Source organism: Anabrus simplex, chromosome 1, assembly GCF_040414725.1.
Source record: "Anabrus simplex isolate iqAnaSimp1 chromosome 1, ASM4041472v1, whole genome shotgun sequence".
NCBI lineage: Eukaryota > Metazoa > Arthropoda > Insecta > Orthoptera > Tettigoniidae > Anabrus > Anabrus simplex.
Genome location: NC_090265.1, coordinates 1103810932 through 1104099289, shown reverse-complemented (window position 1 = coordinate 1104099289; position 288358 = coordinate 1103810932). Strand labels below are relative to the sequence as shown.

The 288358-nt window shown below is 39.2% G+C and overlaps 1 protein-coding gene across 1 annotated transcript; it reads left to right on the top strand.

The window, feature by feature from the left end:
* Positions 1–45347: 45347 nt before the first annotated feature.
* On the top strand, positions 45348–275945 carry LOC136876547 (phosrestin-2). Its single transcript, XM_067150587.2, has 7 exons — positions 45348–45454; positions 162183–162212; positions 241852–241987; positions 243031–243180; positions 262526–262673; positions 271809–272119; positions 275328–275945. Exons 1-7 carry the CDS (start codon positions 45420–45422, stop codon positions 275865–275867), a joined length of 1350 nt encoding a protein of 449 aa, XP_067006688.2. The 5' UTR covers positions 45348–45419; the 3' UTR covers positions 275868–275945.
* Positions 275946–288358: the final 12413 nt, after the last annotated feature.

Genomic DNA, 288358 nt, shown 5'->3' with positions numbered 1-288358 from the left:
AAACTGAAAAAAAGAGAACAATTTATTCATATGTAATTAGCTGAAGATGAATAGGATTTCATTTCTGTTACTATGTGGTTGTGAAGAAATGGTAATTGGCAGATATTCACACATAACTTACTTAAATGCATAACACAAGTCTACGAGACTATTCCAGCAACCATGAAGAATTTTAAGGCCAAACTCACATGATTTCATATTAGGTTCGCAATGTTAGGATATTTTTCTGTTTGCATGGCGTATGAGTGTTATCTATTGCTCGTAGAGTATTTATTTTCTAGACACTACGTTACTCGTCCATTTGTTGTCCACCTGTAGTTCAATTACCACCAGTCGTCCATTTGAGTAACTTTACTTTCCACTGAATTAAGCAAAGAATTAATATGCTTTTGTGAGGAATCACTGTTGTTTGATATTATTTCGGGCATGATACCAGTTAATAAACCCAGGAGTTGTCCATTTCGATCTCGACCATGAGGCTATGGAAGCAAAGACGTGACACGTGTGTGAAAGTTAGGTCAGGATCGAACAGGCGGTCTCGTGAAGATGAATACTAAAAACCTGCGCACAGCTGATAGGACAAGCAACATGTGTTCTGGAGGTAAAGGATCGATGGCTATACCCCCCACCCCTACTCCACCACTCTAGTAACCTACCAGCGTCCCGACGCTCGTTAGTTAGTGGCTAGCGCCGCGACATTCCAGGCGTGTTGATAGCGCGATCCTCAGCTGCGACGTAAGTTCGATATCGTGATTCTTACTTGTGAGTGACAAAGTGTTACTTTTAAAATATTTCCATCAGCACATAGTATAAGGTAGGATTTACTACACAGGAGGGCTTTAGTGTTTCATTTTGAGAGGAGCGATGCTAAAATACGGCAAAATTAAATGCTAAAATACTTAAATTGTCAAGTACATTCATAATTTACTAACATTATTTGACATGGCGAAATTCTCAGATTCGATCTTCCTGAGAAACTAAGATGACTTAGTCTTGGTTCCTTTTATTAATTTATTTCCTTCATTGATACATTTATTACTATTATTATGAACACTACATTAACAAAGGGCTCGAGGAGAATATTAAAACACTCCTTAGAAATCAGCTTTCTTACTTTGGGAATAAGAAATGAAACGTTATTTTCCACACCTAAACACGTATGTACTTTTCCAGGTGTTGCTAGATACACCCATCTAATGAATGGGATAATTTATGATCTGCTAAATATATAATATTTCAAAGAACTCCACTGTCACAAGTCAATGTGCAGTATATGAACGATCCACATTACCGCTACAGTTTAGGACATTTTTATGTTTCTTTAAGAAATTTACAAAATGAAAGAATTATTAAGGCCGGGCTGAGTGGCTCAGACGGTTAAGGCGCTGGCCTTCTAATCCCAACTTGACAGGTTCGATCCTGGCTCAGTCCGGTGGTATTTGAAGGTGCTCAAATACGACAGCCTCGTGTCGGTAGATTTACTGGCACGTAAAAGAACTCCTGCGGGACTATATTCCGGCACCTCGGCGTCTCCGAAGACCGTAAAAGTAGTTAGTGGGACGTAAAGCAAATAACAATTATTATTATTAATTATTAAGTATATCAGTCACAATCACCACACACAGATACATCTTGAGATGTATGAAAGTCATATCAACTGACGGAGTAAAACCAGCAAAAATCATTCAATTACACAATTTCAAGAGGACCTATGGTTACAGTTCATCAGGGGAAAAAATAATAATAATATTACAGTAATAACAAAAAAGACAAACTCAGTTGCGCGGTCGGTTAGTCATTGTTCTTTTGTCCCCAAAGATGTGGGTTCTATACATTAAAGAACTCCTGTGGGATAACATTACTTCATCTCAGTGCCTCTTGAAAGCCACTGCAGTATCATAAAAACTAAACAAATAACAAAGTTACTGATGGCAATAATTATGATAATTTGTATTTTGGAATTTCAGTTATCACCATGTCTCTTGACCTGCCAAATTACTTACTGTTTAATCAGCCAATCAAGACAATATGGTGAAATGGAGATGTATGGGATGGTCTACTCAACAGAGCTAGTTATCTATATTGTAATTCCTTGATTATAGGAACCTACGACATTGAAATCAATAGATCCACTAACTTAGTCAGTGTGAAGTCGTTCAAGGGGGGGGGGGAGGTCAGTACTTTTGTAGTTAGGCCCCATTAAATAATAAGCATCAGTACTTTTGTATTCCGTATGCCTTTGCTGGTGGGACCTAGTGTTTACAGTGCACTATGTCTTCTGGTATGGGCTAGAGCAATCTTGTTACTTTCATTGATCTGTCTCAGCTTTATCCTTGGCTTTGACAATATGAAAGTCACTGAGGTATGAGTGATGCTAGTAATGCCATTCCTTCTGCAGCCAGTCCCTGCTATGAATGGTGTGAAAATATTGCTCATAGGGTCGGTTGGTGCGTGCATTTCAGTGGGCTTGGCAGACTGATATGTAATAGCAACTTTTGGCTCAGTGAGGAAAGCAACGGGAAACTACCTCACTCCATATTTCCCTAGTACGCCTCTTCAGTGATGCCTAGGCCATCTATGACAGCTGATGGTGGAGCTGTTGAGGATCCAACCAGCCTTCAGGCTGAGGACTAAACATACATACATACATACCGGTAATTAATTCTTTTAACCCTCAACCACACGCGGCATATCTTAGGACGCAGACACACGCGTGGGGGTGCTTTCGACCCCACATATCATTGTACTGTAAAATAAGAATTACTGTATTAATTGAAGATTTAAAGGTAGATTATGTAAGAATGACTCTTTTTGCGGGGATCCAGCCAGAAAGGTACAAGAGAGCACAGAAACGTCATTTGTACATTTCACTAGGAAATACAATGACCGGGGGGTGTATTCCACCCCATACGCGTGTGTTTGAGGGTTAATTGCTAAAAATGTCTTCTAACGTCTAACAGGAACAGAAGCCAAGATGTCGGAATATTGTTCCTCAGGAAGGTTTGAACGAATCGGAACTCAAACGTACGATTTAATCCTCCCTCGTGGTAACAGAAATGTATTGTAGACTTCATTACTGAGGTCTAATAGGCTATTTGAAATGTAGGGTGAAGAAGATACCTACTTCGAATTATATTTATTAGGTATTATCCATGCTTTACTTAGGAGATGAAATATGGAAAAGCATCGTAATTTCCTTTTGTGGTTATCGTCAGTGGAATCTAAGTTCACTTTTCTTCATATTCACTATCGTCAGTATGAATGATAACTAATTCAGGCTATAAAACAGCCTTATATATTTGCAGAAGGTCCGACTCCATGGCTGTAAGGTCAGCGTTGACGCTTTCCGTTCAGAGGGTCCCTGGTTAGATTTTCGGCCGTTTTGGGGATTTTAATCGAGTGTTATTAATTCTTCTGGCTCGGAGACTGGTTAACTTTGTTTGTCTCAACACTATCCTCTTCATTTTCAAACAACACAACACAATACAAAACACCACAGAAACACGTAATAGTGATTACATCCCTCCACATAAGGTCGGTGTCAGGAAGGGCATCCGGCCGTAAAACAGGGCCATTTCACATGTGCAACACATTTTTCACCCACGACCTCACAAGGTATGGTAAAAGCGGTACTAGAAGAAGTAGAAGTATTTGAAGAAGCTGATGAAATCCGAGCTACTTATCTATAGACACATCTCTTGACCACGATGATAACTCATGTCAACAGTATATAGATAACATTGGAAAAGATGACACTGGAATACTTCATTATTATTTTACTTGGTATTCATCTAGCGGCCCAGGATTACTGATGAAATTTCTCAAGAGGCTCTTCATTCTTTATTCTAGTGAATGATTTACTATACCACAACCACAATCATTCATTTTAAAGAATGATAGCGTGAAAGAGCGAAAAGAACTGTCATCTTTTATAGATCATTACATACTTTTCTGTTGGAACATCTATTTTAACGAGTCGTTCGTATTGGGCGAGTTACAGTATATATTGCATATCGCTTTATTGCGTTCCTTTATCATGTTAACACCGACAAGTTATCAAAGATTCTGGGATAGGAGAGGGCTAGGATTGGTAAGACAGTCAACGATATGGGAAAATTTTGGAGACCATCTTCACGGCGGACGATGATGGGGTCTTCAACTTACTGTTTCCTGAATGAAAGTTGGTAGTTACACGACTCCTGTCACCTATCAAACAGTTTGTTTGAAAAATGATAATGATTGCAGAAAAGAAGGCGTAAGTACGTGGTATTGACTCGTTGAACATAGTCTGAAAGCAACGAGTTTTTCACTTGCAAATTCTCACATGAACTGGAAATGATTTGATACTCGACTGATTTCTTATAAGTCTTTCGTCGATTCATTGAACTGTAAAATCTACTACATAGAAAATGTCCTCATACTAGGTCACTAAATTGAACAATTTTTGCTTTTCTTTTTTGTTTAAGTTCGCTGTCTAGCAAAGTTTAAATTATACAGAAATAGACCGTGGGAGTTCAGGTGCAAGAATAACATTATGAAACTTTCCACCTAAGTTTCGAAGAAAATATGTACCACCATTATGAGATAATTATATAATTCTAATCTAAGAAGCATTAGAAAATATTTTCATAATACCTTTTTAAACAATGAATGATGATTGAAACTTGGATCACATGAATTTAGGAAAAGCTGTCAAGTACTGTAATGGTCCCAGGTCTGTAACCTACTGTCATTTCCATTATATAGGTAGAGCCCTGCGCGGATATACAAAGTATTATCCGCATCCACACTTCCTTCATCCGCACCCGTACCCGCATCCGCAAATGGTTATCCGTGGATATTGGAAATATTTAACTACAGTATATTACACCCAGTGTATTGAAACAAGTAGATCTGTTGACATAATATATTACGGCTGATACCTGGCACCAGAACCCCTACAGTCATCAGTTCATGAGTAATTTTATTACCTCTTGCGACAACTACCGATGTATTGATCTTTGTTCCTTCCTTCCGTTAATTGCGGGCAGGAGCCAGTTAGGCTTAGGTCAGATTTACGGCTTTATGGTCTCAAGTTTCTTTATAAATCACTTTTCTCCCATACCACTGTCAAGGGTCGCCTAACCACGAGCAAAAATAAGATTATTCCCGAGTGAAAATCAATAAAATTCATTGTTTATAAATTATCAGCAAAATTATCCACACTACCATACAGTTTGCATCCGCCAAGGCACTAACTTAGCGGATATCCGCGGATAAATGCGCTGTCAAGTACTGTAATGACCCCAGGTCTGCAACGTACTGTCATTTCCATTATATGGGTAGAGCCAGGCAAATGCTGGGGCTGTACCTTAGTTAAGACCATGAACGCTTCCTTCCCATTCCTAGGCCTTTCCTATCCCATCGTCGCCATAAGACCGATCTGTGTCGGTGCGACGTAAAGCCACTAGCAAAAAAAATAATTGGTAGATCCCTGCGCGGATATACAAAATATTATCCACATCCACCCAGGGCTCTGTTTATAGGCTCTATAAACATAAAACTTTCAGGAGTATTTCATTTTGATTAAGGATGTATATGCAATTCTAGAACTGTTGTCTGATAAGTTTAGCAGTCACAGTCTCATTATTAATGTTTAATACTCAACATGAGTATATTGTATTTAAGGATTACAATGATCCTTGGCTGAATGGTCTGAATTGAAGCTTTCCATTCATATGATCCCAAAATCGATTCCCGGTCGGGTTAGGTTAATTTCTCTCATTCGGGGACTGGGCATTTTTGTTTGTCCCAATACACTCCTCTTCGTAAACCCACAAGACACGACACTATCAACCAGCACCTAAGCACACAATAGTGAATACATCCCTACACATATTTTGGTATCAGGAAGGGAATGCGGTGTAAACCAGGACCAAATCCACCAAATCAACCCCACAAGGGGTGGGAAAATCGTAGAAAAGTAGAAAAGAAGGAAATAAGGAATTGTATGGAAACAAGAATACTGAATTTTTTTTCACATTCCTTGTGGTGAGTGCTTTTAATGATAGATGCCGAAGTAAGATTCTCCCGGAACTTCAGCTGTAATAGCCTATATGGTAACTTCTAAGAGCATTGTAAAGGTTTTCTTCACGACATGAGTATATTGTGACTAAGAATTACACTGTTCCTTGGCAGAATGGTCAGCGTTGAAGCCCTCCGTTCAAGTGGTTCCAGGTTCGATTCCTGGTCGATTCGCAATTGCTTTGACTCGGAAACTGAGCACTCTGATGTTAAATCTATTTAATATAGTAGATAAAAATAGGAAATAAGTCGCAAATTTTCGGCATGTGTGTTCATTTTCTTGCAATTCTTCTTCTTCTTCTTCTTTATCTTGTTTACCCTCCAGAGTCGGCTTTTCCCTCGGACCCAGCGAAGGATCCCACCTCTACCGTCTCAAGGGCAGTGTTCTGGAGCTTCAGACTCTGGGTCGGGGATACAACTGGGGAGGATGACCTTTACCTCGCCCGGGCGGCCTCACCTGCTGTGCTGAACAGAGGCCTTGAGGGCGGATGGGAGGATTGGAAGAGATAGACAAGGAAGAGGGAAGGAAGCGGCCGTGGCCTTAAGTTAGGTACCATCCCGGCATTTTCCTGGAGGAGAAGTTGGAAACCACGGAAAACCACTTCTAGGATGGCTGAGGTGGGAATCGAACCCACCTCTAGTCAGTTGACCTCCCGAGGTTGAGTTGACCCCCTTTCCAGCCCTCGTACCACTTTTCAAATTTTGTGGCAGAGCCGGGAATCGAACTCGGGCTTCCGGGGATGGCAGCTAATCATGCTAACGAATTTAAATAATAGTGTACTTCTTTTTTTACATTATAACGCACATATGCCAGTATAACACAGTGCAACTTCTGATCGAAGTAATCTAAGACATAACATCTCCAAAAGTGGAGCGTTATCTTACACAACATATTACAAACACCAGTAGCAGATATAATTGTATCAACCTGTTGCATGATGACAGCCTTTATGGGAGGCTTTGAAGTCGTGCGTTTAATGACACACGTACCCATTCACAAAACGCTGAGCCGTGTGCGTACAAAACGCCTCAAATTTAATGACTTCGCTGCAGATTACTTCGTTGCCACTCGTATTTAAATTGCCTGTTATATTGACGCAACCACTGTCCTCAACCGAGCGATACGTTCCGATCATGAAGGGGATTAAAGAAGGTTTATTGATCGGAAAGATCTGTAGTTCACAAATAACTTTGCGTATTTTCAGAGAAGAGAACTTGTGCTCCCGTATAGACGTTTTAGTGGAACAACTGTGACCGCTCTTTTATGTATCACGAAGATGTCTAGGCCAGTGTGGGTTCTAAATACACCCCCCCCCCCCCGCCGTGAACACCTGTGACAAACTTGTAATTATACAGAACTTCTTCACATTCCCCGTCGTGAGTGGTTTTAATGATATATGCCGAAATAAAAGTCTCCTGGAACTTCAGCTGTAACATATGGTCATGCATAGGAGTATTAAGGCGAAATACATGAAATACCTTATAATAGTTTTACCTTAACTGCATTCTGTACGTACCCCGTATGGAAAGAGCAGATGCCCAGGTGATTCGATAATAGCGGTAATACAGTACTGCATAATCGTTCAATAATTTGTGGACAGTCTGCACATTCATTTCATGTTACTTTATTTCCAAGTATATAGGTACTAAAAAGCCATCTCCAGACGGCCATGAAGGCCCTTGGAGGGGTGCAAGGTGAAGGTTCCCACAACTCTCAATCTTCTCACAAGTGGGATAGAATGGTTAAGGAATGGTTTGGTGTAGACTGAGTGAATCGCAGGATGACGTGCCACTTCAGAAGTAAACATCACGTTTCCAAGAATTTTTACTTTCTGACGGAAAATCCAATCCAATCCTTCCCGGTGAAATGAATACCATTTTACCAAGTCGGCTAGGCTCAGAAGAAGCCCAAAAGAACAGTCACAAAATATATAACAAATCCAGACATAATAACAAACCAAAGAGCCTACCAGTTTAATTTTCATCTTTTGAAGTTACTGTAAACGATCGAGTATCTCAGACAAGTCTCGTGAAGAAACGGAGGAATTTCAATGACTTTAAGGTATGGCAAATATAGCAATTATTTTGTCAAATATCCATATTACCACTACTCATTCCGGTCCCACGGTAGGGGTAGCGTGTCTGTCTCTTACCCGGAAGTCTCGCGTTCGATTCCCGGCCAGGTCACGGATCTTTACCTGCATCTGATCGCTGGTTCGAGGTCCACTCAGCCTACGTGATCACAATTGAGGAGCTTTCTGACGGTGAGATGCCGGCCCCGGTCTCGAAAGCCAAGGAAAGCGGTGGAGAGGAGCCGTCGTCCTGACCACACGACACCTCGTAATATGCAGGCCTTTGGACTGAGCAGCGATCGCTTGGTAAGCCATGGCCCTTCGGGGCTGTTGTGCCATGCGGTTTGTTTCGTCTTTACCACTACTGCTACCTTTTGCAAACGATCTGTCATCGTATTAACACTTGCAGTATTTCAGTGAAATTGGAATAGAAATGACAAGGACCTCGAAGGTAGCAACAGTGGCCACTACTTCTGCTAGGCTTGTACGATTAGTGATACATTCACCTTATATATCCAAGATTTCAGGGTTAAAATCTCTTCACAGTCGGGACAATGAAGAGATTTTAAGTTAGAGGGACCTAAACCGCACGTTACAGAATGTTAACGAAACCCACATTAAGCTATCTTTAAAGAAATATAAAACTTGGAAGCCTATAGAAAATATTCTTCTTCTTCTTCTTCTTATTATTATTATTATTTTCTCTGTATTTATTAATCACATAATCTACACATTAACGTAGAATATAAATTTTGGGAAATTATTTACTTTATTCTTTAAATTTCTTATCTTTCCTGTAGTATGTACAATTTGCCATAACGGCACTGAGTACCAAGTATGGGAACAAATTGATCAAATACTGTATTTCTTAAAATAGATGACTAGGCACGTGATCAAGCCATTAAAGAATTTGGTGAGGCCGCCCTTTTGCAGAATTCAGCGAAGAATTTAGGGATGGTCTCTTCGGTTGCTATCATTAAACCAATGACTATCAGAAACTCGAGATTATATTTTTCTCAGAAACATTTAATTGTAAATTAGTAGATAACGTCTCTTGTCTACTATTAACTTTTTCAGGTTGGATCTGGTGAGTCTCAAATCTTTATAGATAATTCACAAATACCGGTACGCTAAATTGCGGTTTAGTGTAGAACATTGCTTGCTTAGAGTGGAAAATACAGTTTTTGGTAATAGAATTCAAATACATCTTAATTTATCTCAAAAATATTTATTGAACAAATGGATTACGTTTTTATACTATGTATAATAAATCCTCAGCCCGAAAGCTGGTTAGATCCTCAGCAACTCCACCGTTTTCTGTCATAGATAGCCCAAGCATCAATTGTATGTATTTATCCGTCGCACTATAGATACGATGTACAGAATTTCAACTGTCAATGAGACTGTCCCCCTCTTGCCCCCCACCCCTAAGAGAAAAAAAGTCTGTATTGCCACCAGCATCAATTAGGAGGCGTACTAGTATGATGAGAGTGAATTTCCCGTTGCTCTTATATTTAGCCAGACAGTGGTTTTAAATATCGGTCTCTCAAACTTGCTGAAATCACACATTAACCGACCCTTCAAGTGACTCTTTCACACAAGTCTTCACAGGGAATGGCTACACAGGGAATGACATTACCAGCAGTGTTCATATCTCAGTCATATTCATAGTGGTTAAGCCAAGAAATAAAATGAGATAGGTTAATGGAATTTATTCTAGCCCACACCAGGGGACGTAGTGCAATGTAAACAAAATAACTCTCCAGAAATGGATATAGGCTTACATTTTTATACTGATAAAGCTTTATTACTCAAATTAATCACATTTAAGTGTATGTGAGTAAACAGTGTACACACTGATTATTACGGACGATGTGTGTGTAGGGGATGGACAGAGATATTCCATAGTACTGTTAGAAAAATGCCGGATACATTAGTTCAAGGGATATTTAGGAGCTCAGGTTGTATTTTCATTCACTTAAGCTAGTATTGGTTTAGTTGATGACATACAAAGGGGATATTGAGAAGCTTAAACTTGTTTATTACAAATATACTAAGATAAACACGTCTGACTTCTTTGATGATGATGAAGATGATTACGATGATGCTTGTTGTTTAAAGGGGCCTAACAAATAGGTCATCGACCTCTGAATCTCTTGAAATCGGATATAAAACCTACTTGATTTTTGTTGAATGTGTTGGCCGACGTTGATGACTTTCGTGTTTTAACTCAATATTGCCTGTCTATTACGTTTATGTAACACTAGCTATAGTACCAGACTCTGCCCGGAAATTTTCTGAATCTTTACCTTAAAGATTTGTATTACCAATTAGTTACGTGTGAGTGAATTTTTTAGAATTCCTTTTTGACTTGCAGATTGATATGTTACGATCTATTATGTCGTTTTAGAATTATTTAGATGTGTTTGATTTCAAGTCTAAGATTATTTAATTTTCGAGTAAAACTTTGTCCTTATGGAAGCTCGAATCAACTGGGAAGTATCTGATCCTGTCAAAAATGAATAAGTGATAATTGTATGTATTTATCCGTCGCACTATAGATACGATGTACAGAATTTCAACTGTCAATGAGACTGTCCCCCTCTTGCCCCCACCCCTAAGAGACAAAAAGTCTGTATTGCCACCATTCATCTCAGTGATCCCGAAAACTTAGATTCGACACTATTTTCGATTATTTTTATATCTCACACCCCCCTCACCTCCACCCGAAAGGGGACTAAACATGAACTTCAAAAAATTCGGAGTGTCACTATTCATTTCAGCAACCAAGAAAACTATGAATTCGATACTATTCTAGATTTTTATACCTTACCCCACTCGCCCCCTGCCCATAAGGGTGCTAGGGGTGTCTTAACCCCCCCCCCCCCCCCCCCCCGCGGTTTGTCTCCTTATACTGTCATAAGTGTACCAAATTTGGTTGAAATCGCTCCAGTGGTTTAGGAGGAGATGTAATACATACATACATACATACATACATACATACATACATACATACAATGGCATTTTATATATTATTTTTATACTTCACCCCCTTTCCATCCCCGCCCAAAGGAGTCCTATGAGTTTTTTACACAACAGTATATTTTTTCCACATGGTAAGTCATATGTGAACCAATTTTGGTTGGCAGCTATGCCCAAACGTACACACATAATCTCGCTGCTGTAGAATCCTGCAGCTGACGTTGCCATGGTTACGGCAGTTCATTTCTTTTATCCGATTCCTAAAGCAGGAGTAGTGTAGTGCCAATATCTCCTTAACTGTTGGTTTTAGGAACTTAAAACATAGTTTTCGGGCCCGTAGGTCTTACCGAGTTTTGTTCTTTGCATCAAGGCTTAAAATGAGCTTTGTCTCGTCCTTGTACGACAAATTCGATATTTCGCCTATATTAGCCTGTTATTTTTATATCTCCCCACGTCGCCCCCCCCCCTCGAATTGTTTTGAAAATAAAATACATCCCATGTTACTCAATGGCAATGTAGCTTTCTATAGGTGAAGTAATTTTTAAAATCGGTTCAGTAGTTTTTGAGTCTGTCCATTACAAACAAATATACAAATTTTTCCTCATAATAATATTGAGTATAGATTTAGATTTCCAAGTCTCAACTATAGCAATATCCTAGACAGCCTAATGTCAGTGCAGACTAGTGTAATCTTTCATTTGGCACTAACATTCTGTGCAGAATGCTGAAAGTCTGAAATCTGATATTGTAAGCTGGCATTTAAGAATTCTTAAATGTCAGAGACATATCAATCATGTAAAGAAATATCTTTTCAGGGCAAGATCTCTTCAAACTGATATTAGTTGAAAGGACATTAATCACACGTCATAGGAATGAAATATTGGACACAAGTAAGTAGTGTTTTACGCTAATGCACACAAGTAAGATCAACAACAACAGTGCAATATTTACCCAACGTAAGGGCGGAGAATGTTCCTGTGTTTGTCAGTTCACACAGTTTATAAATAGCAGTCGATCTACTGAAGCATCAGTGTTGAAGAATACAACTATTATCTCCTGCTGTACGTTTCGTTATCTTTTCAACCAAATGGAATGGTACGAATTCATCAACTTTTTTTCCAGTACACTGACAGTGTCTATCAGAACTGAACAGTCAAATGAGGCATAGCAAATCTTTACTCGTGCTTTGAGAGGAACAAAGTACAGTGCAAAACAAAACAAACATTATAATTGTGAATTTTTACAGTCTGTTGAAACTAATGGCGGAAAAAATATAGAAAATACCTGGAAAGGGAAACAATAACATATTTTTACCTGAAAAAACATAATATTTAATTAGAAACAGAATGAGATGCTCCTTTCCTGAAAGAAAATCATCAGGTTCTATCAGATTACGCTTTAAATTTTGTATTATACTGTATATACACTGGAATTGACGACTGTTATGAACAAGTGTAAACATATTTGTGTCAAAATTCCGTGCACAATATTGAGGAAATGTTAAACTTATCTTAATGTTGTAATCGTATTGTGCTGCCTCATGTGGAACCTGGATCTCCTGTTTACTGGAAACGTTCCCTTACGTCATGTTCTGGTGACGTATCCGGTTTCGCGGAAATGTAATTGTGGTGTGGTTTACTTCTTATTTTATATTTTTGTGAATGATTTATGAAATATCTAATGAAAATTAATTGATAAAACATCACGATACTGCAGCCCTGATAGGCTTAGGCCTACCGAGCGACCGCTGCTCAGCTCCAAGGCCTGCAGATTGTGAAGTAATACATGATCAATGTGACGAGTTCTCTCAGCCGTTATTTATGGTTTTCTAGACCAGGGTCGCTATCTCATCGTCAATAGCTCTTCAGTTGTTATCAAGTGGGCTGGGTGGACCTCGAACCAACCATCATGTCTAGGTAAATGTCCCTCACCCATCGGGAATCGAACCCGGGGCCTCCAGGTGACCGCGGGGCTAGCTATTGGTGAATTAATAATTATACAGTTTAATGAAATTGGAATTGCACTTTTCTGATATGTGACTTAATTTAGAGTGAATAGTGGGGCAAATTCTAGGTGTGTGTGATCGTTGAGGTTATTCTGATTGACTTTATTGATAGTGTGTATTTTTATTGTCATTTGTGGCTATGATTTTTAAGGCGTCTCTATTATCTGGCACCATGACTATCTGCTTTGAGCCCCGTTGTTGGAAACACTTTTTACCATTAGAATGTTGGTCGGCAAGGTAGGAAAGGTGGTGGTCGACAATTTCTAATCGCCAGATTCCATGCTAAATGCCTGGATTGAATTCCAGACCTCTTCACAATGTTCACTTGGAATGAGGGCATATGATGATTCGTCCATCGGATGGGACTTTAATCACTGAGCATACACTTTTGTGTTACTCGACAGGAGTAGACTATATACGGATACCGGGTTTCACCCTCTCCTTACCTCATTATCTTCATCATCCCACATCCATGGGCGCCAAACATGTCCTCGGACACTCCCGGCTCTACGATAAATAACTTAAGGGGATACGGAACGGTTAATGTCAAAAATATCACTTTATATTTTTATATTTTATGAATCTCTGAAGTCTGCTCTTTAAAATGATGTATAATACGTTATAGTTTACCAATTAAAAGTTGCCACAATTTTAATTTAAACTTGCACTAACAATGAGAAAATCATATGTGTGGAAAGTTTTAACTGCAATTTTCTCAGTTTCCAATTTTTTCAAATGTATGTTCCTTTTCCTAGGTGACTATTTATCACAGAGCTGTGTAATTTTCATTATTAGTTTGTCTCATATTGGTTAACATTTTAACGGAGGGATTTCCTGATTTATATAAAACTGGGATTTGGCTGTTTTTTTAGGAAAAAATTATTCTATTTATTGACTGTTTTAAAAATATGTATTGAGTTCCCTTAAGTCCAATTACAAAAACGCTCCGTCAGTATGTCAAATAAGGTTTGAGTAAAATGTGACATAAATTTCATTTTCATAACTTTATTAGATCCTGAGAAAAAGGAACATGAATTAAACAAAATTAAACAATGATAGGCGGCTTCGTATCCCGTTAAACAAAATATAAATGTTAAGAAGGTGTACGCAACATTTTAAAATAATTCATTTTACGCTTATTCGTAACATTCAGCATATCCTATATAATAAATTAAAAGTGTGATTTGATAGAATCTGATGACGTAATATCAATAACGAAACCTATAGTTCTGGTTTTGATTCAATGTTATCTTTCTCAGGTATGATATGTTATTTTTTCAAGTACGTGTTAATTCTTTAATCCTGCATTGCTTTCGGTAGACCGGAAAACTTTACAGTTATAGATTGACTAAGTGGAAACTGAAAATATATGGCTTCTGTTTTAACACATTCTCGTTCCAAAGTAGAACAAATTATCTAACTTCATGAGTGAGAGAGGATATTTGAAAATATCGGTATGTATAAGTGAGCAAAATATGAACCAGTGAGACTGGCATAACTTTTAGTTCAAATGACTACTGTTCTTTAGTAGAAGTAGTTTCCTTAATTTGAATCATTTAGATTTGAATTGCAATGTAACGCGATGAGAACGAAAAAATGCTACAGTATTTATGTGGATTACTAAAGATGGAATTGCAATTAATTGGAATATCTTTTATTGTTTCTGAAATTAATTATTTTGATATTAATATTTTGTAAAATTATTACTTCAATTATTAAAATAAGTCATTCAAATTACAGTATTCAGATATATGAATATAAATACGTATATATTTTCTGGATTAAAGCCACATTTAACTAAAGGGTCTAATAAAATAAGCCGAGATTTCTGCCAAGTTTCATTGGCTTTCATCAGCAGCAGACCTTCACCTGATTTGCCCTGATTTATTTTAATACCAGCTATATTACTTGGCTCTGCCCGGGCATTTTATTGATTGTTCACTTTTAGGCATTTAATTACCTGTTAATTATGTGCGAAGATAAATTTTCTAGATTTCGTTATTGTGACGTTGACTGATTAGGAACTATTTTGTTGTTTAGAAGTTATTGTTATGTGTTTAATATCAAGTCGTAGATTTTCTTCCTCCTTAATCAAACTTATCTCGGTAAGTTTGAACATTTTCTTCATAACTACGTTTTGCCAAGCCTACGCAGCCGAAATGGTACTTAAATGGCATCCTGAGTGCCACAATAGAACTCAGCGACCGCAGAAACTATGGATTCGACACTAATATCGGCTGGTTTCGATTATTCTTGTACGTCATTCCCTCCCCTAGGTTTGCTAGAAGGAGTTTTACTCCTCCAGTATCTTTTCGAGAGAGTAAGTCGTGTTTGTACGAAGTTTGGTTGAGAGCTATTCTAGAAGATACTGTACAGACCTATATCTACAATTTTGGTAATTTTCTCTTTCACACCATTCACTTTTAGAATTCTGTTTCAAGTGTTTTATTTTTAATTTTTCTTAATTGTGACGTTGCTGAATTATTTACGAACTCTCTTGTAAACTTCTAAATTTAGAAATATTGTTATGTGTATAATTTTACGTTTTAGTTTTGAATTCACTTTAATTTACCTTAATTCCTTTCAAACAATAATAAAAATAAGTTATAACGTAATGTATTTACGCGTCGCATTATAGATATAATGTACACGCTTACACCTGTCACTGGGACTGTCAACAATCAGCCAAGAGACAGCGAAAACTGTGTAAAGAACATTAATCTCGGTGAATTTTGACATTCTCTCTACCACCGCTTTTAAATTACCATGCCGATGGGTGCTCAACTTGGACTTCAATGACATCCAGTGTGTCACTATTGATCTCAGTGACCCCGGAAACTATGGATTGGACACTAATATCGACTGGTTTCGATTATTTTACATGTCAACCCCTCCCCCAGTGTTGTTTTACCCCTACAATATCTTTTCGGGATAGTAACTCATAACCGTACTGAGTTTGGTTGAGAGTTGTGAAGGTCATTTTGGACATTTTTTTCATCCCTTCTCAACCTCCATTCTGACTGGGCCTGATGTATGACTTACACGGCACACAAGAGTCAGGGTGTTAGGGGAGTCCTGCCCCTACACTAATTTTTTATTTTTGTTTGTTTGTTTGTTTGTTTGTTTGTTTGTTTGTTTGTTTGTTTGTTTGAAAGCTATTCTGGAACATACTTTCATCCATAATCTCGGTTATTTTGGATATTTTCTTTTTCACCCCTTCTCACCCCCGTGCCGATGCGGGTGAACTTGGATTTAAACCACATCTTGAATGTCAATATTCATCTCAGCGATACCGAAAACTATGGATTCTACTTTAATATTGGTCGTTTCCTATTACTTTTATATTTCATACCCTTTTCACTCCCGCTCAGAGGTGTTCATACACATAAATCTATCAACTGGGTCATTTTGGACTTTCTTCAGCCCTATTCACACCCATGCCTATGGGGACTGAACTTGGACTTAAACGACATGCGGAGTGTCACTGTTCATCTCAGCGACCCGGAAACGTATGTTTTCGACACTATTTTCGATTATATTTATATATGCCACCCTCTTCCGACCACAACTCTTAGGGGTGCCCTACCCCCACTGTGCTTTTTTCCAGACAGTCATATGTGTAAGCAGAATCTTTCCTCGGTCTAGCCTACATTTACGCACCTGCCTGCTTCGAACACCAGGCCTGTATCCTACTGCAGAAACCTTGAGCTGACGTTGTCATGGTTACTGCTGGTCATTTCATCATCCAATTCCTAGAGCGGGATAGTGTGATGCCAATATCTCCAAAACGATTGGTTTAGGCCCTTGAAACATGGTTTTTGGGGCCCGTAGGGCCTTACCGAATTTTGTTCTACGCGTCGTAAAATTTAAAATGAGCTTTGACTTGTCCTTGTACTACATATTGAATATTTCGCCTATATTAGCCTATGTTAATGTGCCAAAGGGCCTAAATCTAGATAATGGAGAGGGATGTTAAAATTTCATGTAGTTGGGGTTTCCCGCAGGTTCCTAAGAGGTCAGTATACAAAATTTGGTTCAGATTGGTGGAACGGTATGGATTTGTATAAGGAACAGACAGACAGACAGACAGACAGATAGACAGACAGGCAGACAGACAGACAGACAGACAGACAGACAGACAGACAGACAGACAGACAGACAGACAGACAGACATTATTGTTTATAAATATAGATAGATCTGGCAATGAGCCACGAAATCCTACGTTAATTAATTAGTATTCAGATATTTTGTAAAATATGAGCTCAAGATCTTCTGTAAAATTAATTTGATTAAGTGTTCTATTCGGCCAGTATCCAGTATTCGGGAGATCGTGGGTTCGAACCCCACTGTCGGCAGCCCTGAAGATGGTTTTCCGTGGTTTCCCATTTTCACACCAGGAAAATGCTGGGGCTGTACCTTAATTAAGGCCACGGCCACTTCCTCCTAACTCCTAGCCCCTTCCTGCCCCCTCGCCATAAGACTTATATGTGTCGGTGCGACGTAAAGCAAATAACAAAAAAAAGTGTTCTACTTCGAATAATTAGTTCATCTGCTGAGTAACTCAAAAATACTTCTGTAAAAACAGTGATTCTAAAAGGAATGCTCAATTACTTTTGAAAAATTACTACTTGAACTGACCAACTCAAGTAAGTTTTTAAACTTTGTTATTCCAATTGGATTGTTACAATCTTTCTGCACAGTCAAGGCTTCAATTGAATAACTGTAACAACTTTGTAAAATTAGTGATTTTAGTAGTAATGTTCAAATATTCCCTAAATTAGTGCAGTATAGAATTAGTTATATGATTAGGGTAAATAAATATCTTTGTAAATTCGGCACTTTTTCGAAGCTCAGATACGTCTGTAAATGCAGTGATTTGAATTGAAATACGGAACAGTCCAGTTAAAAATATTGTACACAAATTGTATTAGTAGCGTAAAATGTTTATGAAATGTTGCCTATTTTAATTAGAATATACTTTTCTAACCCTAAAGCTTTAATTGGAAAAGCCCAATTTGTTTTGGGAAACTAGTTACGGTATTTGAATTAAAATAGCGGTTCTAAAATAGTTTTTCAGAATTGATGCTTTAATCCATGGTGATCGGAATGATGTCATTTACAATTTGAACTGAACCCTTAGTTGACTGAAACACATTTACTCCCACTGATAGGACACTGCAATTAAAATTGAATTAAACTCTAAATTAATTGCTTTATTGCTTAACGTTCTACAAAAACTTCATTATTTCTCTAGCAAAATCAAAATAGTCATTTAATTTGAGGTAGAAAGAGAACAATGAGCGTTATATAGCAAAATATTTTACAGATGCTGCCTTCACAGTTGTATTATAGCAAACACCGCTTTTCAGTTTTCAACACAGTACCAGCTGTATGCATGTAATTCTGTCTCTGGGTGCTCGCTCCTAATTTGCCTTTCAAATCAGTTTATTTGACAGTTTTCCTAACATATTTCCTAATTTATTCATATCATTAGGGCATACATATATAATTAATTAATTAATTAATTAATTTACAAGATTCCCCACACTACTGAGGCTGCGCCGTATTGGTACACAAATGTAAGGTAAGGTAAGGGTGTGTTCTGCCCGAAGGCAGGTCCGAACCTCCGCAGAGGTGTGCCTGAGCCGGAGTTTACGTGCGGTAGGGTGGCCACTTCCTTTCCGCACCTCTATTCCCTTACCCCCCCCCCCCGCGCCAACAGCGCGTGGCAACCCATCTACTTCTCGACCACGCCCAATGTTGCTTAACTTCTGAGATCTCACGGGATCCGGTGTTTCAACACGGCTACGGCCGTTGGCGGTACACCAAAGTGAAATAAGTTTAATTCTGTGAATGTGCTATCCCTGTTACGTATAATGGACACCAACGATGAAGAATATAAAATTTGTAATGTATGAAATTGAAAAGAGCTTCAACGCAGGTACTAGTTAAACAATTTTGTCTTTCTTTCGTTTTATTAGTGTTAAAATACGAATGCTTTTATGCTTTTGTGGTCATTATTTGTCGCTTGCATTTACAATCATCGATTTAATTAAACACCCGGAGGAATAGGACAGTGTAATTATCATGTTGGCCAAACGAAGGGTATATTATAACCCCTAAACAGTCATTTATTGTTCATTGTTTTGTACAATCTCGTAAAATGACTGCAAAACAGAAGGATGAAAGGATGCATGTTATGTATAATGCTAAGTAAATTTTCATCTAACTCACTACCTGCTTACAGGTTTATTATTTTATATATTATTAATTTGATAGTCTACCTTACATGATTCATGAGCAGAGCCATTGTGGCTTCTACACTATGTTTGCTCTCTTGCTGATTTATTTTGTACTTTTCGGTTAAAACCTCATTAAACAGCTTTACATGTTATGGCACAAGCAATTGAAAATCCTCCAAGAACATTTTCATTTTTACTTAGTGCCTATTGAGCGAGTGATCCTCGCACGAGGTTTAAATTACTCAACAGAGCCGACCGTAATAATTAATTAACATTTGTTAAAATTTGAACAATAGGGATAAGACATTTAAATATACAAATCAGAATTATTTTCAGGCTTACTCTTGTACAATAAGCTTTGCGCTAAACTCCAGACAGAAATCTTGAAATTGAAACAAACTAATTTAAAGGTTTCCTAGTACTGCGCGGTATCAATGCCAAATCCTGATCACCAGATAGCGAAATATCTTATACGAACGGTGAATGGTCGTATAATCATAATGTTGCTGAGTGTATGTAACGACTTCTTAACAAAATCCAATTTTAAAAGACGTCCCAGTGCAGAAATTTTGCCCTTAGAGGGAAGCGTTAACGTGACCCAGAACCTTCACACTTGACTTATTTCATAATATAGATAGTACAACGAGTTAAAGTAACCTTAGGTTTATTGAACATTCGGTAGAAGTAGTATCTATTCACTTCTCAAATATGGTCTTCGTACTTACAAATAACTAGCTAGTGAGTTGTAATATTCTGCTATTTTCTTTTACGTTCTATTCCAAATATTCTTTCAATTCTTCTACTATTCGTCAATTTTCTTTTACAATACTTATAAATGTACACATAGCAGGTGTTAGGTATCTGTTTCCTCTCATGATAAACTAAATACAGTTGTAAGAGCAGTGGTCAGAAATAATAGGTCAACATTTCTTAACTCCTTCCTCCTGAGCACTTAGACTCGGTGCGTGTTCTACTGTTTGAAATCATCCAAATTTGAGAATTTCATCATGAACAGTCACTAAATTCCACCTCCGTACGCACGTGTCATACGCCTTTGTACCACCTAGGAAGGAGATTCAGTGTTCATATTAGCTCATCACTTTGAAGTTACCAGGCTACATGACACATTACAGGGTCGCATGCTTCAACATCTTAGCGACTCTTCTAGTGTAGTGTGAGACGGTGGAGATACTCAGGCCTACTTTACAAATATGTAGTAATATGTATTATAAATGTGTTATATGCAGAGGATCCAGTCAAAATGATTCTTGGAAATGAAAGTGGATTAGCGGAATATGATCTGAAAGGATATTTCGAATGTGTCAAAACCTGAATCCCTATGCTTTTAAATTCTTATACTAATCACTATTTTGTATTTTAAATATACCTCCTACTTTAAGAGTCAACTCCCGTGAAAGGCTAATGTACCACGGAGCCGTCAGTTGTCATTTCCTGCAAGTTTAAATGCTTGTATAGAGTACAAAATTCAAAATCTAAACCCTATTATAGTATATTTAACGAACTGAATAGGAAATGAATAAGAGTCATCTCAGAAAACTTAAGAAGCTTTGGACATTTCTTGGGCAGCTTTGTTCGGCTTATTGAGATTCATCCTAATGGCTGAGAAAAGTGGAACGAATTTATGCGAAATAATCCAAATAAGATAACTGTTGTAAAATTATTTTCTATATTGATATTATATATGATGATAAATAGGTGATTCTAGCATAGCTACAAGTGAAGTATTCTTTACAAATACCGTCTTCAGTACTTCGAAGTCCGACCTAACTAGTCGGCCAAACAAATAGTGACAATTGCATCACGATGTCTAAATGAATGAACATAACAGTAATTCATGTTCTTCAGTTTCCTTACGCAATGTTTTCATATCTAGGCCCAACCCTCTCATAGTACGATATTAACGTCGCGGTAGGAAACGAACGCAAACTGCCGAGCTGGGTGGCTCAAATAGTTAAGACTTTGTTTTTCTGAGCCCAAGTTGGCAGGTTCGATCCTGGTTCAGTCCGGTGGTATTTGAAGATGCTCACATACGTCATCCCCGTGTCGGTAGAATTATCGGCACGTAAAGGAACTCCTGTGAGACAAAATTCCGGCACCTCGGCGTGTCCGAAAACCTTGAAAGTAGTTAGTTGGACGTGAAAACAAATATTAGTATGTTAGAATTGTGAACTTTCTTTCTGGTTTCTTAATCTTCTTACCGTCCAGGGTTGGTTTTTCCCTCGCACTCAGTCAGGGATCCCACCTCTACCGCCTCAAGGGCTGTGTTCTGGAGCGTGTGACCTTCAGTCGGGGATAAAACTGGGGAGGATGACCAGTACCTCGCCCAGGCGGCCTCACCTGCTATGCTGAACAGGGACCTTTGTGGGGGATGGGAAGGTTGAGAGGGATAGACAAGGAAGAGGGAAGGAAGAGGCCGTGGCCTTAAGTTAGGTACCATCCTGGCATTTGGCTGGAGGAGAAGTGGGAAAGCACGGAAAACCACTTCCAGGATGGCTGAGGTGGGAATCGAACTCACCTCTACTCAATTGACCTCCCGATGCTGAGTGAACCCCGTTCCAGCCCTCGTACCAGGTTTCAAATTTCATTGCAGAGCCGGGAATCGAACCCGGTCCTCCGGGCGGTGGCAGCTGATCACACTAACCACTACACCACAGAGGCGGACTAATTGTGAACTTAAGAAACAAATATATTAAAAATGTATGAAGTCACAATATGAAGTGTTATGAACTGGAGTGGGAAGACACAAATGTTGAAAATTCAAGCAGTCAAGTAAGATTTCCAAAAAGAGTGTGTTCATTTTTAAAGGAGATTCCAAGTACCAATTTTAAAGTCTGTAACATCATAATTTTTTGAGATATATCTATCCTCATAAATAATTCAACTCCTTTCTCACTTCTTTTCACCCCCCCCCCCTTTAGTGGATTTTCTGAAAACGAATTTGTGTTCTTTTATAATTAAAGGGAATTCCAAATATCAATTTTCATGCCTGTAACATGTTAGTTTTTTGTGATTTATGGTAGATAATTTCGCTACTGTAGAATCCTGGAGCTGACGTTGCCATGGTTACGGCAGTTCATTACTTTATCCGATTCCTAGAGCAGGGATAGTGTGGTGCCAATATCTCCGTAACGGTTGGTTTTAGGGCCTTAAAACATGATTTTCGGGCCCGTAGGGCCTATCGAGTTTTGTTCTTTGCGTCAAAAGGATTAAATTGAGCTTTGTCTCGTCCTTATACGAAAAATTCGATATTTTGCCTATATTAGCCTGTTATTTTTATACCCCCCCCCGTGTCCCCCTCACCACGAATTGTTTTGAAAATAAAATATAGCCCATGCTACTCACTGGCAAAGTAGCTTTCTATAGGTGAAGTAATTTTTAAAATCGTTTCAGTAGTTTTGGAGCCTATTCGTTACGAACAAAAAATGTTTCCTCTTTATAATATTAGTATATATATATATATATATATATATATATATATATATATAATATATACATTAAAATATCATATGAGTTCCGGAAAAAATTAATTGAGATAATAATAATATCTACATCAGGATAAATTTTTCTATGTTAAAACTTGTATTTAACAGTAATGTCGAGTGAGATTTGCGATTTTTCCCAAATCCAGTGAGGTCTGATAAAGACAATAGTTATTTTTGGAAATCATAAATTTTGTGACAACGTGTATCAGTGATATAGAAATCACGGTATGTTATTTTTGTCCTTGAGGTCGGAAAGATGTAATGAAGTAAATGAAAAGATTTTTATAAAATTGTTCGTGACGGGAGTACATGGATTTGAAAAGTTTTGGAAAGGAATAAATGGATTGTGTTGGAAATGTTATGAGAATAATTATGAAAACGTTGAAGGCTGAGAAAGCCTGTATTTTATGAGTAATGAACGCGTAGCCGTGAGATAGGCAATGTTCGTCGATGGAGAAGAATTTTTGAGACAGGCTGTATGTCAAAAATGTGATATATCTGAGATAGGCTGTATATGATGTCCTGTTAGCAATCCGGAACAGCTGACTGATTTAATAGTGGTCAGATTCTAACTGAGCGCGTTGTAACGCTCATTTTGATTTCAAGTCGAGAATCTCCCATGATAAACAATTTCTGTAGAAGAATGTAGCTCTTGTAGTCCAAGTGACGATTCTATGTAAAACCAGCGTAGTGCATTTTATGATAAGTGACCTCTCGAACAAAATGCGTTCTGAAACACGGTCGAGATGTCATTTAATTATTGTAACAAAATTCCATTCCGTATATTTTCTTTTACGAGACGAAATTATCATTTAATTGGAAACAATGTACGATAGAATATTGGACGTTACTAAAGTGATAGTTTGGCTGTGTAGATCGATGGAAAGTTGCTTCGCTGGATAAATTCATGGATAGAAATTGGAGCGTTGAGAATGGTAGGCCGTTGGGAGATCTCATGCCTGGATTACACTCTGAATGTCGTAATGGTGGTGATTACTCTTTGGCAATATTTAAGTAAGTTGGACGAGTGTTGAACTTGTACTTTATTTTCCGAACTCACTGCTTATGTTGAGATTGTTTTTGAGTCATAGATTAACGTAGGCGTGCGTTGTTAATTTCAATTTCACGTTTTTATTGGAAGGGATGGACATAGTTAAACTTCCAGACTTGAGTTCATTCTGTGGCAAGCTTCATTTAATTGTGCTAGAGTTTCGACAAGGTTAAATTTAAATATCAGCGATTGTATTTGAAGTTTCGATTTCGCCTGACATTGTAGAGGATGTGTAAATATCCCAGTTTCCGCTTAACGATATATTTGGGATGTTGCGCGTATCATATGAATATACGGATGAGTAAACTTCCCCGTTTTCGCTCAACGAGAGATTTAGGATGCTTCGTGTGTTACATAAATTGTAATGTTAGGATATGTAAACACAACGTAGGCTCGACGACAGGATTAGGGTGTTGTCTGTATATGGTCAAGTCTTAGGTTAGGTGTTTTGCGAATAGACTTGAACGATGTTAGTGTCTGCAGTAGTGAATGTAAATGCGAAGAGTGTTAGCAAAGTATTATTGAGGCCATGCTTCGGCATAATCGTTAATAGCCAGAAGGTATTTACATAATAGCATGGAACCACTAGTGGCATGAATGTGAGGGTTGTCCAGCGTGGATACTTAGCTAATGGAGATTGATTACTGCTGTTTGCCACACACGACCAGGTTCAATGAACGTTAGTTTTTTGTTTTATTTCTCGACTTAATTATGTTATCGTTCAGATGTCCGATATACCTTGATAGTGCCGTGTGTTGACACTTAGCTAATTTATGTAGGACTTGCGTTATGAATTCGGTTTCGATTCGTCAGTTATTATTGCATTTTATTTTCAATTTTCGTTCTTTCACTTTATATTAGCTGAGACATTGGTCCACCAATAATTTGTAGTTAGTTTATTGGGACAAGCAAAGGTATACGGATTTGTAATGGTAGTCGTAATTTGAGAATGGAAAGATTTTCTTTGATTTTGTTTGTTGTGTGGACTTGCCAATTTATTAAACTTAACATAACCGTTTATAACCTGAAAGTTGATTTTATAATAATATTTTCAAGTGATTTATCACTTTTCTTTAACTTCAGTGTTAGACATTTCTTCTAAATGCATAATGAATAAGTGTTTCCTGCATTTTGCAGTTTTGTTCCCTCAGAACGACGTAACGTAAGATCCTTTCGGTTCAAGTTGTTGTTGGTCCCTTCCGAACAGCTGCTTGGATGATGCATGTTTCAGCATCGGGATTATTTCGTAACTTAAGGGTATCACGAGATGACAATACATGGTGGAATTTTATTTTTAATCATTACAATTGCTGTTAACTTGTAGTGAATACCATGCTTTCTAGTAACATTTCGCAACCTATCCAAAGTAACTGATAGTCAATTTGGTTCGATTAAGGGTCCATTCGGCGGGTGTTCCAATATCCGATAGGGTATCAGACTGGTGGATAACCTTAGTTAAATGTAAATCTGGAATTCTAATTGTTGAAGATCAGATTTTCCACGGATCGTCTGGATTAACTCTCAGTTATCGTTTGGATCAAAAGGTGCCCGATCTTCATATTTTATTTTCGTTTCTAGTTTTGCTGTCCACGAATTTTATGATATTGTTTACTCTCCTCTGAAGAAATTCTTAAACAATAATAAAAATACAACATTCACTCATTGCAGTGTGACTGCATTTAAATATTATAAATAATTAAATGATTTGATGAATGATTTTATAAACATATTTTTGCATTTATAGTTTAATAAAATTTAGTAAGCACAATTTTGCTCCTCCTTTAAAGTAGTTAGGCTCTCTTCTGAACCCCGATGTTTGGTCAAATTTAGTGACAGAAATAAACCCGCTACGACTCCAAGATCTAAGAGTTCGATATTTCTCTATTGCAGCAGCTGTGGCAGACGACAAACGATGGAACGGTAAGTTCAAGGGTTCAACATTTGGTATTTACCCAAAGAAATTCATTAAATCTCAGCCACAGACGCCCAAGAGAGTTTCGGTTTACTCGGTTTGCCATCTAGTGGGCCTAAAGTAAAACGAAACGTCGAAATTGACGAGCAGACAGCCAGATGGCGTCAAATTGAAATGTCTGCACACGGTAGCTGAGGCATGCGATTTTATTATTATTATTATTATTATTATTATTATTATTATTATTATTATTATTATTATTATTATTATTATTATTATTATTTAATTTTGCTATTTTGCTTTACGTCACACCGACACGGATAGGTCTTATGGCGACGATGGGATAGGAAAGGCCTAGGAATGGGAAAAAACGGCCGTAGCCTTGAGTAAAGTACATCCCCAGCATTTTTCTGGTGTGAAAATAGGATACCAGGGAAAACCATTTTCAGGGCTGCCGACATTGGGATTCGAACGCGCTATCTCCCGGATGCAAGCTCACAGCTGCTCGCTTCTAACCGCACGGCCAAATGATAACAACATTTAAATCCTTAACATTGTCAAGTACCTATTTACTATATGATAATACTAATATACGATGGATAACCATTTAAATACTAAGCCAAACTTCTCAGCACAGGTGGTGAGTAGCCACGGATTAGGCAGAATAATGAATTTTAATGACAATGTAAATGAACTTTAAGTCAAATTCCACGTTTAATCATTGCACTGCTGAATATTCTCTTCATTATGTTACATATGGATAACATGATTGGTGCTGAAATTACCTGTATCTGCTTCTGGAGTGGCCCTGGATTCGTTCTGTTGTGGAAAACCTGGACCGGGTTCGTGGCTGCTGCTCGCGTTATATCATCTTCTTCTGTAACTTGCCCTGACCTACTACCCTGTTCAGAGTGTAATGACCCATATAAGGTCACGGTCACCCGTACTTATCTGTCAGTGAGGAAGACATTATTGCGGCTTAAATAAAGACTGTTGATACACAACAGGTCTAATCGATATCTCAAGATATTTCCTAGCACTATTCAATTCTCAAACATAGTCCGCGAATTGTGTAATTGAATTCAATAACGAATTCGAAGTGCTAGAGCAACTGCTAAATGCATATAACTAACAAGTTATATTCTGAATATATATGTCCAGAAAGCTGAACATCGCTCCTGGTGACTAAACTGAAATACCATAAAGTCAGATGAAGTAATACGACGTAGAAGTAAGTAGCAATTAGTAAACAAGTAGCTAACTCGATAGATCTCGAGAGTAAGCCTGACCTGGGCTTAAATAAATTCTGTCACAGCACGCGTCTCCCCTCTATAAGTGGGCCTACATCTCTTCCCCACTAATTCCAGGGTGGTAGCTAATCGCTGATACAGAATCTCAACCATGTAGCCACGCGCCTTTCAAAATCTAACCATGAGACTCGTGGCTTAACCACGCTTACAGGCCGGTTGTGAAAACTCCTTTGTCAACGGCAACTTTCTCTTGCCGGATACAATTTCTTCTAACTTAGAATTGCTTCCCAATACCGTGCCAGCTTCTACGTGTCTTCAGTTACAAGTTTAAATTTAATGTATTTTAATGTATTTTAATGTATTTTAAGGGAACATTTGTAACCAATTGTACGGTTACAATCCCAACTCCTACTCCGTAGCGACTGATGTCCTTACTCTATGGTTCACGAACTGACACGTAACTACAGTGACCCCCACAACGAACCACTCTCTCACATTTCTTTCTTCTTCTTTTTTTTGCAAGTTGCTTTACGTCGCACCGACACAGATGGGTCTTATTGCGACGATTGGACAGGAAAGGGCTAGAAGTGTGAAGGAAGCGTCCGTAGCCTCAATTAAGGTACATCCCCAACATTTGCTTGGTGTGAAAATGGGAAACCACAGAAAACCACCTTCAGGGCTGCCGACAGTGCGGTTCGAAGACACTCTCTCCCGAATACTGGATACTGGCCGCACTTAAGCGACTGCAGCTATCGAGCTCGGTTCACATTTTCCCACGATGATATATTTTGAAACATTATCCAGAGATCTAAGGAAATACAGTTTACGAACGAAAGGTCCACTCCCATTAAGTGCGGTGTATGAAGAGTCTCTACAGAGTGATGCACGATCTTCTTATGAGTAATACATTTCTGAAAGCTGCGTACAAGAGAAAGCACTTCAGGAGAGCATTTGAGTAATTACTTTTATAGTTCCCTCAACATAACGCCCCACTACATCTTACTCGTAGAACGCATTGTCCTGTCCCAAACGCACTATGTGATATTATCAAATTAATAATTATCCCATATCCACATGCTTTAATAGTTAACATTTGGTATTATGTTCACTACAGGTAGTTACCCAATCTATTTTTTTACCCGCTACAGAGGGTGGACTGAAAATTCAGTCAGAAAACAATTCTGCATTCTTTAATGTTCTTAACATAATTCGTATTTTTCAGCATCTGTTTTCTACGTTCCATTTACCGAAGCAATAGCAGAATTTATTTTTGCTGACGCATCCGTAGAGGGCAGTACACCAGGGATTTCTGAGTACTGCGCTATATAGGTATGCATTATTTACAAGTATTGTTTGTCTATATTCACGGTTCACGAAAACAACGCTTGACACTTACGTAGCTTCTTCACCCACCCACGCACGGGTTAGAAAGAAGAAAGGCAAAAATTATAACGATTTTCAGAAAAATTTACAGTATTTAGGGGAAAAATGCCCCACCTTTCCAAGACACTACCTAGAACATTGTTGAGACACTACCGCAATCCTCCCTTGTACCACAATGCAGTGACGTGCGTTAGGGGGATATGTAGCCCCACTAGTACACATTATGCCTGTCTTAGTCTTCACAAGAAAGAAGTTAGGATATAATTTAATTTCTCCGACTTAGAATATCAGTTCAACAAAACTGAAAGTATTCAGGATTTTAAAAATATAAAAACAACTAATATTTCGCTCGAGTAAGGCAGTGGGCTCATTCTCGGAATGCCATACTCAAGACGGTAGCTATCACATTATTGAGACTTCATTGAGAGATCAAACAGTTTTATTCAACCTACTAAAGCCGGCACAAAACTGTAAGAACTATCTTCTTGCATTTCAGTGTCATACTACAGCGCTATAAAATTGACTGAGTTTATATTCTTTATGTTTAGTTCGCTATTCTGAAGCAGGATGATTGATAGTGCGGTGAAAAATATGTTATGTGTTTAATGATGTTTCATAATATGTTAGTTGCATGTAATTCCTTAGACAGTGATCCACAACTGTTTATAGGGTTATACTGAACTTGAATTACTCAATGGTGAAAAATGACAGCATTTGTACAACTTGCCAATACATTTTCGATGTACATTAAGTTTTGCATATGTAAATTCTGAGTAATTCATACGAAATTTTCATACAGACGTATAGATTAAAACATTTATTTAGTCATAAGAATGTTACTCATACCTTTGATTAACTCACGAAACCTAAACATTTCTATTCCTATCAATGAGAAAATTCAAGATTTAAATGTATTTAAGTAAAAAATTGAGCTATCCTTCTTTCAGTGTGGATAAAACAGGAAATTATGGAACTAAAAATCAAAGCCTCCCACGCTGGTATCTTCATCTTGCCGCTATGTGGGAGCTTGCGTGCCTAAGCGATCCTGAGAACTATACCGGCGGGAGCATAAGCTCCTGGTAGGGCCACCCACGCCGGACAGGTCAAAGGCGATAGGCCAGGTTCTGGGTTGATCATGGGGCTAACAATCCTATATCGGAAAAATCAAGCCGTTACGAAACTCGTAGACAAGAATAGCCGGACTGGTGATAATGGTAAACGACCCACGCGAGAAAGTGGAAGATGCAAACGGAAATATGCTATGTATATAGCAACCTGGAATGCACGAATCCTGAATAAACCAGGAGCCCTAAACCGCCTGAAACAAGAAATGGAGAAATATAATATTGGAGTAGCAGCAATTCAGGAAGTCAGATGGAAAAGGAATTGTATTTTTAGAAGTGGTAGGTATATAGTGCTGCATGGTGGTGGAGCCAAGGGTACAATAGGTGGCAAAGGCTTCCTAGTGAATGGCAAATATAAGTCAGCAGTTTTGAATTTTAAAGCTGTAAATGAAAGAACACGCACTCTAAGGATGAAGCCCCATTTTTTCAATACCACCTTTGTGTGTGTGTATGCACCTACAGAAGATGCTGAGGATGAAGAGAAGGATATGTTCCATGGACAATGGAACAAAACAAGATGTAAAAATCTTACTTGGAGATTTCAACGCTAAAGTGGGTAAAGAAGAAGCCTATACGGACCGTTACTTGGTTCGGGTAAAATACAGGCAACGTATTGCAACTTACAGATCTGCTAAGAAAGGGAAAGCTCCGAGGAGATATATGGTCTCAAAATTGAAAGATAATGAAACTGCACAACTATATGAATGCAGGATGGAGAAGAAATTGGAGGCTAAACAACAAAGCTGGGCAGTGGAAAACATCGAAGGAAAGTGAATTTTATTGAGGGATGCATTGCAGGAAACTGCGGATGAAGTACTAGGAGTTGAGGTAAAGACCGACAGGCAAGGATGGTTTGATGATGATTGCAGAAGAGCAATTGAGGAGAGAAATGAAGCAGGGAAGAAAATGCTTAGCAGGAAAACAATAACATAAGTAGAAGAATTTAGGAATAAGAGGAAAGAGGCAGACAGAATTTGTAGGAGAAAGAAGAGAGAGGCAGAGAGAATACGGAATACAGATTTTGAGGAACATTATGATATTCAAGAAGTATGGAAGTTCTATGGAAAAATAAAGGACTTACAGAAAGGTTTTCAACCACATGCTGTATTCTGTAGAGATAAAGAAAGAAAGATGATTGGGGGAAGAGACTGGATTCTTGACTGATGGGCGGAATACTTTAGCGAACTGTTGAATATGGCTGCAGAGACGGTAAGATTGGAAGAAGAGGATGGACAGCCCTAGCAGGATCCTAGTCTGGATTTAAAACCAGTGCCTGTACCATCTATAGAAGAAGTGAGGACGGCAATTACGTAACTGAAGAATAATAAGGCTCCAGAAAGTGATAACATCTCAGCTGAGATGGTTAAATACGGGGGTGAACAGTTGACGCAACTTGTTCAACAACTAATTGCGGAAGTATGGGAAAGACAACAAATGCCAGAGCATTGGAGATTAGCGATTATTTGCCCAATTCATAAGAAGAAAGACAAAGCAAATTGTGAAAATTCTAGAGGTATATCTTTGCTTAGTGTGGTCTATAAGATCTTAGCCTAGGTTTTGTCTATGAGACTCACTCCACAGGTTGAGCAGATAATAGGAGACTACCAAAGTGGCTTTCGACAGGGTAGATAAACAACAGATCACATCTTCACTGTCAGGCAAATAATGGAGAAATGCTATGAATATAATGTGGATGTGCATCAGCTGTTTGTGAATTTTCGGCAGGCTTATGATAGTGTGAAAAGGAGGAAACTGTATCAAACAATGATGGACATGGAGTTCCCAACTAAATTGATAAGACTGGTACAAATGACCCTAACACGTACTAAATGCATGGTTAAAATAGAAGGAAATCTTACTAAAGAGTTTGAAGTGAAGCAAGGTTTGAGGCAAGGGGATGTGTTATCTACCCTGCTCTTCAATGTGGTTTTGGAGCGTGTGATGAGAAGGTGGAGGTCAGTAATCCAGGCGGTACGCTGTTCAACCGTGTAACACAGAATCTGGCATATGCTTATGATGTTGATATGCTTTCTAGAAGATTGAGTGACCTAGAGGAAGGACTGGATAGATTAGAAAAAGAAGGAGTAGAAATGGTCCTAAGAGTGAATAATGCCAAAACTCATTACCTGTCTACGTCTAGGAAGACCATAGTTAGGGAAGACAAGTGCATAACATTGAATGGGATTAACTACGAGAGATGTGAAAAGTTTAAGTATTTAGGAGTGCTGGTGACAAAAGATGACATGAAAGAGGAAATAAAAGCGAGGATTGCTGCAGGTAATAGGGCTTACTTAGCTTTCCTGAAAGTGTTTAGATCACGCAGCTTTGGTAGAAGATTAAAGTTGACAGTCTATCGAACAGTATTACGACCAGTGGTAACTTATGGTTCTGAAACATGGACATGATGATGATGCTTGTTGTTTAAAGGGGCCTAACATCGAAGGTCATCGGCCCATGGGCAATGACCGAAGCAGATGAAGAACTGTTGAACAGATGGGAGAGAAAAATACTGAGAAATACTGAGAAAGATTTTTGGCGCAGTGAAGGAAGGGGAATTTTGGAGAATAAGGAAGAACAAGGAATTCGAAGAACTGTATGGACATCCAAGTATCGTAACTGAAATGAAAAGTAACAGATTAAGGTGGTTGGGACACATGGAGAGAATGCCAGATAATAGGGCTGCCAAAAAGATCTATAAAGAAAATCCAGGTGGTAGAAGATGGAAAGGAAGACCCCCGGAAAAGATGGCTAGATGATGTGGAGGAGGATTTCATGAAGATGGGAATAAGAAGATGAAGGAGGCGTGCAGAAGATCGTGAAGATTGGGCTACAATCGTCAGAGAGGCCAAGGCTCCACAAGGGCTATAGCGCCGAGAAGTAAGTACCCGGTAAGTAAAAAGCAAAGTCATCTCTGCAGAGTCCACGAAAGCCCTGGGGATATGGAAGGCGAAGGCTTCCACCATTTCTAGTCTTGTCACTGAATGATTAGGTCTGTACTAAATTTGTTCACATTATTGGTTTCTAATTTATGAAACAAAGAGTGTTTTTACAATAAGCCTAATGGATTAAGCAGAAAATTAACATTGAGGCAGCATGGCACAAAAGTCAGTAAAAGAGTAAATATTACAAAGTTTTACTTCAATAAAACACAACTCACATGACTCAGCATTGAAATACATATTTTGTGAATAAATGTAGTGGCCAAATTCTCCAGAAATAGGTAGAATTCAGGAGATATTATGAGGAGAACATACACAGGTACGACCTGGCGTTAAAATTATACTTCGTCAATAGACTTTTTCTTTCAGTAAGCGAGTAGTCTACACTGTACGAGAAGCTCTCCACAACAGTGAGGTGTGAAGTCCCATATGTTGTTGTATGTTGCTAGTCTAGAAACTGCAAGTGCACATGGAGGTTTGGGAATGAATGCCGTTCGTTATGAGAAACAAATCGCATTTTTAGAAATAACAGGATTGAGCAACGTGGAGCCTATTGCTGTACAAGAATAAAAAGAAGGTGAAGAAGAAGAAAAACAAGAAACACCCACTGCAAGAAAATTGCAGTCATGAGACAGTACTTCGGATATGCCCGGCTCCATGGGTGAATGGTTAGCGTGCTGGTCTTTGGTCATAGCAGTCCCGGATTCGATTCCTGGCAGCGTCGGGAATTTTAACCACAAGTGGTTAATTTGGCTGGCAGGAGGCTGAGTATATATACGTCTTCATCCTCATTTCATCCTCATCACGACACGCAGGTCGCCTACGGGAGTCGTATCAAAAGACCTGGATCTGGTGAGACGAACTTGTCCTCGGACACTCCCGGTGCTGAAAGCCAGGCGCCATTCCATTTTATTTCACTTCGAATATATCGAAAATAGCAGTGTCAATTCCCCGATGTAACCGATGCTACCTTGAATGTATTTTACAGCCCACTGAACAAGTTTCGGCTTATTGATTCATTTTGACTTACAATTAACTTATATTAGTAAGTGCGCAAATTTGTTAAACGACAAAGCAACATCTTGTAGAGCATAGTCGCGTACTGATATCTGCGCGATTTATTCATCAGCACTTTAACATAATTTAGAATGATTATCTTCAAACAAGGGATACGTTATTCGAAACAATAAATACAGAATAACCGAGCTCGATAGCTGCAGTCGCTTAAGTGCGGCGAGTCTCCAATATTAGGGAGATCGTGTGTTCGAACCCCACTGTCGACAACCTGAGAAGGTTTTTCCATGGTTTCCCATCTTCACACCAGGCAAATGCTGGGGCTGTACCTTAAATAAGGCCACGGCTGCTTCCTTCCCACTCCTACCCCTGCCCTGTCCCATCGTCGCCATAAGACCTATCTCTGTCGGTGCGACGTAAAGCAACTTACAAAATACAGAATCCTGCAGTTAGCGTTATAGGGAAAGGTAGAAGTCCACCGCAGACCTGATCCAAGGAAAACTTCCCTCATGGAAAGGGTTCAATTAACCTCATGTGTTCAAATGTGGAGCTGCTTGATTTGAGAGGCAGTGGACTCGGTCAAGAAATCCAAGCAATAAGGCTAAGAAAGTTATCACGTTGACGTTGTGACACTCCAGTGTCTACAGGGCATCTTACTGGGCAGCAGTCATCCTGGCAGTCAAAGGCGGTCAATGAACTCTATGGGCCACAGCAATCACGAAGTATGAGAATTATGGCTCGTGGAAGTTTTAACGAGCTGAACTCCGAGTTTAAACATCTTCAAATACCACCGACTTAGGCCAAGGTCAATCCCACACTCGTGAGATCGTCATTAACGGAAGCGTTGTTATTATTAAGTAAATAAGGAGGCGATGCCTCCATAATTACTGTGTAGTCAATCCTAACTCTTAAACTGCGGTTATGACATCTGTACAGGAATGTGTAAACTGGTCGTGGTAGAGAGAATTATGTGCCATGTCAGGAATTGAAATAAGTCGTCGCAGTAGGTTATAACTGAACCTTTCACGATGTGTTTGACAGACAGATTAATGGTCTCATAAGAAGCTGGGCGCAGGCAGGAAATACAATGGGCCACATCTTGACGCTCACTGAGCTGATGGAGCTATCTCGGAAACAATGGATACTGCTCCGCTTACCTCCCGTTAACTACTACATGGCGATTGATGCTATGGACATTCTATTGTCCACAGTCACTTTAAGAACAGGGACGGGATTCAATAGCCTTCTTATGACTAAAGGACTTCCAATAATTTACTTAAATGAATCCGATATTTTTGAAACTTTCCGCACTATGAGTGTGTTAGGTGCACTGACCTGCAGATTACGAAATTTCCTACTGGACTGATCAGTTGATCCTTTCTGAAAAACTCACAACGCCCGGTAATTTTTGGTTTATTATTTAAAAGACTGATGTAAATTAAAACTACCAAATATTTCAATATGATACTCTACAGACCGCTGTTCGACCACCGACAACAGACTCTCCCTTCGTCTGACCTTACTAAGGGAAGAACGACACTTTCACACATTCCATTACGTATGAGAGTTCTTCAAATCCAGTTGCCACATCTTTCATCACAATGCCTCGATGATTATTTGTAGTTGAGCCTATAGATATTCTGCAGGCCATCCAGAATTCATGTCATAAATAACAGGATGTGATAAAAAGTATGAGAATAGGTATACTCCCCTTAAGTGGCAATTTTCATCTTGATAAACATGGGGCAAATAACGTAATACTATGTTGAGAACGAGAGGTATATACACAGTAGAATGTGAGTTGGCAATCCTGACGTAATATCTGTGGCCCCTATGTCTAGTAAGGAGTCTCCACGGCATCTAAAATCACAGGTATGTTGCAAAACCCACTATTTTCCGGCGTAATGGTCATGAATCATCAAGACCCGTCGAAAATTGGTTGACAAACTTTTCCAATAATGCAATACTCCCCTCATTCACACAATCGTTCTAAGTGAAGATCGAATTGATAACAAGTAGGAAAACTACGGGGACTCTCAAGTGATAAATTATGATTGCATAATCCAGTTTATTCTGGGTAAAAGTTGCAGTTGAGTTGGGTAGTTTCCTGCTTGCTTGTTGTTTTAAGAGGCCTAACAGAGGGTAGTTTCTATCCTTATCATAATTGCGCTAGTCCCTTTCATAACGGCCATTGATTATTGCTTGGCTGTTTTCCTACACTACATATATGAATAATGCGTGTTTTATTCAGTGCAAAAATCAGAATAAACAACAATCAGAACCGATTGGAATCGTGATGGAAATAGGCATTTATTAACAAGTCGACATTACTTTAGGAATGTTCGTGTTATCTCAATGTGGGTGAGACACCTTGATTTAAACTGAGTAACCTTACGTAGGTGGAGTGTTTTGATAATATTATTATAGCAGACAAGAGTTTCTACACAATTACACGGTTAATTACAAGTTTCCTCCGAGAAGTTAGACCCTCAGAGTAAACACTTCAAGGGGAGAGAACAGTAATTATTATAATGGATTTCTTCACAGCATACTGTGCTACTTCGTAGCTTCTTATGAAACTTCTGCGTAATGTTCACATCTGAAAGTAATCTGCATCTGCTAGGTGTGTGCTGCCTTGATGAAGTGAATAACTGTGAGGATTTTGCCTCCAGTTCTAAGTCGACTTGTTAACAATGTGAATTTGAACACTTTTCGAGCCTGTCGGACATAAACATCTATATTCAAATTAAGGTTATGTCTGCAATTTGGTTTGGTCGGAGGAAAAGCCACTACAGTTTAGAACATAAATGAATTTATTCATGCCGGACTGAATAATAGTTTAGGGGAAGGTCAACAAATGAATGGTAGAATATATTCTTGAGGACTGGTTCTATCAATAAGTGATAAATAACGAGAATTTTGTAAAAAAAATATCCAAACTTCGCACAATGCAAACAGATTGAACAATAAATTATAATGCAACTTTAATTATTTAATGGTAAGTTTTATAAGTATGTAGTTTGTAATAAAGTTTAATCCAATTCATGGACTTACATTTGACTTTGAACAGTCGAAACTTAAGTCAGGGAATTTAATTAATTTGTGCTAAAATCATATCGAAGAAACCTCTGTTCCAAAGAGAGGAGGCATAGTCAATTTTGATTTTCAACGCTCCATACATTTTTCTCGTAGTGGACAGGTTAAAAGTCCCTGTAGCCAAATGTATTGTCTATCCCTAACAGAGAACAATCGCTAAGTCCCATACTTTAAATAGGTATAAATTAGCCACTAGATGGCAGCAACACAAGTTTTAGCTGTCCACACTGACTCTTTAACTACAGATAAGCAGTTAGAGGTAAAAATAAAATGGCGTATGGCTTTTAGTCCGGGATGTGTCCGAGGACTTCGGCTCGACAGGTGCAGGTCTTTTGATTTGACGCGACCTGCGCGCCGTGATGAGGATGAAATGATGATGAAGACGACACATACACCTAGTCCCCATGTCAGGGGAATTAACCAGTTATGGTTAATATTCCTGACCCTCCCGGGAATCGAACCAAAGGCCAGCAAGCTAACCATTTATCCATGGAGCCGGACAGCAGTTCGAGGTAATCTGTGCGTGCAGCTGCATAGAGTTGTGGCAGTGCATTAGAACGCTATTCTGTCTCACTGCAGATTAGTTGTTTACGTTTGTGAGTGTGATGTGTAGTCAGTACATTCTTGAGATGGTACGTTTGTGTTTGTATCTTGCGTAATGAGAATTGGTGCAAACAATATTTTAGGAGTTTTACGGTAGATTAAATTACCGTCTTCATTACGTGAAGTACACGAGGGTGAGAGAGGAACTGCAAACGCTATGTTCAGTTTCGTCAAGAAACTTGAGGTCGCCACTATTACTGAAAACATGGAGGATGAAGAACTGGTGAATGCCTTCCGAGGAAACTACCACATGAGCCTTTTAATAAGATGTAGCTAAAGATTATGCTTCTCTCTATTACGTCAATAAGTTAATTAAACCTTGAAACAAAGGATGGTAATTGAAATCATTATGCATCACTTCAGGAGGGTTAAGGACAGGAGCTATCGGTACGTAATTCGTTACTAGATGAACAATAAGGAACGAAACGTGAGACACTGAAAGTCTTATCAGATTTCGTATGGTCTAAGAAGTAAGGGCTAATCTAACGGCTGTGCATGATAGCGATATAAGACGGTGGCCAGAGAGCTTCGACTGACTCATTTCAAAGCTGGATGGACCTGGGTTTCGAATTCAAGGCAGTTCACAAGATTGTTAGTGCCAAAGTTACACACTTTACAAATTGTTGTCCGAGTGAATTTTTTTTTTTTTTTTTTTTTTTTTTTTGCTAGTTGCTTTACGTCGCACCGACACAGATAGGTCTTATGGCGACGATTGTACAGGAAAGGGCTAGGAGTGGGAAGGAAGCGGTCGTGGCGTTAATTAAGGTACAGCCCCAGCATTTGCCTGGTGTGAAAGTGGGAAACCACGGAAAACCATCTTCAGGGCTGCCGACAGCGGGATTCGAACCTACTATCTCCCGAATACTGGATACTGGCCGCACTTAAGCGACTGCAGCTATCGAGCTCGTTGCCGAGTGAAATCAACGTGTGGAATTATCAAATTCGAACATGGTTCAGCTCAGACGATGGAAGGTAAATTTTCGTCTCCACTTATTGTTGTCTTACTTGAACCAAAAGGCACGTTTGGTCTCCTTATACAACAGAACATGATCCGACCTCCTAACGTAGCCTACACTGTATACAACTTGTTCAGAATTGGGCAAAGGGGACACGAGTCTCTTTCTTCAATATTTCAACATAATGTTGTATTCTAGATTCATTTTCATTCCTTCAACAAAATCTGTTCGTAATTCCGGATAAACACATACAGGTGAAAACCATTCCACCTGGTGCAATTTAGCTTTTTCAAACTTAGAATGTATGTTTTTTGTCAACGGAAGAAGTTCGCCAAACGTTCATGTAAGAAAGTTTTCCTCTGCAACATTGACATTTACCTTCATGCACTTATCCGCAATCAGTTCAGTGCCCTCATATTCATTAACATGGTAAATAATTCCCAGAAGAAAATTACATTTCCAGTTGAATGTGAGGTTTTTGATGCCCCTGACAATGTTATCTGGGACACTGAAGATTCAAGTCGCTCAGTTCCCAACTGCACAAATGTATTATTCATCACGTGTGTCTAGCATCGTTTATATTTGAAGGGTCATGGAAAAAACAGATCAGTTAACTTTTTGTCGCGTTCTAGTTAGCGGTGATATACTGGGCATCGAAACAAGCTTAATTCAGTTTACTATATTTCTAACGTCAGTTTCAGGCAATCTGGAACTGGAAGATGGAAACATTCTATAAAGTAACTTCAATCTCGGTTGATGACTGGGAGATTTCAGAATGTCCAAATGTGAAACTGTGAACTAGTTCGTTGAAGTACTATTCTGACACCGTTGGTTTTATAACAAGTGAATTATTATTATTTCATTTTCGGTTTGGGTTTTCTAGGGATCACGTGAAAATTTCAATGCATCATCCTTTGTTATTCCTTCTTCTTCCTTCAATAGTCCTTCATCTGCTCACTATGTCTCCTTTTCATCTCCTAGGACTATTTTGAGTCTATTTTTTCCCTCTCGACCTTGAATTCCATCCATTTTTAACATTTTCTTTCTAAACATCTTTCTCTCTCTGTTCCTGCTTCTTCTGTTATATTATTATTAACCACCTAAAGTCCACCTGTGTGGTGTAGTGGTTAGTGTGATTAGCTACCCAACCCCCCGCCCCGGAGGGCCGTGTTTGATTCCCGCCACGAAATTTGGAAAGTGATACGAGGGCTGGAACGGGGTCCACTCAGTCTCGGGAGGTCAACTGAGTAGAGGAGGGTTCGATTCCCACCTCAGGCATCCTGGAAGTGGTTTTCCGTGGTTTCCCACTTTTCCTCCAGGCAAATGCCGGGATGGTACCTAACTTAACGCCACGGCAGCTTCCTTCCCTCTTCCTTGTCCATCCCTTCCAATCTTTTCATCCCCCACCAAGGCTTCTGTTCAGTATACCAGGTGAGGCCGCCTCGGCGAGGTACTGGTCATCCTACCCAGTTGTACCCCCGACCCAATGTCTTACGCTCCAGGACACTGCCCTTGAGGCGTTAGAGGTGGGATCCCTTGCTGAGTCCGAGGGAAAAACCAACCCTGGAGGGTAAGCAGATTAAGAAATAAAGAAAGAAAGAAAGGAAGGAAGGAAGAAAGAAAGAAAGAAAGAAAGAAAGAAAGAAAGAAAGAAAGAAAGAACCACCTAGAAATGATTTTGAAAAATTTACCCTCCTGATGGGCACTAAATAAGCATCAGCGCTCGAAAGAAAATATTTTAGTTTTAATGATGTCCTGAAATATCTATGTTCATGTATGTGTGGCACTGAAAGTGTCATTACTTACATGTGGACACTTAGGATTATGTATATTGGTGGTAACGATTATTGTTTTAAGATGAAGTACAGCTAACCAGCCATACTTTATTAACACTAATCAGAAAGAAGAAACGAAAGGGGTCGCGCACTTCGAAATATGAAGGTATTGGCCAAAGAAAGACAAGAGCCATCCAGGGCGTGAAAATGAAAGGTTCCCTACGCCTCGCAAACCTAATATAGTCGAAGTCGGAAGAGAACAAGAGCTGAACAATGGAGGTCGAATAAAGTGGATGAAAGTGAGGAGCCTAACACAAGTCACTGGAAGCAATAACAAGACTTAGATAAGGATCCCGTGGTCGCCAACCGATCTTCCCAAGTTAAAAGCACCTGCGGCCCCATTTATTCGCCTCGTACGACATACAGAGGAATCTCTAGATGTTATTATACTGTCCCCATCCCCACCCACAGAGGGATATAATTATGCGTTGGTTTAATGTGAGGTAAAATAGTATTTGTCCTACTGTACTTCTTTACTGGTTTTCTAGCTGTTTTCCATTTTTAGCTCTACCGCTGTCTAACTTTGGTACTAGACACTTGAATACTTCAATATTCGCAGTAGAGGAAACTAAATTATAGTTCGTTTCTGGAAATTCGATTATTATTGTTATTATTATTTTTATCACCTTCATCATTTTTTAAATATTATTTGTTTGGGGCGTCGACCCATGTGGATATTTTGCCCCTACTGGCACCATATTGTATGGACCTGCGTGTTATTGGAATGGCGGTAGTGTGGAATGTTGTGTGTGAGGAAAGGAAGATTAAGGACGTCACAAATACCCAATCCTCAGGCCAGGGATATTAATCATTACAATTAAAAAACCCTGATCCGGCCGGGAATTGAACCCGGGGCCGCTGGTTGACAGGTGGACGCGTTGCCCTTTAGACCGCGGGACCGGACTTATCGTCATCATACTCGAGACAGCAATTTTCAGCGTAGGGATTCAAAACATGATTGTTGGAAACGTCATATTTGCAGGTCCTTTCGTGGAACTTTTTCTACCATAATGACCTGTGGAACTAAGAAATCAAGACATGTATACTACACTATAAATTATTCGATTCTGATACTGAACATTGCATAGTTTCTACCGGCGCTTTGTTTAATATACGCGCTTTGACAGCTCAACATTGTACACTTTCGCGAATGACACAAAGGAATTCTCGTGAATTTCAGTGGCAGTGCAATTCCTTCATCATCATCATCTGTTTACCCTCCAGGTTCGGCTTTTCCCTCGGACTCAGCGAGGGATCCCACCTCTACCGCCTCAAGGGCAGTGTCCCGGAGCTTCAGACTCTTGGTCGGGGGATACAACTGGGGAGAATGACCAGTACCTCGCCCAGGCGGCCTCACCTGCTATGCTGAACAGGGGCCTTGTGGAGGGATGGGAAGATTGGAAGGGATAGGCAAGGAAGAGGGAAGGAAACGGCCGTGGCCTTAAGTTAGGTACCATCCCGGCATTCGCCTGGAGGAGAAGTGGGAAACCACGGAAAACCACTTCCAGGATGGCTGAGGTGGGAATCGAACCCACCTCTACTCAGTTGACCTCCCGAGGCTGAGTGGACCCCGTTCCAGCCCTCGTACCACTTTTCAAATTTCGTGGCAGAGCCGGGAATCGAACCCGGACCTCCGGGGGTGGCAGCTAATCACGCTAACCACTACACCACAGAGGCGGACAGTGCAATTCCTTACTGTACTGTATTTCACAAATATTTTCGTTCCGTCCATCCGGTATCCCTGCCATGGAAATATTCGAGTTGTTTGAACAAGCCCTTCAGTTGAAACATCATTAACCGTATCTGCATCATCCTTGTAGGGGCTGCCTGGCCGAGGCGGTAAAGGCGTACTCGGCTCGCCCGGAAGGACGTGGGTTCGAATCCCCGTCAGGAAGTCGTAAAATTTAAGAAATGAGATTTCCACTTCCGGAGGTGCATATGGCCCTGAGGTTCACTCAGCCTACACCAAAAATGAGTACCAGGGTAATTCCTGGGGGCAAAGGCGGCCGGGCGTAGAGCTAACCACTCTACCCCATCAAGTGCCGAGGTTACGGATAGTGGAAGCCTTTACCTTCCACCCCTCCAAGGGCCTTCATGGCCTGTAGGGAGATGACTTTGCTTTGCTTTTTGCATCATCCTTGTGTTTGTGCACATTCTCGACCTTTCACAACGAATTGCCCTTTAAGAAGACGGTATGGTTTATTTTGTTCACTTGATACTTCGTACTATTCGTACATACGGAAATTACACTGAATTTATGAAAGAAGATTTCAATCTGAGTAACTTTACTTGCGTTCGTTTTACACCCGTGGGTGTAAAGGAACGAATAGCAAATGATGGTGATGATGACGCTGATGAAGTAATAATGTCCATAACAACAACAACAATAATAATAACAACCAAAAACTGCATAAAACAAACGGTATAAAGTTAAAGATCTCATCACGTTATTATTTTAAACTGATAATTTTCCGCGGGTTCCGCACAAAATATATGGTATTGTTCATTAAGTCGCCTCTGTGGTGTAGTGGTTAGCGTGATTAGCTGCCACCCCCGGAGGCCCGGGTTCGATTCCCGGCTCTGCCACGAAATTTGAAAAGTGGTACGAGGGCTGGAACGGGGTCCACTCAGCCTCGGGAGGTCAACTGAGTAGAGGTGGGTTCGATTCCCACCTCAGCCATCCTGGAAGTGGTTTTCCGTGGTTTCCCACTTCTTCTCCAGGCGAATGCCGGGATGGTACCTAACATAAGGCCACGGCCGCTTCCTTCCCTCTTCCTTGCCTATCCCTTCCAATCTTCCCATCCCTCCATAAGGCCCCTGTTCAGCATAGCAGGTGAGGCCGCCTGGGCGAGGTACTGGTCATGCTCCCCAGTTGTATCCCCCGACCAAGAGTCTGAAGCTCCAGGACACTGCCCTTGAGGCGGTAGAGGTGGGATCCCTCGCTAAGTCCGAGGGAAAAACCGAACCTGGAGGGTAAACAGATGATGATGATGATGATGATTGTTCATTAATATCCCTATGTATGTACTTGGAAAGTTTCGAGACAATGAAATAATCATAAACTCTTGTGGTAACAACAACAACAACAAATATAAATTCAATTACATTATTTTATTTACCTGAAAATTAGCATACTTTTTAACTTACTGCGAACTATTGATATCCATTCGTTAACTTTGAACGTCTTTCCTCCCTACGAAATAAATAATCCAGTGCCGAAGGATGAACAACATTACGTGTCACACTATTTTGAAGTGTAAATGTATAAATTCCTCGGAGTTCCAAACCTGGAACAAGCAACATAATTGACCATGAGAGAGACACGGAGTTTCCAAAGTACCCCTTTCCACGGTTGTCCTTGAATCTTCTTTACAGTAATCGTGAAAGCTTCGTTACGCTGATGTAGTATAATATCATAAGCGACAACAGTTTCTACTCCTAAGCATTTAGATTCGGTTTCCTCTATTGATGAAGTCGAGGTGAAAGATTCAGTGCAGACTTTATGAAGTCTCCATAGGTTGGGGTAAATCGAGTCAAGAAAATGCATCATGCCGGCGCCGGTGTTCTAATGAGTAGCCTGGACTTGCTCACAATCGAAGACAATTAATTTTTAATGGCGGAAAAATGCATATCATGCCACGTTATTCACGTGTAAACGTAAAATAACCATGGTTGAAACACTAAGTGTTCGCCTGGCTAACTTACCTCAGCAATCTAATGTGTCTACACAGAGTTTCATATTCACTTATTGGAGCACTGGCTGTTGTTAACTACAGTTGCACGATCTGCTAGTGAGAATGCAACGTTGAAACTCATACGAAAGTTACTCAAATGACGTCTGGGTAGAAGACTCGCATATGGTCAATTGAAAAATAAATTTAAAAAACCCACGGGTGATGAACCCACCTCTTAACCACAAGCCCCGGGCCCGATGCCCGCTAGGCCAGGTATTTTTTCCTTCATATGAGGACTGGTTTGTGTCCAGTCACCGTAAGTAAGAACAAATGAGGGCGAGAGTACAGTAATGTTAATTTGGAAGCTTTAATATGAACGATTATCTTGTGAGTTCTTGTTATTCCTGCCACAATTGTTAACAGTTGTCGAAACTTCCAGGGAATAAAACATTGAATTTCCCCATTGGAATGGGCACATTCAGTAGATTATTCAAGAACTTCTCTAGGGTTTGTGCTATCTTATGTTGTCATTCCAAACTTGTTTCTGTTTAGGTCACCATTCTAGAGCTTGTTTGATGCAACCCTCCATTTAACCTGTTTTCTTCAGCTTTATCTAACCGTTTAATCCTCTGTTCAATATTACCTGTTTGTCACATCCATCACTTGGCTTTGCCGTACGGTTCAATACCCCGTACACTTCACTCAGTCACCATGGTACAAACATTAAATAGGAAAATCAGCGAACTTATAAAACTATTTTGTTCTAAAATCTTTAGTTTTTTAGGATTGAAAACAGGGATAGTTCAATGGATAGTTAAGCTTTTTCTTCATAGTTTACATGAATAGGAAATTGTTCATTAAATATTATACTTAATAAACCAAAAGTGGTTATCTATGCCTTTATGTGGGTTTGTTCCGCCAGCGCACGAAATGAAGGTATTTCAATGACATTCAGTGTTCGTTTGGGTAAATTTGAACCTTAAATAAGAGGCTATTATTCATAAGGATTACTCAGACGCAGCGCAGACAACACATGCAAATATATAGGAAATCGGCAAAACAATTAAATTACACTTAATATGGAATGAAAATTTGCACGTTTTATGTGGGAAAGTGTTTCACGTATTCCTTTCGAACATCTGAACTTATATGTAAAACTTCACTTTCGGCCGTTGTAACGTAATTTTATTATTACTATTACCTTGTGACATGAGTTCATAGTTAAGTTTTATACCTATTTTAGATGCATTATACTCGACGTATCACAGTAAAGATCAAATATCTGTCGTAGTAAGCTTTAGAATTACCTCTTAATACCATAGAATTCATAAGCATTCTCTGTCATTACGTGACATAATGGAAATGAAACAAATATATTGGTAAACTAATTACATATTCAACCTACATGAGCTACTTTGCCTATTCCATTATAATTTGCAATTTTAATACTTACCATCTATCCTCACCGCAAAAATGGAGGCTTCCTTCATTCCATCCCTGACCCGGTTATTGACTGGAAAACAGGTTTTAGGTTTTCATTTTCAATACTCACCATATTGTCATCCGAGGCCTCTAATTTCCTTTCTGTTTAGTAATAGTGGTCGTTGCACTAAAGACTGTACACGCAATCTTTAAACATTTTCTTCCAGAAGTTTCGGGTGGTGACATTCCTTGTGTCATGTGGTCCGGCCAACATTAGTCTGAAACAAGCAGCATGACGGAGGACGAGCCTGGGCACTCCAGAGAAAGGTAAGAAAACTTAACCAAACTCAGTCAAGTTTCTTGTTCTATGTTTCGTAGTTATGTAGGAAATTATAGAAGTTGATTGTAATGTACGCAATATAATTTTATAACACTGTGTGTTTAACGTCCTTTGAAAATAATTCATTCTTGTCCCTTATTAATGCCGTGATCGCGGGTAGTTGAAGCCTCTACCTTCCGCTCCTCCATGGGCCTTCTGGCCTTTACGGCGGCCTTTTATTTAGTAATAATTCGACTATTACATTCATTGTCACCTTAGATGTTAGGCCGCCTTAAACAACAATCATCATCATCATCATCATCATCACCATCATCATCATCATCATCATCATCATCATCATCATCATCATCATCATCATCATCATCAGAAATATCTCTTTTCATTTCATGACCGCTTTTACTCCACGTTAAAATGTGAAGAAACATTTCATTTCTAAATTGTGCTCCAACTTTGTGCATGGGAAGTGATGTGAAATAAGGTCAGGGGCTCAGAACATCTGTAGGTGACGTCCTAATTAACTTATACTGTATTATTAAAGATTGGTATTTGTATACCCCAAGAGTTCAGAAGGTAACTTGAAGTAAACGATCTTTATTTAGATATATCGTCGTTGCCGGGACAAAACCTCCTATGTGATAATATTTTTGGAGGTATACTGACCCGCAGCACATACATTATGAAGAGCGAGAATGCCTTGACAATATTCACACAATATTGCACCTTAGATGACAGAACCTTACCGGCCAAAGTCTAAGCTAAAATATTTCACATAGGAGGTTTTGTCCCGGCAGCGACGATATTTTGGTGTATAATTTACATTTGTAATGAAATATTAGCTTATTAAATAATCTTGAATAAGTAGCGTTTTAAATAATAAAGTTCATGGATTGTTAGTGGGGTGGCGGGAACCCTACCAGTGTTGATGGTTGATATCTGGAAAACATTTCGGTTAAAGTAGAGCAGTGATTAAGGGGTCATTCTTCCTTCTGAGAACCCTCGTTACGATCGACGATACATTATAACTTTACTGTATCTTAATGCAAACCAGCTATAATGTTAATAATGGCGTGTGGACGCCGGAGTTGACGCCGTATAGGTGACCGGTGCGTCAGAGAGTATGGGGCCCTGCCTACGATAAATTCTAATACTGAAGACGGCCCTAACAACCAATCCACGAGCCAGAGGAAGTAAATAACGAAATATACAATTCCGGACCGTTCCGGAAATCGAATTCTTTTAATTCTTGGACCAAAGGCCAGCATGATAACCATTTAGCCATAAAGCCGTACGGCAAACCAGTTGATGGTCAGTTTATATAAGAAGACAGTATAAGCTAACATTTTAGCATAGTGCAGAGAAATATGTGAATAAAGCAATAGCGCATTATACTGTTTTATCTTGACATCAGTCCGCCTCTGTGGTGTAGTGGTTAGCGTGATTAGCTGCCACCCTCGGAGGCCCGGGTTCGATTCCCGGCTCTGCCACGAATTTTGAAAAGTGGTACGAGGGCTGGAACGGGGTCCACTCAGCCTCGGGAGGTCAACTGAGTAGAGGTGGGTTCGATTCCTACCTCAGCCATCCTGGAAGTGGTTTTCCGTGGTTTCCCACTTCTCCTCCAGGCGAATGCCGGGGTGGTACCTAACTTAAGGCCACGGCCGCTTCCTTCCCTCTTCCTTGCCTATCCCTTCCCATCCCTCCACAAGGCCCCTGTTCAGCATAGCAGGTGAGGCCGCCTGGGTGAGGTACTGGTCATACTCCCCAGTTGTATCCCCAAGACCAAGAGTCTGAAGCTCCAGGACACTGCCCTTGAAAAGGCGGTAGAGGTGGGATCCCTCGCTAAGTCCGAGGGAAAACCGAACCTGGAGGGTAAACAGATGATGATGATGATCTTGACATCAGTTAACTGAAAAAGTATAAAAATATTAATGTTTACCACGAAACTAGAGGAAAAAGTATCCTTCTACATTTTCATCTTGGTAGGGAGAGGAATAACCATGGATGGACGTTTATCACGTTACTGTTTTATTAGTTTCAATGAGGACCGCAATTATTCTAAATTTAACACCTCCTTCAGTTAGATATTTTGTTTAATAACCCTATAACTGAAAAAATATTACTAGGATGGCTGAGATTGAGCTGCAACCAACTTTTTTTCTCAGTTCAGTTCTCGAGACGACAACACCACAATTCGGTCTTCAGGTGTGGATCAAAGTCAGATCAACTGTTCGAGAACTGTTGTTGTTAATGTTCCTGTAATTTTATATAGGGAACTTGGAATCCATGATTATCATCCACTTAAATTAAATGTGTGTCAAATTTTATCTCATATCTTGTGTCGGTTAGGTATCTGTACCAGAGTGTAGGATTGAGGAGGAAGCGGGCGTAGCTTAAGTATTTGATATTCTCCCGGTATTAGTCTGTATTTGAAGTGGATATTATGGAATACCACTTCAAGGATGCCTCAGAGAAGGATTTCAATAGACTATTCGCTTCTCCTCAATTCGGTTAGGCTACATAAGGTTGAACATGGGTATGTACGTTTAGTCCTCAGCCCGAAGGCTGGTTGGATCCTCAACAGCTCCGCCATCAGCTATCATAGGTGGCCTAGGCATCACTGAAGAGGCGTACTATGATAATGAGGTTGAGGTAGTTTCCCGTTGGTTTCCTCACCGAGCCAGAAGTTGCTATTACATATGTCTGCCAAGCTCACAGAAATGCATGCATCAACCGACCCAATGAGCAACATTTTCACTCCATTCATAGCAGGGAATGGCTGCATAAGGAATGGCTTTAGTAGCATCACTCATACCTCAGTCACTTCATTTTGTCAAAGCCAAGGATAAAGCTGAGACAGATCAATTAAAGTATCAAAAAGTACCAGAAGACACAGTGCACGGTAAACAGTAGGTCCCGCCAGCATATCAAATATTGAATTCATATTATGTTTCGGGAATGAAATCCAGGGCGTGCCTGGGAGTTCCCTATTAGCATCTGTATCTAGTAAACCTTGCTATAGTGTCTTCAATCGACTGTGGTCTGGAAATACAATATTTTACATTGAATTAATTGGAAATTAGCGAAGAATGAGAATATTTAGCACCATTTTACTAGGGTAAGCACTTCTTCTCCTTACGTGGATTCCTAGGGCTCGATTCCCGGTTGCCCGATGGTTATAATACTGGTGTGAGGATTAGAACAAGATGTATTCAGCCTCGTTGAGTCAACTTAATATATTAAAGGTAGAGGATGCTGTCAAGAAAACCAAGAAATGCGGCCGAGGAAGTTATCACGTTAATCACGTGTTATTCCATTATTGTGGTATATTTATTGGGCGAATGGGATACGAGGAGATTTTATGAGAAAGATAATACACACCGCAGTTCCCCGGAAATTAAAAGGGATGTCTTCAAGGTGATTAGCAGCAAGTTTCCTCATTCCACACAAAACAGCCAGGTGCTTCAAAACACTGAGATAACCTCCTGTCCTTTATGAAAATGGCTGATGTATATTCAGTTTCATGATCACTGTTTTCATTTCTTCATTTTTGAGGTTTACAATATTGTGTCGATTCCTTGCGTACACTTTCTGCTAGAATAATATCTGCCTCATAACATGCTTTACTGTAGATGGAGAAAGTTGAATTGAACTTAACAATGTCTATTTTTTTTTGCTAGGGGCTTTACGTCGCACCGACACAGATAGGTCTTTTGGCGACGATGGGATAGGAAAGGCCTAGGAGTTGGAAGGAAGCGGCCGTGGCCTTAATTAAGGTACAGCCCCAGCATTTGCCTGGTGTGAAAATGGGAAACCACGGAAAACCATCTTCAGGCCTGCCGATAGTGGGATTCGAACCTACTATCTCCCGGATGCTAGCTCACAGCCGCGCGCCTCTACGCGCACGGCCAACTCGCCCGGTTTAACAATGTCTAGGACGCAAATTGTGAACTAGTGGTTTTAATTGTCACGGGTTGCAGCACAAGTAGAAGATCACATTACTAATGAAAACTAGAATTTTAATGTGCCAATTGATTCTCATCAGCTCTCTCTTACGACATAACCCAAATGCGTGAGGTAAGGTTTCGAATTCTGCGCACCTTTTGCAACGGGGTGTAACGTGCACTTTGATTGCTATAACCATCCGTAAACAACTCTACATGGAGGTCTATGAAAAAGTAGTATGGCTTTCCATAAATGGATCCACAAGACGAGCTGACATTGATGTAATTGGTCGGGAAATAAGATACGGGTATGGTGAATTATCCCACTATAAAATTGGAGGAAAGTGAACAGCAGCCTCGATTAGTGCGTGAGGAAAAAAGGCCATATATGTAGCATGTACTGAGGACCTCGAAAGAAGTAAGAGATTAAACAATGGGAAGTCATTGGGCTTATGATTGTTGCTAGAGGGACAATTCCAAATGAGACACTGAACTTCTCGAGAATAAAAAATTCCCGGACACCATCGTCCAGACTATCGCGGGCCCTGTGCTAAAAAGACATTTTTTGGTGATTGTTAGGCACCATTTGCTCATAGGAACTTTTTGCTTTTTAGAACTTTATTACATTTCACTGTATATCTCAGATGGTGTTTACTTCTTTCCATAAAAGCTGACTTACTATCGTTGATAGATGGTAGAACAGTGAATTATCTCTCTGCAAACCAATCTAATATTATTTCTATTTTTCATCGAGAGGAGTCTTCTACTTTCTATGTAAATGTCAAACAATGCACTTTCGTTACATTCACCCAATTTTATTCTCTGAAATTTGCGTCTTTTAAATTCCATACTTCACTTGATTATGGATTTATATGTATAAACGGTTTCTTCATCTTCACTAGATTTGTAGCCAACGGCCGTAGCCGTGTTGAAACACCGGATCCCGTGAGATCTCCGAAGTCAAGCAACATTGGGCGTGGTCAGGAGTTGGATGGGTTGCCACGCGCTGTTGTAGGGGGTAAGGGAATGGAGGAGCGGAAAGGAACTGGCCACCCTACCGCACGTAAACTCCTGCTCAGGAACGCCTCTGCGGAGGTCCGGACCTGCCTTCGGGCAGAATAACCCTTACCTTACTAGATTTGTGCAAATATTTCATGGTTATATTTCTCGTAAAACTTCTCTTTACTTCAACTGGACTTAGTCACCTCCCCAATGCCTTAAAATGCATAATGTATCTGATAAGAGACCGAGGCGGTAAAGGCGTGCTTGGTTCACCCGCAAGGACGTGGGTTCCATTACCCGTCAGGAAGTGAAAAATTTAAGAAATGAGATTTCCATTCTCGAAGGTGCCGGGTGTAGAGCTAACCACTCAACCTCAGCAAGTGCCGAGACTTAGTCGGTTTCCTGATATAGGGTACGAGATGAAGTGAGATGCAATTTCATAGCATGCTTTTACGTAGCCTATATGGAGCGGACTTCGCGTTTTTGCTTTTTAAAACCTTATTAATTTTCACTGTATATGTCAGATGGAGTTTACTTCTTTCCATAAAAGCTGACTTACCAACGTTCATAGATGATATAACAATAACGATAGGGTCTTCTCTGTGCACATCGATGGTCTATTGTGCATATTTTCATTGACATTTTTCACGCCGATCTTGCTGTTCTGTGCGTATATCTTCAGCTAAAATATAATCACAGGGGGGAATAATTTATAATATGAGTCTCTACCATGCAAAATGCCAGATCGCAAAGGGTTTTCCAGAATGAAATGTGACAAAAAAGTATTTGCATCATGATTTCACACGAACATGAAATACCTCAAAGCAGATAATGTAAGACTTATAAGATTTTCAGTGTATACAAACACGAAGTGTAACAGAACACTATAAAGTACCTGCAAAAAAATAGACACAGGTATGTTATAGTGCTGTAAATGATACATTTCATGGTTTGACAGATTGATTTCCTTTTACAAGTTGCTTTACGTCTCATCGACACAGGAAGCGGTGTGAAAATGGGAAGCCGTGGAAAATCATCTTCAGAACCACCGGCAGCGGGGTTCGAACACAGTATCTCCCGAATACTGGACACTGGCCGCACTTAATCCACTGCAGTTATCAACAAATTCAAGAGCTTGTAATTTTTATTAACAGTGTCGACACTGAAAAATAGCTTCCTTGTTAACAAAACATTTCAAAGTGTTCCACAGCCAGTTATTTTGCAGTCTGCTGAATGTATTAGATGTGTGAGAACTGAATTAATTATTCTGTGTGCATTTCCAATGATTTGTTTGGCGTTTGTGAGTGACTATTTGTTTCGGTTTTGAATTTTTTGCAGTATATCCTTTTCATATAGTATCTACTTGTAAACAGACGATTTTATAATTTATATTCTGCAAAAGTTAGCAATGAGAAAATATTTCAGTGTAACAAAATACGGTGTGTCTTATAAGAAATGGTAAAATCATGACATAGCTGATAAGCTACATCCAGTTAAGACTCTAGATTAATGCATTATCATTTCCAATTGGAAAATACGTATTTCTCCAGTTTTTGTTGGAATCTTACAGTACAAAATAAATTAAAATTTTCAATAAGGAATGTACAGATCTATTTTCTTCTACCATTTAAGTGGTCTCTACATTTATCGAGAAAATTATAATAATATATGGTATATGTCCGTCTACCTCCTTTTTTTTGCTAGTTGTTTTACGTCGCACCGACACAGATAGGTCTTACGGCGACGATAGGACAGGAAAGGACTAGGAGTGGGAAGGAAGCGGCTGTGGCCTTAATTAAGGTACAGCCCCAGCATTTGCCTGGTGTGAAAATGGGAAACCACGGAAAACCATTTTCAGAGCTGCCGACAGTGGGGTTCGAACCTACTATCTCCCGCATACTGGATACTAGCCGCACTTAAGCGACTGCAGCTATCGAGCTCGGTCGTCTACCTCCTTAGTCAGTTTGCTGATAGAGGGTACGAGATGAAATGAGATGCAATTTTATAGCATGCTTTTACATCCGAATGCCCTTCCTGTCGCTCAACTCAGTTCAGGGGACAATTAAGATTAAATGAACGATGCTGAATGAAAATGGATAAGGAGGTGAAAATAATATAATGTGGCCTATGAGTAGGAACTGCCCAGGCATTTGCCTGGAAGTGAAAATGGGAAGCCACAGAAAACCATTCTCAGGACATCCGATGGGGATGTTCGCACCCACTCGTCTCCCGATGCTCCATGGTCGTAGCGCGTTAACAGGCGCGGTCACTCCACTTTGTCTGGTAATGTAATGTGTGTACGATAAAAATATTGGAGAAGAAACCCAATAATTCTATAGAAAACATTGAAACATTGAAACGTGCACAACAGCAATAATTTGAGAGACCACCATAATGTTTCCCGCAGCCATGCTCGGATTTAGATGGAATCAGTAACACACCTTACATGAAGTCTAAAGTGAAGTTTGGGGTCAATATTTTGCATGAATTCTGAAAGAGGAGTGCCTAAGGACGCATTGAACGAGACACGTGTTTGGGACCTCATGAGAGATTTGTACGCACGAGAGGGCTTAATCGTTAATTATTCACCTTAGATTGAGTCAGCCATTAAAACTAAATCTTTCTTTGTTGTCTCTAAATGATAACGATGTGAATTATTTAATTTTAACATTAAATAATCATGTATTTAAAAGTTAAGGTATTGCATTGACCTTATCTGGAGACATTAAAGTGATGGGGATTATAGCTCTCCCTGGGGATGGTACTGATTCTCGTTTATAATACAGTCTGAAGCAGTCATGGACGCAACACTAGTCTCTTGAGGAATCAAAGAAGATTGGTTGTTATATAAACTGCGGAGTTCGTGAGTAGCGCTCTCAAGAGTTCAGACAGTGTTCCGTAACCACAATTGTGCACGGTAGCTAGCCGGGCGTCTTTCTGTCGTTATAGGAGATGGTCTGATAAGTTACATAAAGGTGCCCACTGTTTTTATCATTTCAAACATTTGGTAAAATAAACATATCACATTTTTATATCCGTTTCTCATTCTCAACAAAGTAAAAATTAATACACGTTGGACTACGAAGTATTTCTCTTTGTGACTATACAAAGATGTAAGTGTTCATTTCAGGGTAGCGAAGGATAGCAAGAAACAAGGAAGGGAGTTGCCGTTTTTGCCCAGAGTGAGACTAGTTAATAACCATAGAAAACATAAAAGCATATTATACAAAATAACTTATTCAAGAATGCAGTTTTAAATAATAAGTGATCATCAGGTGAATCACACCTAAGTGGGTTCCGTTTGGAATATCCTTCGCACAGCAGCTAATTTCAAATTACTCTTTAAGGAAAAACGCTCAACGATTCGCAAAAACAGAAAGGTGAAAAAAGACTTATCACAATTCCTCTTAATGGAAGCTCATGAGATACAACATTACACAAGTGCTAATTGCACTCTACATAGTCGAAATAGTTTCCTGAAAATTTATATGAAAAAAGGTATGGAATACGTTTAATACAATACTGACTGATGTAGAACTCAAGTTATCTCATTACTCAAGGGCTAGTTTCAAACTATATAACAGATAATATTACGGAATATTACAAGAAGGCTGAGAATTCCATTAAATATTTAACCTAGAGCATGTGGGATTTAATTGACACTCAGTTACACAGTGACTAATCCAAAACTATATTAAAAGAAATGAAATACTAACTCAGGTGTACTCTGGAACTACTTCACGATCAACTAATGTGCCCTATGAGACTATTTCGTTCCCTCGACGTGGTATTATCTAGTAAGTTCTGAGTAATGGCCCAGTTTACCTAAATTTTGGCACGACATTTTCCTCTGGCGGTATTAATTAAACGGCCCACTACACAGCTCAGCGCATGGCGTCTATCTGCAGAAGAGGGGGAGGGGAATATACTGTTACGAATAAAAGAGTGTCTGTTTTAACGATCTCATTTAGTTTAGGATGACTCTGAATGACCGCACTCCACTACTTGCTGTCTATTTACACGTCTCCCGCAGTAGGATTTGATCTGCTCAGTCCTTACCTGGAACGGACTATAATCCTTATTTCCAGGCTTCACCTTTCGCTTTCTCTCGACAAACTCAGTCATTTCACAGAACAGCTGCACGCAGACAGGTTCGCACACAGCACTGCTGACGATCACAACACAAGACGACTGTTCGTTGGATGGACTCCAGCGAAAGTTCATCAAACACAAAGTTAACACAGTCAAATCTCGTGGCCGACCCACTCAGTGCATTACTCAAAACTGACAACTAAAAACAGCGGTCACATAACAAGAACAACTCAACAGTGCTAATGACCACTACAATAATCCTCACAACAACAGCAATTAACACTGCCCCATCGCTACTCACACCAACACTGTTCCACACAACGACTCCACGTCAGTACACGTACAGCACTCCAAGGCGGTACACACAGAGTACTTCACTCAATGGACGACAATACTCTGATTCCAGTAGAACATTGGCGATAGCCAGCACTTCTGCAGTTCCACTCCCATCACTCCACTCACTATTCGCGGATAGCCTTCTTTATATATTCTGATATTGGAATGCTAGATATTCGAGACTCGGCTAGAGACGAAACATTCTTGTCTTGTCTTAGAGAGGGCACACGGGGAAACTAGACGAAAGCACAATAGGAGAGGCCGCGGCATGTACTCGGGCTGGTTGGGAGTTCTCCGGTCTGACTTCCAGAAACTACCGAAGGGGCTACTGCAGGGCTGCCACGTAACTATATTCAGTACAAATTGATACCATATCGAGGGAACGAGATATTGCCAACAATCGGAAGGAAATATTCTCTACATGCTGCTGGAGGTATCGTTAATTCTTTTCCAGGTGGCACGACAGTAAGCAGATGATAATATCACTGCCGATAAATATTTCCCGAACTAGGGATAAACATTTCATCACACTGACAATGAAGTAAAAGGAAAAATCATTATTGTAAGTTACTGGATGGGAACATGAGACTCTCTGGAGGCTTGGAACATTCTAATTATCAGGTTGGCGAGTTTTACATTACCAAACAAACAGAGAGAACTCAAGATAGAGTTAGTCACGTAAAAGGATCTTGTCGAATGATGAATAAAGAATATTGTATTTCTGGACAGGTTGAAGTAAATACGTGCTGACACTTCTATGTGACAGCGGAGATTAATATCTCTCGTCGGAGGAAGATTTGCTTGCCCAGCAGTAGGTGCCACACTGTATCTAGTAACATATTTAGACAGCGCTGTAGCATAGGGATCATTTCCGTTGCCAGATGAGCCGTTACTGCAGCTGAAGAAATAGCGACAATATTCTCCAGAGACACAAATGGAACAATCAGATGGCTTGAGGCGAGGTATCACACGAGTTCTGAGTGAAAGTTGGGCTGAAATTAAACACTGTGTTCGTGACAACATTTAAATCCCATCTTTAAGAGACTTTCTTTACCAAGTTCTCATTCACAAACTAAGTTTTGTACGCAGAGGGATAAAACAATACAAACGGAGGACTATACTGCCGTACTAAGGAAAAAGCCAGTAACTTCCTGAACTTGAAAACTGAAACAATGGAGATCAGGATTTATTAAGTTTCTCATTACCTTTACTTTATGAATGGCATTGAAATTAGTACACTAACTTTAAAACAAGCAGGAAAATTTATTTATGACACAGCTTCTTACAATAAAATGAAAGAGATAGCAATATTCAGACAATTCTTTCTTACAATGTAGCCGGTATTTACTGCCTTCTGTTAATGATGAGCGCGGAATGGAGGTAAAAGCTTAAAACGCAGCATTTCTGCAGATACTGTTTTCCTACACTACAATCTTCACTTACTGATTTACGGCATTGTTGTTGTCGAAAAAATTGCAAAGGCAGCAACTGATTTCTCCTTATATTTTGAACAAAATTCATGTTACTGCTTCTTAAAGGTTGCATTATGGTGCAGAGCACTGTGAAGTTTCCTACGATACCGAAAACTATATATTTTCATTTTATTTTGGAAGTTACTGCCTTCTTCCTTAGCACGGCAGTATAGTACTACGACTTATAACCAGGGAACGTCGGTAATCAGGAACGAATGCACTGACCCGTGTGTAACAAAGTATTCAAAGCGTTAACAATTCAGTATAAATATGTTGGATTTGTAAATGTCAGCTGCTAGAGTGTCTTGCTTTCTTTCTTGGCATCCATAATTCACTAAAAATCATTTTATGGATATATGATGTATTTCACCTGGTTAAATTAGTGACACATGCCTCTGTTTTGCACATTACAAGTAAATACATGAGTAATATTAACATAACGTAATACATATTTAAGATAATTCATATATTTCAGCTAATATATTACATCATTTGCTGCCTGTTGCTATTTTTTGGTGGACACAGTATTTCTGCTCCTGTCCCTTGGTACAAGCTAAAGTAAATTATAACTGCCGTTGGAGTAGCTGCTGAGATACGAGTGATGTTGAGTGGTGGTGGGAATGATTATTTTTCAAAGTGCCAGGTAGTAACATACAGAGAGAAACAAGCACGTCTGAATGCTCTGAAAAACGTTATTTATAGAGTCAGTTGTGCTGCAGTAGCATTTTCTAGCGCCGTGAGGAAAGCAATCGAAAACTACCTCACTCCCCACATTGCATAATGCTACCATCAGTTTGTAAAGTTTACCCAATGTTGCATAAGCTTTGTTGGTGCTAGTGGAGAATACAAGTCTTCGGATTGATGAATTAATACACAGACTGCATAATAAAAAGATATTGTACACATTACTTTCTGAATACAATAATAACATAATACTTATTCATAAATTAACAATAATAGTAACTGGGACGACCATTACTTAAAGTTATATAAGTATTTGAATTTTATCGTTTTAAATATTTCAGTATCGTATTTGTGGGGGATAACGCTACTTTAGTACACAAATTGAAGATATTACTGAATGGGAAAATCACAGCTGACGACGTCGACTACTACTACTAAATAGTTGTTAAATAGACGTGTAGAACCGTCTGCAAAAGGGAAACGCAATACTTTCATTATGGTATAAAGATTTTTATTATTGTTTAGTAGCTTATATCCACGGTTCCGGCCGCGTAGACCAGATTTTGCGAATCCAAGAGATTGTGCCTCTTAACATTACTAAGTGAAACAGAAAAGTGTACCAGTTTATCTATTGCAGTGAAATGGACTCCAAGTGGCACATTCTCCAGCAGAAATGGAAGCTGCGGGCGTAGAACGTTTTATACACTGAAGAAATTGGAAATTGCTACACCCAGAAGGAGTGGTGCTACATTGCTGCAATTGAACATGCAGGATAAATGTTCGGTTGTGATTCGATGATTACACTTTCAGGTCCCTCTGGCCGCACGTTTGGACAACAATTAATACAGGATGTGCCCACCATGAGCTGCAATACATTGATGAATTCGTCGAGGCAATAAGGCCCTGGATCGCTTCCTGAGGAATTGTGGCCCATGCTTGCTGCACTGCACGGGCCAGTTGTTCCAAAGTTGTGGGTGCCTGAGGACGGTTGGCCAGTTATCGACCCATCATGTTCCACACATGCTCAATAGGACTGAGGTCCGGGTATCTGGCGGGCCATTCTAAGGTTGTGATGTCGTGGAGAGCTTCTTTGGAGATGCGTGCAGTGTGAAACCGGGCATTGTCCTGCTGAAACATCCCATTAGCAATGTTCGCCATCATAGGGACAACCACTGGATTGAGTACCCTATCAACGTACTGTCGAGCAGTCATAGTGCCCTCAACAAGCACTAATTGTAATTTCACATTAAAGCCAATAGCTCCCCAGACCATAATGCTTGGTGTTGACCCTGTGTGCCTCTCGACAATAAGATCTGGGCGGCCCCTCTCCCCAGTACGTCGGCGCACACGATTCCGGCGATCACTGCGGGCAAGACAGAAGCGCGATTCATCACTAAAAACGACCCTATGCCATTCGCCGACCCACGTCGATCTTTCTCGACACCAGGCCAGCCTTACACGTCGCTGTTGTGGGGTCAATGGAACACCTTCTGCAGGGACACGGGTTCGTAAGCTAGCTGCACGCAGGCGGTTACCAACTGTTTGTTGTGTAACGTGGGGTGCCACAGCTGCTCGAATTTGCGCTGCTGTTGCATGGGGTTCCATCCGGGCCATCCGAATGATGCGGCGATCCTCTCTCAAGTTGTCTGTCGCACTAGGCCTGTGCCAGGTCTACGAGTGTGGGTACCTTCATTTGACCACTGCTGCCATACACGTTGTACCGTAGATGCCTGTCGGCCAACACGTGCAGCGACAGTCCTTAGCGATAATCTAGCCTCACACAGCCCAGTTATCCGAGCCCTCTCAAACGGCGATAGCTGTTGATAGCGTGCTCTTCTCTGTCGTCGAAGCATGTTTGACGGGGAACACTTCACTGCACAGACTGCAAGTCAACTACGCTACACGAGAGTCCGTATACTGGAGTTGATTTCTCCGCGACGAATCACGTGGGGAGACCTGTAGCAACAATCCAATGGGTCTGAAACTTTGATCGTTTACATACCTACATGGCATCGTTCCATATCTTGAAAATCAATACAAATGACCAATGTCTTCATGGTGTTGCAATTTCCATTTTCTTAAGTGTATATTCATTTCTCATTACACTTGATAAGCTACTTGCTGCACCCACATATTGTCGTATATAGCGCTGGCTTTATAGTGTCAGTACTCCAGTAGAGCATGTTGTATCCCGGAAAATCTTTACCTGCCTCTCGGCCCGCCAGATAACCGGATTTAACCCCATTAGACTTCTTCGCCTTGGAGACATTCGAAACAAACAGTTTACAACCAGGCTTATCCAGAGCGAATTCGACAACCCATCGCGTAAAACTTCAGTTCAATAGCACCAGCTACAGTGTACTAGAATATGTTTTCATCAGCGTGCCCAGATGTGTATAAAGTAAGATAGTCATTCATTTCGAGCACTTGATAACGTGGGCTATCCATTGTGAGTGCAGTTTCGTTCTCCCTACTACTCTATTCCGTCTCCGACCGACCTGGGCCCTTCTTAGGGCCACATACACTTTCGTTCACAAAAAATGTGAATAAAATAAGGCATTTCACGTACATTTAGAGACGGCAAAATCTAAATCAATGAAATATAAACGAGTATCGCTGCCCCGAACCCGAACATACCACGTGTAAGACTGGCGTAGCGTAGTGTTCGGATTGCTCCTACTATCTAGGCTATACTGCACCGGGGTACAGTGCGTGCAGACTGTATCTCATGTGATAGCTTTAACACGGTTGAATTATCCACTTCGTGCCTCGCAGACGTTTAACTTACATATCAGATTATTTAGAAAGCGCACTATTGGTTTCTATTGTTTAAAATTATTATGACATAACAGTTTCCTATTTTGTTTATATCCAAATACTACTAAGATATCCACTTTTCTATGCTTACTGTACGTGCTGGGAGAGCAGATGTTTACACGGCGTATTTAAAACTGCGGGTTGCATAAAATAATATTGGTAGGGCCAGCTGATTTACCTGGTAGAATGGCATTCTCGAATCTACCGCTGGGTTTAAAATGTCAAACATAAAAATTGTAGCTGTAATCGAACATGTAGAGATAGGTATAGTATCCCTGGTTCATTTTTATAATTTGTTTACTACTGCTTGAACGTCGCATTAAAACATGGAATGTTTTCACTGACACAAGAATGGGAACTGGCCTAAGACTGGGAAGGTAGTAGCCGCAACGTTAATTAAGACACAGCCCCAACATTTGCCTGGTATGAAAATGGGAAACCAGGAATACTGTACTCATGGATGCCGACGGTGGGATTTCAACGCATCACCTCCCGAATGAAAAATAACAGCTACGTTTTCCTTACTGCGTTGCCAGATTACTTGGTTCTCTTCAATTCTTACCCATGCAGTTAGTTAGTCGCTAACTTTATTCGTTTAGGCAGCGTAAGCCGAGATATCGTTCGTGTGCAGTCACTTTTTTCCAATTCCTTCGTATAAACCATCATTGCTCGAATTTTTTCCACAATAGTTCAATGTTTAACATATAAAAATCTTTGCCAGTAGATTCTATAGACAACAATGAAAACCGCATAAAAATCTGTCAAGCAGATCCCGAGTTATAATGATTTAGGCAGTGCTAAGCAGAGTCTCACGAATTCTGTTTCTGTACCACAGCAGGGTTTCTACAGATGAAAAAAAAAACAGGCATACTTATATCCTGAGTGACTGGGTTTTTTCTGTAGCAAGTTTTATGCTTTCAATTATTATGCACATATTTTGTGGATATCTTAACAATTCGGGCAGAATATCCCGATAAATTGTGTTTCTCAGCGTTATTATCTTCCAGTTGTTCCTGAGAAACCGTTAGTGCTCAGGTTTCTTTCATCCCTGTTCATTAATACATGGAAATCTCAGGAGATTCTCTAGGTAACTGTGAAAACGGCAAAAAATATGTTCTATGGTTCTCGAGTTATCAAGTCCTATTCCTGTACCTAGCACAGGATTTCTATTCTTAAAAATCATTAGAAGAAACTTTTATTACATTTTAAGATAGGTATATGATCTTGCGGACTTTTTGTAGTGCCTTTTCTGCACAATAATCTTGCATGTATTTTGTGGATACCTTTGACGCTTAAGTCTGCGTAAGCCGAAAAATTTGTCGCCTAGCATCATTTTCTTCGAGTTGTTTATCAGAAATCGTTACTCCTCGGCTTACTGTCATCACAGTTCAATGTTGCACACTGGAAAGCCTTCCTAGGGGAATCGTCTAGGTAATAGCGAAAACCACGAAAAAATTTAATCCACTGTTTCTCGAATTATAACCGGAAATCTCTACATACTTACGGACAGACGTTGAGAGACATGTCCCCAATAACCACGTGATTGTTCTTTAAAGATAATGTTGTTCTGCCGTTGCTTCTGGTAAGAGACTTGGAATATCATTTTCTTCATTGCAATATACTAATTTTCCACGATACTTGATGGATGCCGGACTTAGTAGCTCAGGCGGTAGAGCCGTTTTCTCCTGACGGGAGGTCGATCCCGGGTCAGTCCGATGGTAATAGAAGGTCCTCAAGTACACCAGCTTCGTGTCGTTAGATTTGCCAGCAGAAAACCCATGTGGGGCAAAATTCCAGCACCTAGGCGTCTCTGTAAGCCACAAAAGTAGCTAATGGAACATTAAACCAACAATATTGAAAAATTTAATTATTTGTTGACGTGTGAAGCAGAGCAGTATTTGCTAATATTTTGAGATTGTTTTAGAAATGGGTTTCTACGATATACTAGATATGTGATACTGTAGGTACCATCTGGGCATTTTACAAGAAATTAGGTTGAAAATTACGAATTGTGATAGCTAGAAAGTAATTCTTAACTCTTCAATAAACACAATAATCAAACATCTCACCTGTAATGCTTAAACTGAACTCAATCAACTCTATCACACGAATCAAACATTCACACACAACTGGATATTCATACACGAAATAGAAATGGCACTGACTTTAAGGTTTGAATTTTTTAGTAGAGAAAAAATAGATGAAAGAATGGTAATTTAAATATTCGTTCAGATTTGTACGTTTTTCTTTTCCTCTCAGAACCCAAGTAGCATATATTTGTAAAAGTTATTTTAGACTATAGTTTCTCTTAGAGCGGTATTTTCTTAGGTGAATGAGATAAATAAGTTACTACCCACAGGAAATTAACGTGAATCCTTCACTCAGGTATTCAAAAGATTTCAAAATTTTCTGACTTCGCTATGCATCGTAAACTGAATTCTAGGAATATTGTTCCAAAAGAATAGTTGCAGACAGTTAATTAACATCAAGAAGTTGCCTCCGTCACTCTGACGTTGACCTTTCCTACAAAATAGATTTAGGTGTGAGTCCAGTCGGCAGAGGTTTCGAGTTTCAGTCCGAACGATAATCACATCTCTCCTGTTACACTTCGCGTGCTTTCACTGATTAATAGTCAGTCTACTTCCTAATATCACCGGATGAGTTAGCCTTACGGTTAGGGGCGAGCAGCTGTGAAATTGCATCCGGGAGACAGTGGGTTCGAACCTCACTGTCGGCAGCCCTGAATATGGTCTTCCTTGGTTTCCCATTTTCAGATCAGGCAAATGCGGGGCTGAATCTTAATTAAGGCCATGGCCGATTTCTTTCCACTCCTAGCCATGTCCTAACCCATCGTCACCTTAAGACTTCGTAATATGTACATATAATATTTTGTCGAAAACAGTTTTCTTTCAGATTACACAGAAATTCTATCTATCAATAGACACTGCTAATTATGATATTTTGTAGTGGCTTCACCTCAACATTTTGGAGAAAGAACAGGTGACCATGGAACCCCAGCTGAGTTTGGTATTGCTTTAATTTACTCGTACCTAATTGATTTCGCTTAGATACAATTATTCCATTCCACCCTCGACGGTATAATACTGACGAGTCTGACTGAATGTTTCACTTCTACGGCCTTCTATTTGTATTCCCATCTACTGTATCACAACCATCTCAACCCGGTAGGTTCACATCGCTGGTGTGTTAGAGTAAAGAACTGTAAATTTATGAGCTGCCAAAGGGATACCTACACTCAACGTTAGATATGCTAGCAGTGAGTTAAATTGACTTTACTGAGTCTTTGATGCTGTTCACTCGGTAATCTGCCAACTGATAATCGAATGTTCTACAAGGATTGGCGATTTCGAATATCAAAGAGACAGATGCTGTTAATGAATAAAACAAAACATGTCTTTCTCTCTTGCTATTAATAGATTAGTTCAATATTAAGCTTTGACGGCCGAATTATAAAATCAGTATTTCAGCTCTTAGAGGTGTCGAGTACTTATGGATCATTCCAAATGAATGATCAGTACAGAGCAAAAATGTTTACGCAGAAAATCACATTTGCGAACAACACTTTACCGATTGAGTCTCCTCTCCAATACTCTGTTGACAGGATATAGGGCTATCAGCTATAGATTCGATGCAATTACAAAGGTAACTCTATAGAGCATGTCATTTGGAGTTGGTGATGGTAGTTATTGTTTCAAGGAGTACGTCAGCTAACGAACTATCTTCTATTAACACTAAATAGTAACTAAATATACAAACGTTGCGACCTTTCAAAAAATGAGGGTATCGGCAAAAATAAACAGCAAGGCAACGAAGGGATTAACAGCCTTCAGTTCTGTTCAGAAGATTCCGGGTTCGATTCCCAGCTGGACCGAGATTAGCCGCGTCTGTTTGATACCTCTGGCTTGGACGTGGGTGTTTGTTGTCGTCTTAGTACAAAACCTACATCTCACTACACAGTGTTGACATCAAGAAGGTCATAAATAAATAAATAAATAAATAAATAAATAAATAAATAAATAAATAAATAAATAAATAAATAAATAAATAAATAAATAAATAAATAAATAAATAAATAAATAAATAAATAAATAAACAAATCAGATCTCAACAACTACAGAGGGATTTCCCTTGTATCAGTGACGTATAAGATACTCTCCAAAGTATTACTCACAAGAGTAGAGGCTCAACTAGACTCCTGCATCGGAGAGTACCAGGCTGGGTTTCGCAAGTCAAGGTCATGCGCCGAACAAATCCTGAACCTCAAAACCATCATCACTTACAAAAACCTAAGCGCCTCACCCTACGTGGCAACATTTGTTGACTTTCAGAAGGCCTACGATTCAGTAGATAGAGAGTCACTCTTCCAGGCACTCGCTGAACTGGGACTAGATAAGAAAACCTTGAATCTAGTGAAAGTAACTCTTACCAACACTACTGCCAGAATCAAATTCAGAGGGGAACTGTCCCAGAGATTTGAGATCAAAACAGGTGTTAGACAAGGGGATGGCCTATCTCCAATCCTCTTTAATTGCCTACTTGAAAAAGTCATTCGTGAGTGGACGAAAATGCTACAGGATGACTCTGGATTGAGAATTGGCTACAAGAAAGACAAGTTAACAGTCAACTGTTTAGCCTTCGCAGACGACCTTACACTCCTGGCATCCAGTGTGGAGGAAGCTATCCATCAACTATCCTCTCTCGACCACATAGCAGCTAAAGTAGGGCTGAAGATCGCCATCAACAAAACACAGTTTATCACCAACATCAAAGATGCACCCAAATCAATCCCACTGGGGGACAAAACAATACAAAGGACTAACTCCTTCAAATACCTAGGAGAATGGATAACCCCAAACATGAATGAAGATCAGGCCATGAACAGCAGATGCATCAAATTGGAAAATGCCTACCACCTATGTAAGAGTATGTACAAATCCAAATCCCTCTCCCTTAACCTCAAAATCAGGCATTACACTACTGTAGTGAGACCGTCAGTACTATATGCCTCAGAATGCCTAAACATGGTAAGAAAAGGGCAACTTAGAAAACTGGAGCTGAAGGAAAGGAAGATCCTGAGAAAAATCATGGGCCCCATTAAAGAAGAAGGCAAGTACAGAATCAGGCACAACAACGAACTGTACCAACAATTGGAGAGCATTACAACATCTATGAGGAAGAGGAGATTGAACTTCTACGGTCATGTCATGAGAATGGACAATCAGAGGCTCACCTCCAGAATCTTTCACACCATCTCTAGAGGGAAAGCGACTAATGCCAAGTGGGCAAGACTCGTCAGAAAAGACCTTCAAGAATTGGACATTGCTCCCAGTGAAATTTATGACAGGAATAGGTACAGAACGTTGATCAGAACATCAAACTCTCTCCAGTCACTAACAGAAAAAACAGTACGTCCGGGAGGAGGTGTGAAATGGACTCAGGAGCGAAAAGACATTCACAGTGCAAGAATGAAGGAGTACTGGTCAAAGAAGAAAGCTGCTAGAGATAAGAACCACGTGGTCCATAGCAGGCCCAAACGGAACTAAAAATAAATAAATAAATAAATAAATAAATAAATAAATAAATAATTGTATATATATGTTCAGCAGCTCCAGCAGCCTAGGCATCACGAAGAGGCATACTACGGAAATGAAGAATGATGCAGTTTCCCGCTGCTTTCCTCGCTGAGCCAGAAGTTGCTATTACATATCTGTCTGCCAAGCCCACTGAAATGTATGCCCCAACTGACCCTATAAGCAACATTTTCACACCATTCATAGCAGGGATTGGTTGCATAAGGAATAGCATTACTAGCATCACTCACACCTCATTCAATTTCAAATTGTCAAAGCCAAGGATAAGACTATGACATTAATTAAAGAAAGAAAATTGTTCTAGCAGATACCAGAAGACATAGTACACTGTAAACACTAGGTATCACCAGCAAAGTAAATAAATAAATCAATGATCATTAAAGAAAAGGAGTATCTTAAAATGACAGAGGCATTAATGTTGGACAGAATGAGCTATAATAGTAATGTGTAATTTCATGGCTATAATTTGGATAGTTACTTGCGTTGATTCTGTGGCTGATAGTCTGGGAACGCTGCTACAAAACTGGTCGCTTTTCAATAACCCTAAGTACCACTCAAAAACTTTAGAAAACAATTTTGATAATAACTAGCCGCAGGATATCAATACGAGAAGCTGCGAATGGCGACGTTATTGCTACACGGGTTGTTAAAGATATTAATTATCCGGCGACGGAAAACCAATTGTAACGGTTTAATTGCAACGTTGTAATGTGCGCTCTAACTCAAGATGAGGTTGGTTAATGGGGTCACTCGGTCCATCTCCCGTAGCGTTAAGCTCAGACATGGTGGTCAGTGGGACACTACGGAGCATTGTGCATTATCTTAGTACATGTAGAACAGAATTAAAATAGTACGTGTCTTATATAAGCTAGACGTCGGCTGCTTAGTCAGTGCCCCAAACTAGCTCAGGAGCCCACTGCTTAGGCACTCCTAGCTGTAGTTCACATGTAATAGAGTGTCCTGGAAACAATACCAAACCTAATGAAAATCCCATGGTACTATAGACCTAAAAAGCTTTGACTTATCAAGCGACTGCTGCCCCAAAGCCTGAAGATTACGAGGTGACGCGCGGTCAACACGACGAATTCAGAATTCTCTCAGCCTTAACTCTTCATTTTCTAGACTGCGGTTGTTATCTCACCGTCAGATAGCTCCTTAATTGTCCTCATGCGGTTTGAGTCAGAAGAATTCACAAGACGCGGTTAAAATTCCCTGAACCGGCCAATAATTGAACCCAGGGCCCTCTGAAATTAACGCCACTAAACTGATCATTTAGTCAAGGAGCCAGACTACTTCACAGATTTACTATTGCCGTCAAAATTGTTCAAATGTCGTATTTCAGCGTCCTGCATGTTAAAAATGTCCCCAAATCTGAGCATATTTACAGTAATTAGCGAGTGTTACAGAACTACACCAGTAGACTTTTGGTGGAAACTAATAGAGCCCTCTATATTTATTTATTTATTTATTTATTTATTTTGCAAGTTGCTTTACGCCGCACCGACACAGACAGGTCTTATGGCGACGATGGGACAGGAAGGAGCTAGGAGTGGGAAGGAAGCGGCCGTTGCCTTAATTAGGTACAGCCCCAGCATTTGCCTAGTGTGAAAATGGGAAACCATCTTCAGGGCTGCCGACAGTGGGGTTAGAACCCACTACCTCCCGAATACTGGATACTGGCTGCACTTAAGCGACTGCAGCTATCGAGCTCGGTGCCCTTGATTTTGACAGAATGATGTAATCGTGTTGTTATGGTCCTATCTGTTGGTTTGATTGCTGATTTAAGGGGCAAGGAGCTGGGTTATTAGTCCCTCATAACATCAATTCATAAGGGAAGATACTATTAGTTGAATAATTATATTTGTGAGGGGTACGCTATGTGCCAAAAATGAAATAATTCCTGTACCTAACTTTTCTAATGACGTCGAACCCCGGGAGGAACAAAAGTTAAGCAACGGACAACAAGGATGATAGAAACAGTCATACAACTGGCTTTACCTTGCACCGACACAGATATGTTTTACGGCGAGGATGGGATAGGAAAGGCCTAGGAGTTGGAAGGAAGTGCCCATGGCCTTAATTATTCGTAGCTTGGGAGAAGGTGTCTGTATAGACTGAGAAGCAGAAGGGTTGTTTAGTTAGGTGCTGAGCCTAGGATTTAGTTTTCTCAGCTTCCGTTCGTGTGGAGGTAGTGAGCGACAATTTTGGCCGAGTTTGCGTCTGTTTAGTGCCTAGAGAAGGGGTTGTTCAAGAAGGTATGTCAATAGTCTGTGGGGGTTGAGTTTGAATTTCAGCAGGAGCAGTTTCGGGCGATGAATGGTGTGTTTGAGTGGAGGACATGATGGTGTTGGGTTCTGGTTCGATTCCAGGTTCAGGCATTATTTTTCTTGGTTAGAGTTCTGGGTTAACGGGAGATATGACGGTTTGTTTTGGAATGTCTGGTATGTGTTTGAGTTTTGTTGGATGAGGTGAGAATGGTGTAATCATGAGCGTGTTTTTGTGGGACTCTTCAATAACAACGATGTGGGTGGGCGTTATATCTGAAAGGGCTTCAAGAATGGCACATCGGTTCATGGGTACGGGTGCTGTGATTAACAGGGGGAGGATGAGTATGTTACGTTTGGGGAAACAGGGAACGTAGCGTCATCCTTTATTTTATATGTAATGGGAAGGGTCTTCAGTGACTGTGGTATCAACGGAGGTTACTGGCGACGGTTGTCAGATGTGCTACTGATGGATTGTGCACGTACTTTTGAAATGTCTGGAGGGTAGTTGGTGGTGCAGTCCTCTCTCGTATTGTTGTCATTAGTGAGTCCTTCAATCGTTTGGCCTCGAGTAATGTTCTCTAAGTTCTGCTAATCTATAGGCCCTCTTCATACTTGTTCAAACAGTCGTCATGTTTCGTTATTTCCACAGTTTATCTGTAGATACCAGATTGATACTGACGTGTGGTAGCCAGAACTGTCGTTTTCTCAAATTCCACTCCATGATCTAGGAAAGTGAGAATGTGCTACACCATCACAAATATTTCTGATTGGATGGGAAAAATCTTGCGCAGTTTATTTTTGTATCAATGAATGAAGTATGTAAATGGGTTCTACATGCTTATCGCGTTACATTTCAATTTTAGAGTGCCGTAGTGTCTTCCTTCAACCAGGGACGAAGCGACAAGGGAGGCAGTGTGGACATCGTGTACCCTTAACATTTTGTGAAAAATATATTGTCTAGTTAATTCAATTATATTTTGGAACAGTAATTATTTCCACATACATGACATTATTGTATTCCTCGCTCTACTTATTTTCGTCTCACTTCGCGTCAGTTACACGAATCATGTGGGCGAAAGTAGACGCTGTCCATTTTTCCCATTGATTTTTAAAGCTTTCAGATGGAGCAATACGCTATCCGTAGATGTTCACTGTGGAACTATGACTTTCCAATAACGAGACTTCTCCGCCCAGTAGACGGACTTACCAGCGTCTCTTCTTGCGCTCATTGGCTAGTATTTGAATCTCTGTTATAAAGGTACTGTTATTGGCTGCCATCTCAGACATACTTTTAACGTAATTAATTTGAAATTACTTTATTATAAGACAATTCTAATAATAATAATAATAATAATAATAATAATAATAATAATAATAATAATAATAATAATAATATTCAAATAAGAAGTATAGCAATCTTACACCTAATAAATTAATAATAGCATCAAAACTCTTCAAGTACATCCATTTTCATGCCCGTCAATATTAGTTACAGTTCTATAACCCCCAAAATTCTTGGCTGACATTCTTGTTAATGAACTCCAGTGTGTGTATACGATAACAAGAATATTGCTTAACTTGATGCTGTCTAATCCGTTAACGTCAGTTTCTAGTTAACTTGCTATGAGTGCCTTGAAACGAATTAAGACCTATTTAAGGAATTCGATGACAAACCAGAGTGTGTCCAACTTGGGAACTCTAGGTATAGAGAAGGAACTGCTGTGGCATCATAGCAAGACGCCTGACTTCAAGACGAGAGTAATAGATACTTTTGCTGAAATGAAGGACAGGCGGATTGAACTAATTTACAAGAATACTGTTTAAAGTGACTTGTACGAAAATCTATTTATTTCTTATTTTTGTTATTACATCTGTATGACAGTGAATTTTATTGCTATTTTGTATTCTAAAAGTACGTTATTTGACAACTCCCGCAGCCTGTTTAGTCTTTACTTGAAAAAAAAACGAGTGAACGTAGGGTTATAGGTTGTAATAGGGTTTGTCTTAGTTTCAGAGTCATTAATATCATATTGAATCTTCTTCTTCTTCTTAATCTGGTTATCCTCTATGGTCGGCTTTTCCCTCGGACTCGGCGAGGGATCCCACCTCTACCACCTCAAGGACAGTGTCCTGGAGCTTCAGACTCTGGGTCGGGGATACAACTGGGGAGGATGACCAGTACCTCGCCCAGGCGGCCTCACCTGGTATGCTAAACAGGGGCCTTTCGGGGGGATGGGAAGATTGGAATGGAAGAGGGAAGGTAGCGGCTGTGGCCTTGAATTAGGTACCATCCAGGCTTTTGCTTGGAGGAGAAGTGGGAAACCACGGAAAACCACTTCCGGGACGGCTGAGGTGGGAATCGAACCCGCCTCTACTCAGTTGATCTCCCGAGGCTGAGTGGACCCCGTTCCAGCCCTCGTACCACTTTTCAAATTTCATTGCAGAGCTGGGAACCGAACCCGGGCTTCCGGGGGTGGCAGCTAATCACACTATCAACTACACCACAGAGGCAGACATAATATTGAATACAGATCTTTATGCGTCGAGAACAAAATTCCGTACATAATACGATTAAAATAGTTTAAATTTTAAAAAATCTCTATATAGAGTATCCCCTTAATTAGTTCAGGCCTCGCCACTGCTTCGACGCTTCTTACTCTAATTCTAAGACCGAGACGGTCTTCAGTCACTATCTCGTCAATATCAAGTTCTCACAGCTTTCTATATAATTATATTCCCTAAGCATACATCTCGGTCTCGAAAGCCAAGAATGACGGCCGATAGGATTTGTCGTGCTAATCACACGACACCTCGTAATCTGCAGGACTTCGGGCTGAGCAGCGGTCGCTTGGTAGGCCAACGCCCTTCAAGGGCTGTAGTGCCATGGGGTTTGGTTTGGTTTGGTTTAAGCATACATCTGCCTCATATACCTTATTTAATTTTCACATCATCAACTGTGTCATGTAATTCTAAATAGTCTTACTGAATGACATTTTTACTGCGATTTTTTTTATCGAAAATTTTTCATTTTCTTTGATTCAAGAAAAAACCTATAACATGACGTTCTTCTATCAAATAACGTTTTCGTTTATCTGCAGGAAACTACTCCTCAGTACATTCTTCTTCTTCGCCGTTAATATGTTCTGACAAGAAAAAGTTTGCAGACCCAACTCATCTCTTCCGGAGTGTTAAAGTAGGAGTGAGACAATAATTGAATTGGAGGCTCACTCAGAAGAGAAGTCCAGTCACGTTCATAAAATGGAAGAGGAAATTGTTTATTGGAAAATTAGTCTCTGTAGGGATGCAGGACTGCCTGCAGCAGCTAAATGTATGGTTTTCACCAACAATGTACAGACAATAGAGTCTGACTTAAAAGTAAGGGTACATACTGTGGGCAACAGATGACCTATTTTGTATTTTGGTGTGGACTTGGTGTAGATAATCATGAGGATTCCATACCACGTCTAAACTGGCAGAACACAGTGCTTTTGGTATCACTGAAAGCACCAACCAACGTCTAATTCACATGCTCAATATTGATTTCAAATGGAAAACCTAGTCCACATGAGAACTACACATTGTTAGACTTGGGCGGTGAGAAATACGTCTATCTCTGAATACGAACATTGTATACAGCTGACAGATGTTACACTTCAAGAAGAGGTCACCATCAGAGTTTCGGAAAATGGTCAAAGTGGACATAAAGCCATTAAACGCATCACAACATTTCACTCCACCTAACTCAACAGCGAACTCCTTAGGTGTGGTAGACTGTATAAAACGATTATAAATATAGAGTGATAACTGCACAGCCTTTGGTGGTGCTATTTGAGGATCCGACTAGCCTGTTGACCTAACAGACAGACAAATTCAATATACGTTCTTCAAGACTTTTCAGTCACTATGTTGTCAATATCAAGTTCTCAGAGCTTTGTACACCATTCTGTTCTCTGCTCCACTGTCCGAATGAATTGATGGATATTTCTACTTTTTTATAGTGGGTAGTAACATTAATACACTGAGGGTTTTCGGCGGCGTAAGGATGGGAAAGGACTAGGACTGGGAAGGTAGTGGCCGCGAACTTAATTTAGGTACAGCCTGGTGTGAATATGGAAAACAAAGGGAAACCATCTACAGGGCTGCCGACGGTGGGACACGAAACCACCACCCCCCGAACTCAAGCTCAAAACTACGCGACCCTAACTGCGTGGCCAGCTCATTAGGTGCTGGACAAATCAATACTGTGGAGAGACGTTGAAAAGTACTGTTCTGGCTTGTAACACCTTTCAAACAGAGGCTGGGGGGTCTCAAGCGAAAAATTGAGGCAATACTTTTCACGAATCATTTCAAAAACTATTAGGCTATAGATCAAAAAGTATTGTATATTCGGGAATGGATTTTACAAGGATAACTGCGCAAGACGTAACCATGGTAGCTGACCAAATCTGCATGACTTCATTAAAATGGCCTCTAAATTAAGGCACATTTTCTGCAATCAAATTACATTTACGGCGCGGAGTGGATTGGTGTGTAGATGGAGCGCGGAGTTGAGCGAGGTGTCATTTGACTTTAGCTGGATACTATCTGTAAGTAGGCAGAGAAATTAGAATGCGACCGTAAGTAAAGGAAGTATTGGGAATTTTATGACAGAAAATTGACGAAATTTGGCATACATCAAGAAAGTGTCTAAATATAAGGATAAAAAGCTGATAAAAACCATATGAAACGAATTTGCGAGGAAACGAAACTCAATAACCTAACCTAAGCGTATGTTTTGGAAACATAAGACAATAGTTTAAATCTTCTATTAATTTTACTAAATTAAATACACTAAATAAGTAAAGAAAATATAAAAGCTGTTAATCATTTGCCACTCTTCAATATTTATAAAATAATTTCTCAGGATCTTTCGAATGAAAATTTCAGTGAAAAAATAAAATTATAAACATTTCAACTTGTTTATCATTTCTAATTACAACACATGAGCGATGTTTCATGTAAAGTACATAACCCTTTTGGCTCTATCTAATTCAACCTAACACGATTTTTGTACCCTACATGGGTACTTCTCAACCATAGGCAGTAGAGGCACTTTTAAAACTGTCATCTGGTAACTCAGCTTATTATAATTATCGTATTCTTTATGTGGGCTGCCGATAAAATCTTCCATGTAGATCTGTAAGTCTACCATCTGAACAACGATATCATATCAGTGTTTGAAATTATCTCAACTACAGCAAGAAAATGGAATAACATTATAAACCGATATCAAATTTTATTTCTTTAACATGATGTCAGAAGCATGAATACTGCAGGAAAAGAAACACACGAACACGAGATATCAAAAGTAATATTTTGAAAATATAAATGAAATACTTTAGGATCAATAACAAAAATTAATCTCCCAGTTTCGGATGACCAACAACGGGACAGAGTATTCATGTATTATGGTCATAAACAATTCACGTAGTTAGTAGCTTATAATGGAAAATACTAAAAATATTTCAAACAATTAAATGTTACAAAAATAACTGCAATTCTCCGACGTATCATTAAATAATTAATCAAACTTAAATATTGTGAGATAGGCTACGTTATTTATACTGTGGCATACTTTAACTAAGTCGTGGAGGATACACCCTAAAGCAACTCCTTATCATTTGCTACATGTATCGTCTCTGTTTTCACCTTCCTTGGATTTATTTTCTCACATTCCTCCAAATATATCAATATTACATACATTTTATGTTCTTCTTAGTTTCATCTATTTTGTGTTCAGTCATATTAATTTCACATCAATTTCAATTTCTATTCCAGATATTTTTTTTCTGATGTTCTTTTTTCTTTGGAATCTTCTAATAGATATAAGTAGTATAATGGGAGAGTTCGGCGGCCACCGCCACCTCCGGCTCCCAGTGGCCACCTCCACCTCAGCCAGTGGCCTCTTCCAGTACTGCCAACTTAACCTAACTAGCGCGACAGTACTGCCAACTTAACCTAACTAGCGCGAAATTTGAATTTGTAAACAAAGCCACGTGCTTTTTGACAGCTGTCATCGACAACAACGCATCGCTAACCTCAGTACTGCCATCTTGACGGGCCTAAACCTCAGTAGTGCCAACTTAACCTAACTAGCATGAGGTAAACAAAGCCACGTGTTTTTTGACAGCCACGTGCTTTTTGACAGATTTGTAAACAAAGCCACGTGCTTTTTGACAGACAACAACGCATCGCTAACCTCAGTACTGCCATCTTGACGGACCTAAACCTTAGTGGTACCAACTTAACCTCACTAGCGAGAGGTAAACAAAGCCACGTGCTTTTTGACAGCCACGTGCTTTTTGACAGCTGCCATCCGCCATCTTTGAGCACCGTGCTGCCCTCTTTCGTCACCTGTCATCGGCAGTGCTGCCATCTTGACGGGTCTAAACCTTAGTGCTACCAACTTAACCTAACTAGCGCGAGGTAAACAAAGCCACGTGCAGCTGTCATCCGCCATCTTTGAGCACAGTGCTGCCCTCTTTAGCTACTTACCTTTGAAATGTGGTGGCGGATAATTTGAAAAATGCTTTTTTTGACAGCAGCCATCTTGCATCGCAAACCTCAGTGCTGCCCTCTTTAGCTAGATACCTGTGGTGGCAGGCAATTCCACGTGACAGCAGCCATCTTTAATCAAGAGAGCACCGTGCTGCCCTCTATGTAGTGGCGGCAAATTCCACGTGCTCTTGTTTGAAAACAAACTCACGTGCTTTTTTGACAGCTGTCATCCGCTATCTTTAATCCAGAGAGAACAGTGCTGCCCTCTATGTGGTGGCGGCAAATTGAAAAATTCCACGTGCTCTTGTTTGAAAACATACTCACGTGCTTTTTTTGACAGCTGTCATCCGCCATCTTTGAGAACAGTGCTGCCCTCGGCGGCAAATTCCACGTGCTCTTGTTTGAAAACATACTCACGTGCTTTTTTGACAGCTGTCATCCGCCATCTTTGAGAACAGTGCTGCCCTCTATGTGGTGGCGGCAAATTTAAAAATTCCACGTGTTCTTGTTTGAAAACATACTCACGTGCTTTTTTTGACAGCTGCCATCCGCCATCTTTAATCCAGAGAGAACAGTGCTGCACTCTATGTGGTGGCGGCAAATTGAAAAATTCCACGTGCTCTTGTTTGAAAACATACTCACGTGCTTTTTTGACAGCTGTCATCCGCCATCTTTAATCACCGTGCTACACTCTATGTGGTGGCGACAAATTCTAAATGCTTTACAAACCCATGTGCTTTTCTGACAGAGCTGTCATCCACCATCTTTAATCACCGTGCTGCCCCGGTGACGGCAAATTCCACGTGCTCTTGTTTGGAAACAAAGCTTTTAATCCAGAGAGAACAGTGCTGCCCCGGCGGCGGTAAATTCCACGTGCTCTTGTTAGTTCGTGATTTAAAATCTAAGCTAGCTGTAAATCCCCGATTCTCGACAGATTCTTAATCCGAGTTGTCAGGAAGGGCAACCAAGAGCTTAGATACTGCTAGTTTTGCATCAGGGAGGGCGACTCAACAAATTCTTGCGATTTAAAATCTTAGTCAGGAAGGGCATCCGGCCGTAAAACAATAGTTCGTGATTTAAAATCTAAGAAGTGCATCTAGCTGTAAATCCCCGATTCTCGACAGATTCTTAATCCGAGTTGTCAGGAAGGGTAAACCGGTTGAAAACTATGAGGTTAGATACTGCTAGTTTTGCATCAGGAAGGACAACTCAACACATTCATGTGATTTAAACATATTTTTATCCCCAAGAGAATCGAACCCGAGACTACCGGGTGGGAGGCATGCATACTGTAGGCTATAGATTTGTTCTACAGTCCTCGAAGTCGTATCAGCGCAGAGCGAGCAGCGGAATGCGTGTGTTAGCTGAAATTGTACACGTATCTTCCGATTCAACCTTGAGCGAGGACACTGATAAGCGACTTGTAACTCGCGAACGTCTTCTTAGCTGAGTGTAAGCTCTTAAAACACAGTACCAATTAAGGTTGTAAAATATTCTGAAATTGTCCTCCTCCGTGGTGTGATTAGCTGCTACCCTCGGAGGTCTGAGTTCGATTCCCGGCTCTGCCACGGAATGTGTAGCATTTAGCCTATGTAAGTTCCTAACGTAAAATATCATGATTGTACGGAGAGGTTAAGACACACACAGTGCCTACTCCTATCGAAAGAACCAGCACGGTACCAGCATGTAGGCTTCTCCTGGTGAAGGAGCCTGCACATAGTTTAACGCCTCCTATCAACAGCCCTTACTTAATGCTGGCTTTTTTTTTTCGCACACCCCACCTCACACCATAGTTTTATACGACCGGCTGCCCTTCCTGACTAGGATTTTAAATCGCAGTATACGTGATAAATTTGTTGTAGCGGGTTTTATAACTAGATATCCCGGTACCGACACATAGCCTACTCCCGACTAGAAGAAGCCTGCACAAGGCTTATTGCCTCCATCCGACAAATGAATCACCGTCAAGTCATGTACTCAAAAAATCATTTTCGAAGGAGTCTGCACAAGGTTTAACGCCCCCATCAACAGCCCTTACTTAATGCTGGCTTTTTTGCACACCCCGCCTCACACCATAGTTTTATACGACCGGCTGCCCTTCCTGACTAGGATTTTAAATCGCAGTATACGCGATAAATTTGTTGTAGCGGGTTTTATAACTAGATATCCCGGTACCGACACATAGCCTACTCCCGACTAGAAGAAGCCTGCACATGGCTTATTGCCTCCATCCGACAAATGAATCAGCATCAACACTCTTGTACTCAAAAAATCATTTTCGAAGGAGTCTGCACAAGGTTTAACGTCCCCATCAACAGCCCTTACTTATTGCTAGCTTTTTTGCACACCCCGCCTCACACCATAGTTTTATACGACCGGCTGCCCTTCCTGACTAGGATTTTAAATCGCAGTATACGCGATAAATTTGTTGTAGCGGGTTTTATAACTAGATATCCCGGTACCGACACATAGCCTACTCCCGACTAGAAGAAGCCTGCACAAGGCTTATTGCCTCCATCCGACAAATGAATCAGCATCAACACTCTTGTACTCAAAAAATCATTTTCGAAGGAGTCTGCACAAGGTTTAACGTCCCCATCAACAGCCCTTACTTATTGCTAGCTTTTTTGCACACCCCGCCTCACACCATAGTTTTATACGACCGGCTGCCCTTCCTGACTAGGATTTTAAATCGCAGTATACGCGATAAATTTGTTGTAGTGGGTTTTATAACTAGATATCCCAGTACCGACACATAACCTACTCCCGACTAGAAGAAGCCTGCACAAGGCTTATTGCCTCCATCCGACAAATGAATCACCGTCAAGTCATGTACTCAAAAAATCATTTTCGAAGGAGTCTGCACAAGGTTAACGTCCCCATCAACAGCCCTTACTTATTGCTAGCTTTTACACACACCCCGCCTCACACCATAGTTTTATACGACCGGTTACCCTTCCTGACTAGGATTTTAAATCGATATCCCGACATAGCCTACTCCTACCGAAGAAGTCAGCTTAACACCTCCATCCAACGGGGATAGCGGGTTCGAACTAGAAGCCGTAAATGCGAGGCGAGGGGGCCTGCGCGATCGTCATTACATGATCTAGCTTTAGCTCAATACCTACAGGTAAGGAATACCGCGTATGTACCCTCGAGAAGTCGAGGATCGCGCGCTAACTTTCCAAGGCTCGAACTCTTAAATTCTGACACCTCGACATCAACAGGAGGTTTGAATACGTCAGCCTGCAGGTGGGAGCTCTTGTTTGCATTCGTTCCGACTGTACCGCAGTTGTCAGCTCAGCGATTATCATATCCGCTTGGTAACAAGCAGCGAAGTGCTCACAGTTCTCTGCATGCGTTTATTACGTACACACGCATCTCCCGTCTGCAGTGAATATTATTCTTCAGCTTAAGGTAAGGTAGAACTGTTAATTACCTCTTTTTATTTGCAAAGCAACTTCTACGCTAGACATCTACATTCATATATGTTTGTTCTTTTCTTTTTTTTAGGTACCGTTCGAAAGTACGCAATTTTATTCATCCGAGTAACAGTCTGCAGCACATGCATTTTTAAGGTATGTTTTCGAACTTTGAGTTGTAAAGATAATTAGGTTAGATGATGCACCCTACACTGCATTCATATATGTTTGTTCTTTTCTTTTTTAGGTACCGTTCGAGTTACAGGCTTGAAGGTACGCATTTTATTCATCCGAGTAACAGTCTGCAGCACATTCATTTTTTTTAAAGGTATGTTTTCGAACTTTGAGTTGTAAAGATAACTAGGCTAGCTGATACACCCTACACTGCATTCATATATCTTTGTTCTTTTCTTTTTAGATTCGGCCAGAATATTATCATTCGAGTTTCAGGCTTGAACGCACGCATTTTATTCATCCGAGTAACAGTTTGCAGCGCGAAGATTTTAAGGTATGTCTGACCTCTATTCGTTGAAACTTGGTTTCTTCTAAAACATCGTAACTTTAGTCTATTGATAAATAGTTGTTCTCTTTAATCCTCACGCGGGGTACGTACATAGCTATGTCTGCCCTCAACAGGCTGAAACTTGGTTTCTTCTGTAACTTTAAGCTAATCATAAATAGTTGTTCTCTTTAATCTACATACTATAGACGTGGTATAATTTCAAACACGCACACATAGCTATGTCCATCCTCAACAGGCTTAAACTTGGTTTCTTCCGTAACTTTAGTCTATTGGTAAATAGTTGTTCTCTTTAATCTACATACTATAGACGTAGTATAATTTCAAACACGCACACATAGCTATGTCTGCCCTCAACAGGTTGAAAGTTGGTTTCTTCCGAACATCGTAACTTTAAGCTAATCATAAATAGTTGTTCTCTTTAATCAACATACTATAGACGTGGTATGATTTCAAACACGTACACATAGCTATGTCTGCCCTCAACGGGCTGAAACTTGGTTTCTTCTGTAACTTTAAGCTATTCATAAATAGTCGTTCTCTTTAATCCACATACTATAGACGTGGTATAATTTCAAACACGTACACATAGCTATATCCGTCCTCAACAGGCTTAAACTTGCTTTCTTCCGAACATCGTAACTTTAGTCTATTGATAAATAGTTGTTCTCTTTAATCTACATACTATAGACGTGGTATAATTTCAAACACGCACACATAGCTATGTCCGTCCTCAACAGGCTTAAACTTGGTTTCTTCCGTAACTTTAAGCTATTCATAAATAATTGTTCTCTTCAACCTACATACTATAGACGAGGTGCGTACATAACTATGTCCGTCCTCAACAGGCTTAAACTTGGTTTCTTCCGAACATCGTAACTTTAGTCTATTGATAAATAGTTGTTCTCTTTAATCTACATACTATAGACGTAGTATAATTTCAAACACGCACACATAGCTATGTCTGCCCTCAACAGGTTGAAAGTTGGTTTCTTCCGAACATCGTAACTTTAAGCTAATCATAAATAGTTGTTCTCTTTAATCAACATACTATAGACGTGGTATAATTTCAAACACGTACACATAGCTATGTCTGCCCACAACGGGCTGAAACTTGGTTTCTTCCGAACATCGTAACTTTAGTCTATTGATAAATAGTTGTTCTCTTTAATCAACATACTATAGACGTGGTATAATTTCAAACACGTACACATAGCTATGTCTGCCCTCAACGGGCTGAAACTTGGTTTCTTCCGAACATCGTAACTTTAAGCTAATCATAAATAGTTGTTCTCTTTAATCAACATACTATAGACGTGGTGCGTACATAGCTATGTCTGCCCTCAACGGGCTGAAACTTGGTTTCTTCCGTAACTTTAGTCTATTGATAAATAGTTGTTCTCTTTAATCTACATACTATAGACGAGGTGCGTACATAGCTATGTCTACCCTCAACAGGCTGAAACTTGGTTTCTTCCGTAACTTTAAGCTAATCATAAATAGTTGTTCTCTTTATTCTACATACTATAGACGAGGTGCGTACATAGCTATGTCCGTCCTCAACAGGCTAAACTTGGTTTCTTCCGTAACTTTAGTCTATTGATAAATAGTTGTTCTCTTTAATCTACATACTATAGACGTAGTATAATTTCAAACACGCACACGTAGCTATGTCTGTCCTCAACAGGTTGAAACTTGGTTTCTTCCGAACATCGTAACTTTAGTCGTTCTCTTCAATCCTCATGCTATAGGCCTAACTCACAGCCATGTCCAACCTCTATAGGTTGAACATCGCAACTTTAGGCTAATCTCTATTGGTTGTTCTCTTTTCAGAACTTGTTGCATACGCTGTTCACCTAAACACTTTATTCGAAGAAAGAGAAGACACTATGTTCCCATGCGAGCTGTGTAAGGCAATGTTCACAAGACGTGACAGCCTTACACGCCATGTAAAAACAAAACATCATCAGCTATCTGCTTGCGACTATAACCCTACTATGTTCCCCTGCGAACAGTGTAAGACAACGTTCGCAAGACGGGATAACCTCGCACGTCATATAAAAGCAAAACACCCTAGCATAACATCTGCTTTATGTGATGTTTGCGGGCTGTACTTCGCTAATGTAGAGCAATACCAGGCTCACTTAGCAGAGGTACATCAAATATCTACTCACCCTCAGGTAGTAGTAGGGAAAAAGCGTGCAGCTACTGATGTAGCTGTAGAAAGTACTAGTAGTAAAAAACCTAGGAAAAATGAACTTCAAACTATTCACTGCGAGCACTGTAACACTGATGTACCATCTTCGCATTTTCAGGGACACTTACGGAGTAATGCGCATAAAAATAATGCGTGTAGAAGTGGTAGTAACGCAAACATCGAGGAAATTAATACAGCATTTAAAAGTAGGATTGCTAGTTACCAAATTCGCACCAGTCAAAAGTTTCAGAGCACTTCAAACTTTCTAAATTGCGTTCAACCGGATGTACAACAGCTTCTTGCTAAATCTTTGTCCAATCATAGTTTATTTAAAGTTAATTTTGAACTTTTCGCCTTGTACATTAAAAGCACGGATGAATCCGAAATAACGGACATTAAATCATTTAATACGAAGAATTTTGTCATAAGTGAGTCGACTAATTTTGGTGATGTACTTAGGGATGTCTCTAACATTATTTCAACTAAGAGCGAGGAATTTCAGGAAAAGGAATCAGGGTGGGCTTTAGTTGAGATAATGTATCTAGAAGTTAACATCAATAAGTACAATCCCATGCGAGGTTCATCGTACATCGAGCTGCCGGCATGGATTCAGCGAAAAGAAGCTGTTGTAAACATCCAAAACAATGACGAAGCATGTTTCGCATGGGCGGTGATGTCGGCTTTAAATCCTGCGAAATCAGACGTAGCTAAGAGAACATCATCCTATCCACACTATTCAACGCAGCTAAATTTCGATAGTATAGAATTTCCCGTACAGTTAAAGGATATTAAGCGCTTTGAGGAACTAAATAACATTAGTATCAATGTGTATGGTGTAGAGAAAAAGTCTGTAGTAGGTCCTCTGTATTATACATGTCATAAGAAGAGTACTCACGTTAATTTACTCTATATTGAAAACAGTGAGAATAGCCACTTTTGCTGGATTAAAAATCTGAGTAGACTTGTTGGCAGTCAGTTGTCAAAACGTAATGGTAAAAAGTGGCTATGTGATGGATGCTTGCAGTATTTTAAAACCGAAGATCAGTTAACGAAGCATTCCAAGAATGACTGCAATCATGTACGTACGGAGATACCTACTACAGGCAATAATGTTTTAAAATTTACAAATTTTCATAAGCAGATGTGGGTACCGTTCGCGATTTATGCAGACTTTGAAGCCATCCTCACGCCATGCAACACATGCTCACCTAATCCTGACAACTCTTTCACTAATACTACGCACATGCATGTCCCGTATAGCTTCGCGTATTACATCAAGTGTAGTTACGATAGTACGCTTAACAAGTTAGAGCTGTATCGAGGACATGATGCTGCTAAAGTATTTTTAGAAAGACTTGAAAGTGATGCAGTTCGTCTCGGTCGTATTCTGAATAGTAATATTCCTATGAAGCCACTCACCGACATTCAGTTAAATGATCATGAACGTGCTACAAAGTGTAGCATTTGTGATGGGGAATTTTCCGAAAATGACCCTAAAGTTTTTGATCATGATCATTTAACTGGTTTCTACAGATGTGCCGCTCATTATAGCTGTAATCTTAAGTATAGAGTTCCTAAATTTATCCCTGTAATTTTTCATAACTTATCTGGTTACGACTCTCATTTCATCATTTCACAATTTGGAGCTTCGGATGAAAAAGTAGATATAATCCCTCAGAATAAAGAGCGGTACATTGCGTTTGCAAAGTCTGTAAAAGTAGATGCTGAGCATTCTATAAAACTGAGATTCCTTGACTCGTTTCGCTTTATGGCGAGTAGCCTCGATAAACTTTCTAGTCATTTACAGCCTGAACAATTTACAGAAATTCGACGCGTTTTCCCTGAAGAAACGCAGTTTAATTTACTTCGGCGTAAGGGTGTTTTTTGTTACGAATATCTCGACTGCTTAGACCGCCTCGAAGAACGTGCCTTACCATCGAAACAATCCTTTTACAGCTCGCTGAATTCAGCAGATATTAGTGATGATGACTATTTACATGCACAACATATCTGGGAGCAGTTCCACATTCAAACGCTAGGTGAATACTCCGATTTATATTTAAAGACAGATGTACTTTTGTTAGCTGATGTTTTTGAAAATTTTCGCTGTGTTTGCATGAACACCTACAGCCTTGACCCATGTCAGTATTTTACTGCACCTGGGTTAAGTTGGGACGCGATGTTAAAATACACGCGTGTGAATTTGGAGCTGCTAACTGATATTGATATGGTGCACTTTATAAAAGCATCCATTCGAGGCGGTCTGAGTCAGTGCAGCGGCCGGTATTCGAGTGCTAATAATAAGTACATGCCGAGTTTCGATTCCAGTCAGGAATCTCGGTATATCGTTTACCTCGATGCTAATAATCAGTATGGGTGGGCGATGAGTCAGCATCTACCGGTGAGTGGTTTCCGCTGGCTGACGCAGTGAGAAATTGATGCTTTACAGCTACACACCCTAGGTGATGAAGCTGATAAAGGTTATTTCCTCGAAGTTGACTTACAGTATCCTAAAGAGTTACACACTTCTCATAATGACCTACCGTTCTGCCCTGAAAATATGAAGTCCCCGTACATTGCATCAACGACGAAAATGCTCATTGCTAATTTATGCGATAAATCTAAGTATATCATTCATTACCGAAATTTAAAACAGTGTTTGCAGCATGGTTTGAAGTTATCCAAAATTCATCGCGTACTAGAATTTAATCAGTCACCGTGGCTAAAGCCATATATCGATCTGAACAATAATTTAAGAACGAATGCGGTTAACGAGTTTGAAAAAGATTTCTACAAGCTCATGAATAATAGTGTGTTTGGTAAGACTATGGAGAATGTTGACAAACGCGTTGATGTAAAATTGATTACAAACTGGGATAATATTAAGAAAAGGTATGGTGCTAACTATTTAATAAGTAAACCAAATTTCCACAGCTGCACCATCATACATGAGAATTTGGTTATTATACAGATGAATCGTGTCAAGGTTAAGTATGACAAACCTACCTACGTCGGCTTCACAGTACTTGAATTGGCTAAAACACTCATGTATGAATTCCATTACGATTATATGATGAAGAAGTACGCGCATAATGCGCAATTGCTCTACACAGATACCGATTCGTTTATTTATCAAATCAAAACTGATGACTATTACAATGATATAAAGCCTGACTTGGGTAGGTTTGATACGAGTAACTATCCTGCAGATAATCAATATCATCTACCGCTAGTGAACAAAAAGGTTCTAGGTAAAATGAAAGATGAATGTGCTGGGAATATTATCGATTCATTTGTAGGTACTAAATCCAAGTCATATTGCATAAAACTCTTAAATGAATTACAAATAAAGAGATTGAAGGGGGTTAAAAAGAATGTCGTTCAGAATCAGCTAAGTTTTGAAAACTATAACAATTGCATTAAAAGTAATCCACCTGTTTTGCATAAGCAAATGTCTGTCATTAGAAGCAAGAAGCATCAGTTGTACACTCATTTAATTAGTAAGGTGGCCCTTAATAGCGATGATTGTAAACGGTTTGTCATTCCAAATTCTACCAACACGCTAGCCTGGGGGCATAGTAGTATTGATAAGTACTACTTTACATAAACATTATGCTAGAGGTGTGTGTACTTACGTTACGCTGTCTTACATCACAATTCAGGAGAGGAACGCTGGTACGGCAAGTCTAAACTTGTACATTCAAGAATTGCATCGAGAAGTACGCTAGGGTGAAATGATTCGAGATAAAACTTGTACATACAAGATGTAAATAAATAATGTAGAATTGGCATATTCTTTTATTTTAGGTTAGGTATTACCTTCCTCCCACTCCTTATTTGCAAGATAGAGTTTTTGTTTATTACTCATAGAAGAAAGAAGGTGATGAGCAGTTTCGTGAGTATAGTTCGGTAAGTATCTCGAGAGCAGAAATTTTTTTTTTGTCAAAAAGCACATGGCTTTGTAAAGCACGTAGAATTTGCCACCACCGGGGCAGCACTGTTCTCTCTGGATTAAAAGCTTTGTTTCCAAACAAGAGCACGTGGAATTTGCCGCCGAGGGCAGCACTGTTCTCAAAGATGGCGGATGACAGCTGTCAAAAAAAGCACGTGAGTATGTTTTCAAACAAGAGCACGTGGAATTTTTCAATTTGCCGCCACCACATAGAGGGCAGCACTGTTCTCTCTGGATTAAAGATAGCGGATGACAGCTGTCAAAAAAGCACGTGAGTTTGTTTTCAAACAAGAGCACGTGGAATTTGCCGCCACTACATAGAGGGCAGCACGGTGCTCTCTTGATTAAAGATGGCTGCTGTCACGTGGAATTGCCTGCCACCACAGGTATCTAGCTAAAGAGGGCAGCACTGAGGTTTGCGATGCAAGATGGCTGCTGTCAAAAAAAGCATTTTTCAAATTATCCGCCACCACATTTCAAAGGTAAGTAGCTAAAGAGGGCAGCACTGTGCTCAAAGATGGCGGATGACAGCTGCACGTGGCTTTGTTTACCTCGCGCTAGTTAGGTTAAGTTGGTAGCACTAAGGTTTAGACCTGTCAAGATGGCAGCACTGCCGATGACAGGTGACGAAAGAGGGCAGCACGGTGGTCAAAGATGGCGGATGGCAGCTGTCAAAAAGCACGTGGCTGTCAAAAAGCACGTGGCTTTGTTTACCTCTCGCTAGTGAGGTTAAGTTGGTACCACTAAGGTTTAGGTCCGTCAAGATGGCAGTACTGAGGTTAGCGATGCGTTGTTGTCTGTCAAAAAGCACGTGGCTTTGTTTACAAATCTGTCAAAAAGCACGTGGCTGTCAAAAAACACGTGGCTTTGTTTACCTCATGCTAGTTAGGTTAAGTTGGCACTACTGAGGTTTAGGCCCGTCAAGATGGCAGTACTGAGGTTAGCGATGCGTTGTTGTCTGTCAAAAAGCACGTGGCTTTGTTTACAAATCTGTCAAAAAGCACGTGGTTGTCAAAAAACACGTGGCTTTGTTTATCTCGAGCTAGTTAGGTTAAGTTGGCACTACTGAGGTTTAGGCCCGTCAAGATGGCAGTACTGAGGTTAGCGATGCGTTGTTGTCTGTCAAAAAGCACGTGGCTTTGTTTACAAATCTGTCAAAAAGCACGTGGTTGTCAAAAAACACGTGGCTTTGCTTATCTCGAGCTAGTTAGGTTAAGTTGGCACTACTGAGGTTTAGGCCCGTCAAGATGGCAGTACTGAGGTTAGCGATGCGTTGTTGTCGATGACAGCTGTCAAAAAGCACGTGGCTTTGTTTACAAATTCAAATTTCACGCTAGTTAGGTTAAGTTGGCAGTACTGTCGCGCTAGTTAGGTTAAGTTGGCAGTACTGGAAGAGGCCACTGGCTGAGGTGGAGGTGGCCACTGGGAGCCGGAGGTGGCGGTGGCCGCCGAACTCTCCCATTATACTACTGATATACGACTTTTCTCTTGCTGTTGTATTCTTTGCTGGTTGTTCTTCTAATATAATTCATTAACCATCCCTTCGTTTGAGCTGCCTGGCTGAGGCAGTAAAGGCGCGCTCTGTTTGCACGGAAAAACGTGGGTTCTATTCCCCGTCAGGATGTTGAAATATCTGAGAAGAGATGTATTCACTGCCGGAGATGAATATGACCGAGACGTTTACTCACCCTACACCAAAAATAAGTATCTGGTTAATTTACTCGTGGCGGCAAAGGTGGCGGGGCTTGGTACTAACCACTCTACCCCATCAAGTGCCGAGGTTAAGAATAGTGAAAGCCTTTACCTTCCACCTATCCAATAGTTCATCTAAGAGTACAAAGATGACTTTACTTTGTTTTTGCATCCCTCTATTTCCCTTTCTGTTAACTTTTCGTTTCTTATTGCCATGGTTTATTCACTTCACAGAATTCCGCTATTTTCCCCTCACTGTTGCATTCTATGCTTGTTGTTCATCTTACACACCTTTCACTTACTGGACCACTTTTGTAGACATCTTTCTGTCATCCCGTGTTAATTTATTTTTTCCAAAATTATTCCATTCCATTCCATGGTTCATGTTTGTGGGTTACTGTAGTCACGTCCTAGTTGTTCGTGAACCATGGGCAACGGCTGAGTGGCCTAGTAAGTGGTCCTGAGAGTCGGGATACCAGTTGCTATGGAATGGGAGTGGGCATCTCGGACATATTCTGAGTCGTCTCCTTGTGCTCAGGCGACTAGGACTATACAATTCACCGGTGCTCCATAACCCGTTAGAGGAGAGATCCTCACTTGGACTATGTGCAAGTAGGGTAGCATCCTGCTTCATGAATTTACCGAGCTCAGAACACTTTAAGCAAGCCTCGGACCTATGGGAGTAATGGAGTCCCACTCCCATTTGACAGGCGAGGGACTCCTTGGAAACAACTTGGCGAACGAAATGGAATTCGATGGGGAGCTATCAATATTAATGGGGCTTATGGAAGAAAGAAGGTAGAACTGGCTGTGTCAGCAAAGAGGATGCATCTGGATGTGCTAGGAGTAAGTGATATTCGGGTAAGGGGAGATAATCAGGAAGAGATAGGAGATTATAAAGTGTACTTGATGGGTGTTAGAAAGGGAAGGGCAGAGTCCGGGGTAGGGCTCTTTATCAGGAATACCATTGCACGCAACATAGTTTCTGTTAGGCACGTAAATGAGCGAATGATGTGGGTATATTTGTCAGTGGGAGGAATTAGGACAAGAATTGTGTCCGTGTATTCACCATGTGAGGGTGCAGATGAGGATGAAGTTGACAAGTTTTATGAAGCATTGAGTGACATCGTGGTCAGGGTCAACAGCAAGGATAGAATAGTGCTAATGGGCGATTTCAATGCCAGAGTAGGGAATAGAACTGAAGGATACGAAAGGGTGATTGGTAAATGTGGGAAAGATATGGAAGCTAATGGGAATGGGAAGCGTTTGCTGGACTTATGTGCTTGTATGAGTTTAGCTGTTACGAATACATTCTTCAAGCATAAGGCTATTCACCGCTGCACATGGGAGGCAAGGGGTACCAGATCCATAATAGACTATATCTTAACAGACTTTGAATTCAGGAAATCTGTTAGGAATTACGAGTTTTTCGCGGATTTTTCGATGATACAGACCACTATCTGATCTGTAGTGAATTAAGTACCTCTAGGCCTAGGGTACAGAAAGTGAAATCTGTCTGCAAACGAATAAGGGTAGAAAATCTCCAGGACGAGGAAATTAGACAGAAGTACATGGATATGATTAGTGAGAAGTTTCGAACAGTAGACAGTAAGCAGGTTCAGGATATAGAATGTGAATGGGTGGCATACAGGGATGCTGTAGTAGAAACAGCAAGGGAATGCCTAGGAACAACTGTGTGTAAAGATGGGAAAAGGCGAACATCTTGGTGGAATGATGAAGTGAGAGCAGCCTGTAAACGTAAAAAGAAGGCTTATCAGAAATGGCTCCAAACAAGGGCCGAGGCAGACAGGGATTTGTACATAGATGAAAGAAACAGAGCGAAACAAATAGTTGTTGAATCCAAAAAGAAGTCATGGGAAGATTTTGGTAATAACCTGGAAAGGCTAGGTCAAGCAGCAGGGAAACCTTTCTGGACAGTAATAAAGAATCTTAGGAAGGGAGGGAAAAATGAAATGAACAGTGTTTTGAGTAATTCAGGTGAACTCACAATAGATCCCAGGGAATCACTGGAGAGGTGGAGGGAATATTTCGAACATCTTCTCAATGTAAAAGGAAATCATCATGGTGGTGTTGCAAACAGCCAAGCTCATGGGGAGGAGGAAAATGATGTTCGTGAAATAATGCTTGAGGAAGTGGAAAGGATAGTAAATAAACTCCATTGTCATAAGGCAGCAGGAATAGATGAAATTAGACCTGAAACGGTGAAGTATAGTGGGAAGGCAGGGATGAAATGGCTTCATAGAGTAGTAAAATTAGCATGGAGTGTTGGTAAGGTACCTTCAGATTGGACAAAAGCAGTAATTGCACCTATCTATAAGCAAGGGAACAGGAAGGATTGCAACAACTATCGAGGTATCTCATTGATTAGTATACCAGGCAAAGTATTCACTGGCATCTTGGAAGGGAGGATGCGATCAGTCGTTGAGAGGAAGTGTGGTTTCAGACCACAGAGAAGCTGTCAGGATCAGATTTTCTGTATGCACCAGGTAATTGAAAAATGCTACGAAAGGAATAGGCAGTTGTGTTTATGTTTCGTAGTTCTAGAGAAAGCATATGACAGGGTACCGAGGGAAAAGATGTTTGCCATACTGGGGGACTATGGAATTAAAGGTAGATTATTAAAATCAATCAAAGGCATTTATATTGACAATTGGGCTTCAGTAAGAATTGATGGTAGAATGATTTCTTGGTTCAGGGTACGTACAGGAGTTAGACAACGCTGTAATCTTTCACCTTTGCTGTTCGTAGTTTATATGGATCATCTCCTGAAAGGTATAAAATGGCAGGGAGGGATTCAGTTAGGTGGAAATGTAGTAAGCAGTTTGGCCTAAGCTGACGACTTGGTCTTAATGGAAGATTGCCCCGAAAGCCTGCAGTCTAATATCTTGGAACTTGAAAATAGGTGCAATGAGTATGGTATGAAAATTAGCCTCTCGAAGACTAAATTGATGTCAGTTGGTAAGAAATTCAACATAATTGAATGTCAGACTGGTGATACAAAGCTAGAACAGGTCGATAATTTCAAGTATTTAGGTTGTGTGTTCTTCCAGGATGGTAATACAGTAAGTGAGATTGAATCAAGGTGTAGTAAAGCTAATGCAGTGTGCTCGCAGTTGCGATCAGCAGTATTCTGTAAGAAGGAAGTCAGCTCCCAGACGAAACTATCTTTACATCGGGCTGTTTTCAGACGAACTTTGCTTTACGGGAGCGAAAGCTGGGTGGAATCAGGATATCTTATTCATAAGTTAGAAGTAACAGACATGAAAGTAGCAAGAATGATTGTTGGTACAAACAGGTGGGAACAATGGCAGGAAGGTACTCGGAATGAGGAGATAAAGACTAATTTAGGATTGAATTCGATGGATGAAGCTGTACGCATAAACCGGCTTCGATGGTGGGATCATGTGAGGCGAATGGAGGAGGATAGGTTACCTAGGAGAATAATGGACTCTGTTATGGAGGGTAAGAGAAGTAGAGGGAGACCAAGACGACGATGGTTAGACTCGGTTTCTAACGACTTAAAGATAAGAGGTATAGAACTAAATGAGGCCACAACACTAGTTGCAAATCAAGGATTGTGGCGACGTTTAGTAAATTCTCAGAGGCTTGCAGACTGAACGCTGAAAGGCATAACAGTCTATAATGATAATGTATGTATGTATGTATGTATGTATGTATGTATGTATGTATGTATGTATGTATGTATGTATGTATGTATGTATGTATGTATGTATGTATGTATGTATGTATGTATTCCATTCCTATGTCAACTGGTAGTTCCCTCACACCATCCTCCTTGTAACCCTCATTTTAATGTTTCATTTGGCACTGTTTCTACATAGTAAATCACTTCGTGTATCCGTTTTAGCCTCATAAAACACAAAAATCTGGCAGATATGAATTCTGTGAAGAAGTGCACTGTATCCCTAGCGATTGATCCAGTAAACGTGCAGACTGACAGGAAGAGAAACATCGGCGTTGTTGTTGATCCAAAATTAGGGTTCGAGAGCAACAGTCACAGGCCAAAGAAGTTGATTCTGAAAAGAAGAGACACTGCGAATCCTGTTTTAAGTACCTTGATGAAAAGTATCACATATCCGCCAGTTGCTGGGTGCGCGAGAATTTATTTTCAGTTAATTTCATCCTTCGTTTTGTCCTGCTCCCTGGCTAAATGGTTAGCGTGCTGGCCTTTGATCACAGGGGTACCGGGTTCGATTTCTGGTCAGGTGCGGAATTTTAACCATCGTTGGTTAATTTTACTGGCACGGGGGCTGGGTGTGTGTGATGTCTTCATCATCATTTCGACGTCATGATGACGCGCAGGTCGCCTACCGAAGTCAAACCAAGAGACCTGCACCTGGTGAGCCGAACCCGTCGTGGGATTTTCCGTCACTAAATGCCATACGCAATTTCATTTCCTTCGTTTTAGTATTTCTCTTCCATTCCTCAAAAGCTATTTGTTTAGATGTTTTACGTGTTTCATTGTCAATGGTAAATCAACATTTATACGGTATATGTAAAAGTAAATAAATTTCCCTAATCGGGGATGGCTTTACAACGCGGAAATTTCAAAAATCAAAGATATATAAGCTCATTTTATCCTAAGATAAATAGTGTGAAAAATATTATCTACTTGATGCTGTTACCGCACGGTACCCCTAGTTCTAGGGCAGCTATCCCCCGTGGATTTCCCCTCTCTCCCTCTCAGCGTGAAGATCAATAATCCGTTGCTCATAAGTAGAGTCCGGACTTCATGCATTAGTAGGTTAGAATGCAAAGTTACTGTAGCGAGCAGCAAGTATAGTCTACCTTCACAACTATTATGCTATCGGGTTTGCATATACAGTAGGGGTACGGCTCATCAAAAACTCTTTAACCCTCAAACACACGCGTATGGGGTGGAATCCACCCCAGGTCATTTTATTTCCCAGCGAAATGTACAAATAACTTTTCTGTGCTCTCCCCACTCTTGTACTTTTCTGGCTGGATCCCCGCAGAAGGAGTCATTCTTACATAATCTATCTTAAAATCTCCAATTAATACAGTAATTCACGTTTTACAATACTATGATAGGTGGGACAGAAAGCACCCCCACGCGTGTGTCTGTGTCCTAAGATCTGGCGCGTGTGCTTGAGGGTGAATGTATGTTACTCTTACTACATTATGGAAGAGCGGGTGGCCGACACTTTCTACTAACCAAATTAGTTTGCAATCTAACCTGTTATTGCATAAAAATCTGGGCTTTACTCATAAGCCTCTAATACAACCTTTACAAACATAGCTCCGTTCGATTATAAGTACACGTCACAAATATAATAAAATTGGAAGTCCAATCGAGTCGACTGGAATCAACATTGCTAAATATAGTCCCTGAGCGCGGCTTACTATGTACGTACGTGAACAGTTCTGAATGAACCACGCTGTACGAGAGGTGAGAAGAGCGATATTGCCCTTATCTCATTTAGTGTAGGTCATGGTTACAACATAATAAACACTGATATCACTCTGCACATTCAAAGCCGTTTAAAACCAGCATTATCTCGATACCATGGTAACCTCTTGTTCACGATGTGGACTCGGAATATGCATCAACAGTTCTAAAACAAAATATGTCTAGTGGGAGTGAACTGATAGTAGAATGGACACAAAATAGGTTTGCCCGCAGTAAATTTCAATCACACCGATATGGGAGATTTAATTCAATTTTGACACCCAGCACGTGATAGCGACATTACCCGTGTTACATAATTTTGTTAGAAGCTTAACTGTCATCGGCTGATCAGTTACGTATCCCTTATTTTGAAATTACAGTGTCATAATAAATTCATCACTTTTCGATAGATATTACTGAACTATAATATATTGGTGAGTGGTTGTATTGAGGGAATAATTATGTATTGTAATCAATCACAAACACAGCGTTATCGACAGTTGTTAATTGTTGAGGCGAAAATATTTCTAGCTCGTTACCAATATCGGATGTTCCTCCTAACCTCAAATTTATGAAAAAGAATGGAGATCCATCCGGAGATGGGAATTTTAAATTGTGAAGTGGATAATATTGAAAATGTGAACCAAAATGACCAAAGAACCTGACAAAAAGCTATATTTTCGTGCTAGAAGTCACTCCAAACTTTGAGACAGACGGTAGTATGAGCGGCCATTTTGAAGATCCTACGGAGAAATTTAAATCACATCCCTTTAACTGGACACACCCCCTCCAGCGTTAATGTGTTTCAATAGTAATTCTAGAATTAAACATACTCCAAAAAGAAGTGTTTTAACCTAGCTTTAAATATTGCTCAAATGTACAATTCTGTGGTTCATAATTTGTTGCATCCATACTTAAAATGCTTGAAATCATTCAGAAATATTTATTTATTCAACACAACACGATTCAACTCTTTCTAATAGCAGTGCCACTTATTAACTGAAATCTTTTAAATATTGAAGTGTTTAATTAATAATAAGCGTAGGTTAAAAACATGTTCCCAACCATGAATCAAAAGCAAAAATAGTTCACCTGCAACATATTGAAAAAATTCCTCCTGTTTAGAAATCCATGCCTCTGAAATAAATTGCTCAGTTTAAGTCAAATGTTGAATATTTCTTGATTTAAACTATACTGAATGTCTCGTCGAATTAGATACAAATCAAAATAAAATTTTAAAAATATAGAAAACTGAGTTCCCCTTAATAGCGTATTTCTTGAAATTTCTGAACGTCCTTTAAAAACTCCTTAAACACTACTTCATATACGCTTCCATTCGACTTTATTACTTGGCACAAAATTAATCGATATGAAGATACTGACACTACTACTCCGAATGCTAATAATAATAATAATAATAATAATAATAATAATAATAATAATAATAATAATAATAATAATAATAATAATAATAATAATAATAATAATTATAACAATAACAATAATAATACCCGTGTGGGGATTCACCAGTTACCTCCATCGGGCGCGTGCCATTGGAATTGGGGAAGTTCGCTGGTTCTGCCGCCAGCAGAGTCAGAGGGTAGTGGGAAAGAAAATACCACCGTGAAAAAAGAACTGGTCCCTTGCCAGGGTTACGGCGAAGACTGGCAAATGACCAGAAGCCAGAAAACATCTTGAGGTAGCCTCCAGGTCTAACAACCCTAGATGTAAAAGGATGGGTACCCATCCAAAACAAAGTCAAGTCAAGAAGCCTGATGGCACAACATTTCAAGAAACATACCGCAGGGGGTAAATCTTCGGATAAATCCCTCGTCATGAACGCCACGGCGCACCAGTCTTGTTCATATTCTGGGGGAGAGTCGACATCATGCAAGAGGCGAGTCGGAGCGTCTTGGTGTATCCCGAAGAGTAAAAAACTCAGGCCAAAATCCAAAATCTTTCTAGCAACTTTCAATACAAAAATTCACTTACACAAACTGGCAAGCTGAAAACGCTCACAAAAGCTCTTCACGAAATTCAGATATCCATAATGGCCCTACAAGAAACAAGGTACCCGGATGAAGAGATTTTTGAATCTGAAGGCTACAGTATTTTCAAGAGCAAAGCGCAAAAAGGAATGCTCAATGGAGCTGTGATGCTTTGAACCGCGTTTCCTGTTAGAACCAAGATCCTTAAATCGGTTGTAAATTTCGAACCAGTGAATGACAGATTTTCTATACTAACAATTAAATACGCGAATAAAACCTACGCCCTAGTTAACGCACATGCTCCGACAAACGATAAGAACAAGTCTGATCCAGACGAAGTTGATAATTTCCTGGACCTACTGGATGAAAAATTAAACAAAATTCCCAAACACCATGTCAAGTTTCTTTTGGGTGACTTCAGTGCCCAACTAGGTCTTGAACAGAAGTACAAGAAAGTTATAGGAAATTACCCTGCTCACAAAATAACCAATCCCAATGGAAAAAGACTGGTGTCCATTTGCGAAAATCACAACCTTCAGGTCATGTCAACCCAATTTCGCCATCAACCCAGAAAGCAAATGACTTGGCGTTCTCCCGTCCAAACTTTCGGAGAGTTCCAAATAGATCATGTGGCAATATCCAAGAGAAACAGCCCTGAGATTATGAATGTCAAAGTAAAGAAAGGCATCAATATGGCCTCAGATCACTGTATGTCTCTGATCAAATTCAAACCAATTCCTGCAAACTCAAGGAAGATAACCAAACAGATCACACGCTTCAACAACGATACACTTCGGCAAAGAGTCGAGGAGTTCCAGGAGAAGGCTAGACCAAATGACTGTGACTTTAACAACACCAAAAGTCTTCTCCTTGAGGCCGCCAAAGACGTTGCAGAATGTCAAGAGGAGCATGCCTGGTGGAATGGTACCTGCGAATCAGTCCTCAAAGAAAGACCCAATGCGTGGAAACAGTACTACTCTACGAAATCAGAAACTGATTGGGAATCCTTCAAAACCCATCGTGCCCAAGCAGCTAAGGTGTTCAGAACTGAGAAACGTAAATACGAAACATATCTCATTGATAAGATAGAACAAAACTTTAGGAAGAATGGAAGCAGAGAGTATTACAGAGCCTTCCAACGCAAGGTCACTGGCTATAAACCACCATCTATATACCTTGAGCGAAAGGACGGCACACTGGCGACGTCAGATGAAGAAAATTGTAGCATTCTGGCAGACTACTTAAAGAATTCACTAAATTGCTCTAAACAACAAAGCCCCATTGAGACCAAAGAACCCTTACTCAGGTACCCAGATTCCAGACCACCCGACAAAGAAGAAATCAAGCGCCACATTGCCCGTCTCAAAAATAACAAAGCGCCGGGGTAAGACTCAGTAGTAGCAGAACTTTGGAAATATGCCCCAGAGGAATCACTTGATATCTTGCAAAAGAAAATAGAAGAAATTTTGAGCAAGGAGACCCTACCCGGAGATTGGAAAATAGCTTTGATCCATCCATTACACAAGAAAGGCAGCATGGAGAACATCAACCACTACAGAGGAATATCTTTGCTGCCCGTGACTTACAAAATTCTATCCCTTGCCATCCTGGAGCGTTTGGAAGCACAAGTCGAACATCAAAACCAAGGAGGGTTCAGAAAAAGTCGTTCGACAGCCGAACAGATCCAAAATCTCAAAACGATCATCAGATATTGTACACTAAGTTCCAAGCAGTATGTGTCTGTCTTTGTGGACTTCAGGAAAGCGTACGACTCCATTGACCGGAAAGTCCTGCTAAACATCTTAAATGAAGTTGGAGTTGATTTGAAACTGTTGGCATTAATTAGAGCCGCCCTGACCGATACAAAATCCAAGATGAAGTTCCACAGATGTCTCTCGCATTCCTTTGACATCAAAACAGGAGTCCGACAAGGTGATGGGCTATCCCCGATACCCTTCATCTGCGTTCTGGGAAAGATCATCAGAACCTGGCGGGCGAGATTACAGGAAACCAACTACAGTCCACTAAGAATAGGAACTAAATCCAAGGGGATCAAAACAGACTGCTTAGCATTTGCCGATGATATTGCCGTTCTCTCAAACGACGTAGAAACCGCTAGAGCTCAAGTTGAAATGTTAAAGATTGCCGAACAAACTGGTCTGCAGATACCGTTTGAGAAAACAGAAGTAATGACTAACATCAATGATGCCCCACCAAAACTCCATACAAAATACGGGAACATTACCCGAGTAGACAAATTCAAATACCTGGGTGAGATCATCATGAAAAATGGACTGGACAAAGAAGCACTTCAGGAGCGAGTACGCAAACTGGAATTAGCCTACCAAACATCCGCGCAATCTACAACAAAAATGCCTTTCCCAAAACATCAAGACACTTCACTATGAAACAGTTCTGAAGCCAGTAGTTCTATATGCAGCTGAAACCCTGTCTCTGAATGCCAACAAAGGACTCCTTGAAGAAATGGAGAAAAAATAGCGCAAAATTTTGAGAGGAATCTTGGGATCAAAGTACAGAAATGGAATCCATCAAAAGAGATCCAACGAAGAAGTCTACAGCAAAATAGAGAAAATTACTGACACAATCCGAAAAAGGCGGGCAGGATTTTACGGTCATCTGACAAGAATGGACGGAAGAATGTTAACTAAAGATATCTTTCACTTTTTATTCAAATCCCAAAGCCACAATTTCCTGGTTTAGAAATACCAAAGAAGACCTCCAAATGCTACATATCTCAGCAGAAGATTGCTTCCGCAAGAGAATATTGACGAACTGGCTAAACCGAGACGAGCAACCGAAGAGAAGACACGGTGGGCCTTGGACAGAGGAGCGTAAGAAGGCCAACTCACAAAGAATGAGGGAAATTTGGGCTCTAAAAAAGGCCAAGTTCGGTGTCAAATGCAAGAAGTCTTAACGTGGTCCTTGATGGCCCCAGCGAATAATAATAATAATAATAATAATAATAATAATAATAATAATAATAATAATAATAATAATAATAATAATAATAATAATAATAATATACGGAAGATGAACGAGACAAGTGGAAAGGTGTCCGAGTTTCAAAAATGGGTGTAGACGCTATTTAGAAACCATGACGGCAGACTTTCTGTGGGTAAAATGCGTCGCAAGTTTCTTGGGTTGGTGTTATAAGTGAATGTGCAGAGTTAAGGTTGTGAGAAATATTTTCCTTTCTGAACATTTTCAAACATTTTGAAATCATTCCAATTTCCATTCACCCGGTTCCACTTTGTGGATGTTTCCGGACTTTTTTCTACGCATACGCCACCGGTAACAGTAAATTAAGAATCATAATATTAAGATAAATTTGGAATTCAAAAGGAAACATTTGGGGCAAATATTCACATGTAGGAAGAGATGAAATGGAATGATTTATCAAGGGAAGTTTTTGGTTAATTTCCAACACCTTTGAAATTATTTAAGAAAAGACTAGTTAAATAACTGAGAGGGAATATGTCTCCTGCGTGACAGTCCTATATGCAGATCAATGATGATTGGTGATTGACACACAGTTGTAGCTCACACACTCGGCTGCCACGTTTTACTTACCATGTACCGTACACAGACCTTCTTACACTCAACCTCGGACATGTTGATCTTGTTTGATTCCCCTTGACTCATTCTTTCTACTTACTTTCATTAGTAATATGACTGTGCCTTCTTTAATTTAGGATATTGAGACATTTGGGATATTTTCACAGAATTCTCGAAGATTTAATAATTTTTCACGAACCTAGTCAAGTGGTCTCATAAACTCACACAAATAAAACGAAATATTCAACAGGGCGCGTGCTATCACATTGCGGTCCCAAGTTGTACTAATTTTTCCTCATGTTCCGAGCTCCAGTTTCACCACAAAATGGTTCATGCACGCACTGCTCACCATTGCGTTACCTGACCTTGAAAGACTTCTTTTCATGCCAGTTATTATATTTTTGCTTGCCTTCATAGTTTTAAAATTGTTGGAGGAAGTCTGGTATATATATGTATTTTTACTGTAGGATCCAGTACTGAAATGAAATGATAGACGTACTACATCATAAGTCAAAAAGGGTGTTTTTATACCAATAGTTATTGGACGTCAAGTTTGAAATCGAGCTGGGAGAAGATCAGTTTTGTTTCTGAAGAGCAGTTTATAACATCTGAAGCAATATTTGCTCTAGGTCTAATGGTAAAGGACAAAACAAAGTAAGAGAAAGTATTTGACGTATGATAACTGGAAAATGCTTTGTGTAACAATGACTCTTTCGCGCTCTTTGAATTTATGAAGATAACTGAAAACCGATACCGAAAAAAGAAGGTTCATATTTCATCAATACAAGAATTAAAGTTAATTCAAGAGTATTAAGGTAAGTTACATGAGATCAAGTATACAGAAAGGGGTGAGAGATTGTTGAGTCAAAGCTAGGGTTGTGGAAATGTTGCCAACCATGTGTGAAAGATATTTCCGCCCAATCAACAAAATTTCCGATAAATGGACCAATTTTCCCACGACCTTAAACCATTGAGAAGTTCTTAATCTCGTATTTCCCATGCATTATTTGTTTGCATTCAAGATATGGTGGGTTCGTGCCCCGTTGAAGATGGTTTTCCATTGTTTCCTATTTCCATACTAGACAAATGCTGAGGCTGTATCTTAATTAAGGCCACGGTCACATCCTATACCATCGTCGCCATAAAACTTGTCTGTGTCGTTGTATCGCAAAAAAGAAAACATACTTTCTTTTATGTACTGACAGTTAGTAAAACTCTACGGTTTTTGACGTTGTATTTCAGTATTAGCTTATTCGTCCACATTAAGGTTCCCACGATACTGGTAGACATTTTGTTCGTTGTGAAGATAAACATGTCACCGTATCACACAAACTCTTTAAATATTGAGAACACGTCCACTTATATAATTGTATTTCATTCCCTTTTCACTCTATTTCACTTGCATAAAATCGCATTGCCCCACCATCTCACAACTTCCATGGTGATAAAGCAGATTAGAACTATTAAAATGAGGCGAAGAACCAAACCCCTAACTCGCAAATTTTTGTTCAGATTCAACTGGAGAGAGAAATTTAGACGAAGTCTCCTGTCCAAATATCCCTTGAAATGATTCAAAATGTCTCCCCCGACGTTTCAAACCACACTTATGTTGAAAAACCCACTTTTCCGGCTTCTGGAGTTCATCAAACGTGATTATCCGTGAAAAGTAGGAGGTGGAATTTTCGCTCAAATACAGGATATCCCTCACCCTATCATCATTCGAAAAAAAATAAGAAAAAACAAATTTAAAAAATTGGAGACAGATTAAAACGATCCTGAAAACTCTCACCTTTTAAATTATGGTTGCAGAGCTACATTACTTGAGTTTCTCTTAGTTCACCCTGGATGAAAATGCAAGTAATTTTTGTTTCGTCCCTACCTGCATTTTAATATTATCCTGATACTCTTAATTAACGGACTACGGCGTCGAAAGTGTCTTGATGAAAGACAAGCTGAGGCAAGGCTGGATGCATAGGTGGCCAAGGTAGATCTAGTGCAACTTCTAGCAGTAGAGTGAGGAATAAAAATACCGGTATATGCTTATCAAGTACCAGAACATATAAAGCGTTGAGTATTTTAGTCCAGCATTGTTTTAATTCCTAAACAGATGTTGCATAAATTTTAAACAAAAATTGAATTTAACACTTTGCGGCCGTACATTAATTTATTAGTCCGATTCTGTGGTGTAGTGGATAGCGTGATTAGCTGCCACCCCCGGAGGTCCTTGTTCGATTCCCGGCTCTGCAGTGAAATTTGGAAAGTGCTACAAGGGCTGGAACGGGCTCCACTCAGCCTCGGAAGGTCAACTTAGTAGAGGGGTTCTTCGATTCCCACCTCATTCATCTTCGAAGTGGTTTCCCATGGTTTCCTATGGTTTCTCACTTCTACTCCAGGCAAATGCCGGGATGGTACCACCGCCTCCTTCTCTCTTCCTTGATTATCCGTTCCAATCTTCCCATGCCCCCACAAGGCCACTGTCAGCATAGCAGGTGAGGCCACCTGGGCGAGTTACTGGTCCTCTTCCCCAGTTGTATCTGCCAACCCAAAGTCTCGCGCACTAGGACACTGCGCTTGAGACGGTAGAGGTGGGCTCCCTCGCTTAATCCGAGGGAAAAAACAACTGTGGAGGTTAAACAGGTTAAGAAAGAAAACAAAGAAGGACATACAGTACATTTATTATAAAAGTACGTTATTTGGTAAGAAAATAATTTAAAGTTTTAAAATTGTTACACTCTCAAATTTCCAGCTGCGTACTTTCTGAATTCCTGCCTGTAAGAAAGATAATACATAATTTTTAATTAGCATTATTTTGAAATTTTAGTGGAGTAAAATAGTGATCATAACCGTACGACCTGACCTATCGTGTTCAGAAACTTTCACTTAACGCCGTCTAGCTGTTCCTCGTCAATTTCTACGTTCTGTTTTACTCTAAACCTGCTAGAGGGTAGAATAAACCGAATCTCCTTTGGGCGTCTATGGCTGAGTTTTCAATCGGTTTTTTCGGGTGAACGCCAAATATGTCACCAGAGATGTTTTACATGCCGACATCGTACGCCACGGAGTGTCGAATGCAAATTGTTCTACCTTTTAAAAAAGGACTGCCTCTGCTGGATTTGTACCCATTATCTTAGGTTCCGGACGCCGACACTCTGCCACTGATCTACAGAGGTGGCTTTTAGAGAAGAACAACGAGGTGATTCTCGGTTAGAGGATCGAATGCCTCAATGATATCCACGCGTAGAAGAAGGGATCCACCCTCCACTACTGTCAGTGTCACGTGGCTCAATCGAGTGCTGGTCATAGAATTTCATAAATCTCTCGTGCCAAGGCAGAAGACTAAGTCAAAAAAAAAATCAGAATAGAAGTTTGAACTTTTCAAATCGGAGACAACATTAATCATAGAGATATTAAAATGAAAAACACATCAATATATTTCAGAATTTTTATATTTTTATATTTTGATGGTATTAATTTTCTTCTGCTGACTGTTGAATATTAAATCAATTGTTTGCACAATGAGGACCCAATATAACATGACTTATACACTTTCATGGCGTGAAAGAAATATGTTTTCATTTTCCGCATCTTTGAATTAAAATACATCTGTTTATTAATTTAGTGCAGGATAAATTGCAACATTTAAGGCACCATATTTTTAGGAATGTGAATGAGCTGAAGGAAAAGGGGGGTAATTTTGGGAGAAGCTCAAGCTTCCTCTAGAACCCATCCCTCTCTCAATCGCCACTCCCTGTCAAGACCTGTTATTCTTCTTCTTAATCTGTCTTACCCTCCAGGGTTGGTTTCTCCCTCGCACTCAGCGAGATATCCCACCTCTACCGCCTCAAGGGCAGTGTCTTGGAGCTTCAGACTCTGGGTTGGGGAATACAACTGGGGAGAATGACTAGTGCCTCGCCCAGACGGCCTCACCTGCAATGCTGAGGGGCCTTGCGGGGGATAGAAAGACTGGAAGGAAAAGACAAGGAAGAGGTAAGGAAGCGGCCGTGATCTTAAGTTAGGCACCATCCCGGCATTTGCCACGGAAAACCACTTCGACGATGGCTGAGGGTGGGAATCGAACCCACCTCTACTCAGTTGACTTCCCGAGGCTGAGTGGTCCCCGTTGCAGCCCTTGTACCACATTTCAAATTTCGCTGCAGAGCCGGGGAATCGAACCCGGACCTCCGGGGGTGGCGGCTAATCACACAAACCACTACACCAGAGAGGCGGATAAGTCCTGTTATTATTGGACGATATTTTTCGTACATCCTATAGGTATAAAAAGTTTGGATTAGCAATCGCAAATCAGTACATGTGCATCGCTGGAAGTTTGCAGTAGCTTAAAGTTATCCGTCTAGAATCAGAACTAGAAGCAATCAAGCAAGTTAGCTAAGTGGTTTGCATTCGGGAGCTAGTGGGTTTGAACCGAACTGTCGGCAGACCTGAGGTTGGTTTTCCGTAGTTTTCTATTTTCATTCCGGGCATATGCTGGGATTGTACCTTAATTGAGGCCACGAACGCTTCCTTTCCCAGTCCTAGTCTTCTCCGATCCCATCATCGCCATAAAATAAGTGTGTATCTCTGCGATGTAAAGGACCAAACAAAGCGTTTAGAAAAAGTTTTTTCAAGATCTCGAAAAATATTTTGAAAATACATATATTTATTTGTCATTACTATTTTTGGTAGACAACAAATACGAACTATATTGTGTCGTGGAGATTCATACGTACACTTACAATAATTACCTATCATTGTAAACAAAGTCAGGCTCCATGGCTAAATGGTTAGCCTGCTGGCCTTTAGCCGCAGGGGGTCCCGGGTTCGATTCCCGGCAGGGCCCGCAATTTTAACCATAAAAGGTTAATTCCGCTGGCACTAAAGCTGGGTGTATTTGTCGTCTTCATCATAATTTCATCCTCATCACGACGCGCAAGTCGTCTACGGGAGTCAAATAAAAAGACCTGCATCTGGCGAGAAGAACTTCTCGTAGGGCACTCCCGGCACTAAAAGCCATACGCAATTTCATTTCATCGTGAACAAAAGAGTTTTATAACATGTGGTAGTAATAGAACAAATATTATTTGGAAATACAAGACATATTTGTATGTCCTCTAAATACAACGTCAGATTTAAAATTACAAGTAGTATGTTTGTCCACATCTTTCATATCTCCTAGGAATGAAGCTTAAGCATCCAAACTAAGGTGGGCTTATTTTTCATACTGTTTCTGTGTGCGAAAGCACTATCTAATAAATCATTTGGAACATGATGAGAGGTGTCAATTATCTTTCCTTTTGGCCTACTACCCATAGAAGCGAAGTTTTGGATAAACTGAATGTTATTTACCACATATTTACTATTACTTACTGTTATTTGAGTTCATTTTGGTGACTTATAGAAGGTGAAAAATTCAAAGGAGTCTCTTTTCCAATGAAAGCATCTAGATGAACACATAACTGTCATATTGTTTCCTCAAATAAGTTTAATTATGAATTTTTGTTTGAATATTAATATATTTTTATATATTTTTTATTTTTATAGTGAGCAAGAACGAAGAACACATGGCCAACATTAGGATAAACTTCCTTTTGCAGTTTACATGTATTTGCCTTATCAATTAATGGCTCATGATGTTTTTCTACTATTAAGGTTTTAAGCAGATTCACGAGTAGTATGTTTCTCAACCGTAGCTAATTATGCTATTAAGTATTCGGGGACTATGACCTTAAATATATAATAAATATAATTTAGAGAATTATAGATAGAACATTTCGTCAAAGAACCTCAAACAGGCCAAGAGATTAGAGCTAATCCTGCAGATCTAGTAGTTTTCCAGTCTCATATTCGTACATTTCAACTAATGTGCCAAAAGAGGTCTCAGTAATAGTAATTGAATAGGTATTTGTGAGGTCATTTTAGGGTGATATAATTAGTTATAAAGTAATGGTACATTATTTGATTATTTGATTTGATTTGTTATTATCTGCGTGAGTAAATATATATAATTCATGTTTGGAATGATAAAGTTATCTCAAGGAAATTGATATCCTTACGAAGGGAGACGACTGAAGCATATATTAATGATTTAATAATGCATCTGGCTACTCGTTGAACTTTGGACAGTTGTTCGAACGAACGACAACGCCTGGCCTTTTTGAACATCTTGGCTTTATTATATGTTAATTTGAGGAACTTATTCTGTTCCGCTTAATTTATGTCCTCACTTTTCACACACTGGTCAGACCACGATAATAGTAGGGTGCATAGGGGTCAATTTCTTCAAGAAAATTACAACAGTAACAGTTCTTTACGAATATCATTTAATTTACTACACTTCTTGAGCTAACTTTTCGCTTGTTAGGAAACTCGAAGTTTTAAATCATTAAGCAATATTTTACTTAATGATCGCTCAAACAGTAATAATAACGGCCATCCCCGTCATAATATATACTGTATCTTACGTTTATCGATTTATATTATTTTATTAGTACAGGAACGAAAATCAGAAATTTTCCCCATGTGAAATAAACTTCCCTTTTGGCATAATATTCTATTTATGCAGTTCAGACCTGCAGGAATAGTGGGGAAATCAAATTATTGAAGAGTGTCAATGTAATATTTATTCAAATAGGGCATTGCTAGGTGATACAAATAATGTTCGACTAACGAAATGTTCGAATGTCTGGGCACAAGTTAGAGCACATCTGGGTAATAGATGCGTGAAAGAATACTCGCTTTCTCTTTGAAATTATCAGTTCTCCGTTAGTGAGAGATAGGTTTTTCAACTACTGGGTGGCTACAGATATGCCATTGCTTCCAAGTGCATGTTCTAGAATCCTCACTTGTATATTTCCTGTCTGAATTCCCTTAGTTAATTCAATTACGGACCATAATAACATAAGATTTACAAGTCCCAAGATATTTTCGATTTTCCATGGCAATTTCATTCCATGTCCGCTAAATAAGAAAATAGTTTTGCCATTCTTATCCCTGGACACAGGCCGGAGATCATTAAAATGATGTCCTTGAACGGAGTATATTTGCGTTAAGGTGGCCGGTTTCTTTTCACTCTTCCTCCACCCAACATAGGCTAGTTTTACCAGTGTTTACAATACCAGATTTTGTTGAATTCAGGAGTCCAGTGTTTCATCACCACAAAGCCATTCAACACATTATTAGATTGGTTGGATCACTTCCTCTTTTATTATGTATGAGAAAATGTTGAGGGTGTATGTCCAACTCGTTACTTTATAACTGGCATTGCAAACAATCCCAGTTCTCTACATTACTTTCGGATGTTTTTCAGTTAATCACTAGTCGTTATAAATAAGACACAGTATTCGTTAATAAGTCCTTCTCAGATCTCCCAGATTTCTATACCAGAGGAGTGTAAATCATTATGTTAATATCTGCGGTAATGATGTCTAGAAACACCACTTGCTTTCTGAGTGCTCATTACGCAAGCAAGAAATAAACGATCCCTTGTTGTAGAATAATGATAACAGAATTGATGGACTTGTAATTATTCTGTGGAACGAAACTTATCGGCACAATGTACGAGGTGGAAAAAATAATAGAAACACCCGAGGAAGATTTAATAATAATATTTTGTACAGTAGTGCTAGCTTATAGCTTTGTATTGTGTCGGTCCTCTGTTATCAGTATTGGCAACGTATACTTTTTGTAGAACCATCTTTCCTCTACAGGCCTTCAGTGTAATATTTCACCCGTTGCGGGATACCAGTAGCGGTACTGCCTTTGTTGACGTTCGTACCAATATGGAAGCTGCTCTTGGGAAGAAGAGGAATCCTCACACACCAAAAGAAGAAATTTTAACGCAAAATCAGCAGGCTTGAATGCTACAGTAGGCAGTTACTCCACCAGGCTTTGGATACTGTGGGTTAATATCACCTGAACAGGTCACCAAAATACAGAAGTCGGATAGACAACGAGACGACCTTTCGCATAAAAGCGGAAACAAGAGTTGATATTACGGAATGTAGCAGACAGGAAGACTGGTGGAGGGACCAAGAGAGATGAGTTGGTACAAGCTGGGCATCTTCAACCTAAGAGAGTAGAAACAACATGGTATTTGAGTTGGAGACCAAGGTTGGTCTACAGTCGTATAGAGAAGAAGACTATCAATGTGGAGGAGTCAGTTTGCAGCTCACACAGATAGCGAAATTGAAGTCTTTGGAGTGGAATCCAATCTCATCAAGAATTGTCGTGGCTTGCTTTCAATCTAGATTTACCCAGGCGTCATTGTGCAGTGCTACATACCGATAATACCGATAATAAGAAAAGTTAAAGGAGTGAAGGAAATGTTTTACGGCAACTCTACTAAACTGACTGAGATGAAGAAGGATATCTTAATATAAATTATTATTCTAAAAGTCGAAGTAGGAGCAGTTAACCAAAGCTTGCAAATCATTGTGGCATATGACTTCTCGATAGATAGATAGATAGATAGATAGATAAATGTCTTTATTGGCGTAGTTAAGGCCATTGGGCCTTCTCTTACACTAAACCAATTAGTATACATTAAAGTCATAAGTAATACTACCGTAATTAATACTAGAAGACACTATTAAAACACAATCAAAATACAACTGAAATAAAATTCCACCACAGTAGGACATACATACAACAGCAATAATGATAATAATAATAATAATAATAATAATAATAATAATAATAATAATAATAATAATAATAATAATAATAATAATAATAATAATAATAATAATAATAATAATAATAATAGCTAGTAATGATATTGTAGTAGCACGATCACTGAAAGGCCAGAAATTCACAGGTCACTCGCATCCTGGTGCACCTCTTAACGCTCTTTTAAATGACACTGTAGTTGGTATTCCCCTGACGTCGTCCGGTAAACGATTCCATTCTCGTGCGGCAAACAACGAGAATGAGCTGTTATATGAGGCAGTTCGATGGTGAGGGATGATGAGCAGGTTGGATGTTTGAGCCCTTGTATGTCTGTCATGAACATTTGAGAAGTAATGGAAACGTGACGAAAGGTAGGATGGGGAAGATGTAGTAGGAACTCGATGGAGGAGAGACAAAGTATGATGGTTACGACGAACATAGAGTCGCGACCACTCTAATTTTAGGAAAGATGGTGACACGTGGTCATATTTTCTTAAACTGCATATATATCTCACACACGCATTTTGAGCGCGCTGTTGCCTTAGGGAAAATTGCGGCCTGACGTCATTGAAGACAACATCACAATAGTCAAAATGTGGCATTACAAGGGCTTCGAGTAATCTCTTTTTAAGCTTTATTCGAAATATATGTTTATATTTATATAAAGAATGTAAATATGAGTAAACGTTTTGACAGATATGTAAGACATGTGCAGACCAAGTCATGCGTTCGTCCATAATAACACCGAGATTCTTCACTTGTGATACAAAAGGAATTGGAACATCCTGCAGGATTATTCCTGGCAACGGACGTTTAGTTATACTTGTTATTTGACTTTGATGGCCAAGAAGGATTACTTGCGACTTTGTAGGGTTCAATTTCAGGCCGTGCGCAGCAGACCAATCACTAACAGACCGTAAGTCAATATTTAGTAAGTCGATATTTTCCTGGAGGTCTCGTGCTGTAGAGTCGGTGTAGAGTTGAAGATCGTCAGCGTACATATGGTATTTGCAGTGTCTTAAATTGGATGATATGTCATTTACAAAGAGTGCGAAAAGAAGAGGACCAAGTACAGGGCCTTGAGGGACTCCTCTCTTCACGTGGCGCCACGAGGAAACGATTCCATTATTACCTTTCACACATTGTTGACGTCCGTGAAGATAAGAATGCATCCAAGCAATCGTACTCTGAGAAAAATGTAGAGCCTTCAGTTTTACAAGTAAAATGTCAATGTCTACGCTGTCGAAAGCTTTACTGTAATCTAGTAGTACCAGAACTGTGAATCGTCCTCTGTCTATTGCTTGTCTAACATCCTCAGTCACTTTAAGTAAAGCTGTAGTTGTACTATGTCCTTGTCGGAAACCGGACTGGAGAGGATTAAGGAGATTGTGCGTTCGAAGGTACTCAGACTTTTGTGTATGAACTACATATTCTAAGATTTTTGATAAAGCTGATAAAATACAGATTGGACGATAGTCTCCCTCGTTCGAAGGCGTTTTACTTGACGGAAGAGGTAGCACAATAGCCTTCTTCCGGAGAGTTTGATATGTGGAGTATAGAAGAGAGAAATTGATTATATGAGTTACGGTTGGTAATATACAATCAAGAATTAGTTTGACCATGTCAGTCCCTATGGGAGTAGGACAGAGATGACCAGGTCATCGAAATACACTCTTGTGACAGGTCCCTCTCAAGAACAGTCACACAATAACTTGGGTTTCTTCATACACTCACATTTCTCTGAAAACAATACTTCAGGATGTAAGGAACAACAGAACACCGATGTTGGAAGAATCCATCACCTACTAATGGTTACTTTCTGGCTGAAATTTAAAGCAACCTGTCCACCTTTTTAACAGAGGAAGACCATATACAAAATGTTTAAAAAATGACAGGTGAGATCGTTCACAAGTAATTCTCAGTCGTGTTGAAGAATAGTTTTCAACAGCTGTAACAAGAAGAGTGGGGGTGGGAGGGTGTGGAATATCGATCAACAATGGAACAATGTAAACATTTCGACATACTCAGTAACTGTGAAACTTTACTGAGGAAGAAATACCGCAGCAAATATGATGTGGGTTTGACAGGAGGCGTGACAGATGCTGAAAGTGTGAAACGATAAGTGGTATGACTCAAGACATACGGACGAGGGAAGGCAAGCCGTGCATCAAATTGAACTTCCGTTATATCAGCTACGCCGATGAAAGTCAATTTTCTCAGTGACGAATAACTTTCCATCGACAGTCTTGTAGAGCAGTCAGAAATAGCAGGCAAAGCAAGGGCAAGAATGGTCCTAATCATGTCACAAGGAGTCTCTAGATTATATAACTAAAAATGTAGCCTTGAAAAGATAAAAATCCAGAATGAACAGTTCGAGATATTTAGCAAAAGTAATTCATCGCTCATTTGCAGGAGTAGAAAAAGCAGAAGAAAGGCTAGGTGAGAAGGATGAAGTGGAAACGAAACGGACATAATTTCTGATTTGGAAAGAACTCAGTAAAAATGTGGGCAGCTTCTTAAGCTATCGAAGAATGGGGACCTGGCCGACTACAACAACTGCAGGAGTAGTTCGTTCCCTCCCAAACACTATCTTCTTACAAGTGATTATGAACCAGATTAAGCAACTTGTCTATCAGTAACTGAGGAGAGAACAACCAAAATTCACAGAAAGTTTCAGCTATTATTGAAAAGATATCTGCATATTTTTATGGATAAATAAAACAAGCTGCAATATCCACTTCAGTGGCATCACAAGAGCAAGGATGAGAGTTCATTTTACATAGCTACCAATGAAACAAGCATGCCGGTGCCTGTGCAAGCAAAATATTTCCATGTCCACAATATGTACAAAAATTAAATGTTTTGAGGATCCAGCTGCTCTACATGGACGGATATAAGACACAGAAACACTGACATTTGTATTCTTTAAAAATACTTACACTAAACGTATTCAATTCGTTATTAAGATATAATGTACAGCGAAACTTACCAGAGTAGGAAAACACGTCTGCTCATACGAAGAGCCATATAGAATCTTCCCAGATGCAGCGGGAATGTATTACCAATAGCAAATATTAGTGTGTTAAAACATAATGATTTTGTGGCTATAAATCAGTGCTGCCAACACATCACTATTCCAAACCTATTCCCCCGTTGAGGGATCCCAACAGACAAACAAGTTACAAAATAGGGTATGAATTTACAATGTCAATGAAAGTTCATGCCTGTACAAACACTTTCAACAAATGTTCAAACATATACAAATACACTACAAACATGAATTACAATCCTTGGGCAATAGTCATAATTTAACTATGGCACGGCAAAAAGAACCAGTTTTAGTTTTCACAGTGGCCATACGAGTAACATTGTCATAGCCAGGATGGAACTCCTGAATTACACAAGTTTTCCATATTAGTGGAGGGAGGTTATCGTGCCTTAGGAGAACCGAGTCGCCTAATGCTGGGCTGTAATTTCTAGTGGATGACCATTTGTGTCGCTGCTGAATTGATTGCGTATATTCCTTTGACCCCCTTTGCTAGGGAACATGATACAGCTATTGCACCAATTTCCATTTTGACCGATAGGAAGAGGGGATACTGGATATGTCTGGGGAGGGAACAAAGTCAATCGTATTCCTACAATAATATATCGAGGTGTCAAATAACAATGATCATTAGGTCATCATTCGTTGAACAAAGGGGTCTTGAGTTCAATAAGACTAAATTTGACACAAAATATTAAACGCTTCAAAATTCAATAGTGATTTTTCTGACTTTATTCCAGCCTCCCAAAGCCCAGCGATGAGAACTAGGGTATGAAATAAATTTCCACTTCAGATTTAAAATTGCTGAACATGATTTTATTTCAGTATTGCTATTCTTAAAAATCATAGTCATTCAATGTTGGCTCCAAAAACATTTATGCAATTATCACTTTAAATGATTCAGAAATTCTGTACATGATGTAAATCGTTCACAGGCAGCAAGGACATCCTAAGTCGTCAGACTCTTCACAAGCTCAAGACGCATTGCCTTTGTAACAAGACAAACAAGTAAAGGAATATGCGATTTGAACTTTGTCTTCTTGGATCATCACCCTCTATGATGACTGGGCCACCATAATCGAGACCAACATCAACAACGGGTAAAGACGGTTCAACACTGCATAAAGGTAGCTGACCCATTACATGAGTGGTAAAAGGAGGTTTGCTTCTGAAGCACGTGTAGCATGAATGAATTGTACCACCAATAACAGCTTTCCCTCGTGGAATCCAAAACCTGCTTCGCAAGGAGAACAATGCAGCCTGAGGACCGGAATGCAATAACTTTTCATGCTCATATTTGATTTTCACATCAATAACAAAGTTCTAACTGAGAATTCTTGAGTCGACCACCGACTCTAAATAGACCATTATCATCAAGGAAAGGATTCAAAATTGTCAATGCGCTCGAAGAGGCAACTCTATCATGCGACTTCAAATTATGAACTTCTCTTGAAAATTCACTAGCTTGTATCGGACCTATTATCTTAATTTCATAACCTTCAATTCTTCAGGGGTAAGTGAACCAATGGGACAAATATCCTTAGTAGAACGGGCATTGGTAATAAATCTGACAACATAGCTATAAACTTGTTTGAGTTTGTGAAAGGATGAAAGTAATACTTACACTAGACGTATTAAAAACATTATTTACACATAACGTGCACGTAATATCAACAAAGGGTAACAAAGGTTCAACTCTGTATGAGGGTAACTGATCCATTCACTGCAGTTGGCGTACACCAAAGTCAGAACAAATTGGGAACAGTTTGTGTAACCAAGAGGGGCCATGTCACCATACGTCAAGAGGAAACCTTTTTGAGTGCAGAACACCTCGAGACAAGTAGTCAGCTGGGATACTATGGATGTCTCAACTCGAAAATAGAAGAGACTGAATTACGGAAACACAGTTGGCAACAGAGGATTTCCAACAACTAGCGGGTTTCTGTAACCACCACAGAACTCCTATAGGCACAACCCATTTATGCCCGGAACTTTTTATTTCAATGTTTTAAATGAAAATCATTTTATTAAGGCAAAATGTGATACATTTACTATATTTAGAGTAATTTTCGCAAATATAGTTTTCTTCACGCAATACGGGAGTGGGTACAAAAGTGCCCATTCGTCACAAGTCCTATAAGAATACCACAATAGGATATTTTGATTATAAATGTAGTTGATATGATAAATTACATTTCCTTACAGTTAAATAACTATTTTATTTCACTACAGACACTATTTTACAAATACATTCTTAAACCACTTATTTCAACTAACGTTTGAATATAGTCTCAAGGCTGACAAATCTGAATCTTTTCTCTATATTCGTTTAGAGTATATGACACCAAAGTTTTCTTTGTGATATTCAGCAAAGCAATATCTGGTAAAGTGGAAATAGGCATCTCCCACCTTCTTCACCTTGCGACAAAGGGCATATCTCATAGATTGCCTCTTTATGATGGGATGACCTTCATGGGTCTCACGAGAAGTTTGCTTATCCTGTCAGAATATCACATTGGCCTTAGCGTCTTAGGAGGGGTGTCATACTTCTAGAGAAGTGTCGCCCAAATCTTCCTCTTCGGGGGGTCCAATATAAAAATCACTACCAAGAACATCTGGCGAATCTAGAGTCTCAAGCTTCTCAATCTATCTGCCACAGTAAATGCCATGTGAGATGCGAGATATAATGGCGATATTCTATGCACAAACGTAACAGAAACAAGACCAAAGGTACTTCCTATACAGACTACTGCAGTTATCCTCTGAAATTCAAAAGAAATAACAAACGTTACAATTATATCAATATTATTTTTTGAATCTGATTTTGATATTTGGATCTTTCTGGAATAAATTTTGTTTCAGGTTCTAGATAACTGATATAAAAGCATATCTCCAAGCATTATGTGTCAGAAATATTGCAATTAAGTAAAAATGCCTAATATATTATGAACATGTTTGTAGGACTCATGTCTAATGGACACTTTCATGCCCACTTAAAATTGTTCATATCATAGAATCACATTAAGTGCATATCAACACAATCTAGTGACAATGACATCATTGCTCATCTTGGTATGAATTTTTTCAGCTAACAATTCAATTGTGAGATGATAGTTTATATGAAGCTTCCCTCCTGTTTGGAGCTTGTGATGGCATTCCAAACATCCAGCTTTCCTCGTAACTGTCAATAAGTGATCTACCGCACTCTTTGATAGGCACATGTGCATAAATGCTAATTTTTGTGTTTATTTGTTGCTGACAATGCCCAGGCACATTTAAAACATTCATCTAATAATTACATTTCCAAGAGGGCACAAATGGGTTATGGCAGACACAGACTCCAAGTAGGACACTCCAGGAATAATTAATGAACAAGGGAAGTGCGTATGTGAGAATCTTCAAAAGGCAGAAGTATTCAGTCACCAGTATGTAAAGATTATGGTTAGAAAGATAATGTCCAGACAGAGGAGGTGACTAATGCTAAAGAAGTATTACAATTTACATATGATAATAATGCCATTTACAAGATAAGATACAAAAGTTGAAAACTAGAAAAGCGACTGCAATTGATAATATTTCTGGGGATATACTAAAGACAATGGGTTGGGATATAGTACAATATCTGAAGTACTTATTTGATTATTGTTTGGTTGAAGGAGCTATACCAATTGAATGGAGAGTTGCTATAGTAGCATAAAGGTGATAGACATAAAGCTGAAAATTACAGGCCAGTAAGTTTGACATGCGTTGCATGTAAGCTTTGGGAAGGCATTCTTCCTGATTATATTAGACATGTTAGCGAAATTAATAACTGGTTCGATAAAAGGCAGTTCGGTTTTAGGAAAGCTTATTCCACTGAAGCTCAACTTGTAGGATTCCAGCAAGATATAGCAGATATCCCGGATTCAGGAGATCAAATGGACTGTATCGCGACTGACCTGTCTGAAGCATTTGATAGGGTGGATCATTGGAGACTACTGACAAAAATGAGTGCAAGTGGACTAGACAAAAGAGTGACTGAATTGGTTGCTATATTTCTAGAAAATAGATCTCTGAGAATTAGAGTAGGTGACACTTTATCTGACCCTGTAATAATTAAGATGGGAATTGCTCAAGGCAGTATTGTTGGACCTTTATGTTTTCTTATATATATCGATTATATGTGTAAAGAAGTGGAATCAAAGATAACGCTTTTTGCAGATGATGTTATTCTGTATAGAGAAATAAATTTAAAAGATTGCGAGGAACTGCAACATGACCTCGATAATTTTGTCAGATGAACAGTAGACAATGGTATGATGATAAACGGGGTTAAAAGTCAGGTTGTGAGTTTTACAAATAGGAAAAGTCCTCTCAGTTTTAATTACTGCGTTGATGGGGTGAAAAGTTCCTTTCGGGGATCATTGTAAGTATCTAGGTGTTAATATAAGGAAAGACCTTCATTGGGGTAATCACATAAATGTGATTGTAAATAATGGGTACAGATCTCTGCACATGGTTTTGAGGGTATTTAGGGCTTGTAGTAACGATTTAAAGGAGAGGGCATATAAGTCTCTGGTAAGACACCAACTAGAGTATGGTTCCAGTGTATGGAACCCTCACTAGGATTACTTGATTCAAGAACCGGAAAAAATCCAAAGAAAAGCAGCTCGATTTGTTCTGGGTGATTTCCAACAAAAGAGTAGCATTACAAAAATGTTGCAAAGTTTGGGCTGGGAAGACTTGGGAGAAAGGAGATGAGCTGCTCGACTAAGTGGTATGTTCCGAGCTGTCAGTGGCGAGATGGCGTGGAATGACATCAATAGACGAATAAGTTTGGGGAAAGTATTCGTTTATATGAAGGGAAGTTGGAGATTGGAATAATTTACAAAGGGAGATGTTCAACAAATTTCCAATTTCTTTGCAATAATTTAAGAAAAGGCTAGGAAACCAACAGATAGGGACAGTGCCACCGAGTCTACTGCCCTAAATGCAGATCAGTAGTGATTGATTGATTGATTGATTGATTGATTGATTGATTGATTGATTGATTGATTGATTGATTGATTGATTGATTGATTGATTGATTGATTGATTGATTGATTGATTGATTGATGTATACATTAGAAAATTAAGAGTGGATCCGCAAGTCTACCTCATTTCTATTTTTAAACTTGCTCCTCTTTGATATACATCAATTCTTATCTGAGCGCGCTGTAAGGAGGTGGGATCATAATGTGATAGCGAGGTAAGAAGCTTCTGCTTTGTGTTATTCTGGTACAGAAGAATAACCAACTATAGTACTTGTCCCGTGAGAACATTTTGATGGCAAACTGAATATTCTGTACAAAGTGACCATAAAGTTGTTGACAGGTTGCCTAATATGGACAGTAATAATTAGACGTACTGCACTATGTTCATCTAGTAAACTGTATTATTATTATTATTATTATTATTATTATTATTATTATTATTATTATTATTATTATTATTATTATTACAGTACGTATCCGTGTTGAAACGAACAGCGGTATACAACACCATTTGCACAATACGACTACTACTGTTACCAATAATAATAATAATAATAATAATAATAATAATAATATTAATAATAATAATAATAATAATAATAATAATAATAATAATAAAATGGATGTATTTTCATTAAACGCTCATTTACAACCAGCCTCAGTTTGTAAGGCTCCTTTACAGAAGTCTGGAAAGCAATATAGATCTTCGAACTATTTCATTCATCACGTGACAAAATTAATTAAATCTTAGGAAGAAGCACAATTCAACGAATCTTAAAGTAGTGATCTAAGAAGTTCTGAAGCTTATTGAGTTCCGAACAACTCAGGTATTTGTCATGTTAAGGAAAGGAATGATATAAATATTTCACGCACTTTCCCTTATTCTTTAATCGTTTTACCTTATGGCTGAGGCGTTGTGACTATCATAATCATTCAGCCATTTAGTTTATTAACCATACCCGGCTATTCCAAAGCGTTCACTGTGGTTAGTCGGAGAGAATTCTGCAAGGGGACATGCGCCATGTCCATCCATCGTGTTAAGTGTTGGTACTCGACCTCGAGGACTGGTTAATGCATCTCAAGTCACTAGGAAAGTTAAAATGTTAGTACGAGTTTGTTCTGCTCAGCTCTTTTAGTTCTGAACGGAGAGAAGGCGGTTTTCCCTGAAAGTAAAACTGAGCAGAAGGGCGCGCAGCTTTGAACTTGCATTCGAGATAATATGAGTTTGAACCCCACTGTCGGCAGCCCTGAAGATAGTTTTCCGTAGTTTCCCATTTTCACACCAAGCAAATGCTGGTGTCGTGCCGTAATTAAGGACACGGCCGCTTCTTTCCACTGACAGCCCTTTCCTATCCCATTGTCCGTATAAGACCTATACGTGTCGGTGCAACGTAATGCCCTTTGTAATAATAATAATAATAATAATAATAATAATAATAATAATAATGTTGTTATCTTCAAACAGTACCAGTAAGTTAGATATGCAGCGTTTTAGGCGTTTGCTCTATTCACCAGCGTTTCGTGTTATGCCTGACACCAGGCTCATCAGATTAGGTTGTGTCAGGCCCTTCCTACTGACGCTGGGGTGTATGCAGGTGAATTACTACTACTACTACTACTACTAAAATGTTTTCATTCCTCCCTGAAGGGGACGGTGGGCCTCCTAGACGGTAACGCCGTCTCTCAGGCCAGGGAGATCTCATACGGTTAAGGAGATGTTCGGAGAAGGTGAGGGGGTCTTCGGCCGTGGCATATACTAGGAACTGTTCCGGCATTCGCCTTAGTGCAGGAGAATGGAAAATCACGGGAAACCATTCTCAGGACAGCCGACGGTTGGGGCCAGGCGTGAGGTACAGCCCTGTCCCGTCTCCCAAATGTACAGCCGTGGCCACCCCTCCTCTGCTCGGTTGGTCCATATGGGAGATAATTCTCCACAATGGAATTTTTGCCCACCTAGCAATTCCTAATGGAACATATAAGTTCCCGATGAGGGACTTAGATTTTTCCGCCAAGTGAGCACAGAGTAAACGCCTGAAAAGACTTAAGTTACATCTAATTTTGAAAATGCTTTATTGGTGGAAAATATCTATGTCCCTCGTCGGGAACTTAGGCATTCCTCTAATAAGGGCTATGAGACAGGTGTTATTATCACTACAAGCACTACAGAGGACGAGTCGCCAGTTTCAAGGTGTAGCATGTTACCATACTGTTAAGACGGTAGCGTGAAGTTTCTACGAACTGTGGTTTGGAGCTTTGTACACTGACTGACAGAGCAAATGCAACACCAAGAAGGAGTGGTCAGAAATTTATGCCAATTGCAGGGTAGACTGACGTCACTGAGGTATGTTCATGATGTGAAATGCGCCGCTGTGCTGCGCACGTAGCGAACGATAAATGGGACACGGCGTTGGCGAATGGCCCACTTCGTACCGTGATTTCTCAGCCGTCAGTCAATGTAGAACGTGTTGTCGTGTGCCACAGGACACGTGTATAGCTAAGAATGCCAGGCCGCCGTCAACGGAGGCATTTCCAGCAGACAGACGACTTTACGAGGGGTATGGTGATCGGGCTGAGAAGGGCAGGTTGGTCGCTTCGTCAAATCGCAGCCGATACCCATAGGGATGTGTCCACGGTGCAGCGCCTCTGGCGAAGATGGTTGGCGCAGGGACATGTGGCACGTGCGAGGGGTCCAGGCGCAGCCCGAGTGACGTCAGCACGCGAGGATCGGCGCATCCGCCGCCAAGTGGTGGCAGCCCCGCACGCCACGTCAACCGCCATTCTTCAGCATGTGCAAGACACCCTGGCTGTTCCAATATCGACCAGAACAATTTCCCGTCGATTGGTTGAAGGAGGCCTGCACTCCCGGCGTCCGCTCAGAAGACTACCATTGACTCCACAGCATAGACGTGCACACCTGGCATGGTGCCGGGCTAGAGCGACTTGGATGAGGGAATGGCGGAACGTCGTGTTCTCCGATGAGTCACGCTTCTGTTCTGTCAGTGATAGTCACCGCAGACGAGTGTGGCGTCGGCGTGGAGAAAGGTTAAATCCGGCAGTAACTGTGGAGCACCCTACCGCTAGACAACGCGACATCATGGTTTGGGGCGCTATTGCGTATGATTCCACGTCACCTCTAGTGCGTATTCAAGGCACGTTAAATGCCCACCGCTACGTGCAGCATGTGCTGCGGCCGGTGGCACTCCCGTACCTTCAGGGGCTGCCCAATGCTCTGTTTCAGCAGGATAATGCCCGCCCACACACTGCTCGCATCTCCCAACAGGCTCTACGAGGTGTACAGATGCTTCCGTGGCCAGCGTACTCTCCGGATCTCTCACCAATCGAACACGTGTGGGATCTCATTGGACGCCGTTTGCAAACTCTGCCCCAGCCTCGTACGGACGACCAACTGTGGCAAATGGTTGACAGAGAATGGAGAACCATCCCTCAGGACACCATCCGCACTCTTATTGACTCTGTACCTCGACGTGTTTCTGCGTGCATCGCCGCTCGCGGTGGTCCTACATCCTACTGAGTCGATGCCGTGCGCATTGTGTAACCTGCATATCGGTTTGAAATAAACATCAATTATTCGTCCGTGCCGTCTCTGTTTTTTCCCCAACTTTCATCCCTTTCGAACCACTCCTTCTTGGTGTTGCATTTGCTCTGTCAGTCAGTGTATTTATGCATTCTTGGAGTTACACTTACTGTATAAAATTTTATGTATAAAACATTGTACTGCCATATTGCTTGGAGACGTCCGCGTAGACAAGGACGATCCTACAGAGACCACGTGAGAGAAGTTAAGTACAGATAGATTCAATGACAAGTTCGTGAAGACCGGCTGCAGTTTGGTCCATGTAACTTCGAACCATTCAAAAGCCGCTAGCGTATATACAATTGTGCTCTTTTTCTGTAAAATTAAATGTCTAAGTCTCGGATTTCGTAAACTAAAGTCTAAAATGTTCTCAAATTTATTCCATTCACACCAAATTCATACATTAATTCTATTGTGGAGACACGTCCTGTATGCAGTTATCAAATTGTGCGTCTATTAATCGGCTTCTGATAAATTCACCTTTCAGGGAGGGGGATGGAAGCTTATAAGTAGCAGTAGCATTCGCCTGCAGAGAACCTGTGAGAACGTGTGAAATCATGCTCAAATTGAGGGACTAAGGAACATTTCATTGTTGTAGGGTAGAGCAATCGTTTTTACTCGCGCTGTGGCGCATGTTCCACATGGAAACGGAACATTATCTTTTTAAAATAAGTCGCTTCTCTTTTTGGCTCTTCATCATTCCCCAGGTTTTCAAGCCATACATTACTACCGGACATACGATGGGGTTGTAGATTCTCATCTTGGTGTTCGCTGGTATTGATTCTGAGTTGAGCGTCTCTTCGAGTTAGTACAAGCTTCGCGACTTCTCTGCTACCCTCTCTTTGATTTCCATGGAGAGGTTGTTGTCACTGCTAAACCAGGATGTCAAGTACTTAAAATGATTAACATTCATGAAACTGAGGTTAATTGTCTCGAGAGATTCCTACTGCTCTTGCATTCCGCTCAGTTTCATGAACTCCGTATCACCCTGATTCCCCAGTAGTTCAACTTTTCGCTCGCGCTCAACTGTCCACTTTCCAGTAACAATCGATAAAGGGTCAAGAAATTAAATTCTGATGTTTTGTACTTCAATTTCTTAAGGTATAGTGCTCTATTTTGAAGGAAGCAACTCAATACCATTTAAGAATAATATGAAAGTCTCAAATAATAAATGTATTACTGAATCATGATGCAGGAGAAGTACAACCCGATTTCTGACAGATTGTTGTTATACCTAATTCCAAGAAAGCAGATGCTGACAAGTGTGAAAACTACCGTACCTTTAGTTTAGCATCCCATACTTGCAAATTTTAACACGTATTGTTTCCAGCAGAATGGAAGGACAACTTAAAGGTGAGTTGGAATAAATCAATTTAGCTTCAGAATAAATGTAAGAACACCTGAAGCAATCCCGAATGTACATCTAATCTTAAAGGATCGAATTAAGAAGGACAAACGCACGCACGTGGTATTCGTTGGTGAAACTTTTCACTGTTTGTATACAACAGGCAATAAAATGTAACAAAGAGAAATTTGGAAAGTGAATCACAATTCAAGGAGAGGAAATAAAAATTCTGAAATTTGCTCACCATATTGTTATTTTACCTGACTCCGCAGAAGATCTCGAGATGCTGAATGTTATGGACACAGTCTTGCAGAAGGAGTACGAAATGAAGTAAAATGTATTAGAGTGCAATCGATCGAATTCGGGTGATAGAGGAAACAGTAAATTAGGGAATTAAGCCTTAGAGGAAGTACAATTTACAATTTGCTTTACGCCGCACCGACACAGACAGGTTTTATGGCGGCGATGGGATCGGAAAAGTCTAGGAGTGGGAAGGAAGCGACCGTGGCCTTACTTAAGATCCAGCCCTAGCATTTGCCTGGTGTGAAAATGGGAAACCATGGAAAAAATCTTCAGAGCTGCCGACAGTGGGCTTCGAACCCACTATCTCCCGAATGCAAGCTGAAGCTATGCGACCCAGACCGCGCCGCCATTTTCTCGGCAAAGAAAGAAAGTACCTGAATATTGTTACTTGGGTAGTAGAATGAATAACGATGGTGGAATAAGGATGTAAAATACAGATTAGCACAACCAAGGAAGGGTTTTCGAAAGGAGAGAAATTTGCTCACTTCGAACATTGATAAATGAATATGAAATGTTTTTCAGAACTTCTGCCTGGAGCAGGGCACTGTTCGAAAGTGAAACATGAACAATAACCAGCTAACAGAGGAAGAGAATAAGTTTTTAAAATGTGGTATTACGGAAGAATGCTGAAATTGAGATGAGTAGATCGAGTCATGAATGAAGAAATATTGTTTGAATCGATTTAGAAAGAGAAGAACGACATTTGACCAGAGGAAGTGATAGAATGATAGGCCACATCTTAAGAATTCCAGGACTTATTCACTTAGTTTTTGAGGGAAGTGCTGGCAGTAAGAACGGTAGAGGTAGACGAAGGCACGAGTGTGACAAACTGATTATAGGTGTTATGGGATAAAATAGGTACGAATTATAATCATTATAAAATATCAAAGCCATTTCTTATTACCAGTGCTGGTGTAGTTATTTTATTATTATTATTATTTTTATTATTTTTATTATTATTATTATTATTATTATTATTATTATTATTATTATTATTATTAATCATATACAGTCGTATCGGCACACTTTTTCTTAAAACATAACCGGCTTTTGGACACTAAGGTCCACCATCAATGTTAGAATTTAAATTTAATTCCACATGAGTGTGTCGTCAAAATTAGTTAAAATGAGTTTAAAATGTAGCCCTGTTGACATTAAGATCATAACGAGAACCAAAAAGCAGCACACCATCCTTGATGACGTATGGTTTGACTTCTTGTACCTCAGATATTCTTCGGATAATGCCAGTCAGAACTTCATCTTTACCTTGATGCTTGCGCAAATTTGAACTAAATTTACGAAACACTCATGTGGAATTAAATTTAAATTCTAACACTGATGATGGACCTTAGTGTCCGAAAGCAAGTTATATTTTTAAAAATGAGTGTGCTGATAGGACTGTACATGATTAATAATAATAATAATAATAATAATAATAATAATAATAATAATAATAATAATAATAATAATAATAATAATAAATGTAATAGTTACGTACAAAATAAAAAGGTTAGCATAGGATAGGGTGGCATGGGGAGCTTCATCGTATCAGTCTATGGACATAGCGTATCGAAGAGGAAGTGCGACATCTTCTCCGTTCGCCCGTAAGAGTGCTCAAGAGGTTGATGGGACACCCGATTGGTGGCAGCACAGGCGATTGCGATGTCAACAGACCCCCTTGGCCATTAGCCCGCGTTATATTTGCCTTCAGATGTAGTAATTTTTATTGCTCATTATTGCCGCTGTCAGAGATTTTTCGACAGTTTGCATTATTAGGAGTACTGTAAGGCAACGTATATCGGTGAGGGAGGAAACTATCACATCATGCCCTCGTGTTTTGTACCCGGCTGCAGATCTGGATATGACCGATCGTCTTCAGGTAGGCATTTCTTTAGGCCACCTAAAGAGAGTGATGTTTTACTGAAAAAGGAGAAGGCTATCCATAGAAAAGACCGAAAATTAACTCATAACTGTTTCGTTTGTGACATTCATTTTTGCCATGACTTTCTAGTGAAAGTAGACTCGTTTACGGTGAATGGTGAAAGAGTAGAGATACCAAGACAGCGCTGGAAATTAAACCAGAAGCATTTCCTCACATATTTCCTAATCGACCCAAGTATATTTCTAAGGCAGTTAAGAAACGCAACTCCCCCACGAATAGGCAATCCACACGAAGAGATTTCTCTAATAAAAGCCCTGAACAGATCGTAAATATCAGTGATAGTGATCAACCTGTATGCTCAGTAGTTGAAGATAGCTCTAATGTCGCAGATGCTAGGAAAACAATTGCGCTATTGAAGAGGAGATTGAAGAATCAGAAAAGTAATTTCATTAGAACGCAAAATCAACTCAATGTCGCTAAAGATAAGACACATTTGCTTGAAAAACATATTTCTGATCTAAAATCAAAGAGAAATTTCACTGAGTCAAAATAATTCGGTTCCCTCAGCAAAAAACAAAAAATTATAGTCGATACAATGTTAAAGAAATGTCAAGCGAAAAGTAAAAAAGGAATGAGATATAGTGATGAAATTTTTCTTGATGCGCTTCTTTTAAAAATAAAGTCTCCGAAGGGTTATTGGCACTGTTTAAATCATGACTTGTTGCCTTTGCCTTCTGAATACCACTTGAGAAATTTGGTGAAGGGTCTAAAATGTTCGTACCGCTGCCATAGCAGAACTTTTTAATGGAAAGGAGGAACATGAACGCTTAGGGATGTTGATATTTGACGAGGTAAAGTTACGAGAAGAAATTCGCTTTAACTAGGAATCGTTGCAAGTGAATGGTTTTTGTTGATTTGGGGGAAATTTACTGAAGATAAAAGCAAGGGTCAGTTGGCAAATCATGCTGTAGTTTTTATGTTTGTTCCTTTTCTATATAAGTGGATACAACCCATAGTGATATATGCTGGCCGGAACGCCACCCCTGGTGATATAATTGCAAACATTCTCATTCAAGTCATCACCGAGCTCGATAGCTGCAGTCGGTTAATTGCGGCCAGTATCCAGTATTCGGGAGATACTGGGTTCGAACCCCACTGTCGGCATCTCTGAAGATGGTTTTCCGTGGTTTCCCATTTTCACACCAGGCAAATGCTGGGGCTGTACCTACGGCCGCTTCCTTTACACTCCTAGCCCTTCCCTGTCCCATCGTCACCATAAGACCTATCTGTGTCGGTGCGACGTAAAGCAAATGACAAAAAAAAAGAAAAACATTCAAGTCATCGTACAATTAGAGAAAGTAGGTGTCCGAATCATTGGTTTCACATCGGATGGTAGCAAGTCGAATAAAAAGTTGTGGAAATGCTCAGGAATATCTGGTAACATAAAGAATCTCAAGTGTTATATTTCCAATCCAGCTGACTCCACCAGAAAATTATGGGCATTTTCAGACGCGCCACATATATTTAAATGTGTAAGAAATCTTTTTCATGACAAAGGACAGGTTAATTATAATGGCAATATTGTTGATTATTCATTCTACAGAAAAGTTTACGAATGTGACTCGTCTCCTGAATTTTATGGATTGAAAGTTTGCTACAAACTGACCTCTGCCCACTTGGATCCTAATTCGTTTCAGCGAATGAATGTAAGACTGGCATTTCAACTATTCAGTAGATCAGTCGCTAATAGTATAGCATTCTACCGGGGTATTTAAACACAGGGTTTAGAAGACAGTAACAAACGGAAATTTTCACAAGCGATTTAAACTGTTTGATTGACGCATTAAATTCGCCTATCCCCACTCAAGCACTGTATAAAGGATCACAGGCACATGAAACATTAATTAAATGGCAGAATGTTCTCAGAGATACTCAAAATTCATTCGCTTCACAAAGGACACTGGAGCCCTTAAGAGTTACCGTGGAAAGTACCTTAGAAGTGTCTGAATATTTGTGGGAACACAATTATAGCTATGTTTTGATAGGAAAATTTAATCAAGATCCCCTAGAACGTCATTTCGGTATCCTGCGATCACTAAGTTGTGATGATCATCCGTCCACTATTGACTTTCTACATTTACACACGTTGCAGTCTATTTACGTACCGTCTAAACTTGCCTTATCGTCTGCCGGAAACTGTGAGTACAGAGCTGAATCCCCATTGACGTCTCTTGTTAATCAAATGCGTATTCTTGCAAGAGAAATTGAAAGTAAAAATCATGCAGTGAAGACACAAGCTGTAGATGAAATCAGGGAAAAAATTGTGAACATCGAAAATGGCATTCAAGTACCAGACTGGGAAAACAGTTTACCTGAGTTAAGTGGGCGGAATTGTAACAGAGAGTACTTAGTGTATCATATAGCCGGATACATAGTGAGGAATATTTCAAAAGTGATTCAGTGTGATTTATGTCGTCCTTTCCTTTTCGGCAAACCGACTGATAGTGTGCCTGCTTCCCTAACACTAATTAATGATTACGGCTCAATGCAAAGCACCACATATCTCACGTATGCGTCGGAAAGTGTTTATAATGTGTTGTTGCGGAAAAGCTATCGTGTATGGATAGTTTGTGGGGTGATACTTTCTTCGAGTGCTTGGATAAATTAGATGTTATTAAAGTGAAGCCATCGCAGTTGGGGTGCTGTGAAGATCATGTGCTGTGTTTGCTACCAAAACTCGTATTTCACTACTTGAAATGTCGATTCTTCTTCCGCACGAAGGAGATAAGAAGGGAGCTGGTTACTTCGAAGGCAGCGAAATCCTCCAGGAAATATTCCAAAGTGTCCAGCAGATGAAATCATTTTCAAACATAAGTTGCATGCTTGAGTTTCTTAGTAGATTTTGAAGTAGTAGTCCCGATAATGCCTCTGTTATCCTCTCGCTTAGACATCACTGTGGATGGCAGTGCCATCTGTGCGGCGGTCCACGGTAACTCGTGAAGACGTCGCACTTCCTCTTCGATGCGCTATGCCATGGACTTGTGACCCAGACAACAACAACAACAACAACAACAACAATGACAATAGAGTAGGATGTTTTAGAGGTAGTTTGGTGAGTAATGCGCTTGTTAAGTAATTTTGAGCCATTTCTCTTCTCAGTTGTTTCCAGAAGACTAAGTAGCCTATACATACACTTTCATCACTTGTCCTTCATGGCAGAACTGGGAATTGATCTCTGGCTAAACGGCCTGTAAGCTAATTTCGCAACCTTCCTGCACGGACCGTAACCGTAACAGTAATAGAATTACAGAATTCTCAATTTAAATTCCCTAAGATATTAAATATTTTGTGAGGGAAAAACCAATACAGACATAGTGAAGGAGAGGGTCCGCTGCCTCTCATTTGAAGTTGCTCCTTAGTTGATCTCACAAAACTAACAAACTTCATTCCGACCTTCAGTCCAGGTATTCGAACCTGGCGCCCGAGGGTAGGAGACAGTCACACTACTCGTAAACCATGGGACTTCCCAGCTGAAATTTGTTTCATTGTATGTTCAGTCCTCAGACCTGAAGCTGGTTGAATCCTCAACAGCACCGCCATGAGCTGTCATAGATGGCCTAGGCATCACTGAAGAGGCGTACTAGGAAAATGAGGAGCGAGGTAGTTTCCCGTTGCTTTCCTCACCGAGCCAGAAGTTGCTATTACATATCAGTCTGCCAAGACCACTGAAATGCATGCACCAACCGACCCTATTAGCAACATTTTCAAACCATTCATAACAGGGACTCGTTGCATAAGGAATGGCTTTACTAGGTTCGCTCATACCTCAGTAACTTTCATATTGCCAAAGCCAAGGATAAGACAGAGACAGATCAGGTAACAAAATTGCTTTGGCTTATAACAAAGGACATAGTGCACTGTAAACACTAGGTCACGCCAGCAAAGGCATAAATGAAAATAATTGTTGTCCTACAAACAAAAAGACATAATACGATTATTCATTCATCAGTGAAATAGAAAGTGCTAAAAGTTTACATCGAAAATTTCCACACGTACACCCCCAATGGCACTACATCCCTTGAAGGGCCTTGGCCTACCGAGCGATCGCTGCTCAGCCTGAAGGCCTGCAGATTACGAGGTGTCGTGTGGTCAGTACGACGAATCCTCTCGGCCGTTATTCTTGTCTTTCTTGACCGGGGTCACTATCTCACCGTCAGATAGCTCCTCAGTTCTAATCACGTACGCTGAGTGGACTCGAATCAGCCCTCAGGTCCAGGTAAAAATCCCTGACCTGGCCGGGAATCGAACTCGGGGTCTCCGGATAAGAGACAGACATGCCACCCATACACCTTACCTCACGCGTTGAAGAAGAAAATATGATATGTGGACATGGGTCTGGAAACACTTTATTTCCATGTTCGAACTCCTTTTCTACAACTCTACACAGTACATTAATCATGTGGAACGCACAGGAACACGAACGTACCAGCATAACACATGAAATATTCAGAATGCCCTCTGTTAGCACAGAATCCTGAAGGGCATTTTGAACATGTATTGTATGATGATACGTTCTGTTCCTGTGTATTTACATACTGTTTACGTACTGTACTATGTAGAATTGTAGAAGATGAGTTCTTACATGGAAATAAAGTGTTTCTGGGCCCATGTCCATACGCCATATTTTCTTCTTTTGGCCATACCTAATTGTTACATTCCGTACTGTACCCTTTGGTCCATATTGAGGGATACCTACCTTTCTTACCTATCAGCAAAGTTCATGAGATCTGTCTCTTGGGTCGTATCGGGCTCTTCGTCACTTGCTGAGGTAAAGGTAGGGTTCAGTAATTCTAATCTATCTACTGGAATGAAAGGTCTGTTTAAAAGATTCCTATTTATTCAGGAAAATTCTGAAGCAAACTGATATGTCAACGGTGTCATAGAAGTCAACTGTGTCCACTGGACACCACAATCATTTTAACATAAAGGTCAGAACACTGGTGTGAGACTTTAACGTAACTGCCTGATGGGCATTCTTACTAGAAACCATTTTCTCAATTATTAATTATTTAAGAAAGGAAAGTCTGGAAATCCTTAAATTCGGCTTCCATGTGAGACCACATGTACCATCATAGTGATTCGTTATGGTCCAGCCCTCGTAACACGAACTCTGGACTCTGGGTATAATTAAGGCAGTCCAATTGGTGTGTGCCACACAGTGGTTCTACGGCATGGACCCTTAATTGAATCGATGTGACCTGCGTCTATGTCATGGACCGACATCTAATCTTCTAAGTTACTTTAAAGTCATTGTGGATGATGACCGCAAGGAAATGAGGCTACAATGGCATATGGCCTAATCTAAGTCACTGAGGTTGATGACCCCCCTGACCATCCAAGTTTCTAGGCTGAAGGCTAAACACAATTAAGTTACATCGGTTGATGACCAAAGTTTCCACTTTACTATCCCCAGCACATTCACTGCTCAATCAATCAAAGTTCAATAATTACAACAATAGCAATGCTCACAAACTTTGTGGCAGTAAAATCCATTTCCTTCGGATATGTCCCCTTAATCGTTACTTTATATTTTAAATATTCCCCAGAAAACAAACTAAAACTTCCAGAATGCATCTCCAAGTTATTCGCTTGATTAAAGTTATTTCAAAATGCGGTTTCACTGAATTTAATAATTAAATAAATTTCAACGATTCGACGAAATGTTAACGAACAACAAGTTTCATCTCCGCGGACTCTGGTTTCTTCACAAATTCCTACGCAACTGTGATGTAAATTCAATATTGTGATGTTTATCTGGCTGGAAAAGAATTGTTACATAATTCATGTCCAGTTATATATCTTGTCTCATGATTTCACACTTTAAAATCTAATCTAGTCCTAACCGTTATTAACACTTGGATATCCTAAGAATCTACGTACAAACCAAACAACTCGCCATATAATTACGATGTCATATCTCGTCATACCATTTATGAATTTTGCACACCCCTCACAGACAAACCAATCATCCCTGAATTTGGTTACTCTGTTCCTTATACTCGAAGTTCATGGTTTCAAATGTTCAATACGTCCCCAATTAAACAAATTTTACAGTATTTCACAATACTCAGATCATTACCGGCTATGAATTTCAATTAAATCCAGCATTTTAACGTTTTCCCCGGCCGAGAATACAGTACAATCTCAATTCCACGCCTGTCCCGTTATCACAGCTGAGGCCTCTCGTCCCCAAGTTCGCTTGGCAGTTACATGAAACACCTGGTTTATTCCAGTTGACTGGCTTCTCAAAATGCTCTCCTTTAAACTCTGCCGACATAATTAAACAAATACGATATTCTAACCAACAAAATGCACAGATTATGCTTCAAGATGCCCACACTAATTATAAGCATCGCCAATTAATACCGCTATGGATTTCTATGAATTTCTTTCCATTCCCAACATTATAAAATATTCCTCGGGCTATCACGTCCCGGCTTCAATGACAGGACTCTAACCTGATTCGCACATCTCATCTCAACTCATATAAAACATTACTCGGGCTTCCATGTCCCGGCTTCAATGACAGGTCCAACCTGATTCACAAATCTCATATCAACAAAACTAACCTCTGTTTCCCAGCTCCACAATTATCATTGACAAAGAACTGGAATAAAATCCTTACTAGAAATCTCGACGTCTAATATCGCACAATGCATTACTCATGAATAACTTCGCATAAATGATATCGTATTTAATAACTTGATTTTTACGAACAAAATGACTGAAACATTCTACTAGATCTTTTTATTGTCAGTCAGACACAGTTTAAAAATGGGCCTAGGAAACCTTTCTCTCCGTGACCAAATTCATCACCCTAGGTTCTCACCCGACAGCGCGCTTCCACTCGATTGAAAATGAGTAACCATGGATTATTAATAACGTCAAATTGCAGACAGAAAAATTTTACGTCGAATGAACATCTTAATTTGACATCACAAAATATAGGCAGTACACTCACACGGATGACGATCTACATTGGACGTGATATCACTTCGGAACCCTATTCAATAACTTTTTACAACATTATACGGCGCTCGCAAGACTTCAAAAATTTATCCAAGTGGAAAATAAAACAAATGACTCTTTTAGTTGTATTCTCACATTTACAAAACTTAGTAGGGGTGACCACTGCGTCGTATATCCCCATTCAAATACACTTTTATAGATCATGAGACAAGATATAAGTGGTAGTAAGATGGAAAGTCACCTACCTCATGTAGTCACACCATTGTTCGTCATAGGGCTCACCTGCGACCCTGGCATTTTATTTAGCCATTTTTACATTCATGGCTGTACAGATCATTATGTTTCTTCAGGTTTCCTGGAATAAAGCATAAAAAAAAGAAAATACCCTTCACTTGTTTGCTGAGCGCACACGATGGACTATAATTATTTCCGCACACGAATTACTTAATCACATTAGAATTCATTCAGTACTTTGACCGTCCTATCTGGTACAATTATTTCACTCTCCTCATGGAGACAAGACCTAGCCACAATGGCTAAAATCTGCAGTTGAACTCAGTCTACTTTCGTTGGTTTGATTTCGCAGAGCAGCTCAACAATTTTTCGTCCGCTTTGTATCACAAATGCCGGAGAAGGGAGACTTCGTCATGGCGTCCCTTCATATTTATAGCAGTTACCCCCTCTCTTCGGATATCTCCCTTTGCCGCCAAGAAAATTTCTATAGATTTTCTGACTTAACTAAACTGTAATTTCAAGAGTTTTGAAAGTGACTACATGCTTGCTACATTTCTGGCGGTAGTGTTCATGGACATTTAAAATTTATACGGGTTCGATTTGTGAGATGATTGACCTCCTTTTATAGGCACTATATTTTTTGACTTGGTTTGGATGACGCCATGTACACCCGGTTTGAAATAGTTCACAAAAATGACTTGAGATTTTTCCGCCGTTGACACGTGTGGCTGACGTCACGTAGCCCAGAGCGTGGGACCGAAGGTAATCACCTCCTCGTCACGTGTCAAATCCATGCTATCAAGAATCCAACTTTTATATGATTGTCGATTTATGCATAATGTTCTTAGGGCACAAAGGTCATGGGTTCAGTACATTATTATCAACAAACGGCACCGGTAACGAAGCTCTTTTACACGCACAAGAAAATATGTTATTCGCTCAACCTTTCTTGATGTTCGAGCTGTGATGTATTTTCCTGTTAATATCTTCGCGAATTGTAAGTTCTCTGAAATCTGACGCACAGTCATTACATCTAGAGTTAATGCTAAAGTATTAAAATTAAGTGGCACCCATTACTTTTTGTTAAGACGAAAGAGTGAACAATGATTATATATCGCATCTCGACAGGAATCATTTTAGTAACGTGGAAAGTACTAATTAGAACAGCTTTCTATTTTCAGCAGTATACGATAATTTGCGTATCTACACTATTCAAATATTGATATATTTAGAAAGTTAATTGTGTACTTGATTAGCTGCCCAGCACTACAACTTTGATAATAACTTTCAAGAGAAGTATAAGCTCGTGAAATCCATTTGCTAACCGCTTACGGGACTCGCAAACTTTTACCTACCCTCTAGGAAGTGACTGAGTAAACAATTTAATATTCAGTATTATATATTATAAAGTGTATAGAATAAACGAACTGCTTGCAGGGAAGAGCCATAACAGCGTGGCTGTTTCAATCGTAGACAGGGTAGCAAATGCAAGGTCTGAGAATGGTGTGATGTTTCAGTGCTCAAAATGGTTTTGTCGTGAAGATAGTGCTTTTCTTTGTTTTAATAATAATAATAATAATAATAATAATAATAATAATAATAATAATAATAATAATAATAATAATAATAATAATAATACGCTTCAGTCCCCCTAAATCTAAATAACTCTTCAGTCTTCAACGACGCCGAAGGCCGGAAATTTTGACCCTATGAGATTTATTTATGCGCTGATAAATATACCGATACGTAGCCAGTGTATATGAACACCTTTTCACCGAATTGTACTGGGATCGAACCCACTGACTTTGGTTCAGAGAACCAGCACTTTACCATTTATGCCAATCAGACAATATTTTCTCGAATTAATTACGAACTTTAAAATTATAATTAAGTTCGTTTAAATTCTACTGATGTGGCTTACAGTATGTCCCAACCTTCCTGCACCGAATGGATTTCACTCATGATTTTACAATGCTTAAATATATCCGTAGACACAAGGAAGACGTGAAAATATTTGAACACCTTTTTATTCATTTATATTGTTTTAATTAGTTGACCATTTGAAATATTATCAACATCATTACATATTTATGTCTTACAAATTACGAGAAATTACCCTGTAGATTAGACGTACGTTAGCGACACTTCAAGCTTTTTGACGAAAGGGATATTTAATGAAGTCTCAGAAACACGTCGTTGTAAATAATGAGGTGAAAACCTATCCTCGATCTGGAGTATATCACATTTGCCTTCAATTCGTAACGCATACAGCATAGTTAGCTCAGTGTTCATTAGACAGAACAGAGATACCAGCGAATTATTACCTTTTTATTCTAAGCGCTGCTTGCGTGGCCGCGGATCTATCTGATAGCAACATTGAATGTAAATATGTGGGTGAATTTTATGCTTTCATTGTTTAAAACACAACATATGCTATTATTTTGGAATTATTTCCAGTAAAACGAGACAGCTATCCTGAAATTATTATTTATAATAATGCCAATTTTTCTAAATATATTTATTCGTGTCAGAAGCACTTACCATGATTGAAGTTAATATGGTAATAATGCATAATATGTACATGATACACGAACAATATAACATTGAATTGACAGATCGTTTACACTATTGCCGCCATCGATTGCATTTGGTGTAGCACAAGTAAGGTCTTCCAGAGTGCATGATGTTGGACACTGACTACATTGGAGCAGGTGGGAGGACGACTGCACATCGCCACATTCACATAGCGGCGACTCAGTATGGAAACCCCATTTCATTAAGTTATTCTTGCATTTAGTAACGCCTGATTGTAATCTATTGAGCGATCTCCATGTGGACCATTTTTCTGTGTATCCAGCGTTTCCACAGTGTTTTCACACGGCGTGAACCATTCCTCAGGGCTGTTAAACCCTGCACGCCAGAGATTAGTTCGGGAATGCTGTGGTGTCATGACAAGAGCCTCTGTTGTTCTGAGGAAGCCGCTCCTTGATTTTCGTCGTGGGGTTTCTGGTTTTAATATCCATGTAAAGGATGTACTTGAGAAGTTTGCACCTTGTACATCTCACGTTTTTCCGCAACCTCTCTACGGATGTTAAGAGGTGCAATACCAGCAAGGCAATAAAGCTTGTCAAACGGAATTGGATTTCAGCACCCGGTGATGATCCGACAAGTATCGTTAAGAGCAACACCTATTAAATTGGCACGATTAGATCGAGACAACACTGTGTCTTGCACATTCTCCGGCAGAGTAACATAGTGCAAGGGAATATGTTCTTAGGTTTATCTCCCCATGTTCTGCCTGTTAATTTCCTTATAATGTTGTTTCTGGCTGCCGCGTTTTGTTTGGTACTGAGGCAGTGCGTCCTGTAAATTGTAGCACGATCAAGGGTGAATCCTAGATATTTTGGAATTGTGCTGTGTTCTAGTATGATTCCTTCGCCTTAATGTTAAGAGTTCTTGTTGCCTGTATGTTTTTAAGGTGAAAAACGCAAGTCCGTGTTTTTCTGGGATTTTGTCTCAGTCGATTCTTACTATAACACTCAGACAAATCTGTCAATGCCTTAGAAAGTGTCTGTTCAACATTTTCAAAATAATGACCTTGGGAAAGTATGGCAGAATCATCTGCATAGATGAAGCTCTGCGTTTCTTCAGCTAATGGTTGATCGTTAGTATAAACGTTGAACAGCACTGGAGCAAGCCCACTACCCTTGGGATAACCCGTTTCTCTGCGATCTCCATCTGCTTCTTTGTCCTCGAAATTCAACATAGAATCTTCTATTTTCATTGATATTCCTTATGAAGCAAGTTAGTTGATAATCTTTGGTATCATTATAAAGTTTCATAAGGAGTAGTCTGTGATTTATTTTATCATAAGCCGCTGTTAGATCTATAAATAGAGCTCCTGTTATCTCTTTCCTTTCGAAGCCATCTCCTGTGTGCTGTGTTAGTTTCAACACCTGAGACATCCAACTCTTCCCTGATCTGAATCCACACTGTTGTAGTATGTAGACCGCATTTAGCTTGTCCGTTATTCTGTTTAGAATGAGCCTTTCAAGAACTTTATACAAATGACAGACGAGAGAGATAGAACGCTAATTTCTAGGATCATCCTTACCCTCTCCTGGTTTACAAGTAGCTATAACTTTAGCTTTCCTCCAAAGTTTAGGAATCTTACAAGTCTGGACACAGTTGTTCATGAGATTTAGCAACCAACACTTCGTTATCGGCCCAACGTTCATGCTCAACTCTTATATCATGAAGGTCTGCAGCCTTCCCATTTTGACATTTACTCAGGGCGAGATCCAACTCAGCCTGAGTAAAGGATCGTAGCAAGGTAGTAGTTTCTTCGTCAGGTTGTCGCTCAAATGTCTTCCTACCGGACGTGGTTTTTGACTGTAGTTTCCCATTTCTTAGGACTTGACGGGCAATGTGTTCATTTAGAATATTCGCATACGTATTTGCCTGTGAAGGGTCATTATTCAGTCGTCTTACAAGTCTCCACGCCTCTTGGCTTCTCCTGCTCATATCACATTCAACCATCAATTTTTCCCGCTGTTTCTTCTTTACCTCAGAGATTGAGGAGATTACGGATCTAGCTGTGTGGGATGTTTCCTCATCAAATGTATTTTCATAATATCGTGAATAATACTCCTCGAGTATTTCTGAAGTCACACCCTGCAGATAGGTCGTCCTGCAATCTCTTGGAATACATGCTCGAGAACAGATTGTAACAAGCTCAACAAATTGATCATAACTATCAGGCACAGGCGCGATTGCTTGAAATTTACCTTCCAACATTTCAGAGAATTTAAGCCAATCTGCCTTCTTAAAGTTATACCTTCTTCTGAAACTAGTTTATTGGGGTCTTATGATGAGAATCTAAATAAATAAATAAATAAATAAATAAATAAATAAATAAATAAATAAATAAATAAATAAATAAATAAATAAATAAATAAATAAATAAATAAATAAATAAATAAATAAATAAATAAATAAATAAATAAATAAATAAATAATTAAATAAATAAATGGTAGTTAGGCCTAGCCAATCTCATGTAGGAGAACGTTGTAACTACTGTAAAACGAATGCGTAAATGAAGTTCATGAAGCAACAGCCTTCCTTATATGTGTTTAAGATGATCAAACCCGATGTTAACTGATTGATGTAAAAATTTTCATACAGTAAGACACTTCCCTATGTGTTTGAAACAATGACGTAATCGGCTGGTGTAACAGACGGTTCGGCTGTTCAGGAAGAACGCCGCCTCTTCTAGTGTAGCGCTGACATTCTCAATCAATCACCACTGATCTGCATTTAGGGCTGCCATTTGGGTGGCAGATTCCCTATCAGTCTCGTATCTAGTCTTAATTTAATTCAAAAAATCTCGAAATCTATCTAACCTGTCCGTTGGTATATTATTTTGATCTCCTTTTCGTATTTCTGTAAACAAATATTTGCCCCAATTTATCGTCTTGAATTCAAAATTCATTTTCATATTACGATCATTCTTACTTTTAAAAACTCCGTTCATGCTATTCGTCTACTAATGTTACTCCAAGCCATCTCTCCGCAGACAGCTCGGAACATATCACGTAGTCGAGAAACCTGTATCCATTATTTCAATTCTTCCCAGCCCAAAGATAGCAGCATTTTTGTAAAAGTACTTTGCCGGAAATCAACCTTAACAAATTCTACTGCTTTAGTGTAGATCTCTTCCAGTTCTCGAATCATGTACCATACACAACAACCATAGATGTACTCTAATTGGGGTCTCACAAGTGACTTTACACCCTCTCTTGTTCATCCTTAGGATGGCGATCATAACCGTACGAAGAGATCTGTACCTTTATTTGCAATCCATTGATGCGATTACGCCAATGGAGACTTTTCCGGACATTAACACCTAGCAACTTACAGTGATTCATATGATATACTTACATTCCATCAACACAATAATTAAAACTGAAAGGACATTTTTTAAATGAAACTTACAACCCGACTTTTCAGCCCGTTTACCATCATACTCTTGCATTATGTCCATTCAAGGCCCTATCGACGTCTTTTTGCAGTCGCTGACGTGTTTTTTACTCTATACAGTATAATATCCTCAACAAAAATCCCGGGATTTACAAGGGCCACCGTACCGAGTATGCACCGTAACTATATAAACCACCGCCTCCAGGGTCAAGTGCCATGGTATACGACGAGTTGATGACAGGGGTCATCTGCTGCCTCGGATGGTAGTAGCGGATAGACGGGCTACAGTGCAGCACATCACTGGTCAATTCAATGCCGGCAAAAACGACATGTTAGCAACCATAGCATCCAGAACCACCTCGTCGCCATGAGTACAGTGGCCAGCGTTCCAGCACTCGTCACAAGGCACAAAGGCTGATACGGGCAGAAGAACCCCGCCACTGGACGCTGGAAGCATGAAAAAGGTCGCTTGGACAGATGATTCTAGGTACCAGTTGGTAAATTCTGATGACCGGGACCGAATGTGTCGTCAACCGCATAAGGCAATGGACCCCTCTTGCTAGCAGGTGGTGGTAGTGGTATCCTCATATGGCAACTATTCACGTGGGATTAAATGGAACCTCTGATACACTAACAACATCCCTCACCGACGAACGTTTACAGGAAACTGCTGCCAGCTCCTTTATTCACTTCCAGCAGCCTGCAGGTTACCTTTACCTACCGCAAAACAATGCTCCATCTCATCTCTCCAGAACTGTGGTAGACAGATTCGATGAGAACTCCCAGGATGTGAAGAAGCTTGTCTGGCCTCCAAGAAGCTTCGAATTGTATCACATTGAGCACATCCACGATGCTGTCGAGAGTGACGTGTGTGTCATGGACCCACTCCTACCAATCTTCACTGATTATGGGTGGCTTTGCGGAGATCATGGTTCAGTTTGGCTCCCCAATGGAGTCTATGCCTCACCTCATCGTGACCGTCATCAAGACAAAATGAGGTAGTAGTACACGCCACTAGCCAGGTATCTTCCCCTACTGTAATTATCTGAGTTTTACTTTTTAGAAATGTAGCTACCCATTCAAATACTCTTTTACCTAGTCCAGCAGCCCTTAATTTCGTCAGTAATATTCCATGATTTATTTCCTCTTAGGTGAAGGTTTTAACTGTCTGGAAAGATGTGTAAAAATATTACCAACTTGTCCCTCTAATTTCTTTGAGCAGGATATAATCAGAAAGGATACTTTCTCAGAGCTTCAAACAGTAATCCCATTCCAGAGACATTATCTTAGATTTCATTAAAGCAGTGGTCCTGGAACGAATTTTTTATGCAAGTTCAGTAGAAAGGCAAACCAATAGAATATTTTTCATGAAATGAGATTTGGCTTCAACAGAAATCATTCTTCGAATATTACGTTCCTAAAAGTAGAACAGGGCAACTTTGTATTCTGTGGATCATGATTTGTGATCTGAAGGGAATTTAAGAGCTTAAAGGTGAATTAAAATATTCATACAGATCAGACGTTCTTCTAGTTCATAATATCAATAGAAAATAAATCACATGGAAAATATATAAGTACCATATTCTGCAGATGTCAACGAATTATAAATTTACCCTTAAACTAATCAGAAAATATGAAGTTGCGTATACAGTATTATCTAATACTAGTACTGGCCAAGCCCACAATCTACGTGTCTGTGAGTTCGATTTATGGAGAGCTTAGGGTTGATTTGAAAGCTGGTTCGGTGACCATTCAACCTAGTTGAAAACAATTGAGGAACTATTTGATAGTGAGAAAGCGGCCCCGATGTAGAAATGTAAGAATAAAGGCTGAGAAGCTTCGTCGCACTGATTACGCGTCAAATCCTAACCTGCAAGCCATCGAGCTGCACAGCGGTCCCTTAAGGCCATGACTTCATCAGTTACCTGTATTACAATACAGTAATACAGAGAGCAATTTTTTTGTTTATAAGCCGTAGGACAATTTCTATCTTGCTGCTATTTCATCCAATTTTCTTCTTCAGCGTGGCGACCGTTATCAAATTGAACACACTGTTGAGAATTTTATATTTAGCTTAGATCTGTATGTTGGTGGATAAAGGAACTGTACGTTTCTAGCAACAGAATGTCAACTCATCGATGTTTGCTGGGCTTATATAACGCTGCCATAAACATATAACACGCCAGAGGCTACATTACCCCACGAAGAGACTTAAACAATAGCTGCATGAATGTGGCCAGCGAAAATAAAATGTAGACGTTCGCTTGAATACAGTCAGAAGATAGTGGAGTGGTTGCCTAATTTCAGTATTTTATATTTTTATTTCAGGGGCTACCCTTCCGATGTGATAAAGGCGTGATTATGACACTCGGAAGAATTCGGGTTCGATTCCCCGTCATGAGTTCAGAAGGTGGATTTCCCTCCCTAGAGAGAGATATGGCCCTGAGTTTCAATCAGCCTACACCAAGAATGATTTTTTTGGGCAAGGGCAGTCAGGCTTAGAGCAAACCATTCTTTTTAACTTAGTGCCGAGTTTGGGGAGAGTTCCTTTACCTTTACCATCCAGTCGTTCCAGGACCTCCATGGCTTGTACGGTAATGGCTTAGATTTGGTTGTATTTTCTATTTTATTTAATAATACAATATACATAAATTACTGTCAATTAATGATAATTTCAAGAATTTACATGACACATCATTTACTATAATACGAACGTCATTATATCTAAGGCTGTTATTGACGATTTACGCAGTAATAACAGTGGTAGCTATTGTTACGTGTCAGCCCTGTAGTAGCCCACTTCGGTACTTCCTTGGAGGGAGTAGCGAGTCAGACCAGGCCGGCCTGGAGGGCATGGCCGGCCTCTTCTTGTCTTGTGCTGTCATCAGGATTTATTTGTGATTATCTATTTATATTGACACTTCCATCTCATACACTGAAGGAAATTCCCCTCGCTACGTTCTATTTAGCAACATTTCAGTTTTTGTTTCATGATTACGTTACCTTTTCAATTCTTTGTCATATTTGTATTGCTTAATTTTGAATGAGATGATTATCTGGTAGGAACCCGTCATGGAAAGTCCATTCTGAAGGTCCTGGTGATGGCGAAACTTGCAACTGTCTTTAACATTTAAGCCCTTGCCCGTTTGACTTGCCATTACAATGGCATGTAATTAGTAGCATACAAATACGAAGTGTAGATCTCCAAGTGTATGTGGCTTTGTGAGTCTGGACCACGAGATATAGACGCATTTGTAAGGTTATATACATCTCTACTTAGTATAAAATGAAGTCTTCGATCTTGTCTGCCTGTGATTGCTAGGTTCGATGCGGTTTTCACAATTCTATTAAGCATTTCTCGAGAAAGTATTATGCATAAAACATTCATGTGTGACCATAGGAAGCCGAGCAGTAACGATTTCAGTGAAGAAATTCGAAGAAAAACGATCGTTCGTGCGGCTTTCTAGCTTACGCTGGCTAAGCCGTTAAACGTACGTCTATACTATGAGGGTAAGTATTTTAAAATTTGCTTTATGTCGCACCGACAGGGATATGTCTTATGGTGACTATGGAAACGGAAACGTTTAGGAGTTGGAAGGAAATAGCCGTAGCCTTAATTAAGGTAAAGCCCCAGCATTTGCCTGAGGTGAACCATCTTCAGGGCGGCTGACAATGGGGTTCGAACCCACCATCTCCAGAATGCTAGCTAATAGCCACATAGCCAAACCGCGCGGCTACTTGCTCGGTAGTGTAAGAATTGTTCTGTATAAAATGTTCTGCAAAAAATTCCGCGTCAGCACATATATATCTTGTAACATACAACTCACTATAATTGTTTCATATCACAATTGGCAGTAAAAAACGTCAAGTTTATAAACAGATTTTAACTTAATTAGTTAATCCTTATCAATCTAATATATTCTCCTCAAGTAACTAATGTGAAATAGAAAGTGTTAAGAATGTTACTTTGATTTATACTTTCGGAAATATCGTTGTTTCCACTACAGCGCCATTTAAATATATGTGCATCTCTCGTTACGTGGATGACACATTTTCGGTCTGGTCTCATGGAGGGGAAACATTACTTGAATTTTTGGAGCACCTAAATTCTATTAAAAGATCAAATTCACAATGGGAGTAGAAAATGAAGGTAAATTACCTTTTCTTGATGTGTTAGTATACAAGAAGATTGATGGTACACTAGGCTACGCAATGCACAAGAAACCTACACATTCTGAAAGATATCTTCATAAGTCCTCATATCACTCCCCCCCATAATGTTGCAGACGCTGATAACCGCTCGAGTGCATTAAGAGAACTGACAACTTCCATGAAGAAAAACGGCTATACGTCAGGAAATATAGCACGAGCTGTGAAGATCAAGCAGCCTAAGAGAGAATGTATTAACCAGGACTACAGTAAAAAGAAAAAGTATTCCTTCCTTACTTGGCAGGTATAATTGACAGATTAGTGTGCATTCTTTACACCACAGCCTGGAAGCTCAAATCCCTGCTTCGACCCGTCAAAGGAAAACCACACTTGAAACCCCGGGCGTCTATGAAGCTCCATGTGGTTGAGATTGCTCATATATTGGAGAGACAAAAAGGCTTGTTAGCACCAGGGTGAAAGAAAACATCAGGTCGGTAAAGAATGGCACTCTCTCATACTCATGCTATAAGCCAGTCTGCCAAAGCAGAACATTTCTTTAGTACAGACCATGAAATCCTCTTTGACTAGGCCAAAGTCATCGCGCCTGTAAAAGACTTCTATGCTCGACTTGTAAGGGAAGCCATAGAGATAGAGCTGCGCCCAAATAACATCAATAGCGAAGACGGCTTCAAGTTTTCAAACACATGGAGACCAGTACTGCAGAAACACATATATAACATGGCACAGCACGACGCACTCAAGAAACTGCCGACAGAGGGCAGTGAATCAGTAACTTCCCTCCCAACTATTACAGCACAGTGCGGCGATCCTTGAGTCCAATTAGTGGGGTAGGCTGTGGATAGTACGGGCATGACTTCCACGTTCTTTCGAAGAATTTATTTGTTCACTGTCGGAGGCAGGACTTCACATGCCCTTATGTAGGCCAATGCAATTTGGCGGAAACATACGTTTATTAATTAGTTTTTTAAAATGTTCCCTACCAATTGCGTCCCGTTGTATAGCTTGGGCGGGTGTATATTACAAGGTCTTTTAACCGCAACTTGGCAGGTTAGATCCAGGCTCAGTCTGGTGGTATTTGAAGGTCCTTAGATAGGTCATCCTCGTGTCGGTAGATTTACTGGAACGTAAAAGGATTCCTGCGGGAGAAAACTACGGCCACTCGGCGTATCTGAATACCACAACAAGTAGTAGGGGCGTATAATCAATAAAATTATTATTATTTTCCCAATGAAGCTGCTCTTGTCACTTGACTCATTGATTTCTTGAACTCAGAACCACAGCAATTCTACAGGTGAGGCACAGAACTTCTCCCGTAACGTCGGCAAATTATATTTGACAATGACGGTGACTACATTATACACTGGTTGTGGTGAAAATCAGTCGACTGTGCTAGTACTAATTATTATTGTAGTACTATTACCGTACGTGAGTACATATACGAATGTATGCACTGATCGAATATAGGGTTATAAAGGCACATACTGTATTTCATTCACCGCGGCTTTCAGATAATATTTAGAGTTTCGGAATAGTTCTTGTCACAACTCTATTCATTTGTATGGAATCTTTGTGACTGCTATGTATCGTACGCCACATGCTGTAGAGTTCAAAGTAGAAGAATCTTTTAAAACCTGTAATTCTAAATATCTAGAAGAAAGTTACATGCGGTACATTATTCATGTGATGCAGCTGCCTTTTCATAAGTACTATTAGACACGCGAGCTTCCGTGGACTGTACACAATCTCATGTCTCAGGTGCTGGCGCTGTCTCTCACAATTGATAGGCTTTGTCTGTGTTACCGCGCGCCAGTGTCTGTTATATTCTCATAGGGATAATGATCCAGGTATTAATGTTGCTCCATTACTCACAACGCTTCCTCTCCTGAGATTAAACATTCTTACAGTTACCGTCTTTTTGACACTAAAATGAAGATTCGGAAAAAGTAGCAGCCTGCGGTTCATGTAGCCTATGAGGGAGGTAGTGTGAAGGCAGGTCAAGGAAAATACTGGGAGGGATCGTCAGTGGCCTGCTTGACTGGAATTCAAGCCAAAGACCGAGAGCTACATTATAGAAAGTATATTCCTTAGTAAACACCTTAAAAATAATGTCGTTGTGATTCACTGAGGACCACAGAAAAATATTTTTATTTGTACTTTTAAAAATGAGTCTGATATCTTCCAGCGGTTTTCAGTTTTGAAGTGGTGAAGAATTACCACGGGTCTTAAGCAGATTCTTGACGCGTCTATTGATCAGTACAGTTCTACATCATACGAAAGATTCCGTCAGGCGTTGCTCAGACTTTTACATTATTCTAAGATAATGGAGATTTCACATTATTTTTCTCTTTCACTTACTAATATTCCGATATCAAATCATATGTTCGATATTTGTAGCAAGATTCATTGATGAACATAAACCAGTACATGGGATGTACTTGAGCATCCGATAAACAAGTTCCTGACCTAATAGTAGCCATCCTTACTGAGATATTCTTCTTTTCTGCGTGTAAATTCTTTCCTTTTAACGTGGCTATGTTTTTGAGATGTGGGTCTATCTAGAATTAGCGTAAGCAATGTTTCTTGGACAAAAACTGACACCATAAAGAGGTAACCAGTGTAAATCATACAGATGAAGGAACAGTGCCCTGTTGGTGGACGGAAAGGCATGTTCTTGCAAGATGTTGATGTTGGGCGTATTAGACCTGTAAAGAGAGGCTGTAAGTAAAGCAATGGCGAATAAGTTGTACGCGAAAATTTCATTACAATTCCGAAATCTGGAAAGAAGAGAACATTGTTCATAGGACATAAAATCATGCGCACTTGACGAGCAGCAGGTGCTATTTTATTTTCTCGTAATGACATACTTATTTCTTCTTTACAACACTACAGTAGTTTCGTGATTCCATCCACCAAAATGACATCCTTAAATCATCCATTGTTTATCATTGATTATGGAAATTATTTCGTTTCTTTAGCTTAAAAATATATCCATTATTCAATGTTTCTCTGTGTAGCTGAGAAAATTATAACTCTTCCATCTGGGCTCGGCACGAATATGGATCAAGCTTACATTCATGCCTGGATGCCATTCTAGACACCAACCTAATATGGAGGAAGTATTCACTATAAGATAGGGTGTTTGTTTGAGGGTTGATAGTGTAATCTGTTGTGTGAAAATGAAAATCCGTATTAAGAAGATCAGAAGGACCTAGTACCCAAGCTATACAAATCCCAGTCCCGGTCGTGAATCGTATCTATGGTCCTGTGAACCAAAGTCCACTACGCAGACCAATAAAGGAGCCAGACAGACGTCCTTGATGATATAAATTCACAAGGAATATCTTCCATTATGAGTTGAATTTACCCTGCCCTGATGCAACCTCAAATGGAAGATGTTTGAGTCAGATGGAGTCAGAAAATTTGCAGTTCACCAGTAAGTTGCAGCTAGAAAGAGGCTAAGTGGTCCAGTGAGGAAATATACAGTATGGGATAGAGAGGAAGTATAGCTGTGCATGTGAAAGGCCTGACTTACTATTATCGATATGTACACAATATACAGTACGCTATAAATATCTAGGCACTCCTTATATTGATGTTTAGCTATTCACTTCATTAATAGAAAAAATAATTAATGGAACGCAACATTCATACAATTGTCACACAGACGGAAATAACTAATCAGTAGACCTCGGATTTTTAGGTGGTAATAAGTTAGAGTGCAAAGTAATTTGGTTTGTAGGAAGTGTCATGCAACCCGTTGCACCATAATGTAGGAAGATTAGCATCAATTCAAGGAGTTCTATAGGCTGTACTCCTAATATCTATGGACATCTCATAGCATAACCGTTGCACAGTGTAGGGTATACTCGTTACTGGCTAAAGTATGTTTGCACTCTAACCTATCAGAACCTAATAATCCGGACTCTACTAATCAGTGAAATATTATGAGCATACATCGGACAATGAGCGCAGTTCAGAGGCCACTTGTATAGTATTGTGCCCTTGAGTACAGGGTTGGAAAGAGTTCGATAATGTACATATGCACGCCCAGATCACTGTAAGGAAGACGAAATCTCTAAAAACTGTAAATTATACGAGATATATATCTAAATTAGATAAATCTTGCTTCAGAGACAACATCCTTTAAGACAATATTTGTTTAGGATATCAAAAATGTGGGTATTCTTTCCGTTGTTAGGAGACATACTGTGAACGTCAGGCATCGTTTCACTCTCTGTCATTGAGTAGACTCCTTTGACTAATATGACGCATCCACTCAGTTTGATGACTTCTTAGACTCGGTACCATCTTACAATTTGTTCACCAGCACAGACTGCTGTAGGCCCACGTCATGGAGTATATCGAATAGAACGTCGTAGAGCATTTCAAATCAACCTGTATGGCGTATGGTGCTGAAATGTTTTAGGAGAGGTGTGAGAGTTCCATGCCAGTTCAGAAATATTATTAGAGTCAACAAAGGCGAGGTGTGAAGTAGTCGTACAAAGCACGCATTAATAACAAATATCAAAATACTTTTATCTATGAAGCAAACGATTCGCGATTCGCTTAACAATGAATATATTTTCGTATGAACTTGACAAGAATCTGGTATACAGGAGGAGGAGAGTTAAGATATTTCCTTCGGTCTGGGAATCTGGGCATGCAACACTGGTGGTCTTTCTTTTCATCAGTGCTACCTCGAAAGAATGCCTTTGCTGACATGACCTAGTGTTTAGAGTGCACTATGTCTTCTGGTATGGGATAGAGCAATTTTGTTACTTTCATAGATCTGTCTCTGTCTCGTCTTTGACTTTCACAATATGAAAACGACTGAGGTATGAGCGATGCTAGTAATACCAATCCTTATGCAGCCAGTTCCTGCTATGAATGGTGTGAAAATGTTGCTCATAGGGTCGGTTGGTGTATGCATTTCAGTGGGCTTGGCAGACTGATATGTAATAGCAACTTCTGGCTCGGTGAGGAAAGCAACGGGAAACTACATCACTCCTCATTTCCCTAGTACGCCTCTTCAGTGATGCCTAGGCCATTTATGACATGTACATACATCCGTACATACATACATACATACATACATACATACATACATACATACATACATACATACATACATACATACATACATACATACATACATACATACATACATACATACATACATACCTCGAAAGACAATCCAATTATTATTAGGAGCATAACTTATTTTTCTCATCATGAAAACAGTCGACGAGATTGAATAGATTTGTACACTTGGCAAGATTTTCCACCATTATTGATGGTTTCGGAAGCTATCTCTCGTCGTTGTACTTTCAATAGTTGTCACCGACGTGAACGATAGTCGTGCTATACATTATGACTCCTTCTGAAATAGTATGGCAAGAACTGAATTCCCTGATAACAATGCTGAGAATACTGAGGGATAGGTTCAATATCTAAGAGTGTGCCATCGGTGGCACCTGCATTTGTTGCAGTATGATTTCGTATGGCTATTTCTAGCCGAGTGCAGCCCTTGTAAAGCAGACCCTCCGATGAGGGTGGGCGGCATCTGCCATGTGTAGGTAACTGCGTGTTATTGTGGTGGAGTATAGTGTTATGTGTGGTGTGTGAGTTGCAGGGATGTTGGGGACAGCACAAACACCCAGCACCCGGGCCATTGGAATTAACCAATGAAGGTTAAAATCCCCGACCCGGCGGGGAATCGAACCCGGGACTCTCTGAACCGAAGGCCAGTACGCTGACCATTCAGCCAACGAGTCGGACATTTGTTGCAGTTAAGTAGTGCGATGGCGACGGTCGGACAGGAAAGGGCTAGGAGCGGAAAGGAAGGAGTCGTGGTCTTAATTAAGGTATAGCCGCAGCATTTGCTTGGTGTGAAAATAAGAAAAACCGGAAAACCATCTTCAGGGCTGCCGACAGTGGGGTTCGAAACCACTATCTCCCGAATACTGCATTCTGGCCGCACTTAAGCGACTGGAGCTATCGAGCTCGATCCTTGATTAACTTGTTCCCCATTAATGGTCATAAGGATGTGCGTGTTACGAGTTCTGAAAATGGCCTTCAGTTTGGTATTGTCGCTGTTAATTTTGAGACAAAGTCTTGCTACGGTTCTGTCTACCAGACACTGAAGACGTTCAGTACTATCAGCCAAGATGACAGTGTCATCTCAGATTGTTGATCAGCCTACCGTTAACCTTCACTCCATCTTCCGCTTCTTGAAGAGCAGCTCGAAAGATCTGCTCAGAGTACAGATTGAACATCAGGAGAGATAATACACATACTTGCCGTACTCCCTGTTTGATCTTAGTAGCGCGGGTCTCGGAGTTTCCAATTCTTATGGAAGCTTCTTGAAGTTCATACAGTTTTTTGAAAAATGTAGGATCTTCACAATTTACTTCTATTGTGTTCAGAATTTGCAGCAGTTAAGAATTTTCGACACAATCGAATTGCTCGGGCATAATCAATGAAGCAGAATCATACATCTCTAAAGTCTCAACAATTTTGTAAAAGTGTCATCAGGCAGAACAAGGTCTCACGTGTTTCGAAGCCCTTACGGAAACCAAATTGTTCGTCACCTATGTCCAGATCACATTTGTGTTAATAATAATAATAATAATAATAATAATAATAATAATAATAATAATAATAATAATAATAATAATAATAAAATGTAGTAATAATAATACAAAATTATTATTATTATTATTATTATTATTATTATTATTATTATTATTATTATTATTATTATTATTATTATTATTATTATTATAAAAGGCTAATGATATTGGTATAATAAGCGACAGCAGGTAACGGTCTCTGAGAAGGACGTGTGTGTACTAACGCTAAAGCATTTACCCTGTACAAATCAACCTGCACTCTAAATGCCAGTTCACAGCGTACAGTAGTACAATCAAATTAACCAAACCATACGAAAAGAACAAGCAAAGGTAACTAAACCTTGATGCACTGTTTTATTTGAAGTCCATTTTCAGTGGTTCAACATATAATTTAACCTGTGTATTTTATGAAACACGTAACTAACAGCAAATTGGTATTGTGTTCGGATAATGTCCATTCTAAATATTATCACGGGGAATAATTCTAATCAAATTCACTCCATGGCAATTAAATTTTGCTTGATGAGTTTAACATATCTGTTTTGTGAGGTGTGTGTGAAATGTATGGTACTCAAACTACATAAAACGCGAAATGCAGGTCAGTATTAATGTGTGCTATGAACATAACGCAGTTTATATCAGAATACTGCATCGCTCGTTCGAACCTATAATAACAGTATTTATAGCACTGTTCGTGCAATGTTCTACATTCCACGCAGAGTATCTAGCGGGGTCTTTCATACAGTGGAAGTATAAAGCTGTTTCAGCAATTAATTATGTATTGCCAACACATCAAAGGTTACCTAGAGTTGGCAACAGTAAGAGTATAAGGTTTGGTCATTGATAATAGGGAATCGAAGGGTATGGTAGCTGAGTAACATTATCATTACCTGTTCACCACAGTAGCCAAGGATCCAGTCACGGTAAATTCGTGCGAGACCAGCGTTTCACTGAAAAATTATAGGTTCCGTGGCATATGGACAGAATATTAACTGTAGTATAAAAAGGGGAGTTTCTTCAAACAATCAGAGAATGGTTGGTTTTCTTCTGCCAATTTTCCCACACCCGAATGGGATTACGAGTGCGAACTGTGGTGCAAATGTGGATTTGGTCCTGTTTTAAAGCTGGACGCCTTCCACATAGTGACCCTTCGTGTGGAGATGTATTCACACTGCGTGTTTCTATGGTAGTTGTTAATGTGGTTTGTTGTGTTGTGAGTATTTATAAGAAGTGGTGTCTTCTGGGGCAAACATGAATACTCAGACTCTGAGTGAGGAAAATTAAACATACACGGCTGAAATCCCCGTCACGGCTGGTAATCGAACCCGAGATCCTATGCACGAAAGACCTCATAACAGACCATTCAAACAAACAGCCGACTTGCTTTAGAAAGATGATTAGTTATTATAGTCATAATTATATTATAATGTTGTACCAGGTGATGCTAAAATTTAGGTGAGCCATCCTGGGCAATAGCTCTTTACGTCGCACCGAAACATATAAGTCTTATGGCGACGATAGGATAGGAAAGGGCTAGGATTGGGAAGAAAGCGTCCGTGGTCTTATTTAATGTACAGCTCCAGCGTTTATCTGGTGTAAACATGGGAAATTACTGAAAACTATCTTCCGGGCTGCCGGCCGTGGGGTTCGAACCCACTGCCTCCCAAATGCAAGCTCACAGCTGCGCACCTCTATCCGCACGGCCAACTCGCTCGGTGCCAAGTCTTAGAGGTTTTATTGCGTGTGAAGGTAGACTAATAATAATCAATGCTTTGTGTTAATAATAATAATAATAATAATAATAATAATAATAATAATAATAATAATAATAATAATAATAATAATAATAATAGCGCGTGGCCCCCGGATAGGCCTGGTGTAGGTCATTTGGTTTGACACCGCATATGTGACCACCGTGTCTGTGAGGATGGAGCTCAACCTGGGATGAATTCTAATGCTAACGATGGCACAAACACCCAGCCACCGAGCCATAGAAATTAACTAATGGAAGTTAAAATCTACGACGCACCCGAGGCCCCTTGGACGATAGGCCAATATGCTAATCAATTAGCCATGGAGCTGGACTGCTAAGGTGGCCTAAGGGAAGTTACAACTATAAAAGTCAAATTTGGAATATTTCGAAATTCATCCAGAAAAATATTTAGGAATTATTTGCCTAAATTCATGAAGGAGTTGTTAAGGAGTTCATTCCGGAACACTTCTCGAGTTTATTAAGTTACAGAAAAATATAAAGTGTGGCTTACGCGTTCTTGTAATTAAGCATAGAAGCTTTGTATTCCACGAATTTCAGAAGAAAGCTTCACGCTAGCATTACTAGAACGAGTATGGCTACCTAGACAAGTTCATATGGTTGGTTCAAGTGGAAGTTGCCGCTCGTGTTGGAGAAAGTCAGAGTGATGTCTTCTGAGGTAAAAAAAATTAAAGAGACACAGATCGACTGATCGACAATGGACGCCCAAGCAAAAGAGCTTGTTGCTTTCACACGTCTTAAGCTCACTGCTACTGCTACCTTGTTCTGCCAGGTTCTTCAGAGGGTCACCGAAGTACATGCATCAGGTCATACAGTGAGAAACTGCCTGCATGATGAAGGACTGATATAAAGGGTATCCGTACCAAAACGTCCTTTTAAACCACTTCTAATCCCTATCGAGGGCAGCGTGACTGATCTTGTATACAGATAGGTCATTCTCTAACCTGTAATTTATGCTCCTGGGGGCGGCTTTACACTAGTGGATGATAATGCTCGTGCCCAACGAGACCAAGTGGTTAGTGAGTGTAACTGAAGCTGCTATCCAAGAGTGGGATAATCTGCCCCAAAACACACGTTGAAAGATAATTTTTGTGCTCATAATCTCACATTACCAACTTTGTGCAACATCCTATGTAAACTATTCAAGTTAGCATAAACCGCAGTGTGCAGGCATATGAATGCTTGGAGTGACCCATCTTCGGAGATGGTTTAAACATTTCTGCATTTTATTATCTCAGAGTTATGGCTCTCAACATTATTATTCATTGGTTCGGTCATTTTCCTTTACTTCGTCAGAGATATCCTTGCTAAATAGATAATATTTCGTTTTAATAAGCCTTCTTTCTACCCATACCAGTTTACGAAATACAATATTGGAAATTTCACACTTTATACCTTTGCCATTACTGTTAAGTTTAAGGGCCACGTCCTAAAGACGCGTATGTTATTCTACTACTTCTTCTTCTTCTTCTATTACTACTACTACTACTAATACTAATAATAATAAAAAAGTTGTTTTAATTCCTCCCCTGAAGGGGAAGGCGGGCCTCTTAGATGTCGTATCTCAGGCCATTAGATTTGTGGTGGTGTTGGAGATGTGTGGGGAAGATTAGGGGAGATTAGGAGAATGGAGAACCATGGAATACTACTCTCAGGACAGCCGCCGGTGGGGGACCAGCCCCTCTACGTCTCCCGAATGCAGGGGCGTAGAACCATGGTAGAGCCGTGGCCACTCATCCTCTGCTCTGTTGGTCGGTCGGAGGGCAGAGCTCTCGGACCACCCATGCCGTGGCCACTTGCAAGCCCGAGTCTACTCGGCAACCGTTGACTGTCTCTTCTACTCGACGTGCCACATTGGAGTATTTTAATTTGAAACCTTGTCTATAACATTTTATGACTTTTCCTGACTGAAAATACAATTAAAATAGATTGTTTGTGAAGTAGTAATATATTGTTATGAAGTTTTACGAAGTATATAATATATAATTTCGTGTGGCTATTTCTAGCCGGTTGCAGACCTTTTAAGGCAGACCCTCCGACGAGGGTGGGCGGCATCTGCCATGTGTAGGTAACTGCGTGTTATTGTGGTGGAGGATAGTGTTGTGTGTGGTGTGTGAGTGGACAGCACAAACACCCAGTCCCCGGGCCATTGGAATTAACCAATACAGGTTAAAATCCCCGACCCGGCCGGGAATCGAACCCGGGACACTCTGAACCGAAGGCCAGTACACTGACCATTCAGCCAACGAGTCGGACGTTTTACGAAGTAATGCATTCTTACAAACTCTAATTCGAATCTTGTTATTCTTCGGATTCTAGTTCTTCCTCCTCACCCTTTTTGTTACTGTCTGTTTCTGCAAGCAAAAGAGATGTATTGAGAGATATATTGGCCAATCGGTATAAGTGTATCTGCTATAACTCAGGCACCATGCTCAAGAATCGTGTGGCTGAGCTGAGTGGCTCAGACGGTTGAGGTGCAGGCCTTTTGACTCCAACTAGGCAAGTTAGATCCTGACTCAGCCAGGTGGTATTTGGAAGTGCTCAAACACGTCAGCACCGTGTCGATAGAATTACTGACACGTGAAAGAACTCCTGAGGGACTAAATTCCGGCACCTCGACATCTCCGACGAAAACCGTAAAAGTATAGTTTTTTTTTCTATTTGCTTTACGTCGCACCGACACAGATAGGTCTTATGGCGACGATGGGATAGGAAAGGCCTAGGAAGTGGAAGGAAACGGCCGTGGCCTTAATTAAGGCACAGCCCCGGCATTTGCCTGGTGTGAAAATGGGAAAGCACGGAAAACCATCTTCAGGGCTGCCGACAGTGGGGCTCGAACCCACTATCTCCCGATTACTGGATACTGGCCGCACTTAAGCGACTGCAGCTATCGAGCTCGGTAAAAGTATAGTTAGTGGGACGTAAAGCAAGTAACATTATTAAGAATCTTGTGTAGATGTAGATGTCATTGGATGCCAACCATATAACTTCATATAGAGTTCAGCAGTTTCTTGACAGTACACAATAAACTTCTTGACGTCAATTTTGTGTTCTCAAGAAATAATTTACAACGTTATTTGAAACTTACATAATTTCAATTTGAATTTGCTGCCTGCCTGGGGATTCGAAAAATTTCTGCTTGATGTGTTTCCGTCATTTGTCCAATTTATTTTTTTAAATTATTTTTGAATATTTTCCGTCGTTCGTTTGAAAAGTTGCCTACTTTTCTCATTTGTCCTGGCCTGCCACTTCTTTATAGGTATTTTATACTACAGGTGAAGGAGAGAACCAAAGAAACGATTTCTTGCCTGAATAATTGACAAATCAACTCTAAAAGTTTCAGGAATTTTTTCCATGGTTTCTTGTAGATTGTTGAAATGTTTGGAAGTTTTCTCACTGATGTAGCACAGTACTGTTGAAGATGTACTAGTTGCAGCATTACTAACCTAACCACCGACCATCGCAGTTGACAGAGTAATTTGAAAGTGTAGCGTTCCAATGGATGTTTCAATTCGAGATTTTCGGTAATACTTTGACTTATCTTCTAAGACATGACACTGTATTTCGTAATTCATGATGTATTTCGTTTCATGAATAAATTGGATTCGAACTGGCCTGCCGTACCTGGTGAATGAAGGCACTGGATTCTGCCTTATAATTTATTTCACATTATGGTTATTAATTACCAGTCTGGAAAGGAACAAGAGAACTTTGGAATATATCACTGTCAGGGCTGTTATAAAATTTCTGTTTAAAATGAGTATGTTGGGAACAATTAAATCCCGTTATAAGTTCCGTATTAAGCTTTTCATCTGGTAAATTTTCTTTAACTTCTTCCGAATACTTACACAATCACATAGAAGTATGGCGATGTAATTACTGAAGGTCAGTTACAGCACACGCGTTCTCTATACTCTTGGATAGAGATTTTCCTTCTTTAATAGGGAATATAAGGGGTAAATGCTCGTCTTCACATTATGTAATATTTTCCATTGTTTCCTTGTGAACTCGCCTTCTACAAATATTGCTAATTACTCAGACTGTGTGCGTATCTTTACTGTTTGCTTTCTCACACTGGATATAACAATGCGGAATTTTGAAGCCCGTGTTGGTGAGACAATTATATATTTTATTATTCTAGCTGCCGCACTATTCCTCTCAGAACGTTGACTCATACCAGCGGCATATTTGAACACATTAGCAGGCTTATACTCCAGAAAATCTTTAGTTTTCCGCCACTTGCTACAGTCACTCAGTTTCACGAGTTCTTTCCTTGGTCGGCCCGACTTCGGTACAGTCCTAGAAGTTAAACTGATAGGAGCGTTAAGGCACATTTTGTTTTGATTAAAAGGGTTATTTTTATTAGTATATATCCATTTATTCCTGAAATCAGTCTTAAAATGGCTGAGGAAGGCTTTAAACCAACTATGTTTGCCTTTTTGATATTTAGTGATCTGTATAAGTTTCTTTTCCGCATAAAACAACGTATCTTCTCTTTTATCTTTAAAGATTCTTTCGTCAGTTCGTACAATGCTATTCTATTTATTTCCTTTAACATCTTAAGAGATTGTGAAAGAAAATGTACGTACTGTCATATAAAATGTCAAGGGCACTCTCTAACTACAAAAAAAAAAAAACAGGGATACTCTCTAACTTCAAATAGATATTCATGAAAGTAGCACATACAGGGTACTTGCTCAAACTTTACTTCTTTAGTAATTTAAAACAAAGATTTTATGATAGAGAAGAAAATGTTATCCGATGGTTCCCAGGACATACACACCATTATTTGAAATATTACTTTTTGTATATAATTTATCACAGACTGAAAGTATAACCATTTAAGCCAAAATATAATACAAAAGTACTACAGTAGTGTATGTACCTTGTACTTCCCATTCCGTAAGAATCACTTTTCAAGTCTACGTAAAACAACCTAAATAAAATAATAAACTGTATTACAAACGACAACGAGAAGAATAAGCACGTTTGACTCAAACAGTGACTGGAGCTCTTCTGCCAGCAAGGAGAATGGGACTGCAGGGAAGCCATGAGGTGACGTGATGTTTGTTGATGTTTTGTAATATCGTTACTATGGACCCTTTGACGAACTCTTTACTTCCGACTTTTGACCTGCTTTTACGCACAAATACTCCTCTTTGCGTCGGATGAAGAGTAAGTACGTAAACTGGTGTCCTAATCCCGAGGTGCTGCGGCTCTTTTCAGGCACACCCATAATGCAGGTGAGCTACATGTACCATTTCAACCACATACCAGCCCTCCTGCCATTCTTAAATATCTGGCAGTACCGGGAACCGAACCCAGGGTTCCGAGAACGGCATCTAATAGCACTAGCCGTTACGCTACGGAGACGGATGAAGAGTGACAGGTAATTGCTGGCTCCTTGTCTATACTCATGCTTTTGCAGCTCGCGTGTAAGCCGGATTGCATTTGCTGCTAAAACTTCAACATCTCATAGCAAACATGAAGGTACCAATAAATAAGTGATTCGACCTGAATTTTTGATGGCACAGTGAGTCCATTTAATCCGCCATAGATAAAGCTTTATGTTTTATTTAAAATATTAATGCTGAGTGCTCCTGGGTTAAACAAACACACAGATGTTACAAGTATCTCGGCATAGAAACACATTTAAAAAATGTACATGTTTACACAATACAGTCATGCTAACTCCTATAGTTCACATATACTGAGATAAGACATGATTTTTGAGTCACTCAGTATAACACACATTCTCCTCATAAATGATGAACCGAGCGAGTTGGCCGTGCGGTTAGAGGCGCGTGGCTGTGATCTTGCATCCGGGAGATAGTGGATTCGAATCCCACTGTCGGCAGTCCTGAAGATGGTTTTCCGTGGTTTCTCATTTTCACACCAGTCAAATGCTAGGGCTGTACCTTAATTAAGGCCACGGCCGCTTCTTTCCCACTCCTAGGTCTTTGCTATCTCACAGTCGCCATAAGACCTATCTGTGTCGGTGCGACGTAAAGCCACCAGCAAAAAAATAATAATAAATAAATGATATTAATAATGTTACTTGCTTTACGTCCCACTAACTACATCTACGGTCTTCGGAGACGCCGAGGTGCCGGAATTTAATCCCGCAGGAGTTCTTTTACGTGCTAGTAAATCTACCAACACGAGGCTGACATATTTGAGCACCTTCAAATATCACCGGACTGAGCCAGGATCGAACCTGCCAAATAAATAATAAACCTTAATAAATCTTACTTAAAAGGCAATTTGATTGTGGTTGAGTGAACTTAAACAAGATGCTAAATATCTCAAAATTATTTCTATCGAGGTTTCAAAGATAGTGGAGCATATCGACACATAAGAATGAAAACCCCATATTTGCCGAGCCGAAGGGCTCAGGCGATAGAGGCGCTGGACTTCTGATTCCAACTTCGTAGGTTCGATCCTGGCTCAGTCCGATAGTATTTGAAGGTGCTCAAGTATGTCAGCCTCGTGTTGGTAGATTTACTAGCACGTAAAAGAACTCCCGCGGTACTAAATTCCGCCAACTCAGCGGTTTCGAAAACCATTGAAACAGTGGGGCGTAAAGCCAATAACATTATTATTATTATTATTATTATTATTATTATTATTATTATTATTAAAATCTCATAGGTAACTTTTCTGAAATTGATACATTTTGGACCAACAATTGAAAACCTCATACGTCAAGTTACACCACGACGAAAATAAAGATACTCATTAAATAAATAAACAATGATACTACTATATTAAATACAACAGTTACTTATAAAATTCAAATTGACAAATTATATGTTGCAGTCACTTTAGTTAACTAGTATTTTCAAGTAAAAATATATTATTTCCAGATTTCAGCAATATGAGTTGCACCAGAACCTCTAAAATGTATTAAAATATAACGAATAATTCGCAACTCTTAACCACCGAAGTACGAAAAATTCGAACGTCCCGTAACAGGTGTAAAGCAAAAATTTGGTAAGTTGTTATTACATCTATATTTCTGTGGTGATGTGCAACAGAAAATTGCCAATAAACCTATTAAATGAAATGTCGAAGGAAAACTAGGTTTTTGCTTCTCTTGAAAATTATTTAAGTCATATATACGAGGTTTTCATTATTAGGTGTCGATTTTATCATTTTTGGCAATGGTAATGAAGGACCTTCATGCCCTCTTAACTGAATTTTAATTCATCTTTCCCTGCTTATTTCAGTTACTATAGCTGACTTCAGTGGCGCAGTAACCACTCCTTGTATTTCTGTTCCCGATATATCGAATTCGATACTGGTTATGTGTGGTTACACTTGACAATGTTTAAATACGACAACTCTGTGTATTTGTGTTCCGAAACGTATGAGAATTTGTCGGGAACAAAGTTTCGGGATTTGAGATTTTTACTGAATGCAGATGCAAATTCCTTCGGAAATAAACTGCCCATTTCATATATTGCACTGCTAATACCATATTGAATGTAGAACATATACTATTTCACTAAAAATATGATTGGTTTACTGTGACACATCTCTGTCTACGATTCACAATGACTCTCAATGCTGTTCTAGTATAAGTATGGCTGCCATCAGACAATAAAGGTACGCAAGGCACTGTAATTGGTATCCCTGTTCCTGAGCATCTACTGTAGCTTTTGAAGAAGTGTAGCAGCCTGTTAGGGCTAAATTAAAAGTACATGGAGCTACTTCGTACTTCGAGTCACTCAGTTTATGTTTTGGCACTTTTAGCACCTTGTATTTAGCAATGTATACTAAAAACAGTGTTTAGAAAAGTAATTTGTTCACACGTATATATGAGGGGACCATATCTCTTCTCTTAAGAACATCACTCCTTGCATGATACAGTCTTCCTTTTATTTCCCCCTCATCTGTTGGTTGCTTATCCTGGAACCCACATTGCATTACCCGTTTATTAGATTTAAAACATTTCCTAATCGAATATTTCCTGGAGAATCAGATTCCGTTGGTCAAAATTCCAAGACTTTTGTTTTTGATATACCCATTTTCAAGTAATACTCCCTCTCTAATAACAGAAGGGGGCTGCCTAGCCGAGGCGGTAAAGGCGTGCTCGGTTCGCCCGGAAGGACGTGGGTTCGAATCCCTGTCAGGAAGTCGTAAAATTTAAGAAACGAGTTTTCCACTTCCGGAGGTGCATATGGCCCTGAGGTTCACTCAGCCTACACTAAATTGAGTACGAGGTTAATTCGTGGGGGCAAAGGCAGCCGGGTGTAGAGCTAACCACTCTACCCCATCACGTGCCGCGGTTAACAATGGTGGAAGCCTTCACCTTCCACTCCTCCAAGGGCCTTCATGGCCTGTACGGAGGCGACTTTGCTTTGCTTTGCTTTGCTTTGCTAACAACAGAAGCTTCAGTGATATCACTTTGCAAGTTACTTGAAATTACGTTGACGGATTGCATACCGTGTACGAACAACATCGTGTACCAAAAAATGAGCTTCCTAAACTGAGGCTGGAAATATCGCATGACACCGTGGCTTGCAGACTGGAGACAATGCGGTGGAGGGAGTATATGCTGTTGGCTGACGTCTGTTCATCGCTCTCTGGGAATGAGAGAAGAAACACCTGACGAATACGATTATGAACGCAGATTTATTGCACAGTTCAACCTTTACAGGGGATGCTCAAACCGTTTGATTCAACCGATACAGTATATCTTCCTGAGTTTTTCACATATTCCGATGTCGATTTCAGAATTTCTATTATAACTCCTACCTACTTTTTAGCTGATGACTATCTCATTGTTTGTAAATTATATCAGCAGAATTTCATGTAAGTTGCGATGTGATCTCATTGAATCTCCTTTTCTGTGATCACATTTGGCTACGTTCCTCTATCGCAATTTGTAAATTCTATCATCTCGTATTCACTTTTTATTTATTTCTTTATTGTTGTGCCATATTTAACTAGACATGATGAGAAAGAGGAGTAAGGGGACGAATGACATAGGAAACATATTGTTACCTATGTAACTTATAAACTGTATTTAGCGTAGAAAATACATTGTGAGAAAAATGAAACTCTATGAGACGTGATGAAGTAAGTATGCGGTTACGATCGGCGATGCTGTGTTGGAAAGAGGTCATTTCACCTTCAAATACAGCGCTAAAAATGATTTCTATATTCCAGTTTAAAGCAATTTTCATTTTTCTATGTGTATGCACGTTGAAATGGAAATGAAATGGCGTATGGCTTTTTGTGCCGGGAGTGTCCGAGGACAAGTTCGGCTTGCCAGATGCAGGGCTTTTGAGTTGACGGCCGTAGGCGACCCGCGCATCCTGATGAGGATTAAACGATCATGAAGACGTCACACACACCCATCCCCGTGCCAATAAAATTAACCAAATATGGTTAAAATTTCCAACCCTGCTGGGAATCGAACCCAGGGCCCCAGTGACCAAAGGCCAGCACTCTAACCATTTAGCCATGGAGCCGCGCTATATACATTTATTATGCATTAAAAGGTATAAACAAAGAAAAGCAGCATGTAATTAGACATGCAAAAACAGCAGAAATGCAACAAAAGCACAAAGTTCGTAATATGGGAAGTTGAACACAAAACTGTAGTTAATTTTGTGGCAGATCGGTACTGTATCCAACTAAATGAGGCCATAACTCATTTTTGAAGACGACGAGGCATATTCAGTAAAAAAAATCCCACTTGTTTTGGGGCACATTATCCCACGTTTGAATAGCAGCTTCAGTCAATTGCTGAAGGTTATCAGGACGATTAGGGTGGTGGGCAATTGCTTTTTCACTGGGAACTCCATTTGCTACATTTCATGTATCGTAAGAAACTGATTCACCACTCTGGCTCGATATACACCAGTGTAAATCCGTCACCCATAGTGGCAACAAATCATGAAACTATAGGTTATATGATGTTTTCTCTATATAACAGAACATTCTTAATTAATACCCTAGATAGGAATTACAGGCGTAAGTTGAACAGACATGATGCCGTCCCAAATCATGACGGAAACCCCTTACAGCTCGTGGTACGCCAGGCTCGTTCCATATCTCTCAGATCGTCTCCAGGCTCCTATGTTTTTTCTGTATAGGTACAAACTAACATTGATCCTATCAGAAAAGACCGTAAGCTTCCACTGTTTCTTGATTCTTGCTCTACGAGTTGTTGTTCGCCTCTCACGACTTTCCCCATTGTGTGATTTAAGAGATTTTTTGAAGCAGGCTTTCTTGACATCAGTCCTCTATTGTACACCCGAATTTGCACTAGCCCGTTTGACACGTTCGCTCCGATGACCTTCCGAAGATCCTGTTGGAACGATATGACACTAACGGTGGGCCTACGACGTGCTGAAAGCAACAAAACCGACCCTCATTATGATTTTTTTGCAGGGGTGTTTCGTCTGTCGTCGATCGGCAACCATTTGTGTCTCCTTGGAATTTTTCCAAACTCTGACGCCTTCAGATATGAACGGCGACATCTTCTCGCCATATTTCTCGTGGCAGTGTCACAAATCGAATGCGGTCATTGGAAGAAATGAGTACTTATGCCATATTTACCTCAGTCCTACGAGTGCTGTCTTTGCCCATCGACCTTAGAAGTGATGTTGTTGAACTGACTAACATGAAAAATGCCTGCGATGTCAGACATGTCGTACTGTGTCGGCATGTAAAGGATCTCGGGTGAGACATTTGATGTCCACTCGATAAAATTCATTGAAACTCAGAAATAGACGCTTAAGAGTGATTCTGTGTACTCTATATTTTGAAACTAGTGTGGATTTAGCGTCACTATGTGCCTCTCGACATTGGCCTATAGTGCAACTTCTATAAACATGTTTGAAATACAGTGACGTATACTGAATGAATAACACGTAATACTTTACGTGTACTCCATTATCATATATCTATGTCGTGAGAGCTCCCTCTGCGGATCAGTGATAGAGTGACGGCTTCCAGATCGCAAGATCGCGAGTTCAAACCGGCAGAGGAAGTCGGATTTTTTAAGGGTAGACTAAAGTCCATCCGCCACTCCATGTCCTAGGGTATACTAATAATTTCGTGTAGCTATTTCTAGCCGGGTGCAGCCCTTGTAAGGCAGACCCTCCGATGAGGGTGGGCGGCATCTGCCATGTCTAGGTAACTGCGTGTTATTGTGGTAGAGGATAGTGTTATGTGTGGTGTGTGAGTTGCAGAGATGTTGGGGACAGCACAAGCATCCAGCCTTCGAGCCATTGAAATTAACCAATGAAGGTTAAAATCCCCGACACGGCCGGGAATAGAACTCGACCATTCAGCCAACGAGTCGGACATGTCGTACGGTGTCGGCATGTAAAGGATCTCGGGTGACACATTTGTTGTCCACTCGATAACATTCATTGAAACTCAGAAATAGACGCTTAAGAGTGATTCTGTGTACGCTATAGGTACGTCTGGAGTGAAACGGAAAGTCGCAACTGACGAGAAAGCAGTCGGATGGCTTAAGATTGAAATCGCCGCTCACGGAGGCTGATTCCATACCATTATTATTATTATTATTATTATTATTATTATTATTATTATTATTATTATTATTATTATTATTATTACTATTAATGCTATTATTACTATTCTATTATGAGGCCGAACATTGACGAACGTGAATTAAATCTATACATTACCTGGAAGAAATTGAAGAAAGATATCAAGAATGATTGTTGATAGAACCACATTGGTAAAAATGACAGGAGGGTATTTGTCCTGAAGAGATAAGAGCCTCTCTTGAAGCGAGTAATGTTTCCTGGGAGAATATTAAGCTCTGCACTACCTGAAGGTAATTTAAGAAATTTATCGAGAATGAGAGTTGGTGGAAGTGGACTGGAATTAATGATAGGAGGATATTTCTCCAAAAGAGATAAGAGGTAAGGGGTGACGTCTTGTGAGGCGAGTCCTGTAATGTTCCCTAGGAGAATAGCAAGCTCGCCCAAGTCGTGTAAAAGAAGGAGAAAAATTTCCTGGAGACTATTCTTCCCCTTGGCCATTTGATGATTTCAGGGTATGACGTATTGCGAGTGCTGGCGCTAAGTGGAGTAATATAGTATGTCTTGGTCCGCTTGAAGATGTTATCAGGGTTAATATTGAAAAGTAAATCAGTCAGTAAAGAGGAATATGGGTGTGTAAATATGACACATTCTTGTAACAAAACTACTTATAGGTTCACTGAATAAAGTAGATAGTAGATACAAAACTTCAATTAATTCCTCAATATTGAAATAATGTCTCCAGTAGCTTTCATATGAAGCCGTTTAGAACATACAGAAGTATTACTCAATAAGTAAAATGTATGATTTTGTTTTCAGCCAGAAGGAATTCAAGGATCGAAAACGACCCGATGTTGTGTTTCAATACAATAACATTGTGTGTTTTAGTGTTGGTATACTCCATAATGACAATACCAAGCACGTAGAGGAAAACATTCATACACTGATAGTCGATGAATGTATAAATGACATTCTTTCAACGCATATGTAGTTTGAATGGAGTAAGCTTCTGATCGCAATACAAGTACTGATTAAGAAGGTTCGAAGGAGCAGATATCCGGGTTAAAACTGTATAGGTAGAGCCTATTTCATCTACTTCACTTTTGCTAGTGGTATCAGTCATCATTTAGAGCTCTCTCGTTGGTAGCAGTTTCCGTATCAATTATTTATGTACCTTGTTCTTAAATGGTTTCAAATAACATGGCAGTTTATAGATGTTGGTTGATGAATTATTCCAATCCCTAATTTTCCTTCCTATAAGTGAATGATTGCCCCAATTCCTCCTCTCTGATTATTGTATCTCATAAAAATGAAATGGCGTGTGGCTTTTTGCGCCGGGAGGGTCCGAGGACAAGTTCGGCTCGCCAGATGCAGGTCTTTCGATGTGACTACCGTAGGCGACCTGCGCGTCGTGATGAGGATTAAATGATGACGATGACGACACACACCCAGACCCCGTGCCAGCGAAATTAACCAATTTAAGTTAAAATTTCCGACCCTGCGGAAAATCGAACCCGGGACCCCTGTGACCAAAGACCATCACGCTAACCATTTAGCCATGGAGCCGGACAGTATCTCATAAATGATTATCTTTCCTACTTTTAAGAGGCTCCTTTCAATATCATTCACCTACTAATGTCATTCCATACCACCTCTCCAATGAAAGCTTGAAATGTCTTACAGCCACAGTATTTTTCTTGAGATTGTAAATCATATGTGTACCAAGTTTTATTGAGAGCTATGCCGGAACATACATACATACATACATACACAATTTTTTCACCCCTTCTCACCCCCTGGCGATGGGGGCTGTACATGGACTTATATGTCATCCGGAGTGTTCAACTCAGCATCCTTGTAAAACTGGATTCAACATTGATATCAGTCAGTTTTCGTTCATTTATATATTTCACCTCCTCCTCTAGGAGTGGTAGGTGTGTTTTTCTCCAGCAGTATTTTCTTCAGAGAGTAAGTCATATGTGTACCAATACTGTATGAGGGCTATGCTGGAAGAAACACATATACACGCGTAATTTCGGTCATTTTGGACAATTTCCTTTTCACCCCTTCTCACCCCCCTGGCGTTTGGGGCTCATCTTAGGCTTAAATGACATCTGGAGTATCACTATTCATTGACCGACTCTGAAAACTATAAGTTCGACACCCTTTTCGATAATTTCTATATCTCACCCCCTCCAACCCCTACCCCTAGGGTCGTTAGTGGTATCTTACCCCGCACATGGTTAGGCTCCTGATAGTTAGTCACAAGTGTATCAATTTTGGTTGAGAGCTATGATGGAACATACATACGTCCATTTTCTCGGTCAATTTATAAATTTTCTTTTTCACTTTTTCTCACCCCTATCCGAAAGGAGGCTCAAGCTGGGATTGAACGACATCGGGAGTGTAACTATCCATTCATCAGCCCCGAAAACTATAAATGTGACACTATTTTCGAATATGCTCATATCTCACCCCCTCCAACTCCTACCCCTAGGGGTGCTAAGGGTATCTCACCCACACACGGTTAGTCTCCTGATAGTATGTCATAAGTGTACGTAATTTGGTTCAAATCACTCCAGAAGTCCTGAAACAATGTATTCGACACCATTATTGGTCGCTTTCAGCTATATTTATATTTCACTACTACCCTAGGGGTTTTGGTGGTGTCTTTCACCCACAGCAATTTTCACAGATTTTAAGTAATATTTGTACCAAATTTAATTGACTGATGCTGGGAAATATACGCATGCATTCTTGGTCGTTTTGGTCATTTTATTTTTTCACCCTTTTTCATCCACGATGCCAAAGGGGGCATTCTTTAAAAACTTTAATAATCCGGAGTATCACTATTCATTTCAGCGAAACCGAAAACTATGGATTTGACACTATTTTCGGCTATTATTTTATCTCAAATGCTCACCCCCTACCAATAAGGGTGTTAAGGGTGTCTTACCCCCATGCGGTTAGTCCTCTGACAGTAAGTCATATGTGTACCAAGTTTGGTTGAGATCTTATCAGTAGTCCTAAAAACTATGGATTCGATACTAATATCAGTCGTTTTTAGTTATATTTATACTTCACCCCCTCCCCTAGGAATTCTAGGGGTATCTCGCCCCAACAGAATTTTTTACAGGTAGTAAGTACGAAACTTATTTGACAGCTATGCTGGAAAATACACACATACATCCATAATCCCGGTCACTCGGTCATTTTATTGTTTAATCCTTTCTCATTCCTATGCCAAAGGGGGCTGAACTTGGACTTTAAAAATATGGAGTGTATCTATTGATCTTATCTAACCCGAAAACTATGGATTCGATACTATTTACGGTTATTTTTATATCTCACTCCCCCTTCGCTCCCATCCCACGCGAAATCGGGAGGTTGTGGGTTCGGATCCCACTGGTGTCCGGTTGGCCATTTTTGTTCTGTACGTAACATCTCTTCAACACGTATCAAATGTAAGCAACACGACCTAATAGGTTGAAAGTCGATTTCGATTAAATTATATTCCATTGATTCAGGAAATAATAATAATAATAATAATAATAATAATAATAATAATAATAATAATAATAATAATAATAATAATAATAACACTTCCCAGCCTGGGATTGAACCCGCGAATATCTGTGCTGAAAGTGAGTACGCTGACCATTCAGTCAATGGGATTAACTGTCATAATAATAATAAATGATAGTTTTCAAACGATTTTGTGTTATTCGGTAGCCTCTCCAAGTACAGTATATGTTGAGGTTTGCTGAATGTTGCTTTTGTTTATCAATGACTCAGAAAACTTCTTTCTAAATCTGTTTCAGAATTCTTTGAACAATACACTATATTCGTTTCGATAGTTCACGTATCTTACCTGTTATTATTATCTGTTATTGAAATTATGATTTTAGAAATGTTTAGACAATATGTTTATAGAAATTTTAATAGATACTTTCCCTTTGTTTTAGGAGTACACCAGACACGCTAAGTTCACAGAGGTAAGTACATTATACATTTCATATTGTTCCGTATTGACAATATAATGCACAGAGATTCGATTTTCATAAAACAATTTATTAATAGGTCCACCTGTTTAATACGTATCGTGCTAATTAATTACAAGTTCAAAGACAAGAACATGTTTCGGCCTTCAATTTTAGTCATCTTCAGTTATAATCAAAATTGATTCAAAAATTTTAAAACTGAAGGGTCATTTAAGGAGATACAAGTTAAAAACACATGTTAATGTTGTAATAAAATGAGTGTCCACTTTTTTACGCATAATGCTTTCCTGGTTTGTGGGTTTGAGAATGTTCTAGTGAATTCTTCATTGTAAATCGAATGATACGATATGCAGACGTCACTCTACTAAATTTATGGCATGTGATGTAGTGAATGCTCGAGTTATTTGAAAACTTGACAACTGTTCTGCGGAACTGTGTTGACATTATACCTGAACCATGGCACGGCGGTTAGTATAAGCCAAAGAGCAAACGAAGCTACTACCTATCACTCTAATTCAAGCTCCTTCCCCGGGGCAAACCATTCGCTATATTAAAAATTAACGAACTGTGAATATTCATCCCTACCTTCAGTAAGGTTATTTGTATTTACCTCTCAAACAGGCTCTATATTTCTATGTAATTTTTACTGTGTTTGTATTTTACTCATGTCAGTTCACAAAGGATACACCTCGCCTAAACTATGCGACCTTTTCACTCTTCATATCTGTAGTATACTGAATATTTTAGCATCAGATCATGGCCGTTGTTTATGATCGGTACCCCAGATCCTTCCTTTCCGTTCACTTTCCCTTTGATTAAATTTGTCAGGAGTGTATGACATTAGGTAGGTCTTTAAAATTTACCCGTCCATATCAGCTCGGTTCCTTCCTTCTTTCAATTTTCTGCAGGATACTTCTATTCTTCATTCTTCCCCATAACCACATTTCAGATGCGTCTAGTCAATTGTGAGCCTCACTGTTAGTTGTCCAAGATCACATCCATACAACAGAATACTCCATACGAATTATTTTACAAAATTGTTTCATATCTGAAAATCAATGTGTCTGCTAGCCAAAGAATTTCTCTTGATATGAAACGTTTGTATGGTTAGTGCAATTCTCCTATTGACTCTGTGCTGCAGATCAAACTTCTAAAATAACAGAGACTGGTGAATTGTACCTTTGTCCTGCCAACAAGGTTTTATGTTCGCACGAATTTGCTCTGATTGTTTACTCACAATTACAATTTTTGTTTTATTTGCATTCATGTTGAACTTAGAATCTAGCGATGGAGACAACAATTTCTCCAATTCTTGGACACTTTAAATTGTAAATATTAGTAGGTTTATCAATATTATTTATATTTTAATTCATTGTATTTTAATTTCTTCGTAGGTTGTATATTATTGTTCTTAGGAAGCAAAATATTCATTTATATTGTATCTTATAAGAGATATTTTATGTAAAGTAAGACAGCATAGTAGCATAGTAATTTGTTTCAGTGCCGTTTTTATTTAATATTTTCATTTGATGTTATGTATTCACTGGTTAAGTGTAAGGCAGGGACACGCGTCCCTAACTTTGCCAGTTAAAATAAACCATATCTATCCATCTATCTATCTATCTATCTATCTATCTATCTATCTTTCCCTGAATCTGCAAGCACTGCTATATCGTTTGCAATGTAATGCATTGAATTTGCTGTCCATTGATCCTATTTTCTTCTGTGACTGCCTTAAAGTTCTTTACAGCCTCTTCAGAGATGCGCTGAACAGCTACTAATGAAGAGAGATGCCATGGGTGACCTGGAACAACTTAAAGGCGTCTCCTCAGAAAAATATATTGACTTAGACTTCTCCAGAGAAAATCTGCCGATTAAAAGCGAATTCTGAACTATACCGACAGTTGGAAAGGACCAGCACTGGCATGCAACATAGGCTGCCGAAGCTCTACAGGCACATTTCCTAAATTTAGATCTTCTCACCTATTAAAGCTATTAGACTGGAATCGTCTGCCTCACCGAAGTCCAAAACTACCTGGAATCTGCTGGGATTTATGACCTTTATGTCCTACATCACTCAAAATTCTATGATGTGGTCAATTCTTAGTCGCTGCCACACAAACGTGATAGGAATGCAACAATGAAATACACTTTGAACAGTATCGTCTTTTACGTAACAAAACAAAGCTATTAATTCGCAAGAGCAAATTTAAACACATAAAAATAAGTAACAAGAAACTTAAATACACGCGACACCTGGAACCAACTTCGAGCCGTGGTAGTTGGAAAATGTATGGAGCCTCATGTGCAAACTATTTCTTTCGGTGCACTAAACTATCACTTCGTAATTAACCTAATAAAATAATCTCAATTTTAAAGTCATATCCATATAAAAGGAATCAATGAGCCAACAGAAAACCAACATAATTTCTAATTTCACTCTATCCGTGTAAATGAAGAAAAGCGTATTTTGAATTCAGTCAAGTCACAAGCTAAAGGAGCAGATAGCATCCCAATAGGCTTTATAAAATCAATATTGGCCCTGTCCTACTAATCAATATCCACATTGTAAACTACTTTCTAAGCACAGGGTTGATTCCAACTGCATGGAAATCTGCTCCAGTAACCCTAATATTAAAGCGAACTATAGCAAATACGCCATCTCATTACCGACCTATTTCCATTTTATCCATTCTCTCGAAAGTTCTTGAACGACTTGTACACGGCCTGCTTGTAGAATTTTAACCAGTCATTCTCTTTTTGACCTATTGCAATCAGGCTTCAGAAACGGACACAGTACTCCAACTGCCCTTCTTCTGGTAACAAATGACTAACACAGAAAAAACGGTAGGTGACGATACTGACACTCATTGACTTTAGCAGTGCTTTTGACAAGGTAAATATAGAAATAGTATTATCTAAGCTCCGCTCTCTCATATCGGCTTCATAGCCCTAATTTATTGTTTTAAGTCATACAAATCGTCGCCAGTGCTTAGTTGTAAACAATTAAGTGAAGATTTAACGAACTGGAGGCCTATAACCATATCTTATTTATTTAGATGCGTCACTGAGTAAGTAACTGATAAGTGATAACGAATATTTTTAGAATTTTCCTCCCAATAGAGAGGCTTTATAATAACCCTTCCCCTCGGTACATATGTCCCACGAAAGCAAACAAACGAAAGTGCTGAGTTATATTCATATACATTTAGAAGTCTAGGAAAATGCCGGTTATGAGCACCTGAAAACATGCGTTAATCTCATGAATATGTTTAATCACCCACAAGACCTAGCAACCGATTTCATATAAGAAAAAACTATCAGAGTTGAATGTGACATTAACAAAACGGGTGAAACGTGTTGCACAGGGATCTTCCATCTCTCCTGAATTATTCATTTTTTATCGCAGAACTTAGTAGTGTTGAAGTTAGGTAAGCAGTAGGTTATCAACTGTCACCCGTCGTTAAGAACGTTTGCAGACGTTATCGGTCTAGCAGCAAAAGATTTAATAATCACAGAGTCACTACTTAAAGTCGCTATAAATGCTTTTTCTTCCATCAGACTTACCATTAATCCTTAAAAATGCGAAACTAAAAATGTTAAAGCAGGAAATCGCTGTCAAGGGAAGGATATCATAAGTAGAGCTACCACACTTGAGCGATCAAAGCCTGAAGATATAATCAACTGTTGCAACATATAGAGACGAAATATTTTTGACCAAGCAAAAATTACTAAGGAAACAACCTCAAGTCCTTGACAGCTCCCATGCTACTGAAACCAGACCGAAAGCTGAATATCACAATTATTCAATGTATCAGCCCCGACTTAATCTACCATCTCCAAGGAACTCCGTTGAAAAATATTTCATACCAGTTTCTGATAATGTTGATAATTTTGCTATCAGTAGCAAAGGAGATCACTGGGTCGCCACAGGACTGTCCGCTCGAAGGAATTTACAAGGGCTATGTCTTATCATAGCGGAATGAGAAGCATATATTCAGCATTTCAACATTACCAGAGGCTGCGTAGAGTAGATAACGAACATTAAAAAGCTCTATGTAAAGACCTTCGTCTAGTAAAAGACACTACATTACAACGTATAAATATTACGGGCAAAAAAATCGGGGCGTTGTTTTCGAAATGAAATAAGGCAGCCATCGTAGGAATAATGGTGTAATATTCTCCAAAGAGGAAGGGAGATGTGGTTTATCAACAACACATCAAAAGTATCGCATGGATTAACACCCGAAATGGAATGTCGTATTCTGAAGGGAAAAATGGTATAAAAAGGCCTCGCAACATCTCAGTAGTTATAACTGTGCCTGGAATAAGCCAGCATACGATTTTTGTAGATGGGAAAGGTGTGGCGAACCAGAGATCCTAAGCCACGTCCTTGAGCAGAGTTCTAAATGAGAACTAGCGAGAAATTCATGTCAGCAGAAAGTACGATATTTAATAGCCGCGTCGTTAAGAAAACTACAGTTGGAAATTTATAAGGAGGTTCATTGTATTGCTGAAGATGGAAACAACCGCTGATCTGACACCATCTTCAGTAATAAGAAAAAGAAAGTAGACTATACAGTGTGACTGGAGCAAAGAAACCTACAAGCACTTTTTTTAAAGAAGAAGAGACTATTTACCAAGGATAAACACCTCACCCGGGTGACAGATATAAACTACCTGCGGTTGCATGGGTGGAGAAAGATCTTCTCTTTGGCGCTAGAGGATCGGCCGTCAGATACTCGGTGGCAGCATTAAAGAAATCTTGCGTGACTGAAAACCAAATCGATGACATACGTAAAAAAATTAAAAGATTAAATTTACATGTTGCAAATCTATTTGCACGGCAATTTCTAGTGTAAATTTTGTTGAAATTTGTTTAGCCAATAATTCGAAATTTAATTATTAACTGCCAAAAATTAAGATTTTAGGTTTATAATTGAGAAAGTAAATGCCCATTCCAGTGTCATAAGAAACGTGACCGTCAGGTAGTATAAGCCGCAAATTCACAGCAGTTGACACGGAGAAGGTACTAACGTCCTAACGGGCGCATTGTCTTGTGTTCTGAAAATGCTCTCGACTTTAACGACAGCCAAAGGAAACGTATAAATATGGGCTGATAACTGCACAAAGACCGTCTCAGATGCAGAAAAAATATGTCGAATTTGTGGTCTATTCTTTCCAATAATCCAGTATCAACAAGGAAAATATACAAAAAACAGGAGCATTCTGTTCTCGATATGACCACAGCCATTATCACTCCATATACAAAGATTTTCTTTGTAATTAAAGTGTTGTCCATTAATAGCACGAATGAGAAAATGGTCACCTCCATTGGAAGTTTAGTGTTCATTCCACAGACACATTACAGCATCAGATGTATCAGAAATGTGATTGCTGAATCCATAAAATCCTAATTGCTGAGAATAATTCATAGCGGAGCGGGTTGACTTGGGGATCCGGAACACTATTTCCAAGTCCATACTGATGTTGCTTTTTCTCTAAAAGAAGTAGGCGTACTTACATTAGCAAAGGAACTAGAGTTTGCATTCTTTACTTCCATATCCATTATTACAAGAAGAACGAACGCAGCTGACGCATGAATCAGTAGAAATGGCACAGTAACTTCAAGCGGGAACTTAGCTCTATTAACATTGAATGAGGTGTTAGAACATACAAACAGCGTTATATTTTGCTAGCTGTAAAAACTGTTACGATTGAACGAGGCACTTATAACTATATTTTTTTAGATTTTGGCACTTTACTCCATTAGGTTTTCTACTCTACATTTTGTCTCTATAGACTAGACATTCCTGTTTTCGGGACAATCGTACATGCTGCACGATAGATGATTCCATATTAGAGAAAAACTGAAAAATACAGTGCTAGATTGTGGTTTGAATGTAAAAGTGATAACAATTCGATGGCTAATAACGCCATAATGGTGAAGAATGAGGACATCCTCGACTTTATTGCAGAATGTAAGAATTATATAAAAGCAGCACTCTCAGGTGCATTAGACTCTCAAGGGCTTATTTACTTTCATTAAAATGAAACAATGTTTAAATGGCATAGAAAATTGGGAGGAGTACTGAATTTTTGAAAAATGCCAGTCGTTAAATTGCAGAGGTTTGATCACCTTGAAATAAGGACACTAATACATGAAGACAAATAGAAAGATATTTTATTTTAGAGGAGAATTTCCGCTTAATGTATAAATAACAATAATTCTAAGAAAAATTCTGCCAGGCTTTTCAGTTGCAATCTCTAACGTAAAACGTGTGTGTAGATCCTAGATTTCCAAGCACTTCCTGTAACAAGATTGGTGAGAAAAGGGTCATGAATAGTTTCCGCTTCCCCTGAAATGTTTTGTTCCCGGCAATTAGTACCTTTTTCTTCACGTCATTGCCTCCATTGTAAATCATGTATGTGCTTTTCCTTCTGGACCGTCATGTTCACTCTCAATGCCGGACAGAGCTTTTGTTTGAAATGTATAGCGTGCCTTCTTATAACTTTATTCCTCACGTCTCCGCGGTTGATGGATAATTTGAAATTCATCATACCACAGGATACCTAGTAAATACTGATCGATCTCTAGTGCGATATGTCATTTAGAATCTACTACTTATTTTAGCATGGTTTAAAACAAAAGTGTTACATTCAACGACCTGTCTCAGACCGATCATTGGTTTGATACACAAGTGATTGATATATGACTGATGTTAATATAAGCATTTCTTGTGTTCCTACTGACCTATGATGAATTGAGTGAATGTGATACTGTATGATCTGTTACTATACGGGTGGGTTCCAGTGGACTGGGTGGGCGAATATAATTTGGCACCTTTTGATTTAGTGAGGAAAGAAACGTTACTCTGTTGTCTCTAGTACGCGTCCACAGGGACATCTGGTATTTCAGCTGCAAGTGGAAGTGTTGAAGATCAAAGCAGTTCTCAAACTTAGAACTCAAAATGTATGACATGCACACGCACATAAAGTAACAGAACAATTGCTTCCTGTCCCTTCAACCTATATTAGGGGACTTGTATCCTGGAACTCTTTGCTTCACTTCATACAGTGAAACCAAGAAGTCACTAATTACTTTGTAAAAGTGTAATCAAGTAACTGCTGAAAACGATTTTAAAACACTAATAACGTGAGTAACTGTGCTATTTAGTATATTACATAACATGACCTTTTACATTTTTCACACACTGATGAACTGATTCTGATTTTTATGCTTAAATAAGCTATAAATTTACTTACGATAAATCTTTATTACGTAGCTTTCCGGAACATGAACTGAGATACTCACAGAGAAACTTGATTTTTCTGAAGGGACAAAATGATGTGCATGGACAATGAGTCTCTATACACTACTCTTCATTACTCATTTCTATTCCTGTACAAAATTCATGACATCTACAGTCATAATACTGCTGGGAATTCTATGACAATTTATAACCGGAAATATATTAATAATTGTACTTTATAGGCCATGAACAGGAATTTGAACAGTCCTTTTTAAATCATTGACCACAACGTAAACATTTAAACACTCTTTCTATAGTGGCAACTTATCCTTTTGATTTTATTCTTAGGAATCATAATGTATTCCCTTAGACCATAGCGTAACTTGTCTTTATGGAGACTCAATACACCAATGCTGCTAAATGTAAGTACTATATTTAACACAAACCTCTGATGTATACACCATATTTCCTCTTAATAACACCATTCTATTACACATTTTATCTATGGAATTTTCAGGATCTTTGTTACTACGGAAAATATCAATAACACATCACATTATCCTTAATTTATGACATTTATTCAAAAGGGTGAGAATTAAGTGGATGAAAAAGGTAAAATGTGAGAATTAAGTTTAAGATTTGATTAATATTCATTCTTCGCATATGTAATAATCATCTGTGCTCATATAATCGGCATCAATTATGCTACTTGGATTCTTCCCTCTCCTAACTTCCACTATTTTTACAATATATCACAAATGAAAGGGATTATTAATTGTATCCAATAAACTATATCTATATATATAAAGTAACTTGTCCTGACTGACTGACTGATTCATCATCGCCGAGCCAAAACTACTGGACATAAATGAATGAAATTTTGAGGATATATTCATATTAAGATGTAGATGCTCGCTAAGAGAGGATTTTTGGATATTCCGTCGCTAAGGGGGTGTGAAATTTTAAAATGAGTGTATCTATATCTCAAAACTTTAAAACTTTACACATGTGAAAATTGGTATTTAGAATCTTCTTTAAAAATAAGGAAACCCATATTTTTTTTTCAGAAAACCCCAATAGGATGGGTGAAAGAGGGTAAAAAAGAGGTTGAATGCCATTTAATCAGGATACCGGTACTTATATCTCAAAAACTGCAGACATTACAGACCTGAAAATTGGAACTTTTGTTCGCTTTTAAAAATTAAGAAACACGTATTTTTTGTTTTTGGAAAATCCAATTAATAGGAGGGTGAAAAGGGGGGTTAATTTTTTAAATGAGTGCATCTATATCTCAAAACTTTTAAAGTTTACAGATGTAAAAATTGGTATTTAGAATGTTCATTAAAAATAAAGAAACACGTATTTCTTTGTTTTCGGAAAATCCCAATAGGAGGGGTAAAAAGAGGTGAAAAAGGGGTTGAATGCCTTTAAAGAGAATGCTTATATCTCAGAAACTGAAGATATTACAGACCTGAAAATTAGTGTTTGGGATCTCCTTTAAAAATAAAGAAACACGTATTTTTTGGTTTTGGAAAATACAATTCATGGTGGGGCTGAAAAGGGGGTGAAATTTTAAAATGAGTGTATCTATATCTCAAAACTTTTAAAGCTTATAGATGTAAAAATTGGTATTTAGAATCTCCTTTAAAAATAAAGAAACATATTTTTTTGTTTTCGGAAAATCCCAATAGGAAGGGTGGAAAAGGGTGAAAAACGGGTTGAATGCCTTTAATGTAGCTACTTATATTTCAGAACCTGAAGATATTACAGACCTGAAAACTGGTGTTTGGAATCTCCTTTAAAAATAAAGAAACACGTATTTTTTTTAGTTTCGGAAAATCCAATTAATGGGGGGGGGGGGTGAAAAGAGGGCGAATTTTTAAAATGAGTGTATCTATATCTCAAAACGTTTAAAGTTTATAGATGTAAAAATTGGTATTTAGAATCTCCTTTAAAAATAAAGAAACATGTATTTTTTGTTTTCGGAAAATCCCAATAGGAAGGGTGGAAAAGGGTGAAAAAAAGGTTGAATGCCTTTAATGAGGCTAATTATATTTCAGAATCTGGAGATATTACAGACCTGAAAAATGGTATTTGGGATCTACTTTAAAACTAAAGAAGCAGGTATTTTTCCGTTTTTGGAAAATCCAAATATGGGAGGTGAAAAGGGGGGGGGGTGAATTTTTAAAATAAGTGTGTCTACATATTAAAACTTTAAAAGTTTACAGATGTAACAATTGGTATTTAGAATCTCCCTTAAAAATGAAGGAAAACGTATTTTTTTTATTTTCTGTAAATCCCAATAGGATGGGCTTAAAAGGGTGAATAATAGGTTGAATGCCTTTAATGAGGATACATATATCTCAGAAGCTAAAGATATTACAGAACTGAAAATTTGTGTATGGGATCTCATTTAAAAACAAAGAAACACGTATTTTTTGCTTTTGGTAAATCCAATTAATGGCGGTTGAACAGGAGTGACAAATTGGGGTGAATTTTTTGAAAGACTATATCTACAGAATATCTGAGAAACGTAAATTGTTGCAGACGTAAAAAGTGTGTATTTAGAATCTCCTGTAAATGTAAAGAAACATAGGTGATTTGTATTTGGAAACTCCACTTAAGGGGAACTAAAAGTGGTGAAATTTTAAAATGAGAATTTCTACAGAATATCTCAAAAATGTTAACATGTTACAGAATTGAAAAATTGTATTTTTAATCTTATTAAAAATAAAGAAACATGTATTTTTAGTTTTCGGAAATACCACTTGGGTGGAGGGGGGGTTAAATTGACTGAAGATAGTGTTGATTTATTTTAATTAGGCTACTGATATCTCACAATTGAAGATGTTATAGACGTGAAATTTGATGTATTGAATCTGCTTTAAAAGGTAAAGAAACGCGTAATTTCCGAAAATCCAATGAGGGGGTGGGGTGAAATTATTGAAAAATTAATAGACTTAATTGTATGAGAATACTTACATCTAATAAAAACTATATTTGTTACAGGCGTGAAAATTTGTATTTGGATCTCCTTTAAAATAGAGAAAAACGCGTTTTGGGGGGGAATAATCTTGGAGGGGGCGGGAGTGAAAAGGAATTGAGTTCCTTTCATGAGGACACATAAATCAAAAACTGAAGAAGTTAGAGTCGTGATAAATGGTATTTAGAAGATACTTTACAATTAAAGAAACGAGTTTGTTGTAGGAAAATTCACTTAGGGGAGGGGGGAGTGTGAAAGATGTGAAAATAGTGAATTATTTTTATGGGGATACTTATATCTCAAAACTGAAGGTTATAGACGTGAACATTGAAGTTTGGAATCTCTTTTAAACATAAAGAAACACGCCTTCTTTTCTTTTTTGCAGTGGGGGGGGGGGGTATGAAACTAACGACTGTGGGGTGTAAAAGGAGGTTAGACCAATTGATTTTACTGTATATTCATTCCATTTCTGACCCTGTCGATTGACTGGAAGCAGGCTATGGATTTTCGATGTACTTATTCTAAGCATAAACCGATCATTTTTAATCTTTCCTGGGTTCGTTTTCAAGAGCCATCTTTTCCTTCGGAGAACGTTCTTTGATTACAGTAGATTCTCCTGGCATATAAATAAAAATTAAAAACATTTGAAATAAACGATAGGAACGAGATTGACTGTCCAATTGTTCACCTCTATAATAAGGTCAATAATGCACGGAAGTACGTCATTCGTATCGCCAGAAATTCCGCGTACTTGCCTACGCGCGACAATGGTGCTGGTCACAATGTCAAAAATGACAATGGCAGCAGATGGAATGTACCGCCAATTAGCGGTCTTACATCTTGCTGTGGGGTCCAGAACATCTATAATAATAATAAATAATAATAATAATAATAATAATAATAATAATAATAATAATAATAATAATAATAATAATAATAATAATAATAATAATAATAATAATAATAATAATAATAATAATAATAATAATAATAATAATATTCTGGACCGTCGTCAAATGTGCGGACCGCGCTGAAAACGGGTCTGGACGGGTAATGACTACAAATGCAGTCCGGCCGCGGGTTCAGTACTGCCAAGGTACCCAAGAAGACACCACGCCGAAACTCCTCAAGAATTTGATCCATATTAAAAATGCTTATAGGAAAAGATGGCAAACTTTTAGGGACCGAACTGACCGGGTGGAATACATGGTCCTAGCCCGGGAAGTACGAAATCGATTGCTGGAAAGAAAGATTGAAAAATGGGAGGGAACTTGCCGTAATCTCTCAGAAAACGAGTCAGATCTCGAATTTTGACGGATTATATATAAATCGATATCCATTCAATTATAAATTTCAGTATAATACCGTAGCGAAGCACGGGTATCTTGCTAGTTTATAATATATAAATTGTATCTTGACATGGGAAATTTTTGGTTGTATACATCTGAGGAATCATCCTGTACATTATCATATCGTTTGTTGTTCAAGAACCATCTAAATCGCAAAATGTTTTTTTATTTTACAATAGGTTTCATTAACTTTCGTTAGGACAAGTTTTGTTAACACAGGATTGATACTCTATTTCGTAGCATTTCAATACAAGCTTCTAGAAAAGATAAGTTTCTCACTCGACAGCACAAATATTCTTCTATTCAAGACAAAATTACTATGTTAAACATCTTCATACTTTATATCAATTCATTTTAACGTAAGTAATAATTGAGTGTGTCTAATAGTATGATAAGATTCTCAAATGTTAAAAAATATATTAATAAATGACCTAATGTGCGAGTTTCTCCAAGTATCTTGCCCAGGGAAAGTCATTTTGAAGACACTATATAGTATCTACTCTCAGTTATATTTATCACACCATATGATAGTAATTATCCATGTTAATATTCGTTATGCCATCATTATTTGGGAAAAATGGATTTTGAAATAGTGATATGTTAAAATATCCATGTGCTTAGCCAACTGTTCTTATAAGAATTCCTTTTTCATGATCTCGACCTACGATCATGACATTCCATAAGTATATGTATGTATAACCACGTCACAATTAATGTAGGATATGGATTCTCAGACAATATACTGCTACTGTATAATAAACATGTATGATCCTGCTGTGCGTCAATATTCCTTCTTTACATACATACATACATGCATACATACATACATACATACATACATACATACATACATACATACATACATACATACATACATACATACATACATACACACATACATACATACATACATACATACATACATACATACATACATACATTATCATTTTAGACTGTTATGCCTTTCAGCGTTCAGTCCGCAAGCCTCTGTGAATTTACTAAACGTCGCCACAATCCTCGATTTGCAACTAGTGTTGTGACCTCATTTAGTTCTATACCTCTTATCTTTAAATCGTTAGAAACCGAGTCTAACCATCGTCGTCTTGGTCTACCTCTACTTCTCTTACACTTCATAACAGAGTCCATTATTCTCCTAGGTAACATATCCTCCTCCATTCGCCTCACATGACCCCACCGCCAAAGCCGGTTTATGCGTACAGCTTCATCCATCGAGTTCATTCCTAAATTAGCCTTTATCTCCTCAGTCCGAGTACCCACCTGCCATTGTTTCCACCTGTTTGCACCAGCAATCATCCTTGCTACTTTCATGTCTGTTACTTCTGACTTATGAATAAGATATCCTGAGTCCACCCAGCTTTCGCTCCCGTAAAGCAAAGTTGGTCTGAAAACAGACCGATGTACAGATAGTTTCGCCTGGGAGCTGACTTCCTTCTTACAGAATACTGTTGATCGCAGCTGCGAGCTCGCTGCATTTGCTTTACGACACCTTGATTCAATCTCACCTACTATATTACCATCCTGGGAGAACACACAACCTAAATACTTGAAATTATCGACCTGTTCTAGCTTTGTATCACCAATCTGACATTCAATTCCGTTGAATTTCTTACCTACTGACATCAATTTAGTCTTCGAGAGGCTAATTTTCATACCATACTTATTGCACCTATTTTCAAGTTCCAAGATATTACACTGCAGGCTTTCGGCACAGGCCAAACTGCTTACTTTACTCTTCAAATAAATCATTTATATCTCATACCTCGTCATATTGTTACATATTCATTTAATAGATTATTCATTCACAACATATAATCTTGTTATGTTTACATCATAACTCATTTTACTTATATTACTTCGTATTCCTTCATGAATTTCAAGTACATATCTTATCTGACGCACAGATAACCTTATTTCTATTTGTAATATCGGCCCAATATTTTATCAAATAATATTTTCAATCTGACATTATCACCCTATTTAGTGCATATCCTAATTACGGTAACATGTAGCCTCTACACATATAATATAACTTGGTATTGCGAATTGAAGATCCTAAAACTATCCCTCTTATTAACATTTCACATATATGGTATAGTATAACATGGCTATTTCTATCAGATCTCCAAAACGTTTGCAGATACTTTAATTTGTTATAGTAAAGAATGGCTTCATGAGGTGTTTATCGTCTTTATTTGTTTTCATTAGAACACTTTATTACACTTCCTAACTTGGGTTTGTCTTATATTTTTCGTGAAGACTACTTATTTCCTTATATCATTGGCATAATCACTCGCGAGAATATAATGAAATTTAAGTCATTCTGAAGACTCTAAACACGTATCTATCAATGTAGGCTTTAACTACAGACGTCCTAACCTTATATACAGATGATTAAATTATGTTATTGGCTAAACGCTTTTTGAAAATCGTATCTTTTTCTGCCGCTTTCTGGAAGGACGTTTATCACTTGGTCATCTTGTACAGCTCGGGATTCTGGTCGTTGTCGTTGGTGTCATCGTGGGCCCGGGGTCATCTCGGCCATGTCAGTCCAGTTCGGAATCATCCAGATAGTTGACTCTCAATCTTCTTAGTAAGCCATGGTTTCCTTCAAAAACTCGATTGAGAATACAGAATACAATGATGAGATCAGCTGTGACATTATAACAGTTTCAAAGCCTTCTAGCATGGATTATATAATTGGGTTCTATAAGATCTCCAATACGTTTGCAGATACTTCAATTTGTTATAGTAAGGAATTGCTTTATTAGTTGATTATCGTCTCCACTGCGGTATAGTGAATGTTATTTCTTGAAATCACCGCCTTGTCGTTGCTCTTCTTGTTTGCCACTGCCAATCAGTTTATGCGGCGTATTTTATTAATTTACGCGTATTTCTTAAATCATATAATATCTTATATACATCCTATAAACAGCTTTCATTTCTTATTTCCTTCACTGTTTATGAGAATTTAACGCGATTTTACTACTACTCCTTCTTCAGAATACGTCCATGTACTTGTATTAGGTTTTCACTTGTATCTTTAAACAGGGTCCTCCCTAACAATTCGAATATCTATTTTGTCATGGTCACTGCCACCGCAATTTTATTCATTCCGACTTTACGTTACTCTCAGTTCCTTGATATTTTATGTAATTTATTCATTGTGTCGAACTTAATTACTAGTGGTCGCGTCCTTCTTAATTCGATTGAGCTTAATTGCTGGAATAATGGAATAGAAAAGTACCTTGCAAATGAACATACATAGTTCTGCTAAGCTAAGAAAGTGACAGCCAGCTGTATCATTTTATTGGTTCAGTGTAGATAAACTTCAATGTATTAAAAACGTAGCTAAGGAATCTCTATTAAAATGTTCACCTTCCTTTCGGACGTGCTTGTATTAGGAGATTTCCCGTGTCAAAAAATATACAAAGTCTCCACACAACACTGAAAACAGTATTTTATCCATAAAAGGGAGCTTTTCTTCAGGTAAGCAAGTGGATTATATTTTAAGAAAGAAACGACAGAAGGAAGCAAAAAGAGAAAGAATGATATGTCCAGGATGTGAGGCATGTAACTGGTTACGTTGCTGGGTTTTCAGTTCACAATTAAATTTTTCATGTGAATATTTAAGAAATATCCGTTGAATATCTGTCTCCAGAGAACAGTTTTACTTGAACTGGAAGAAACCTAAAATGAATGAAATTAAAGTGTTGGCATTAGTACACCATGACTGTACTTAAATAACTTTTTCCTCGCAAGTCGTTAATTCATAATTTAGATGAAGAAAATAGTATCATATGAATACAACGGATATATGTATCTAATAAACCAAGCAGACGTTAATATTGTTCGCACAAATTTTACTCTCCATAAAGCATGTTTTAGTGTTTTAACATTGGATTACTGGTACAGCAACCTGCCACTACGCTAGTTTTTTTCATTTCTATGAATTTGAACTCATACAGGAATATTATGCCATCAAAAATAGTGCTGATGGGATCAAGAGATATTCATAAACTTTATATCTTAGTCAAATTGTACTAGCAAATTTAGATGGAGATAATTATATCTTTTTGGGCAATAAATATCGTTAAATGAATACTGATCACTATACTATTGTTGTACAAATTTATTATCTTCTCCATCTATTGTGGGGTAAAACACATCAGCACAGGAAGACGGAATATGTAATTCATCGATCAGGGTAAAAACTACTTCTCTCCGAGAAAGTTTTGTTACTTCCTGAGTCTTAAAACTAGCATCATGTATGACTTTCTAGATCTTTACAAGCAAAGTGATATGAAGCGTACAAACCGAAGTCCTTGAAAGCGGTAGTGTCCTGTGATATGAACAACTGACAGTTTTACGTAAAACTAATGAAATGAAAATGATATAGCAAATAGAATAATATAGACTAAGAGTTTTCAATACATACACACATACAGTCTCCACCCGTCCAGGCGCGATTAAATGTATAGGGCGAATGAAATTACTGGTTATTATTATCATTGCGATGATTTAATTTTACCACTGCTACTCGGATAAAAAAGAAAGACACGAGATCTATCTGATAGTGAGGGTTATCCGTGCTTCAGGTACTTTCATGACGAGGAAGTAATCTATGTTTTTATTTTTATCATGACCACGTGCTTCCTTACTATGTATAACATAAGCCCATATAGTTCCATACTTTAATACATCTTTGAATATTCATAAAAGTTTAAAGTTTGTTTAATTAATATGACGAAACGAAACAAATCAAATGGAATTATAAAATAAATCGTTGACCTTTCAATCAGACGATAAACGATTTCACATTACATGAAACTATATAAATTATACATTTAAACAAACATTATTCGCTTATAACGCTGTAGTTACAACTCGATAAATTCTTTAAAAATTCTCACGTCAATCTGTAATATATTATGACGAAGTTTTATTGAAAATACACATTGACGTTAGCGCAATATTGTTAAAATAATTATATATTTCCCATTGCTCTTTACGAAAGAAATAATTCTTCCCCGCATAATTAAATTTATAAATAAGTATGAAGAAAATTATCCTCCAGTACTATGAAATATATTAATAAAGGAATTTAATTTAAAAAGTGTTACTCTCGAATAAAAAAATATCATGTGAATACAACGGATTCCATAAAAGAAATTAACCAAGCAGACATTACAATCATTCAACGTTAGTCTACCCATCTTGATATAACCTAACCAATATAAAACCAAATAAACATCAAATCTCGTAGCCACACATAAATAAATCTGAATAGAAAAACAACAACAAACACACTACTTCTGGTAAAGTACTGCTCCTTCTACTTTCTTATAATTAAGCAATTTCTGAGGAAATTCATCCTTTTACCATAGACCTCCTCTACTATGTTATGGAAACTTCAATTCACTAGCATTCGCATTTCAATATTCAATTCAATTCAATTCAATTCAATTCAATTCAATTCAATTCAATTCAATTCAATTCAATTCAATTCAATTCAATTTTAAACTACTGTACCTATCAATTTTTTTTACCAGAATATATTCGTTCCAATCTCATTATTTAACCATATCTATATTTCAAAATTCGCAAATTATTTTTCGTACAATTATTAAATATTATCGAAGACTTCCATTAACCTATCTTCGAATCAAACATTTTTATCCATTACTGTCGAGTATGGTTTTATTTTTATAAGCCTATTTGGCTTTACATTGCTGAAGGTAACGTCTTATATCACCGTGATATATAAAAATTATATTTCATTCTCTTTGGTTCTAATAATGAAGACCTTACTATACATATCGCAATTTTTTTATGTTTCTTTGAAGACCCTTTGCACAAAATTTATATCATGGTTAGGTCGGCAGACATGTCAGGATGACATTTAAACGAGCTTAACGTTATTTGTTATTTGCTCTGTGGTCTGGTTTAGTTCCACGCCTCTTACCGAATTTTTAAATTATTATAAACTTAGTCTAACTACCGTAAATATCGTACTTCCTAGGCAACCTATCATCCTACATTCACTTCACACGATTACATCACCGAAGCCAGTTTATACCTACTGCTTCATCCACCGAGTTCATTCCTAACTTAACCTTGATCTTCTCATTCCGAGTAACTTCCTGCCACTATTCACACCTGGCTATACCAGTGATCATTCTCGCCACTTTCATGTATGCTACTTTGAAATTATGAATAAGGTATCCTGAGTTCACCCAGCGTCAACTTATATTTTTTGTTGGTTATTGTAGTCACGTCCTACTTCGTGACTCATGGGCAACAGATGAGGGCCTGGTAAGTGGCCTTTTGATTCGGAATACCGGTTGCTAAGGAACAGGAGTGGGCATCTCGGACATATTCTGATTCTGATTCATGGCTTTCCTTGTGCTCAGGCGGCTAGGACTATACAATCCATTGGTGATCCGTAAACCACTGGAGGAGAGATTCCCTTTGGGACTATGTGTAGGTAGGATGGCATCCTGATTCACACAATTTACCTAACGCAGAATATATCTGTAATCCTAGGACCAATGGGAGTACTCATAACATTCCGAATAATTTTTAATTTTTTAAGGCTTTCGGCACAATCTGCCATTAAGACCAAGTCGTCAGCATAGGCCAGACTGCTTACTACATTTCCACCTAACTGAATCCCTCCCTGCCATTTTATACCTTTCAGCAGATGATCCATGTAAACTACAAACAGCAAAGGTGAAAGATTACAGCCTTGTCTAACCCCTGTAAGTACCCTGAACCAAGAACTCATTCTACCATCAATTCTCACTGAAGCCCAATTGTCAACATAAATGCCTTTGCTTGCTTTTAATAATCTGCCTTTAATTCCATAGTCCCCCAGTATGGCGAACATCTTTTCCCTCGGTACCCTGTCATATGCTTTCTCTAGATCTACGAAACATAAACACAACTGCCTATTCCTCTCGTAGCATTTTTCAATTACCTAGTAGTTAATCATATAAATAATTCTGGAGTGGAGAAACTACTACCAAAGAATTTCATAGAAATATTACCATGTGACGCATACTGATACTAAGAGAAGGCCTGCAATAACATATTGCAATACACGTTCTGCCTAACCTTACTCCTTCTTTGTCTATCTATAATTCACTTCAGAACTGAAAAAATACCATTTCCTTCTCACGAAGCCGTAACCAGAACTTGGAACGTGGAGAGATAAATTGTTTAAGAACTTTCCTTCCCACCTGCGGTATTGGTATGGAAATAAAGTCGTAAGCTCGTAGTCTCAAAGTGTTTCCTAGAGTATCCAAACTGCTTTAAAGATGCTGGTGTGAAGGACGGTTTTTGATGTCTTGTTGTTCCGCGGGAATGCCTACTTATTGGAAATGCATTTTTTTTATAAAGACGACCCCTTTTAATTGTACCACCTCTTTGTACCAAAACTACTGACTTTGTTTGTTCATATTAGCTATTATGGACACACACTCAATAGGGGTGTAAACCCCGTCTTTTTTCTTTATATATATCACATTTTTAAAGTCGAAGCGTCCTATCGTAATCAAAGAATGAATACCATCTAACAGGAAAACAATTAACAATATCTTCAAACGTTCAGGAATCAGTGAGTCCTAAAAAGAAATTAACGATAACGCCCCCTCTCAAATTCTTATCTTTGATGGGACATGGGATTGTACACAAGACTCAGAGGACGGCAGATATCTGCGCTAAATTTAATGCTAAGGAGATGTAAAATGTGCCTCTCACTCATATGATTGTGTAGAGCTTCTGTCATGTGGGATTTTAACTGAAAAAGATATATCATTAAATCATTTCATATTTCATCCATATCGCACTCTTATAATTACGTTCAGAACGTGGAAGTAACAACTCCAACGTTCCATTATTAGTGTAATATAATCCTTGAGTTACATGCAGGCTTAGTAGAATTCACTCCATTCAAGAGTCCCGTGATTTCTATCCGAGATCTCCAACAGCATCACACAGAATCAATACTGCTTGATGTGTGTGGGATGCTATTTCCAGAGATGGGTTATTGAATCTACAAGGATTAATCCTTTCACCGAGCTGCAATATCTGGAAACAGCCTCGTTCACATACGCCAAAGGTAACTTGTACTGCAAGACCAAAAATTGTAAAACTGAAGAAGATTGAACGTTGACTTTCGAAACACTATGACCATTCCGATTATAGGATAGCAATTTCTAACTTTATAAATCTGACTCCAACGTATTCAGAATGCCTGTGTTCGATTCGTCTTCAATATTCGTAAAGACTGTCACGTAACATCTTACTACAAAGCCGCAGAGTGGTTGAAACTCAGGGATAGACGATCATACTCAGCTGCTTGTTTACTTCTGAGAATTTTAAAATCCAATGCTCCCTCATATTTGACCAAGTCCTTTGTTCAGATGAGTCAAGTGCACGACCGTGACAATAGGTTTACAGCTAACACCCTTCAGGTTCCACAGCATCGTACGGTAAAGTGCAGTAAGTCGTTCATTGTCACTGCCTCTCAATTATACAACGATCTTAAACTATATGAAATTCAGCAAAGTAGTATGGGAACTCAGACAAAATCTCTTAAATACCGCTACCTTTCCACTTATTAAGCCATGTAAATTAATTTTCACCAAATTAAATAAATAGTACGAAATATCATAATCCCCTAGATACATTTTAGATGCTCAGTTTTACTCTTAATCCATCCTCGGCTTTAAAACTCTTAGATTTCTCTTTCGTCTTCTGTTCCTTGTTAGTATAGTGTATGTTTATGAAATGTTAAAAGTATGATTGTAACCTCCTAGATGTTTAGTTTTTAATCTTATTCTTATATCCTCAGTAGGAAAATGTATCTTACGCTTTTTATGTATTATTTTATTAGATTTACCGGGCGAGTTGGCCGTGCGCGTAGAGGCGCGCGGCTGTGAGCTTGCATCCGGGAGATAGTAGGTTCGAATCCTACTATCGGCAGCCCTGAAGATGGTTTTCCGTGGTTTCTCATTTTCACACCAGGCAAATGCTGGGGCTGTACCTTAATTAAGACCACGGCCGCTTCCTTCCAACTCCTAGGCCTTTCCTATCCCATCGTCGCCATAAGACCTATCTGTGTCGGTGCGACGTAAAGCCCCTAGCCAAAAAAAAAATAGATTTTGTATGTTAGGTGATACATTTAAGTTAAAGTGGCAGTTAGTTACAGCCAAAGGGAGCTCTGGTCCTACTTGTAATTACCTTTAAATAAATATATTTCTATTTCTATTCGTATAGTTATAAACTTTCCACATTCTATACCTTTACCTTGGTTAATTCCAGATAGAGGTCAAGAAAATGCATTGTTGTTGAAATAGTCAAAGGTGCTGTACAACGTCCAGATCGCAAGCATACGATTATATTATTCTCAAAGATGGAGTGAACTTAATTCACATTCTAAACAACTCCAGTCATGTGACTTCTTACTCCTGAGCAAAATCGAATACTGTAAAACCGATGAGTATTCTTACCCTGAAGTGGTGAAAAAAGTAGCTAAATTCCTTTGCATTGACAATTAGGCAACTGATTGCAACTGATTTGTTTTTACGTCCCACTAACTACATTAACGGTTTCCGGAGACCCCGAGGTGCCGAAATTTTGTCCTGTTGGAGTTCTTTTACGTACCGAGACTGACGTTTGAGCACTTTCTAATACCACTGGACTGAGCCGGGATTGAACCTGCCACGTTGCGGTCAGAAGGCCAGCGCCTAAACCATCTGAGCCATTCGGGCAGTAAACACCAAGTCTTGTCAGCAATGGCGAATAATAATAATAATAATAATAATAATAATAATAATAATAATAATAATAATAATAATAATAAATACATAAAAATAAGAAAACCGAGGCATAGAACTATATTTATCTCACCTTTGTCATAATAGGTTTTTCCTAGAGTTTCATTTTAAGGTTTGTATGCCTTTCCATCGACAATTCGGCAAATGATTGCGTAAATTTCGCCGAAATCGGACGGCTAAATGTTACTGGCCGGTCCTCATTCCGTTCACTACATTTGATTTTCGTTCTCCTACGTACCGAGATTGTAGGTCGTGTATGCCGACCTAAATACTATATTTCATTCGCAATTGTTGATGAATGTCCGTCTTGAAGGTCCATTGAGTCACCTGGACCCTCTTGGCCAATTAGTGTCAGCTTGACGGTTGTTTACAGGACCAACAACCGACTTATATTACGTAGACAATATTTTGCTATATCCTCTCAACCTCCACCAACAGACACAACGTCGATATATATCTTGAACTTGACTGAGCCATGCTATCTTCCAGCTATCTAATGGATACATTGTACAAGATCATACGTTATAAACTCCAAGCTTTTAAAATGATTTATAACTATTAGTTTTTTTTTGCTAGTTGTTTACGTCGCACCGACACAGATAGGTCTTACGGCGACGATGGGACAGGAAAGGGTTAGGAGTGGGAAGGAAGCGGCCGTGGTCTTAATTAAGGTACAGCCCCAGCATTTGCCTGGTGTAAAAATGGGAAACCACGGAAATCCATTTTCAGGGCTGCCGACAGTGGGATTCGAACCTACTATCTCCCGAATACTGGATACTGGCCGCACTTAAGCGACTGCAGCTATCGAGCTCGGTACTGTTAGTTTCTGTTTCAAAATATTTAGCATATCAACAGCGCATGTAATCTAAGTTGATGGATTCTATTGCGGACTTTATGTAACGTCGGCCCACTGTTGCTAATAAATATGGAAATACCGTGATAAATGAGTTTCACGTGACAGTTTAGCAATGCAAAGCTCATTAGATTATTAGCGTTGCTTTCCCGTTCGTCTAGAGAGGATGGTTGAAGAGTAATCAGCATCACATGAAAATATTTCATCATCATCATCATCTGTTTACCCTCCAGGGTCGGCTTTTCCCTCGGACACAGCGAGGGATCCCACCTCTACCGCCTCAAGGGCAGTGTCCTGGAGCTTCAGACTCTTGGTCGAGGATACAACTGGGGAGAATGACCAGTACCTCGCCCAGGCGGCCTCACCTGCTATGCTGAACAGGGGCCGTGTGGAGGGATGGGAAGATGGGAAGGGATAGACAAGGAAGAGGGAAGGAAGCGGCCGTGGCCTTATGTTTAGGTACCATCCCAGCATTCGCCTGGAGGAGAAGTGGGAAACCACGGAAAACCACTTCTAGGATGGCTGAGGTGGGAATCGAACCCACCTCTACTCAGTTGACCTCCCGAGGCTGAGTGGACCCCGTTCCAGCCCTCATACCACTTTTCAAATTTCGTGGCAGAGCCGGGAATCGAACCCGGGCCTCCGGGGGTGGCAGCTAATCACGCTAACCACTACACCACAGAGGCGGACATGAAAATATTTAATCAGTTAAATACGTGTTGCTATGAGTTACACTCTCACTGGTTGTTAATAAGAGACTTGTTAATTCACTGAGGATCTCGCCATAACACCGTGTCAGTGCGACGTAAAGCTAATTGTAAAACAATTATTTAAAATATACATCATCATCATCATCATCTGTTTACCCTCCAGGTTCGGTTTTTCCCCCGGACTTAGCGAGGGATCCCACCTCTACCGCCTCAAGGGCAGTGTCCTGGAGCTTCAGACTCTTAGTCGGGGGATACAACTGGGGAGTATGACCAGTACCTCGCCCAGGCGGCCTCACCTGCTAAGCTGAACAGGGGCCTTGTGGAGGGATGGGAAGATTGGAAGGGATAGGCAAGGAAGAGGGAAGGAAGCGGCCGTGGCCTTAAGTTAGGTACCATCCCGGCATTCGCCTGGAGGAGAAGCGGGAAACCACGGAAAACCACTTCCAGGATGGCTGAGGTGGGAATCGAACCCACCTCTACTCAGTTGACCTCCCGAGGCTGAGTGGACCCCGTTCCAGCCCTCGTACCACTTTTCAAATTTCGTGGCAGAGCCGGGAATCGAACCCGGACCTCCGGGGGTGGCAGCTAATCACGCTAACCACTACACCACAGAGGCGGCGCTAAAATATACATAATTGAGGATATTACATCAGCTTGTACTGGAAACGTGACGACCTTACTGAGTTCGAAGAGGGGTATTGTTAAACAAAGGAGTGCATGAGTGTTAGTGGTACGCTTATGAAGGTAATAAATTTATTCCAGTCCACAGTAGAAGACGTAGTGCACTCTAAATAATAATAATAATAATAATAATAATAATAATAATAATAATAATAATAATAATAATGCTATATTTTTTACGTCCCACTAACTAGTTTTCGGTTTTCGGGGACCACGAGAAGCCGAAATTTAGCCTCTTGAGGGTTCGTTTTTCTGCCAATAAATCTACCGACACGAGGCTGACGTATTTGAGCACTATCTAATACCACTAGACTGAGCCAGGATCGAACCTGCCAAGTTGGGGTCAGAAGGGCAGCGCCTTAACCGTCTGAACCACTCCGGCCGGTAAGCACTAGGTCTTTCCAGCAATGCTGGGGCTGTACCTTAATTAAGGCCACGGCCGCTTTCTTCCAACTCCTAGGCCTTTCCTATCCCATCGTCGCCATAAGACCTATCTGTGTCGGTGCGACGTAAAGCCCCTAGCAAAAAAAAAAAAAAATAATAATAATAATAATAATAATAATAATAATAATAATAATAATAATAATAATAATAATAATAATAATGATGGTTCAGTGAGGTAAAGAAAGATCTGCAGGAGATAGGGATCTCATTTGAAGATATCCAGGAGCGTGTCCCACTTAAGAAAAAACTCCAAGAACATCAGAGTTTCCTACCAAAGCCGAAGATGAAAACTGGAAAGGCATGGAAGGAAGAACGAAAGGAGCAACACCGTATACGAATGAAGGAGTACTGGACCAACATTAAAGCTCAAGGGAAACAGTTGAAATGACGTGGTCCTTAGTTGGCCGAAACGAAACAAGAGAGAGAATAATCTATACTACTATTATAAAGAGGAAAAATTTGCAAATAACAAAACTCGGTAAGCCATACGGGCCCTGAAAACCATCTTTTAAGGTTTTAAAACCAACCGTTACGGAGATATTGGCACCACACTACCCCCGCTCCAGGAATCGGAAAAAATAATGAACTGCCGTAACCATGGCAACGTCAGCTTCAGGATTCTACAGCAGCGAAGTTTTCTACAATATATCACAAAAACGTAACATGTTACGTATTGGTATTTTGAATCCGCTTTAAAAATAAAAGAAAAATGCTCGTTTTCAGGATGTCCACTTAAGGGGAGGGGGGTGAAGAGAAGTGAGGAAGGAGTTGAATTAATTATTATATAAGGATACATGTATCTCAGAAAATGAAGATGTTACAGACGTTAACATTGGTACTTGGAATCTCCTTTAAAAATGAACACACTTTTTTTGGAAAATCCACTAAAAGGGGCGAAAGGAATAAAAAAGCGGTTGAATTTTTAAAATGAGTATCATCTTCTTCTAACAGCTTTACCCATATGTGTGGGGTGCGGGTGGGAACTGTGACACACGCGCGCGCACACACACACACACATATATATATATGGATGGATGGGTGGGTGGAAGGGGATTTGACACTGTTTTACGGCTGGATGCCCTTCCTGACGGCAACCGTATGTGTAGGAATGTAATAACTATTGCGTGTTCCTGTTGTGGTTGGTAATGTGGTGTGTTGAGTGAGTATGAAGAGAATAATGTTTGGACAAACACAAACAGCCTATCTCCGAGCCAGAAGAATAAATCACACGCGATTAAAAACCCCGACCTAGCCCGGAATCGAAGCCGGAACCCTGTGAACCAAAGACCTCAATGCTAACCACTCAGCCAAGGAGGTGGGCAGTTTTCATACTGAGTATGTCTACATTATATCTCATCAACGTAACGTGTTACAGACGTGAAAATTGGTATTTGTAGTCTCCTTTAAAAATAAAGGAACACGTATTTTTTGTTTTCGGAAAATCAATTTAAGCTAGAGATCGAAAATAAGTGAAGAAGGAGTTGAATTCACTTTATGAGAATACTTATCTCTCAAAAATTACGATGTTACAGACGTGAAATTTGGTATTTGGAATCTCGTTTAGAAATAAAGAAAACCTTCTTTTTGCGATATAAAAAATTACTGTTTCTCACACATAGAGTTCCATGTCCCGTGTTCCAGATTTAGGTCTGCCAGTAGCCAGGTCATCTTAGCCCCAAAATGTAATGCCACAAGTGTGGTTTACAAAGAGATTCTGGGGTAAATGAAATGCAATTTTTCGGTGAGTTTTTATACTTTAGGGATTTACAGATGATGTCTTAGTGCAGTACCGAGAAACAATTAATTTTTATCAGATTACGAAATCCTCGCGAGCTAAGCCGTGGGTAACAGCTAGTAATACATAAAATAGAAAACCAAGCCATAGAACTACAATTATCTCACCTTTGTCGTCGTTTGTATTGCTCCTCTTGTTTTATGTTAAGGTTTGTGTGCCTTTACGAGAATGAACTGGAGAGGGACCTATGCAATTGTTAGATAACTTTGTGTAATGATAACAACGGCGGTGAATTGATTTAGGGAATAGTCACACAACTCCAAACACAGCTGCCTAAGTTTCGATTCCGGAAAATTCAGGTGGAGTCAGGACTAGAATAGTGTTTTCAATATGAAGGGAGTGTGGTGCTAAAACTGCACCAAGACTGAAATTTAGTGTGGATATTCTCTCTAACTGAAGACTCCATGAAAATATGACCTGAAAAGTATCATCCCTATTCTGCCAAAACGGCGAATGTAACAATGCTCTTCCTATCCATTATTTCCCTTAAGACAGGTCACGCCTTCCAGCCATATATTGATATGCGGTTCATCAGAACAATTTTCATTAAGTTCATTTTCCTATGCGCGTGTGTAAAGGAAAATGAACTTTAAATACATCACACTCTAGGAGTGGGTAAATGTCATGCAAACATACATTCCTTCAGTATGGTACAGTAAGGTTCATTTTCCTTTACACACGCGCATAGGAAAATGAACTCAACGGAAATTGTTCTGATGGACCGCATATCAATATGTGGCTGGAAGGCGTGACCAGTCTTAAGGGAAATAATGGATAGGAAGAGCATTGTAACATTCGCCGTTTTGGCAGAACAGGGACGATGTAATAATGCAGAAATATTTCCAGTTTGAGACCTTAAATTTGTCAATAAGTTAACCGACAGTGGTCTCACGCATCAAAGTACATTACCAAAGAATTCCAATTGGATCTGGCATATTTTAATCATGCAATCTTAAGTTGAGAATATGAAATCCTATCCAGATATACATAATAGAGATCGAATAAGTATCCGGTTACTCTAAAGCAATTGTATTACTTGCATGTTGGTCAAAGGATTAACGTAAATGTCACTGGTGTGGAATTCTGCTCCCACCCAAGAGCTTTTTTAAGAGGATATGGTAATCTTGATTATGAAGATTGCTGATTTAGAACTGGAACCTAGGTTTTATCAGTGGTACAGATTGCTAGTCATTTCGTGTAATGTAGATCGTGACCAGGATGGCGTACAGATCAGCTGCATAGTTTATCGTGGGAACTGTTATTAATCAATGAACTTTTCCATAAACATATAAATTCAACGCTTTACTTTTAACACGGGGGGCTGTTTTCTGTATTCACCTTTCCTTCTCTACATATATTCTAATATCAACGGCATATAACGTGAAGGTGTCATAAAGGAGTTATAAACTTACTAAAAGAGTGAAGACAGTAGCGAGAAATATCCCTGTGTTCAATGGTTCATACATGTGAGGCAGTAAACACCTCCCCTGGGAGTTATGGTACGGCAGTTCTGAAGTCAATGTTCCGTGGGAATAACGTCCTGAGAAATAAAATGGCGATAACCATGTAAAGCAGAGAAAAAGAAACGACCCGCAGCGTTTTTACACGCAATCTCGCAGGGTTCTGCAGTTCCAAGTACAACTCAATTACAATACATGAACCCTAAACTACCTTCCAAAGCATTGCAGGGTATCACCAAAACGAGCTAGTTCCATGGTGTAGTAGGGGTAAAGTGTCTGCCTGCCTCTTACCTGGGGAACCCTGGTTCAATTCCTGGCCAGTCCAGAGATTTTAAGTTTGGATATACGGCTGCAAAGTAGTTTACTCAGCCACTGGGGAGCTGTTGGTTCGATAGTAAGTAGAATCGGTCATGAAAAACCACGTACACGATTCCAACTGTCATAGGGAATGGGACAATAAAATCGACTGGGACCACAAAAACTGTGGAGTCAATACTAAATATCGACCGGGCGAGTTGGCCGTGCGTGTAGAGGCGCGCGGCTGTGAGCTTCCAACCGGGAGATAGTAGGTTCGAATCCCACTATCGGCAGCCCTGAAAATGGTTTTCCGTGGTTTCCCATTTTGGCACCAGGCAAATGCTGGGCCTGTACCTTAAATAAGGCCACGGCCGCTTCCTTCCAACTCCTAGGCCTTTCCTATCCCATCGTCGCCATAAGACCTATCTGTGTCGGTGCGACGTAAAACCCCTAGCAAAAAAAAAAAAAACTAAATATAGATCGGATTGGACATTTTCTTTTTCAACCCCTCTTACCCCCCTCCCACCCTGCCAAACGAGGTTGAACTTGTACTTAAATGGCATGAAGAGTGTCACAATTCATCTCAGCGACCCCAGAAAGTATGGATTCGACGCTAATCTAATATCAGATGTTTTCGGTTATTTCTACATGTCACCCCTCCCTTAGGAGTGATCGGGGTTTTTACCCCCACAGTTTTTTTTGTTTCCAGATAGTAGGTCGTATGTGTACCGAGTTTGCTGCAGAGCTATGCTAGAAGATTCACACACACATCTATACATAATCTCGGTCATTTTTGACACTTTCTTTTTCACCCTTTGTCACACCCACCCACACACCCACACCCACCCACACACACCCACCCACACACCCGCACACCCACACCCACTCACACACACACACACACACACACACACACACACACACACATACACCATGTTTAAGGAGGCTGAACTTGTGATTATACGGCATGCAGAGTGTCACAGTAATTCATCTCAGCAACCGCAAGAAGTACGGATTCAACATTAATACAGGTCGTTTTCGATTATTTATACATATCACTCCCTCCAACAGGGTTGTTAGGCATGTCTTACCACAAGGGTACTTTTTCGGATAGTATTGGAAGTATTATGTGTACTAAGTTTTCTTGAAATTGGTATTGTGGTACCGGTATAGTGGGAGATCTAGAACAAACCTACTTACCTACCTACATACATACATACATACATGCTACGAATTTTATTTTATTTATATTAGGATTACGCTTTTTTACTTTAAAAGCTCCATTCAAGCGTATTCGACTACTGATATCATTCCATGCCATCTATCCACTGAGAGCTTGAAACATACCTCTTAGTCGAGCAGTCCGTCTGCTAACTACCAAGTCTTCCTATACCAAAGTTTTCAAGCATTTTCGTAACACTATTTTTAGTCGGAAATCACTCAGGAAAATCGCACCACTTTCCTCTGGCTCGTTTCCCTAAATATCCTCATAACTATGTGAAAAGATTTCTTACCTTTATTTGCAATCTCGTTCATGTGATTAGCCCAATGAGGACCTTTCATTGTACTAACATCTATGTAGTTAGGCCTACGGTGATCCACATGAAGACTAGGCTATAACCTCATCAACACAGCAGTTAAAACTGAGAGGATAAAAATGAGAGAGTCTTGGTAAAACTTATAACTTTCACCAGCATACCATTGTTCGGTGTCCATCTCACAACAATGTCGAAGTCTTTTCCTAGTTGCTCACAATCCCGTGACTTATTTAATCGGTCTATAGGATATAAGATCATCCGCAAAAAGCTTATCTGTGATTGCAGTTCTTTACCCGCATCATTTATACACCGTGGCCCACCAGCGCCGTTCTTTCTATTCATAAGTGTCCCACATTCATGATGAATGGGAAGTCTAGCAACTGATTCTTGCTGGAGAATTACTGCCTGTAAGCAGGTTACGTCAGAAGACGTATAGATAACAACCGGACGGCCGCTCGCTCCATGTTTATGTACACTACCCATCTAATGCAACACCTTGCGTTAGCAAGCCTCGTTTTCGAACGCTCAGTAAGCCGGTATTTGGTACAGCAGCACTACAGTTGCTGTCAACATATCGACAATAGTTTGTGTGTTCAGCAACGACAAATACACAGACATAATTTTAATCTATGTAGGAACTGGTCGGAATGCATCCGAAGGTCGAAGACGGTACGCACAGGAGTTTCCGAAAAGACGTCTGCCTTCTATGCACGAATTTCACCGAACGGAGCTGGAATTGAAAGTTACTGGATCCTTCAAGACACATACCAACAGGGACACCACCTGATCTTAGTCCTCTGTTAATTTTCGGTGGAGCTAAATCATATCGAAAGTGTACGAAGCAAAACCAGAAAAGTGCTGACAATTCTTAAAATAATAATAATAATAATAATAATAATAATAATAATAATAATAATAATAATATACACACCAACAGCGTAACAATGTGCACATGTTTAATGCTGCTTAGGGCAAAGATCTGCAGGTGAGCTAGGGGTGCCCCGAAGTACAATACGAATGATCCTGAAGGAGAGACTCTGGCGCCCGTAATAGGCGCACCTATATCAGGAAATCTGTGGTGAGGATTTTCATCGTATGATAATATATTGCCGAAGAATGGCCGCTGCATTTCAGCAAGATCCAAATTTTACCAGGAATATCCTGTAGAGCGATCAATTCTAATTTTCAAGCAATTCCACCGTCAATACTCACGATTTTTTGTAGAGTGAAATTTGTGTAAGTGTATAAATTAATGATTGATTAAACATTTTGTGCGGCATCGTTGGCGTATTTACAATTGCACCTTGTTACAGAACGTCTCTAGTTAATTGGCTGCTATTTGTTTCCCAACGTCAGCACTTCTTGTAAAACCAGCGTTTATGCATGCAATTCATCATTAGTGCATTCTGGACTCTTATACATATAAAGCGCAGGACTGGAGGGCCATTTTGTGTTTGTATAAGAAAAAAGTCCAATAATATTGCCCCTTCCCCGTCTTAATAATTATAGGATCAGATAATGCTTCACTTACTCTAATTCTCCGAGTTCTATTTTCCTATAAATTTAGGCACTCATTCCACCTCTCTTTTGTTTACTCCATTAGTACCGAGCTCGATAGCTGCAGTCGCTTAAGTGCGGCCAGTATCCAGTAATCGGGAGATAGTGGGTTCGAGTCCCACTGTCGGCAGCCTTGAAGATGGTTTTGCGTGGTTTCCCATTTTCACACCAGGCAAATGCCGGAGCTGTACCATAATTAAGGCCACGGCCGCTTCCTTCCAACTCCTAGGCCTTTTCTATCCCATCGTCGCCATAAGACCTATCTGTGTCAGTGCGACGTAAAGCAAATAGCAAAAAAAAAAAACAAACATTAATAATCCATTAGTCCTCATTTTCGTCAGCAGTCTCTCATGTTCTAGCCTATCAAAAACCTTCGGTAAGTCAATAGCGAAACAGTGCATTTAACCTCCTGAATATAAAATATCTGCTGCATCTTACTGGAATCTTACAAGTTGATACTCACAGGAATAACCTTTCCGAAACCCGAACTGCCGTTCATCAAACCAGTTAGTAATTTAGTACTCGTGTGTAATATAATTGGAAATAACAGTTTCCCGGAGCGCCACAAGCAACAAAACATGCCAAGGTGACTGATATCTAACTGTCCGCTTTATGTTTATCACCCTCCCCTTTGTACACTGGGGCTACAATTGCGACTCTCCTTTCATTTGTTATAGCTCCGGCATATAAACAATAATCAAATAAATATGCCAGATATGGAACTATATCCCAACCCATTGCCTTTGGTATACCTCCAGAAATCGTATGAATACCAGCTGCTTCTCTAGTTTTCAAACTTTTTATCATTTTGTAAATATATTTATCATCGTAGGTAAAATTCAGTACTTCGCCAGTATTCCAGATGTTTAGCGTCTGAGCAGCCTCATCGGATTCGACCAAATCACTTTAAATCATGCGTATACAGGGTGAACCAACAATAAAGAAATGTCTCTCACAAAAGTTCGTCCTGCGAGTATATCCGGCGGAAAAGGGACGTTGAATAGTGGCAATCTGGCAACACCGTAACCACATGTAGGTTAACTACCTCTGTCAGCACATACTTGTCGTGCTGTACAGTTCGTGCAGTAGATAGAGTTTTGGGTTAGCATGCAGCAGGTCGAGGGGTCAATCCTGGGTTGAGGCGTATGTTTTTTATTTCGTAAATGTAGTCCGGGTGGTATGGTATCTGGCATCTTAATCGTCAACAGCGATTGCAGCGGGTCCTCTCGTAACCATTTGCACTTACATACTACGATCCTAGAAATGGACGAACAATCGTTTTCATTGGTCAGCTTTGAAAGACGCCCTTTCCACCTCGTGGGCGTGAATTAGTTGGTAGTAAGTTTGCTTCAGAATTGGCATGTCTATTAAAGATCTTATTTAGTTACTTGATGTTGGATCAAATATGTCAGGTAAATTTATTGTAACCCAAGCATTAATTTTAAATCAGCAACCGCTGGAATTTTACACACACTGCTTCAGCCATCAACCAAATTTGTCCATTACAAGAAGCTATGATATTAGCCGAATTAAGAATATGTTAGAGATTTTCTCATCAGTGAAAACTTTTGTTTCTGCTTCTGGGAGAAGGATGTCTCCTCTTCTTTCTTTCATCTTTCTTAATCTGTTTACCCTCCAGGGTTGGTTTTTCCCTCGGACTCAGCGAGGGATCACACCTGTACCGCCCCAAGGGCAGTGTCCTGGAGAGTGAGACAATGGGTCGGGGGATACAACTGGGGAGGAGGAGCAGTACCTCGCCCAGGCGGCCTCACCTGCTATGCTGAACAGGGGCCTTGCGGGGGGATGGGAAGATTTGAAGGGATAGCCAAGGAAGAGGGAAGGAAGCGGCCGTGGCCTTAAGTTATGTACCATCCCGGCATTTGCCTGGAGGAGAAATGGGAAACCACGGAAAACCACTTCGAGGATTGCTGAGGTGGGAATCGAACCCACCTCTACTCAGTTGACCTCCCGAGGCTGAGTGGACCCCGTTCCAGCCCTCGTACCACTTTTCAAATTTCGTGGCAGTGTCGGGAAACGAACCTCGGGCCTGCGGGGGTGGCAGCTAATCACACTAACCACTACACCACAGAGGCGGACTGTCTGCTCTTCAAAGCGTGTTATTAGTGAACCTGATATTAGCGAGTAAAAAAAGATCAAGTAAAAAGCATTTTGTCCTGCTCATTGTGCAGAAAGGCGTGATAGCTTCAGGAACGAATATTACATGTTGTAAGGTTTCTTGAAAAAATAAAAGAAGATCCAGTTCGAGGGACGTTATGTAACGCTGTTGCCTTAGGCGCGGTTTTGAGAAGAAGTGAATTTGTCATTGGTTCACTCGGCTCACAATGTGAAACTAAGGAAGTTCATGCAAGATCCTAAGCAATATTTATCATCTGCATTGTCTTACAATGGCACCGAAATAGGAAGGCTTAACATAAAAAGAAACATTACGGAAGAAAGGTGTAAAGGCAATTTTATTGCAGCAAGTGACATGGCTGCTTTAATAGTGGGAAAAATCGGCTCCCACATATTTGTGGCAGGCAGACTCAAATAGTGATGGTGTCAACTAAGGATTCTGAGGAATACTTCAAGAAGGTAGTAGGCGATTCTTGCCTTTTGTCGGCCTCTTAATAAGACTCTGTGATAATGTTAACAAGCTGACTCCTTTAGAATGGGTTATCCTCAGTAATTTTTCTTTTTTCAGTAGACGAAATTATTAAAGCAGCAGAGATGTATGGAGCAGACTGAACAGCAACTAGTGATGAATTAAGAGCAGAAATACCACTATGGAGTGATAATTGGGTAACGTCTCATCGACCGTTGTATGGCATGCACATCACGGTACATGGGATTTAATTTTCCAGCTCCTGCCAGAAAATTCTTTAATTGTCCAGAGTAAATTTAATGAATATTCTACAGAGAATTATTTTAAATAGAACGGTATGCAGTTACGTTTTCGTTGAGTTCTTAAAATAGACATATCTCTACTTACAAAATCCATAGTATCTCCATTATAGACAGACAGAGGAAATACAACGAACCGCCAACTCGAATTTAGCCCCATAGTAGTAAATCTCATCGGTTGTATGGAATGGGACGAAGTTCTTCAATAAATATATTCACTGTATGGGATAATATAGGATATTCGGATATTACCACTACGAACTCCTTGGCCTTGTAGAGGGGACTGAATGGATGACGTTTTGAATGGGAAACCAAATTCGGAAAAGAACCGTTTCCGTCCTACAGGTGCAAAAATGTCTACCCTATTTCAGGGGAAAACTCAATAAATTGTGAAATTAAAAACATTTCTACGCACCAAACTTTATTCTTTTGAATTATAATTAGCATCCTGATTCACGACAACCAACTTCGATGCAAACATTGTATACACTCGCTCAATTGCACCTTGTGAAGGCAGTTGCGGTAAAATAATAAGCAAATATTACCTCTCCTTCAACCAGCAGAACCGGGAGATTTAAACACTAGATTTAAAGTTCGTGTGCATGTAGCAGGGAAGCTGCACGTTTCAGACGTGGATTCCTATACAAAAAATTCTCCACGCACTGCCCTCCATAATTCCTGAGAATTTGTAAAAGGGAATTTCTGAATACTCTGTATACATGACACATTAAACTCAAATCTCATCTCATTAAAACTAGGTTCGGACTATAAATAACAGAGGCTTTCAAGAAGCCTGTGAATATTCATATAAACACAGGATGCCATTGGTAATTTATGTGAATGCCCTAAAAGAAGAATGAGATGGACACAATTCTATGTAGAAAAAAATACAATTTCTGATAGATTGATACCATATTGTTTGTGGATACAGCACTATTATTAATTAATTAATTAATTAATTTATTTATTTATTTATTTATTTATTTATTTATTTATTTATTTATTTATTTATTTATTTATTTATTTATTTATTTAATATTTTGGCGTAAGGTGTTTAGGCTGGCAGTGTCAGAGGACATGTTTGGCTTGCTTGCTGCAAACCTTCCTATTGATGCCCATGGACGACCTGCGAGTCTCATGACGATGATGATGATGATGGTAATGAGGTAGGCGGAGACCTACTCCTCTCGAATAACACCAAGGGGTATGCTCAAGTATTTAAATTCCTCTCCGACGGACCATTCACCATCAACAGCATCATACACCCTCATACGATTTGAAATCAGGTGGTTTGGAGCCGAATTCAAGATTTTGGCACGTAATCAAGTGATTAGAAATTGTATTACGCCACACTTCCCAAATGGACCATGTGGCCTTTCCGCGGTGGGTAGGTTTGTGCGTCCCATTGAAGCAGGTAGTCGGGCCATAGGTGCAACCATATCGGATGAGTGCCTGTCAAAAGAACAGATTAACGACTGGTTCATCGAAAGCAGGTAGTCTTTCGTAAGTTGTAGTGCTGGCAGTCTGGATGATTGCCTGATATGGCCTTGTAATAATATTTAACATGGCTCAGCTATGTTGATACGGCTATACATCTGAAAGCAATGTGATACTGTTGTTGTGGAAGGTTAGAGGATCTGAAATGGGTAGACTAAAAATATATGTAGTTGGTATGAGCGAAGCACGTAGGTAGGGAAAGAAGAACTTAAGGTCAGATGAATATAGAACTATAAACAACAAAACAAACACAGTAAATGCAGGAGTTGGTTTAATAATAAGGAATAAGAAACCAGGGCAGCAGATAAGCTACCACGACCAGCGTAGTGGGCGGATTCTTATTGAAAGGCAGACACCAAGCCAATGTCCACCAAATATGCTCAGATCTATGTAAATAATAGTTCAGTAGATGATGAAGAAATTGAAAGAATATATGAAGAAACAGAATATTTAACACAATATGTAAACGGAGATGGAAAGCTACTTGTGACTGCAGACTGGAATGCGGTTATAGGCCAAGGAAGGAGATTGTAATGTATTAAGAGAATTCGGCCTGGTCGAATTCTGCACGGATCACAATTTAGTCATTTAAAATAGTTGATCCAAAAACCACAAATATATGTATGCGGACAAGACCTGAAGACCCTGGAAAGTAAGTAGACTTCATAATGATTAGGCAGAGATCCCTTAACAAGGTGCTGGGTTACATGACCTTTCCAGGAGCAGACCTGGACTCTTGCCACAACTTGGTGGTCATGAAATGTCGTCAAGAGAGGAAGGAATGCGATGTGATACGATGTAGACAAGTTGAAGGGAAATAGAGTGAGGGATTCTTTCAAAGAACAAGTTGCACAAGGGCTATATGGAAGGGCTGCTGAAGAAATGTTAGTGAGAGCGGCAAGCTCAAGTAATAATCAGTGGATAACTAGGGATATATTAGACCTGATTTTTGAACGCCGTAAATAGAAGAATGTAAAAAATGAAGAGGGCAGAAAAATACAGGCGGTTAAAGAATAAAGTAGACAGTAGGTGCAAGACAGCTAAGGAAGAATGGCTGAAAGAGAAGTACACGAATGTTGAAAGTTGTACGGTTGTAGGGAAGGCAGGTGCTGCATATAGGAAAATCAAGGAAACCTTTGGAGAGAGAAAAACTAGGTGTATGAATATTAACAGTTCAGATGGAAAATTACTTCCAGGGAAAGATGGCAGGAACATATTCAATAATTGCATCAAGGGAAAGCAATAGGATAAGGTTCTGGAACAGGAAGATTATGCTGATGCTCATGAAACGGAAAATCCAATATTGAGATTAGAATTCGGCAGAGCTCTGAGGGAAACAGAAGCGAGGCACCTGGAATTGATAACATACCCTAAAAATAATTGAAAACCTTAGGAGAAACCGGCATGGAGAGGTTATTTCATTTAGTGTGTAAGATGTATAATATAGAAGAATGGCCATCCGATTTCGGAGATAATATTGTCATACCTAGTCCCAATGAAACAGGTGTTCAAAAGAAAGAAAACTACTGCACCATTAGTTTAGTATCTCACGCTTGCGAAATGGAAATACAAGTTGAAGCTGAGTTGGGAGAGGATCTTTTCTTTTTTTGCTAGGGGCTTTACGGCGCACCGACACAGATAGGTCTTATGGCGACGATGGGATAAGAAAGGCCTAGGAGTTGGAAGGAAGCGGCCGTGGCCTTAATTAAGGTACAGCCCCAGCATTTGCCTGGTGTGAAAATGGGAAACCACGGAAAACCATCTTCAGGGCTGCCGATAGTGGGGCTCGAACCTACTATCTCCCGGATGCAAGCTCACAGCCGCGCGCCTCTACGCGCACGGCCAACTTGCCCGGGGGAGAGGATCATTTTTGGCTTCAGAAGAAATGTAGGAACACAGGTTGTCTGGTACGCACGGTGTCGGTTTTCTGTCCACATTCGATACTGTTTATTGGTACTAGCTATTTGAAATTATGAAGGTGATCGGGATCAGACACCGAGAAAGAATGATTATCAACAACCTGTATAAAAATCAGTCTGCAGTAATAATAATCAGAGGCTCTGGAAATGGAGCAGCATTCCGTTAAGGAGTGATGAAAGCGTGCTGTGTGTCCCCTCTCTTTTGTAATTTTTACATGGATCGAGTGTTAAAGAAAATGAAAAAAAGGTATTTGGAAAGGGAATCACAATCCAAGGAGAGTAAGTCAAAGCTCTGAGATTTGTCAATGACGATGTTATCTTACCTGAGTCTGCAGAAGATGCACAGATGCAGGGAGTGTGCGGACACTGTCTTGGAGAAGGAGCAACACGGAAGGCTTTTCTAAATAAAAGCAATATGGTCACTTTTAACATTGATGTAGGAATTAGAAATATGCTTTTGAAGACTTTCTTCTGGTGAGTTTGTATGGAAATAAAACTTGCTCAGAAAGGAAGATAAAAAGCTTTCGAAATGTGGCGTTGCGGAAAAATGCTGAAGACGAGGTGGAAAGATCGAATCGCGAATGAAGATATAACGAATCGAATTGGTGAGAGGTTAACGGTTTGGCCAAATTTGAACGGAATTAGAGACAGAATGATAGGACAATTGTTAAGACTCCCAGGACTTGCTCAGTTAGTTTTAGTGTGCAGTGTATTTGGTAAGAATGGTATATATGTATATATGGTATATGTATATATGGTATATATGTATATGGCAAACAGATAAGAGTGGATGTATGATGTAGCAGTCATGTAGAAATGAAAAGATTAGCATAGGATAGGGTAGCATGGAGAGCTGGATCATCCAGTCTATGGACTGATGACCACAACACCTCAAACACCAACACCAGCATTCCACCTTGCCGGCCAACATACTGATGATGATTTTCTTTCCACTAATGGGACTCGAACCAGCTAAGCATGGTTTCAGATCATTAATAACTTGACCCCTAAGCAATTATGACCACCAGCTAGCCTAATGGAAGCACTGGTAGCAACTTTGGATGAATTGTTTTAAAAGCAGTATGTTTAATCTTGAAACATCTTTAATTTGATATCAGTTGGAAACATAACATAATAATAGCCTTCAAACGAAACATATTTATAAAAATAACTTTTTTAAATGGGGTCGTGATTTATTCATTTATCAGGATAATAATCCCTCCTAGGGGAATATTTGTTAGTTTAAATACCCCTTAAGCTAAATAGTCATTTTGTATTATTTATAAAATAAGAGTTTTGTCTGTACAATAATCGGAATTTAAAAAGAATATTATATAAGCAGCGGTCCTGTCCACAGAAACATGGAAATGCACGTTTTAATTTCCCGTCATGTCTGTCTGTCTGTCTGTCTGTCTGTCTGTCTGTCTGTCTGTCTGTCTGTACGCGTATCAAGAAAAAAAGCATACGAGAATTTAACGAAACTCGGTATGTAAAGTCGGGGAATAGGGCAATGAAATCTAATAATGGTATTGACGCTGAGTGAAATGGCCTAAAATTCAATTCTCAAAAATCGATGTTATTTCGTAGTCGTACTATTGATAAATAATACATAGGCCTAACTGAACTTATATAGAATTAAATTTCCGATCAGTTATGTCTTATACAATTTTACCACACAGAGATATACTTGAATTTCGAATTTTGTTACTAAGTCCACATCAGTGCTGAGTCACGAGAAAATGGGTGAACAGAATTTATACATATATACTAGATGGTGTACCCGTGTTTCGCTACGGAATTCTACATTGTATACAGAATTCTAGATGAACTCTGTATAAGTAAAATTGTATTAAATTGCTTAATAACACAGGTATTTAGTATTTATAACTTAGGCGTCATCCCCTAAACTACCATTTCATGCAGCGTGAATTAAGTTACTTATAGCCTGGACTGTAGCGCTTTATTCCCCGGCTTTACCGTTCCCGCGTCCAGGTCGAGTCACAAAGAAAACCTGACTAGCTCAATTTATCATTATCAATGAATCCAGTATCAATTTCGGGTCTTAGGTTGCAAGAGTAGAGTCGACGGGTGAGATAAACGGTTAAATTCGCATAATTTCAGCTCGTTGGACGTCTCCATCTCGTGAATTACTTATAAGTACTTATTTAACCTACGACATCATTAAAAAAGTGAATAAATTCATCTAACATCTCTTTATTAAATTAAAAGATCTTGAAATAAAATGGATATTGAATATTTTGTTGAAAATCTGACTATTTCTCCACCTAACTAATCTAATTAATATATATATATGAAAATATTTAGAAATCTTTGATATCAAAGAAAAATAAATCCTGACTATATACTGTACATTACTGCTGTTGAAAAGTAGAGAATAGTTCAGAGATGCTCATCATTACGACAAATAATGAAATTAAAATCAAGTTTATGTTCCTCTTTCTCTTTATGAACATAACACAATTCCCTAAATTCTTCTACTAAAATGTTATATAATATATTGTAGATCTCTTCACAAGTTATCAGTCAATATGCCTGCATGTATCTGTCAATATTTTACAATTATTCACATCACGTTCATTAATCGTTAGTATAAGGAAAGCATTCGTTTTCTTATTCATTTTTCGAGTATTTCAGATTGAATGTCTTTTTTCTTCATACACACAAGGAAGAAAATATATAGTCATTTAAACATTGTTTCATTTTCAGATAATCAAAAATTACCATTACTAATCATTATGTAAATCATTTATCACAAATAAAAATAAATTCCCAAAATTAAGTTAAGTGCCAGTAATTTATATCATGTGCGATCTGTCAGCGTGTCACCAGTACCTCCTAACAACTTGTTCAATGTTATTTCTGGCAATTCTGTGGTCTGCCACCTATGAAGACTTTAATAACCAATGTCATCATCATTTAATTATAGAGAACCTCTTCAGTGATATCATTGAAATGAGCAAGTAAGCATCCTACCTCTATTTATTTAAATAAACATGATTGTGGTTAAGAATTCTGGATAATATGGCCTAATTCCACTCACTCTTCCCTATATGGATTCATTTTTGATGATCAGACATATGTAAATTACATGGATCATATTCAGTGCTGGATGTGGATTACTTAAGGATTAATATACATTATGGAATTAAATACATTCACTCTTAAACTTAAATAGCGTCAACTAAATATCATCATTAAAATACATCCATCTCTTCTATCTCGACGAAATAGTCATTATCATCATCATTATTATTCTTCTTATTACACAACCATTATTCACATATATAACACTTGGTTCATATTCTTCGTATCATATCTCATCCATCATATCAATAACCCCAATAACCGAAGTAAATTAACCTCTTATGTAATATAGACAGCATTACGAACGCATAACCTGCTTATCACTGATTAAATACATCCTAACCAAAGGACTGTCATTTTAAGTTAGATGACGACCTATTATCCTCCTACGTAGTTATATCAATGCTATTTCACACATGAATTCACTCTGTTTGAATATAACTCTATGACAGCACTGAACGCTTTTATTACATGCAATTAGAAAATGGCACTTTTCAAAACAAGCTATTAAAGTTACTTACGGTAATTTTATCTCAATAAACTTATCTTTTCTTCTCTGTATTCCCTCGCTGGTGTGTCCAAATGCGTTAGGACATCCCGTCAGATACGATTGCTACATAGTGCCGGTGGAAAACATATGGGTAGGTCATTCCTCCACCTCCGTCATCTAGGGATAGCTCCGCCGACTTCAGGTCACCATCTCCAGACAGTCCGCCTTGGTCTTCTTAGTGCATGATGCTGGCCATCTCTTGCGCAGTTAGGACAAAAATACAGATGAACATGGTCAGTTTCGTCATCTTCAAAGCCTTCTAACATTCATAAAGGTATTGGAAAGAATACTTCTTTCTATTAGATTCAGCTTAGGTCTTGCAGACTACTAATATGGCTATTAGCATCTCAATTATAATTCGCTTTAGTTTCCTATATCTTGTTTTCAATTGCCCCAGTACATCTTATTTCTTGCTAGTAGTTTAGAACGATGTGTGCTACTTTCGCGTGGTGTCTTGTGACGTAGCTACTGAAGTTACGTAATGATTTCCAACAAGTCGTTTTAATTTCTCGGCTTATTAATACGAGATTCTATGCAAAATTTCTGTAGCCTTGCTTTATTTTCTTGATGCCAGTTTCTTTTCCCGTTCAAGCCTTTTGCTATAGATTCCGTCTTCTTTACGTATTAATATGTTGTACCGAGCAGCTTGATACGGTTTCTTCTGGAATGATGTTTTAACAATAAATTTGTAACAATCCTGTATCCTTCATTCTTTTTCACCGCCTTCTTGATACAATTTCTCGGCTTACCCCTTATATGAATACAATCTTCTCGACATTGACGATTATATTTGCGTGTCGTGTTTAATTTTCTAACGGCATAGCGTCCATTTTTGTTACAAGATGTTCATTGATAACAGTGAAATGGCACAACATGTCTGTACTTTGCTCAGAATTTAAAAGGAATGGTATTTCTGCATGGGGGCGTGTCCACAGTAACAAGGAAATGCAGTTTTCAATTTTCCGTCATCTCTGATTGTTTGTCTATGTGCCTGTTTGTCTGCCTACCTGCCTGCATGTAAGTATGTACGCTCATCCCGGGAGAACGGCTGAAGAGAATTTAATGATGATCGGTATCCAAAGTTGGGGAATGATGCATTGCAATATAGGTTGTAAGTAATTGTATTTACGCTGAGTAAACTGGTAGTTTAGGGGAAAGGCTAAAATATAATTCACTGGCGAGTTGGCCGTGGGGTTAGGGGTGCGCGGCTGTGAGCTTGCATCCGGGAGATAGTGGGTTCGAACTCCACTGTCGGCAGGCCTGAAGATGGTATTACGAGGTTTCCCATATTCACACCAGGCAAATGATGAGACTGTACCTTATTTAAAGCCAAGGCCGCTTCCTTCCCACTCCTATCCCTTTCCTCTCCCATCGTGGCCATAAGACCTATCTGCGTCGATGCGACGTAAGGAAGAAAAAACTCGGTACGCAGTGGTAATCCTATCTATCGGAGATGAGTGGCCACAGAAGACACAAAGCACATCGCAAAACAACAATGGTAGATGTAATGTTATTCTTGATCAATGTTATGAGCTTTCTATATTGTAGGCCTTCACATTTAGTTTTCCTTCGACTGTATGATTTTTAAAATTATGTACAGTGTAGACTGTAGTTCCTTATTTTCCGACTTTACATATCGATTTTCATTAAATTCTGTTTACCCATTTTCTCATGACTCGGCGCTGATATGGACTTAGTAAAAAATATCCAAATTCATGAATATCTCTGTGATAATAGCCGGTACGGTAACAATGCATAAGACATAAATGATCGAAATTTTGGTACTATATAACTTTAGTTATGTAGTATTTACGGATACGACCACTAATAACATAAATATTTGATTACATTTTAAGCCTTCCCCTAAACTAACATTTTACTCAGTGTGAATAAAATTATTTATAGCCTAGATTAAAGCGACTTATTCCTCGACTTTGCATACCGATTTTCATTAAATTCTCTTCAGCCGTTTTCTCGCGATGCATGTACAGACAGACAGACAGACAGACAGACAGACAGACAGACAGACAGACAGACAGACAGACAGACAGACAGACAGACAGACAGACAGACAGACAGACAGACAGACAGACATTATGGAAAATTAAAAAGTTCATTTTATTGTTACAGTGGACATGACTGATACAGAAATACTATCATAAATTCTGAGCAATGTACAGACAAAACTCTTATTGTTACTTTTTTCTTGCTAGTTGCTTTACGTCGCACCGACACAGATAGGCCTTATGGCGACGATGGGTTAGGGAAGGCCTAGGAGTGGAAAGGAAGCGGCCGTGGCCTTAATTAAGGCATTTGCCTGGTGTGAAAATGGGAAACCACGGAAAGCCATTCAGGGCTGCCAACAGTGGGATTCTAACCATCTATCTCCCGGATGCAAGCTCACAGCCGCGTGAGTCTAACCGTACGGCCAACTCGCCCGGTAAATTATTATTTTATAAGTATAGATATAGATTTTCCTGATACAGTTACCAATTCCAGTTAAATTAAAACGTGTGCCATTGACTGAGTTTGAAACTAAAGCAGAAAGGGAGAGAGAGATAGACACATATGAAAAAATAATAGAGTAGCGGTACAGAAAATTAACGGGAATACTGCTCAATGCAATGACGCTAACATCTGTACAAAAAAAACCATTTGTAACTGTACAAATACTGTGGCCAGACCAACGAGAATTAAATACAGTACAGAGCAAACGCTGAATAGTGGATGTAGAAAATGAGTCTATAAAGGGAACGAGGACGGGATCAATGATTTGACATTCCAGATAATGGACGGAAGTTATCCGGAAAATTGAAAACTCCCATTTTACAGAATGGGAAGTGGAGGAGAGACGAAAGGAATTCTTCCTTATACCCAGAGAAAGATCATTCATGGCACATCAAACGAAACGATGGAGATAATAATAATAATAATAATAATAATAATAATAATAATAATAATAATAATATACCATATATCTAAGGATAACCTAGCTACACTAGAAAGAGTGAAGGCCATGCATCTTAAATAAAGTTCTCTGCCTGGCAAAAAACGCTTCTTCAAAACTAACCTATGAGCTGACAAGACAACCGTTCTATATAGAATAACTGCGACTAAAAATACCTTTCCCTTCTACGACACAATACCAAGCTTTACGTCAAGAATTGCAGGATAAAAAAGCGAATGTATGGCTAGATTTTTACCAAACAGACGGCATGATGACGTCAGAATGGATGAATTCTGACTGCGAACTTCGGCATACCTTAACACGCTTCTTATTGATTTTTCCTAAAACCATTGAAAAGTGCAGGCAAAACAATATGACTACAACAGGCATATCAAGACGAGTTATCTGACCTATTTGTAACGAATGCTGCGTAGCAGTAAGGGTCCTCTAGTAATAATTAAACATTTCTTAAGACATCCTTAGTAGCACAGTCACTTAGACATTGTCCTTCCGTTTCCAAGGCAGCGTATTCTATCCTGGCTGAGGTCCGTTACATTCCAGGGTGTTAAAATGCCATATATGTGTAATAACTCCCCTTGCATAACATTCGGACAGCCTCGTGTTTCTAAGAAATAATCCATTTCAGCCATTGAGGTTACGTCAAAATATAACATACTATTTAGTTATTAATGATAATTATTATTATTATTTCTTCAGGGCGAGTTGGCCGTGTAGTTAGTAGCGCACAGCTGTGAGCTTGCATCCGGGAGATAGTGGGTTCGAATCGCTATAAGACCTACCTGTGTCGGTGCGACGTAAAGCAAAATTATATATATACATTTTTCTGACCTCTCACGTCACCTTCGAAGATCATAATAATAATAATAATAATAATAATAATAATAATAATAATAATAATAATAATAATAATAATAATAATAATAACAATAGTAATAATAATAACCCGTGGCACATAGATCCCATTCAAGGATTTATCCTGGCAAAACGACTGCTGAACAGCCAGATGGTCTGCAGATATTTTAAAGTTATGAGGTCAGCTTTAAGATCACCTTAGCTTATTGTCTGGCTTTCTTGATTGGATCCACTGCCTTTCTCATATAAAGAAACCTCTTCGATTGGTCTCACAAGGTTGATTGAACATAATTCTTTCAGTTTAATGTTACAATTCTTCGACAATCCGAGAATCGAATCTGGGGCCTGCAGTTAACAGACACTTTATTTACCCTTTACACTGTAAACCTGGCATCTAACTTTAATAATATTAAATCGCGTCTGACTATGAGGAAATCAAGAAAAGGAAATTATTACAATAATTTTGATCATAACAGTAATATTGAAATTCGTTCCCTTCAATGGCTTATCTTTTAAATGAACTCTTTCAATTAGAATGTATTTCCATTATTTTGTACGTTTTCAAAATTATTAGCTGAATTTCAATAATGTCCTAGTAGAACATTTCTATTAAACATCGTACAAGTGTTCAAATGGACTTTTGAATTTCCTTTAATATACAGGATTATTCACCTAACATGTTACACGCAAATAACTTCTAAACCATTAAAGATATCAGCATGATGTTTTCATATTCGTAAATGGTACGCAGGGTGTTGTAAAATAACGTGCTACTTAGTCTCATGGGGGTGATTAACAACCGAGATATTGATACTAACTCCATATTTTTAAATGGAACGGCACAAATTTATACAGCTGATTTAAAAGTTCATCTGCGTACAAGTTCAAATATGTAAGTATTTTCAAAATCGGACAATTACTTTTTGAGATATAAATAAGAACAGCATGCGCGGTTTTGCATGCCGCATCAGACGGCGTGAAGTCGGGCAAGGACATATTGAGACGGAAGCTGCTTCCTGGCCTTGATTACAGCCACAGAACGGATACCAGGCATGTACTGTAAACATAATGTGATGTACCGTAACATACCCTGGGTGTACAACGTTATTGTGTGACTGGCGAACACACAACGGGGAAGGGAGTTTAAAGTTGTATTGTTTTGTTTTGACATGTAATGGGCTGCGCTCAGTTTATAGTTTTTTTTCTGACGGAGGGGAATGGGAAGGATTGGGAAAGAAAGTCGACCGTGGCCTATCACAATGGTAATTATCCGGTATTTGCCTGGTGTTGAACATTGGACACCATGAAAATCAATGTCAGATTGGGCGAGGCAGGACTCGAACTTACGCTCTCCCGAATGCACGCTACTTCTGTCGCGCTGGAGCTCTGCGGAGATTAAAGCGTGTAAAATAAAACATAAATAATAGTGTTGCTGCCATCTCACTACGATCAGCTCTGAACATTTGCTTTTCTAGAAGGAGCTCTTCCGGTGTTTTCTGTTATGTTTATTTCTCAACTCATAGAGTAATATGAACTGTACACTAAAAGCAGTGACAATTATAGCTATCGTTATGTTCCTTTCAAGGCAAAGTACTTATTTTATTCGTTTTAAACACATCAACCCTTTCTGTCCTGTCATGTGTATCATACACACTTTGCAAACCCATCACATGTGTACGAGATGCTTACATGGCTGGTACCCATTCTGTGGCTGAACTCACTCCCAGAAAACTGCTTGCGTCTCAGTATGTCCTTGCCCGACTTCACGCCGTCTGATGCGGCATGCAAAACAGCGCATGCTGTTCTTCTCAAAAAGTAATTGTCCGATTTTGAAAATACTTACATATTTGAACTTATAGGCAGATGAACTTTTAAATCAGCTGTATAAATTTGTGCCATTATATTTAAAAATATGGAGTTAGTATCAATATCTGGGTTGTTAATCACCCCATGAGACTAAGTGGCACGTTATTTTATAAGACCCTGCGTACCATTTACGAATATGAAAACAGAATGCTGATATCTTTAATGGTTTAGAAGTTATTTTTTTTTTGCTAGGGGCTTTACGTCGCACCGACACAGATAGGTCTTATGGCGACGATGGGATAGGAAAGGGCTAGGAGTTGGAAGGAAGCGGCCGTGGCCTTAATTAAGGTACAGCCCCAGCATTTGCCTGGTGTGAAAATGGGAAACCACGGAAAACCATCTTCAGGGCTGCCGATAGTGGGATTCGAACCTACTATCTCCCGGATGCAAGCTCACAGCCGCGCGCCTCTACGCGCACGGCCAACTCGCCCGGTTTAGAAGTTATTTGCGTGTAACATGTTAGGTGAATAACCCTGTATATTGTACTGCATTTGCCTATATTTCATACACTTATAGACGCACTCCAACATTGTCTCTCTAAAATAAAATTCTCTCGAGGATCGTGTTTCCTTTCAAGTGTTAGTTCAATGACGCTAAATTCGTACCAACAGTCGTGAATTCTTAGCATGAAACCTACTGTAATACTCTAAGTTATCGCGAACTCTGGCAGGAGAAGAACGAGGGAAGTGGGACTAACATGTATAGTAGGCCTATTACTCTCTCTCTCTCTTGCATAATCTTCCCATATTTACTGACATTTGTATTGCTGGGTCCCCCGTTCCCGTTTACATTCTGTGATCCCCTGTGATAGGCGTGCTTGATCTTACTGCAATATAAATTCAGTTACACTTATTATGCTGAAGTTCTACAACTAATTGACATATGAATTGACAGAGCTAAAAGATTATTACGTGAATAAGTTGAAATTAACGTATTGCTACGTAGAAACGGGAAACTTGACCTCAACAACATACTTTGTGTACATCGATGATTTCAAGGTGTACAGTGTGTCACGTAATGAATAGTGGACTCACAAAATGTTGCCCATTATTAAAGTCAAAATTAATTTCTTTTTTTGGGGAGGGGGGTCGATTTTAAGAGCGTTGATATACTGTCAATGGACGACTTAACGAACGGAAACGTTGATAATAAACATAACAAACATTAAAACGGGTTATAGTATCGGACAAATGTCCGACTCGTTGGCTGAACAGTCAGCGTACTGGCCTACGGTTCAGAGGGTCCCGGGTTCGATTCCTGACCGGGTCGTAGATTTTAACCTTAACTGGTTAATTCATTGGCACGGGGGCTGGGTGTATGTGTTGTCTTCATCATCATTTCATCCTCATCACGACGCGCAGGTTGCCTACGGGATTCAAATAGAAAGACCTGCACCTGGTGAGCCGAACCCTTCCTGGGATATCCCGGCACTAAAAGTCATACGACATTTCATTTCATATCGGACAAATAAATAAAGACGGTATATAGCCAAGTCATCGTAGGTCCCTTTGCCGGTATTAACTTTGGTTTTACATTTTTGTATTTATAACTAGCACTTGCACCCATTCTTTGCCATGGACCACATGTTGCCTTCATGAATGCACGCGAAGTTACATGCCTTTATTAGTACGTTTAATACAACATGCTAAATTGATATATTTCTCCGAAAGCACATGGCAATAACAGTAAGAACGCTTTTCTTTTGCTAGTTGATTTACGTCGCACCGACACAGACAGATCTTATGGCGACGAGGGGACAGGAAAGGCCTGTGAATGGGAAGGAAGCGGCCGTGGCCTTAATTAAGGTAGAGCCCCAGCATTCGCCTGGTGTGAAAATGGGAAACCACGGAAAACAATCTTCAGGGCTGCCGACAGTGGGGTTCGAACCCACTATCTCCTGGATGCGAGATGACAGATGGGCGCTCGTAACCGCACGGCCAACACAGTAAGAACAAAGCTGAGGCAGAATAAGGGCGATTTCCGAATTTATTGTGCGGTACAGTTCCTGTGTGAGGAAAGCAACGGGAAACTACCTTACTCCTCGTTTCCCTATTACGCCTCTTCAGTGATGCCTAGGCCATCTATGACAGCTGATGGCAGAGCTGTTCAGGATCCCACCAGCGGAATCGGTGACGGACTGAACATACATACAGTTCCTGATCAGAAGTTGTGCGAAATTCTCTTTCTCGTTGCATATTGTAAAGTTTTGACCACTGAAAGCTCAGGAAACCTGTCGTCGATGATACCTTCTTTATTACCTGTTCTATCAAAAATAGTAAAATGGCTCTTTATATCTTCCCGTTAACACACATCCTGTACTTAACAGCTTACTAAGCGAATAACTCTTTCAAACACCCACGCAGTTTGTGTCACTTAGCTATCAGTTAGTATTCGGGAGATAGTGGGTTCGAATCGCACTGACGGCAGTACTGAAAATGGTCTTCGTGATATCCCCCTTTCACACTGTGCAGAAGCTTGGTCTGTACGTTAAGTAACGCCACGGTCGCTTCCATCCAATTTCTAGCCTTTTCCTCTTCCATCGTCGTCATAAAACTTATATGTGTCGGTGCAATGTAAAACAAATTGTAAAAAGACATATACTGTTTATCTTTTGCAATTTAACGTAGATCTTCGACCTGTGGTTTAGATGATTAAATGCGTAATGCAGCTTGTGGGGAAGTTCTTCTAGTACTCGCACGATTATTTTAACGACAGAGAATCTCTGATTAGCAGACACTTTTCTGAATGCATTTTTCCTAAGACATTTATTTCCTAAAACTGTTTTCCCTAACAAATTTGTGTTCCTGATCAAAACAATTGCAGACACGTTTGTTTTAAATTCAATGAAATGTTGTGTTATGTCCAATAGATTTTAAGTACACTTTGTATTGTTGGAATTTGGGAAACAATGTTTAAAATGTGGAAATCTCTAATTTCTAGACTGAGGTATAACAATTCCTTACTCTTTTACCAAGTTGTAGTTGGCTTAGTATTGTTTAAGTATCTACAAGTCCCTTTGTACTTCGGTGAAGAAGTAATAAGGACTGAGATTATGACGTCCACAAAACACTTTGTAGGCGAGTGTACTACCTCTCGGAAAAGTAGTTAGTCCTCGATAGTGGCTGAAATACTGAATAGTATTGGTTCTACCTTCCTACTGAATGCCGAGTAGGGATTGCTTGTTGGAGTCTCCTTGTTCTTCTTCTACGAATGTAATTTCAAAATATTCACCAATTGTAAGGAATTCCTCTGGATCATCTTCGGGGGAAGTTTTGAATGTGCTGTACAACTTCCAATTGTGGCACAAACGGTAAATCAAACATCATTTTTCTCTCTATTTTATTGATTTATACCGAATAAGCCATCCATCATTTATGGAAAGGGACAGATTTCCACACAACATAGGTGTAATAGGTATATATTTAGAACATCTCATGCAGATGCTGAAGTGAGGAAACACCAAACTCAATGAAGGCCCCCTGTTGAAGGAATCCTAACGCCGGTCAGAATATTATCCATCGCTCCCCCCTCCCCACCCTACCCACCCACCATGTGCGTTTACTTGATCAAAACTCATAAATACCGTTATGAACATTGCTCATCTTTCATGTATGGCAAGCGCCACTGCAGAGACTCCCATAGTCCATGCCATACAGTATGTGACTTATAACAATTTTAACAAAGCTGGAAATTTCTATGTCATTACATTTTCCTGACAATTCAGCACTAATTACCTTATCCGTGTCGGCAGTGAGAACGAGGACATAAAACAAAGAGTTCGAACAAATATTTGACCTTTGTCTAGTAAATAATTGATAACCTCAATTTAAAGTCAAATACACGTTGTATAATGCTGTCATGATAATTGGGTGACTGACCACTCTAAACGATATTTATTTCCACTTTGGATTCATTGTACTTTTAAAGTTAAGATCGGCTCAGGCATATTTACACATATATCATATTGAGTTCATTCATGTACTGGTAGATGTCAAGGTTTTCCTGTGAAACTACTTGAAAATAAAGCTTTCTTGTCCTGATCTATGGTATCTTTAAGGTGAAGGTATCTGTCAGCTCCTTCCGTCAGTTCTTACAGTCTCTGTCTTCGCAACAATGTCTTCCCAAAACTGATAAGACAGGTGAAATAAATACCAGTAATTCATCTCATCTTGCCTGAACATAATTTGATTACAAGGATATATATATATATATATATTGTTTAGAGGAGTGCTTCATTCTCTGGAAAGCCTCGCTTATCACATTCTTCCCACGCCAGCGACACAAGTGCCTTTCCTGTTGTCGACTGGTTACAGCTGCTTGAAGAACAATCCTTTGGATTCTAGTCATCTTCTAGTCAACTTCAGGTCCTTCACATGCGGGCAGCCAGTGATTTGGAATGTACAACTGTAAGATATCACAGACTGAAGGAGATGTTCAAAGTTGGTATGTGTCCCTCTTAGTAGATAAATTTGAGATTTTGATTAACAAACCACGATATCCAATTACTGTAATTTTGCCATAGGAATAGAAATTTCCTTCTGACTCGTGGTTACATTTGATATTAAGTTTAAGGTGCTGAATGTAGTCGATGAGAGGGTTATATGCTGATGCACTTCGCTACATTTCAGTTGATGGAACAGTATGATATCTGGTTTAAGGTGGAGTTGAGCTTTCATTTCTAACAATTGCAAGTAATGCTCTCTCTGCTTTCAAGCGTTTGTGATCATCAGTTGTCTCTGATTTGTGTTACTGAGCTATTTATGCTGAGCAACATGTATCTCGTTGGCGACATACTGTAAAGTTAATTGGTTGTTCTGTTGGAGGGATGATTGAGATTAAGGATCCAAATCCCGGAAAGAGTGAAGGTTCACTGAAATAAGGAAATAGGGGGTTGGAACCACAGATTTACGAAAGTGTACTTTTATTGAATTTGAAAATTGTAAAAAAGGAGGTAATGATTATCAGTATTAAGTTTATAAAGGTCTTAAAAAAATAATCGTAAATAATTGACATGTAAAAAGCAGTAAAACTGCAGGTAAATTTACATGACGCCTTAAAAGGCGATTAACCAACATTTAAACGGCTTAAGGCATTAATCATAAGTTACCAGCCCCAATCTAACCACATTTAAAAGAGTTATTGAGAACATGAAATGGGGCACTGCCCTAAGTAAATAATCAAGTCTCCAAATTAGAGGTACAGCCTCTTAAATAAACTAAGACTCAGCAAAAAGGTAGCAGAGCTGCTTAAAAAGTTGGATTCAATAAAGACCATTATATTGGTCGTATACAAAGTTTGAGCCTAATGTGGAAGACTGCTTACAATTATTTTAGACTTTAAAGTTAAAAAAGGATAAGAGTTGCCTGTATTGCAAGTAGGTTCATGTTGACGTAGAAGTCGGCTGCATGACGCGTGGCCGAGCTATGCACAGTTGTTCGATGCGGGAAACTGGTTAAAACAGCAAGTGAAATCTGACCATCGCCGAAGTATCGGCGAGTTATGGCTCGTGTAAGTGTAGGATAAGTCAGCCCAAGTTGTCCTTGGTTCAGAGTCCTGACAGTGCTTGATCAGCCCCGTTGATGTTGGTTGAGCAGCTCGAACAGTAGAGTTCCAGCGAGGGCTCGATCAGCCCAAGTTGTCCTTGGTTCGGAGTCCTGACATGAGCTTGGTCAGCCCTGTTGATGTTGGTTGAGTAGCTCGAACTGCAGAATTCCGGCGAGGGCGAGGGCTCGATCAGTCCAACTTGTCCTGCTCAGAAGATCAGGCGTAGTCCATATATTCAGAGTAATGCACGGCGAATAACTCAGAAAAAACATAACACTGAAATAAATTAATTTTAAATTACAAACCAATAAAAGAAGGGGGAAAATCTTGTGTAAGCCGTAAGAGTAGAAACTCAATAATAAGTAATAGAAAAGTAAATAACACTGAAAAACAAGAAATAATAACAGCGGAGGGTTACATTGCATCACTGACAACCAATAACAAGGCAAGTTGCCGCCGACGTCACAATGACGCGGACAGAAAGACCTCAAACAGAGGGTAGACATATTGAGCTAGCAACTTGCGCTGCAGTCTGAAGTGAATCCTGGAAGGACCTGTGTCGTGGAGGGCGACTCGAAAGAGATGATTAAAGCATAACATAAGAAAAGATATTAATTTAAACTTAAATTGAAATAAACGATGTAATGTAAGTAGAGCAATCATCACAATCGCGGTTTTTAAATGAACCACTATAACATATTTGTAGAAATACGAACATCTGCTAACGCCTGGAAAAATTCCTAAATGAAATGAACATTCTACCAGTTTTATTGGATAAATCGAACGAATGGCCGTTTTACACGTAATCCACTGAGTTTAGAGACAATCACTAGTATATGATAAAAATCAAGTTACTCGTTTGGTCTCTGTATAAAGTATATTCAGTGATTTTTACACCAAATGAATATCAAAACCTGCTCCTGAATGAGTATAGTCTGAATATGAATTTTGGTCGAAATCTATCCGACCGTTTCCCCATGTTGGTGGAATAGACAGACAGACAGACAGACAGACAGACAGACAGACAGACAGACAGACAGACAGACAGACAGACAGACAGACAGACAGACAGACAGACAGACAGACAGACAGACAGACAGACATATTTCATTCCAGCAACACTCTCCAATATCATTTTATTTCATCTATCATTCATTAATCATTGCCCCAGAGGAGTGCGACAGGCTTCGGCAGCCGGTACAATTCTTATCCTCGCCGCTAGATGGGGGCTTCATTCATTTCTTTCCTGACCCGGTCGAGACTCTGGAAACAGGCTGTGTATTTTCACTATGAGCCACGAAAACCTACGTTCATTACTTATTTGTTACATCTTATTAATTTCTCACTACCCTCAATAAAACGTCAACAAAGGAAAAATAATAATTATATAAGATGATTTGTTTATAATGCTAAATACATGGACATATTACTTCTTGTCCTAAGTTAATGCACTATTATTAGTAACAATTAATAATGATAATAACAAGAGTATTCATATCGATAAAATAGTTCAACGTGGTAATATTTAAAATGCTATCCTGTAATGCATATTCAGTGTACGTACATTTATTAAACACAAGGCAGTTTAAACTTCAGTAATGATAAAATAATGTAAATATGAGTAAATTTACTCATTGAAAGTGCATTATGATACGCAGTTCTAGAGTATACCACACATTCACCTTCACGATGCGAGTGAATAAAGGCAACGAAATTTAAGAAGAGGAGCAAGAAATTGATACAGAAGCTTTGAGGAGACGACTTACAGATGGTTCATCCTTGTATCCCTAGTATTTTTATAAAGACATGTTTAAATCTGCATCGCTAGACGTGCCTCTGTTGTCCACTAACGAGAAATTCCATTGTCCGGCTGTGGTAACGGTTAATGATTTAGTATAGGTTGTCGTTCTGTGTACGAGAATGTCATATATTCAACCATAATCGGTCTCAAGGGACGACTAAGCGTCTGGAAGACCTTTACAGCATGCCAACAAATTTACTGACAAGGATTTCTCACTGTGTGTTGAGGTCCAATCTGGTAGTCTAGAGCTGAGGGAGTGAGTGCATTATGAAAACCACTACCCTGCCACTCAGAGTTTTTCTTATTTATAAATGAAGGTTGGCCTCGAGAAGCATAAAACAATCGACAGGATCCACTACAAATCTACTGGTAGAATGAACTAGTATTAAAACGACTCCTTGCTTAAAAATCATTGAACTACTTCTGAAATAATCATTACTAACTTAGAATGGTACTAATGTTCTCTGCAGTTTGTAGAGAATATAATTCTTCTTCTTCTTAATCTGTTTATTGTCCAGGGTTGGCTTTTCCCTCGGACTTAGCGAGGGATCCCACCTCTACCGCCTCAAGGGCAGTGTCCTGGAACTTCAGACATCGGATCGGGGGATACAACTGGGGAGAATAATCAGTACCTCGCCCAGGCGGCCTCACCTGCTATACTGAACAGGGGCCTTGGTGGGGAATGGGAAGATTGGAAGGGATAGACAAGGAAGAGGGAAGGAAGCGGCCGTGGCCTTAAGTTAGGTACCATCCCGGCATTTGCCTGGAGGAGAAGTGGGAAACCACGAAAAACCACTTCCAGGATGGTTGAGGTGGGAATCGAACCCACCTCTACTCAGTTGACCTCCCGAGGTTGAGTGGACCCCGTTCCAGCCCTCGTACCACTTTTCAAATTTCGTGGCAGAGCCGGGAATCGAACCCGGGCCTCCGGGGGTGGCAGCTAATCACACTAACCACTACACCACAGAGGCGGTCAGAGAATATAATTACTGCATTTTTTGAGGAGAGAAAAAAAAGGGTGGTAAGATATGGTATTGAACCCATTATTCTTTATCTGCAAGAACTACGCCGGACAAAAACAGCGCGTCCATTAACGTCATAACTTGACCCTGCTAAACGATTTTTTGATATCCGCTAGGCGAGGGTAAGGAAATATTATAATCTAATTGGATAAAGATTGGCTCCGAATTCGCGAGATCCCAGGACAGAGTTCCGGAAGGCTTCGAGCATGCCCGTAATTATTTTTGAAATTAATTTGATAAATTAAACATTTATTAGAAGATAAAGCGGGATGTCAAATAAATCACAAATAATTGTGAAGAACAAAAGGTAATTTAATTAAAAGTAGATGAAATTTCAACAGGAATAATGCACAGAAAATTGTCACAAGCATTGCATCAGAAAAGAGTGGTGGTGGGGGATATTTATCCAAGTGTCGCTTAGTCATTTAGGACATTTTAGAGTTGTGGCAAAATTATGAGATCAGGAAATTCGTGTTGTCCAAATTTTCTGAAAGCTTAAGAAACAGTTAAGTGGCAAAGTTGGCACTTATTGCGTATTCGAGCCAAAGCAGAAGTTTCATGAATTCGAAGCGCCAGGTACTGATCTCTCGTCCATACGCGAAACACGAGTCTGGAACTGTGTTACTCGTGGACCAGAATTTGCTTGCGTGGCCTGCGATACTCTAAAATATCAGCATGGAACGGTAGAGATTTAACCTGGATGTGGGTTAAGGACTCATTACATTTGTAAAATCGAATTAAACCGGATTTGAGTGTAACGGTGGACTAACGTAATTGTCCAGACCGGAGGAAGATAACGTTTGCAGTAGTTATATCTCAGTCAACGGATATAATAATATATTGTCTGTCTGACTTTGTGGCTTAATTAAAAACCAGTGGAAGCTATTAAAAACGAAACGATCGGACATTTCAGTGGCGCCGGTAAGGTGTAGTGTTGCGCACGTGGGTGCTATCTTGCGAGATAAAATATGTAAACAGTGTATTGTTATATTCAGTGCGAAAAAAATTAAATATGTTGTGAAGTAATTTATAAGTTGTGAAATCATGTTATAATGTAAGTGACAATGAAGAAGATTCGGATGGTAAATTGTGAACGAAGAAGATTATATTAATAATTATGTTACGTGAAATGATTGGCTAAAAAGCCATGGGCAGTGCGCGTTCTGCGAGTCCTGAGGAAATCCATCATCGCCAGCTGAGACAAGGCCTGTCATGAATTTTATTACTCAACTGCAATTACGTTGTCGTGTTAAAATGTTTATAGCGGCTAAAATATCATTGCCATGTAAATATTAAAGTGTTCTTTTACAAATCGCCAATGGCCGTAGCCGTGTGGAAACACCGGATCCCGAGAAAACTGCGAAGTTAAGCAACATTGGGCGTGGTCAGGAGTTGGATGGGTTACCACGCCCTGTTGGTGGGGGGTAAGGGAATGGAGGAGCGGAAAGGAACTGGTCACCCTACTGCACGTATACTCCGGCTCAGGAACACCTCTGCGGAGGTTCGGACCTGCCTTCGGGCAGAATAACCCTTACCTTACTTTTTACAAATCAAGATATCACGTGTGGATAAATTTCCGCTATGCGCTAAGTAGAGAAAAATGTTGTGGTTAAAATTTATATGCCAGTTTTATGTTTGACATTTTAGTAATACGAAATTTTGTAGTTTACCCCTTGAAGTGCGAGTGTTTTTGGGAAGATCAAACAAATCCGAAGATTCAAATAAAATTTTGGAAGTAATATAGGTTATTGTAATACCTTCTGCAAAATAATTTGCGATCGAAAAGTAGATTGTTTGCAGTCAGTAGAGCTGAATTATTTTGACAGATCGAACCACGAAAATAGGAAGTGAGACAGAGTTATAGTGAATTAATTATCCTGGTGCGCGGCTGTGAGCTTGCATCCGGGAGATAGTAGGTTCGAATCCCACTATCGGCAGCCCTGAAGATGGTTTTCCGTGGTTTCCCATTTTCACACCAGGCAAATGCTGGGGTTGTGCCTTAATTAAGGCCACGGCCGCTTCCTTCCAACTCCTAGGCCTTTTCTATCCCATCGTCGCCATAAGACCTATCTGTGTCGGTGCGACGTAAAGCCCCTAGCAAAAAAAAAAATTATCCTGGAAATGCGATGATAAGGGCCTTTGAATTTGTATCCAGGAATAATTGAAATGCCCCGAATTTTTACGTATGAAATGCTTGAATGATATTCGGAAACGTGGTTGTGGATCGGATTCCCCATGAGATCGAAATTGGATCGTTGGAGCAACATACCACTTACATATAAGCTCTCAAAATCTACAATACTGCGTGATCTCAAAGAATTAAATATTGTGAATTCCATGTGAACAAATTAATTGCGAGTGTCGATATAGAAATCTTGATGGCTTTAAAATAATCTCCACGTATAATTTACTACTTCAGTGTGCAAGGATGGACCGGGTGTCATGTCATATGTCCCAAGGGACGTGAGTCAGTGTTATAATACCGTTATGAGGAGTGATACATTGGAGACTGTTGTTCTTATATAGCCAGGATTTTGATAAAAATTATTTGTAAATTTGATTAGTAATCATGAATATGGAGGAATTTTGAACCTCCAAACCTAGATTTGTTTAAGATATATGCGGACTTGTTCATGGTGATTTAAAAAAAACATTTCCTTGGAATTAGATGTCTTTGAATTGAATTTTGTTTCATGTTTAACGGGCCCTACGATAAGACGTAGACGATACCTCGTGCGTTGTAAATAATTAGGAATTATCATTCGATATTTAGATGAAAGGGATTATTAAGAACTGGCGTTTCACGGGTATTTAATAGGATTTGTGATAGGATTATTTTACTTTTATGTATATAAATGACATGATTGATGTTTACCTGAACCGGGATATTAAGCGTACTGTGTTAATTATGACAGTGAATGAATCAGTGGTGATCATGTTGGTCATAGTGGTACGCTTCTTAGAGTTGACTATGATATGTCTTTGAGATTTAGAACTGCATGATCAAGTCATATTTAGGCGATACCTCAGTGAGGCCCAGCTGACGGTGTAGAGTTAAACCACTATGCTACAGTATAACTTCGGAGTTGATAGTTATCTGTTTAGCAATTAGATTGTATGATTAGTTTCTTTTCCAGAGTTTTATGGGTGCAGGGAAAGAAAGGGCTAAGTCCATTTTTTATTTTTTTATTTTTTTATGTAAATGAGATGTTTATTCCCGGTCCTAAACAATACATCAGGTGGATTTGGAAAGAAGTAGCTAGGTCCACAAATACAGCAGAAACAAGAAACAGTGCACTGGGAAAGAAGGGGTCATGTCCAGTAAGTCAGGGAATAAACGGGCTCTTAAACAGTGGTTTTGAACCTTTAAGTTACCAGCCCTATCATATTAATTACTATTTCCCTCCATTGTACCATTTGGAGGTTAGTTAATGTGTAAGATTTTGTTCTAGGAATGCTCTGTGAATGTTTCAGCAAGAAAGTGTTCATTAATGCTTCAATATGTGTGACTTAAGTGAACTATCAGATTCTTCAATTAAACAGGATGATCAGCACAAGGTAACTAAGAAAAGGAGACGTCCTGGAAGAATGTCAGAGGTCAGGACCAAACTTAACCTACGTAGTCGTGTAATGGGGCAGAACTGCAATTGTAAGATGAAATGTTTTGATGTGGTTGGTGAGGAAAACAGGAAAACCATTTTAAGGAATTTTAATCTCATGCTAAGCAGGGACATCCAAGATTCATACCTATGCGGACTCATTTCTGTTTTACCAGTCGCTCGTCCACGGCCTAGAAACTTGGAGGGTCAAGCAAATACTGCCAAACAAGCCACGTACAAGTACAGAGAGAGGGGATGTGCCGGTGGAACGAACGATTACGATTTATACCATAAAGCTTTCCTTGCAATTCATGACATTGGTAAAAAAGAGGGTCGAGCGGGTGGTAAGAGGTCTTAAAATCACCTATGTAAGTCCAAGGAACATGAGAGGAAAGCATTCCAATCGGCCGTGAAAGATTCTGGAAGAAAGTTTAGATGCTTTTCGTGAACATATAAAACCATTTCCCTCAAGAAACGGTCACTATGATATATGAGACACCAAAAAAGCATACTTAGCTGAAGATCTCAATATTAAGAGAATGTATGGTATGTTTAAAACTAAGTATCCTACGATCCAGCTTTCGTATGAAATTTACCGTTCAGTATTCAACAATGAATTCAATATCAGTTTTGGATACCCACGAATGGACACTTGTTCTACCTGCGATGAATACAAAGCAAAGATCGCCCCTTTTGAGAAAGAAAAAGCAAACTGTGGGAACTATGATAGAGCTGCCCAAATTTCTGATGAAATAAGAAGACTTTCAGTTGGAAATAGGGTCCATCTTACAAGGGCTGACACGTTCTATGCCAGAAAACGGAAAGCGCGGATAAGTTGTAAACGTTGAAGCGTAAAAGAAGGAATTTGTATTGATTATGGTAGAAATCTGCCTATCCCTAACATACCAACTAATGATGCTTATTACAAGAGACAGCTGTCTCTTTATGTATTCAACATTCATAGACTATCCTGTGGTGAAAGTCAGTTTTATCTCTATACAGAAGTTGAAGGAAAGAAAGGCAGTGATGACGTTTGTTCGTTATTGCATGATTATTTTTATAATCATCTGCCCATAAAAATTAGAGACATTCAAATATTCTGTGACTCTTGCGCAGGACAAAATAAGAATCACACTGTCTTTCGATTTCTTCACTATCTTGTTCATTTTGAGAAGAGATCTGATTCAGTCAAAGTAACATTCCCTGTTCGAGGTTACAGTTACATGGAGTGTGACAGAAACATGGGCCTAGTTAACCAAAAAGAACGTATATAAATTACTTTAAATAAAACTGAAAAATTGTCAAATAATGGATTGGGTACCATTTTTACCACATACCCTCTGTATGAATAGCCCCGTTCTTTCCCCTTCTGTAGTGTAGTTAGGAGAGCAAAATTTATTTTTCCGAACATAGAATGTTGTTTTCACACCAGATATAAGTTAAAACAGTTTAAAAATTATGTAGCTAGTAGGGAATAGCTATAACTGATATTCACTTTAGAAAATACAGTTGGTAAGCAGAGTTAAACTGTTTAAATGCCATTTACTCAAAATTTTTAAAATGTGACATAGCTCTTTCTTTCCCTGCACCCTTCTTATTAGTGTGACGGTTGAAATTTGTTAATTTTAGTGGTGTTACTGACCATGAGTGATCTGATTGCGAGTTCGACTCCGTTGCGATGGTGTTGTTTATTGAAATTAGGAACCACACGTGACTCCTTACTTAAGTTTGCTTTAGGGTTTATTAATACGACAATGTACATATTTAACAAGCCACTTTATTCAGACCTTGCGAGCAGCTGGTATTTAACATCCATGAGAATGATATTTTAGTTCTATTTACTAAATTCAGTTATAGTTTATTTTATCATAGGTGATGCTAATGTATACTACAGGTATATGTTATTTTACCATAGACTATGGTAGTGATTACTAAATCCAGGTGGATATTATTTCACCGTAGATGATGGTGATGATTATTTAAGTCATTTTTACGTTATTTGCTTTTCATAGTGGTAATTATTAATATTTTATCAAACAATCACTCATCTGCATTCAGGGCAGTCGCCCAGGTGGCAGATTCCCTATCTGTTGTTTTCCTAGCCTTTTCTTAAATGATCGCAAAGAAATTGGAAAATTATTGAACATCTCCCTTGGTAAGTTATTCCAATCCCTAACTCCCCTTCCTATAAACGAATATTTGCCCCAATTTGTCCTCTACAATTCCAACTTTATCTTCATATTGTGATCGTTCCTACATTTAAAGACACCACTCAAACTTATTCGTCTACTGATGTCCTCCCACGACATCTCTCCACTGACAGCTCGGAACATACCACATAGTCGAGCAGCTCGTCTCCCAAGTCTTCCCAGCCCAAACAATAAGAACAGTAATCTGTAATATGGGCCACACCACCAAAAATATTAGCTTGTCTGATCTTCACTAGCAACTGTTATAAATTTAAAAGCAGGAGATGACCTGTTGTAGTAATTAGAGGGTGTCTACGTGAAAGTCAGGAGATAAGATACCCGTAGAATTCTATTAAACCAGTTCGTGCTCTGAAAATAGATCACTTTATACGACCTCACTGACATCATATCGGGGTGTACCTCGTTAAACCAACGTGACAGCAATAAACCACAGCAAACCAATATTAGTTTGTCCGAGCACGTACGGTAACAGAACAAAATTACCACATATCTGATGGGCGGTATGGGAATATTGTATCATTTCTTCCATGGGAGTGTAGTGGTTCATAGTGAATTAAAATCAATAGCAGTGTATTAAAATTAACTTTTGTCTCAGGAGAATTCGGGTTATATAACATTGAATTAAATCTGTGCTGATATAATCAGAGCGGGTGTAAGTTATAGATTGACAGTTTATATTAATTTCAGCGATATAGAACACACTTTGACTCGTTCATTTATAGTCGTACATGAATCGTTAGAAATTAGCAAGATATAGATCATAGAGAAACCAATTGCACGTGTTAACAAATCATTTAGATAGGCCACCGAATAAAATATTTATACGGTGTCATAATTGTTTCCTTGTATGTCAAAACATGTTTATATATTTGTTTATGAACGATATTTCAAAATCATATGGTAAAACGAGAAATAACTTTTAGCACCAGAAATAACTAAATAATTTTAGTAACATAAAAACAGAGGATTTGTATCAATCGAATTATCAGCATATCAATTTAAGTTACGAACTTTTTCTACGCAAATCAATAATAATAATAATAATAATAATAATAATAATAATAATAATAATAATAATAATAATAATAATAATAATAATAATAATAATAATAGCCACATATCCGATGAGCGGTATGAGAATCATTTCTTCCAGGGGAGTGTAGTGGTTCATAGTTAATTAAAATCAATGGCAGTGTGTTAAATATTAACTTCATTATTATTATTATTATTATTATTATTATTATTATTATTTTATTATTATTATTATTATTATTATTATTGTTGTTGTTGTTGTTGTTGTTCCGGGGATATCGTGGAACGCAGAGGTGTAAGATGGTGCATGCACGAATGGGTGGATAGAGAAAAATTTTAATTGAAAATACTAATATTTCAAATTTTATTTCTTTCCTAGGTTTTCTGTATTCTTTTCAGATCTTAAACTTTGTTAAACAATAACACATAATAGTAGGAAATGCATAGGGGGAGCTCTACATCTCTAGAAACAATAATTGTTTGAAATCAGGTACAGTGAGAGTTGAGATAGATAGCTCAAATGTTACACCATTCCCAAGAGCACAATTGCTCCAATTAATTACAAGAAAGGAGACGGGGCTCCAAAATTTGCAACGTTAGATAAAGCGTCTTTGCTCCACACAATTACTTTCTAGGAGATTACACTCCATACCTTACAAGATCCAAGTCTCTCAACGGCACAATTTAACTTTTACATTAGGTCAATATTAACAAATTTCCACTGCCTTACACACTCGACAGTCTACATTGCATTAAATAGGAAATATAATAAGAATAGTTAACAAGGGCAAGAAGTGCCCATTGTACTTGGCTTTAGTAAAAAGAAAAGGTTAAAGTTACTGGCCGAAAATCGAAATGTTAGGGGTTGAACACTTGCACTTCTTCATGGGAACTTAAGTAAAAAACCCAAGTGGGCTTATGGCTCCACGTTACAGAGGCTAAACCTATACTATGGAGGTGACTATATGGAGAGAAAATTTAAATTACGAAAAGAAGAGATATTTAAATGTTCACGAAATCATAGTCACCTCAATATCAAGATGAAGGGGTATAAAAGAGGATTCCTCCTCTTTATTCCCTAGGTTAGACTAAGGTATTTAGACTTGTTGAAAAGTTACATGTAAAGATTACATTAAAATAGGGTTTTGAAACATTCCCCTCGAGTCAGCTTTCTCAGACTATTACATGATTGAAAGATGTCTGCCATTACCTTGAACCGGTGGACCTTCCAGATGGATGAGGCAAGCCCTCCCCTGCCTCTCTACTAACACACGCTACTGCTGGACTGGAGCGATCAAAGGACAACATGGCCCAAAAGGTCCCAGCTTTTATAACGAAGAGGAAGGTTTCAGAATTCTCTGGGCTGAAGCCCTGGACACAGCCACAACTTTGATTGGTTGATTAAATAAATTGTAAAAAATTCTTATTGGTTAATTTTTAAGACCAACGGGAAGAGATACAAGGGCTGGTAACATTAGATCCTAAAAACAATCTACGAACATTTCCGTTTTACCAACTAATGACTACAAAATTTCTCTTTAAAACTAATTGTCGTTTCTCTCATCAGAGGGAGCACATAAGTTGACAGCAGAGACATGTGACGATAAACACTGAAATTTCTTCCACTAGAAGTTTCACAGTTCGTACTACAGATGGAGTTCTAAAAGGCACTTGTTTTAAATTCACGGAGTTGGTGTACATCCGGTACAGACCTGCGCCCTTCAAGTATACGCTTGACACGGTTTTGAAATTTTGCATGTTAGAAAATTTGAATTCCAGATAACAAAGTCAGAAAAAATTCTTGATGGGGTAGCCATGGTGATGATCGCCATGCATAAAATATCGATGTTCTGCCCAGTGATGGAGTAGGCGGTTGCGGCACCGCATCTCAGTCCTTGCCACTAGGGATGGTGTTCACGTTTGCCGTATAGATAGAGACTGGACCAGAGTGAGGGTACCCCTCTCGCCAGTTGTTGTGACACGGACTCGGATGACATTAGGGCACTGTCTGTCTGTCTGTCTGTTACGTCATCAGCCTAGAGGCTGGTTAGATCCTCAAATAGCACCACCAAAGTTTATGCGGTTATAAGGAAACCACAAAAACCAATGCCAGCACCAAAATGAGGCGTACTAGGCAAGATGAGGAGTGAGGTAGTTTGCCATTGCTTTCCTCAGTGGGTCAGAAAGTACTATTGCAGCATGATTGACCATATGAGCAGCACCTTTCATTACACTCAGATGCACTACTCATGCTCTGAATGTCATTACTCAGCACCACCCATACCCCAGCAACTTCCATATTGTCACAGCCATGGATGTTGACTGGGACTTCGGTGGAAGTTACACTATACTCTGGCCTGCGCCAAGAGATGGATGCAAAACTACTGTATCCATCAAGAAATGACAGCAGGCAGATTAGGGCACTGAAACAATAATTTCCTGGGCTAAAGTGACCATTTTTACGGAGAGAGTTTGTTTTATTGTTTTGGTTGGTGGTGCAGTTAAGGCGGGCGGCATCGGGGATGAATGTGTGGAATCCGGGAGCAGGTTTGGAGGCAGGGGCAAGGTAATGGCAGACGGGAAGAGAAAATAAAAAACAAATTTTACTGAAGAGAAGGTTTTTACAAAAGGTAGCATTTTTTTTTTTCATTTAGAACTTTACATTAACAGAAGCACAAATCCTCCTCTTTCGAAACTACATACGAAAACATAAGATTTAGAGATACAGAGGGGAGAAATAAAATAAAATTACCAACACCATCGCTTGATACCTTATACTGAGAAACAGAGATATAATACGGATTTTACTTGGGAGAGATGAACCCTAAAAATCTTATCTGTGTTTGGATTGCTCACCAAGAGGGTGACCGGCGTAAAAAAATCCACAATAATGTAAGGCCCATGAAATCTGGGGGCAAGCTTAGCTGGAGGAACAACATTTTTCATCATGACTTGATCCCCAACCTTTAAATTGGTGGGTGTCCGTCCACGATCATGTCTTTCTTTTACTTGCTCATTAGAAGTTTTCAAGTTACTTTAGGCCTTGTTCCACAAGTCCCTGATATTATCGGGATCTATTATCTCGGGCAGAATCTCATTGATTGACCATAGGTTAGACAACGGCGTGTTAGGAACGAACATGAGAAAATCAGGAGTAAACTTGTGTGACTCGTGAACAGCCGAATTGAAAGTGAAAGATAACCAGTACAGTGAAGTATCCCACCCAGAATGGTCTTCATGATGAAAAGCGGTCAGTGCCGATCAATGATTACAGTTAACACGCTCGGCAAGAGGCGGCAAGAGGAGATGAATGTTACATAATGCTCTGGGCCGAAGACCTGAACACATCCACAACTTTGATTGGTTGATTAAATGAATTTTAAAAATCTCTTACTGGTTAATTTTCAGGGCCGGCGGGAATAGATAGAAGTGCTGATACCCTTAGAACCCTAAAACAGTCTACAAGCAGTTCAATTTTACCAACGACAACAGAATTCCTCTTGAAAACTAATTGTCATCCTCTCACCAGAGGGAGCACATAAGTTGACAGGAGAGACATCTGAAAAAAAAAATCAAATTTCTTCCACTAGAAGTTTCACAGTTCGTATAGAGATGGCCTTATAAAAGGCGCTCGTTTTATATGTAAGTAGAGAGTGAACCTCCGGTACAATTATTATTATTATTGTTATTATTATTGTTATTATTATTAATTTTATTTTTATTATTACTGTACCGGGCGGTACACCTCCACGTCGCTAATTCAAACTTTGCGTCAGTTGAAACTCCCCTACTGGAGGAAGTCTGAACTTTATCTAAGGTGTTAATTTTCAAGTTTCTCAGAAGATGTCACTACTTGGAAATTTTGAAGTTTCTGAACTGGGTCGTTTTCGATGTATTTTTGTTTTGCCTGTAGTAAGAAGTGTGAACTTTCTCTTCTAGAGGACACTACTGAAGAACTGCAATGGTGCACCCTAGTGCGAAGTGAAAGAACTGTTTTTTGGAGAAAATTTGAATTCATAAGTTTGTTCTTTGTTAAATTTCTTTCATTCATGGTTTAAGTTGGCAATATTAACCCTTTCTTTCCCCTTGTTTGAATTTAGCCAATCCCGAATTTCTTTAGTTAATTTATGACCAATCAGGTGTATCTTCCACAAAGGGGATATGTTGCTTAACCCTAGCCAATAAAATGATTGTGGGCGGGTGTACTCATTCCTGAAACGCCTCGAACTTTCCGCGAGAGTATATAAACTGCTGATTTTCGGGTCTCCGCGCCACTCCAGTAACATCTTTTGGTGTGTAAAGTACATAGCAGGGGGCGGAAAGCGCCTCTTTCTTCGGGCAGCAGTTCAACAACAAGGTAATGGCCGTTTAATAACTTCTTTTCTTGCTAGCTCAGCAGTTTAACTCTCGGGGCAGGTCCGATGCTTTTCCACCATGTAACCTTTCCCTAAAATGTAAAGACTCTTAGTGTCTATTCTCTCTTAAGCTGCATATTGGGATAGAGAGTGCTTAACCCTCTCGAGCTCCCACTCATATTGCTTTGAGGTGAACTTATTTTTCACAACCGTTTCTTCCTTAACGTAATGTAAATTGTTTCTTTCTAAAGTCACCTCTTTAGTATGGGATTAGCCCTTGCATTGACGGCCTAGTGCCAAATAGGTTTTAAACAAATGTATTAGGAGTGCAGATCGCCTCCTCTCAAATTGGTGTTTTAGAGGCCATGTAATTAACCTTTTCTCACTTAATAGGCCTCAGTAGGTTGGGTATTTTACCGCTGTGTTTATGTCCTTAGAGGACAGCTTGAAGGTGGAATTTGGTGTGGCCTTTAACAGGCTTAAATTTTGAGAGCGAGTTGCTCTTTCTTGAACATTTTGTTTTCTGCGCGCCTCAAGGAGGCTTTACTGTGTAATTTGGAGCAAGTGCTCCTGGGCATGAATGGGGTTTTCTGCCCCTCTGTTGAAACTTGTTTTGGGGTAAAACTGGGCTAATTGCTCAAGAATTGTGAGTTCGGGGCTCGAAGCCCAAATCCTGTAAATACTGTAATCGTACTTTGTTGCCTTGCTACTCTGTACCTGCCATGCTTGTTATTTCTTGATTTTGAAAAGAAAATATAACCTTGTTAAATTTTATCTTAACTTTAATTTCGTATTTTGAGGCCCGTTCACCCCCGCACCTTCTTTCACTTCTGCTGTTCCACAGATACCTCGGAACAAGTGGTAGCAGAGCGTGGTTGAATGGGTCTCAATTTAGCCCCTTTTGATGGCTAAACATTGCTCTGGTCCGAACTCTAACAATTTTCTCAGTTGCTGGAATTTTTTGATTTTTCCTTTTTCAAAATTGTTCTGTCATCAGGCCCGGCCCTCGCGATGTTCTCCATCTTAACTATTTGCGCAAGGAGGAGTTGATCTATGAGTTAACTATTAGAAATGTGCAATCTGGAGGCACGGTTGCGGTAGACACAAATAAGCTTAGAGAGTCCCTTGATTTGCCCATTTCCATCCCCATTTGGGAGAGAAAGAAATTGACGACTCTCTTTCCACGATCACTGACAATACTACTGAGCTAGCATCTGAAGTTAGTTTTTTTTTGAAGAAAATGATCCTTCTCCTAATCAAATTAAGCGTGTGCAAGCCAGGCTATTTCATTTTTCAAATAGAGTTAACGATCTGTTGTCTCTGAAGTTGAATGACGTTCAGAGGAAGGAAGCTAGTATGGTTCTTGAAAAACTCTCTGAATTGTCTGGTAAGGTTACCCAATTGTTAACTGGGGAAGTTCCTCCCAAAACTGATCAACCCGTCACGGTGAATGTAGGTAGCGAGGAAGAGTCTCCTAAGGGAGACGTCAATAGGAAAACCGTTGCAGCTCAAACAACCTCTGCCCCATTGGACAACGAGTCTGAACGCCGAATCTCGTTGAATAATGTACGTTCTGAATTGACATCTTTGCCACTTAAACCTTTACCTACTATGTCACCTGGGTTCAGCAGCTTGCCTCATCCGTTAGCAATGTTGCTCAGAGGTATCTCTAAATTTTCTGTTAACACTACCAGTGAAGTTATTTCATTCTTAAGGTTTTTAGTTGAGTTCCAGGATCATGCCCTTGTTCTTTCTCTTTCTCCATGTCAGATTTTGCAAATCATCTATCCCTATGCAATTGGTATTCTCTCAGACAAAATAGTAAGAGCCATTGCCGAGCAATGAGGACTTCCACGCCCCCTTGCTAGCTAACTTCATCCCGGCTAGGGCAAGGTCCTCCCTTATTCAGAAGTACTATTATCGTGTACAGCGGTTGGATGAAAACTTGGCAGATTTCATCCAAGATATTAAGTTCTATACTAGGGTGTTTGCTCTTCACTTCCCTGAGGATCAGATTGTACAAGCTATTGTGGAAGGTATCTCACCATCCTATAGGTCATATTTGTGTTTCGCGGCGTGCCCGCAAACTTTCTCTGAACTTAAAGCGTCGGCTGTCTCAGCGGAAGGAGTTAGATACGCCGATTCCTTGCGTGTCGCGAAAGAACCTCCTCCTTCTTTTGGTAATCCTCGGTCTCCACCTCGCCGACCAGTCACACCTCGTAAATGTTATGCTTGCGGGTCACCTGACCATCTTCGGAACAAGTGCCCATTGATCAAATCTAGTAGGGCAAATAATGGAGCTGGCTCATCACAAGGCTGTTTTAAATGTGGGGCTTTCTCACATATTGCTAAGAATTGCCCAAATTCGAATAGCACCCCCTCCTGCTCAACATCTGGTGCAAATTCCACCAATGCCAATAATAAAAAGTGACTAGTTGCTTCGGCTGAGTCGACTAATCCATCTTCCCGAGGCTCAGCCCCTGGTAAACAGGTCGAAAATTCAGGGAAAGTTCAGTCTTCAAATTCATCTTTTGAATGCCCCAAAGAATGTCTTCGGATTGCGGCGGATACCCCCGCACCGGTGCTTTTTCTCAGAATTGAGTTAAATAATGAGCCTATAACAGCTCTATTAGATTCAGGCAGTGTTTGTTCTATTATTTCGGCTGAATGGTATTCAAAATTGAAATCTGTTTGTAAGCTTCCTGACTATTGTTTGTCTGCGATCCAATATGTTTCAGCTAATTCATCTCCATTAGAAATTCTAGGTTCTTTACAGGTCAAAATTCGTATTTTTAAATTTACATGGAAAATAAAATTGTTTGTGGTTAAGCACTTGTCTTGCCCCATCATATTGGGAGCTGACTTCATTTCTCACACTGGTCTTGTGCTCGATCTTCAGAGTAAGTCGTGCACATTCAAATTTGCTTCCAATTGTAAAATCCCCTTGTTATAATGTAATTCTGCATCATGTTCATCTATTTCGCTTACCCAGGATGAGATGTTGTTAGACCTTAGACATCTACCTGAGGAGCAGGCTGATAGTATTCGTAAGTTGTGTCAGTCTTTTCCAGAGGTGTTCTCTGATAATCCTGGTGTTACTGACCTTATTGAATACAAACTTGAGGTCACGGATTCGATTCCGGTCCGTTTTCCACCATATAGGCTGTCTCCACCTAAAATGAAGGCTCTGAAAGAAATTATTGATCAAATGTTGAAGGATGGTATTATTAGGCCCTCTAAGTCGGCGTATTCTTCGCCTATTTTTCTAGTCCCGAAACCCCAAGGGGGCTTCAGGCCTGTCATTGATTATAGGGCTCTCAATCGGAAGGTGGTGTTACAATCTGTACCCCTTCCCGACCTTCATTCTTGTTTTTCATGGTTCCGTAAGGCCAAGTTCTTCACCATCTTGGATTTGAATCAGGCCTACAATCAAATTCCCCTTGCCGAAGAGTCTAAACATCTTACAGCGTTCGCCACGGATTGGAATTTGTATGAATACAACCGCGTGCCTTTCGTGCTCCCCACGGGAGCAGCTGTACTCACTAGACTGCTAGATAGGGTCTTCTCCGACATCAAATTTGAGTACTTGTATCACTACCTGGATGATGTCGTATTTTCGGAGACCTTTGAAGAACATCTAGATCATCTGCGAGAAGTTCTCAATCGCCTTCGTAAGGCTGGGTTAACTGTGAAGTTGTCCAAGGTTGCCTTTGCTAAGCCCTCCATGTCATTCCTAAGGCATATTGTGTCACCTGATGGTGTGGCAGTCGATCATTCTAGAACACAGGCCATCCGTGATTTTAAACCTCCCAAGAACATCAAAGGTATCGCCAGGTTCATTGGTATGGTGAATTTCTTCAGGAAGTTTATTCCTAACTTCGCTAGTAGAGCGGCGCCCTTGAACCTTCTTCGTAGGAAAGGCATCAAATTTGAGTGGGGACCTTCTCAACAAGCCGCTTTTGAAGATCTTAAATTAGCTCTCTGTAATGCCCCTGTCCTTGCTATGCCCGATTTCTCGAAGAAATTCATCGTCCAAACTACTGACGCGTCGTCGTCGGCGGTAGCTGCAGTCCTTCTTCAAGAGACTGAACTAGGGAGGCGACCCATCGCCTATGCATCTAGGACTTTGTCGGCTCAAGAAGCCAAGTATTCCATCTATGAGCTCGAAGGTTTGGCAGTCTTATTTGCCTTAGAAAAGTTCCGTCTCTATCTGGAACATATCAAATTCGACCTGGAGACAGATAATCAAGCCTTTAGCTGGGTCTTAGGTAGGCCGCGTCGTACTGGTCGTATAGCCCGTTGGGCCATCCGAATTTCTGCCTTCCAATTCGATGTCAGGCATATCAGAGGTACCGAAAATGTCGTTGCAGACGGACTTAGCCGTATGTTTTCCAGCGACGTCGACACCCATGAACCGGTTGATAGTTCATCTCCTCCCGAGTCCGTGCTATCTGATGTTAATGCCATCTTAATAGATGCTCCCATGCTCTTTAGGGATATCGAGAAATACCAACGGGAAGATCCGACGCTGGCTCCGATAATGGAAACCCTTTCTTCTGGGGAACATGTCGTCCCTTATCTACTGAGGAATGGTGTTCTATGTTGCCCTTCGAGGCATGATAAGACGATGAAAGTTGTCGTTCCAGCTGTTCTTGTACCTATGATCTTTAAGTACTATCATGAGACCCCATTAGGGGGGCATCTAGGCATCTTTAAAACTTGTGCGAAGATTCGTGAAATGTTCATCTGGAAGGGTATCGACGGTGAAATACGTGAACTAGTAAAGGCTTGTAAACCCTGCTTGCTTAGTAAACCCACCATGTCCACCAAGGTAGGCCTGTTGTCTTCTCACCAAGCGTCGCGCCCTATGGAACGCTTGTATATTGATTATGTAGGACCCTTCCCCCAGTCAAAGGGAAATGCCAACAAGTTCATCTTTGTATGTGTAGATGGTTTTACAAGATTTTCCTGGTTATTTCCGACTAAGCTGGCTACCGCTCAGTCCACCATTACCTGTCTAAATTCTATCTTTGCTTCTTTTGGTCCGTGTCAATATATTGTGTCTGATAATTCTAAGGCTTTCACATCTAATTTATTTCGTAAATTCTGCTTCGACCCGTCCATCTCTCATGTGACAACTTCTGCTTATTACCCTCAACCTTCTCTGGCTGAACGGGTTAATCGTAATCTCAGGTCCGCGCTTATTGCCTATCATCATGAAGATCATTCTAAGTGGGACATGTCCCTGCATTGGTTAGATTTTGCTTTGAATTCGGCGGTTCATGAATCTCGTAAGTTTACTCCAGCTTCTTTGATGTTCAAGTTTTTTCCCAACACGCCGCTCTCTAACCTCTGGTCTCTGAGTGACATTCTACCTGAGACAATAGACCCAGATACCATTAAAGATCTTTGGAAGAAGGCTAAAGCCAATCTTAAAGTGTCTCATGAAAAGGTTAGGGAAAGATACGATCGTGGACGGAGACCCACCAATTTGAAGGTAGGTGACCAGGTGATGGTCAAGAATTTTGTTCCCGCGGGCAAGCTTGCCCCCAGATTTCATGGGCCGTGTACTATTCTAGATTTCCTTACGCCGGTTACGTTGTTATTAAGTAATCCAGCCACCGAGAGGATATTTAGGGTTCACCTGTCACAGGTGAAACCGGTGTAATTTCTGTGTTAACTTGCTTCATAGAATTTTGAAAGAAATATGAAGGTTATATTTTGTTTGAGGGGTTTCACTCGTAAGGCCTTCTGCCCTTGGAATCTGTTTCCTTTGTGTGTAATTATTTTTTGTAAACCTCTCTCGATCAGTTGAACTGCCATCCTGTCCTTACCACGGCCATTACCACGCTCCCGTCTCCTGCTAACATAACACCCAGTGGCTTATACATGACATGAATATCTTCATGCCGCTGGCCCCTCAACCTCTCCACAAAGCCTGTGCCCTCAAAACAAAATGATGATGGTCCAACAAAATTCTTCCGCCGAGCTTTAATATTTCAGTGACCCCGCAGCAGCGCGGCGCCGTACCGCTCCTGAGGCAGGGTACGGGCCCGCCCTTCCCCAGTGAGGCCAAACTGTGTACGGGAGCCGGAGTCCTCCTCCCGGCCAAGGCTGATGTGCGGCGCACAACCTGTAACTGGCCCGCGACCTGCATGTTCGCCGCTGCGCGGCGTGCTTCAACTCCACTACTCCTCTCATAGTGCGGGCGAGCGGTATCTCAGGGTACTTGAGGGGTCCGGGCGGCCTCCTCTGAACTCAAGCAGCGGCGGCTGGTCTGGCCGTCAAACTTATCAACGTTAAAAGTACATATCCAGCTATATGGACATTCCAGTTCAACATTACTACCTTTTTTTTGGATTTTACTGCAATATCTGAGTGGACTTAGAAACTTTTTCCTCAACTTTAAAAACTAAAAGTTTCCTTCTGAATTCAACTTCTGCAAACATAAAGACATTACTTCAAAAGTTACTACAAGAATTTTGAAACTGGATCCAATCATTTTAAGAAAATTTGTTAATAAATACTTGTGCAATTAACTTCCATATCAACATCATAGCTTGGACCTTATGTTGAAATAAAAGTTTATGTTCTTCTGTGTTACCCCTTGGAGGGACTTTTGGGGGGGGGGGGGGAGGTCTGTACCGGGCGGTACACCTCCGCGTCGCTAATTCAAACTTTGCGTCAGTTGAAACTCCCCTACTGGAGGAAGTCTGAACTTTATCTAAGGTGTTAATTTTCAAGTTTCTCAGAAGATGTCACTACTTGGAAATTTTGAAGTTTCTGAACTGGGTCGTTTTCGATGTATTTTTGTTTTGCCTGTAGTAAGAAGTGTGAACTTTCTCTTCTAGAGGACACTACTGAAGAACTACAATGGTGCACCCTAGTGCGAAGTGAAAGAACTGTTTTTTGGAGAAAATGTTAATTCATAAGTTTGTTCTTTGTTAAATTTCTTGCAGTCATGGTTTAAGTTGGCAATATTAACCCTTTCTTTCCCTTGTTTTGAATTTAGCCAATCCCGAATTTCTATAGTTAATTTATGACCAATCAGGTGTATCTTCCCCAAAGGGGATATGTTGCTTAACCCTAGCCAATAAAATGATTGTGGGCGGGTGTACTCATTCCTGAAACGCCCCGAACTTTCCGCGAGAGTATATAAACTGCTGATTTTCGGGTCTCCGCGCCACTCCAGTAACATCTTTTGGTATGTAAAGTACATAGCAGGGGGCGGGAAGCGCCTCTTTCTTCGGGCAGCAGTTCAACAACAAGGTAATGGCCGTTTAATAACTTCTTTTCTTGCTAGCTCAGCAGTTTAACTCTCGGGGCAGGTCCGATGCTTTTCCACCATGTAACCTTTCCCTAAAATGTAAAGACTCTTAGTGTCTATTCTCTCTTAAGCTGCATATTGGGATAGAGAGTGCGTAACCCTCTCGAGCTCCCACTCATATTGCTTTGAGGTGAACTAATTTTTCACAACCGTTTCTTCCTTAACGTAATGTAAATTGTTTCTTTCTAAAGTCACCTCTTTAGTATGGGATTAGCCCTTGCATTGACGGCCTAGTGCCAAATAGGTTTTAAACAAATGTATTAGGAGTGCAGATCGCCTCCTCTCAAATTGGTATTTTAGAGGCCATGTAATTAACCTTTTCTCACTTAATAGGCCTCAGTAGGTTGGGTATTTTACCGCTGTGTTTATGTCCTTAGAGGACAGCTTGAAGGTGGAATTTGGTGTGGCCTTTGACAGGCTTAAATTTTGAGAGCGAGTTGCTCTTTCTTGAAAATTTTGTTTTCTGCGCGCCTCAAGGAGGCTTTACAGTGTAATTTGGAGCAAGTGCTCCTGGGCATGAATGGGGTTTTCTGCCCGTCTGTTGAAACTTGTTTTGGGGTAAAACTGGGCTAATTGCTCAAGAATTGTGAGTTCGGGGCTCGAAGCACAAATCCTGTAAATACTGTAATCGTACTTTGTTGCCTTGCTACTCTGTACCTGCCATGCTTGTTATTTCTTGATTTTGAAAAGAAAATATAACCTTGTTAAATTTTATCTTAACTTTAATTTCGTATTTTGAGGCCCGTTCACCCCCGCACCTTCTTTCACCTCTGCTGTTCCACAGATACCTCGGAACAATTACAGAAACAGGCTGTCAGAAACTGATTTTCAATATGTCTCAGGTAACTAAGAAATGCTGTGAGAAGAATAAAGTGTTATATTTATATTTCTTAGATCGTGAGAAAACATATGGTGGAGTTTATAGGGAATATACACCAACCATATTAGGGGATTATGGAATAAGAGGTAACTTATTACGGGCACTCAAAGGGATTTACGCTGACAACCGGTCTGCTGTGAGAATCGTTCGTATAGTTCTTGGTTCAATGTAGTTGCAGGGTTAATGCAAGGTAGTAGTAATGTTTCACTTCTTTTGTTTATGTTATACTTGGACTATTTATTAAAAGGTATCATAAAATGGTTGGGATACATACGGTTGGCATAGAAATGCAGTACTCTATATTATGTACCATGCGAAGACTTGATCTTATTGGCAAACTGCAGCTAAATGGCTTGAAAATTCGTATTTACAAGACCAGAATGATCTCGTTCGACGGCCGTACACTCAGAAATAGTCGTTCGATTACACACGGTGCTCTTCCACAGTGTCACGACGATTACAGGCAGCAGACAGAGACTGAACTCAAGACGGTGCCAAACACAACTCCCCAGCAGTACACACATGTATTCGGTACTCCACAGCAGTACACACACATATCATCCGGTATGCCTTAACTATTGGGGCCTAGCTTCTCCAGATACTTCCGGAAAGAGGAAGTCTCCAGAATTCTCTGGAGGGCGAATGCTCTGAGCTAGTAGTCTAGGGTATACTAGTGCCATTAGAGAGAGACCAATACACCCTAACCCCTTTATAAGGCCACATTCCTGCTGTGAACGTGCGACGGCGGGCCAGTAACCCGGCTGTGACGTTGACTGCTCGCGAACGGAGCCATTCTCGTTCGCTACTCCAGCCTTGAAATGAGCAATTTGGCCAACCTGTCTGCAGTTCTCCGTGAATGAACTAAATGCCTCAAACAGCATCTGTTTACAACTATCTTTAGTTATATAGTATTATAATTAATCGAAGACTGATTCTAAGCCTTTATGCCTTGATATACTTCCTTTACCTTAAATGGAAGAATGCATTGTATTCCTAGATAATCTATCCTCCTCCATTCGCCTCACATGACCCCACCACCAAAGCTGGTTTATATGCTCAACACCATCCATATAGAAATTCTCAGCTTTTATTTCGTCATTTCGTTTAACTTTCTGTCATTGCACCCATCTGTTTGTACCAGCATTATTCTCGCGACTTTCACAACTATTACTTGTAACTTATGAATATGATGTTTTGAATGTACCGAGCTTTTACGGTCATACAGCAAATTTGATGAGAAAATAGACTGGTGTAAAGATACTTTCGTCCGAGTACTCACTTCTTTCTTACATTGTACAGTTGATAGCGCACAGCATTAGATTTGCTACTCCTTCACTCAATTTCACTGAACATGCTACCGTCCTGGGAGATTATATATCCTAAGTACGTGAAGTGATCCACATGCTCCAGTCTCGTATTCTTTTCCCCGCATTCAGTCCTTCCTAGGTCCGGCTCAATGGCTAAGTGGTTAGCGAGCTGGCATTTTGGGCACAGGGCTCTCGGGTAGATTCCCGGCAGGGTCGGGAATTTTAACCTTAATTGGTTAATTTCGCTGGCACGGGGGCTGGGTGTATATGTCGTCTTAACCATTATTTCATCCTCATCACGACGTGCAGGTCGCCTACGGGTGTCAAATCGAAAGACCTGCATCTGGCGAGCCGAACTTGTCCTCGGACACTCCCGGCACTAAAAGCCTTACGCCATTTCAGCCACCTAGGTTTCTTTCAAAGGTACTTCGCGTCTGACTTGTACCCAGTGGCACATACGTAACGTCTGGTCACCGGAGGTGTGGCAGTAAACATGCTCCAGGAACTAACAGTCCCTGATTCTACGCAAATATCGAAAGCTGGAAGTTTGATTACAAGCAGTCATAACTCGTATATGTAAAGACAATATAACCCCAGGTGGACGATCCACCCTCGGTAAAGTGGAAACTAGGCATTGGGATTTTTTTGTTTTGCTATGGGCTTTACGTCGCACCGACACAGATAGGTCTTATGGCGACGATGGGATAGGAAAGGCCTAGGAGTTGGAAGGAAGCGTCCGTGGCCTTAATTAAGGTACAGCCCCAGCATTTTCCTGGTGTGAAAATGGGAAACCACGGAAAACCATTTTCAGGGCTGCCGACAGTGGGATTCGAACCTACTATCTCCCGGTTGCAAGCTCACAGCCGCGTGCCTCTACGCGCACGGCCAACTTGCCCGGTGGCATTCGGATTGTGGGGAGCTTGGATTTCTACGAGAGAGCAAGTCGGGGTGCTCTGGTAAAATTCCACTGAATTCATACACTTACATTGGCACTTTCAAAAATCAGAAACTGATTCAAATAGGAACACTATACAATCTCACAACAGAACTCACGAAGCAGAAAATCTAAATTCTGGCCCTGCAAGAAACACCTTTCACAGACTCAGAAACGATAGACTACAATAATTACACAATCTTCAAAGGTGGAACAAACAAGAAAATTTGCAAAAGGCCTTCATTGTAGATAGAAAAAAATAGAATCAGTAAAAGAGGTGAATCCCATGAACAATAGACCAACAACAAAAGCTACACCTTTATTAGTGACCATGCACAAACAAAAGACGACAATAGAGAAGAGCCAGGAAAAACGGAAATATTCTGGGAAGAACTTGAAACAGAGATGGCCAAAATCCCAAAAGATGATGTGAAAATTCCACTCGGTGATTTCAATGCACAAATCGACAGGGAACGCAAATACAAGAAAGAGATATCTTTAGACACAAAGTAAGCAATTGGGAAGTTACATCTGAGCAACCACTACCGAAACAGTACAGACCAAAGTGGTCGGCAGAACGTTAACAAGCCTTCTCAGAAAGTACGAAGTACTATTCGAACTACAACAAAAACCCATAGGAGAACTGATTGACTTATTTGCTTCACGTCTTCCAATACTGGGAGGATTCGCTACTACTACTACTACTACTACTAATAATAATAATAATAATAATAATAATATGATGCCGTTATTGGTCTCTGGAGGCACATAGTGCTTATAGTGAAGTATGCATTTTAGCATGGGTCACAGTAAGTTTGTTACGTTCATTCATCCCTCTCAAGCTGATTTCATGTTTTGACAATATGAAAGTGATTGGGTGTGTGCATGTGGTTGAGATTCTAATTGGGGTATAATGTGAGTAGGTGGTCTACCTCACTGCTTAAATCTGGTATTATTGTCGGTAGTAAAATACTTGAAATATCATAAGTAAACAAACTCATTGATTATATAATCAGTGGATTTAACGTTTACCTATTAGTCTATGGGACACAATACAAATACAAGGATACACCAGAAGAAGCAATAGATATTAATGGTACCGGCAACAATAGCCTTTAAATGAAAAGAAAAGCTATTAAGTTTAAACATAAGAATTTTCATACGTCAGATCATGTACTTAGATGTAGATATTTACTACATGTTCAGCACAAGATGGTAGATCGTTGTTGCTTCGTTAAGGTACGTAAAATATTGCAGTCAATAATTCCACGTATTTTCATTGCGTGAGAGACTATAATAACTGGTGCTGAATGTTATTGTTTGTGTACCTATAAACCAAACAGAAAATATAGAAATAAGCCACCTAACTATATTATATTTGTACCTGCATGCGGTTTCAAACGAGAAAGCTTCAAACACCACTGCACCAGTAGCCTATGAAGCGACTTAACGTATTGAATAGGTTGAACTACGTTATTTGTTATTTCAATTTAATTGTGATACATTTCAATACAGAACATCATGAAATTTTTTCTGTAAATTGGAGAATGCCATCTAAAATTTTAAACTTGCAACAACTAGCACAAGAAGTTTGAAAATTTCTCAACAGATGTCACTACTATAAACTTATGTTATGCCCCCTGGTGTGAAGATGAACTATTTAAATTGTAGAGTAAGTTTGTATGTTAAGGTTTTCTAAACTACATGTTAAAGTTTACAACACTTCTGTCTCTTCCTGCCAACTTAAGATGTTGGCCAATTGGAAATTTTGTATATTTATTTTTCATCCAATCAATTTTCTGGTATTTATTTGTTTATCCAATAAGAATTGGGGGTGTGTCGGGCCTTAGCCCAGAGTTTTCTGGAACTTTCCCCTGGTGTATAAAAGCTGGCATATTTTTGGACCAGGTTATCTTTGTGATCGCTCCAGTCTACAGAGTGTGTGTTAGTAAAGGAGGTGGAGGCGCCTCGTCCATCTTCGAGAGGTCCACCAGCTCAAGGTAATGGCAGATACTGATTAAAATCTTAGTCTTTCAAAACTACCTCGAGGGGAAGGTTTCAGATCCGCCACTATCTCTACACTGTGTCGTAAAATATTTAGGTTGTGGCCAGTGTTAATATTATTTAATGGTAATGAGATTTTGAGAACAGTTCATGTATGTACGTATAACATTGATACATAAAAGCGAATCACTGCATTTCAAATTTTATTTTGAATTATTCATTTAAATTATTTTCAAATTTTATTTTATTTTGAAAATAATGGAATCGCTTATATATATCAACGCTATGCCGATATACATTAACTAATATGAAAATCGGAAATAATCCTAAGGAAAGCAGCACGATTTGTTCTGAGTGATTTCCGACAAAACAGTAGTGTTACAAAAATATTGTGAACTTCGGGCTGGGAAGACTTGGAAGTAAGCTGTCGAACAGCTCGACCAAGTGGAATGTTTCAAGCAATCAGAGGAGAGAAAGCTGGAAATAATATTAGTATAATAATAAGGAGATTTTAAAAGTAGTGAAGACCGAAAAATATGGAGATAACGATGGAATTCTAGAGGACAAAATGCGGTATAAGCTTATTTATAGCAAGAGGAATTAGGGATTGGAATAATTAATCCATGAAGATGTTCAAAATTTCTTTGAAATTATTTGAGAAGCTAGGTAAACAACTGGCAGGAAATCTCCCACCTAAGCGACAGCCCTAAATGCGGATCAGTGGTGACTGAATAATGTACTGTACACTGATTTTAGAAGAGTGTTTTCGGGAACTGTTCTTTCACTTATATAAGGTTTGTAAATATACAAAGAAGCTTTTTGAAATTGATATTGGACTTACAACTCTTCCCGGTGTGAGAAATGTTGTTCAGATTTTCTGACTGCAACGTCTTTGTTTCCTTCTCGATATTTCGTTATGTGGTGGATATTACGTCTTATAATAATTTTAATAGTTTTACCTTCCAGTCCAGTTAAGGTTTTTACGGATGAAATGCCACGTGGTGGATTGCAGTTTATGAACTGTGTCTGACTACCTAAATTAGACAGCGAGCATGACAAAGTATTTTCTGTTTTAAGGCTTATCTTAAAAATCTATGGCAAATGAAAATTAAAAGCTTTGATTCACTTTTTACATAAAGAAGGAAGTGTTGTAATCCATAATTGTTTCTTATTATTTCAGAGTTTTCAAGAAATCAGCTCCTAACAATAAATTGACTCTCTACCTGAGCAGTAGAGATCTAGTCATCTCCGCAAATAAAATCGACAAGGTACAAGGAGTTGTTCTGGTGGATCCTGAGTATCTACAAGACCGTAAGGTAAGAATGTTGAGCAATTAATGCCAAAAAAATATGTAATATCAATTGAAATCTTAGATTCAGCAGCATTATTGGACATGAAGTTGAATAATGAAGCCGAAACAACTTAATACCTTCTTTCATAATTTATTTAATCAATACATGCATACGATATGACATACCGAGTGAGAATTATGCATACGTGGCAAAAATAACGAGAATTAATACGGGAAAATTTTGGTACAAACATGTACTATGGAAAATCCTTTTGTAACACAAGTTAATTATCTTTCAATGTTAGAATGTTTTGTGTCTCAGGAAAAGGTATGTTTTGGACGTACTATTCAGATCCTGTACAGTAAAGCTATTCTCCTTTCTGAGTCTTTTCCTTTTTAATAATATGTAGCTGATCATTTAATACGATTATTTTCGCATCAAATATCGGTGACCGTCCGTTATAGCAGTCAAGTCAGTTCAGCATTGGTCTAGAAGTTTGAGGAATCTTACCGTGGACTCATGCCAGAGCAGTGGCTATCATGAGAGATATCCTCTTTACGAATTTTTCGTACACTGTACAAAAGAATGCTGGGATAAAACCTTATTTTAAGGTCACTGGAAGAATGTCAAACATTTAAGAACGAAGTAATTCAATATAAATTTGGCTGATCGGAGAGTTTCTTGACATACAGATACATAGGGTTCTTCCCTGGAAGTGAAAATGGGAAACCACCGAAGAACATTCTCAGGACAGCCAACATTGGGGTTCGAACCCACTTGTCTCCCGAGTGGAAAGTTTGGCTGTATGGCCGGAGCCACTCGGTACGTTAAAATCACTATGAGAAGTGTTCTTTCATCTTAAGGTACTTGCTTCATAAACTGTCAAAACAACAAGTCGATCAATATATTTGAGTTCAAATCTTGTTTTACCCACCACTAGTAACTGGGATGAAAGTGCTATTTAATCTTTTTAGTTAATTTTCCTGTTTTTTTCCCTATTACGATGTAGCTACTTGCCATATGTATTGCATTTCAATGAAGTCACTCATGGTTACGTTTCTCTTCAGGTTTTTGGTCAGGTGACTCTGACATTCCGCTACGGTCGTGAAGATGAAGAGGTGATGGGTCTCAAGTTCTGTAACGAGGCTATTATGTGTCTAGCTCAACTTTGCCCAATACATGAGAGGGCGAATCCTGAACCCACAACGCCTCTTCAGGTAAGTCTTGAGTCTCTGTTAGTTGTACCGAAAATCACATCACACATTCCTGTAGAATATAGTAATTCAGTATGATTATGTTTATGGACACTCTTTTGAGTGCTTCCATTTTCGGTGGCATTACGTTATTTCCTGGGAAAGGTCCGGCTCCTTCATGAATATTCATCGTACTGGCCTTGGTTCACATTGCCCTGGGATTCAATTCCAGGATGGATCTGGGTCTTAACTTGAATAACAAATTCCTCTGGCTTGGGGAAACACACAATTGCGAATGCATTCAAGATTGAGGCCAGGAAGGATCCAAAATCACTTCGCTTGGCAACTCAATAAATTGGGAAAAGGGCGAGGAAAGACACGAACAAAAATAAGAAATCTGTTCAAAGTGACTTTTATTAAACTGTTTAACACAGTGAATATGATAGCCAGAACCAAATAGCATAAATCTACAGATGGTTTTAATATTTCATTATGAGGATAATATACAGCAGTTAGTAGTTAATACTTAATGTAGTGTAATCATAAGTACCACAATTTAATGTAAAGCAACCGAACAATTCCGCTTGTGGTAATTTTTTCTAAATGTCTTCTTTATTGGGGACAGTATTTTATAGAAAAATGCATTTTAGAGACATTAAAGTACAAGTCAGCCTTGGTTACAGATTGCGCTTGGGTTCAATTTCGGTCTACGACTGGGGTTTGCGAATTTATTTTTCTGAAGAAGTTTATTCTACATTTTCATATTTAAGTGCCTGAGTATCTATACGTTCATTTGATTCCTGTTTGATTGGAGCAGAAAATTGGTCAGTTTAATCCATGACTCAGTGACGATACGTTTCTTAATAAGTTTAACTCAACATACATAACAGCAATGTATGTGTTTACCTCTATTAGAGTTTAAAATGAATTTTGTTCTTGTTTGGGTTATCAGTCCATACTTACTTAATGCAGCTCTACGCGCCTCGCTATCTCCCGCTAACCTTTTCTTTTCTGCGTACTACTGGATTCTACAGCTGCTCTAACCCGACATTTTTATACCTATGATACCCTGTGGTTCTTATCCACTACACATAGACTACTTCAAAAACAAAACTGAGTAACGCATCAATATTTGTGTACTGTTAACTTATCCGTTGTTTTGGTCAAATTTTTCTTTGTCCTGCCACTAGCACGATTCAGTTTATCTTAATAATGTGATCCAATGTACCATTTCACCTTCATTATATTTTCGTAACACCGTATTAAAAAAGCTTCACTCTTTCTTCTTTCGTACGAGGCGACGGGATATGCATGAAGTTTGTTCAGTCGCAGTATGGTAAGAGCTTTTGTGTTGTGCGGGTCTGAGCGTAAACAGGCTGATGGAGTACAACAGGCAAGGCGAAGCGAAGGCCCATTCCGCCCAAATCCAGTAGAATAGGATAAATGTCTATGTATCTCTCACAGACCTAATTATGAACCTTTTTACTGTTTTCACACTTCACCCTTCCGTTTATATCCATTGTTAGTGTTGTTCTAGATGACTTATTGTTTGTATGCATGCTATTTTTTAACTCCTTTGGCAAGCTTTGTCAAGAGGCAGCCTTGAATTCAAGGAAGCAATTAAAACAAAACTAATAAATATACCCTTAGGACCATGCCCTGGTCACAAAGATTACTACCTGCTGTGAAGATTACCATTACATGAGGCTCCAACAATTCTTTTATGGCAGATAGATCCAGAATCATATGGACTAATCCACTGTCGTTAAACCTTTCAAGACTTGTATTCCGATTGTAGCTGAGAGAGGGTGAACAATATTCTGGTTGAAGATTTAATTCGGTTCATGAACCTGAAGGGTGACAGCAATGCTTACCTATCTTCTGCATAATGACGAGACGTTATTTTGCTTAACCAAAGCTACTTCGGCCCTACTACCCTAACTCATTGACGTCCAGATAATGGCACTTGAGTTTAGACCTATTTGGTTTTCTGAAATTACACTGAAGATGGGCTTTTTCTTCCACATACTGGCAAACAATTCAATTTTCACTTTTCCTCATTTCGTATCGATACTCATGTCTAAACATAGCAATATGGCATTATTGTGTTCAGTTGGGGATATCCGTACGTTTAGTTAGTCATTTCATCTATGAATTCGAATAAGAATATTCCGGATGGGAACCTGAGAAACCTGTGAGGTTAACTTGGATGTAACCATTTCATAGTCACTCTGGTTTCCAGTCTCCATCCACACGATTTTGCAGTCTTCATTAAGCGTTGTAGCTCCATCAGAGGATCAGTAATAAGGTGTCTACTAGAGATTAACAATATGTTGGCCAGTCAAACCCCAGGCAACTAGGCACACGCGCATGACATGTCTGAAATTTGGATGCGTAAGCCCGTTCTCATGTCAAGAACAGGAGTCCGTAGTTGTAAAGACTCCGAATAATATCATGTAAAGAATGAAATGATCCATCATTTCGAACACTCTCTTCTCCAGAAAAACTTTCTCCAGTTCGAAGGTCATACATATGTTATGAGTGCAAGTGGAAGTGGTTGCAACCGTGCTGTACCAGGAAACCAAAAACACCTAGGAAGTTGGAAATGGAAATTGTGCAACATATGGACATTACGTTTAAAAAGCCACTATGGAAGAAATTATTAATTTCCTAGATATCCAATAGTTGCATCTAAAATATCCGAAAATATTCCTAAGTTCAGCTTGTTTCTGAGCTTTCTGGATAGTAAACGTACATTACATTAAAGAGACGATTTTAGTGTATTCGTTAAATTAGTAATTATTGACATAGGTTTTCCTTCATATCTAGTGTCAAACCCCGGATTTCAAAAACACTGATCCAAACCTAGAGGAGGGTGATGAATATTTTAAGGGAAGAATGAAGTATATTAGGCAATAAATACAGTATCATACGATGTTGGATGCGATGCATTCGGTGTTTACACAATAACGTTTCTTCAAAACTCATCAGTAGGCCACTCAATGGAGTTCTAGATTCTCTATCATCTGGAGTAGTAACAAGATCCTTCGAAATTTACTCGCAGATAGCTAAAATGGTGTCAAGTTGAGGTGCTGGCGTAAGATAGTTGAGGCCATAGAGTTATTATACTAAAAATTGTCCATCTGCGTAGTACTGTGTAAGGTCTGCAAGTACACGAGTGTCCCTGGATTCAGTCTATAAACATTCTTTGTACTGACACAGCACTACCACCTGCCCATAATGAGTTATTGTTACCTGAATCCACTTTACAAAAATGCCAAGTGTTTTACCACTTTCAGTCAGATAGTTTTATGTGCAGAATTATCACTCTGGAAAGTGACATCCATTTCCACCAACTGCCTTGGAAAATAAGCGACCTGGTTAGATAATACACTCCTCAACTTGTGACTAAGCAGCAGAGAATTTTTAAATAATAAATGACTCTTTACGTACGGCATTCTTTTTCTTTTACCTGTTCTACCCACTTCGTCTGAGTGTAACATTTTCCATTTCCACTGATGAATATCCTTTTCCATAGATCCCTGTAACATTTTTTATATTGATACAACTCGACTGAAATCCCTTTGTGTCAAGTCATCAGCTCGGAAGTATCTTGGATCCTCAAATAGCACCGCAGTTATATATAGTTATAAAGAAACCACAAAAAAACGATCATGACACCATAATGAGGTAAACCAGGCAAGCCGAGAACTTAGTTTGCCTTTGCTTTCCTCACTCAGGCATAAAGTGCTGCTGAGCACCATTAAGCCTCTGAATAACACGTTTTCATTAGTTGTGCTCCGAAAGTCTTCACTTAGTCCCACCCATACCTCAGGAGCTTTCATACTGCCACTGCCATAAATGAGACCGGAGGAAGCTACATTTTGTCATGTTCTGTGCCAAGAGAGAGGGAGGAAACTGCATCCATCAAGAAAAAGTTCCAGGCAACTGAAATCTGGTACATTATAATGCGTTCTTTTCCCTTGTGCAATACTGAGTTGTTAAAATATGTGTGCGCGGATAGGAAATGTTTTGGATATCTAGATAGATAAGATAGACAAAGCCTTTATTTTCTGTGGCGAAGTTAGGGCTCTTGGCCCTTTCTTACACTTAACCACACACATATTATTATTATTATTATTATTATTATTATTATTATTATTATTATTCCATACAATGACATTAACTTAAAATACTAAGAACTACAAATAACACTAATATTTAAGACAAAAATATGAATATATACATGCAAAGAAGAATGAAAGAAAAAGTAACTGCCTACTTAATACAGGTTTGAGGAAAAAAATCAATACACAACAAAAGAAATAAGAATGTAAAAATACTAGTAAGCTTAATAAAAATACTAAATGAAAATTTAACTATTTGTATCCTTGCAAGACTAGATCTAAGTTAAATACTGTACTTACTACTAAGCTATTTTTAGACTACTTCTACTTCGTAAATACAATGTGGATGTTTTTAATTTAATTTAAATTATTATATTAAACCAATATTTATTTTATTGTGCAATAATCTCATATCATTTTCACACACAATCACTCGTTCCACTCATACAGGTACTGTACCTTGCTGGAAGCACTTAACGAGGAACTGCTGGTAGGAGGTTTTAAATATACTTTTTGATGCAGCATCCTTGATGTCTTTGGGAAGAGCATTCCACCATCCCGAAGCGGTGATAGTAAATGATCGATGGTATGTGGTTGTTCGGTGGACAGGTATTTCTAGGAGGGACACTGAGCGAGTATCATGGAGATGTAAAGAACCAAACAGTACCTAATGATATAAATAACATTATCATTTCACAAATTATGCACATATTTTCGTAAAAGGTTAAGGACTGTGGACAAAGGTCAAAATATTCAGAGTCGAAGATGTTTTTATTGACTTATGATTTTTATGCATAATGCAGGAATTGCTTCTAAATGGAACCACGTTACGAATGGACTATTACATAGTATAAGATAGAAACAGCAGCTTACCACTTCGGCTTACACTTAAGTATTGATACCGCTGTTGATCAGAAATTCTGTATTGCAAAGTTGATCAGTTCGCTGGAAGTAAACAAAGGGAGGCTATTTACGACAGACAAAAGATACCGTTTACACATCAATGATCAGAAGAGCAAGTGGATGAGCTCTCCGAGTATACGAGATGGACATCACAATGACCAGCGCTGATTGTTCGATCGAATGTTATTCGCACGATAACGAATCAGAAAGAAAAAATTCTCTCCAAGTTAAGAGCCTCCTTTAATAAAATATTATTGGACTGAAATGCAGTTTTATACAGTATAATTCACAGTTCGTTAAAAATAGTTGTGTTAATATGAAAATAAATTCGGCATATAAAATTTTAGTAAGAATTACGACCATAACTCATTATGCACAACTATAACATACAACAGAAACACACAAAACATAATTATAACATAAACACGTTCAAAAATCGACTGAAGGGGAACTATAAGTACAGGAAGCCTGCCGCTATGTGGTAATGGAATAAAAGCCTAAGCAAACTGTCAAAGGATGTATTTATTAGTCTCTCGATTAGCATGATTTTTTATATAGGCTATTACCGATTATGAGTCCGCCTCAGTAGCGTAACGCAGGCCCGGCCCGTTACTACCAGTGATTTAAGAATGTCAGGAAGGTTGGTATGAGGTTAAAATAATACATGCATCTCACTTCCATTGGGGGTGTTCTTATAAAGAGCTGCAATACTTCGAGATGACGATACGAGTTTACTTACTGAAGCTAAACCAAGGTCGTAGCAATGTATAGCAGGGATAGTTTGCTAGTATGTTTAACTTCAATGAATCATGTCTAACCATTCATGCTTACTGGTGAATATGCTCTACAAATGAAAGAGCTATCCTGCAATGTACGAACATGACGCCTGTTGTTGTTGTTTTAGACTGAAAGACTGGTCAGTTATGATTACATTCTCGTTTACCTGATAATTAGGAATGCTGAAGCATTTCTTCTCTTATTCTCGTAATGATGGTTGTGAAGTGCACAGGATACTACCATAAAACTAAATAACTTTGAATATATTACGGAGACATGACGGGGTCCGTTCTTAGTTTCTCTCATGATGTGGAGTTACTCCCTTCTTTTCGATCAGAATTTTCTCGATATTTGAGATATTCACAATATCCCACCAATCTCATCTCATCAAACCTCATTCTTGCTGATACATGCTGTGCTCACACATAGTTGCAGAGTTGAATGCTATCTCAAGGAACCACCTGCTTTGACGGAGTGTGCATATACTGAGCACCGTGTGAATATAATTGTTGATGCCTTCAATGTACTAAGGTAAATCAATGCGATTCTTTTGGCTGGATATTGATACTGATAATGAAATTAATTACACATCGTGTCCGCATATAAAAACGAAAATTCACAAGCATGTTTCCAGTCAGTCGACCGCGTCATGAATGGAATGAATGAAGCCCCATCTAGCGTCGAGGATTGTGCCGACTGCCGAAGCCTGTCGTACTCCTCAGAATCAATGATTAATGACTGACAGATGGAATGAAGTGGTATTGGAGAGTGTTGCTGGAATTAAATATGACATGGAAAATCAGAGTTCTCGGAGAAAAATCTGTTCCACATCCGCTTTGTCCAACATAAGTCTCACATGAAGAGACCAGGATTTGAACCAAGGAACCCAACGGCGAGAGACCGGCGCACTGCCGCTTGAGCCACGGAGGCTCTGCTTCCAAACATAATAATAATAAATTATATTGTTCCCACAGATCATTCCCAGTGATTAACTTGTATATGTCCGCGGGTATGTAAAACGTTGGGGTAGTTCAGCTAATTTCGGTACGCATTTCTATACTCGCCGAGTATTTCACCACATCTGGTACACAGTTTCTCGATATTTCTCAATACATGCCTCCAGTTCCGGTCTCAACCCATTGTCCTTTTTGAGTTTGAATGCCCTTTCATTGCCCATCCTTAACACATGGCTAAACAGTTGCAGTGATTTCTTCTCTCCTACCTTCACTGCTGAATACTGCTGAAACTGTTTCATGATTCGACCTCTCTGAAAATACTTGTGAATTTATCTCAAATATGTGTCCAGGGGTAAACTTTCTATCAGCACTAAATTTATCTGTACACATTTGTGTATTCACCGCAACAAGAGATATAAAAGCATAGCATAAAATCAATATTTCAAGCCCCGTCCACAATTAATTAAATTCTCAATTTCTCATTCTCAAAGCACTTCGTGAAAAGCTTTATTTCAGCTGTGTACTAAATTTATATGAACGGTTTTTGACATATTTCTTGAACCCAAAAGTGTTGTGGTAAGGGACGTGTAAAAAATGATTGTATTTAAACATATACGTATTCGTTAGACCACCATCCTTTGCTAACTTCAATAACTAATTCAGTATAAATTATAATTCCTCACTTATTATTGGTTTATATTGTGTTACGCAGTATATTTCTGTACTTGTTGAGCATTTATTTGTATCGTATCGTAATCTGTTTATCCTTCAGGCTCGGTTTTTCCCTCGGACTCAGCGAGGGATCCCACCTCTACCGCCTCAAGGGCAGTGTCCTGGAGCTTCGGACTCTGGATCGGGGGATACAACTGTGGAGGATGACCAGTACCTCGCCCAGGCGGCCTCACCTGCTATGCTGAACAGGGGCCTTGTGGGGGGGGGGGGTGGGGAGATTGGAAGGGATAGACGAGGAAGTGGGAAGGAAGCGGCCGTGGCCTTACGTTAGGTACCATCCGGGTATTTGCCTAGAGGAGAAGTGGGAAACCACAGAAAACCACTTCCAGGATGGCTGAGGTGGGAATCGAACCCACCTCTACTCAATTGACTTCCCGAGGCTGAATGGACCCCGTTCCAGCCCTCGTACCACTTTTCAAATTTCGTGGCAGAGCCGGGAATCGAACCCGGACCTCTGGGGGTGGCAGCTAATCACACTAACCACTGCACCACAGAGGCATACTGAACATTTATTTGTCAATTAAAAATTCTATAGATTTCTGTAGATTAAACACAAGGCTGGACTATGCAAGTCTATTGTCACCGCTAGATACGTCGGAGGTATTCAGTCAATTAATACAAAACTTCAGATTGTAGGTGCAAGAGGCCAATATTCTTAAAATTTACTCTAACAGTATGATATTCAATAATTCTGAAAACTTTGACATACAGGGGTTACTCATTTCAAGTATTAATACCCTCAACATTTCCCGAGTGAATTATCATGCCGCTTAATGGCTGAACAGGACGACCATAAGCTTCGGTTGATCAGGCTTGTCCCATTATTTTCTAAGCTTCAGAAACTTGTCCAGATTTAGCGGGTAACATGAAAAAACGGATATTATTTTATATACCGGAAAGGTGATTAATTTACATTTATTAACAAAATGAGAATTTATGTCATCTATAGAGTAATCTGTTATTACATCCCGTATTTACGTGTACAGTAGGTGTTGTTGATTTCGTCGCTTATATCGGATCATTTATATGTGGGAGTGTACATATGTTTAACACCTGTGTGTCTATTTTTACTAGTGACAGTGAGTTGTTAAGACTATTTGATTGATGTGATATGTTCATTTAAATGATATTTTGTCGTCAACTAGGTCGTGTTATTGGTACTCGGGATAATGCACTGTTCAACTGATATATCATTTCTATATGGTGGTATTGCTGCTTTGAAAAGTCTAATAAAATTTGTGACACATGCATTCATTAAATTAATAGCTTCCTCTGTGAATCAGGAGATCCTAATATCGCCGGTTCAAACCCGGGAAAGGTAGTCGAATTGTTAGGGTGGAAGGAAATCCATTCGACACTCCGTGCGGCTCGATGTCGGGATGTATAGAATCTCGGAGGATACATTTGGTGTTTACCTGACAAATTTAATTGAAAATCGGGCACAAATCACCCACGGGTGATCCGGTTTATTATGCCATCTGGTAGAGTAAAACGTCAAAATTGACGGGCAGACAGGCTCGATGGCGTCAATTCAAAATTCTTGCACTCGGTGGCTGAGGTCAAAGTTATTATTATTATTAGATTATTATTATTATTATTATTATTATTATTATTATTATTATTATTATTATTATTATTATTATTATTATTATTATTACTATTTGCCTTTGCTGGCAAGATGTAGTATTTAAAGTGCACTATGTCTTATGGTATGGGCTAGAATAAATTTGTTACTTTCATTGACCTGTCTCAGTCTCATTCTTGGCTTTGACAATATGAAAGTGACTGAGGTATGAGCGATGAGAGTAATGCCAATCCTTATTCAGCCAGTCCCTGCTATGATTGGTGTGAAAATATCGCTCATAGAGTCGGTTGGTGCATGCATTTCAGTGGGCTTGGCAGACTGATATGCAGTAGCAACTTCTGGCTCAGTGAGGAAAGCAACGGGAAACTACCTCACTCCTCACTTCCCTAGTATACCTCTTCAGTGACACCTAGGCTATCTGTGACAGCTGTTGGTGGAACTATAGAGGATCAAACCAGCCTTCGGGCTGAATACTCAACATACATGTATTATTATTATTATTATTATTATTATTATTATTATTATTATTATTATTATTGTTGTTGTTGTTGTTGTTGTTGTTGTTGTTGTTGTTGTAGAATTTAATACAAAAATGCCTGCAATTTTCTTTATTTCAGTTATATCAGACATGTTGAGTGGCGACATTAGAAGGTAACTCATTTGAAGTCGTATATCATTATGGAAGTTATCATTCAATAATAATTGGGAACAATTTTACAAAACAATAAATCTGGATTCGTGTAGTATAATACGGTAGAAATAAGAATAGTTTCCCTCTGTGGTGTAGTGGTTAGTATGATTAGCTGCCACCCCCGGAGGCCCGGGTTCGATTCCCGGCTCTGCCACGAAAATGGAAAAGTGATATGAGGGCTGGAACGGGGTCCACTCAGCCTCGAGAGGTCAAATGAGTAGAGGTGGGTTCGATTTCCAACTCATCCATCCTTGAACTGGTATTCCTTGGTTTCAAACTTCGCCTCCAGGCAAATGCCGGGATGGCACGTAACTTAAGGCCACGGCCGCTTCCTCCCCTTTTCCTTGTCTATCCCTTCCAATCTTCCCAACCCTCACGGGGCCCCTGTTCAGCATAGGAGGTGAGGCCGCCTGGGTGAGGTACTGGTCATTCTCCCCATTTGTATCTCCGGCCCAATGCTTCACGCTCCAAGACACTGCCCTTGAGGCGGTAGAGGTGGGATCCCTCCCTGAGTGCAGGGAAAATCAACCCTGGAAGGTAAACAGGTTAAGAAATAAGAATAAAGCAACCCTTTATTTTTATTATTATTTTTACTCGTTTTACGTCGCTCCGTCACAGATAGGTCTGGTGGCGACGATGGGATAGGAAAGGCTTAGAAGTGGGAAGGAAGTGGCAGTAGGTTTAATTAAGGTATAGAACCTACATTTGCCTGGTGTGAAAATGGGTAACCAGAGGAAACCATCTTCAGGGCTGCGGACAGTGGGGTTCGAACCCACTACCTCCGGGATGCAAGCACACAGCTGCACGCCCTTAACCGCTCGGCCAACTCGCCCAGTAAAGCAATTTTAATAATATTGTTTTACATTCTCCTTCCTTGTCTAAATGGCGCAAGGTGTGTTCATATTGTCCGTTTCTGTTTCTTTCAGAAAGGTTCTCCTGTCTGACCAAACTAATTCGTTAATTCATTTAGTAATTTCGACAGACGGACGAACCTCACGGATATAGATTAACTAAGATAAAACTGAAAATAAATATGTTACATTATCACAAAGAAAAGCCTCCCTGTTTCAGGCGGTAGCGCGCCACCCTCTCACCGCTGGGTTCCGTGGTTCAAATCCCGGTCACTCCATGTGAGATTTGTGCTGGACAAAGCGGAGGCGGGACAGTTTTTCTCCGGATACTCCGGTTTTCCCAGTCGCCTTTCATTCCAGCAACACTCTCCAATATCATTTAATTTAATCTATCAATCATTAATCATTGTCCCAGAGAAGTGCGACAGGCTTCGGCAGCCGGCACGGTTAATATTCTCGCCGCTAGATGAGGGCTTCATTCATTCCATTCCTGACCCGGTCGAATGGCCGGAAACAGGCTGTGGATTTTCATTTTCACTTTATTACAAAAGTTATTATTTACTTGCATACCCGTGCGCGAACTCTCGCATGGTTCTCCCCACATCCGTATTAAGGGTGAATTTATTTCTGACATTTTAAGCTTCTTTGCATACAATGTTCGATGTGCCCCGGTGTATTATACGTGCCTTATGTGTCAGAACAAACATGAGTCATTATATCCATAAGTACATTAAAGCGCACCAAACCAAGTATCGCCCAAATATTCGCGGACCCTCGGAAAGTAAGGCGAACCACGGATTTTCTTATCACGCTCCCCAAGTCCTCCCATTTTAACTTATCGGGCTAAGTGTTGAAGCACTCACTACGTTGCCGTACTGCTGATTCCACTCAACACAACACGATAGACCATGCCAAGCTCGGTCATAAAACTGCAACGACTTGATGAAAAACGTACGCTTGAGCATATACGTATACATCAATAATCTTAGTCCTATTGGACATTCCGACAGGGGCTGAACTGTGACCTATACGGCATCCAGACTGTCATGGTTACTCTCGGGGATTCGACATTAATATCTGGGTGGTAGGGATTTTTTGCCCGCGCAGTCGTTTACTTTTTTTTTTCAGATAGTAAGTCGTATGTGTACCAAGTTTGGTTGACAGCTATGCTGGAACATACACAATTTCATCCGTAATCTCGATCAGTTTCGACATATTCTTTTTCGCCTCTTCTCAGCATCGTGCCATTGGGGCTGATCTTGGACTTAAATTACATTTGGAGTGTGACTATTCACCTCATCGACCCCCAAAACGATGGATTCTACATTAATATAGATCGTTTTGTATTATTTTTATACTTCATCCCCTATCCATCCCTGTCCAAAGGAGCCCTATTAGTGTCTTACACAACAGTATATTTTTTCCAGATAGTAAGTCAAATGTGTACCAAGTTTGGTTGGCAGCTATGCCCAAACGTACATTCGTAATCTCGCTGCTGTAGAATCTTGCAGATGACGTTGCTACGGTTACAGCAGTTTTTTAAATCCTATTCTTAGAGCAGGGGTAGTGTGGTGCCAATATCTCCATAATGGTTGGTTTTAGGACTTTAAAACATGGTTGTCAGGCCCGTAAGGCTTATGGAGTTTTTAAGAGTCAACAGGCTTAAAATGAGCTTTATTTCGTCGTTGTACGACAAAATCTATATTTCGCCTATATTATCCTATTCTTGTTACATATCCCCCGGTTGATCCCCCGTCGAATTGTTTTGAAAATAAAATACATGCCATGTCCATCACGGATAGTGTATATTTACTAGGAAAATAATTTTTAGAATAGATCCAGTAGTTTCTGAGATTACAAAGCAGATATACACAAGCTTACAAAATTCGCGCTCTCTATTTTTATATTAGTATAGATTATATCACTTTCACCAAAACCGTCCATGTGGTCCTATTAGAAGTGATCATAAAACCCATTCATACAAATAATATTCGCCTGACCCGAATTTCTATTGTTAAGAGGATTTCGGCAGATATCCTTTATGGTCTCACAATTCCGCCCAACGATTCGCCAGTCATCCCCTCCCACTGTTATCCTGAGAGGAATCCCTTCATGTCTCGTATTTTATGAGTGTCTATACTTTGCCATGTTCAATAACTTATCTAAGGAGAGAGTGAGTGATATGTGCGCGGTATTTGTTCACTGCGACGTGAATCTATCTCTTTAGTCAATGGCTTCATTGCCTGATTGGAACGTCACGATACCGCACTGAATTTATTCAACCAACATTAAAACATATCTCAGAAACCTTTTCCAATGGTTATAAAACAGTAGCTTAGGTAATTACTAGTTGGGTACATTGCGTTATGTGGGCGAAACATCATCTTTCAATTACTTTACGCTGTCCATTCTTTTCAAGAACAAAATTGTTTGAATTCGATTTAGTAAGATTCATTTTCCCAATAATTCCTCCCTTCGATTTATGTAACATAGTTCGAGGAACAATTTCTATATCTGAAACTCTCTCACCGAGCGAGTTGGTCATGCGGTTAGGGGCAAGGAGCTGTGAGCTTGCATTCGAGAGATTGTGGGTTGGAACCCCACTGTTCGCAGCCCTGAAGAAGGTTTTCCGTGGTTTCTCATTTTCACACCAGATAAATACTGCGGCTGTACCTTAGTTAAGGCCACGGTCGCTTCCTTCCCACTCCTAGCCCGTTCCTATCCTATCGTCGCCATAAAATCTATCTCTGTCGGTGCAACTTGTAGAAAATGAAACTTCCTCCATGATTATTACCATCTATCGAATATTCGAATAGTGGTCCCTGAACTTAGCATAAAATATTTGAATGGTGGGCCGTAAGCTGAGGATATTGTGTTAATCTTAATATTATTTAAATAATAATAACAAAAATGTTCAACTTAGTACGAAATGAAATATTGCATGTCATGATCTCATTGGGAATCAAACGTTGGGTAACCTTCCTTCAGCATACAATCCATTCATAAGAAATATGATATGATAAAATGTTATTGTATTTCCTCAAGTTTACAGAGGAAGATTACAGGACTATTCCTTTAGTTAATTGTATACAGTTTTCTTGTGTACAGACTATATTTTACGGGGCTAATGTATTACTGGTGTTACATAAGCATATCCAATAAGAAAATAGCAGAGTTATCATTTAAATGCCTTTTATGTAATAGAGTCGTGAAATGGTAAGTAATCAACAAGCCTTGTAGTCTAGTCCAGGAGCGTGCTTCGTGTCATACATTCACTTTCACAAATTAAAATATCTACAAACTGGACTAGCAATAAGCACTACTAAATATCTGTTGACGGATTCGATCATGTCTAAGGCTGGCGGTATTTTAAGGTGATGCCTGGTATCGATAGATTTATTAACATACGATCCATGCTGCGAAATAATTTTTTTCTGAACCTCAACGTCTCCGAAAAACGTAAAAAAATGTTTTTTGTAAGGTGGAAAACTAATAGCATTATTGAAATAAAAACTGTCCTGAAAAATTAATTTGATAATTAACAGGCAATTATTTACCCTTAAACTCCTTCACTTGTTTATTTATTACATTATATTGTACTTTTAGTGTATTGTCCATTTTGTGAAGAAAATACAATCTATTTTACAATGCTTCAGATATCGGTGCAAATTCGTGTTTAAAAAAATTCTTCTGGAGATCTCATTACATATTGCACTGAAAGAAGTGAGCACAGTGGACGAAATAGAAGAAGTGGTGAGAGAAGGAAATCTGTCGAGTTTATGATATTTTAGCATAGAAATAGGATTGAAACTTTAATCCAAAAGTGTTCAGTCCTTTTGGGTATTAACATGATACTATTGTAGTCATCATTAAAGAGCTTGAAAGTATTTTTCAGTTATCTCCTTCGTCTTCCTAGGCTTAATTCCAATTTATTGGGATCAGCATCGGGTACGAATTTGGCCCAATCATACGATTGGATGCCCTTCCTCCCGTCCACCTAACGTGGAGGATAATTGCATCAAAAATGAATGCCTATGAACATCTATGTATACATACATACATTAAAATTATAAAATTCTTTTATTAACAACCACCTACTCAATACAATACAATACAATACAATACACTGTTTTAATTATAAACTAGTCTTTGTACATTAACGGCTGATGATGTTCTCTATGCAACGAAACATGTTCCGTTATTTAAGCCATTATTTAAGACACCTCATGATTATTTTATAATTCAATGAGTGTATTGTATTGTATTGAGTAGGTGGTTGTTAAAAAAAGAATTTTATAATTTTAATATATTTTCCTCAATACGGTTCTATTATGAGATCAATTACATGTACATACATACATACATACATACATACATACATACATACATACATTTTCATTAATGATTGTTATGCCTTTCAGCGGTCAGACTCAAGCTTCAGTGAATTAACTAACCGCCGTCACAATAATCTCTTAGTAACTAGTTCTGTGGCCTCATTTACTTGTAGATCCATCTCTCTTATCTTCAAATCGTTAGAAACTGAGCCTAAGCACCGTCGTCTTGGTCTCCTTCTACTCTTTTTATCCTCCATAACAGAGTAAGTTATTCTTCTAGATAACCTATCCTCCTATATTCACTTCACATGACTCCTCCACCGAAGCCAGTTTATGCGTGCAGCTGCATCCATCGAGTTCATTGCTAACTTACCCTTATATAATAATTCTGGACACTCTCTTGTCATTGTTCCCACATCTACAACAATAATAAACAGTAAATATATTCTACTGATAGTTACCTACTCACTGGCTAATACAGAAAATAGAATAGGTTAATTGCAAGCAGTACCGAGTTCGATAGCTGCAGTCGCTTAAGGGCGGCCAGTATCCAGTATTCGGGAGATAGTAGGTTCGAACCCCACTGTCGGCAGCCCTGAAAATGGTTTTCCGTGGTTTCCCATTTTCACACCAGACAAATGCTGGGGCTGTACCTTAATTAAGGCCACGGCCGCTTCCTTCCCACTCCCAGCCCTTCCCTGTCCCATCGTCGCCATAAGACCTATCTGTGTCGGCGCGACGTAAAGCAACTAGCAAAAACATTGTAAGCAGTGATGCTGAGTGCGTACAATTTCTTCTACTTCTGTAGTCTCTTTTTCATTCTTAAAATTATTTTCAATAAAATTCTTCATTATTGTTCGTTCTTCAGACGAGTAAAGTAACTGCCGTTGGCGTCTCATCGCAAGCAGAAAATGCAGTGCTAAATTTCTTTCTTTGGAATGATGATGAATATCAGATTACTTGGAATATAAAATGAGCGAATATAGGTTTTCATTTACAGTGGAGATAAAATATCTCAAAAGTGTTTTAATCATATAACGGTTTATTTTATGTCGGCACAATTATCTAACAGATACATCTCTTAAGCAGGAAATGTAACGCAAATTGAATGGTATGGACAATAAATGTGGATTACTAGATGGTATGTGAAGTCCAACGGTTTATGCAAATACATGGTAAATTGGAAATAAATTCACACGCTCAACAGAAGAGAATACAAAATCGTCAATAATTTAAGAAAGGAAATATTACATACATACAATATCATTATAGACTGTTATGCCTTTCAGCGTTCAGTCTGCAAGCCTCCGCGAGTTTACTAAACGTCGCCAGAATCCTCGATTTGCAACTAGTGTTGTGGCCCCATTTAGTTCTATACCTCTTATCTTTAAATCGTTAAAAACTGAGTCTAACCATCGGCGTCTTAGTCTACCTTTACTTCTGTTAGCCTCTATAACAGTGTCCATTATTCTCCTAGGTAACCTACCCTCCTCCATTCGCCTCACATGACCCCACCACCGAAGCCGGTTTATGCGTACAGCTTCATCCATGATTAGCACGTCTATATAGAGTTTCACTACATATGAGTACACTCCTCATTTATGTTCCGGCATGATCTTAAGAAGAGGACATTATACTGTACCCGTAAAAATGTGTTCATATCTTTAAGGCGCTTGATATTAAATTAACGAGCATGATTCTTAACCTAGGGAGTGGCTTTATCATTGGAGCTGGTACAGAGAGTGGTATAGTTATCAATTTGAGAGATTCTTTTGTTAAATTGAGTTTATTGATCGTCAAAAGCAAGTTCATATCACATTCATAGAGCAGCGTGGAAGTGTCGTGGCTGGTTGGTACCTCCAAGTCCTGGGATGGTGCTTGACATCGACTGGGCAGGGACCACACCTGCTCAGATGAGGAGTTCTGGAATGTCTGGAGGTTCTGGAAATATCTCGACGTTCTGGAAGTCTCGACGTTCTGGAATGTCCCGAAGATTGGCACACGTTCCTGGGTTCGATTCGAGACGTAATTCACACTTGAATTTCCTGCACGGCGCTCCACACATTCAGGGGACTGTCTGAACAGATATGACCTCTTAATTATGGTTACTGTACTCTAGATATTAAATCAAAACGTTCTGGAATAATCACTCGAAGAACAAGTACTGGTAGAAATGCAAGTTCATAATGCAAGCTCACTGTAAGCCAGAATGTTCTAGAGGATTACTGTCACTGCAGTCCTAAACGCATAGTTCTGAAGATTTAAAACATATTGGCAATGAACTGAATAAGTAGTACTCGGAAACTGTCCTGTTCCATTAATAGGCGAAGTGAATAGCCATGAAAGAAATTTTCTTTTTGCTAGGGGTTTTACGTCGCACCGACACAGATAGGTCTTATGGCGACGATGGGATAGGAAAGGCCTGGGAGTTGGAAGGAAGCGGCCGTGGCCTTAATTAAGGTACAGCCCCAGCATTTGCCTGGTGTGAAAATGGGAAACCACGGAAAACCATTTTCAGGGCTGCCGATAGTGGGATTCGAACCTACTATCTCCCGGATGCAAGCTCACAGGCGCGCGCCTCTACGCGCACGGCCAACTCGCCCGGTATGAAAGAAAATAATATTTGAAAGAAAAAGTCTGACTTCATAAATTATGGATCACTCAAAATACTGGAAAGTTCTAGGCTTTCTGGGAATGCGATATGCGTATTCTGAATTGTCACAGTCTTTAAGAATCAAAACATAAGTCCCTGTGCAGCACTAGGAAAGTATTGCATATTTCACAATTAAACGTAATGTTGAATGTCCCCTAAGTTTCATAGTCTTTACAAGGCGTAAATTCAATGAGGCACTTGAGAAAACAAGTCACATCGTTCACACGAAAGTTTATGTTGGTAGGGCACAAGTTCATCCTACACGCTCGGAAAATTTCAATGTTCCAGAAATTGATTTAAAAAAATACAAGTTCGAATAAGTTCGAAACATAAGTTCAGTGCGGTACACAACACTCGTGAAAATTCAAAGTCCTTTCAATCGTCGTCGAATAAGTAAGTCCCTATGTGGCACTTCAAAAAAACAAAGTTCCAATGTGTAGAAATAACTAAGTTCCAATATGTCAAAATATCAAAGTCCCAACACGACACTCGAAGAAAATAAAGTTCCGATGACAATGTTCCAGTAAGTCACCTTAAGAAAATAATAAAGTCTTATCGCGACACTTGGCGAAAATAACTAAGTTCCAATGAGACGCTTCAGAAAATGACAAAGTTCTTATATGGCACTTTAAGAAAATATCAAAGTCTAATCACGACACACGAAAAATAACAAAGTTCCAATGTGTCAATATGACAAAGTTCCAATACGATGCTCGCAGAAAATAAAGCCCCATTCAGGCACTTCAAGAATATGATAAAGTCCCGATACAACACTTAGAGAAAATACCGAAATACTTGGATTTCGCAGACTGTCAACTAGAAGTTCGACACGCACAATACTTCTCCTGTCACCCGTGTCACAGAGACGGCGGAGTGACAGACACTGAATTCGTAGGTCGGGTGGTCCTCCTTTTATACACGTTCACATGGAAGTGTTTAGAACTCGGGTACTATCTACCCTTATAACTTCTATAATACTCGGTGGATTTTCATGAAATCTTAACAGATGATGTCCATTGTAAAGGCTTTTAAGATGGTAGTGTCAAAATAGCGATAAAGTAGCTCGAAATGTACTTTTGAGGATGAGCTGGAACATTACCATATATGGTAGCGGATAGCTGGCTTACGGCGGCCACGTCACTCGCTGGGTACGTCACTGCGTTCGGCGGGCTGTCTACCTTCCATCTCGCGCGAAGTTCAACAAACATACTTCGGACTTCTCTCGTAGCGGTGTTCCCGGTACAATACCTATACATTATTGCGCTCTTCACAAACAATCGCAACACATTTCTTAGAGTGAAATTCCATGTTCGTGGCTATGAAAACAATTAATCAGTTTCCAGATGCACGTACAATCCATTTTTGTGTGGCTTTGATATCCAGGTAACAGTGAATCTCATGACTAATCTTGTTAGTAAATAAAAATGTATTATCTAATTGCATATGAAGCATCATGCAGCTCTGTAGCATGTCCATACAGGAATGTCCTATATGACCAATAATTCCAGGATGAACATGGTATATATTAGTGAATGAAGCGACAAACAATAGGCACTGTTTATGAATCAGCGTTGCCATGTTAACGAGGGATATTCCTTTCTCTTATTGTAACATTGTGACTAACAAAGTGGGCATACTTCACGTATTAAGTACCGTTTTAATGAAGAAAATTTATCACATAAGATATGCATTATTTCAGTAAGACAATAGTTTGAATTTTTCTTGCAAAAAATTCCATTTTCATGTGGGTAACTTTTCAGGATGCTCTAATGAAGAGACTGGGACCCAACGCGCGTCCTTTTACCATGGAGGTGACTTCACTAGCACCACCCAGTGTGCAGCTGGTACCAGCCAAGGAATACAGCGGGGCTCCTATTGGTACCAGCTACGACGTTCGAGCTTATGTAGGTAAGACAAAAAACACGAGTAACCGTCTGCGAATATATAGTTAATGCATTGTTTGTAATATGGATGCTGCATTTAAGAGGCTACTTTACACTGAAAATTATTACCCTTCTCAAGCCTAAATTAACTCCATGAAGGCAATTGAGAGGTGTCTGTTCAAAGGGTGCTATTCCCACTTCAGAAATTATTTTAGTATTTCATCCACATCCATTGAAGTGGTAGAATACTATCGAATGCCATGAGCAATCCTGAAGAGGAAGATGTAATTTCTTAAAAGTAGTACCATACCTGATCATGAGTACGTTCCATGTGCCCTTTATTAAAAGTCTCCTTGCGTTTTCCACAACATTTTAGGGTGGAAATAGCCCATTTTGAACAGAAACTGCCCAGTTCAACATTATATTTCTGCTACATCAACATACTGCGCGTTTATCAAATTACTTTGAAGAGCTTTGTGAGAAGTGCTTCCTTGTATCACCAACGTATTGTAATCACATAACCGTTCATGATACGTCAGCACTACTATATAAAAAATATATTTCGTTAGCCTGAAAATTAATGCAAATTGAATAGTAGTAATGACACACTGACAATGTACAGTATTTATTCAAACCTCAAATGTAATATATGTAATTTATGCATCAAATAGTATTTCTCAGCATTATTGTTGATTTTGATGAATTTTGTTGATGGCTGCAAGTTGTCATTAGTTATGTAAATTTGAAGAAACTGACAGACTACATTAACATTAATCGTACATGTTAATAAGATTTGTAGTGAATGAATGGAATCAACAGACAAATTGAATTTGAAGTATTTATATATTATTGTTATATTGGTCGGCCTACATTATTTTATTGTTTTTATTTGATAAATTTTAATTATGTTATTTAACAACATGGCACATTGGAAGATATGATAATATTCTTCTAACTTTTACGGTTTATAACTCCATATCACCTCTCAAATGCAGCACGTTGCTGCCAAAAAAGAAAGTGTATACTGTTCACTCTCAAAACTAATTTTGACTGGACACGTTAGTAATAAGTTCATAGTGTAAATTCAAATTTACAGCAATTCACCTCATAACCTTTCTTGAGTCGTCTTGGAGTGCTCATTATTTCCCTGGTGATGTAATATGATGTCGTGTAATCTCTGGAGAGAACAGGTGCAGTACTTTCTACTTAATGTTCATTGGTGACCTGCACATCTGGGTGTGTGGTGATGATGATGAAAATTGGGTAGGGAGAGGGTGAAATCCGGTGGTCGCACACAGCCTACGCCTGTCAAACAACGCAAAGGGGTTTGGGCGATCCTTATTGGCTCCGTCTCTCAGATGAATCACCAGTATCATTTTCCCTCACTGTATGAAAACAGCATATAGTTTGGAATCGAATCCACACTTTTGGCACGCGTCTTATTCGCTTGTTCACGGATAGCAGCGACGTCAAAGACACAATGACACAATAATTCATGTTTTCTACTATACAGTCTGGTGAAGGTATTAATTATTACATATACGATTTTAATGGTATTTCAGCATCGTAGTCTACTAAACAAGATAACGGTATTCCGGGTACAATATCGCAATTCCTTCTCAACTGACAACCGAGTGTTTCAAGACGACGATAAAATAAAACACGTAATTTTTAGGAAAGGTTCAAAGAACACAATATTTATTTTAGCATATAATACATTTGCCGACTTTACTCTTTTCCTTATGTATACGGAAGGCCTTTCGTATTCACAGCCAACTTGGTTGTACCTTCTGATAACTATCAACTATTTTATTTCCATATAATTCTACGTTTCACTGCTGTAGTTAGGAATGAAAATAAGTGTATACATATAAGGTATTGGTGGTGGTAACAGTGTGATAGGACTTGATGACTACCCCCGGTTGTAACCACAACCAGCCGCTCAATTCTAGGAATGAAAATCATCGTCTTTATCTACAGTGAGGGAGTGTAAACGTTAATTACCCATCTCAACTCCACTGTGCTTTAAGGCGCTGCAAACATCATTGTGCACACACTCTAGTTTAATGAAATGTAGCCGAACACAAAACGCTGAGTGGACGAAAATTAATTGAATAAAGTGACACCAACTTATTGTACAAATTACTACCACAACAGATATGGGTGTCGTTGTATCATGAGCTCCATAAGCACCGAAGGATAGATCTCGGATGGAATCCGAGTAGGCAACGAGAGTATGTGTTAAGTACACAATTGCTTGAGATAAACGAGTCAATGGCTCTACCAAAATAGATTAGAACTCCAATAGGGATAATGAGCAATTGATTAAATTAGTCTATTAAACACTTTATGACAGTAATTGATATTTTACCAATGAAATTTTAGTAGGAAATTGCACCAAACCGAACGCCAGTCCAGAGAAAGCTCACAGACGAAGCAAAGGTGGAATACCGAGAGAGGAGATTCCTCGCGAACTGATCGGGGAAACGTATTCTCTGAAAACATAAAACTAAGATTTTAGGTCTGTCATGAATGTCTTAGATGGTAGAGCACTGAAGTTTTGAGACCAAAGTAGCAGTTTCGATCCTGACTCTGTTCGGAGGTATCCCAAGGTACACGAATACACCAGTCTCGTGTTGATAGATTTATCAGCACGAAAAGCATGCTTTTAAGGCACAGAATTCGCACTTCGGAGTCTGTGAAGATCTTTGCTACTATTTGCTTTCTTTCTTTACATCGCATCGAGATAGACAGTTATTATAGTGACGATGGGACAGGAAAGGGCTAGGACTGGCAAGGAAGCTACCGTGGCGTTAATTGAAGAACAGACCGGTGCGACAATGATGGACCACGGAAATCGTCTTCTCTACCGACAGTGGGGCTCGAACACACAATCTCCTGAATGCAAGCTAAAAACTACGTGAACTAAAACGCGTGACTAATTCACTCGTCCAAAAATGTTGTTACTGGAACGTTAAACATAAAGTAAAAGTATCTCAAATCATGCCTGGCTCCATGGGTAACTGCCACCATAGTGGCATGGTGGCCTTTGTTCCATAGTCACGGTGAGCAGGGCATGCAATAAAGCGTAAAGGCACCTTAAATTCCTATTTATTCAATAGGAAAATACAGTCAATTACAGTAAATATTCTTCATACAAGAGGAATATTTCTCCAGCAACTTTGGGGATTTCAACAAAAAAGTGTAAAGTTCTTTAAGTGAAGGACGATTGATCAGTGAAAATATTCTTTCAACATTGGCATTACCTGCAATCACCGCAAAGAAAAGGAATTGACATGTATACAGTAATTCCAGGAAACTCTTATGATCCACAACCTGTTCAAAAATTTACTCAACGAAAAATCTAATTTTTCTAAGTACAAAAGCCTCATCGTATTCAATGCGAGTTAATTTAAAGCACAGAATACATCAAATAATTTTACATCACCCAAAATAACACGTTCGTTTTTATTAATGCACTTTATAGGATGAATGATAACATTGAAACTACAGTATTTCAAATTGTACATATTCATTACATTTAAGTAATTATCTACATAGTCCTTATATGGCTGTTTCGGAGACTGGGCAGAATTTATTGAATTGTTTAACTCTGTTTCTAATCCATATTCGATTTTCAATTTTTGGGAAAATGTCATTGGCATAAACTTATTTCACAACTAGTTTTCCAGAGCCTTTGAAACGGAATTCTGAATACGAATTAGAGTACATACAATAAACAGTCAGACAACTCATTTAAAAATATATATTTCAAGATCATTGTGATAATAAGGGGCTGCCTGGCCGAGGCGGTAAAGGCGTGCTCGGTTCGCCCGGAAGGACATGGGTTCGAATCCCCGTCAGGAAGTCGTAAAATTTAAGAAACTAGATTTCCACTTCCGGAGGTGCATGTGACCCTGAGGTTCACTCAGCCAACACAAAAATGAGTACCAGGTTAATTCCTGGGGGCAAAGGTGGCCGGGCATAGAGCTAACCACTCTACCCCATCACGTGCTGAGGTTAACAATGGTGAAAGCCTTTACCTTCCACTCCTCCAAGGGCCTTCATGGCCTGTACGGAGGTGACTTTTGTTTGCTTTGCTTTGCTTCTGATAACAGACTGTGATAAAAGTATGATCTAAAAGCAGGACACAACTTAATGTTTCTCTAAAGTAAGTGGATATAAAAAGACTTAGCCAGCGTGTTTTCAGAGGCGGAGAAATTGTATATGCTGATAAAATCACAGAATTCCTTAAGTTTTTCGCTTCTTATAATGTATGTTGGAATTACATGTAGCAAAACATTATTTATAAGGGTGAAAAATTGTTCACTGAATCAGGTCTCTTCACACTTTAAGAACGAGTTTTCGAACATTTCGAACTGGCTCCTCTACTAAGATATTTTGCATGGTTTGTAAAACTCATTTTTGTATGCCTAAATAACTTGAAATACTTTTGCTTACAATACCTGTATTCTTAATACATACAAAGAGGGTGGTCAGAAGGAATGTCAACCGGGTAGGCTATATTAGCTTTGGAGAGTTGGTCATACTGATAACTGATTTGAAAAATGAATTAGATATCTCGCCTTTGTCATTTTAGCAGCTGATGAGGCTAGCCAATCAGATCGCGAATTCAGGTGGGCTTTACCGGGTGATGTTGCTAAATCTGCAAGTGGCTTATGTCCGGCTTGAGAACTCCAATAGAAGAAATAAATTTCTCCGGGGAAGCAGCTTGAACAAGAACCTCCCTGCTGATAGGCTCGGCTCATAGCAAGCACGGTACAGTTGTATTGGATGAAATCCTCGGTGTGTTAGTGTTTGATGCTCATTTCTCGGCATGGCACGCAAGTCCAACCAAGCCACATGCAGATGTAGAAATACCACCTCGTGACAAGTCTTATGGACTCCCCCACCCTATTACATCTCTACTGGCCTGCAAAATCACCTGACTTGAACCCCCTTGAAAATATGTGGGACATGTTAGAGCAGCGTGTGGAACGCCGACATCAGCTTCCCCGAACTTTGGTCGAACTGAGCGATCAAATCCTCAGGGAGTGGCTTAACCTGGATGCGATATACCTGCAAAACCTTGGGGACTCACTTCCTAACATAATCCAGGCGGTATTCAACTCCAGTGGACAGGGTATTAAATGATACTTGTTTTGATCTCTCCAGGGGTGTCTAATATTTTGTCCGGTGGGCTTATGTTGCTCACACTCTGCCGTTCCCTTTATAACACCTGTTGGGAACACTTTACAATCTTATAATTTAGTTCCAGAGGAGTTCTTTTACGTGCCATTAAATCTACTTGACACGAGTCGGACGTAATTGAATATCTTCAAATACCACCAGACTGAGCCAGGATCGAACCTGCCAAATTGGGGTCGGAAAGCCAGCGACTCAACCGTCTGAGCTACTCAGCCCGGCACAAGAGAAGATACAGTCATTTCTTGTGTCGTTGCGGCAACATAATTGACAGTCTAGACTACAGGACCGTTATGAACAATGAGGGATATTAGAGGGTGCACATTTTGAATACTTATTGTACCGACGCAGTTAGAAATATGACAAAATAATAAAATATACATTAAGAATTATTTTTTTCCAACATTTGCTTGGTGTGAAAGTGGCAAACCACCCCAAACCATCTTCAAGGCTGCCGAAGTTGGGATTCGAACCCACCATCTCCCGAATGCAAGCTCACAGCTACGCGACTCTAATAACATGGCCAACTCGATCGGTAATTATATATTCTTGATTTCATGGGGGTTGCCTCTGGTCCTCTGGATGATGTTCAATGTATTTAAGTGTGACTTTGAATGCTTCCTTGGTCACCGAGTATTTGTTTTTCGGTTCCTTCCTTAACTTCATCGTCTTCATTATGTTGGAGAACAGCGCTATTAATCTGATGATGTTGATGATGCTTGTTGTTTAAAGGGGCCTATCATCTAGGTTATTAGCCCGATAATAGTCTGATTATTTTGCGCTCTTAATATTCCGAATAGTCGGATACCTTGGGGCCAGATATTGTGAGAGAAGTGGAGTTTATATCAATTTATTTTGAAATTCTGAATTTTGAACGGGCAACGCTCAATACGACTGAAGCGATTGATGATGAAAGAGAACATAACGTGTTACAGCATTACACCTTGGTGATTTTAGTTGTACGATTACAGTGCTCAAGATGCTGCGAAGGGTTTGAATGATCTGTCTTGAACGTCTTACTGAGTGGAAGTAGTCGGACAGTGACATGTGAACATAGACCGTTGTCGTCGTGTTAATGTGACTAAGTATACTTTCCTTCTGCACACTCTTGCACTCTGCCAAACTGCTAAAGTTGATTTTATTTGCATTTCAATCCATAGGTACTTGATATAATTATAAACTAATTGCGTGGGCAGTCACTCAAAATTATTATTCTCCTTCTTTGTTCGTTATGCTCGTTTACAGAGCGCATTGGAACTTGTAAGCTTGATGATGGTTTTCCTTTCTCCTTCACCTCCCAAAATCTCTTCATGAACTCGCTATGCTGTTTCTTGCGTTCTTCCGTTCATTGTTTCCCTGTGGTTCTTTTAGCCTTTTCCGTGAACGTGTGCTTTGCAACCAGATTCCCAAAAGCCTTACGATCCCTGATGATATCTTCTGTGATGTTTATTTCTTTTATGTCCTGCTTTATTTCCTCAAACCAGCTTATTTTGACCTTCTTTGAATTAATTATACCAAGCAGTTTTTTTGCATATCTCGTGTCGTCCATTCTACAGATATGGCCATAAATTTCAATCGTCTTCCACAGTCACGAACTTTTCGAGGCAGCTCTCGATCTCAAAAAAATCGAGTGGTATTTTCGTGATCTTTCCCAAAAGATCACCACTAGTTTTATTTTCAAAATTATTATTATTATTATTATTATTATTATTATTATTATTATTATTATTATTATTATTATTATTATTATTATTATTATTATTATTATTATTATTATTGCTATTTGTTTTACGTCGCACCGACACTTAAGGTGACGGTGAGATAGGAAAGGTCTAGGAATAGGAAGGATGCGGCCGTGGCCTAAATTAAGGTACAGCCCCAGCATTTGCCTGGTGTGAAAATGGGAAACCACGGACAACCATCTTCAGGGCTGCAGACAGTAGGGTTCGAACCCACTATCTCCCGGAAGCAATCTCACAGCTGCGTGCCCCTAACCGCACGACCAACTCGCCCGGTTTTATTATTATTATTATTATTATTATTATTATTATTATTATTATTATTAATCTAAATATATGGAAACGTTTACTTGGATTGGATAAACAATTCTCTACTTGAGGGCTAAGCTAACGTAAGTCAAATTATATTCATTTTATAAAACTTAGAGCCATATAAACGTGAGCCCACTGTGACTTCACTTTTATGGCAATAAAATAATAATGATTACCCATTTTAAGTGTAAATTATATTAATGAATGTGTTCAGTGAACAAAAATACACTAATTATATCAAGGACGATTATGAACATTTATAGCCTAAGTCACAAAGCAACAAAATGCTCTACAACTCACGATTTTCATCTCTCCTCTAAAATGACTAAAGTGTGACTTACGTTGGTTTAGCTCTCCGGTAGAGGATATACATATCTGCCGATAGTGGGGTTCTAACCCACTATCTCCCGAATGCAAGCTGACAGCTACGTGACCCAAACATAATTATTACTATTATTATTATTAGTGATGTTAGGAAGAGAGAAACTAAATACTATATGTAAAGATTTGAATCTGAGAGCTGAAGTAAAGTAAGTCACATTTTAGTCATTTTACAGGAGAGATGAAAAACAACAGTTGAAGAGCGATTTTTTGGCATTATGACTTAGCCAATAAATGTTTGCCACATTGATAGCCATTTGGAATGAAGTAAATAATGCCGTGTGGCCACCGGAGAGGCCTGGTGCAGGTCTTTCGAGTTGACGCCGTATAGGCGACCTGCGCGTGTATGATGATGTGGGGCTACCTATGATGAATTCTAATAGTGAAGACAGCACACCCACCCAACCATTGGAATTAACCAATGAAGGCATGGTCGGGAATAGAACTCGGGCCCCATAGATTAATTACTTCATTCCAAAAGGCAAAATGCCATCTTAGGGGGGACCAACATGATGTCAAAACTATTCACTTCTTATTCATATTTGTGAAGGGAAAAATAATGTTGTAGTATTGTTCATAGCCGGAGGGGAATTAAATTATAAAACCATAGTTTAGTTGTTACATTTCAATTTCCCTCTCAGTCAGATATTCATGACCCTGATTTATATAATACAAATCTTTTATTTTAATCAATGTACATTCATTGACTTGTCTCGGTGTCATGCTTTGGCTTCGAAAATATAAAAGTGACAGAGGTATGAGCGATGCTGTTAATGACATTCCTTATGCAGCCAGTTCCAGAAACGGTTTGAGCGTCTCATTGTTATGAAAGATATTGCTCATGGGGTCAGTCATGTTACAATTTCACTTTCTAGCCCAGTGAGGAAAGCTATGGGGAACTACCTCACTCCTCATCTTGCTTAGTATGCCTCATTTTAGCAGTGCTATGGTTTGCGGTTTTCCTATAGCTGCACAATCTTTGGTGGTGCTATTTGAGGATACAACCAGCCTCAGAGCTGATGACCTAATAGACAGACATGCAGCCAGGTCCTGTGATAAGTGAGGTAAAATTGTTGCGTGTAGCATCGGTTGATGTGTACATTTCATGGGCTTGGCAAATGTGTAATAACAACATGTTTCTTCGTGGGGAAAGGAAAAAAGAAACTAATTCACTCATTTCCCTTCTACGCCTCTAAGCTAACTCTGACAGTTGATGGTGGTGCTTTAGAGGATATAACCAGCCTTCTGGCTGAGTAAACATTGGTTTAGAAGTCGTTATATTTCAATTTTCTTCATTTATGTAAGCACTTTAATTGACTTGTCTCAGTCTTATCCTCGGCTCTGAAAATGTGAAAGTGACTCGCTATATGAGCGATGCTGGCAATGATATTACTTATGCAGCCAGTTCCAGAGCACGACTAGAGCGTCTCAGTATTATGAAAGGTGTTGCTCGTGGGACCAGTCATTCATACTTTAATCTTACAATTTGTCAATCCCTGATTTTCTACTGTTGTTGTCCTCAGCGGAACGTGCGGACGAGAAACTCCATCGACGCAGCACTGTGAGGATGGGGATTCGGGTAGTCCAGCGGGCAGCAGCTCCTCCAGCTCCCAGTAGTAGTGGAGGTGGAGAGACGATCTCACGTCCCATCACACCAATAGAGCCTTGTGTCCCGCCTCCACCTCACGCAGCTGTAGACAAACCGTTCCTCCTAAGTGACGGCCGTGTCGAGATGGAGGCATCTTTGGACCGTGCCATCTACTTCCACGGCGACCCAGTCCTCGTCAACGTCACCATCCACAACAAGAGCAGCAAAACAGTCCGGAAGGTTAAGGTATCATCAAACTCTGTTGGGAAGATAAAGTGAAATAATAGTGTCAATCATGTATGAGGATGCATATTCAAACGTAAAAATAGCTCATTGAAATCCATTGCAATTTCCATTATTAATTTCACGGAAGGGATCCAGTATATTGTCAAGTCATCATCGCTGATATGGGAATTATCTCAAAAAATTAGTTTACAGTTACTTATATTTCATAGAATGTGAACATTTAACTACTGAATCCCTTTAGGCCTTTTCAATCGTGAAATAACCAGCGTTTCACCCCAGTGTGTTCGGAGGCTCGTCAGACCTTCCCAAGACACTGGAGCTGTGTATTGTTGAGACACCACTAAAAACCTCCTTCGTAGGATAATGTGGAGGCAATGCACTAAGGGAGAAAAGTCACTCCACTTGTACAAACGTCAGTATTTGCCCTTTATATAAAAAAATTATCAGAGGGGAACCAGAATTCAATTATTGAATTAGGCTATTATTCCTCACGTGTCGCCAAAACTGCGCAGGTTAGTCCTTCTCTCGACTGCATAATCTTGACTCCATTTTCATGGGAGAACATTTGGTATTTGGTAAAGTGATCCGTAGAAAGTTCGCGAAAGCTAGGGAGATTTTTCGCCCATCCTTCATCGCTCTTGAATTTGTTTACCCTATGGTCGTTCTTATTAATTATGCACTTAAAGCATGTCTGATGCGATCGGTCCTGCTCCTAACGGCCTCAATGCTAGCCAACACTTTGAACTGATCAACAAAATAAATGTTAAATAAATGCTTAAATAAATACAAATCAATCAATCAATCAATCAATCAATCAATCAATCAATCAATCAATCAATCAATCAATCAATCAATCAATCAATCAATCAATCAATCAATCAATCAATCAATCAATCAATCAATCAATCAATCAATCAATCAATCAATCAATCAATCAATCAATCAATCAATCAATCAAATCATTCATTTTTTTACAACTTGCTTTACGTCGCACCAACATTATTAGGTCTTATGGCGACGATAGGATAGGAAAAGGCTATGATTGGAAAGAAAGCGGTAATGGTCTTAATTAAGGTACAGAACGGGCACTTGCCTGGTGTGAAAATGAGAGACCACGCAAAACCATCTTCAAAGCTCCCGAGAATGGGGTTCGAAACAAGCGGCCACTTGTTCGAGTTGTCATAGGAGTACGTCTTCTCCTAAGTGAATTCTCTATGTAAGAATGGGCTGACCGTTGCGAAACCCTTCCAGATTTATGTAAGGGGTACCCTTGCGCTATAACGGTCTCTATGCAAAATTTTGTTTCGTTCAACACAAAATCTGTCGCATGTTAGTAGTAGAAATCACATAATCCCTTTGAATTTGACGTGTACACTACCTCAGTTATCTATCGAGCACTGATGACATTAATCAGGCTACTAATGCTGAGTTTAAACAGTTCACATGTGTAAAATATACTTCCACAGCCAGTTTAATGTCCGCACAGACTCTTCTTACTGCTGGTTTACACCATATGCAAAGCTACCGACGGCGTCCAAGATGTCGTGAACAGTTATCAGTACCATTCTCTGTATATAAACATGTTTATATCATAAACAATTCTGCGTTATTCAAATAGGCCATGTGAAATACTGGAGAGTTAGAACAGTAACGCTGAACTGCTCAGGGAAGCAGGAAGCGTATGATATCCCCCAAATCACAACTCTACATCAGCTCTTACGCTGAGTCCTCTGGTATCTTATATAATATATTTCAGACCTTTTACTGATAATTTTTCTTACTTTTCTCATTCTTTCTTTGTTTTCCTTATATTTTCTATTTAAGGACAACACACACGCCCGGTCCATGATACAATGGAAATAACTAATGAAGGTTAAAATCCCCGACTCGGCCGAATATCGAACTTGGAGCCCATTGAACCGAAGGCTAGCATGCTAACCATTTAGCCATGGAGATGGACAATGTGGGTCATGACAACCCTTGCTCCTTCTCCCCTTTTTTTGAGTACATTCTTCCAAAAGTTCGGTTAAATGAATAATAATACCTAAAACTGATGAGTTTATGAATTCATTAGAATTTTGTGTCCAGATCTGAAGACTTTGAAAGATTACTATTGTATATTCAAGGATAAATTACATATATTTTATGGAAATGACACATAAAAATACTTTATGCAAATACCTTGTGTATCCTTACATGCACCTTATATTACGTCTTTTTCCAATGGAAAGCCAGCTTCTGTACGATCAAATGGGTCTTTCTAAGGACTTGATAACTATTTTTATGAGTGAAAAGGGAATAAAATATAAAAACCGAAAGGTGGAATAATTGCTTCAGTTTCACATTTATTTTCATTCTAAAATTATGCTAGATTGCTCCAGTTCATTTAAATTATGTCGCTGGATCATGCAGTTTTGTTTCAATTCTGTTCGTCTATAAAATATCCGTAATTATTTGTCATCATTTTAATATTACTAGCCACAGCTGAAGCTTCATTGCATCAAAATGCTTGAATCATGTGCTGGTTATTCATAACGAAGTAACGCTGTACATACGACTACAAGCTTCAAACAAAGTATAATATTGCAATATGCATACTACCTTCTGTAACAATGTCAGAATTTACTAACCTCTAGCGGAAATTACCATAGTTCGGAGTTTCTTATATTCTTTTACTGATATATTTGTGTCAGATAAAATATAAATGACAATAGTTTCAGAATTTTATTACAATTAGCAATTCCTGGAACATTGTCAATCTAAATCAAACCACTGGAATTCGAGTTAATCTAAACTATCATAACATAATGTGGACAATATATTTCTCACCATCGGTTATAGAAAGGAGCAACCTGGCCGATGTGGTAGATGCATTCTCGGTTCACCCGGAAGGCCGTGGGTACCATTCCGCGCCAGGAAGTCGAAAAAATTAAGAAAAGAGATTTCCACTTCCGGGAGGGCACATGGCTCTGAGGTTCGTTCGTCCTACGCCAATAATGAATACTAGGTGTTTAATTCCTGGGGGTAATAGGCGCTCAGGCGTAAGCTAACCATTCTACCCCGCCAACTGTCGAAGTTACGTATAGTAGAAGCCTTTAACTTCAACCCCTCCATGGCCTGTAGGGAGATGATTTTGCATTGTTTTCTTGGTTTTGTGAGTTATAGAAAGTGAGAAGTATATTGACTTAAGTATGCCTTCTGCTTACAGGTGTTCGTGGTGCAGCACGTTGATGTCTGCATGTTCTCAAACGGCAAGTTCAAGAATGTAGTAGCGTTGATCAACAGTAAAGAAGAGTGCCCTCTAGGTCCTGGTTCTTCTCTCAGTAAGACCTACACTTTACATCCTGCGAAGGGCGCCACGAAGAACTGGATAGCTCTGGAAGACTCATTCAGTAAAGCGGGTGCATCTCTCGCCTCCACCGTGACATGTCCTACAGACTCCCCCGAAGAACGTAATATTTTTGCTATATATGTGTCGTACTATGTAAAAGTAAAAATACTTGTAGGTGCAATGGGAGGTGTGTTAGCCCTAAAACTACCGTTTACTCTCATGCATTCGTCTCATGAACCAGATTTCAGATCCCTGCCACTCTCTCAAACGCCACTGGCAGTGACGCCCTCCGAATCGAAACAGTTAATTACATCGACGCCACCCACCTCATCTCAGGAGGAGCATGGGAAGAAAAAAAAGTCTTTCACAAAGGAAGATGAGGATCTTATCATGAAATACGAACCGGAGCCCACCTGAGGGTTGGCAAAACCTGATGATGAGGACTGGGACAGTTGTGATGCTGAAGAAGAGAAAGTGGCTGAAACATCACGCAGAAGATCACACGCCAACAGAAGACGTCATCACGATGGCCTGACTATACACAGGGCTCTGTGCTGCTTCACTGCGGAAAAGTGACGGCAGACTATGTTTGAAAAACTTCTCTCTAACAAAGTTTGGCATACAAGCAGCTCAGGTACTGTACAAGTTTCTATCCTAACAGTAGAAGACTTTTTACTCTTTGAACATTGAAATATTTGGAACAATAAAAGAATAAACTATGTTTTGAATTTGCGTTCTTTCATAACATTACCCTCATCTCCTAAATCCTGCAAATGTTTTAGTGAAATGAATGCAAACGACGAGTGAAAAAATACTGTAAATTCCTGGAGATTTAAGGAACAAACGGGCCAAAAAATGTTTGTTAGCATTGATATATCTGCACATTAATGATCCCTGATTACTTCATATATCTCTTTTATCATAACCACATTTACATCTGTTCACACTCTTCAATTGTGGATGTGTCAGTATCATTCGTGTATAGAAACTCCGACGAAAAAGAAATTCCTTGAAACTGAAAGAGGAAAAGGGATTTTAAAAGTTCTGTTAAGGGTCAGTCTACGGATTTGTAAATAATTCGTGTACACAACATTTTCAAAACAGTAATATACAGACTAATTAGCATCACACTAAATTCAAATTAAATGCTTTTAATTGAATTTATGCTGTTGAATCTACAGTTCAATGCTATTTATGTCATGAACTTGCTATTATAATTTAAGTGAGTATAAACAGCAGGAAAGGTACTAAAATTCGCAGGGTAATCACATTACTTGTCTGTCAATTGAAACTCTTACAATGAAAAATAACGATACTATAAACTTAAACGAGTGTCTCTGTGTCCACTCAATACATTTTACTTTCTAAAATTGTTTCAATTAGCTGTTCCATTCCAACAGTTCCGCTTACCATTTCTCCAGTTGGGACTGCTTTTATTTTAACACGACAACTTCTAATCAATGATCCACGGACGTTTGGAAGTATGGATTGATATTTTTCACTTCAATGAAAAAATTATATGCTGAATTAACTAGGCTGTTCAATATTTATTTTATTTATTTCCGCGATTGTCAATTCCTACATGTTGACAAAGCGGTAAATAACAAGTAAAATGAGAAATAATAGTCATTAAATTATATTACACTTTAATCGCTGTCACCAACGTACCCACAATGAATCATTTGCCCTCCCGACACTTGATTGTAGTAGGAACGAGTAAACTCTTTTTCTTGTACTGTGATTCTTTCATGTGGATTCGTTGTGGCACAATCTATCAATATTGGAAGAATCTCTCATATCATTACTTTATATCTCATTGCGTTGGTATCTTCCAACATCAAGCAAAGCAAAGCCATTTTCATACTGACTTTGATGGACTGCAGGAGTAGGACGTAAAGGTATCGTAATCTCTGTACCAAGCGAAAGAGAGCGCTTAGCTCTATTCCCTACCATCTTTTCCCCTACGATTAAACGAAGTACTCATTTATGGTACAGGATGAGTGATATTCAGAGACACGGGCTTCTCCAGAAGGGAAGCAAAATCAGACATTCCTTCTTCTAGGTGAACCTAGCTAGACAGCCTATATTTCTCACCTTTGGACAATAAAATAAAGTTTGATTACTTTCTCTGAATTTAAAGCCAAACTAATTTACTAGTCTTATTCATTTCTTTCATCATCCGTTTACCCTCCAGGATTGGTTTTTCCTCGGACTCAGCGAAGGATCCCACCTGTACCGCATCAAGGGCAGTGTCCTGGAGCGTGGGACTTTGGGTGGCGACGGGATAGTAAAAGCCTAGTAGTGAGAAGGAAGCGTCTATGGCCTTAATTAAAGTACACCCCTAGCATTTGTTTGGTGAAAAATGGAAATCCACTGAAAACCATCTTCAGGGCTGCCGAATGCCGACAGTGGTGTTCAAACCCACTGTCTCCCGGCTGCAAGCTCATAGCTGCGCGCCCCTAACCGCACGGCCAACTCGCCCTATTTTAGTAAATTTAGGCTTACAGGCTGAATACCGAAAGGTATGCATGTAATGTGTGTATGAATACCGTCAATGATAGATTCCGAGAGCTTTCTTTAGTTCGTGGCTTCTCTTGTTCACTTTACTGAGAGCTTGGTCTTTTGAAATCACGATCGTCATAAAAATTCTCGTTACATTGGTGTCACATTCACATTTTATAGGACTGGTTCTCAGGAGCTTTAATAAGGAAAGTTCAGAAGAATGGCCTATCTTTATGTCTCTCTTCAAAATACATATTCTGATACGCTGTTATTACTCCACTTCGTGAAGATTCCTCCTTAATTGGAAATTTTTGATTGGTTTGAGTGTGAATGCTTGTGCATAGTATTCCTTCTTGTTCATCATTACGGTTACAATATGTTATACTAGCTGACAGCCTCGTAATCTAGGGTTAATGTTTGTTCTCCCCCGGAGGCGCATGGTTTTATCCCGACTCATCCAATATGGTATTATAAATCCTGGACTGCTTGTTGGAAGTATTATTAATCCAAGAGAAAGTAAAATTTATCAATCATAAATATAATCTGAAGGGATTTAGTAGGGGGTGTGTCCCTATAAAAATGATCGTATCGCCTAAAGGAAGAAAAGGGCCGTTATGTAGCGCTAAGGGCGTGGAAAGAAAAGACCTCCCAGGCCTTACAAACCTGGTACATTAAGGTCATATGCAACAATATTTATCCAGAGGAAATAGTTCAAGAAATCTGAACATGATGAGTCTGACTCTATTAACGGAAGCTACACCACACTCATTTAAGGTACTAGTGGTCGCAAAGTCACGCTTTGAAGTTAAGAACCATTCGCGAATGTCCACGCGAGTCCTGCTGAGTACAGAGTCCTGTCATGATAGCTAAGCAATACCACGGAGATCGCAGTATTGATTGTGATGTTCCAATATATACGGGTCATCCCGACCTACAGCAGTCGTCTTGGCTCCACCTCTTAAGGAGTTGTAAGTGCTTTAGGCGATTTCACAAAAACAATTGAAATCCACCTTCGTATTGTAGGGATGTATTCGTATCTCTTTCATAGCAGTCTCATGTTGGAAATTTTGTACTGATTCTCCTCAGATCAATCAAAGAATTGTACTGATGATGATTATTCCTTTAAGAGGAAGTACTGTAATTAAATAAATTAAGAAAGCCTAATATTATGACTGAGGAAGTAATCACATTGACCATGTTGCACTTCGGTGTGTATATGTGCACTGAACTGCTGCCCTTTTAGGGAGGGCTAGTCTTATCATTCGTTTAAGTAAACAATTAAGAGAAACGTTATGCTCAAAGGCGGAAACGAAGAGCATCACCATGTTTATGAGTTGACACCAGTCAGCATGGTCTATGGCAGGGGTCGGCAACCATGTGCACATGTGACCTACTTAACAAATGTACCAACTACTGAAGATGACTGTGATATATGAGGTAACAGAAATTGAATCATTCATTATTTACATTCCTTTATTAAAATATGAAAGATTATTTTGTAGAAATTAGAGCAAATATTATACTCGTACTTGAACAGTTTCCTCTTCACAATAATATCATAAAGTTAAGTCAATTACAAACATAAAATACACAATTCACTTTCAGAGCACTTTGAGAAACAAAATTATAACTGTTTTATAATTTTTGACGTCTGGTTCGAAGTTCGTTACACTAACCCATTCATTAGCTCAAGAACTTTACGATTGAAAATGTTGATTTCCTTTAGATTCTCACATTAATTCCAGCTGAAATACGTAATAGTATTTAACATAAAGCCTACTGTATCTCCCTTCCTAATCATATCTCCAGGAAATCAAAAAACAAGCATTTGGTCTCATAAGTTCGTTCTTAATCATATCCTTATAAAACACAACCTCTTTCCCAAGAATCACACTGACACGTTCTCAGGATCCGCATGTTAATATGAACCCCCCCCCCCTTAAACGCACGAACTCTTCTCCCAGCCAATAAAGTATAAGTTCGTTTCCATTTGGAACGTTCGATTAGACTTAGGACTGTCAGTGAGGTGCGGCTACAGCTGGTACGGTTAAAAATGTTAAATTTCATAACAGAAAATGGTGAACAATCACTTCGTCAAACATCCTGATCTGATATTTAAGGGAGAAGTTTAAAAACAACAGTTTTTAATTAAATGCTAACTTTATTTTTTGTAGTATACTCAGTCATTTTATATAATATGCCACCAGCTAGCTATGCACTTCCCTATTCCATTTCTCCTGCATACTACTTCAGGTACCGTGTGGATAGGGGCGCGCAGTTGTGAGCTTGCATCCGGGAGATATTGGGTTCGGACCCCACTGACGGCAGCTCTTAATTAATGCTAAGGCCACTTCCTTCAACTCCTATACCTTTCATATTGCATTGTCACCATAAGATATATCTATGTTGGTGCAACGTAAAGCAGATTGTAAAAAAATATTCAGTTTCGCATGAGATGCCTCGTGGTTGTTTGCCATACGGAAGGAGCTTCCTTTATAACTGACCCACATTTCAGTTGTAAAAGTGCTGTTTTCATCAATTTAATATTGTAATTTACAGCCGCAGAAAGCTGTAATATGTTTGTCCTTCGGTACACTGGAACAGAAGTTTTCAGCAAAACTGTCCGCTACTTTTTATGAAGCATACATTAGTAAAACAAAAATAACTCTTAAGAAATGTTGTCATTTTGGAGTTTATTTTTATTTATACTGTAAGTTCAATTTTGAACTTTCTTCGCTTAGCAATGAGCCAGATAGAAACTATATTCTTGAAACTCATTCGAAACAACTGTTGCATTACTGCGGTTTTGAAATCAAGACACTGTATTCATACTGTGCCATTCCACTATTCTAGAAATTAAGCTCAATCGAATTAAGACGAACGCGATTATTAGTGATGAAGTTAGACACAACGAATAAATTATATAAAATGTCAAGGAAGTTGAGAGTAAAGTCAGAATGAATAAGATCGTGATGGCAGTGACCAAGACAAAATATATATTCGAATTGTTAAGACAAACACTGTTTAAAAGACACGAATTAAAATCTAACTCAAGGGACTGGACGTATGACGGGCAAGAAGCTGCATAAAACCTACAAGATATCAACAGCGAGAGGAGAATTCAAGAAAAGAAAGATATACATAACGTATAACCATGAATATTGAAGAATAATATAAAAATATTAAATAATACGCGTAAAATATTGAAGTACGAGACGTATAAATTGATTAGCAGCAGCACTGAAAATCTACAAAACAAGTTTGTGACTATAAAGGTAGATATTCAATGCATCGCAGCATAAACCATAAATAACTAGTAAAGCCATTCTATATGAGATAAAATTGAAATATTAGCATATATACAGGTGATTTAATAGCAATTGAGATTATACGAAAAAATATTAAGCGGAATTAAGTAGTCAAATTATGTTAGAAGGCTTTGAAAACGATATGTTACAGCTGATTTCATCAATGTATTTTGTCTCTTCAACCGAGCTTTTGAAGGAATCCATGGCTTTCTAAGAAGATTCGAGGTGGACTATCTGGATGATTCCTAGCTGAACTGACATAGCAGAGATGGCATCACGATGACCGGCCATCAGAATGACCAGAATCCAGAGCTGCGGAGGACGACCAAATGACAGATATCATTCCGGAAAACGACGGAAAAATATAAGTTTCTTTAATAAAATGTATATATCGATAAATAGAAACAAGGTTAGTATTTTGTAGTTAGAACCCACAGTAATAGATATGTGTTTAGTGTCTTCAGGATTATCTAAATATTAGATTCTTGCGAGTGTTTTATATGTGCCGATGGTACAGTATAAGGGAGCAGGTAGCCTTCATCTATATATATAAAATAACTTGTCCTGACTGACTGACTGACTGACTGACTGATTCATCATCGCCGAGCCAAAACTACTGGACATAAAGAGATGAAATTTTGGGGATATATTCATATTAAGACGTAGGTGCTCGCTAAGAGAGGATTTTTGGATATTCCTTCGCTAAGGGGGTGAAAACGGGGGTGAAATTTTAAAATGAGTTGCTCTATATCTCAAAACCTTAAAAGTTTACAGATGTAAAAATTGGTATTTAGAATCTTCTTTAAAAATAAGGAAACACGTATTTTTTTGTTTTCAGAAAATCCCAATAGGAGGGGTGGAAAAGGGTTAAAAATAGGGAAAAATGGGTTGAATGCCTTTAATCAGGATACCGGTACCTATATCTCAGAAACTGAAGATATTACAGACCTGAAAATTGGTACTTTTGATCTCTTTTAAAAATAAAGAAACACGTAATTTTTTGTTTTTGGAAAATCCAATTAATGGGAGTGTGAAAAGGGGGTGAATTTTTAAAATGAGTGACTCTATATCTCCAAACTTTTAAAGTTTGCAGATGTAAAAATTGGTATTTAGAACCTTCATTAAAAATAAAGGAACACGTATTTTTTTGTTTTCGGAAAATCGCAATAGGAGGAGTGAAAAGGGGCTAAAAAGTGGTTGAATGCCTTTAATGAGGCTACTTATATATCAGAAACTGAAGATATTACAGACCTGAAAATTGGTTTGGGATCTCCGTTAAAAATAAAGAAACACGTATTTTTTTGTTTCTGGAAAAAACAATTTAGGGGGGAGGGTGAAAAGGGAGTAATATTTTAAAATGAGTGTATCTATTTCAAAATTTTTAAAGGTTATATATGTGAAAATTGGTATTTAGAATCTCCTTTAAAAATAAATAAACACATGTATTTTTTCGTTTTTGGAAAATCCAGATATTGGGGGGTAAAAGGGGGGGAGGGTAAATTTTTTAAAATGAGTGTGTATACATCTTAAAACTTTAAAATTTACAGATGTAAAAATTGGTAGTTAGAATCTCCTCTAAAAATAAAGGAAAACGTATTTTTTGTTTCCTGTAAATCCCAATAGGAGGGGTGTAAAAGGGTGAAAAATGGGTTGAATGCCTTTAATGAGGGTACATATACCTCAGAAACGAAAGATATTACAGAACTGAAAATTTGTATATGGGATCTCCTTTAAAAACAAAGAAACATGCATTTTTTAGTTTTGGAAAATCCAATTAATGGCGGTTAAACAGGAGTGACAAATTGGGTGAATTTTTGAAAGACTATATCTACAGAATATCTTGGAAACGTAAAATGTTACAGACGTAAAAAGTGGCTGTTTGTAATCTCCTGTAAATCTAAAGAAACATAGGTGATTTGTGTTTGGAAACTCCACTTAAGGGGAACTCAAAAGGGGTGAAATTTTAAAATGAGAATTTTTACAGTTTATCTCAAAAAACTTAACATGTTTCAGAAGTGAAAAATGGTATTTTTTATCTCTATTAAACATAAAGAAACGTGTATTTTTAGCTTTCGGAAATACCACTGGGTGGAGGGGGGGGTAAAAGTGATTGAAAATGGTGTTGAATTCTTTTAATTAGGCTACTGATATCTCAAAAATGAAGATGTTACAGACGTGAAATTTATATTTGCAATCTGCTTTAAAAATAAAGAAACACGTATTCTCGGAAAATCCAATGAAGGAGGGGGGGGGTGAATGAATTGAAAAATTAATTGAATTAATTGAATGAGAATACATACATCTAATAAAAACTAAAGTTGTAACAGACGTGAAAATTCGTATTTGGATCTCCTTTAAAAGCAAAGAAAAACGCGTTTTGGGGGGAAACCATCTTGGAGGGCGGGAGTGTAAAGGAGTTGAATTCCTTTCATGAGGACACATAAATCAAAAACTGAAGAAGTTAGAGTCGTGATAATTGGTATTTAGAAGATCCTTTACTATTAAAGAAACAAGTATTATTAGCGGGAAAATTCACTCGGGGGGGGGGGGGGAGTAGTGTGAAATGAAGTGAAAAAAGGAAATTATTTTTATGGGGATACTTATATCTCAAAACTGAAGGTAATAGACGTGAACATTGGTGTTTGAAATCTTCTTTAAACATAAGAAACAAGCCTTCTTTTAATTTTTTTTTGGGGGGGGGGGTGCCGGTAAATAAACTTAACGGCGGTGGAGTGTAGAAGGACGTGAGACCAATTGATTTTACTGTTCTTAATGTACTTATAAGGATCCTCGGCAGCGCGCCGGCCTCTCACAGCTAGGTTCCGTGGTTCAAATCCCGTTCACTCCATGTCACATTCGTGCTGGACAAAACGGAGGCGGGACAGGTTTTTCTCCGGATACTCCGGTTTTCCTGTCATCATCCATTCCAGCAACACATAATAATAATAATAATAATAATAATAATAATAATAATAATAATAATAATAATAATAATAATAATAATAATAATAATAATAATAATAATGTTCCGGACCGTCGTCAAATGTGCGGACCGCGCTGGAAACGGCTCCTGGATGGGTAATGACTAAGAATGCAGTCCGGCCGCGGGTTCAGTGCCTTCTAGGCACCCAATATGACACCACGCCGGATCTCCTGAAGGATTTTATCCATATTAAAAATGATTATAGGAAAAGATGGCAAAGATTTACGGACCCAACTGACCGGGAGGAATACCTGAGCCTAGCCCGGGAAGTACGAAATCGATTGCTGGAAAAGAAGATTGAAAAATGGGAGGAAACATGCCGTAATCTAATAGAAAACGAGTCAGATCGGGAATTTTGGTGGGTTCTCGCAGAAAACGAGTCAGACCGCGAATTTCGGCGGATTATATATCTAAAACAATAAGCATTCAATTATAAATTTCAGTATAATACCGTAGCGAAGCACGGGTATCTTGCTAGTCTATCTATATATATAAAGTAGCTTGTCCTGACTGACTGACTGACTGACTGACTGATTCATCATCGCCGAGCCAAAACTACTGGACATAAAGAAATGAAATTTTGGAGATATATTCATATTAAGATGTAGGTGCTCGCTAAGAGAGGATTTTTGGATATTCCGTCGCTAAGGGGGTGAAAAGGGGGGTGAAATTTTAAAACGAGTGTGTCTATATCTCAAAACTTTAAAAGTTTACAGATGTAAAAATTGGTATTTAGAATCTTCCTTAAAAATAAGGAAACACGTATTTTTTTGTTTTGAGACAATCCCAATAGGAGGGGCACAAAAGGGTGAAAAAGGGGTTGAATGCCTTTAATCGGGATACCGGTACTTATATCTCAGAAACTGAAGATATTACAGACATGAAAATTGGTACTTTTGATCTCTTTTAAAAATAAAGAAACACGTATTTTTTTGTTTGAGGGAAATCCAATTAATGGGAGGGTGAAAAGGGGGTGAATTTTTAAAATGGGTGCATCTATATCTCAAAACTCTTAAAGTTTACAGATGTAAAAATTGGTACTTAGAATCTTCATTAAAAACAAAGAAACACGTATTTTTTTGTTTTCGGAAAATCCCAATAGGAGGGGTGAAAAGGGGTGAAAACGTGGTTGAATGACTTTCATGAGGATACTTATATCTCAGAAACTGAAGATATTACAGACCTGAAAATTGGTGTTTAGGATCTCCTTTAAAAATAAAGAAATACATATTTTTTGTTTTTGGAAAATCCAATTAATGGGGGGTGTGAAAAGGGGGTGAATTTTTAAAATGAGTCTATCTATATCTCAAAACTTTTAAAGTTTAAAGATGTAAAAATTGGCATTTAGAATCTCCTTTAAAAATAAAGAAACACGTATTTTTTTGTTTTCGGAAAATCCCAATTGGAAGGGTGGAAAAGGGTGAAAAAGCGGTTGAATGCCTTTAATGAGGCTACTTATATTTCAGAACTGAAGATATTACAGACCTGAAAATTGGTATTTGGGATTTACTTTAAAAATAAAGAAACAGGTATTTTTTTGATTTTGGAAAATCGAAATAATGGAGGGTGAAAAGGGGGGTGAATTTTTAAAATGAGTGTGTCTAAATCTTAAAACTTTAAAAGTTTACAGGTGTAAAAAAATGGTATTTAGAATCTTCTTTAAAAATACAAGAACACGTATTGTTAAATCCCAATAGGAGGGGTGTAAATGGGTGAATAATGGGATGAATGCCTTTAATGAGGATACATATATCTCAGAAACTGAAAATATTACGGAACTGAAAATTTGTATATGGGAGCTCCTTTAAAAATAAGGAAACACGTATTTTTTTGTTTTTGGAAAATCCAATTAATGGGGGTTAAACAGGAGTGACAAACTGGGGTGAATTTTTTGAAAGACTATATCTACAGAATATCTGAGAAACGTAAAATGTTATAGACGTAAAAAGTGGGTATTTGGAATCTCCTGTAAATGTAAAGAAAGATAGGTGATTTGTTTTCGGAAACTCCACGTAAGGGGAAATAAAAAGGGGTGAAATTTTAAAAAGCGAATTTCTACAGTATATCTCAAAAACTTAACATGTTACAGAAGTGAAAAATGGTATTTTTATCTCTATTAAAAATAAAGAAACGTGTATTTTCAGCTTTCGGAAATACCACTTGGGTGGAAGGGGGGGGGGGTAAAAGTGACTGAAAATGGTGTTGAATTCTTTTAATTAGGCTACTGATATCTCAAAAATGAAGATATTACAGACGTGAAATCTGCTTTGGAATCTGCTTTAAAAGTAAAGATACACGTATTCTCGGAAAATCCAATGAAGGGGGGGTGGGGGGGTGAAAGAATTGAAAAATTAATTGAATTAATTGTATGAGAATACATACATCTAATAAAAACTAAAGTTGTTACGGACGTGAAAATTGGTATTTGAATCTCCTTAAACAAAGAAAAACGCGTTTGGGGGGCGGGAGTGAAAAGGAGTTGAATTCCTTTCATGAAGACACATAAATCAAAAACTGAAGAAGTTAGAGTCGTGATAATTACTATTTAGAAGATCCTTTACTATTAAGGAAACAAGTATATTTTGCCGGAATGTTCACTTACGGGGTGGGGGGGAGGGGAGTGTGAAAGGAAGTGAAAATAAAGTGAATTACTTTTATGGGGATACTTATATCTCAAAACTGAATGTAACAGATGTGAACATTGGTGTTTGGAATATCTTTTAAACATAAAGAAACACGTCTTCTATTTTTTTGGGGGGGGGGTGTAAATAAACTTAACGGCGGTGGGGTGTAAAAGGAGGTGAGATCAATTGATTTTACTGTTCATAATGTACTTAAGGAGCCTCCGTTGCTCAGGCGGCAGCGCGCCGTCCTCTCGCAGCTGGGTTCCGTGGTTCAAATCCCGGTCACTCCATGTGACATTCGTGCTGGACAAAACGGAGGCGGGACAGGTTTTTCTCCGGATACTTCGATTTTCTCTCTCATCATTCATTCCAGCAACACTGTCCAATATTTCATTTCATTTGTCATTCAACGATCATTGCCCCAGAGGTGTGCTTCGGCAGCCGGCACAATTCCTATTGTCGCTGCTAGATGGGGCTTTATTCATTCCATTCCTGACCCTATCGAATGACTGGAAACAGGCTATATAGTTTCGATGTACTTATTCTGATCATAAACCGATCATTTTTAATCTTTCCTGGGCTGGTTTTCAACAGCCATCTTTTCCTTCGGAGAACGTTCTTTGATTACAGTAGATCCTCCTGGCATGTAAATAAAAATTTAAACACATTTGAAATAAACGATAGGAATGAGATGGACCGTCAAATTGTTCACCTCTATAATAAGGTCAACAATGCACGGAAGTATGTCATTGGTATCGCCAGAAATCCCGCACACTTGCCTACGCGCGACAATGGTGTTTGTCACATTGTCAAAAATGACAATGACAGGAGATGTAATTTACCGCCAAGTAGCGGTCTTGCATGTTGCTGTGGGGTCCAGAATATCTAATAATAATAATAATAATAATAATAATAATAATAATAATAATAATAATAATAATAATAATAATAATAATGTTCAGGACCGTCGTCAAAATGTACAGAGCGCGCTAGAAACGGGCCCTGGCCAGGTAATGACTACGAATGCAGTCTGGCCGCGGGTTCAGTACCGCCAAGGCACCCAAGACGACACCACGCCGAATCTCCTCAAGGATTTCATCCATATTAAAATGCTTATAGCAAAGGATGGCAAAGGTTTAGGGACCCAACTGGCCGGGTGGAATCCCTGGACCTATCCCGGGAAGTACAAAATCGATTGCTGGAAAGAAAGATTGAAGAATGGGAGGAACTTTGCCGTAATCTCTCAGAAAACGAGTCAGATCAAGAATTTTGGCTGATTCTCTCAGAAAACGAGTTAGATCACGAATTCCGGCGGATTATATATAAAACGTTAAGCCTTCAATTATAAATTTCATTATAATACCGTAGCGAAGCACGGGTATCTTGCTAGTCAGAAATAAGACAAATCCCAGTTAGGGAATATAATAAAGTGATAAAAGGGTTTTAATGAGAGCAAATAATCTCAATTAGTTATGTTATACCATATCCTAT

Bases quoted from the DNA above. Each gene is read 5' to 3' on its own strand.
- LOC136876547 (XM_067150587.2), top strand. From the start codon at position 45,420: ATGACGGAGGACGAGCCTGGGCACTCCAGAGAAAG. The intron at 162,213-241,851 runs GTAAGTACATTA...TTATTATTTCAG, and splicing joins GACACGCTAAGTTCACAGAG to AGTTTTCAAGAAATCAGCTC. The intron at 262,674-271,808 runs GTAAGACAAAAA...TGTTGTCCTCAG, and splicing joins CGACGTTCGAGCTTATGTAG to CGGAACGTGCGGACGAGAAA.